The following is a 250,603-nucleotide window of genomic DNA, read 5'->3' as shown; positions in this document are numbered from 1 at the left end:
CGGGCAAGCTCCCGGGAGCCGCCAGCCTGGTCCCGGGAAGACGGGGAGGGCTGGGGGGCATCGGGTGGGTGGCTCGATCCGTGCCAGGTGCAGGGTCTGCTGGCTGGGTGCTGGCAGGCTTGCACCTGGCACGGGCACCGTAGCCAGCCCATGCCCCTTTAAGGGGTCTGGAGCCGGGAGGGGGGCAGACGAGTTTCCCTGGTGTTGGCCAGAGTGGCCACCAGGGAAAGCTGCGGAGGGCTAGCCTCCCACTAGTTCGAATTAAGGGGCTACACACCCCTTAATTCGAACTAGCTAGTTCTAACTAGGCTTAATCCTCGTGGAATGAGGATTACCTAGTTCGAACTAAGCGCTCCGTTAGTTCGAATTAAATTCGAACTAACGGAGCGCTAGTGTAGCGCCTATGAAAGTTAGTTCGAACTAACGTCCGTTAGTTCGAACTAACTTTGTAGTGTAGACATACCCCTATAGACAACCACCTAACCTCAAGATAATTCTTACCAACAACCACAGGACATACCACACTAATACCAACCCTGGAACCTTCCCTTGCAACAAACCCCGTTGCCAGCTTTGTCCACATATTCACTCTGCTGATACCATTATTGGACCTAACCAAGTGAGTTATAAGATCAAGAACACATATTCCTGCGCATCCAGAAATATAATTTATGCTATCATGTGCCAAAAGTGTCCGTCTGCTTTGTATATTGGACAAACGTCTCAGACACTTCACCAAAGGATCAATGCCCACAAAACAGATATTAGACAGGATCACAAAGAAAAAACAATTTCTTGCCATTTCAACCAGAAAGGACACTGTCTCAATGACTTAATTACCTGCATCCTGCTTCAGAAGCCTTTTAAATCTGCACTTGAAAGGGAATCCTCTGAACTGTCATTCATGCTAAAATTCAACACTCTATGCGGGGGTCTCAACAAAGACTCCAGCTATCTTACCCATTACAAAGATAGCTTCCCCAATTATCACCTCTAATACCATTAGCTCACAGACATTTACTTCTCCCCCGCCCCCGCATCCTCCTTCTGTTCTGAAATTTGATTTGTCCTTTTCATATGTGTTCATTTTTTTAATTGTATCCTTTGGTATATATGGTTGTGACTATTTTCTTCCACTATTTGATCTGAGGAAGTGGGTCTGGCCCACGAAAGCGCATCATCTAATAAACCATCTTGTTAGTCTTTAAAGTGCTACATTGTCCTGTATTTTGTTTCTCCCAGGACTGAGTTTTAACCCTTAAAGGGCCAGCGTGGGGAAGATGCTCCATCCCAGGATGTTGTAGAGGATGCTGTTCAGGTGTTCTTCATGTCCACCAAAGACGACAAGAAGTACTTGGCTTAATCTGCAGCATTTAGGTTAGATATTAGAAAACACATTGTAATGCTTAGGACATTGAAGTACTGCAACATGTTACTTAGGGAGGTTGTGAAATCTGTGTCATTGGAGATTTCAAGAAAAGATTAGTCAAATACTGATTAGGGATGATCTAGGTATATTTAGATCTAAGGGATGGACTAGATGATACCTCTATGTATCTTCAGTCCTACATTTCCTGGAACCTCAAAATTTTCTCTAAGCATTAAACAGCCTTCTCAGTCTATTTGCCACCTGAGGAATGTTTTGGGTAGGAAACAAGATAGGAACTGACTATCCAGTCTCATTCCTTGCGTAGTCAAATACACCAGTGAAAAGTGGATCCCAGATGAATGTAAAATGAGATACCATGTCAGAAAGGCAGCCTTTGAACTCACTTTGTTCTGGCATAAATGATCATAAAAGGCTCGAGGCAGTGAAAAAGCAGGCCCTTGCAGTCAAAGGATCAGAGAAGGGTTGACATTTAAGGCCCAGTTCTGCTTTTTATTACACAGATGTGATGTTCACTATAGGAGTTATGGTGTTGTAACAGAGCAGAATTTGTCCCTTTATACCTCTTCATTACATATTTTTATGTCCCAGTTTCAAGCATACAGTCACTACCATCTTGGCTTGTCTATATACTTCCAAACTGTTGCTTTTTACAAGTCTGAATTATATTGGCAGGGGGCGGACACCTGAGTCCTGACCTCTGACTTTTAACACTCTACAGCTCCTTGCTCTGTTCTCGCTCTGTGAGTCCCCCTGTAGCTGTGTCTTAGAAGCAGCTGTGTATTTTAGAATTTGTTGAGATAGTGTCTAAAATGAGATGGTTTTGTGCAAGTTGCAGGGCATTCTTTCAAAAGGCAACAAAAGTAAAGGTGCAAGAAAGAAGTATTCAGTCATAGGCTATGACAGCAAAACAGTCACATCTGAAAACACCTGGCTGTTTACATGGACGGTTCACTATGACTTCATTTAAAGCCTCAGGGACATGTTCCCTCTATAGCAGCATTTCTCAAGCTACGGGTCAGGCTGCCCAAGGGAGGTGAGAGAATGTGTCAAGGGAGGCGTGAGCAGTATGCTCGCTCTTGTTTTTAAACTGACTGTCAGCTCTGGGTGGCTGGGGATCATGCAAAAGGGTCGTACATCCCCAAGAATTGGGGGCAACCAGAACCCTGCTACTTGGGCGTGGGAGCTCCTTCTCCCCACCTAATGTCTCACCCGGAGACTGCAGGGCTCTGGCTGTCAGCCCCAGGGTGGCAGCAGCAGCACAGAAGTCAGAGTGGCAATGGGGCACTAAGTCAACTGTGAAAAGTGACACAGACAAATATAACTTTTCACATTGCCACCTTTATTGTGCTGCTGCTGGCACGGCGCTGCCTTCAGAGTTGGTCACTCAGCCAGCAGCCTCTGCTCTCCACTGTTCCTACTGAGCTGGGCAGTGGTGCATGAACTTGGGGGGTGGGGCATAAACAACTAAAGACACAAAGAAATGGGGCCTGATCAAATAAGTTTGAGAACCACTGATCGACAGTAATAGCTCAGCTGCAATGGGCAAAGAGCTCATCAGTGCCTGACATTCCAAAAGCAAATTCCTCAGCTCCTTACTGAAGGAACCCAAGGCACAGGTGATGGGACAAAGCCCAGCTACACTGTGAGAGCTCCAATTCTGAGATTTGTCTGAAACCCACAGGCAACCCCAGGACATGTGACCTGGTGATTCTCATCCCTCTCTTTGCAAGCTGGCATGCAAATTATCTCATATATCCAAGTTCTAGTCCTAAAAAATTCCCCAAAGAAACAGGCTCCCCCAAAGCAATTGGTCTCAGCCAGCAGTATTTACAAAGGTCTGTGACAATCTGGCAGGGTAAAATAGTCAATAATCCCAAACAGGAATCATCAGATGGCTTCTCAAAGACACTTTTGGACAGGCAAAAATAGAAATTTCACAGAGATGTGATGGGGCGAATCCAACAATATGCTAATCCTCCTTTGTTGTGTGCCTATTTCCTTAGTCCAAGCTGTTCCTTTGCCAAGTAACACATTCATTCCCTGTTGAAAAAAGCAACAAGATCCCTTCTTTGGAAAGTCCATTCCTGTAATACACAATTCCTAACCTCTTACCCAGTTTCCCTAGACCATCTGAATCTCCTAGCAATGCTTTATACAGTATCCACACCAGCTCCCAGCCCTGGAAAGAGGTAAAAGACTTATCAGAACAATGGGAATCATGCCAGTTGCTCATGCAAGTCATAAAGCCACCAGTCCCTCAGTCTCGCGTGGGTATAATTACTTCTTCCCCCCAGTTTCTTACTGTCACTGCACAGTCAGCTGCTTAGCCCAGCAAGACAAAAGCGGCATGGGGTAGAATTAAGAGTGACATCTGATGCAGCATGAAATACATGCTAACTTTTATTCCCTCTTCTTGTTTGCCCGTTTTGAGCTAAATCCGTTTAAAATACATCCTGTAATAATAACTGGTAGCAAACTGTCTGTCTGAAGAGGCAGAGTAACGTCTCCTGCCATGCTGGCAGCCTTTATGAAGTAATAGTCCCGCACCCTCGAGTGGATTATAAAAGACAAGGCGTAAGTTCCTGCATGGGAAAAAATGTGCATGTCTCTATCTCTTCCTAATTTGTTTCTGGGTATTCATTTTAGGTGGAAAAAGGAAAATTGAGAAAAGAGATATTATTACTGTTGGGTTTTTTAATTGGTGCTTGTTATAAGAGATTTTTGGCTTGACTGCCGTGGCTCTGCATCCGGGGAACAGAATGGGCAGTAGCAGACAAAGCTTCTTCACAAGGTCCAAGAATGTTTCATTTCTCACCTAGGCCATGTCTCCATTTGGAGATTATTTCAAATTTACTAAATTCAGCTTCTGGACTCCTGATTTTACAAATTCGAACTTGCCTATCCTCACGAGGAAGAATCGAATGTAGTCTGAGGCTGACTCTGTTAATGAGGACACCCAACCTTGGACTTAGAGCCCTACAAAGCACTCTGGGGAGCTGTGAGAGGCCTCCTGGAGGCCAATTAGTTTGAATTAGTGGCACCAGACCATCCACAGTAATGTTATTTCAAATGTACAAGTTCAGAATTAGCATTATTCCTCACTAAAAGCAGGAGTACAGAGTTTGAATTCTGTGGCCCCTTATTTTAGAATAATTGGCTTGGTAGTGTAGATGCACCACTTACAAATTCAAACTTGGGAAGGGTTATTTCAGAGTGGGGCCTAGTGAAGAACAGGCCCTAAAGACCATCTGTAGAGTGTTAGAACACACTCTACTGCCATTCTCAGTCCTTGCCTTGTCTAGTGAGACTGCTTAATAAGGAATCCAGTTGTGGAGGGTCCACTGAGAACACAGACCACCAGCTACCAAACAGCCACAAGTTTGTAAAAGTTCTTAGTCTCCAATGACATGTGCTGAATTGGATTGGCAAATCAAAGGCCAAAGGCTTAATATTCAATGTTCTTTGTATTCTGCAGCAACTTCAATCTCTAAAATTCAGGTGCTGATGTACCAGATCATTTTAATTGGGTTTTCATTGTATTAAAGACGAAAGAATAATACAATTACACAGACTCCATGCTATTTATTTTTTAATTAAATTTATTTTATTTCACTCTGTCTCCATATTAAAGTTTCCATATGTCACAGTATGTCTTCTTAAAGTGGTAGACAAATAGCCCACTGAGAAGAATGGGCAGTTCACACTGCTTAGATGAATTGTTTCAGGCTTTTGGCAGACTCAAGCATGCCTCAATGTACACTCAGTTACCTTTGTGATGTTATTTTTAGAACCATGCAGGCTATAAACATTGTTAATGAAAACAAAGATTCTAGAGCTCAAGTCTGTGTCAAGGCATGCATTCTGAATTTAAATCGGTGGCTAGTGAAATATGGACCACACACTGGCCTGTCTAGGCAGTATTGCCAATCCCTTGTGTCACCTAGGCCCTCTTTGATATTTTAAAAATAAACTTTATAAAAATGTTGGTTTATTTTAGAGCCAAGAGAATGCAACTGTAAAAACAACTAAGTGAGAATGGCAGAACATGTGTTAAGTGGAGCCAAAAGTAACCAGCCGGTCGTGAGTTGCATCAGACAGAAAATGAGACAGAAAATCTCATGCTTTATGTACAATGCTGTTTTTAGTTTTTAACATTTACACTGTGGTAGTGGCCAGAGCACAAACCAGTTGTGCTGGATGCTGTACAAACATCTAGGCTATATCCACACTGCCCAGTCTTGGCAAGAAAATTTGCAAATAAGCGGCAGAACGGCTCTTGTACAAGAGAGGGTTTTGCGCAAGAAGGAGCAGTGTAGACTGCTCCTTCTTGCTCAAAAGCCCCTTGCGCAAAAATGGCAGCTCATTAAGTATGCAAATGAGGTGCAGCAATATTCATCGCGGTGACTCATTTGCATATTTTCTTGTGCAAGACTGGGCAGTGTAGACGTAGCCCTAGTAAATAATGTTCTCTACCCCAAAGGGCTTACAGTCTGGCTACGTCTACACTGGCCCCTTTTCCGAAAGGGGCATGGTAATTTCAGAGATCGTAATAGGGAAATCCGCGGGGGATTTAAATATCCCCCGCGGCATTTAAATAAAAATGTCCGCCGCTTTTTTCTGGCTTTTAGAAAAGCCGGAAAAGAGCGTCTACACTGGCCCCGATCCTCTGGAAAAAGCGCCCTTTGAAGTAGGAATAAGATCCTCCGGAAAAGGGCGCTTTTTCTGGAGGATCGGGGCCAGTGTAGACACTCTTTTCCGGCTTTTCTAAAAGCCGGAAAAAAGCAGCGGACATTTTTATTTAAATGCCCCCCGCGGATTTCCCTATTACGATCTCTGAAATTACCATGCCCCTTTCGGAAAAGGGGCCAGTGTAGACGAGCCCTTAAAGACAAGCTATACAGGGGAATAAGATGAAAAGATCAGGGTGGCAGTTGTAGGTGAAGGGAGTAACAAAATACTAGGATGTACACAATTTTCAGCCAGTCAGGAGTAGTAATCACATGTGTACGTTTTTTGAATTGCACTTTCAAAGCATATGTACCCAAAGTGAGTTATTCTGCCAGGACCAGGATTGACTCCAATAGTTATAAGCAAATTAGTAACTACAGGGAGAGCCAGTCTTTAAGAGGAACAGGGCTGGCACATCTGGGTGATGTACCGTACAGGGTTCCCAGTCAACTGTCATCACCCCACTTCCACACAGCAGCTCACAACTAACTAATTGAGCAAAAGAGGCCATGAAACATGAAATTACATCAGAGAGAGCTTCCTGGGCCTGAGTGAAGGAACACTGAGCTCTGATTGGTCAGGGCTTCCTATTTAAATCCAAAGGCAGGCATAGGAAGTTGTCTGCATAAACTGGCTGCTACATTGGGCATTGCCTTCCTGACCTTATTCCTGATCATTTCCCCTAGTCTCCAAATCCAGCTCCAAATCTTGGCTTGACTCCCAATTCCAACCACTAGATTTGGACGCCTACATCTTCTGCCCTGACAATCTGGACCTTTTTTATTAAAAGACAGGTCAGGGAGTGATGCTGTTTAATGTATGTATATAATGCCTGTTAATACGCTATTCTGTGTAATCAGGACTTTAAATAAACCACCATGGGTGCATTCTTGCCAAATATAGGCATTCTTCCAATAAAATGCCATGCTTCTGTAATTGCAGTATGACTTGGGAGATATCTGAGGATAGATGAAAATATAGATCTGAGCAACTTACACAGCCAAGCTCAAAGAGTGGAAATGGAACTACATAGTCTTATCTACCACTTCCTATAGTATATTGTCCTCAGCAGACAATGATATCTTGTATAACAGGAGCAGAAATACACAGGCTATGTCTACACTTGTGGGTTCTTGCGTTAGCATGGCCATTCTTGCGCAAGAATCTGCAGAGCGTCCTCACTGCCCGCCTGCTCTTGCACAAGGAAATTTACAGTACAGCATGGTAAGAGAGGGCTTCTTGCGCAAGAGCTACGCTCTTTTTTAACAGGTGTTAGCCCTCTTGCGCAGAAGCTCTTGCGCAAGCGGGCAGTGTGGACGCTCGGCAGGGATTCCTTGCACAAGAAAGCCCTATGGCTAAAATGGCCACCAGAGCTTTCTTGCACAAGAAAGCATCCACACTGCCATGGGCGCTCTTGCGCACAGCTCACACATGGCAGTGTGGATGTTTTCTTGCGCAAGACTTCTTGAACAAGAACCCTTGCGCAAGATGTTCTTGGCAAGAAGCCGCTAGTGTAGACATAGCCACACTGAACTTTTCATTCAGATGAATGCTCTAAGCTACAGAATAAAACATTAGAAAACTTTAATGATTGTGTCAGGTAGTCATTGTTTATCTCAAACAATTATTTCCTGCCAGAATGTTCAGAGTTTGCCTGTCAATATACAATTAAGTTGTCATTCATATCCAGAATACTGCTGAATGTTTTACTCATTAAAAACCTGTTACTGAAAGATACTGTTTCATTTTAATATACTTTGTAGCAAGTCATCTTTTCTTGCTACAAGTCTTGCCAGCAAAATAATAATAATAAAAAATTGACTAATATAAGATTATTTCCTGAGCCAATTACCACCAAAGCATGCTAATTAATTTGCTTTTCTGTTTTATCAAGAACCAAAATGCAAGAGGCTATGGCTTCAAATATCATTTTAGACTTCTGTAAAATAATCTGCCATTTAAATGTAACAAATTAAGTGTTCTGGATGGACTAACAGTAGGCAGAGGCTATTCATTACAGCTGATACCCAACTGACTAACATGTGCACTTTGAGATAATTGAACAAAGTTCCACTGTTACTTCAACACATCTGAAAAAAAAGCCTCATAAACTTTACACAATGACAGCTAAAACAGATTTAATGAGCTCACTTTAATATTTTGCATTTGCAAAAGAGATTAGAAACCTAAAGGTTCAACAAAGTGAACATGTAAAATAACACATTTTTGTTCTACAATTTTGTGTATTCAGGTTACAGCTACTGACATTACCAATCACAATAATTGTTGTTAAAAGTTTCATTAGTACTGTACTGTGGAACCAATATAGCTCTGGAAAGAATGCTGGCTTTAACTTAGGACCACATATTGTCAATAGGAGTATTAACTAATTGTTAATTACTGAACCAATATTACTGCTAATGGGTAATCTAGAAAACCCCACTGGACTTTCACATTCCAAGCTGAGGTGGTAGGGCTGACATTTTGGAACATTATTCATATTTATTACATTAGGCCTAGATCCACAAATGTACTTAGGTGCCTAACCACCAGGTCTATGCACCTAAATCCCCTTTTTTGGTACCACTGTTATTCACCAAATCCCCCTTCATATAACCCTGTAGGCACCTAAACTCTCTCTGCACCTACAGTAAAAATTCCCTAGGTGCCTGTGCTCCTGCGCACTTGTGCTACTGTCTCACTCTAAGCATCCAACTACCGATCTCCTGCCGCAGCCCCAGAATTGCTCACAAATGGAGGAAGATGGGCGTTCAGCTACCTAATTCACGTGCAGGGCCTGATCCAGTAGGTATGCACAGAAGCTGCCCACCCCCACACAAAACACCCCTGTGGGAGGGAGACCTTCCTTATAATCTTCAGCCCATTGGTTAGAATATTCATTATGGCATGGGAGATCACCAGTTCCAGCTCCTTCTCTGGCTGGTGGGAGGAAGTGATTTGAACAGGAGTCTGCCACCTCTCAGTTAAGTGCCATCACCATGAGTCTCACTTTCGGTCCAATTGAGATTTAACTAAAGTGGAACAATTTCCCTAGGGGAGATTGAGGGAGACCCATATGAGACTATCCCACACTTCAGCAGTTAGAGCCTGGGTATTCCCTACCCTGAAGATCCTGCAGTCCAAACAGTCAGGGTGGAGGTAAGGAGAGTAACACTGCAGTGGCAGCAAACATTGTAAGTGTTCTATTTGCAGGGGGCGGGGATCTGTGGGGGGATACGTTAAGTGGATAAAAAAGCAAAGGGAGTAGGGATATTGAAGGGAAGAGCAGGTGGGTGCAGGACAGGGAAGGGAGAAGAAAAGGGCCAGGTATGAAATGAAGCAGAGATGAAGAGTCTGTAATGGGTGGGGAGGGAGGTTGGCATGAACACCAGTTCAGCACAGGTAGAGAAAGTCCCATCAAAACTGCAGAAAATCCATCAGTATCATTAGGTTCCTATTTAAGCTGTTGTTAAAGGTAGAGTCTGGCTGGCTCCTACCTGTAGTTTCTTTCCTCTAAGGCCTCACAGTTATAGGAAGCTGAGAATGCCAGATAGTTCCTGTCTGGGGGCACTAGGAGTTATCTCCTGCACAGTTCTGGTTCTGGGAGGAGCTGGAGGTGGCCTGAATGGGATCTATTTTACCTTCTTCCTACCATGCAACAGTCTTTGTATGACCTGCTTCTGCATTCGTACCTACTCCTACCAGCTTGTTTTCTCTTGCAAACACAGTGAATTTTGTCAGAAAGTCATTGTGAAACAAAGACCAACCCCCATGATGACATTTTCAGGTAGTCTCTGTTCAGAGAAGAATTGGGTCTCCAGGTGTTTTCCCTGAAAAGTAAATGGGATCATTTTAAGTGACATGGCTGAATGTCACCCAAGTGATGTTATTACAATGCACTGCAATTGCACAGATTTTCCACTGTTGAATCCTTAACCTAATTCCTCTCCCGCACATTCAAACATACCCCTACATTAAACAATTTACCTTTATCAGGCACAAAGGTCAAGCATACAATTGTCTCCTGAAAAACTCTATCACCATAAGCAGAAGATGTCCAGAAGGTAATCAAAGAAGACAAAGGCAAACAGCTGAGAGAGGAAAGCATCAATCACATATTTGATATGCATCACAGGGAACTAAAGAAGGGTCTCAGCAGTAGCTTTTATAGGAGAGAACCAGACAGGCAGGTTTGTTAAGAAATTGAAACCAACAGGCATATTAGCAACCATGGAGGCTGGAGCAGGAGAGCATAAATAAATCTGGTTAGGTAATCCAGCCAGCAGGGCATTGCTAATGCTCCAAATCCAATTGACCATGAATATTTGTAACCTATACCTTGACATGTGGTTAGTTTACATTTAAAAAAAAACCTGACACTCTTCCCAGCTCCAGCCCCTCCAATATAGTATGAAGTGAAGGGTAAGGGGGAATGGTCTAGGCTCAGCCAGCCCTGCCCTGCCACACCTGTAAATCATGTACACTTGGGAGGAGTTGTGAGAAGAGCAGAGTATCTCATTTGTTGGTAGATGAGGGGAGGGAAGAGAACACACCTTCAGCATTGAATTGTCACCGACGGAGCCCAGCTCCTCACTCATGTTCAATCTAACTGGCCATTAGATTGACTCAAGCCATCACAGACTGGCTGCAGGACATGTGTGTGTGTGAAAGAGAGAATTAAGGGTGGGTAAGTGGGTAATCATGTAGTTAATACAATTTATATCAACTACACAGTTAGTTGATAAGGGAAGGCACTCAGAAGGAGCCTCCCCACTGTCTCTCTGCAGCAGGCTCTGTTCATGGTGGCTGGGGCTGGCCATAGACAGGGGCTGTTCCAGCAGCAGCCTCTGTTTGCAGTGTCCAGAGCCAGGTGTGGACAGTAACTGCTCCAGCAGCAGCCCCTGCCCTGGGGGTCCCAACTCCCCGCTGGGAGCCCCTGTGGACAGGGCTGCTGAAGAAGCAGCCTTCCCTGGTCCCCCTGCACTACTGCCTCTGATAGAGGCAGCAGCGTGGAAGGGAGGGCAAATGGCACCGTGGAGATGGTGCTGAGGGGAACCAGCTTTTAAGCTGGCTCCCCCAAGTACCATTTCCTGCTTCCTCCCCCCCTTTCTGCATCTGATATAGAAGCAGCACTGGGGGGAGGTGAGATGTGAGTAGTCAACTAATTAACTACTTTTTACATCCCTAGTGTGAATGCATATGCTGCTTTTTGGGTTGTTTTCAATAAATGAAGTGTATTGCACTATCTCCTGAAAAAAAGATCTCGTGCTTCTTACAAGCATAGCAGTATGCCTACTAATGGGCCTGCTGTGAACTAAATAGGTGTTCCCTTGCAATCATGCTAGGGCCTTGAGTCTATCTCCTGGAGCTTTAGGATGTGACTAGATTCTCAGCCTTCCCTTGGGACCCTTTTCTTCCTATCACTCTCACAGAAGGTCTAAGGTTCCCTGTGGTGGGCTCCCATAAAGAAACCTAATATCCAGCTAATGATTGCGAAAGATTCTTCACAACAAACAAAGCAGGAGAGCAGCTGGTCCCAGAGACGGGGCCCATTGCAAGGAATTCCTTTTGCATTTTTTTCACAGTCCAATTAAAATGTGTGACCAAGATGCCTGTGGGGGTAGTACATGGAGGGTCCTAATGGTTTTAATTTTCAACATGTACTCCCTTCCTGGGCCATTACATGAAGTCAGTTCCAAGATTTATTAAGATCTCCAGGGGCAAACTTTCACCAGCTCAGTCATAATGGACTTTGTATTAATCAAACATACTAGAATTGCCTAGTAGATAGCATAATCCAGAATTACCAGAATATAGAGAAAAGCCTGTTGCACTCACCCAATCCTCTCAAAGGGGTCATGGGAAGGGGGACTAAAGGAATCATTGCCCTGCTTGGGAGCAGGGAATCAGCACTGAGGACAAGCCCCAAAAGTTAGACATTTTTTTGTATATCCAGGCAAGAAAAATTAGCTCAAGATTTTCTCCTCATGGAGATAGGACTGGGAGCTGGTTTTGATTTTCTACAGTCTGGTCACTTCTTTTTGAGGCTCTAGAGTCCATGGCTGCGTCTAGACTGGCATGATTTTCTGCAAATGCTTTTAACGGAAAAGTTTTCCATTAAAAGCATTTGCGGAAAAGAGCATCTAGATTGGCACAGACGCTTTTCTGCAAAAGCACTTTTTGCGGAAAAGCGTCCGTGCCAATCTAGATGTGCTTTTTTGTGCAAAACAAATCTGAGCTGTCTACACTGGCCCTTTTGCGCAAAAAGGTCTTTTGCCCGAACGGGAGCAGCATAGTATTTCCGCAAGAAGCACTGATTTCAGACAGTAGGAAGTCAGTGTTCTTGCGGAAATTCAAGCAGCCAGTGTAGACAGCTGGCAAGTTTTTCCGCAAAAGCAGCTGCTTTTGCGGAAAAACTTGCCAGTCTAGACGCAGCCCCTCTGTTTGGAACTAGAACCAAAGGTATTGACTAACTTGTGGTAGATGTATTATCTCTACATTCACCATGCTCGGTAGATCAGAGGCCCATCTTAGAGTCTAGTTATCCCTAGCTGGCTCAGCATGGGGTTGCCACCCCCACAGAGTCAGCTTTCAACTATCCATGCAGAGAGTATGTGCATTTAAACTTCAGCTTTTTAAAAGCTGATTTGTAAACATGTCCCTGATTCATCTTAGCCCTCCCCAGGCCTTGAGATGCGTCTTGTAGGGATAAAGGAAATCTGAAGCAATAAGAATTCTGCTCCTGCCCTGCAGCCCAGCAGGACATGCACAAATAAAACCAGAACAAAGCCCAAGGCGGACCTAATGGAGAACTAGTTGAGAGGTAGACATACTGATTGTAATTCTCCTTCACTTGGGAGTTTCTTTGGAGACTGGATTATTGATGTTTTAATGACTAACCAGTTACCAGCATTTTTCTCCTGTGAAGCCTCTTACTATATGGAAAGAAAGGGAGTATAGAAAATTCAAGGCTTGGGCAACTGATGGTGCAAAGTTGCTAAGATGTTTTTATTTGAAATATTGAGCCAAATGGCTCTGTTATGAAAATCAAAGGGACTCCATAAATTACTCTGGATTTACACCAGAATAGCTGATCTATTTGTCTCGGTAGATAAACATTGCTGTGACTATGAATTCTCTGTATGCATCATATAGGACAAGATATAGATCTAGTGACATTCACTGATGATCCTTAAGGACTGTTGCCCTTTTGTGTATAGCTTTATACTGTATTACTATTACTGATGCATTGTGTGGGAAAGCATCGGCTTTAAGATAGATGGGCAACACTGTCAAAGAATGCTAACTTGAACTGCTAAGTTTTTAGTGTATGCATATTTTGTTCTGAGAATGCTACATCTGTGACATCTCTGCACAATTTTAACAAAAAAGCTTATCTGAATGAGATCATGAGATTAACAGAAAGCACTAATGCCCTTCTGTATCTGAAAAGACTTGCTTCCAGTAGTCCAAGTGAAATAGAAACAGCACCATCTGTTGCTCTCTGCTGTAGATCAAAGTAGTTTTTTCTCTGAACAGATGATAACAGGAAATGAATTGTGGAGTAGAAATTAAACAAGAGACAAATGTTAATGTTAGAGATGGGCTAAAACTGGAACAACTTATCCTAGTCCATCCAGGACACAGAACCAAGGGTCTGTCTACACTACAGCGTTATTTCAAAATATCTAATAAGATATTTCAAAATAACGCATCTACACACAAAATGCATTTTGAAATAGCATTTGGCTCTTTTGAAATAGCGCATCCACACTGAGTGGACACTAAATCGTATTTAAGGCTAGCCGGAACCAGTTTCGGCAGAGCATCAGGCCAGGAGTTACTTTGTGTGGCTGCTGTCTGAGGCTGTCTGAGGCCTGTGCTTAAAGGGACCCTCCATGGATGTTCTCAGGTTTCCCTGCTTACTTGCCTACTTCGATGCAAAGCATTTTTTTTCTCTGCGTGCTCAGGTTGCCCTCTCTCGGGACACCACAGCACTCTGCAACATGGAACCAGAGCTGCCCCTGGGTACTCTGGTGCTTCTCTTGGACGCGTTGCTGTGAGCCTGGCTGTACTTTCTGCAGGCTGCCATCCGGGAGGTCCATCGGGGGGGCTGTCAGTATCCAGGAGGCCCTGCAGGAGAGCTTCCATCCAGAGGAGCTTTAAGAGCCTCCCTGGTCTGCCCCACTGGGAGCTTGTGCCTCATTCCTCCCTCATGTCCTTCCACTTACCCCTCCCTAACCCCCCTTCCTGATGTCAAATAAAATACACATATTTTCATGAACACAAACTCTTTATTTAACAAAACTGGGGTGGGGGGAAATAAAACTCTGGTGAGGCTGGGGAAAGGAGGTGGGAGAAGGGAAGAGAGAGGGTGGGAGAGGGGAGGGGGAAACCTGGGAGGAGGGAGCTGGAAGGGGAAGCAAGGAGAATAAGGGGGTGGGGAAGCTCAGGGTTGGGGGTCTTGCCGGGCCAACTGTCTCCCAGCACCGCGGGTGCAGGGGCCTCGGCATCCCTGGGGGGATGGAGGGTGTAGAGGAAGAAGCGGGAGGGGGAGAAAGAGTGGGAGGAGGAGCGGTAGCTAGGGAGGCAGCAGGCGCTGGAGCAGCAGGAAGCAGAACGCTTTGCACCAGGGTCTGCAGGTGCTGGCAGATGGCACGGCCCTGGGCAAGCTGCTCCCACCGGACTTGCAGGTCTTCTTGCTCCCAGGGTGTAGTGCAGTGCAGGGCTCACAGTGCCCCCAGGTGCTGCTGTTGGTACCCCTCTACTGCGGTGCCCTTGGGTCAGGGAGCATGTCCTGGGTGGGGTGGTACGCACTGCATGCGCAACTGGTATGGCTGTGGAGAAACAAGAGAAGTGGTCAGTTATCCCTGGGGACACACTGGGTGAAGCCCAGCCCCCCTCTGCAAGGCAAGGATGACCATTTCCTGCACCATCAGAACCAATGTGCTTGCACAGAGGCCATGTTCAGAATGTCCTGCTATCCCCAGGAGTGGGAGCTACCCCGAGACCGCACCCATGCCCCTGTGCTGTGTCTAGTGTATGTGTGTGGGGGCGGGAGATGTTCCCTGTCTATGTGTAGAGTGGCCTTATGGAGGGAGGGCATCCTGCTGTGCTCCACCCCGGAGTCAGGAGACTGTCATGTCTCTTCACACACGCGTGTGGCTAACAGGGTAAAAGGCCCCTGTGTGGCAGCCAACTGGGGCCACATGCCCAGGGGTGTCATGGCACATGCTCTCACATGCACAGGTTGCTGCATGATCCGTGGTCAGCAAGGCCCACACACACAGTCCCTGGTTTCTGTGTCCGTCCGTCCCCACCCTGCTTAAGGGGACAGTGATGGCACTCACCTGTTGTTGCCTCCCTGGCCTCAGATGACACCAGCAACGGGTCTGCTGAGGCAGTTCGGGGGTCCTGGCTGCTCAGCACGCTCCGTCTGGTCTGCTGCGGTTCCTGGCTCTCCTCCTCCTCCTCTTCGATGCCCTGGTCAGGGCCCTCTGCCCCAGGGTTGACAACCACCTGAGGGGCACTGACCATCCCACCCCCCAGGATGCAGTCCAGGGCATTGAAATAGGGGCAGCTTGGTGTGTGTGCCCCTGTTTGGGAGCTGCCCCCGTGGCCCTGGCATATGACTGCTGAAGCTCTTTTATTTTCATCCCCACCTGCTCCTGGGTGCGGATGTGACCTTTGCTGGCCATGCTGGCCGCTATCCTGCCATAGACAGCCACATTCCTCCATCTAGTGCAGAGATCATGGATACTGGAGGATTCCTCTCAAAGCTCAATGAGGTCCATGATCTCCGCACTGGAGACCACATTTTCCGGCCCCTGGCAGGCTCCTGGGAGCAGGCAGACTGCTCCTGGGGAGTGGTGAAGAACTGGCTGCCGGTGGCTTGCTGGCTCATATGGGGGCCACTGGGTCGGGGCAGGACAGACTGTTTGTTGGGCTTTCAGGCTTGGAGCTGGCACAGGCACTGTGGCCAGACTCTACCCCTTTAAGGGCTCTGGGGAGTAGTTTTCTTGGTTGTGGCCAGAGTGGCTAGCAGGGCACCCTGGAAAGGGCTGGAAGCTCTCTATTTCGAAATAAGTGTCTACACAGCGCTTATTTCGAAATAGCAATTTCAAAATTGGCATTATTCCTCTTGGAATGAGGTTCAACAATTTCAAAATAAGCCCTCCACTATTTCAAATTAATTTCGAAATAGTGGTTGGCTTGTGTAGACTCGAGTAAAGTTATTTCAAAATAATGGCTGTTATTTCGAAATAACTTTGCTCTGTAGACATACCCCAAATTGCCTTGGGTTTTTGACTTGCAAAAACAAAGCCCAATGAGGAGGCTTTGCAAAACAAAACTAAAAGCACCCATCTCTAGCATACTTGCAATGCAGGAACTATCCTCAAAACTATAGCTACTATGGATGGAAAATACCTTTGAGGGTAAATCTAATCCTTCATGCAGCTCTGGACTTTTTCCTACAGTATGTTTTCTTTGTCCAGCTCAGTTAGTTTTCATGATAATGATTTGGCCAGCTCAGACAGCGTGTTTTTCAGTACTGTTTTTGTGACACTTGATACCAGCAGAGAGTTAGGTGACATAATGCTGAAAACCACCCTGACAACTTGAACTGGTTCTCAAGAAGGGTTCTCAGGTTAATACAGCTAAACTCCTGCAAAGGGGTTTTTCTCAGTTTTCCTTGGTGTGCTCTGGGCCAAAGTATGAAGCCACATTGGTAGAAAAACAGCAAATGTGGATACATTTTGGCTAGAATTTGAACATAAAGCTGTTTGGCTTCATTTCAGAGATTACAAATGGAAATCCAATTACAAATGGAAACTTCTCTTTGACATTTAAAATGCCTTCTCAACAGTGGATATGCTTGTACATCAATTCAATTAAAACTACAGCTCTCTTTCTCTCAATAATTTACTCCAGATTCTAAATCCTTGATGATGACTCAGGAGCAAAAGACAAGCTTGGCAGTCATACATTAACTTCAGCAATCAAGTTTGATAAATATGGGCTCACTTTCTGACTGTATTGTGGAATATGATGTAATAGAAACAAAACATGGTCAGGAAATTTCACCTACACCTCCTTGTGGGCCTTGAACTTGCTGTGACTCTCTGAGGGTGTGTCTACACTGCACCGTTACTTCAAAATAGCTTATTTCAAAATAAAGCGCTATTCTGAGGGGTACATGGATGCTGGAATAGGACACCCATTATTTTGAAATCTGTTTCAAAATAACAGACTGCTTTAAAGATGTGGAATAGCTATTTCAGGGTACTTCTGGTATCCCAAAATAGCACCACAATGTAGACATAGCCTGAATGTGCCACATCCTGCAAAGTTGTCTGTTCATGCTGCTACAGACATACCATACTTGTCAACAGACATAGCAGAAGATTTAGAGATGATATATTTTATTACCACACCAGCTGATCTCAGCTGTTTCAGATTAGGGATTTATACATCCTTTGAGCCCTCCGTCATATGCTTCCTTCCTGCAGACTGCAGTTGTAAATTCTGCTTACAAATGGAATCCAAAATTAAGGCAAAGAGATCAGAGCACATCAGACTAAAGTGGATAGCGCCATCCTTTAGTGCTTTCTTCATCTACATATGCAATTGTCAACATCCTGGCTATGCAGTGAGCTTTTTTTAAATAGCAGGCATCAACAGTATAAAAAAGAAGGAAAAGAGCAGTTAGCTACAGTTGTTTTGGTGAATGAAACATCTTAGAAAGTAAAGTCAAATGCTTGTATACAAGAAAACAACCTGTTTCATGAAGGATTATTTTAATATATAAACAGTGTTTAAAGAGATATGTTTACAAAAGCCCTGGTTTTCTTGGCAATACTGTGTACAACATGTGGCAATGGTTTGCTTTTGCCCATTCTATATCTTCAGTGTATTAGCAAGGAAGGTGCCTCTCAATGTATTGGTTAACAAGCCTTTCCAGATAACTCCACAGGCCTAAACTATACAAAATTGCAAAATGAACAGACACTGTTAGGAACTTACAACGTACACACAGCACAGGCTCTTTTCAGCTTTGCAATGTCATTACCATGCCAATATTTATCATGTCTAGCCACAAAAAGCTCTAGTATGTGAAAGTAACGGTCTGACTAAATTGGTTTCAGTCCAGCGGTAGAAACTTCAGCACCTACACGATGTTGGCATCTAACTGCCTTCTTGCCCTGGCACAGCTAGAAGCTGTTGGCTTTCACCACACAACACAAGACCTACAGCTGCTTCTTTAAGGTTTTCTGGAAGAAAAAGTTTGAGGGACACTCAAGTTTTCTGGGTGGTACTTCTTTATTATTAGTAGCTGCTCCTCATTGGATGGATGTCTTTTGTATGAGCATGTGACAAATCTGATCAAAAAAGAAAAGGCCTGTGGAATTGATAAAACTTTTCAGAGTAATGGGTCCAGCTCATTCAGCTCCTCCACAGGAAGGGAAAAGTAGTGTAGTCACATGACTTGTGGGTCACATAGCTAAATCAGTCACAAACCCAGGGCCAAAAGAGACACCTCCAGAGCACCAAAGCAGAAGGGAGGGAGGGAGGGAGAGAAGAAAGAAGGGTCTGCCCGCATTCACCCCAGAAGGAGGGCTGTAGGCCCCCAATCGAAGGGAGGAAACATCCCCTCAGACCCTGAAGGACAGCTGGGGAAACGCCTGACCCTAAGGGAGAATTTACAGGCCAGAGAGACAGGACTGGAATCACTTCAGCAGCAGCCCCAAGAAGGAGAGCTGGAAAGACCCATCAACCTGAAGCTGATTAAACAAAATAAATTTGATCCTGGTTAAAGGGAATAGTGTATAAATACTCTGGGTCTGAGCTGTGCATTTCTGATCCCTAAACAAGATGAGAGTGGGGTGCTTGCAGAACCATGCCTTGCCACAGGGACTGGGATCGATCTGAGAGAGACCCCTGTAACCCAAGGGATCCCTGGCCAGAGATTTATGGGTCGCTTTAAGGGAACTGTGTCATTGGCTTCTGGGTAACCACTAAGGTACCACAGATGCTGTTTTCTACTGGCTTGGTACATCCTAAGTATTAAATTAGCCACCAGCTTTAGGGAGTGGCTGCCCCATTCTTTGCAATTCATCCCTGAGTGACCTCAGCTGGCTCCCTGGGACCCCAGTCACAGACACAGTGTCTAAACTGACCAGTTTTTCTGGAAAATCAGCCGTTTTTCCAGAAAAACTTGCCAGCTCTCTACATTGGCCGCTTGAATTTCCACAAAAGCACTGACTTCCTACTGTAAGAAATCAGTGCTTTTTGTGGAAATACTATGCTGCTCCCGTTCGGGCAAAAGTCCCTTTTGTGCAAAACTTTTGCACAAAAGAGCCAGTGTAGACAGCTGAGATTTGTTTTCCGCAAAAAAGCCCCGATCATGAAAATGGCAATCGGGGCTTTTTTGCGGAAAAGCGCGTCTAGATTGGCCATGGACAATGCTCTTTTCCAAAAATGCGTCTAGATGCTCTTTTCCGAAAATGCTTTTAACAGAAAACTTTTCCGTTAAAAGCATTTCCAGAAAATCATGCCAGTCTAGACATAGTCAGAGAGTTAATATCTTTTATTGGACCAATTTCTGTTGGTGAGAGAGACAAGCTTTCAAGCTGCACAGAGCTCTTCTTCCAGTCACCCAAGGAGCTCAGCATAAGTTCGAAAGCTTGTCTCTCTCGCCTACAGAAGTCAATCCAGTAACAGATATCACCTGAACCACTTTGTTAATATTCTGAGCTAGATGTGGCTACAACACTGAATACAATTCAAAATTAAGGCAGATGTTCTAGATAGATGCTTCATGTCAACAAATCCTCTATGTATCCCTTCATAACATAGCATACATAAAACAACTTCATCCACTTAGGTCTGATGTTCTGCATTGCAACGATGAAACCTACAGCCTGACTCCAACTTATTTATGGTGATGAAAACTAACAGTATGTCTACACCAGGGCTACTCAACTTTGGAAGCCCTGGGGACCACAATGATACTCTCACAGCACATGTGGAGGGCCACAACTTAAGTGTGGTTGCATATACATGCAAATATTTATGCAAATAGCTTCTTTCACACAGACAGACATGAATACAAAGATTAAGGCAAGACTACACAACATGAGGGTTACATTTAAATCAGTTCTACTGATACTCATAAAATACAATATTTACCCGATTTCCACCCGTATGACAGCACTTTTAATGAGCAATGACAGTCCAGGAATTTAACTACTAAAACGCGTATCAACAGAAGATCATCATATTGACTACTTTTTTGTTTTGGCTCCCACCCGCGGGCCACATGTTGAGCCCCATATAAACCCAAACCTCACCGCAGGCCGCAAACAAACGAGCCATGGGACAGATGCAGCCCACGGGCCACAAGTTGAGTAGCCACACTGGTCTACACTCTGAAGACTACAGCAGCAAGGAGATTTTCTCACTACAGCATATCCACCCTCTCAAAAAGTGGTTAGTGTAAATATTCTTCCATTGACTTAGAAGAGTCTAGACCAGGGATTCGGCTGACTTGACTGCATCTCTTGTGGGGGTGAATTTTTCACATCTTTGAGCAACTTAGCGATGTTAACTTAAGTTTTTGGTGAAGACCAGCCTAAGAGAAAAGCCATTGAAGTAGATGGAGTCATAGTAGTGTGAGAGGAGAATAAGCTTTGTAGATTTCAGTAAGATGGGATGGAATGTAACTGAAAGCAGATTTTGGCCTAAATGGGGGGGCTAAGAAGAGTTTCCAGCTTATGCCTGCACAATCTCTACAGCTTAAATGCTGATGTTGTTCCTGGGGAGAAGGGACCCTCCCTCTTTTGAAGTGAAAGAGGATTTTCCTACCTTCACCACTCCAAATTGGGCTGGAGCCTCAGGACTTGCCTTCACTACATGGTGGATGAATGCTACAGCAATTGATCCACCAATGGTCAATTTATTGCATCTGCTCAGACACAATAAATCAAATTCCAAGTGCTCTCCTGTTGATGCTACTCCACCAGGACTAGAAGAGCAGCCAGAGCTGACATGAGAGACACTCTTGCTGACCTTACTGTATGGAAGACACCACAATAAGTACATCAACTACAGCTATATATTTGCAATTCGTGTAGCTGAAGTTGCATAGCTTAGATCGATCAGGAGGACAGATGGAAAAGTGTAGACTGATCCTCAATGTGGAGATGAGCCACAGAGGGTTCCATGTGATGTGGTGACCCTAACACCCCAGATTCTTTGCTTTAGCTTTGGCCATAGCTGTAGTCAGACAAGTCCTCAAGTTGGAGCCACCTTCTCCTCTGGAACTTCCCCCTTCTCCCACCCATGGAACTGGAAATAGACCAAATTTGCTGATACTCCAGAGCTATCCATTTCTGTGGGCTCAGAGAAGGCGGAGAGTAGTGAGAGCTTATGTTCATGCAAAGGGTGAGGAATTCAAGATCAGTTTTCTTGCTGTCCTATTCTGGGTTTGGGAGGGCTGCTGGAGTATCAGATATTTGTGTGAAGTGTATTTTTAAATCTTGTTGAAGGCACATGGAAGTACTAGATAGGTGATTTATTAATATGATTTATAAAACAAAAAAAAGGAAGATAATTTATGTAAGGGTTGTAGGATCTAGTATGGAAAGGAAATGACAAAGAAGATTTTCTTGTCTAAGTTGAAGAGGCAATTTTTCAACTATAATGGGAAAATGCCTGACCTATGGACCATTTATTCACATGCTTTAAAACTGCTAAAAAAAATAATTATGCCTTTCTGCTTAAAGTGGAAATCTTTTCAGGGAGAAAAAATGTGTTATGGAAACATGTGGGAGTTAATATATCAGAACAGTCTATTGTGTAGGTAAGTATCTAGGCAATTCTTAAATGCATATTATTTACCTGAGAAACTGTAACAGACTTTCTGGAGTTGTACCAGAGTAGTGTATAAATATAACGTCCTTTGGGCAAGGGCTAAAATATAGATCTTATAGGTCATAGACCATAACTGCCAATTTGCTACATTATGCCAGTCTGTAGTTAGGAGCCATCAAAATAAGTGCTGTTTGTATTCCCATTTGATATTTGGAACAGATTCAAATTATTAAAATATTGTAAAATTATCCATTATTTGTTCACTCTTTGAATCATACATTATAATACCTTTTTTCTCTAGCTATTGCAAGGACTCTAGACTAAAGCATAAGCCATACACCTCTTATATTGGCAATAATGAATTAGCTTAGTTTGTAAATATTTTCCATTGTCAGTTTATTCAGCACAAGATACATTGTTCATCGTGCAGATCATTCTAAAATGATAAGAGTGCAGTAGTAGCTTCATTTCCCCCTTGTGCACTGCAAGTTTGATATTTTAAACTTTAGTATCACTCTCACCATGACTCATGAGCCCTCTCTTCAGGTCACAACTAGAAATGAGCAGCTAAGTGGAAGAGAGGATGACTGAGCTGAATGTTTGAAACAATGATTGAAATAAAAGCAGCAAACCAATGCACATATATGGTGTCTTTCACATAAAGTTACAGCAAGAGGCCAGCAAAGTGTAAATGATTAAAATGATCAGTCATAAGTAAAAGGAAGAACAGCAACAAAAACCTATGTCTTTGGGGGTATGTCTACACTACAAAGTTAATTCCAACTAACAGCTGTTAGTTTGAATTAACTTTCATAGGCACTACACAGGCAAACCGCTAGTTCGAACTTAATTCGAATTAGCGGAACACTTAATTCGAACTAGGTAAACCTCATTCTACGAGGACTAACGCCCAGTTCGAATTAAGTAGTTCGAATTAAGGGCTGTGTAGCCACTTAATTTGAAATAGTTGGAGGCTAGCCCTTCCCAGCTTGCCCTGGTGGCCACTCTGGACACAACCAGGGAAACTCTTCTGCCCTCCCCCTGGCCCCAGAGCCCTTAAAGGGGCACGGTCTGGCTACGGTGCTTGTGCCAGTTGCAAGCCTGCCAGCACCCAGCCAACAGACCCTGCACCTGGTACGGCATGAGGCAGCCACCCGCTGCCACCCAGCCCTCCGCCTCTTCCTAGGACCAGGCTGGCGGCTCACAGGAGCCTGTCCAGGGCCGCAAGAGGTGGGCGCCCGCCTGGTCTAGTGCAGAGATCATGGACCTCATCGAGGTTTGGGGGAGGCCTCCAACGTCCATGATATCCACACTAGCCACAGGAACGTGGCCATCTACAGCCGCATGGCTGACAGCCTGGCCACCAGAGGCCACATGGAGACCCAGGAGCAGGTCTGCTGCAAGATCAAGGACCTGCGGCAGGCCTACTCCAGAGCCTCCCAGCCAGGGGCCGACCCGGAGGCATGCCTTCACTTCGAGACCCTGGACCACATCCTGGGGGCTCACGCAGTCCATGCCCCCCGGGTGGTGATCGACCCCGGGGCAGAGGGACCCATCCTGGACACGGAGGAGGAGGACGCCGAGAGCCAGGAGCCTGCAGGGAGCCTGCCCAGGACCCAGGACCCCAGAGGCACCCCACAGAGCACATTGGCTGTGTTTTCTGAGGCCGGGGAGGGCTCCACATGTGAGTGCCATTATGCTCCCCTTATGTGTATGTGAGGTGTGGGGAGAGAGGGAGCCCAGGGACCGTGTGCCTGGGCCTTGCCCACAATGGAGCAGCAGCTGGGTGTCATGCAGGGGCCCTGGCCCATTCCTCACACGCCGACCTCGCCTTGCAGAGCGGGGCTGGGTTTCACCCACTGTGTCCCCAGAGACAACTGACCACTGCTCTTGTTTCACCACAGCTGCAGCACCTGGGACTGCAGGGCGTACCACCCCGCCTGCAACAGCCACCCGCACCCGGTCCAGCAGGCGCACCAGGAACCTGGAGGACTACCACCTGTGGCACCTGCGGCTACTGGAGCGCCAGATCCGCATCCAGGAGCACTGGGTCCGGGAGGATTTGCGGCTGCGGCAGCGGAGCTTGGAGGTGCTGGAGGAGCAGAGCCGTGCCCTCAGAGGGCACCTCCAGATCCTGGTGGACAGGTTCCTGTCTCTTCCTGCTCCAGCCCCTACGGCCACCCCAGCTCTCGCTCCTCCTCCCACCCCTGCTCCCCCTCCTGCTTCCTCCACACCCGCCATCCCTCCTGCCCCACCCTCCACACCCACTCCCCCCCAACGGCCCCGCACCCACAGTGCTGCGAGATGGGAGAGCCAGCAGGACCCCCAACCCTGAGCTTTCCCTTCCCTTCCTCCCCTTCCATCCCCTTCCAGCTCCCTCCTCCCAGGTTTCCCCCTCCCCTCTTCCATTCTCACTTCTCCCTCCCTCCCTCCCTCCACCCCAGTCATGTAAAATAAAAAGAGATTTTTGTTGGCAAAACAGGTGTCTTTAATTGATATTAGGAAGGGAGGTTAGGGAGGGGAAAGGGTAAGGAGGTGAGAGTGGAAGAAGGCCCCAGTGAGGCATGCAGGGAGAGTTCAGTCCTCCTCCTCCACCTGGAAGCTCTCCCTCAGGTCTTCCTGGATCTGGACGGCCCCCTGCTGGGCCTCCCGGATGGCGGCGGTGCGGGGCTGAGCATAGTGGCCAGCCATGCAGTCAGCCTCAGCCATCCAGGCTGGCAGGAAAGACTCCCCCTTCCGTTTGCATAAATTGTGCAGCACACAACATGCTGCCACCATGGGAGGGATATTGTGCTCAGCGAGGTCGAGGCGGATGAGGAGGCATCGGAATAGGGCTTTCAGTCGGCCAACGGCCCCCTCGACCACGATGTGGGCCCGGGTGAGCCTGGCATTGAAGGCCTGCCGGGAGGGGTTGAGGTGTCCCATGTAGGGCTTCATCAGCCAGGACTGTAGGGGGTAAGCCGCATCCCCCACCAGGTAGATGGGCATGTCCACGTCCCCGACCCTGATGTGGTGGTCAGGGAAGAAGGTCCCGGCCTGCAGCCTCTGGCACATGGAGGAGTTCCGGAACACTCTGGCATCATGCGCCTTGCCAGACCAGCCCACATTAATGTCTGTGAACTGGCCACGGTGGTCACACATGGCCTGCAGGAGGGTGGAGAAGTACCCCTTGTGGTTGATATACTGGGAGGCCTGGCATTTTGGGGCATGGATGGGGATGTGTATCCCATCGATGGCCCCTCCCGCAGTTGGGGAAGCCGAGGGCGCCGAACCCCCGGATGACTGGTCAGCAAGGCGAACCACCCTGCAGAGCAGCACCTGGTTGATGGCCTTGACTGCCTGTAGAGACACAAAGCAAACCACAAATCACTGGGGTGCCCGAGTGGCTGGGAGTGTTTGTTCCCTGGCACTGTCCCGCACCCCACTCCCAGAAGCAACCCCTGCAGGCGGCGTATAGTACAGCCGGAACAGACCGAACCCTCTGGTGCAGAACACTTTCGCCTCTTCCCCCACCCCGTTTTCCCTGGGGCGGGCCATCCCCTCCTTGTAGCCTCCCTCCCTCCCGGCCCAGTGGCCGGTGGGTGCCGTACCTGCATGAGCACTGCTCCGATGGTGGATCTCCCCACGCCAAACTGGTTCCCGACGGATCGGTAGCTGTCCGGCGTGGAGAGCTTCCACAGGGCGATGGCCACACGCTTCTGGAGGGGGATGGCGGGCCTCATGCGAGTGTCCTGTCGCCGCAGAGCAGGGGCGAGGCAGTCACAGAGCTCCAGGAAAGTGTCCTTCTTCATCCTGAAGTTCTGGGTCCACTGTTGGTCTCCCCAGCGCTCCAGGACGATGCGGTCCCACCAGTCGCTGCTAGTGTCCAGACGCCAGATGCAGCGGGGCACGCTGGCATCTGGGCACTGCTGCCACTCCTCCACGACCTCCGGGGAGGCCAGGGGGAGGGGCAGGGGGCTAACGTGCACCTGATGGTGCAAGGCAGCCTCCACCCATTGCTAGCAGACTTGCAGCAGCAAGTCCAAAAATTGGAGCAGCATGCACAGGGTGAGCTCTGGCTCCATGGTGCCAACTGCAGCGGCATCCCCAATGGGAAGCACCGACACAGGCAGGCGGAGAGAAAAACGCTTTGCTGTCCTTCAGCGAGGTAGGCAAGCAAGTGGAAAAGCTGAGAACCAGCTGTCCAGGGGGGGTCCCTTTAAGCACAAGCCTCAGATAGCCTCAGACAGCAGCCACACAAAGCAACTACTGACCTGATGCCCTACCGGAACCGGTCTCAGCTGCCCTTAAATGCGACCCAGCGTCCAATCAGTGTGGACGCGCTAGTTTGAATTAGCAAAATGCTAATTCGAATTAGTTTTTAAGTCTAGAGGCACTCATTCGAATTAGCTTAGTTTGAATTAAGTTAGTTCGAATTAGTGCTGTAGTGTAGACATATCCTGGATTAGTGTTTAAAGTACAGGTTCCCAAACTCCAAATGGGGTCATACCATAACCAGAATGGGTCACAGTCCCTATGAGCCAGATTCAGCACCAGAGACGATGTTGTCTGACCTGGAACAAATCCAGACCTTCTGCACAAATTCTGGTCCAAAAAGTCACCATTTTGATCTACAAATCACACTTTGCAAGGACAAGCTGTGCAAAGGTTGCCATTTTGTAGATCACAATAGCAGCCCCCTATACTGGTATTTGTGGAGTATGTTGGCATGGGCAGCACATGAACTGCCAGCTGGGGGAGGCTATCCCCACCTCTTCAACACCTCCCTGCTAGATTCCCCTCTCAGTGCTATGCAGCAACTGGCCCGCACCCCAAGCTAGCCTCCTAGCCCCAGAGGAGACGGAGAAGGCAGGCAGCATATGCCCGCAGCACCTTCCCCAGCTCCAGAGCATAGGAAAGGCAGGCAGCTGCAACTCCTGCAGATCCAGACTGGGGGGAAGGTGGGCAGCATATGGCCCCAGCTCAGGAGCATCATGAAAGGCAGGCGTGGCATCAGCTACTTGAGCTTCTTAGAGCACAGGAAAGTTGGGCAGTGTGTTGCCCCAACACCTCCAGCCTCCAAGATGACGGGTGACAGGCAGTGCACAGACAGAACCTCCCCAGCTTCAGAGTACTAGAAAGGCAGTAAATAGGTAGCACATGGCCCCAGCTTCCCCAGACCTGCCCAGGACACAGGGGATCTGCCACATGAGTGATGGTAAGCAGTGCGAGGAGCCTGCATAAGGCAAAGTGCGGCTGTTTGGGGATACACAGCCTCCCCCAACCTATGTGATGTGCTGCCCATTGGCCATTGGCACCATCTAGCTGTGCAAACATCCAGCTGAGGGACTTGAATGCAAAAGATCCTTATCAGAGCATCCTTGCTCCTTTTCTGAGATGTGATTCTACAGTGGCTTGTAAGCTCCTTAAGACAGGAACTTTCTTTTCTGCCACCCTGAATACCCTGCTAGCACTCAATAAAAAAAATTACAGCAAATCACTGTCTCTGTGCTCTGTTCATATCATTATACAGGCCTTCCTAAGCTATGAGTCTCATTTGCTTAGCTATGAATTCCTCTGATTTGTGATGAGGTACATTTGACCCATTTTTACACAAAGCATCTGCTTCAACCTCAGCAGTGACTCTAGTGATGAAGTGAGGAATAAAACACAGGAGTGCCAGAAACATGCTAACAATATGGCAAGGTTTTTTTGAGTGTGGCTTCAGCAGTGGTTTGGTGAAGAACAATTTTGGCCTTTATGTCATATAGTGTTCTCTATCAAAAGCTTGAAGCATTCATCAAGACATCTATCCCCTGTCATCTGCTCCCAGTTTCTGGTTTTCTAGGTCATTTTTCCAGAAAGATCTTGTATACCAACAAGTGCAAATCAAGAGTGCCTTGTCTCTCTCTCTTAGCTCAAAAGGCATCATTTGAGGTGAGGTGCCTCACTGCACAGGCCAAAAAACATCATGCAAATAGAGAGACTTGAATTTGCCTGCTACAATCCATATGGTGCAAATAATTTGTGGGGAAATTGAGGCAAACAAGCTCAAAGCTCACACTTTCCAACAACGTGGGAAGAGAAGGATTGAGTTGATAGCAGCAGATCAGGAAAACACACTGGTGGAGTGTCTGAAAAACACAGATACTTTTGCTCTTCATGTTGATGTAAGCAGTGAGGGTCGGTCGTGACACACGTCTTGGTTTTTGTGAAGTACACACAGGAGGGTGCGATTCTTGAAAACATTTTGTTGTGCCTCTCTAATCCTGGACAACGGCCATCACAAAGAAAATTTGAAGTGCTGTTTGGCTGCATTCAAAACAAACATATCCCTTGTGATCACATGGCAAGCTTTTGAATAGCTAGCGTCCGGTATTTGTGTCTTGATAAAGCAAACTGCTCCATCTGCTTTGAAGATTCACTGCATGATTCACCAAGAACAACTGGCATCTAAAGCTCCAGAGCTAGCTGATGTTTTGTATCAAGTCTCACCTATTATGAATTAAATTATATCAAGATTCAGTCTCCTTGCACAGGTCTGTTTGCACATTGGTCTGGAGAAATGGGGTCCCAGTCATGACATGGTGGTGCTCCACATGAAAGCTCATTCGCTCTCACAAAGAAAAGTACTGAGATGATTTTGTTTAACTGAGAGAGAAGCTGTGTGCCTATGCAAAGAACCACAAAAAGTGATTTTTTTGTTGGTTTTCTGTGACTAGAGTACGATGTGCCTTCATCATACACATAAATAGGAAATTGAATGAACTGAATACAGGTTGGCAAGAAAAAAAACACCCACATCCATCAGTTGAATAGATACATAGGGAAAATTGTTTTTTGGAAGGAAATTCTGTTGACGACAAACTATAAATCTTTCCTGCGACTTGCAAGTTCTTTGCTGACTATGAAATTATTCAGCCTCCCACACGGGTCATGGCTCAGCATCTCAGCTGGCTAAAGCTGCTAGATGCAGAGGTGGGGAACCTCAGGCCCAGGGGCCATATTCAGCCCCTAGCTTGCCTGGATCCGGGCCCAGCTGCTCAGGATCCCCTCCAGCTTTGGGGAGCCTATCCCTGTGGGGCTGGAGCACACAAAATCTACTATGCTAACTCCCTCCCCATCTCTGGTGTGCAAGAAGAATGTGGGGAAGTATCCTTCATCTTTCTTCTTCTTAGTTGGGGGTGGGTTTATTTTTCTGCTCACTTGTGTGTGACCCCCAACTGGATTTTTCTGTGGGTCAGTGGTTCCCCACCCCTGTGCTAGAGGAACAGTTTGCATCTTTTTCTCCCAGCATGGATTTCCTTTTTAACCAGGTTTGTACACTTTTAAAGAGAGCTCAAAAAGTTGTGTAGAGGGAAGAGTTTTATATGGGGGTGGGGGGTTATTCAGAAATATAAGTAACATAAAGTGGATCTTTCTTGGTATTGCTGGAGGTCTCAAGGATATCTATTGTGAATGCTAACAACATGGAAAGATATTGAATTTTTCAAGATACTTTCCTTAGCCAAAATATTACTTAGTGATTGATGTTAAATAGGTATTAACCAAGCCAAGCAAAACCAAGGTTTTTTTTAAAATAGTTTTGACTAAAATCTCTTCTTTCAACTGTCACATTCTTGGCTCTTGTTAGGTTAATAATTAATTAGTTTTCTAGCCATCATAGGTCTAGTCTACACTGGAAAATTACATCTTATTGTAACACCTATTCATCAATATGATGTTCAACACTCCATGTAGACATGCACTGTTCTAACATCTTATCAGCTGGTTCTGGTTTATGCTAGAATTTACTGTAGAGTTAATCACAACCGGATGACACCATGTGAAACATGATGGCTCCTGCCCTATCTATACTGAGTGCAAAGTTATGTTTTACATTGTGTAGGTTAAGGCAGTTAATGAACATGCATTTTAACTTTCAGTGTAGATCAGTGACCCCCAAACTTTTGAGGGTTGCACCCCTCTTATCCCTGTCTGAGCTCTCCTGTCATCACATACACACAGAGAGAGCCAGGGCTGGGGCATGGCTCTGAGGGGAGATGGCTCTGAGACTGGGGCTGGAGATGGGGGTGGGGCTGGGACTGCAGACAGGAAATGAGGCTAGGTATGAGGGCAAGAGACTAGTCCCAACTGGGCTACAGTGGGGGCTGGCAGGTGGGTTCGGCAACAAGGTGCTGCCCTGCTTCCAGCCTCATCCCCAACCTCAGCCCCAGCCAGATATGAAGCCCCAATTAGTGGCTGAGGCTGGGGACAGGACCAGATATAGGGCTGGAAGTCAGGGATGTAGTTGAGATGGAATGGGAGCAGAGCTTGGAGGGAGGGGCTGGTTGGTGCTCTCTCCCTACTCCTTGTGGGTTCTGGCACAGGTCCTACTGCACCTCCTTCCCAGATGCTCCTCCACACACCCCTATGGGGCTGCATTCCATAGTTTGGGGGGCTCTGGTGTAGCCTAAGCCACAGAGATTTTTAAGCTTAGATTCGACTTGAATTTGCAGTGTGAAAGACAAACAAATAACTAAACAAAATCCTCCAAAAGTAGCACACGCACATACACCCTCCTTTTCAGCTTTTTCTCCTGATTTAAAAATTGCCTTCAAGCATCCCAAAGGGCTTTGCAAGCACCACTAAAAGGCAGCCATCTCCAGGGCTAGGGTCTGTAATGCACAAGCATATTTCACCAAGAACAACAAGCTGGAAAATTCAGCTAAGGAAACAAGAGCAAATTTCAAAAAGCGTCATGGGATCTATTGTGTCTAAGCAAAGCCAGTTAGGTTTTCAAGGTTTCCTTACAAAAAGACCTGCATAAAGTACATTGTATGCAATTCAATTTATCTGCCTAAGAAAAACGAAAGTTTTGCTGATGCTGCCGAGATCTGAATACACAGTGTTAGCAAGCCACTTACACTTGCAACTCCTCTGGTCACGATTTCTCATGCCCTCCCTATCTTCTCACTCCCTTTTTTTATATCTGTCTGACCCACAACAAGACTTACATCTCATGTTTTCTTTACTGATTCGTGTTTATCAGATTGAAACATCCTCTCAGGGAACAGCTTCTGAAAAGATGTTTGTCTTCCAGCTAACCTTGCTCAGGTTGCTTCTGATTACTGGGAACACTAGAGTAGGGGTCACAAGCCACAGATCTCAGTGAGGTGGGAATATTTACAGGTGGGAATATTTACAGGAGAAAACACGATGTGCTGCTGAAAAAAGACATATTGGTTATATCGGCACTGTAGGCAGCAGCATCTCCGAGCCAGGATCGACAGACTTGGGTTCATGAGGCTCAGGCTACCATGCCAAAATCAGATGTGTAGATGTTGAAGGCTGGGATAGAGCTTAGCTTCTGAAGTCTAGGGAAGTGTCACAACCCAAGCTGCAACATCTATCCAGCTGTCTTTAGGGAGGTAGCCTAAACCCAGACCTGTCATCCCAGTTTGTCAGTCTCACTGCCATGTAAACATATCTAAAGGTGTCATAAAGAAAGCAGACATTGGTTAGCAAACAGGGGAGCTTGTAAAGGGAGTCGTCATATAAATTGCTATGGTTAGGAAGGACCTCCTCACCAGGGCCTATGTTGCTCCTGTCTCCTCCCCCTGTTTCTATACCCTGTGTCTCTACTTAGGTGCTAGTATGGATTTGCAGAGTGGCCTGCATTTTCCAGTCTCAGAAAGCTGCGTGAGGGAGACCGTCCAGTGTGAAAGGTGTTAGGAAGCAGGTGGGAAAGCTACAGGGGGAGGTGGCTAAGCTGAGGAGCATCTGTGTACGTGAGGCAGAACTGTCCCTAGAGTAGAGCAAATCAGGGCGACCACACCAGACCCAACACTTTGGGAGGCCCCATGGGCTGGTGTGGCAGTTCCAGAAGTGACATTTTTGTCACTTTTGCCTTAGCCCCGCAAATCCCTGACATTATCAATTCATTGACAGTAGTCATATGAAGACTTCCAAGGCTAAGGAAGCTGTTCAGCTAGAGAGGTCTGCTTTCACGCCACTGGGGGAGGAGGCAATGGCTCTGTCACAGGGAGGACACTGGCTGCTAGCTACTTCTGACAACAGGCAATGCTCCACTCCTACTCCCAACCCACCTGCCATAGTGATGAAGAACCATTATGCTACCCTTGCAACTAGAGAGGAGGAACCGTTCCTAAAGGTGGAAGAAGAGAATGTCTGTACTGAGAAGATCACAACCACCCCTCCCAAGAGGAAATATAAGCTAGTGGTGGGAAAAGGGGAGAACTGTGGGAGTCATTGCAGAGGGCAGGAATGGGAAGCTCTTGACATGAAAAGAAGGGCTTTTTCTAGGAGTCAAAGGAGAAAAGGTAACTGGGCATCCAGTGCCCTTGCATGTGGTGGAGAAAGGAAAATGGGAACTGTCAGAGTGCAGGTAGTCCCTTTGAGATCTAATGGGTCCAGACTCACCAGCGCCTCAGGCTACATCTAGATTTCAGGCTTCTTTTGGAAGAAGCTTTTCTGGAAGAGATCTTCCAAAAAAACTTCTTCTGAAAGAGAGTGTCCACACTGCCAAAACACATTGAAAATGTGATCTGCTTTTTCAAAAGAGAGTATTCACACTGAATGGACGCTATCTCACATTTAAACTATGATTACTACGGACGGAGTGGTCACCAGGGCACCTGGGTTTTTTCCTCTTCTTCCGAAAAAACTCCCTCTTCCCTGTCCACACACGCCTTTTGGCTTCTTCCTCATAGAAAGAGGATTACCAAAGCCAGAAAAAACCCTCTCTTCTTTAGATTTTCTTTTGAAAGAATGCAATTGCAGTGTAGACATAATTGAAGGGTTTTTTTGGAAAAACTACCATTTTTCCAAAAAAACCTCTGTCGGGTAGACATACCCTCACTCAACTCTGCTCCACGGGTAGGGAAGCTTCTTGTAACTTATCTGTTAAGTGACTATGTGACTAATTCAGTCCCAGGCCTTAGGCTAAAAGAGAAGCTTCCAGAACGCCAAAAGACAAGAGACTCAAGAAGTAGAAACTGATATGTGTTACCTTGTGACACCCTCAGGGCTAAGAGAACCCTGAATAGAAGAGAACAGAGGTTGGACTTAATAAGCTAAAAATCTAGTTGATTTACTGTAAAAGACAACAGTGACAGGATCCTCTCTATGCTGTATGAAAATATGCTTATGAATATGCATATCTGTAAAAAGCTTTATGCAAAATACATCTTGTAAGCCTAAGGTATAATTTAAAAGGTTATAATCTGAAGAATGTGCCTATGATAACTATGTGCATGTATCATTCTAGAGGGAAATGAACAGTGACGGGGGAGCAAGGATGCAAGGAGACCCTGGTGTGGCAATTGCTTAACTTATAGAAGCAATTAAATGTGGTTTCTTTCTACTATAATCTCACAGTGACTCTAATTTTACCTTCACACATTTTTTTCCATTTTTTACTGTGGGAAAGCTAAGGATGGGGTGTTGATCAAGACTGCAGTGGATCTAAGCACAGAGATTGGAGAGATACATTCCATACTTCCTAGGCCCTGCACCATATTTATCTCATTTTACCAGGCTTCTTTCCCTCTGTTCAACCTCTGTTCTCTTCTATTCAGGGTTCTCTTAGCCCTGAGGGTGTCACAAGGTAACACATATCAGTTTCTACTTCTTGAGTCTCTTGTCTTTTGGCGTTCTGGAAGCTTCTCTTTTAGCCTAAGGCCTGGGACTGAATTAGTCAGGATCTAGAAAGCATGAAGCATGATCTGAAAGCCACACAAATCTGTGGTTGGGTTGGGTTTTGAGAACAAAAGTCAACCATTTCTGAGCAGGTTATCATATTCCTGCTACTAACACAGCGGCCTCATTTTGATCTCATGTTCGCTTGCTTTACACTTAAAGGTCTATCATGCTTTCTGAAGTCACGGCAGACTTCATTTGTTCCTTCTCCCAGGTGCAGCAGAGCCATATTCAGTACCTATTCAGCTGTTGCCAATAGTTAATGTCAACATTACATTTTCTAGAATAGATGAAAGCCCCCAAATGGGCCAAAGCTCTTTCATCTAACAAGCCCCTGGAGACCACTTTTATATATCCAAAATTATAATAAAAAGCTTGGCTCAAAGCTGCACAGAGATGAGACTAGACAACCTGCTAATGGATACAGCTGTTCCTTAAGGAGAATTTTAACATTGGTGCAGAAATAGTAAGGAGCTCCGTTCATTTCAGAGGACTGTGATTGTGCAAAGCAGCACAGCGATGGGACCTGTTTTAATGGAGAGCCAACTCTGAGAAGAGGAGGAGTTGGTGAAAGATCAGCAAAGCAACAGTGACTGTGATCTATTGCTTTGATGAAGTTGCATTTCCTAATGAAGGGCTGGTTTCTTAGGAAGAAAGGTAATATGAGGATCTAATATAAGGTTGCTATATTTTATCCTTGCAGCAATTGACACACCACTGATGACACTCCAGGAAGAAAAGCAGTTGCGAAAATCCCCCAGAGGGGGGAAATTACAGTCTCAGGGTGCAGCTATACGGCAGGGCTTAAGTCAAAGTACAGTATGCAAATTGAGCTACGTTAATTGTGTACCTTGTTTCAAAATATCTTATTTCGAAATAGGGAATGTCTACACAGAACTTATTTCAAAATAGAGCACTCTTCCTCCGACTTCCCTTACTCCTCGTACAATGAGGGTTACCAGAGTTGGAATAAGAAATCCTCCAGCTTGACAGCATTTTGATAATATATCAAAATAACTGCCTGCTGTGTAGATGTGGACTAAGTTATTTCAGAATAGCGCTAGTTATTTTGAAATAGTGTTGCAGTGTAGATGTACCAAAGAAAGATGGTGTTTAGAGGCAGGATGCCAAGCAAACCAAACATCACTGTTGTGTGGTTTGTTCAACACAGTTAAACTTGAGATCCTTAATAGTCTACATATATTAACAAGGTCAGAGATTCTCAAATCGTGGGCCAGGGAGGACTTGCTGACTGTATGCAGAATGCTGATCAGTCACACAATGCCAACCTTTGTTATCTGCTGCTATATCCTGTTAAGCAATTCTTGCAGTTGCCACAGTCATCAAATGGAAAGGGGAGAAGGTGTTCACACATCAGCCCAGCAGTGAGTAACCACAAATCATGAGTGGGCTTAATGAACAGCCCTCCTTTGCCTCCGTGGGCTGCAGCAATTCACAGCCCATTGGGGTTCCACAGCCTCTTGGCTACCCCTCACTCGCACATGCCTCATGTGCTTCAGAGCACAAGAGACCCGTACTTTCTACTCTTCTCCCTCCCTCCCAGAACTTTTGGAGTACACAAATCACCTGATTTGTGCTCTGTCCCTACTCTTCTCTCTCAGTGCTAGAACAGCCATGATCAGCTGATTCATGGTATTCCATGCACGAGAGTTGGGGGGTGGGGGAAAGGGAGCAGTCAGGGGAATCTGTGGGTCACAGGTGGAGCCCAAGTGGGATGCATGCAGCCTGCAGCCCATAGGTTTCCCACCACTGCCGCTTTCTTAATATGTAGTCCATGCTGTGCAAACACTTGAGAAACCCTGACCTAACCCTAGATTAACATAGCTTCTGAACAGATCACTCCTGCTGTCTCAAGGGTTAGTACTGAAAAACGGAGGACATTAGTGATTATTTCTCAGGAATAATTAATCCCAATTCCCCAAAAACCACATCACCATCACCACGAGTTACTAGTGAGTGTAGTGTTTGCTAAATATATCGGGTCCCCTCCTTCTAAAACCTCACTTTCCCACTCCAATATCCAGCCCACCAAATCCACAAACAAACAAAAAACACCTACACATTCCTCACAGGGAATTCTCCCCAGAGCTCTGGTTCCTACATTTGTATCAGGGCTAGACATAAGGGCTACGTCTACACTGGCCCCTTTTCCGGAAGGGGCATGGTAATTTTTGAGATCGTAATAGGGAAATCCGCGGGGGATTTAAATATCCCCCGCGGCATTTAAATAAAAATGTCCGCCGCTTTTTTCCGGCTTTTAGAAAAGCCAGAAAAGAGCGTCTACACTGGCCCCAATCCTCCAGAAAAAAAGTCCTTTTCCGGAGGATCTTATTCCTACTTTGAAGTAAAAAAAGCGGCAGACATTTTTATTTAAATACCGCGGGGGATATTTAAATCCCCCGCGGATTTCCCTATTACGATCTCAAAAATTACCATGCCCCTTCCGGAAAAGGGGCCAATGTAGACAAGCCCAAGGGCTGTGTCTACACTGGCCCCTTCTTCGGAATAGCCATGCTAATTTAGAACTTTGGAATAGGGAAATCCGCGGGGGATTTAAATATCCCCCGCGGGATTTAAATAAACATGGCCGCCACTTTTTTTCCGGCTTGGGGAAAAGCCGGAAAAAAGCGTCCAGACTGGCACGATCCTCCGGAATAAAGCCCTATTCCGGAGGATCTCTTATTCTCTTATTACAAGTAGGAATAAGAGATCCTCCGGAATAGGGCTTTATTCCGGAGGATCGCGCCAGTCTGGACGCTTTTTTCCGGGTTTTCCCCAAGCCGGAAAAAAAGCGGCGGCCATGTTTATTTAAATCCCGCGGGGGATATTTAAATCACCTGCCGATTTCCCTATTCCAAAGTTCTAAATTAGCATGGCTATTCTGAAGAAGGGGCCAGTGTAGACACAGCCATCATGTTGTTCTGCCCCGTATCTTCCAGTACTTCTACTTTCTAGTGCCCAGAGAGTGACTGCAAAGTTCTTCTCTCTGCCTGCAGCCCCTCAAACTCCTGGCCAAATGAGCCTTCAGCTTTATTATGTCTGCCAGTTGGGCTACACTTTCTGTGGCTCAGGACAACACACTTCTAGCACCAGGCTCCCTCCTGCCTCAGGACCCTCTAGTTCTGATGCCAAGCTTCAGGCTTCTTTCCGCTTTTTGGCCCAAGACAGAGAACACCCAGTTACCTCTCTCCCGCCCACCCTTCCACTGTCCTGGGCTGCTTCTTTAGCATTACCCATCCCCTCTTCTGCTTGTTTTGATTACCTATGATGCCTAACACCACACCCAAAAGCCTAACTGGGATCTGGGTGTTACTCCATGGTTAACAAGTCTGAGGCTTATATGGCCCACTATATAGGAAATGAATGCCTAGCAGATCTAGTTACAAACACAGGCAAGTGTGTGTCACCAGAGCTGATAGTGACTTTGATAGGGCTTTCCAATAGGTTGTGCAGGCCCAGCTCAGCTAGCCTAGGTCTTCAGAAATGAGTACTGACCACCTGAGTTAACTCCACAGGGAAGACACACTACCTTAGAGCAATTTACATAAGGGGATCTCTCATTCTGCCAATCTTCATTAGATACATGGTCACTATAGGCATTTGCACAAATCCTTGGTTTTGGTAATAATTAGTCTTCCTCCCTTTCTCTCAAAGGGTATGTCTACACTACCACCCTAGTTCGAACTAGGGTGGTTAATGTAGTCATACAAACTTGCAAATGAAGCCTAGTCCGAACTATCTAATTCGTGCTTCCACGAGGCGTACAGATAATTCGGAATAGGAAGCCTAGTCCGAACTATCTAGTTCATGCCGCGTGTAGCCGCGGGCACGGAGTCCGCACTAGCGGACATTTAAAAATGGCGGCGCCTGGAAACATGCAAATTAAGCCCGGGAAATTCAAATCCCGGGCTTCATTTGCAAGTTCGTATGACTACATTAACCACCCTAGTTCGAACTAGGGTGGTAGTGTAGACATACCCAAAGGGAAGAGTGAAAAGAGAAAAGACAGTAGCCAGACATCAGTGTAACACTGATATCTCAGATAGAATTGGTCAACTTTATTCCTAAGAAACATGGTGCTTTATACAAGCAGTTATGCAGATTTATAAATATCACGTACCAGAGAAATGTAGCTGTTAAAAAGAGCATCACATCTAATTTTCATGCTTTATCATCTTTTCTCGCTATCTATGTTAACCGAGAAGGTAATGATGCTCTGTGGGATTTATGCTGCTATGTTACAACTGTTTTTGAAAATAGCACTCCTAGGGTATGTCTAGACTACATGCCTCTGCTGACAGAGGCATGTAAATTAGACATACCGACATAGTCAATGAAGCGGGGATTTAAATATCCCCCACTTCATTAAAATAAAAATGGCTGCCCTGCTGTGCTGGCTCAGCTGATTGTCGGCACAACGTGGCAGTCAAGATGCGAACTGGTCGACAGGGAAAGCCATTGTCGACCGATCCTGTAAACTTCAATTCACAGGAGCTTCTAAAAGGAGCTGCATGCCTATCTGCAACTTTCAATGGCTATAGGTTTTCACACTGACCTCATCCTAGCTTTACAGTATCTGTTCCTATTGCACTTCCTACAGAGCTTCTATAACTATTGTTCTCAGAGAGGTATCTGTGTTTTTAATCCTTTTCAGTCAGTCAGCCTCAGCTCCATGTGTGTGACTCCAATGTCAGTGCCTCTGCTGTCGGTTCTATTCTAATTAAATGAAGCCAGTGGATATTTCATGCTGTCTTTCATTTACAGTGCTCTGGGGTCCATGCGTGATACTTCTGGTGGAACAGCGAATCCAGTTCTGGTGCCCACAATTCAAGGAGAATATTATAAATTTGAAAGAATTCAGAGTAGAGCCAAGGGACTAATTAAAGGATTGGAAAACATGCCTTATAGTGAGACTCAAGGAGCTGAACTATTTAGCTTAAAGAGAAAATTAAGGGTTACTTGATTGCAGCCTAAGAACCCACTGAGGGAACAAATATTTCATAGTGGGCTCTTCATTCTAGCAGAAAAAGCTACAACATGCTCTAGTGATAGGAAGTTGAACGAGTTCAGATTGGACATAAGGCTCAATTTTTTAATGGTGAGAGTGAAACAATTTATCAAGAGTCATGGCGGATTTTCCATCACTGACTATTTATAACACAAGACCGGGTGATTAAGAATTATTTTGAGGAGGTTCCAGGCTGAACTAAACAGGAAGTCAGATTAGGTGATCACAGTGGTCCCTTCTGGTCTTACAGTCTATGAAGTCTGAGAAGTCAGCTGTTCATAATAATGTCCTTAACTTACACATTTAAAATTGACCCTGAGAAATCCAGATCTTTTTAACACTTCTGTTGTGAGGTTACTGTTCTCTATGTAACCCTTCTGCCACATAGCGCCAGCAGCAGCCAGAGCTGGGTTCAATATCTAGGGTTTCTCTCCATCCATCCAACACAGAACTGGCTCAAGCCCCTACCCAATAACCTGGGAAATTCATACAACACCCCATGGCACCTCTGGGAAGCAATGTATCCCCACTCACAAGTGCAGAATCGGAGTATAGAAAAGACATTTTTAATAAAAGGGGAGGGAAGTAACATGGCATTAATTTGGGAAAACACCACAAACAGAGTTCATAACCAAAACCACAAGTAACAATCCCACCCCAAGTAGGCTGGGTAATGTCCTTTTCATATCAGGTTCTGAAGTCTGGCAATATAAACGTCCCCTTCACTGCACCCCACTCACAGTAGCCACCTTTAGTCAGGACAGACCTAGAGTTCAGAGGTGCATCCACAGAGTTCATCACCCATCTTGGCAGGAGGGGGAAGGTAAAAAGGCATCTTCCTCACTCTGCTGGTCACTCGCCATCCACCTCCTCGCTACTCTCTACCACCACCCTGCTGGCCACTCATTGCACCTCTCTGCCATTTCTCTGCTGGATGCTCATTGTGCTGCTTCCATTCTGCTGGCCACTCATCACATCTTCTGCTGGCTTGTGGTAGATTTGTCTCTAGACTCTCAGTGATTTCAGCTCTCAGCCCAAACCACAGGCCAGACACAAGAGATTTAAATTTAAAGTAAATTTAAAATAATAAAAGAGAGTCCTTATGGGGTCTGTTCTAGTTCTGTCATTAGAACTGGGAGGGAATACAAGGTCGAACCAGTCTTACAGCTCACTCCAGGAGGGCATGCAGCCTGCTGATTCAGAGTCCTGCTCTCCCCACTTAACTTCATAGGGCTTTGGCAGGGAAACCTTGTCCCTCTGAGGTTCTTTATACTGACAGACTCTCTCCTTTGTACGGAGTTAAACACAGTCTGACTTTTCTGCATTCCCACAATAACTTCAAGCACTGGGGATCATGTCTCAATTCCTGCATTTAGTGTTAACACAGTTTGTGACCCCATAACAGCCAAATTAGTTACAATGGGCAAAACACCGCATTAAGGGCAGAGAGTTGCCCTGGTTCTGCTGGCCGAAAAGGCCCCACCCCCCACAGCCCTGCTGGGCATGCTCCCAGGGATGCCAGGATATAAAAGCCCTGGGAGCCTCTCAGTCGGGGCTGACCACCAAAGGCGAAGGAGCTCAGGCCAGAATGCCTGAACAGCCTCTGCAGCCCCAGCAGCCCCAGCTGCAGCAACCCCAGCAGCAGTCTCAGCTACAACAACTGCCTCTATTGCAGCATCCACAATGACTGCCCTGGCCAGTGAGGCTGTCCAGGAGGCTCTGCCCTGCTGTGCAATGGCCCGAGAGCGGAGCAGCCCCGGGGACAGTAGGAAGTGGCCCAGGGTGGAGGATTACCCTCCAGGAGCTCAGCGCTTTGCGGCAGGAATCCCTGCTGAGCAAGCAGTGAAACCCTCCACTGCCAACAGGGCCCTGGGCTGGGACCCGGAGCTGGAGGGGCTGGGTCCCCCTACCTCCCCACCCCATGGTAACTCTGCTCCCTGGCACTTTGGGAGACTTCCCTCTGGACTAGGCCTCTGGGCTATAGTGACTCAGAGGGGAGTGTGTTTGGGACTAGGCCAGAAGGCTGTATGTATCCTAAAGGGGAAACTGCACTTTGAGGGCTAGGCCTACAGGGCCGTATATTACCTGATAGAGGAGAGTACACTTTGAACTAGGCCGGAAAGCCATATATACTCTGTTAGGAGGACATTTGCTACAAACTGAGTTTACGAGATGGGTTGGCCCTGCGAAAAGGGAGCCCTAACCCAGATTTTGGGGACTTCTAGATCATCAGGGGGGCTTGTCCCTTGACACTGGTATTTGTAGTACTAGACTTGGTTGATCTGGGCATGCAACTTTGCTGTAGATGGGGATAAAAGGTAGCATGCTACAATAAAGACAAACGCAACAAGCAGTCCTGTGACCCTTTAGAGATTAACAAATATATAGGATCATGAGCTTTTGTAGGTAAAATCCACTTTAGATGAATTGGAGTGGAAATAACAGAATCCAAAGTATATACAACAGCAAAAGCGGTTACCTATCAACTGTAGGACCCATGTTAATAAAGCTAATTAAATATGCTAGATGTGTCCCATTCATTGCTATTGATGTGATAATGTGAATGTCAAACAATACATACATAGGGATGCAGCAGATTTTCTTGGGCTTCAATGTAAAACATACTCCACTAGATGGCAGTCATATGTCTAGAATAACACAAGGTTGCTGGAAAATTAATTTGAATTAGCCTTCATTGAAGCATAAATAATCTATATGAAGACATATGCTAGTTATGATTTCAGCATTACCTCAGCGTTTAGACTTGTTAATATTTCCTGTGAGGTAGAAATGGATAATTGTCCAATAAATGTGAAATATTATTGGAGCCTGATGTAGTTTTTGTAGCTAAAATGTTATATTTTGTTCTTTGCACACCACTAACACTTTTAGATGTATTTGATCCTTTTTCCTGAGGAATTTGATGTCTTTCACCTCTAGCAATGATCAGCCAATTAGCCCTCTACCAAAGGGAAATTATACCTACATAATTAAAAGTATCAAATATTTGACTGCTTTTTTCATAAAAACATTTTTCAGTTTAATAGTTTGAAAATATTAGGCCAAATCTTGTTTTCATTTACACAAGTGTGCAACTCCATCAACTGAGTGAATGAAAGCAGAATTTTATACCTTGTTTAAAAAAAATGCACCCAATTCACCAATGTCTCACTTTGTGTAGCCATTTATATGCATGATAAAGTGCAAAACACTATATAGAGCAATTTATACCTCTTTGCACATATATAAGTAACCATACAAGGTGCAAGAAAGGTGCAGTGACTTCAGTAAAGTTACTTAGCCCAAATGTTTTACTGCTTAACTCATCTATTGTCAGTTCTTTACCTGAACTCAGTAACTTAAGTGTATTCAGAGCTTCCCAGCCAGGGGGTGGTTCAGGGCAACCCCCTCAACCCTGTGCTTTGGGGGAGCCCTGCCTTCAGGGAGATGGATGGCCATGGGGATTATGGGGATGGGTTCAGGGAAAAGTAAAGTGACCCAGACCTAGCCTGCTCTGCTCTGCCAGTTCCTAGCATTGTTTGATGGAGGAGCCTTATAGGAAAGGGTACAGTAGGAGCGGGATAAGGTCTGAGCAGGCATGGTGGCTGGGCCTACGGCAGGCCCCACACTGCCAGAGACAGTCCTATGCTGCAAAAAAAGAGACCTACAGCACAAAGTCTCCAAGCCTGGGATAGCTGACTCTGGCTCACTTTGGGGCTAGAAAGAGCAGGGTAGATGTTGCAGCTCAGAGTGGGCTCTGAGTCCCACTCCTCTCCCCGAGTTCCGAGGCCAGGACTCCCACCCAAGCCCATAGAGCTACACAGCTCTTGTTAGTAGCCCAGAGCATGAGACAGAACAAGTCTGCCTGGGCTCTAAGGCTACCTCTACGCTGCGGGTGTTTTGCAGAAGAGGAAATGCAAATGGAGTGCTCATTTGCATATCGTGTGCTCTCATTTGCATATCTTCTTCCGATCCTTTTTTGTGGACGAGGTTTTTGCGATAAAAAACCCCGTGTAGATGACAAACCCCATTTGTCAGAAAAAAACCTTTTGTGCAAAAGCCTGTAAACCTCATTTTTTGAGGAATAAGGGCTCTTGCGCAAAAGGGCATTTTCCAACTAATGGCCCCATCTACACAAGGCTTTTTATCGTAAAAACCTCTTCCGCAAAAAGGATCAGAAGATGATATGCAAATGAGCACTCCATTTGCATTTCCTCTTCCACAAAACACCAGCAGTATAGACGTAGCCTAAGATTTGCTGCTGTGGGTTTGTTTTTTTCAGTGTAAACATACCCGAACGGTGATATCAGAAACCGGATGCCGTCTTCAAGTGATTAGTCTGCTAAGACACAAGAAAGCCTAAAGAATGTCTGCTCAAACCAACGTCACTAGAGGAAAGACAGAGAAGAAACATGATACACTAGAAGGTCTATGAAAAGTGAGCTATTCAAAATGCTTAGTACTTTTAAATACTAGCCCAACCCAAAGTGTTTTCAAAAGTTTCCATTGTGGTTTCAGATGAAGCAGAATCCTAGAATCCTCTCCCTCCACACCTGAAATATAACCATCTGTGTTACTTATCTGGACCATAGCAGACCCCAAAAGTTGCATTTCCAAAGCCAAGTCCCAAACCTCTGATAGTCAAAAAGCTGTGTATTAAGTACAATGAATCATGCTGAGACATGCTGTGCCAAGATGCTTATGTCTTCACCCACAAAGAGAATCAACAAAAAGACATTTACATGAGGAATTTGAAAATAAACCATTAGCTGCAAAGCTACATTCATTCATAAGTGTTGAAAATAAGCCAGAACGGGTAGGTGTGGAATTTTGGAATCTGCCTTGATGGCATAACATTCTTTCAATGACTAACCCACAACAAAAATGTTATTGTTCCAGCAGCTACTTCCATCACTGGTGAGTGTCTCATCAAGAAACTCCAATATGTATGTTTGTAATTAGAATTACAGCCAATTTAAAGAGGTCGTGGGCTAAATTTTGAAGTTTTTACTTCTGATTCAGGCAAACCTCCTACAGAAGTTTTAAGTCTTGACTGAATAAGGAGTTACAGCTTGGCCTCATATTTGCATGGCCCCTTTGTAAGATACCTTCTCACTCAAGAACAAAGATGGGATGGTACTAAAGCATCTCTTGGTCAATGATTAAGGCTACAACTACGTCACAGAGGTTGCAGAAGTCATGGAATCCATGACTTCCAGAGACTGCCATCAGATAGGGGCCCCTCAATAACACAGTCACTGCTGTAGCAGGGGGACCTTCCTGCAGCAAATGGGGAACCTCTACAGTTTTTAGGCCTGCAAAATGACAGATTCCACCCTCCCGCATCTCCCAGCCCTGCGGGATCTTGAGAATCTCCTGCAGCTCCCAGTGGGTGATCCTCTGCAGTTCCCCTGCCTCCACTACTGGGAACCCCTGCAATTCCCAGTCACTGCAGGTTTGGGGGGGACCCCCTGCCAGCCTCCAGCCTTGTGGTCAGAGGGGTCTCCCAGTTCCCGGGCACTGGGCAGTGGTGGGGGTGAGTGGCACAACTCTGATGCTGAATGCAGGTGCTGGAACCTCCTCCCTCTGCATTTTGTCAGGGATATTTTTAGTAGAAGTCGGGGACAGTCATGGCTTCCGTGAATATTTCTTCTGTGCCAATGACCTGTCCATGGCTTTTACTAAAAATACCCATGACAGAGTCGTAGCCTTATTAGTGATTTGCTACAACACATATAATCACACCCATAACCCCATGTACTCATCTGCTGGATCCACTCCACTCACATGCTCCACAAATGCTGCACTCCCTGTGAACCTCTTCTACATGTGACATATTCCATAGTTCAACTAGCTGGAAGCTGCCTGCTGTGTGGAGGGTGGAAATTCCTTTTTACAAATAATTTTCAGATTTTAAAATATGGCTTCCTTTTGAACCAAAATTACAAACAAAATTTGTAAAGCTCTCTAAAAGAAAAAAAACACCTTCCCCCCAAAAATGTGTCATCTCAAAGTGAAGAAACACACCTTTTTGTTGCAAAATGTCAAAACAGAGCTTTCTAAATTTTTTTCTGAAACAAAATTCCAGCAAAATTGACCCAATTTCTCAAAGGGTTTTGATGGAACCACTGTTCCAGTAGAATGCTATTCTGTTGAGTCTCTCTAACCCGATCCACCGTGATGCTTATTTAGCTGGGGATCATGTTTTATTGCTCATTTGTGTTAGGCCCATATGCAGGAATTTCTGGGGGGGTGTTTTTTTGTAAATGTGGATGGAAAGGGTGTGAACAAGTCCCCCAAGTAAGCATGCTCTGGCCTGCCAGGGGAAGGCTGGGACTGATTTTCCCCCCACTCCACCAAGAGCAAGGTCCAGTCCCGGCCTCACTCCTGGGAGTGGGGGGAAAATCAGCCTCGCCTTCTCCCAGATCAGCAGGAGCATGGGGGAGGAAGGCTTCCATGCGTACTTGGGAGACATGGAAGGGGAGTTCATACCCTTTGCACACATCCCTTTGTATGGGCCTATGTGTATAATATTGAAGCCTGCAAAACTTGCCACTCAGTTTGCTGGGCTTAATGAGATACTTTCTCTGGTTTCACTTTGTGTGAATTCACATCCCTACAGTTTTGCTTTGCCCTTTGAAAGCTTCCATGCAAAAGCAGAACTCAGCATAAGTCTGCTCAGAACATGTGAAATGAAACTGATCATGCACGTATATTTTCCACAGCTCTAAGAGACTGGTCTTTGTGTTGTTTAATTAAGTTTAAAAATTCCTATGTTTTCAAAAATTTAAATCAGGGGAAGATATTTGAATAATCAGGCAACCTTTTAATGAACCTAAATAGGTGATTAGGTCCGGATCCTAACTTTAGGTATCCAGTTTTGGAAATCTTGCCCCTATTAATTAAAATGGGAACATAAGCAAGGAAGCAGTCTGATGGATATGCCTTTCTGTACAACATTTAATCAAACACATAATACAGCATTTCCTATTTCTCTCATGGCCTTTTCATCTCTTTGCGCCACCAAGCTTTGGTGATTTGTAACTTAATTATATAAAAGCTGTGATATGGTAGACCTTTTCAGCCCTTTGCTGGAGATGTTTTGACCCTGACAGTTTCTGCTTAAGGGAAACCCACTTTGGGCAGCTTACCAGCAAGATGATGTCCTTCAGAGACCTAGAAGTGCCAGGAAGTGATATGAACTAACACAGCCTGGGTTTATGGTTTCTGCATGTTGTTAATGCAAACCTACAGCTTTGTAACTATCACCCATACATACATCATGCAACCATTATAATGCCTAACATAAGTTTCATTTGACAATTTACATGACATTATTGATATAAAAATACCATGACAGCAATGTTCGAATTAAGTTCGAATTAGCGGAGCGCTTGTGTAGCGCCTATCAAAGTTAATTCGAACTAACGCCTGTTAGTTCGAATTAACTTTGTAGTGTAGACATACCCCCCGTCTGTATTTTCAGAGGGTTTCCCAGCTGGATTAATGCTGTACCATGTCAAGTGTTTCTTATGACACAAATGCCTCCCCTCACCAAGTGAGGAGACTATTCCATCATAGGAGATGTAATCTAGCCAGTGAGCCTAGCCTATATACAAGATATCAGAACTACAGCTCCCATGAAGCACCATGGCAGAATTTCCAAATCAAAACATTTTGGGGTTTGGATGATATTTTGGTGGAGGATTTTTATGCCCAAAAGTCAAGATTTACCATGGAAAATGTCAATGAACATAATTTTTGATTTTTTAACAAAAATTTCCACCTGGATCAACCTCTCTTGCTTAAGATGACACAGTTCTATAAGGATAGTCCCTATATTTGAGGTTCTGTCTTATATAGGTACCTACAAACTCCCCTTTCCACCCCATGTCCAGTTTTTTCATACTTGCTATCTGGTTACCCTACTTTTGACACCTATTTTTGCGATCAGTTCTAGACTTTGATAGCATTCACCTGAAGGTGCTGTTGAGTTGAGTGACTGCAGATCCTAGCAGGGATAAGCAGGCTCTCACTGGGAGATTCCATTTCTACCTTCTAGAGTAGTCCTGGAAAGTGGTGCAACTATTCCTTTAGCTCAAGGTTTGGTGGGTTTTTTTGTTTGTTTCTTTTGTTTTTTGTTTGTTTGTTTGTTTGATTGGTTGGTTGGTTTTTTCCCCCCAGGGATTTATTTGGACATTCTGCACAGTTAGTGCATTGGTGAGGCTGCTGATGGGCAGTGAGGCTTGTTTTGGCTGCAGTGCCACCAGTATGCAAACAGTGCAGTGTTTTTTGAGCTACCAGCATACTTGGGAGGTCCCTCACAGTTAAAGGGCTTTATTGAATCTTATTACTGTCGCTCTCCTTAGTCACCATTTAACAGGATTATCCCCATGGTGATCTTCTGAGCCATCTGGTTTTTCTTTGCCATTTTCCGGGTATTGCTTTTGAGGAACCTCTCCAAAATGAGACTGAATTATACAAATAGCCCCCTACTATCGCCCTTCTCTCTCTTTTTCCTTGTTCTAACAAAACCAAATCAGATACTCACCTAGTATTTTCCTACAAGAGAGAGGGAACAAGTGAGAATGTGCTAATCTGGCAAATCATTGTACCTTAGCAAAACATTTGCAGCACTTCCCTCCCTGCATTTTTGTTGACAGCCCTTTGCCATTCTCTCTGAATTTTCTTTGGTGCTGCTTCTGATCATGTGGAGAAAAGCAGCCCTTTCAAAAGGTGTCAGAGCAAACACAATTTACCTTCTAGCTGGCTAAGATGAGATATAATTTTATTTTTTACTAAGTAAAATGGCATTGGTAAAATATGTTTTCCATATTAAAAGACAAAAATATTGCAAACACAATTCATTTATTTTGCTTTATATGGAAATTAATAATTTGTTCAGCTTTTGTAAGCAGTTCTACACTTTGCTGTCTTGCCCCCTTGCATTGGGGCATGACCATTGCAGGCAAGCTCAGCTATGCAGTGCAACCCATGCCATGACTCATGAGCTCAGCATGCAGTCATCACACAGTTAGGGTGTGTCTAGACTACATGCCTCCTTCGACGGAGGCATGTAGATTAGCCAGATCGGAAGAGGGAAATGAAGCCGCGATTAAAATAATCGCGGCTTCATTTAAATTTAAATGGCTGCCCCGATCTGCTGATCAGCTGTTTGTCGGCAGATCGGGGGAGTCTGGACGCGATGCCCCGACAAAGAAGCCTTTCTTCATCGACACAGGTAAGCCTCGTGAAACCAGGTTTACCTGTGTCGATGAAGAAAGGCTTCTTTGTCGGGGCATCGCGTCCAGACTCCCCCGATCTGCCGACAAACAGCTGATCAGCAGATCGGGGCAGCCATTTAAATTTAAATGAAGCCGCGATTATTTTAATCGCGGCTTCATTTCCCTCTTCCGATCTGGCTAATCTACATGCCTCCGTCGAAGGAGGCATGTAGTCTAGACACACCCTTAAATAAGAATCAACTCCGAATGTGGCTATCCATGCCTTTTAAATAAGCAAGTAGGCAGGTACTTGGTTGCAGAGTTTTAAAGCTCAGGACCTGTGCTAACCTAGGGGTAGCGTATAGGAGGGAGAACGGGGGGAAGAAGGGGAGGCATTTATGTCAGGGTGTCCCTCCCCCTCCCCACTTGTGTACCCTGTCTCCACACAGAGAGAGGGAGATGGACGGAACTTGGCAGTGCAAATCTGTCACACACACACACTGTGTGTATGTGTCTGTGTCTGTCATTCTCACAAACACACACTGTCCTTCACTCATCTCCTGACAACACATATGTGGGGGGTTGTCATTACATCTTTTACTACTTGCAAAGCGGGTTAATTTTGTTTTTTGTTTTTTTGACTGGATAATTTCATAATTTTCATTTCTCTCTTACGACTACATTTAATTCTTCAAGTAGTAAGTTCTAAAATGTCGAACCTGTCATGGCTGGAGTCACTATCCCTATGGTAATTGCTGCTCCTGGAAGTGGCTGGCATGTCCCTGTACTCCCTGAGAAAGGTAGAGCAAGGGGTCTCCACAGGCTGTTCTTGCCTGCAGACATCACTCCTGCAGCTTCTATTGATCAGTAACGGGGAACTGTGGCCAGTAGAACTTGTGGGCTTAGTGCCTGTAGATGAGGGGTAGTACATGGTGCCATGGAGCCATTGCTGTACATGGCAGCTGCTTTCCGGAGTGGTTCAGGGTCAGGGCAGGAGTAAGCCTGCCTTACCCCCACTGCTCCACCACCCGGAAGCCATCTCAGTTAAACGGCCAGAGCCTGCTTCCTGAACTCCTGTCCCAGCCCTGAACCTCCTCCTACACCCAACCTCCTGCTCAGATGTGAGTCCCCCTGCACCCAAACTCCTTCCCAGAGCTTGTACACTGAAACCCCTCCTGGAACCCAATCCCCTGCCTTAGGCTAAACCCAGAGCCCCTCTCACACTCCAAGCCTCTTGTCCTAAGACCAAAGCCTGACCCCAACCCCTTACCTCAGCCTGGGGAAAGAGAATGAAGATGGGGGAGGAAGGGGAATGGAGTAAGCAGGGTGAGGCCTCAGGGAAGGGGTGGAGCAGGGGCAGGACCTCAAAGAAGGGTGGGAAGGAAGTGGGGAAAGGGTATTTGGGTTTGAGGTAGATCTTACATTGCACTTAAATTGAAAAAGTGATCTTGTGAATAAAAAGGTTGGAGACCACTGAATTAGAGTATTCCTGACAGGTGTTTGTCTAACCTGTTCTGAAAAACTCCAATGATGGAGATTCCACCACCTCCCTAGACAATTTATTCTAGTGCTTAACTATCCTGACAGGAAGTTTTTCCTAATGTCAAACCTAAACTTTCATTGTTGCAACATAAGCCCATTGTGTCTGGTCCTCAGAGGCTAACAAGAACAATTTTCCCCCCTCCTTTTTGTATATGTACAGGCAGTCCCCGAGTTACGCGGATCCGACTTATGTCGGATCCGCAGTTACGAACGGGGCCCTCCCTCTCCCTGGTCTCCAGCAGACCAGGGAGAGGAAGCAAAGCGGCGGAACACACGGGCAGCGGACAGCCCAGACGTGTCTGGGCTGTCCGCTGCCTACGTGCTCCGCGGCTTTGCTCTGCTTTGCTCCCCGTCCGCCTGGTCTGCAGACCAGGGGGACGGGGAGCAAAGTGACAGAACACGTGAGCAGCGGACAGCCCAGACGTGTCTGGGCTGTCCGCTGCCCACGTGCTCCGCGGCTTTGCTCTGCTTTGCTCCCCGCCCCCTGGTCTGCAGACCAGGGGGACGGGGAGCAAAGCGGCGGAACACGCGGGCAGCAGACAGTGGAATCTGGACGCCAGTTCCGACTTACATACAGATTCAACTTAAGAACAAACCTACAGTCCCTATCTTGTACGTAACCCGGGGACTGCCAGTACTTAAATTGTTCTCGTATCTCTCCCCAGTCTTCTCTAGACTAAACAACCCAGTTTTTTCAATTTTCCTGCATAGCCCATGTTTTCTTAGCTATTAATCATTTCTGTTGCTCTCATTAATCATTTTTGTTGGACTTTCTCCAATATGTCCACATATTTCCTAAAATGTTGCAACCAGAACTGGATACAATATTTCAGACGAGGCCTTATCAAAGCAAAGTAGAGTGTAAGAATTACTTCTCATGTCTTGCTTACATCACTCCTACTAATACATCCTAAAATGATATTTGGGTTCATGTTTTCCACCTCTGGGCCCTGCAGATACTCCTCTTTGATGCAGGTAGCCCGGTGTGGAACACGCTTGCACACGCTTTCCTGCACCACTTCTAAGGGCTCTGATATGACCAGCAGCTCCTTTATTTGAGAGGTCTTCCGTGAGACCTATCCAGGCTGCCGGCCTTCTACCAGGACCTCCTCCAGACCTGGAAGCTGCTTACAGCAACCAGGTCCTTGGAAGCCACCGTGGGGGCAGACCTCCTCACGAAGCCCTTGCTACACAATCCCCATCTACTTGTGCAGGCGGCGGAGTCCACCTCGGTGCACCAGAGGTTGGTCCTGGCAGAGGTCACCAGAATCGGAGACCTCCTGTACTACGACCAAGGAGACTGAGTGGATCCTCAGGCACTCACCCAGCACATGGGGCTCTCCACCCTACGTACTCCCCGGCACGTACTTCAGGAGGTGAAGGACGCTTTGTCGCCCACTGCTTGGGTGTACTTAAACAGGGTCCTGAGAGAGGGTTTACCCTGCCCACCCTCCTGATCTCTTAATTGGCCCCCAGCCCCGCGTACCTTCGTCACCCAAGCTGGCTTAACATGTTGCACCCAGTCCCCTTCTGAACCGCGCCGAAGAGTCACCTGTACGTGCTTCACATGCTCCACTTCCCTACCCTAGTGTCCCGCCCAGACACCAAATGGTAGGACCTCCTACCCCCAATAGGGAGTGGGAAGACAAAGTGGAATAGCTTCTATTAGACCTGGACTCCACGGCCCACCAGGGACATCGGCTGGAGAATCCTGCACTGTGCTGTGAGCACGGGCATGTACTTGGCGTGGTTCACCCCCCGTTCCCGACACTTGCCCCTTCTGTGGCATGAGGGAGACCATGCCACTGTGTTCTGTTCTATGCCACGCCTCCCTTTTTAAGGTGTACTTTCAGTGTCTTTTTGAAGGGCTTCCACTGCCCGCTGTCAGAGTTAGGTGTACATATACAGTGGCCAGCACAGCGGAGATGGTTTTTCGTAACCTGTGCTTCTGCACAGTGATGTTGGCTGCAGAGAGAATGCTTATGTTAGTGTGTCAGTTTTGTCAGGTGATCCTGAGAATCTTCCTGAGACAGCATTGTTGAAACCACTCCAGCTGCTTGAGATGTTGTCCGTAAGTTATCCAGATCTCACATCCATAGAGAAGGGTGGCAATGATGACTGCCTTGTAAACCATGATCTTGATGCCTGTTTACAGATCCCTATCACTGAAGACTCATTTGAATAGTCTTCCAAAGGATGTTCTGGCACAGCAGATCCTGTATTCAATTTCTCTGTCAATGATGGCTGTTTGGGAAAGGTGGCTGCCAAGTTATGGAACATTTTCCACATTTTCCAGGGTTCACCACTGATGGGGATTTGTGAAACATGAAGAGTAGTTTGTGCAGGCAAGGGCTGGTAGAGGATCTTGGTTTTCCCAGTCTGTGAAAGCCACGTACAAAAAAGATTTGGGGTACTTTTGCAGGTTGGCCTCTGTGTATGCAAGAATGACAGTCATCTGTACACTGTAGGTTAGTGATATCAATTCTTGTGATCTCATATTTTGATTGGAGACATTGGAGATTGAAGAGTTGGCTATTCATATGGTACTCAATCCCAATGCCCTCAGGAAAGTGGTCATGGATGAAAATCAGGATCACAGCAAGTTAAAAGAAAGAAGAGTGTTGGAGTAATGACTCAGCCCTGCTCAACACCGGTGCAAATGATGAATAGTACCATTTCTGAGCCATTTCACAGAATGATGACAGTCATCCCATTATGGAGTAGTCTGATGATGGAAATAAATTTTGTGCACAGACAGACCTACACAGCATCTTTCATGGGCATCATGACTGATAGAGTCAAAGGCCTTGATTAGGCTGATGAATGCCATGAACAGTTCCTGGTGTTGCTCTCTGCACTACTCCTGAATTTGTTGTGCCTCAGGATGTCCTGAAACTACACTGTGTTTCGGGAACTTTCTCAGCAAGGGAGAGAAGGAGGCTTAGTAGGATCTGGGCAAGGATCTTTCCTGAGATGGAGAGAAGGGCAATACTGGTGTAGTTCCCACACAGAGATTTGTCTCCTCTCTTGAAAAACTGTAACAATGTTGGTGTTCTTAAGGGCAGGTGGAATTTCCTCGCAGGTCCAGATTTTGTCGAGGAGTTAGCAAAGTTTGTGTTCCACCAGCTTTAAAAACCTTCGTTGGGATGCCATCTGGCCCCGCGGCCTTATAATTTTTTGTCTAGCCTCTCTGATGGACTGCAACCTTGTGGTGGAAATGCTTACATGGGTGAATGACCATGAGAGCTACATCATCTGGAGCTTTCATACTTCTGGTAGAGTCCCCCCTTGGTGAGGTTCCTGATTAACAGTTATCCAGACATCACAAGGCCCCAATGGTTGACCACATGCACAAACAGAAGCTTCTAGTGCACTGAAGCTGTGAAGGCGGATGAAGGAGGGAGGCCCCTGGTTTTCTTGGATCTTGGTTTTCCTCCTGTCGATTCTCATGCACTCACCACTTGTGCACCAGTTTTCATACATTAAAAGACTTCATGCACAGGCCCCAGTTAAAGGGCTCACACCTGAACAAAGCTCTGCCACAATGGACAAATGGCAATGAAGATAGGAGCAGTGATCTCTGGGCATCTTTAATCACAAATCTGCACACAGACATCCAGGTCTTATGCTTCGATGAGACAAAAGTGCATTTCAGCAGCAGCTTCAACCGAGCAGGCCTTATTTAGAGATCGCCACTGTTCATCCTAAAAGGAGGACAAGGCTATGAAAGATTCCGTAAACATAGGCTGTCTCCCAGTGGGATCACTCAATTATGTGGTCAAAACAAACAAGAGATATAGGTCAATGAATTTTGGACCTGGAATGTTGCTTCTTTATGGGCTCTCAGCATTGTGACGGCCCAGAAAGAAAAACTGTCATATTTGCCAGAGAACTGGCAAGACTCAACAGTGACATTGCAGCACTTAGTGAGACCTGCCACGCCAGTGCAGGCCAATTAAAAGATGATGGCAGGGACTGCACCGTCTTTTACAAAGAAAAGCCATCTGAAGAAAGAAACATTCATGGGATTGGCTTTGCTGTCAAAAAATATGATCGTCGTCAGCTTTTGGAGAATCCCTTGGGGATCAATGAGCATCTCATGCCTCTTTGGTTCAAACTGAACAACAAGTATGCCACAGTCATCAGTGCATATGGCCAACACTTGATGATGCGGAAAAAGGAAACAAGGAGCAATTTTATGGTACACTCAATGCAGTCCTCACAGCCATATCTATGACAGACAGACTCATCCTCCTGAGAGATTTCAACGCTAGAGTTGGACAGGACTCCCATCTCTGGACGACATAATAGACAACAAGAGGTTGGGAAAAGTAAACTGCAGTGGGGTTCTCCTCCTCAGCAAATATGTGGAACGTGGCCTGCTCATCACTAATAGGCACACATTTGTATGTGATATACCAAAATACAAATATAGGCAGAGTAAGAAATTCAAGTAGTTTATGGTCTATGGCATCTTTCATTTGTCCCAGGATGACTCTGGTTAATACTTTGCTTGGGATAGACAGGAGAGTAATCCCCCTCCACTTTTCACATAGTGACAGATCACTGGATTTAGGGAGTTTCACTAGCAGCCCTTTTCTCCAGTCCTTTGGAATCTCTTCTGTTGTCCATATCAGATTTAGCAAACTGTGTAGCTGGTCCACTATAGCAGCTCCTCCTTCCTTTAGTACTTCAGGTGGAATATTATCAGGTCCTGCTGCCTTGCCATTCTTTACATAAGAACATAAGAACGGCCGTACTGGGTCAGACCAAAGGTCTTTCTAGCCCAGTATCCTGTCTACCGACAGTGGCTAGCACCAGGTGCCCCAGAGAGGATGGACCGAAGACAATGATCAAGCGATTTGTCTCCTGCCATCTCTCTCCAGCCTCTGAAAAACAGAGGCCAAGGACACCATTTTATCCCCTGGCTAATAGCCTTTTATGGACCTAACCTCCATGAAATTATCTAGCTTCTCTTTAAATACTATTAGAGTCCTAGCCTTCACAGCCTCCTCTGGCAAGGAGTTCCACAGGTTGACTACACGCTGTTTGAAGAAAAACTTTCTTTTATTCATTTTAAACCTGCTACTCATTAATTTCATTTGGTGTCCTCTAGTTCTAGAGAACTAATAAATAACTTTTCTTTATCAGCCCTCTCCACCCCACTCATGATTTTATATACCTCTATCATATACCCCCTCAGTATCCTCTTTTCTAAACTGAAAAGTTCCAGTCGCTTTAACCTCGCCACATATGGAACCCGTTCCAAACCCCTAATCATTTTAGTTGCCCTTTTCTGAACCCTTTCCAAGGCCAAAATATCTTTTTTGAGGTGAGGAGACCACATCTGTACACAGTATTCAAGATGTGGGCGTACCATAGTTTTATACAGGGGCAGTAAGATATTCTGTGTCTTATTTTCTATCCCTTTCCTAATAATTCCTAGCAACCTATTTGCCTTTTTGACCGCCGCTGCACACTGCGTGGCAGTTTTCAGAGAACTGTCCATGATAACTCCAAGATCCCTTTCCTGATTTGTCGTAGCCAAATTAGCCCCCATCATACTGTAGATATAGTTGGGGTTATTTTTCCCGATGTGCATTACTTTACACTTATCCACATTAAATTTCATTTGCCATTTTGCTGCCCAATCACTGAGTTTGGTGAGATCTTCTCGGAGTCCCTCACAGTCTGCTTCTGTCTTGACTATTCTAAACAGTTTGGTATCATCCGCAAACTTTACTACCTCGCTGCTTACCCCTTTCTCCAGATCATTTATGAATAAGTTGAAAAGGATTGGTCCCAGGACTGACCTCTGGGGTACACCACTAGTTATCCCTCTCCAATCTGAAAATTTGCCATTTATTCTTACCCTTTGTTTCCTGTCTTTTAACCAGTTCGCAATCCAAGAAAAGACCTTCCCTCTTATCCCATGAGCATGTAATTTACACAATTTCCTTATTGCCTTGCAGACTTCCTCTTGCCAAATGAATGCCAAATGAAACCTTATGGACCAAATGCCAAATGAAACCTTGTGGACCAAAACAAATCAGAAACCAGTAGAGGTCCAGATTAAGAAAAGAAAATGGTGATGGGCAGGCCACATCCTGCGTAAGGACTGAGAGGAATGTGTCATGAGACAAGCATTAGAATGGAATCCAAAGGGAAAGAGGAAAAGGGGACGTCCCAAACAAACATGGCGACGAAGCTGCCTGGACGAAGTAAAAGCAGCTGGCATAACATGGGATCAACTCCAGACTATTGCTAAGGATTGCAAAAGATAGAGAATGACTGTGGAGGCCCTATGCTCCATTTGGAGCCCAAAGGACTAATAGACAGACAGACAGACAGACCCACCCACCCTCAGTCCAAACATTGGCACCTCCTTGATTTACACCAATGCCCATATTACATAAGTCCTGGGAGGACAGAACATCGGTTACTCAAATCAATCACTCCACCATACCGCAAACACCCAATGACCAAGGTTTTGTCTGCATTACCATGTTTTGTCACCAAAAACTCCCTTTTGTCAGCCAGATTCAGAGGGGTAGCCAAGTTAGTCTGTAACAGGAAAAACTTAAAAAACAACGAATAGTCTAGAAGAACCTTAAAGGCTAACAAAACATGTAGATGGTATCGTGAGCTTTCATGAGCGCAACCCACTTCTTCAGATGACTGGAGTGTTGGAAGTCCAGATCTATCAATAAATAAGGTAAGGGGGGGTGTGTGAGGAAGAGGGGAAAAGAAGAGGAAAAAGGAAGGGGAAATTTAAAAAAAGAGAGAGACAGTGAGTAGATGGTTCAAATAGTTATAAGAGGCTGATAAGAACAATTAGCACCTCTGTTGTTTGGTTGGTTGGTTAAGTCACAAGGATGTAGAAGGTAGTGTGCAAGCCATCTGATGTCCCTGTTCAGACAAGTTTAATATTTAAGCAAAAGGTAAATGAAGATAAGTTCCAACCCTTCCCGGTGTATTTGGCTTGTGGAATTGGCCTGAAGCAACACAGTGACTTGGAGATCCATTAATGAGTGTCAAGGCAGATTAAAGTGTTCTCCAACAGGTTTTTGTGTGTTGCCTTTTTGGATAACTGATTTGTGTCCCTTAATTCTTTCCCGTAGAGACTGTCCAATTGGCCAATATACATAGCAGTGGGGCATTGTTGGCATTTGATGGCATCGATCACGTTAGTGGATGTGCAGTTAAATGAGCCTCTGATTTGGTGGCCCATTTGGTACTTTTGCTATTTGTCAGCCAAATAGTGAAAGCATTCACACTGCAATGTGACTTGTCAGAAAAAACTACCTAGTTTTGGCAACAAAAACTTCTCACACACACACATGCACACACACACATACCGTGAGAGACTTTTTTTTCTTTTCTCCTCACTTTATTGTCGACAAAGAGCCAGTGTGGACTCTGCTGTTTATTTTGTCTGCAGAACTGGCTTCCACTCACAATGCCTACCCTGATGGCTCATCTCGTCTCACCTTTGATCTCTGCTGCCCTGCAGGCCTTCCCCTTTCAAAGCTCCAGGAGCTGAATGAACTGCTCTGTTTGGGGAACAAACAAAGAACAAATCATTGGATTGCTCCTGTTTTGCCCTGCTCTAACAACACAGGGGCAGGCAAACTGCTTCTGCTGGGGGTAGGGAACAGACACCATGTTGCTTTGACATTCTTCAGCATGGAGAACTCACAGAGATACTCATGGTGTGGCTCCCGGCTGTGGAAGAATGCTGTGGGAATCCCAAGAAGTGCAGGGATCAGCTCTGCCTTCCCACAGCACTGCCCTGTAGGATACACACCCCAGTGCTTTGCTCACACTGCTGATGCTCCCCTCAGTGTGGACATGAATTGAAGACAGAGAGAGCAAGTGTGAAAATCTGGCGATTTTTGTTTTGTCAGCTTTTGGGTGTTGACATAAGTTTGTCAGTGAAAATTGATAGTGTAGACATACTCCAAAGCAGACAGTCGTTGCTAACTTTTTTTGGTGAAATATGGCATTTGCTATTTCCACCATTTCCTGTTGGTCTTTCCCCCCATCACTGAATAATGGATCTCTAATAATGTTTCTTGGGCCTTGTCTACACCATGAGATAAGGTTGAACTTATTAAGGTCAATTTTTTAGCACCTGATTTTGTAAAGTTGAAGGTGTATGTCGCACACGAATGCGACAGTTCGCAGTAGTGCATCCCCAGTGGGGTGACTACCATTGACTTTGACAGTGATGCACTGTGTGTAGCTATCCCACAGTTCCTGCTGCCTCTCTGCATTTTGGGTTATAATCCCAGTGCATGCTGGGATCAAAATTTTGCAGAGGGTGATTCTGGGTACATGTCATCAGTGTCCCATAATGCGCTCATCTACTCCCCCCGTCCCCCACTTGAAAGTAACGGCAAACAGACTTTTTGCACCTTTTTTTTCTCCCTGGTTATCTAAGCAGACACCATAGCAGGGTAAACATAGAATCCATCATGGAACCGGTTCAGCAGCAAAATATTATGGCAATTAACCATGGTGCGCCTTATGCTGGAGTATATCCAGAGCATATCCAGAGCTTGCTGGAATGAGGACGAATCTCAGAGGCCAAGAACATACTCTTCTGCAAAGCCCTTGAGTTGAGCAACTGGCAAATGTTGCCAGCATTCGATCCTCTGGACATAGTGGAATACTGGTTCTGGTGTTGTGATTCGAGCACAGACTGGTGGGACTACACAGTGATGTAACTATGGGATGATCAGCAGTGGTTGCAAAATTTTCGCATGCATAAGGCCACATTTATGGAAGTTTGTGAATTTCTTTCCCCTGCCCTGAAGCTTGGGAATACCACAATGAGACCCACTCTGATAGTTGAGAAGCAAGTGGCAATAGCCCTGTGGAAGTTTCCAAAACGAAACAGCTACTGGTCAGCTGGGAATCAATATGAAGCAGGAAAATTTACTGTGCGGTTGTTGTGATCCAGGTAGCCAGGGCAATCAATACTCTTCTGCTATGAAAGGCAGTGACTCTGGCAAACTTGCTGAACATCGTGCAGAACTTTGCCATGATGGGGTTCCCTAACTGCGGTGGGGCAATATGGTAGACTTATAAAAAGCACACAGGATTTTTATAGGGGGAAAACGCAATATGCCACATTTATTGAGAATACAATGGCAAAACAGTTAGCATATGCTTACATTGACAGACTGACAGACAGACAGACACCACACACACATACATGGTCCCACCATTTGATGTTATAGTCACCAGTCCATGGACTGATCATGGGTGGTGGAGCACAGGTCTATTCTTCCAGACCGATCTTCCAATCTTTAGCTGGAAGTCTCCACTCTTAGGCTATGTCTAGACTATGCTGAAGTTTCGAAAGAGGATATGCAAATTCAGAGGGAATTTGCATATCTTCTTCTGATCTTACTGTCAAAAGCAGAGTTTTCTAAAGTGAAAGTAGTCGGGATGCAGTTTTTTCAGCAACATCCCCCTCCCCCCCTTTTTTTGAAATGCCGCTCTTCCTCAAAAAATGACATTTACGCGGCTTTTCAAAAAAGGGGGGAGGTTGCCGGAAAATTTGCATATCCTCTTTCAAAACTTCAGCATAATCTAGACAAACCCTTAAGGCAAAACAGTTTTCCTTTTAGAATAGATTTTCCCCATCAGGATCAGTGGGGTTTTCATCATCATGCTGTTTTTTTGATGGATGTTTATTATCTCCAATTGTTTCTCTTGCTCCTTATCTTCTTTGTTCTGCCATGCTAAGCTGGTTTCAATCACAAATATTTTGATCCAATTAATAAATGCTTGCATTCTTTCAGAGCTGTCAGTTTGCCCACTGCTTACATCTCAATGGGGATATACAGCAATCTTCAGTGTCTTCAGTGCCTGTTCTTGGTTTCTTCCTAGAACATTTGGTCTGGTGGCCTTCACACTTATCTCTCATACATTCTTCACTTTCTTACACATAACAAGGTTGATTTCTTTGGTACAGAGAAGCAACCTTTGTTACAGAGAAGCAATATGCACATTTGAATAAGGACACCAAATTATAATTTTAAATCACCCAATGATCATACTCTTTTACTTATTTCATAATACTAATTTTAAAACTTAAAATAAAATAATAAGACTTTATCCCTGCCTTGGAATCAGCTTTATACACAATATTCTGGCTGGTGCACCTTTACCAATGGTAAGATAAAGGTACTTTCTGCTTTCAGAAAGGCTGGCTGGCAAAGTACACCAAGGCACATTATTTTGCATAAAGCTACATTTTAGCTACATGGCTATAGAGAGATGGAACACATATCCCTATCATGGCACCCAAACACCTTGCCAAAGTGTATATAAACCACAAAGGGTACGTCTCAATGGTGCTGCTGGCCCTGGTGGATCACAGGGGCTGTTTCACTGACACCAATGTGGGACAGTCGGGAAAGGCACATGAGGTCTTGGCTTGAGTCTTGGCTTGACAAAGCCCTGGCTGGAATGATTTAGTTGTGGTTGGTCCTGCTTTGGGCAGGGAGTTGGACCTGATGACCTCCTGAGGTCTCTGCCAACCCTATGATTCTATGATGCATGCACCTTTAGGAACTCCTGTCTCTTCAGAAAGCTGCAAATTGGAACTTTCTTTCCCAGACTGGAAAATTAAGATTGAAGACATTGAAATGCCAATAGTGATCCTTGGAGACCCTGCCTCCTCCCTGCTCCCATGGCTAATGAAGCCATAAACACGCAGCCTGGACCACAGTAAGGAGCAGTTCAACTTTAGGCTGTGCAAGTGCAGAACGGTGCTAAAATGTCCTTTGGGGTGTTTAACCTAGCCAGTAATAACGAGCAGCCAGGCACCAAGGAAATAAGAAGAGTGCAGCGAGAGGCACTATAAATCAGAGAGGTTTGAAAAACAGCTTTATGAAGGGCCAGACAGTGATATGAGAGTATGCATGCTGTTCTTAATGAGGTGCTTCTGCATTAAGTGTGCTTGTCTATAAACCCTGCAATTCCCCGCCCCTTCCACATAAGCAATACACTGTTGTTCAGAAATCATGCATTTTTATTTAGGAAACACAGCAGGGATAGAAAAAGAGTTCATGTGTCTCTACCTGGGTCCCTACCCTTGACCAGAAAGATTGCCTCTACAGGCAGTCCCCGAGTTACGCGGATCCGACTTATGTCGGATCCGCAGTTACGAACGGGGCCCTCCCTCTCCCTGGTCTCCAGCAGACCAGGGAGAGGAAGCAAAGTGGCGGAACACGCAGGCAGCGGACAGCCCAGACGCGTCTGGCCTGTCCACTGCCCGCGTGTTCCGCCGCTTTGCTCCCCGTCCCCCTGGTCTCCAGACCAGGGGGACGGGGAGCAAAGCAGAGCAAAGCCGCGGAGCCTGGGGTTCTTAAGTTGAATCTGTATGTAAGTCAGAACTGGCGTCCAGATTCAGCCGCTGTTGAAACTGATCTAGACTACAACCAGTACTTTCGAAAAATCAAGCCACTTTTTTGAAAGAGAGCACCCTGGCAGTCTGGACGCTCTCTTTCGAAAAAGCACAGTTTGCATTACATAGCACCTTTTTTTGAAAGAGCACTTTTGAAAAAAGGCATTCTTCCTCGTAAAATGAGGTTTTCCGCAGTTGAAAAAACTGCCGCACACTTTCAATTTACTTTTGAAAGAATGCAGCTGCAGTCTAGACGCAAGTGAAGTTTTTTCGAAAAAAGGCTTTTTAAAAAAACAAAACCTGTAGTCTAGACACTCCCCTAGTCTTTTTTCAGACTGCAGCCATGTTCTTTCGAAAGTAAATCGAAAGAACACGGCGGTTTTTTCGATAGCAGTAAACCTCATTCTACGAGGAATAATGCCTTTTTTCGAAAGTACTCCTTCGAAAAAAGGCGCTATTGAATTCAAACTGTGCTTTTTCGAAAGAGAGCATCTAGACCAGAGTTTCCCAACCTTTTTCGGTCCCCGTACCCTCTTGGCTTTTAGTAAACCTTCCCATACCCCCTATTCAATATGAAAGGAAATAAATTCTAGACTCTAGAATCCACAGCTTTTTTCACTAAAACCACGACTTTTGGAATATTTTAATTAGGATAATCCAGTTATTTACCAAATATTCCCCATACTTCCTTGACAAGCTTCTCATACCCCTGGGGGTACGCATACCCCAGGTTGGGAACTCCTGAGCTAGACTCTCTTTTGAAAAAGCAGCTTTCTTTTTTGAAAGTACTGGTTGTAGTCTATACGCTCTTTTTCGAAAGAGGCCTTTTCGAAAGTATCTTTCAAAAAAGCCTCTTTCGAAAGAGGCTTGAAGTCTAGATGTAGCCTAGGTGTCTAATTACTATATAGAAATATTCTAAAATACCAAGAAATACCCAAGGGACCTGTGAAAGTGATATATGGGGAGAAAAAGTTTAAGAGGGATTGTAAAAATAATCTATATGCAGTTCTCTCCAGATTTGTCCTATTTGTTACTTGCAGACATTTTCTTACAAATATAATGTAAAGTAACTTACATTGACATAATCTCTTTGCCTACTGCCACTTGCAGCATGTCAGCAATAGGAGCCCACACACACCCTTTTTTTTTTTTTTTTTTTTTTTGGTTAGGACAGGAAGGGAGGAATAATTTTTCCACTTGTAACTACAAAGGGAAACTGATGTAGGCAGGATACTCAAGTTGGAATTTTGCCAGGCGTACCAGGATTAACATTGCTCTTACAAAAAACAGTAATGGCGTCATTTTAAGAATAATTAGTCTGGAAGACCCTGAACTTAATGTTTCTTTGCAAAAACAGAACCATCAGCTGTGTACTACCTCTTAGCATTATGCAGCAAAGCAACAGAAAGACAGTAAAGGGATTCGAAGAGGATCAGGAGATGGTCAAAGCAATAATACAAGATTATTTTTGTGACAGCATTTTGAACACCCTGAGAGGGAGTCACATGTGTCTGGGAGGCCAGAGCACAGGAGGTGACAATACTCAAGGCAAGAAATAACCCAGGCCAGCATAAGAGTTCTGTTGACAGGATTTTGCCACAGCATTCATATGAAGGGTGAAGCAAAGGAAGGAGTCAAAAGTTTTCAGATAAGGGATGGGAAGAAGGATGGAATCCTCATCAGGTGAAATTCTCTTTGCCTGCCCTGAGCTTTCTTCCCAACCAGAGTTCATCTACAGTATCTTCTTTAGATAACTAGGAAAACTTCAGCAAAACAACTGTCAGGCTGCTTTCCAGAGCAATTGTTGGCAATTGTTTGGAATTAGAAACTTGGGATGGAAAATTCTGAAACAGCAGCCACTGCCCACGTAATACATTAGCTCCCTTAGGGAAAGCGCTTGGCTTGGGACCAGGCTCTTCCAAGCAACAAATCTCACTGGACAAGCTAGAGCCATTACATTTTCATATAGGCTTTGTACCTGTCTGAGTTTTTTTGCTGGGGGAAAGATGGATTGCTAGCATCAGATTCCACACCAGTGGTTCCCAAACTTTTTCCTTATTGCTTCCCATGGTCTCAGACAGCATGGACTTTGTACAGTGTGACTTTATGCAGTACGGAGGATGCCATTTTGCTCTACAAAATGGTGTCCTCTGCACAGTGTGACTTCGTATGTGCTGTATGTGTGAGGTCATTCAGTGTGGAGAATGCCATTTTTTAAAATGGCATCCTTTGACCACTTGGGTTTGCCGCAACCCCATCTGTTCATGGAGCAATCCCATTTGGCGTGGTGACCTACCGTTCCATTCTAGAAGTGAGGAGAATGCAAGTACCTAAACAGATAGACAGGAATTATTGTGTGTAAACAGGGATTGTGTGTCGAGTTGCATGCTTATTTTCTAAAACAGTGTTTCTTAATCTTTTTTTATAAAGTACCCCCTTTTAAAAAAAAATTATAAGTACTCCCAGTACCTACAGTTTTCAGACACACACACAAATTTTCTACCATTGCAATACATTTGTTTAAGTAACTTAATTGTAGCCGGGTAGGCAATGAAATTTTTGGGTGGAAAAATGCAAAATAATAAAGCGCTGTAAAACTTAAAACAAAAATTCAGTTTTCTCCAAATTTCAGTTGAGTTGACGTACCCCCCAGACTTCTCTTGAGTACCCCTAAGGGTACTCGTACTACTGGTTGAGAAACACTGTTCTAAAACACCTTTTGTTCTAATTTTTATCTTCTCTGATTTCTTTATTTTATTTTTTTGTTGTGTCATATTTTTCCTTGGACTGCATAGCAGCCAACTTATATTTTATGAGAGATTCCCTTGGAATCAGCCCAATCCTTATAACCACACGCATTGCTCCACTGTACATGCTGGCCAGGTCCACCATCATATGCTCCATAAATGCTCCATCATCCCATCCAATCCTCTTTTGTTAGTGATGTAGTCAAACTAGCAGGAAAGTGTGATGCAGGTTTCTTTTGAGTATGAGGACTGAGAGGTAGGATATAGAGTGTTCTATTTGGGTATGTCTACACAGCAATGTTATTTCAAAATAGCAGCCCTTATTTTGAAATAATTTTCCTAGCGTCTACACAGCCAAACCTCTATTTCGAAATTAAACCGAAATAACGGAGGGCTTATTTCAAAATTGGTAAACCTCATTCCATGAGGAATAACGCCAATTTTGAAAATGCTATTTCGAAATAAGTGCTGTGTAGATGCTTATTTTGAAATAAGGGGCCTCCAAGCCCTTCCCAGGGTGCCCTGCTGGCCATTCTGGGCACAACCAAGAAAACCCACCGGAGCCGTTAAAGGGGTAGACTCTGGCCACAGTGCCTGTGCCAGCTCCAAGCCTGCCAGCCCAGAGTCAGCAGTTGCTGCACCTGACCCAGTGGCCCCAGCATGAGCCAGGCAGCCAGTGCCAGCCAGCCCTCCACCGCTCCCCCCAGGACCAGTCTGCCAGCTCCCAGGAGCCTGCCAGCGGTCAGAAAAGGCAGGCACCTGCCTGGTCCTGTGTGGAGATCAGGGACCTAATTCAGGTTTGGGGAGGGATGCCTCCAACATCCATGATCTCTGTACTGAATGGGGGAAAGCAACTGTCTACAGGCGGATGGCTGACAGCCTGGCCACCAAAGGCCACATGTGAACCCAGGAGCAGGTTTGCATGAAAATAAAGGAGCTGTGGCAGGCGTATGCCAGGGCCGCAGGGGGCAACTCCCAACCAGGTGCAGACCCAGACCCCTCTTTCTATTTTGATGCCTTGGACCACATCCTGGGGGGCAGGATGGTCTGTGCTCCCCAAGTGGTCATCGACCCTGGGGCAGAGCTTACTGCCTCCTGCTGTTCCAGCCTCCGCTGCCTCCCCAGCTACTGTTCCTCCTCCAATGCCTTCTCCTATACCCACTTCTTTCTGCCAGCCTCCCCACACCCCCAGGGACGCCGAGGCCCCCGCACCCGGGGTGCTGGGAGACAGTTGGGCCGGCAAGACTCCCAACCCTGAGCCCCTCCTCCCCCTGCCAGCTCCCTCCTCCCTGGTTTCCCGTTCCCCTCTCCCATCCTCCCTCCTCCCCTTGCCCACCTTCTTTCCCCAATCTCACCTCAATTTCATTCTCCCCCACCCCAGTTTTGTTTAATAAAGAGGCTTTGTTGTAATGAACACATGTCTTTTATTGCACAGCAGGAAGGGGGGTTAGGGAGGGGTAAGTGGAAGGACATGAGGGACAAATAAGGCACAAGCCCCCAGTGGGGCACACCAGGGAGACTGTTACTGCCTGCAGAATGTGCTGCCAGGCTCGCAGCAACATGTCCAGGAGAAGCACCAGAGTGTCCAGGGATGGCTCCGGCTCCATGCTGCAGAGTGCTGTGGTGTCCTGAACAAGGGCAACCAGAGCACGCAAAGAAAAAAAGGCAAGCAAGCTGGGAAACCTTAGAACTGGCTGTCCGGGGGGGTCCCTTTAAGCACAGGTCTCAGATAGCCTCAGGCAGCAGCCACACAAGGTAACTCCTGCCCTGCTGCCCTGCCAGAACCAGTTCCAGCCAGCCTTTAATGCAATTCAGCATCCTATCAGTGTTGATGCACTATTTCAAAATAGCGAAATGCATTTTGTGTCTAGATGTGTTATTTCAAAATAAGGTATTTCGAAATAATGCTGTAGTGTAGACATATCTGTTGTGAAAAGTGTTCATCCTAGAACTGACAGTGAGGTTTTTTCTTTTATCATTTTCCTATGGAGTTCATTCAAGAGCATAGGGATTGTCTGGTTTCACCCTCACAGTTGCTACTGGGGCATTTAATGCATTGGATGTGGTATACCACCTATTGTGGTAGGCATTTGTTGAATCCATGGATCTTTTAAGGTGCATTTTGAGGGCTGTTGATTATTGTAGCAATGGAGATGTGTCTTGCATCTGTTGTTTTGGCAGGGTTTAGTGCTGTTTTGAGTTGGAGTGTCCTAGTCTGTGGGGATCTTGCTTTTGATGATGAACTTGGAAAGGTTCGGGGACAGGGAGATTGTCTGAAGGCCAAAGAGGAGGTTCCGAAAAGATGTTGTCTCCCTTGTTCTATGCTGTGGGTTAGACTGCAAAATCACAAGCAACACTCTGCAAAGATAAAGTGTGACGGCATGTCAGTATCTTCTGCTGCAGTTGTTTGATGGCCAGAGATTCCATTAGTGCTGCTTATCATGTGACATGGGTAAAATAACCCCAACAAAGCCACTTTATTCAAGCACTGAACAAGGGACTAAATTAGAGCAGGGAAACAGTATTGTCCCTAGGGCTGCCTCTCTCCCCTTCACTGCAGAGTTTGTGTACAGAACATTCCCCATTCACTCTTTCCTGGTGGGCTTCCTGCTGCACTTTCAAAGAAAGAGTACATACATCCTCACACCTCCAACTGCTGCACAGGTAAGGGAGCCACGTTGCTCTGTACCAGAAAAGAAAGGTGGATGCTTTTGAACAAAATAAATTACTTGGCTTTTATTGATCCTCCTGGAAACTTCACAGCAATTCTCAAAATTACAAATAACTGGCCAGATCCCCACCATGCAGTGCAAACAACTCAGGACATGAAGTCAAACTTTAGCTGGATAAAATAGTCATCACAGAAAGTTAGGATGGAAGAACATAATTACCCATAACAAAATCTGGCCAGGGCATTGATTAAATTCTAATGTGAACCAGAGTAGCTTAGTGGATACAGCGGTGAATGGACACTCAGAGCTCAGTTTTATTCTTTGCTCTGCTTTCTAGAGAAAGGGATTGTGAGGGGGTCACTCACCACCGTAGCGGGGGTCCATCGTCTGTCCCGGAATCAGTCCATTCCGCCTGCCCAGGCCTCCGCTCACGGGGGCATTTCCCCTCTGGAACCCTTCTGGTCATGTATGTCTCTTCGCCACACTGCCCTCCGGCAGTGCCCAAGTCACTCGCTCTGAGCCCCCCTTCCGGGGGTTTTGGTGTCTCTTCAGCAGGCCTTGCTGCAGGCCTAGCAGGCTGGCCGGTCAGCTGTCCGAGCACCTTGGCCCAGTCTGACTCTCTAGCCCTGCCCTAGCTCCAGAGAGCATCTTGCTCCCTCAGCAGCCAGGCTCACACTGCCCTGGCTGAAACAGCCCTCCTCTTTTATAGCTCCCAGCTGGGCCTTAATTGGTCAACACCGCCCAGCTGGGCTGAACTCCCCGGCCCTGCTCCAGGCTGGGGTTTGGCTCTTAAAGGGGCCAGTACAGGGCAGCTGCCCTGTTACAGGGTAAACAGTGAGGTGGCAAAATTTGCAGATGATACCAAACAGCTCACGATAGTTAAGCAGACTGTGAAGAGCTTCAAAAAAATCTCACCAAAGTGATTGGGCAACAAAATGGCAAATAAAATTTAATGTTGATAAATGAAAAGTAATGCACATTGGAAAAAATAATCCCAACTATATATACAATATGATGGGGACTAATTTGGCTACAACTACTCAAGAGAGAGATCTTGGAGTCATTGTGGATAGTTCTCTGAAAATATCAACTCAGCATGCAGCGGCAATCAAGAAAGCAAATAGAATGTTAGGTCATTAAAAAAAGAATAGAGAATAAGACAGAAAATATTTTATTGCTTCTATATAAAACCATGGTATGCCCACATCTTGAATACTGCGTACAGATGTAGTCACCTCATCTAAAAAAAGATACATTGGCATTGGAAAAGGTTCAGAAAAGGGAAACAACAATGATTAAGGGTTTTGAATGGGTCCCATATAAAGAGAGATTAAAAAGATTTGTACTTTTTAGTACTTTGTAGAAGAGACTAAGGGGGGATATGATAGAGGTCTATAAAATCATGACTAGTAGGGAAAAAAGTGAATAAGGAAAAGTTATTTACTTATTCCCACAATATAAGAACTAGGGATCACTAGATGAAATTAATAGGCAGCAGGTTTAAAACAAACAAAAGGAAGTTTTTCTTCACTCAGCACACCGTCAACCTGTGGAACTCCTTACCAGAGGATGCGGTGAAGACTAGAACTTATAACAAGGTTCAGAGAAGAGCTAGATAGATTCATGGAGGTTAGGTCCATCAATTGCTATTAGCCAGGATGAGTAGGAATTGTGTCCTTAGCCTCTGTTTCTCTGGAGGTGGCTGACAGGGGAGGGATCTCATGAGAATTATCAGTTGTGATCCCTCCCTCTGGGACATCTGGTATTGGCCACTGTCAGCAGACTGGATACTGGGCTAGATGGATCTTTAGTTTGGCCCAGTATGGCTGTTCTTATGGTGAGCTTGTATAACTCATGTCACCTCTCCACCTCAGTTTCCCAATCTGTAAAAAGGGACTAGTGATTTCTTGTGAAGTCTTTTTAGAATTATGGATGAATACTATACAAGAGCTAGGTATTAATATCCTCATTAGCGTACAGGTTGAACCTCTGTAGTCTGGCACCCATGGGACCCGACTGATGCCGAACCAGAGAATTTGTTGGATCACTGGATGTCACTATTGTCTAGCATCATTAGCACCACTTCCACTGCTCACTGGACTCTTAGGGGTGAATTCGAGCTAAATAACAGCACAGAACACTGAGAGCCATCACTGGTGGCTGTAAACAAACTTTATAGGACTGTGGGAAACTTGGTCACACTCATGGTAAGTGGACATTTGGCTTACTAAAATCATGCCAGCCCACAGACGGTGCCGGACCTGAGATTGACAGACTAGAAAGATTCAACCTGTATTACCAGCCTCAATTACTGTGGCATTCTGCTTCTGAAGACTGCACTTTGCTTAACATCTGATGAAATTATAGGCCAAAGTGCTGTGGATACAGAATGGTAAATCCACGTGACAGTGGTAATTTCTTTAACAGACTATTGTTGAAGGGACTGCTGAAACACTTTAATGTAATCAAGGATTATGGTTAGTTTTTCTGGAAATGGCCCTGGCATTTGAAAATGCATGCATGTTCACTTAAATCAGCATTCAATAAATGGCCATGTTGTGCTAAGGGTGAACTTATTAAAAACATCTTAAAAAGCAGGGATCGTTCTGTGCAGCTGCATCCAAGTTATTGGGATTCACAAAACTTGTATAACTCAGAATTTACCCTTCCTGTCCCTGAAGTTTATAAGGCAGTAAAAGAAAAGGTCGATAAAAAAAATTCAGCAAAAATAGCTTCAATTACTGTGTCCAAAACAAAGAAACGAATAAAGTAGGAAAGCATCAAAGCAAAGAAACAAGCAAATGAATCCCTGTCAGAGATGGGAGGGACATTCTGGGCGTGTGTGTCTCTTTGTGTTTGACATAAATGATTGTTTGCTGCTATGAATCACGACAGTGCAACAAAGGCAGGAGCTCAAACTTCTATAAGTGTACGTGCACGAACTGGGCCTGGAACACTGTGTGTGCATAAATCTGTGCTTTAAATGCATGACCTCTTTTTACAAACTGCGTACCCACAATTTTTATGGATCACACTGAGGACCCTGAGCAGTGAAAGAGTTCTGCATGTTAACACTTGCAGAAAGTTGTTTTGGAAACTGTTTCCTCTGCCAAATGGAAGAAAGGCATTTTACCTAAAGGAAATGACTCCTGCCAGAGAACAAGCTATCAGATCCCTTCCAGATGAATTTTGTACTTTAAAGCAACAATATATTCACAGAGACCAGATGGCATTTACCTGTGAGGAAATGAAAATGTCATGCATAGATCCTTACACCACACCATACAGTTCAAAGGTGACAATTTTTGTAACAGTAATGGACTCATTAAGCTTTTAAGAATTATAGCACTATTAGTACAAGGTATATACAGTGGCCAGGGAGGTGCTCTCAGTGGGAGCAGGGTTCAAAGCTTTCAGGGGCATGTCAGCACCTCTAAAAACAGAAAGAAGGAAATAACTAGGCTAAAGCGATAGTCAGATGATCCAGACTTGCAGGCAGGTGAGTTGGGACAGGAGACATTTACAGTGGGAAAGAGGAGGAATCCATCTCTGGGATGAAAGGCTCACTCTATGCTAAGAAGCAGGAAGTGGGTAATATCAGAGGTGGGAACTGCTCCTTCAACTCTCCTGCCGAAGAAACGCCACTTCTCCTCACAAGGAATGAGATGGAACAATTCACAAAATCCAAAGAACTGAAATGTGGAAAAATAAGAAATGCACAAGAGAAAATACATATTGCTGTGTGATCTGACTTCCCCTGCAAAACAATGCTTTCCAAGAATAACATTCCTTCCTCATTGTCTTCTCCTGTCTCTTCTGCTTCCCCTCTTCCCCATCCCCATTGACTTCCGTTATTTTTTCATTGCTTTATCTATTTCAGTGAGATAATAACTCCCCAGAGCAGAGAAAGCCTGCAAAGTGCCAGGCACACCAATCTGCAAGGCTGCAAAGTGCCATATCCAGTTCAAGTCCTTTGTAATTAGCTGGTCCTAAGCAATTTACAGGTGCCCATTCCCAAAGTTTGGGATGTAAGCGAGTAGTCAACTACTCCCATTCCCCCCTTTGCTGCCGCTGTATGAAAGGTAGCGGGGGGGGAAGGGGAGGAATCAGGAGTCAGTGCTTGGGGGAGCCGGCTTAAAAGCCAGTTCCTCCAGCACCATCTCTGTGGTGCCTCCTGCTCCCTCTCATGCTGCCACCTCAATGAGAGGCAGCAATGCGGAGGAGGGCAGGGGAAGCTTCCACAAAGCAGACTCTGGCCTTCCACAGGCAGGGGCTGTTGCTGGAGCAGCCTGTGTTTACAGCCAGCCGAGACAACTGCGAACAGGGAATTCTTTGCAGCAGCAGCCCCATTACGGAAGGTCCCAGTGGGGAGTTGGAACCCCTCATGGACAGGGCTGCTGGACCTTGCGTGAGCCAGGACTGAGCAAGCCCATGTCGTGCTGGGTCCGGGACCTACCCCCACTGCGGCTCTTCAGTTTAATTGTAAGTAGGAGCCAGGCTGCCTGACCACCGGGCCGTTACTACATTTAAACTGCAAAGCCGTAGCAGGGGATAGCTCCTGGACCCAGCGCAAGCCGGTACTGAGGCTTCCTCCCTTATCAACTAATTGTGTAGTCGATAGAAAGTCAATCAACCACATGATTAGCTAGTTACTCGCTTTCTAACATCCCTACCCCAAACACCTCAGATTTCCTGTCCCAGGAAACAGTTCCCCCATTGATCTGTGTACTTTTGGGGGCCCATAGTCTACCTCATAAATGCAAAGAGCTCTTGGTGTGTAGTGCTTTGACACAGGGAAAGGAAAAGAGCTAATTCTGCTGCCCTCCACCCTCAACATGTCCAGGTTTTCCATGCACTGAACATTTAGTTGGCTTTTGAATTATATTAACCCACTTTACATCTTTTGCTTTGTTTTGCTTTTGCAGCACAGATGTTTATCAGCAACATTCTGTGAACAGACTAATGTGACTTTTATGGGGGAGGGGTTAAATGTATGACCTGCCCTTTTTGACAGTGTTCTTTTAAGTACACATTAGGGAAACATAATTTAAAAACATTAAACACATTAATTCAGGAGACTGCTGTCAAATGTCTGAATGTAGTGGAGTCTTAAACTACAGTATTTGACCTTTGACACTAGCTAGGGTGGAGACCCAAACTGGCATAGAGTCAAGATAGCTGGCCACTGTGTCCCAGAGTCCCTCTAGCCTTGGGGCAGATAATATATCGCACTGATGAACATGACAGAAGAATTATATGTTCCCACTGATGTCAGTGGAATGGGGTCTAGGCTTCTGGGAGCAGGAAAAGCATTCCCATTTGGCAGGAAGTTGAATGATAATGACTGTGCATTAAAAAGACTGAAGTCTTTCAACCACAATGTGACCCCCTTACATAGGGAGATGGCTTTCTGCACCGGCAGCCTCAGTGAAGACAAGGCACGTGAGGTGCTATTCAGCCCCAGCTCCTGGGGTCAGGGAGCTAAGCAAGAAATCCAGCTTCTGTTTTTAAAAAAGTGAGTTTTTACCACTTGTGACTGTAGAAAAAAGACAGAAATTGTAACCAAAAGTTTCAGAGACTTCACATGAATTATCAGGACATATTGATTACTTAATCCATGTTATTCACTGGCTATCTCCAGTTGCCCTGCCTCCATTGCATTCTGTAGGGCTCCCAGGGGAACTGAAGTAGACTTTGCAAGATGCAATGCATGATAATAGAACTTCCTCAGTACTTTCAGAATATCTTTCCTATTTGGTTTTACATCAGATTTGGTGTGACATACATTCTGATGACCTCTGCATACCACTGAAGAACTCCAAAGGATGTTCTCCCTTCCCCCCCTCTGCCCTAGCTGTAAATATCTTGCAGACACACTTTTAATATTTTTATATTACTGCCAGCTGGCAACTCTGCCGGCATGCCAAACAATTCCAGACTGCATAGCAATGCAACTTTTTTTGTCTGTAATACAGGATAGCTTTCTCCCCATATACTGAGCTACTGTTATTTTTAAGTTTTATTTTACTTTCCATCGAAACTGTGACCAGGGGATCGAATCTACAATAAGAAGTAAGTCTGACATTCTCACACACTTGTGCCCATCAGAATTATTCAATTCAACAAACATATTCAATTCAACAAACAAATACAGCTTATGAAGGAGTCCTATAAAACATTATAGATAGGAAGATTCTTTCCACAGAATTTCTAAACCAACCCATAACATTTTATATTGAATTTCTTTGGCTGAGTTAAAAATTCAGTAGAAAACAAATCATTCTTTATTAAATGTTATATTGTGTTAGGTAATTCCTGTAGGGTTCCCTTTGATTTTTATAAATCACTATTACTTTCATTCCTATTAAATGTCACACAATTTTTCTATAAAGGAATATGAGAATCCTAGTGATGAAGTTAACAGAGCTGTTAAGTCCCTGAAGAACTAATTTAATTTCAATCATTGGTTCACAGTTCAATGGAGAAAAATCAAAAGAGTTGTCAGCGTGGGGATATACACAAATAAAATTAGAGGGGGAAAAATGTTTTGCACACAAATGATTAGGAGTGACTGAGAGAAATGTGGCACTGTCCACACTGACAGGAAAAGGAGGGAGAAGGACAGGTCTGGGAGGAAGGAGAGAGAATTCAGGTTTGACTGTTAATTTTACGATGAAGCTGAGGTATCAATAGATATGAGAAAGACAAGTCAAAATGTTGGAGTGGATGGAGGAAGCCAGGTTAGGAGTGATGAACTAGAACTGTGAGTAACGGGATAAAAATGGAAGTTCATCATGTGAGTGGATAAAAGCAGCTAAAGATAGGATGTTGAGAAGCCATCCAAGAATAGTGCTTTATGGAAAAGGGTAAGAGAACTGACAGAACAAGAAGTTGCAGGATCTATCAGAAAAGTAGAAGAAAAAAATAGAAGATAGATTAATGAAACCAAAGAAGGACAAAATGTCAAGAAGAAATGCAGGATCAACATTGTCGGTCTAGAAAACTAAGTAGATAAGGGCAGAACAGAGGCTCCGCAGTTTTCCCACAAAGGGCACATCTGCACTGCAGTCTAAGGCTACGTCTACACTGGCCCCTTTTCCGGAAGGGGCATGTAAATTTCACCAGTCGTCGTAGGGAAATCCGCGGGGGATTTAAATATCCCCCCGCGGCATTTAAATAAAAATGTCCGCCGCTTTTTACCGGCTTTTAAAAAAGCCGGAAAAGAGCGTCTAGACTGGCCCCGATCCTCCGGAAAAAGCGCCCTTTTCCGGAGGGTCTTATTCCTACTTTGAAGTAGGAATAAGAGCCTCCGGAAAAGGGCGCTTTTTCCGGAGGATCGGGGCCAGTGTAGACGCTCTTTTCCGGCTTTTCTAAAAGCCGGAAAAAAGCGGCGGACATTTTTATTTAAATGCCGCGGGGGGATATTTAAATCCCCCGCGGATTTCCCTACTACGATAGCTGAAATTAACATGCCCCTTCCGGAAAAGGGGCCAGTGTAGACGTAGCCCCTAATGTTCTGTTCCTAACCAGTTTGATATTGGAAAATCAACAGTAAGTAAGAGCATGGTGGAGTTTTCTGAGGTAATCAGGCATGTGATTTACCAAAAAGTGTTGGACATAGACAATATCCCTGAAGTATCAGAGGGGTTACCATGTTAGTCTGAATCTGCAAGAGTGACAAGGAGTCCTGTGGCACTTTATAGACTAACAGATTTATTGGAGCATAAGCTTTCATGGGCAAAGACTCATTTAGTCAGATGTGAAGTATCCCTGAAGTCATTTCTAGTTTTGAGAGAATGGGGTTCCAAGCCTTTCTGGGGGCATTGATGGGTTTCATATACCCACTTGTCCTGAAGGAGCACAGGAGTATACAACTCAAAAAGGCTTTTATAGCCAATTTATGGACACCAATGTGGGCTGCACTGGAAAAGTTTGTGATGCCAAGGTTTTCTGCCTATAAGGAGTCTATCTTCAGAGACAGCCCAGGAGACTATTCCCACCAAATTTCATTGTCATAAATGGAATAATTGCCCAACTGTTATTCTATGGGACCCTGCATACCACCTTTTGCTTTGGATTTTCAAACTATAGTTTGATCTAAGAGGCCCAGGCAAAAGGAGGTTTAATAATAGTCTCAGTAGGTGCAGAAAGTGGCTAAAAGTGCATTTCATAGAATCATAGAATACTAGGACTGGAAGGGACCTCGAGAGGTCATCAAGTCCAGTCCCCTGCCCCCATGGCAGGACCAAATACTGTCTAGACCATCCCTGATAGACATTTATCTAACCTACTCTTAAATATCTCCAGAGATGGGAATTCCACAACCTCCCTGGGCAATTTATTCCAGTGTTTAAACACCCTGACAGTTAGGAACTTTTTCCTAATGTCCAACCTAAACCTCCCTTGCTGCAGTTTAAGCCTATTGCTTCTTGTTCTAGCCTCAGAGGCCAAGATGAACAAGTTTTCTCCCTCCTCTTTATGACACCCTTTTAGATACCTGAAAACAGCTATCATGTCCCCCCTCAGTCTTCTCTTTTCTAAACTAAACAAACCCAGTTCTTTCAGCCTTCCCTTATAGGCCATGTTCTCTAGACCTTTAATCATTCTTGTTGCTCTTCTCTGTACCCTCTCCAATTTCTCCACATCTTTCTTGAAATCCTGGTAGTGCTATTTTCAGAAGGTCTGTTCTGCTGCTCTCCTTTCTTTCATCAGGATCCTGAGCTCAACCATCTCATGGTTGTCACTTACTTCTACTTCCCCTATTAATTCTTCCCTGTTTGTGAGCAGGAAATAAGAGGAGCATGATGTTGCATAAAAGCCTCCACCCGAGGGATGGAAATACATGGATTTTCTGGAAATATGCTAAACTGTAAGATCCTGCCAATACATAACTTAGACTGAGAAAAACCTCCTTCTGACTGTATTGCTGGGGGCGGGAGGCAGTGTCTGCTATGTCACTTCATTACTGTTGATTTGTAAATAATTCTCTGAAGCTGTGTAATTGTTTCAACTGCATTGCTTTTTAAACTCTGCAACTCCTTGTGATCTTAAACCTTGTAACTCTGTCATCTTTGTAAAACCTTGCAACTTTGTAACTCTCAGCAACTTTGCTTTATAAGTTTAGAAACTTACTGTATATTGGTGATTGAGCCTTACAGTTTTGTAATTTTTGTAATTCTCAAACACTTTGCTTGTAACTTCCTCTAAGCTGCATTCTCCTCTGAGATATGAATGTGTGTGTACCTGTAGACTTATTGTGTGTTTGAGATTAGAAACTGCAAGGCTGAGCACCTGGAGCTAGATGATGAGTCATCAGCCCACTTAAGGAAACTGCTGCTCTGCTGGATCAAGGGAAGTCTGGGCATGCTCCCTGGTGATGAGTGTGGATGAGTCACAGGAGTTGCACAAAGGCAATGAAAGAAGAGAGTATGTGGCAAAAACCCTCTTTCTGAGAAGAAGCAGCCAGTTTCTTTTCTGGCCAGTTCTCCAGCCATGATCAGCAGACAGACCCTCCAAAATCTACATGCCTTGACTCCTTCTGCAACCCATATGCCTGTGTAAGTGTGTGAGTGCCTGAGGGCAGGAATGAATGCTAGTGAATGAATGAAGGTGTGTGTCTGTTTGTGTGTGAGAGAGATAGCTGGTTCCCTCTTTAGTTTATACCTTTAGTGGCAGCTCTATCTTTAGTTTAACAATAAATCCATACTAGTATAACCCTGGGTGGTCTCCAGTGTGAATTTTTGGGGTAACACATGACCTCTAATTGGTTCCTCCTGCATTTGCACCAGGAAGTTGTCCCCAGCACTCTCCAAAAAGTTCCCGGATTGTCTGTGCATGGCTATATTTCTCTCCTAGAAGATGTCAGAGGTGATTGGTTCTCCCATGAGAACCAGGGCCTATGATCTTGATACTTCTGTTAACTGTCCAAAGAAAACCTCATCTACCTGGTCCTTCTACTCTGGTGTTCTATAGCAAATGTCCACTATGACATCACTCTTGTTATTCTCACCTCAAATCTTAACCCAAAGACTCTCAAGAGGCTTTTCTCCAGTTTGATACAAGAGCTCTGAGCAATCATACTGCTCTTTTATATACAGTGCAACTCCTCCACGTTTTCTCCCCCACCTGTTCTTCCTGAACAGTTTACACCCATCCTTGAGAGTGCTTCAGTCATGTGAGTTACCCCAACAAATCTGTTAATTTCAATCACATCATAAAACTCATCATTAATATATTCTTACAGGAATGCTATTGTTCCCAGAAGGTTCATGAAGACAACCAAGTTAAGCAGAGTACAAAGAGTGCACACATAATACTAAGCTGAAATATATAAAATGCTATATATTTTAAAATTGCAACCCAGTCTAGCCCAGGCTGGGGAGCAGTTGCTATGGTATACTACCTAAGCCCTGTCAGTCCTTTTAAACATTCCATGTTTTGAAGGACATCACAATCCTGGAGGTTCTTGAATGACATTCTATTCCAAGCTACCAGTGGTAAGTCAGCAGTACATGCTTGAGAGTTTTTCAAGTTTATGATAGCCTATAGAGGAGGGCCCAGAAAATATGCGCTTCCCCAAAACATGACTACCTATCTGGAGTTTCTAATATGAGAAAATTAGCTGCTTGCTTGTAGGAATGTGTATCTTTCACTTCTCTTTTACCTTGTCTAATGAGATCTGTCCAAAGTGATCAGCATGCAACCTTCTTGTGCAGATTTGTCAAGAATATTTTGTAAATCAGCAAATTTCTGACCGATGTGAACTATGTACACATTTTTACATATTCTATTGGTATTAGTGGACAGACTAAAAATCAGGGACATAGTTCTAAGCTAAGAGGTAACATGTATGAAGTAATGGTCAACGTATTCATTTAAAGCTAGATGGTGAATGACTGGAATGGTCTTCCAGCTTTGATATGGTGGAGTCAAGAGGTTTTCATGCATTTAAGCAAAACCTGAATGCCTCTGCAATATAATAAACTAAGGGGGTATTAGCTGGGTTTGGGTTCAGAAGTAGCTGATTGTTTCTTGGAATTTGTTACTCGGCATACCTTCTTCCCCTACCCCCATAGAGATTGTGGAGACCAAAAGTGACTTTATGCCACTTTGAACGTCCCCAATCCCAAGGATTATTAAAGTCTGGGTTGTCTCCTTTCTCCCCTCTTTTTTCCCCATACCCCTACTCCTGGGAAACTTAGAGCAATCTGAAGGCTACTCTAACTTGAAATAGTAACAGTTCCCAATGGGCTGTTCTGCTAGTTGTGGACAGCTGGAATACAGCATTGCTGCAGATACATCCCCTGCCAGGATTTGACACCAGGATTCAAAATCTGACCTACTATGTACTCTATATGTGAGCGTCCATAAATTTGAATGAAATAAGGCAAAGTGGTCTTTAATCTTGCAAAAGTTAATCTGTTCCCATTTAGATTGCATTCTTCTGAAGAAAAAAAAAACTCTGCATCTCCTCTACATTGCTATAAATAATGAGAGAGAAGAAAGGAAACATAAATCAAAGATATTTAAATAACCTGGATATGGGCCTCGCCAGAAGACTCTAAAATGCATCTGTGGTCACAAGAACAATTTACATCCCATGTTTGTTGGACTGCATAACACATCACTAGACATCAGGAAAGTAAGATTTCTTAATGGAAATACTCTAGACTCGTAATTTGCTTATGGTAGCAGTTTCTTTTAAAAGACTTCTTACTACCCTAAGAATCAAAGACATCTGTTTCATGTTTATATATAAAGCATAGCCATTAATAGAGAAAGTTGCTATAGCTCTGCTATTTACTGGGCTATCTTGATGTAGTGCTTCCTTTTATTATGTTTAAACACTGTTGATCTTGATGAGATAATATTCGGTAACAGACTTTTCTACACAAGATATCACTTTAAGGTTGCAGTATAATGGACAATATTAAATAGTTCCTAAAATGGGTTTAATTTGACGTTTGGATTCACTTCCAAGGCTAGAACATGTCCTCATTAACACCTATGAAATCAGTATCAATGGGATATTATAAGGTGCAAATCAACACAGAGTTTGGCCTTTTGGCATTTCTTATGTTTCTGAAACCATTAGACAAACCAGTTAGGCTCAGAATGTGGGTTTACCCTCATTTTACCCACTTTGTGCTTCCAATTATAGTCATAGAATGGCACTCCTCAGATAAGGCCACACTTTGGATTCCAAAACAGAAAGCTTGGGCCCATGTAAATTTTCTCCCAGGATCTGAAAGACCTATTTAGCACATACTGAAGTAAATCAGTTGAAAGATTCCCATTGACTTCATTGTATATTAAATCAATCCCTGAGTGCATAATTGAGAAATAAGTGCTGGTGATGTTTGTGAAGCAAAACTAGATAATTTCACACCAGTTAGCTTTTCAAACCCTTTAACCTATAAATCACATAGCAACCAAGATGCATAGAAATAAGCTCCTAACCCCTTTGACATTGTTATATTATTGTATTAGGTATCGATTGAATAATTACAGCAAAGTGAATCATGCCTCTCTCTGATTTAAACCCAACATGTCACTAATTTTGTACAAAACAGTCTCTAAAGGGCTAGTCTGGTTGGAGACCAGATCTAGAAAGGGGAAAATCTCTTCACCACTATGAGGAAGCTAGTATTTGTGATTCAAGAGAAGGTGTTTATAATAGCTCTCCATACTATTTTTTATTATTTTTAGATATGTTACAGGGGGCTCTAAAATGTTAATTAAAGAAGGGAAACAATACAGATGCACATTTATAGGTGTGGATGACTAACAACTAAAATTGGCTTCAGCAGAGATCATCTAATGCTTGCTGATAGTTGATAGGTGGATAGGTTCATTTGTTGACATGGTTGTATATCAGACATAGCCTGTTTTCATCACACACATCTTTTGTTGGGCACATTTTTGGACATCTGGAGTCTTGTCCAAGTTTGTGCTCTGAAGCTTTGGAGCCTACTTCATAAATGTTTGGTGACTGACTAAAACAACATCAGACTGAAGCTGACCTCGTATGTCAACTTATCACAGTCATTTCTGTGATGACTGGGTCCTGTGAAATGTGAGTATTCTATTTTACCCAAGCACACTGTAACTTGTACTTTGGGCAGAGAATCATGTAAACACAATTAGGTGGCTGGCAGCCATAATTTCATTTAAAATGCAGTAACATTCTGTGGCTATAATTTCTATTTTATTTGGGGGGAATTAATCTGATATTATCCAAGACATAACTTTCCTGTTGCCATAAGAATTTGGGAACATTCCGCAGAGCCATTTATAGGATGTGTGTTGACGTGTGTCTAGGGCAAAGGTGAGGCAGATATTTAATTTCTACAAGAGAAGCACTGTTGGTCATGTGTCATAAGTAAAGGATTGTGCATATTATCTAAAGCTTGCTGACATCCATCCTGTGAATCAAGATACGCACATAGTAAATACCTATTAACAGGGATCTGGCAGGCATAACTCAAGGAGCAAGTTTATTTCTCATTAGAAAATGGTTAGCTAAAGGTGTGTTACCAGTCTATTTCTGACAGCCTCCTGCTGTTGATTGACGCTGTTGTTTTTTATGACCTGGCACAGTTAAATCAGTGTAATGTCAGTACAATATTGATCAGTTTCTCTACGGGCATGAAAAGAAATAGGTCTAATTGATTGTCAGGGGCTGAGGGAAGAAACACTAAGAAAGACAACGTTTGAGTTATAAATGTTGGTGTCTGAAAAACTAAGCCTCATTTTTGTTATTAGTCAGTCTATCTTCACAACCCAGCTTATTTTGTGTGAGTACATGAAAGTATTTGGATTTAAAACACAGAAGACTCAGGTTTTATACATTAATAAGAAGATTGTTATGAGATGCGTCCTTCTATTATCTTTGAATACTGAGTTTCTTATAAATACATGAACTGGCTTACTTGGAATGACATATGACAGTAAAAAACACATTGATAGCAAGGGTCTGCAGGAGTGAGCCATGGTTTATTGCAACACAATCTATGGACAGAATGAGTTTTCTTACACAAGAAGTGACTGATTTAGATGTCAAGAATTTCTAACTTATTGTTTATTAAATCCTTACAGAGCTTGTGATTGAACTGAATGCAGCGATGGACTTTTCAAAATTGTTTTTCCAGGATCCCAAGAAAAGAATTCTAAAAACTAAACCTACTATAAAAAACAATAATCTATTTTAAGTCTACTTTAAACCATTACATGGAAGGAATACAGTACAGTGGATATAAGGAGCGCTTTTCAACTAGCCACCAGTAATGTGTCAATAATACCTAATAAATACAGAAGATTCAAACAGATCTCACCAAACTAAGTGACTGGGCAACAAAATGGCAAATTAAATTTAATGTTGATAAATGTAAAGTAATGCACATTGGAAAAAATAATCCCAACTATACATAAAATATGATGGGGACTAATTTAGCTACAACTACTCGAGAGAGATCTTGGAGTCATTGTGGATGGTACTTTGAAAATATCCACTCAGTGTACAGCAGCAGTCAAAAAAGCAAATAGAATGTTAAGAATCATTAAAAAAGGGATAAAGAATAAGACAGAGAATATCTTATTGCATCTATATACGCCCACATCTTGAATACTGTGTACAGATATGGTCACCTCATCTCAAAAAAATATATATTTGCATTGAAAAAGGCAACAAAATGATCAGGGATTTCGAATGGGACCTATATAAAGAGAGATTAAAAAGATTTTGACTTTTCAGCTTAGAAAAGAGGAGACTAAGGCGAGATATGATAGAGGTCTATAAAATCATGACTGTTGTGGAAAAAATGAATAAGGAAAAGTTATTTCCTTATTCCCACAATATTTAATAGGCAGCAGGTTTAAAACAAACAAAAGGAAGTTTTTCTTCACTCAGCACAAGGTCAACCTGTGGAACTCCTTGCCAGGGAATGTTATGAGACTAGGACTTTAACGGGTTTCAAAAAAGAGCTAGATAGATTCATGGAGGTTAGATCCATCAATGGCTATTAGCCAGAATGGGTTGGAATGGTGTCCCTAACCCCTGTTTGTCTGGAAATGGGTGGCAGGAGAGGGATCATGTGAGGATTACCTGTTGTGATCCCTCCCTCAGGGGCATCTGGTATTGGCCACTGTCGGCAGACAGGATACTGGGCTAGATGGTCCTTTGGTCTGACCCAGTATGGCCATTCTTAGGTTCTTAAGAATTACTTTGCCTCGGGTTTTTTCCCCTATTTCCATTTCAAAACTCTTTCCATCTGATAATGGTGTCATCTACCAGAAAGTATGTGATGCCTGTGTGTGATGAAAACAGGCTATATCATATGTCTTATTTCAATGTAATCCTTTCTCTCGTATGTAAATTCAGTACACTTTGCACTTTGCATACTCTTTGCCTTGAATATGATTATGTAAAAAATATCATGCACGACTCACTAGCTAATCACCATTCAGGATTCTGTATGGCTATTTGGCTGAAGCTATTTTCTCATGCAGTTCTAAGGAAGTCTAAGGAATTTTGACTATCTAGTAAAAAGGTTCAGTTTTGTCCTTAAAGAGGACCATAACAGACTTTTTTGTTGAGTTATGTTTGTGGAGAGAACAAACATTACAGAGACTATTAGCTGTGAACAAAATTGTACTTACGCAGTGGGAAGGTGGAGGCCCCTCTTAAGGTAAGAAAGTTGTCTCATTTTTAGGCCTTTTTAGTTCAGATTTTCAGTTCTCTTGCTCATACCAGTTATGAGACGGCACGTACCCTAAGTGCTGAGGCAGAAACTATAAATAGGATAAAATACAAAATACATCAGAGTTCAGATGCTTTGGGTCCTGAGACTGTTTGAGTCCAAAAATTTCCCTCTCTGATTCAATGGAGTCAATGGAAAGCCTCTCATTTATTTCTAGAGGTTTAGGGTCAGGTCTTGTGGTTATGATCCCTTACTGCCCACCTTCATCTCTGCAGGCACCTACCTGTGTTAATAATCCCTCTCTTAACCATCTCCTTCTGTGAGAAAACCTCATTGTAAGATCTCTCAGGCCTCCATCTCTGCTAGCCTGACCCGAGCAGTCACAAACTTATGTGTCTGACATACAAGACACTTGGGCATATGTGTCAAGAAAGTGCAAGAAGCATGTAAAATGTGTACAGACTGTTTGGCTTGGACCCAGCAAAAAGATGACAGAAGGGAGTGAGGGGGGCATATAGTGCCAAAAGGGAGAAAAACCAAGTAATTGTGAATTAAGATCATGGGAATGAAGGCCTAGCAATAACCCTTCGTTTACACACACACATCCCCCGGTACACATACAGAGCCAAATCTTCAAATGATATACAGATATCTTTTGATTTATTACAAATGCCCACTGAATTCAGTAAGAGTGTTTCCACTGACTTTAATGGGAGATAGACGGGGTTCAATTCCTTCCCCAGACCCTCATACTTTAACTTGTATTTAGTATTTGCATTGGAGAAGCTCCCACAGTCCCAGTCAGGGGAGTCAGGACTAGGCCCATTACAAGCAGAGACAATTCCTGTAACAAAGCATCTACAATCTAAGGCTATGTCTAGACTGCAGGCTTCTTTCGGAAGAAGGTTTTCTGGAAGAGATCATCCAGAAAAGCTTATTTTGAAAGAGAGCAACCCCACAGCAAAAGCACAATGAAAAAGCAACGTGCTTTCTTGAAATATAGCATCCACATTCATTGGGTGCTATCTCACATTTAAGTTGTGATTACTGTGGACGGAGTGGCCACCAGGGCACCTGTGTTATTTCCTGGAGGCCTCTTTTTTTGAAAGAACTCCCTCTTCTGCATCCACACACACCTTTTTCCAAAAAAGCTCTTTTGGAAAAAGGCTTCTTCCTCATAGAAAGAGGTTTACCACTGTCGGAAAAACCCATCCATTCTTTCGACTTTCTCAAAAAAATGCAATAGCAGTATGGACGTAAGTATAGTTTTTCCGGGAAAATGGCCATTTTTCTGAAAAAAATGCTGCATTGTAGACATACCCTAACTGAAAGTTAGTATACCATATCAACAAAGTGCCTCTAATGTGGACATGGTTTATACTGGCAAACTGTGCTTTTGCCAGCATAGTTTATTTTACATTCCTCCTCCTCCTCCCCCGCCAGCAAAGTAAACTATACCAGCAAAAGTGGAGTTTTGCTACTACCGTTATGTCTACACTAGGGCTTCATCTACACTGCAGGGTTTTTGCACAAGAAGCCTTTTGTGAAAGAGATCTTCCGCAAAAACTTCTTGTAGAAAAGCGCATCCAGACCTCAAAGTGCATCACAAAAGTGATGTCCTTTTGCACAAGAAAGCATCCACACTGCTTTCCCCTCTGGAACGTCCACACCTGCCTTTTTGCGCAAGGGCTGTAGAACAAAAAAGAGTTATTCCTCATGGGGAGGGGGAAAACTCTACCAGCAAAAACCCACTGTTCTGCCGATTTACTTGCACAAAAACGCGCTTGAGGTGTGGAAACTCTGCCGATTTTTGCACAAAAATGGCTGTTTTTGCGTAAAAACCTTGTAGTGTAGACATAGCCTAAGGGGTGTTTGCTGGCATGGCAATTCCTGTTGACTCCAATTTTGGGATTTTACTATGCCAAGAGTTAGGAACTTAGTGATTTCTTAGTGATTTCTTATCTGTACCCAAATCAGTACTCTCTTTAGACCAAGGGTGGGCAATAATTTTTGAAGAGGGGTCACTTTCTTTTGACAGAGGAAAATGCATCTGAATGCTGTCCTTTGCAGTCAGTGAGGTAGGACAATTTTTCTAGGTGACCCTTGTAACAATTAGGCTACGTCTACCCCTACATGTTTCTTGCGCAAGAAGCCTTTTGTGCAAGAGTTTTTGCACAAAAACTTCTTGCGCAAGAGCACGTCCACACCTCAAAGCACATTGCAAAAGCCATGTGCTTTGCGCAAGAGAGTATCTACGCTGCATGGACGCTCTTGCGCAAGAAAGGCCATCACAGAATGGCCATCAGAGCACCTGTACTTTTTCCGATAGGGGTTTCTTGCACAAGAAACCCATCGGGAGCATCCACACTTGCCTTCTTGCACAATAGCTGTAGCACTAAAAGCAGTTATGCCTCAGACAAGGAGATTTACCTATAACAGAAAAAGCCCTTTGTTTTGCCATTTAACTGCCCATTTAATTGCACAAGAGCTCATTTGAGGTATGGACACTGCAGGTTTTTGTGCAAAAACCTTATAGAGTAGACGTAGCCTTCGTTACTCACATTTTTATTATTGCTTTAAAAAACCTTTACACGGCACTCAGAATATAATCACATCATTTGAGTATTTCTGGTCAGTCAAAGGTAGAGAGAAAGAAGAGGGAGAACAGCTTCATTTCACAAAATAAAATTAACAGGCCATGGAGATGACATTTTTAAAACAAAATGTGTATTAAATATAATTTCTACTCAAATTCTGCTAGGAGAACACAAGAATTTATAAATTCAATACAAAGCTTTCATTGTCAGGTTCACAGACTGTTCATACACAGCCTCTATTGAAATTTATCCCACTCATTAAGCTCTATTTTAATTTTGGCTAAAGCTAACAAACCAACCATACAGAGAACATTGCTGAGTTCTGAGAATCCCACATTCCTAGAATGTCCCATTTTTAGAGCTTTTCCCATATATGTGTGTGTGTGTGTGTGTGTGTGTGTGTGTGTGTGTGTGTGTGTGTGTGTGTGTGTGTGTGAAATAATTCAAATTTTTAATTCCAGGAGGGATAATTATAATAATATCTGACCTTCTGAATATAATAGGATACAGAATTTCACCCAGTTAATTTCTTACTGAGCCCAATAATTTATATCTAGCTAAAGGATATCTTCCTGAAAGATGCCCTGTTTTGAAAACTGTTTCTCTGAAAATTGTATTCAATTTCAAGGACCTGATTCTCAGACAGAGCAAAAGGGCCTCACAGAAGGGACAAGTATAATTTACATCTACTGGATGGTCTTTGGACACTGCCAAAGCAGTGTAAAGGAGTATTATTATAAATGAAAATTGGGCTCTAAAAATGTACATCCCTCAAGCCAGGAAATAACTCCCTACCTTGGGCATTTGCCATTAATTTCAATTGAGCTAAATTTCACCCAGAATCTGCTGCCTCCAGGACATACTCTATGGCAGCAATCGGCAATCTGGGCTAGTAAGTGGGCCACAATTAGTGACTCTCCTTCATCTCAATGGGGTGCAAGATTTTCAGAACCGAGATGGTCTCCTGGGATAAGCTAGTTTTGTTATCTGCACTTGTGTACCTAGAATTTGTGGGGTGTGCCACTTGAACCGTATCAGGGCTCAGATTGGATACAGAGGGAGCTCACAGGTCTTACAGTCAATGTTGTGTGCAATTAGCATGGACCTCACTTCACATGTCCTTACTTCTCAGGGATGGGGAACCTCCAGCCCATGGGCCGCACACAGTTCGTTAAGGTTAGCCACTGGCGGGGTACTAGATGGATTGTTTTCCTGAGCATAAGCAAGCATGGAGTCCTGGAGCTCCCAGCAGCCACGGTTCACCTGCCTGACTGCGGATACTCAGATAAACAAACTGTCTGGCAGCTCTCCAGCAGCTAACTCTGATGAACTATCCATGGGCCAGAGGTTCCCCATCCCTGGTTGTCACTTTAATGTGTATCACTTTAATGTGTATCACTTTAATAGTATCACTAGGGGAAAAAACCTACATAGACTGAAGCCAGTGGAATCTGGCAACCCTACTTCTGGACAATGGTAAATAAAATGTCTTGCAGGCCACACACAGAACCCTGATGGGCGGCATGTGGTCTCTGGGCCACAGATTTCACATCCGTGTTCCATGTCCCTTCAATTCTCCTGGATGTATGCGATAGGAGAAGGAGGGACATGAAGGGATCTATTGCCAGGGAGGAGGGTTAATTTTAATAGATGGATATTGGAAGTGGTAGTTTTGAAGCATAGATTGTTCTATTAATGAACAGTAAGACAACATATTTTCTTCTGTTGGTCTCTTTTATGTTGTATTGTGGGTATTTGTTTGATTGTATATGTGCTCTTGGCTCAGACAGGCACATTTACAGAATTAAATAAATTAAATAATCTTTCAAAAGACTAAAAATGGCCTGCAGCCTGGGACAAGCTAAATCACATGACTGCCATTGTCTTTTCTGATGCATGGAATGGAAAGGGTTTTGCCACCTCAGGGTAGAAATGATAGACATATAAGGGCAGACAGATACAGAGAAAGAAAATAAGGAGAAAGGAAGGATGATGCATGGTGTGTGGGGGGTGGGGAGATATAGAGAGAAAATTATGGAAAAGGGACATTGAGGTAAAAAACAGAGGGGGTAGACAGAGAGAAAGCAGATATGGAGGGGAGCATAAGAAAGAAAGGGGGAAACAGATGCAGACAAAGAATGAAAGAAGAGTGAAAAAGGAGACACAGAGATAAGGGGGAGGGGAGAAAAGAGACAATTGGAAAGAGCCATTTTGCTAACAATTATTATTAATAAAGACTGAGTGTATTTTTAAAGTATGAATCAGTTTATGGTATCAGTGGAATGTTAAACATGGAACACAATAAGGATTTTAAGGTGCAGTGTATGCAAACACCAGAGTATTCCCTGGGCAATAAAGGCAACTGTCAGCATAATGCTGTTTAATGGCTTCCCCTGACATTAGAACCTATTCTCTGAGCATTAGATTTATAGTCCTGAGGGGATAGTCTGTCTTTGAAAAAGGAATCTTATATGGTGAACATCCATTTCATTATAAACCATCCAAATGATCAATAGCAGTGTTTCAAGTTCCTGGTATAATCTTGTTTTTATAGATCCCATCCTAGGGTAATAAAATCTTTGACTCCTATTGCTTAAAATTTAATATAAATTGATCCTATTGATTAGCTGACCCATGGAATTGAGAACTGACATTTAATGGAGTTTAGCTGAAAGATGTTCACTCTTATTTACAAACTAAATTTACCCAGCATTGTTCCAGTCCTTAACTCAATTAATTTTTGTTTTTCGGAAAACAAAATGAAAATGTACATGCATCATATAAATCAGGGGTGGAGAAGCTACGGCCTGGGGGCTAGATACAGTTTGCCTGGATCCAGCCCCCAAGACTCAGGGCCCCATCCCCTGAATTAGGAATCCCGTGATGGTGCTTCAGCCCCACCATTCCCTCATGGGATTGGAGTACACAAAATCTACTAGCCTGGATGCCCTAGGCTCTGGTGTGCGAGGGGAATGTGGGGAGCATCTTTCTCCTTCTCAGCTGGGGGCTACGTGAAAGGGTGGGATGAGGTTTACCGGGGCTGCCGACAAAGGGCTTTGATGTCAGCAGGGGAGCGTCAAGACTAGCGCGCTGAGCGGACCAACAGCTGATCAGCTGTTTGTCCGCTCAGCGCGGCAGCCATGTAAATTTAAATGAAGCCGCGATCATTTACATAGCGGCTTCATTTGACTTTGCCAAACAAACAAATCTACATGGCTCCGTCGATGGAGCCATGTAGTTTAGACGTACCCTTACTGTTTAGGAGGAGTTCTTGAACAGACAGACAGACTCTCAAATATATAGTAGATGGTGATTTACTTTTATAACAGAAAAGGGGAAATTTCAGATTAGGCTAGTAGACATTCCCAGAACATAAAGTTAGTTAAAATATATTTTTGTGTTCTTGGAAATTTTATCATCGAACAGTACAGATTTAGGCAAAAGATTTTATTCAATAATGTAGCTGGTGAAATTTCAGAGCCTCAACCCTTACTCACATGAGTAATCCCATTTGCAGCAGCAGGATTACTTCCATGAGAAAAGCCTATTTGTGTGAGTAAAGTTTCCAGGATTGGCCCCTTTCTGTTTTTAATTTTCTTATCAACACTGGCCATCTGTGTTTCTTCATTTTAATAACTGTAAATGAGTGCCTGCTCTTCTGGCATTTCAAGGACCAGGAAGTAGCCATAAGCATCGTTTACAGCTCAAAAATGGACACAACAATAGTGGGTAGCTAGTGGGATGTGCAGCAACAGGAAATGCGTTTTTACAGTGCAATTTATTAGTGTAATTTCCCATCCTTAACAAGTAAAATAAAATTTTGGCACAAAGAAATAATTTATTTAACTGTTTGCTTAACCAGTCTTGAATGGAGTCTCTCTCTTATAATCCAAAAAACAAACACATACCGTATTTTCCGGCGTATAGGGCAACTGGGCGTATAAGACAACCCCCTAATTTTTTAATTAAAAGATAGGGTTTCATCTTATACCCCAGTGCCCCTCCGCCTCCTTTGCTCCCGGTGTCCCTGGTCTGCTGGAGACGGTCCCCAGCAGACCAGAGGCACCGGGAGCAAAGCCGCGGAGGAGCTCCGGCATCCCCCAAGGCTTTGCAAAGCTGCGGAGGGGCTCGGGCGGGGGGGCAGCCCAGGCGCGCCTGGGATGCCCCGCCGCCGGCTTCCCCCGAGGCTTTGCAAAGCCGCGGAGGGGCTCGGGCGGGGGGGCAGCCCAGGCTCACCTGGGATGCCCCACCGCCGGCTTTCCCCGAGACTTTGCAAAGTCGCGGAGGGGCTCGGGCGGGGGGGCAGCCCAGGCGCGCCTGGGATGCCCCGCCGCCGGCTTCCCCCGAGGCTTTGCAAAGCCGCGGAGGGGCTCGGGCGGGGGGGCAGCCCAGGCGCGCCTGGGATTCCCTGCCGCCAGAGCCCCTCCGCGACTTTGCAAAGTCTCGGGGAAAGCCGGCGGTGGGGCATCCCAGGTGAGCCTGGGATGTATACCCGACGTACAAGATGACCCCCGATATTTGGGGGATGTTTTTTAACATCAGAAGTCGTCTTGTACACCGGAATATACGGTAACTGAATAACCAACTCTGTTTTAAGGACACATTCTGGCTTGGTTTGGTTTTTTAATCACTGAATTTCTATCCTGACTTTGATAATTAAGGAAGTAAAAACAACAGCAGCCAATAAAAACAAGAACTGCAATCTTTAGTGGTATGGCTGGAATGTGCTGATTGGAGATATGATCATGATCAAGAACATACCTAGCTTTTGTTAACACTCATAATTAGCTTAATAACAAAATGAATTGTAAAGGGTCAACTTTTACACTGGCTTTAAAGTCCATTGGAGTTGTAAACATGTAAGAGGCCACAACTCAGTCCAAAAAGCAGTATTTTATTTAATGTTAATCAGGGGAAGACTGAAGAGACAGGGCCTGATTCTCATTTACACTTAGGCCACTTTACACTGCTCTAGTAGTGTAAAGGAGTCTTAAAAATGGTATAAATGTAAGTTGGTGTAAATCAGGCCCATGATATTAGATCAACTGTGGCTCAAAATTTAGGTTTACAGAGATTATTTTGTATAGATTCTGACCTATAGAAATGTTTCCATAAAGTTCAAAAAGTGAAAACTGATTTTATATACAAACATTCGTTCCCTTACAGGATTTGTAACCTGGTAGAGGAACATTGAGCTAGTGCCATAATACAGAAATGGAGTAGAAAATGACAGTGAACAGAAAGGAACAGTAAAGAAAGAATACAATACTTTTCAGTTTTAATAATCTAAGGTATTTTTTGCAACAAGGTAAAGAAACTTGTTTTTAAAGTTATGAGATGTTTAACCTGACAGTGTCATTTAAATTGAAAAGAGGCATTTTATTTACACCTTCTTCGTAGTTTTCATCAGACCCTGTGGCTCATCTCTGAGTTTAAGCCCCATTCCCTTAGCTTAGATTATGATCACTGCTTTGTAACTTGGGTCTGTGCTGAAGAGTGTAAAGCTTTCTTAAATCATCAGGGTATGTCTACACTACCCTCCTATTTCGAAATAGGAGGGTAATGTAGGCATACCGCAATTGCAAATGAAGCCCGGGATTTGAATTTCCTTATGCAAATGAAGCCCGGGAAATTCAAATCTCGGGCTTCATTTGCAATTGCGGTATGCCTACATTACCCCGCTAGTTCGAAATAGCGGGGTAGTGTAGACATACCCTCACTAATGCTGCTTTGCCAATAGGAAGTGGTTAATGTACCATTTTGTGGACTTTATTCTGCTAAGAAATGAAACAGTTCAATTGGACTCAAACCTAAAGCCCAAACTGGTAGGCACAGAATCAATTAATCTTTAATTTTACGTTCATACATGTTGGCCACTCTCTTTGGGCACCCTCCTTTACCTTTCCGTAGGTTGATTTTTGGTAGGTTTGTGGGGTTTTTACCAGTGAAAGAGCCTTAGACAGTAAATATCTTTAACCTTTGCTTATTAACAATCACCAAAACAGAATCCCAAGCATTGAATTCTTACCACTCCCAATAAGGCAGATGAACTTTTCCTGCTAGCCAGTTAGGATCAGATCATCTGGGGACTTCATCTTCTTCACAATATAGTTGGCAGGGTATTGAGGTCTGGCAACTCCGATCTTGGGCAGTGTCCTTGAGTTGGTTCCAAAAACTTCCTTTTGTATCCCACTTTATACAGTGAAAATTGAGCTCTGATTAGCTACCCCTTAACCGATCATTTTACTACAATACAGGCTGAACCTTTCTAGTCTGGCACCCTTGGCACCCAATTGGTGCTAAACCAGAGAATTTGCTAAATTACCGGAGGTCAATATTGTCTAGCTACACTAGCAACACTTTCACACACACCCCACATGGGCTGCGGAGCTACACGTGGAGGAGTGCCGTCGCCATGGTAAGAGTGGTGCATCCCTTGGGTGGTCCCGCAGGGTAGGCAGCAGATTGGGCTGCACTGTGCCCGGCTGCAGTGAGAGGAGGCAATGCTGGAACTAAAGACCCTGCACACGCAGGAGAAAGATGGGAGCCCTTTGGGGATTGCACTCATGGGGACTTGGTTTGGCGGGAGGTGCTGAGCAGTTGCTTGGCCACTGATGGAGCCATGGACTGGATCCCTGTGGGAACCCATCCCCTGCCAAGCTGGACACCTCAGGGTCATCTATCCACCCCCACTTGCCACACCACAACCAGCCTCTCTGCCTCTCCATTTCCCTGCTCCCCCCTCCCGAATGTCCTTGACACCAACCCTATTCCCAAGGGTTCCCTGAACCCCATCAGCCACTCTGCCCCCCCCAACTTTAGTCCCAGGCACTTCCTGCCACTGGCCAGACACTCTATGCCAACTCAAGGACTGGGATCTGCTTCTGCACCCTCTCTCCTGGCCAGACACCCTACCCCTAGCCTGCTCTTACACCCTCCCTTGCTTCTGCACCCTCCTGCCTGGCCAGACACCCTACTCGCAGACTGCTTCTGCACCCTGTTTCTTTAGCTGTTGATGAAGGACAGGATCACCTGATATTACATTATTCTAAAGTAATTATATGGAATATAAGGATGTGACCTCCTCTCCTGGCTGCTGCTCTTCGAATATGGCTGTAGAAAAAGGCCTCTGACCTGATAAGACTTGAATATGTCTAGCAGTCCTCTAATCCCTTTGCAGGAAGAGAGCACAGGCAACATGCGGGAGGGCACATGTACCCTCACGCACCCTCTCCCAAGGTGGGAGGAGTCAGTCAGCAGCTGGCAGAAGGGCTGGCGGCAGTGGCAGGAATCTGCTGCACGGTGTGCCTCCCTCTCCACGCACCAGCAATGATGGCAGGGAAGTCCCCTTGTGATGCTGGTCTCCAGTCATGTTCCTCTGGGAAGTGCTGAAAAGAGGTGAATGGAGAGGGGTGGAACAAGTGTGAGGTAGAGCAAGGGGACATGGAGAAATAGGGGCTCGTCCCCTCCTTCCCTTATCATGCATCCCCACTGCCAGAGAGAGGATTTAGCTATTCCTCTTCCAGACAGATGTTAAATAATGTTCCAAATTCTGGTTCTCATCCCTCAACCAAGTTAAAGGAAGATTTGTGACCAAATCCAGTGTACTGCTTGGAAAATCACAACCAGAGTCCCCTTACTACCATGCAGTATAGTCCTTACTCAAGAAAAGGCTTTTGTATAATTCAGAGCAGAACAACAACACAAGTGAACAGATCAAGTTCATTAAAGCCTTCAGAGGAGTCTTGGGAAAGAATGATGCTGACAAAGCCAGGGGTTGAGATGGTCAAGAACCGTGTCAAAGCTCATTCAGAAAAAATGAAAATGAAACTTTCAGGCAAAAATGGTATCTCTAAGGGTACGTCTACACTACAACGTTAATTCGAACTAACTTAGTTCGAATTAGTTAATTCGAACTAAGCTAATTCGAACTAACGGATCCAGACTAAAAACTAGTTCGAATTAGCGTTTTGCTAATTCGAACTAGCATGTCCACATTAAGTGGACCCTGAACCAGGCTTAAGGATGGCCGGAAGCAGTGCCGGCAGGGCATCAGAGGAGGACTTAGAGCGTGGAGATGCTGTCTCAGGCTAGCCGAGGGCTGTGCTTAAAGGGTCCCGACCCCCACCCCGGACAGACAGTTCTCAGGGGTGCCCCACTTGCAAAGCAGTCCTGGCTTGGATTGCCCGGAGTACCCACACTGGGCACATCACAGCACTCGGCCATCAGACCGACTGCACTTGCCGCAGGCTGCCATCTGGGGAGAGGGGGCAATTGGGGGGCTGCAGGAGAGCTTCCACCCCCAGAAGCCCACAGAGCCAGCCCAGTCCTCCCCATCGGGGGTGCGTATCTCATTCCTCCCTCACCTCCTTCCACTTACCCTTCCCTAGCCCCTCTTCTTGATGGACAAAATAAAGGACAATTGTGTTCAAAAATGGAATCTGTCTTTATTGAACAAAACTGGGGGAGACTGGGAAAAGGAGGTGGGAGAGGGGAAGAGAGAGGGTGGGAGAGGGGAGGGCAACTAAAATGATCAGGGGTTGGGAACAGGTCCCATATGAAGAGAGGCTAAAGAGACTGGGACTTTTCAGTTTAGAAAAGAGGAGACGGAGGGGGGACAGGATAGAGGTCTCTAAAAGCAGGAGTCGGGTGGAGAGGGTGCATACAGAAAAGTTCTTCATTAGTTCCCATAAAGAAGGACTAGAGGACACCAAAGGAAAGGAATGGGTAGCAGGCTTCAAACTAGTAACAGAAAGTTGTTCTTCACAAAGCAAAGAGTCAACCTGTGGAACTCCTTGCTGCAGGAGGCTGTGAAGGCTACAACTAGAACAGAGTTTAAAGGGAAGTGAGATCAAGTCATGGAGGTTGGGTCCATGGAGTGCTATTAGCCAGGGGGTAGGAGTGGTGTCCTTGGCCAAGGTTTGTGGAAGGCTGGAGAGGGATGGCATGAGACAAATGGCTTGGTCACTGTCTTTGGTCCATCCACTCCAGGGTCCCTAGGGTTGGCCGCTGTCGGCAGACAGACTACTGAGCTAGATGGACGTTTGGTCTGACCCACTACGGCCATTGTAAGCTCAGGGCTCAGGGTCGGGGGTCTCAGTGTACCACCTTGATTTTCATGCACACCTGCTCCTGGGTGGCCAGGCTGGCAGCTCTCCTGCCCTAGCCGGCCACATTCCTGTGCCTAGTGCGGAGGTCGTGGACGAGGTCCACGATGTCTGCACTAGCCCAGGCGGGTGCCCGTCTCTTGCGGTCCCGGGCAAGCTCCCGGGAGCCGCCAGCCTGATCCCGGGAAGAGGGAGAGGGCTGGGGGACATCGGGTGGGTGGCTCGATCCGTGCCAGGTGCAGGGTCTGCTGGCTGGGTACTGGCAGGCTTGCACCTGGCATGGGCACCGTAGCCAGCCCGTGCCCCTTTAAGGGGTCCAGGGCCGGGAGGGGGGCAGACGAGTTTTCCTGGTGTTGGCCAGAGTGGCCACCAGGGAAACCTGGGGAGGGCTCGCCTCCCACTAGTTCGAATTAAGGGGCTACACACCCCTTAATTTGAACTAGCAAGTTCAAACTAGGCTTAATCCTCGTAAAATGAGGTTTTCCTAGTTCGAACTAAGCACTCCGCTAGTTCGAATTAAATTCAAACTAGCAGAGCGCTAGTGTAGCACCTATCAAAGTTAGTTCGAACTAACGTCTGTTAGTTCGAACTAACTTTGTAGTGTAGGCATACCCTCAGGGATTGACTGATTCCACCAATCACAGTAACAAAGACTTTAAAATCAAATGGGCAGAGGCCTGCAAATCTGCAGATATCGACTTTACATCTGCAGCTATCCACATTTGTGGCTCATTTTTGCAGCTATGGATGTGGATGCAGATACAAATTTTGTATCTAGAATTCTGTAAATGTGCAGATGTCCATATCCACGGGTGGATATCCACATTGTGGTCCATATCCACAATGTGGATATCCACAGTTCATTTTTGTGGATACAGATGTGGATACGGATGCAAATTTTGTATCTGTGCAGGGCTCTACCAATGAACATTCTGGAGAATTCACTGTTTTATTTAAGTTTATGCTCATGGATAGCCTTTTGCAGTATTTACTGATCTCTAGTATTTGACAGTAGCAGAACATTTATTGCTTAAATAAAAAGGGTGGATTCACTGAAATCCTGGTGTTAATATGTGTGCTCCATTTACTTGTAAAATTGATGCTTGCTGCAAAACTGACACATGAAATACAAATAATAGATAAATGGTCAGCAGGTAATTTTTTTTCATTTTATAATTACATTATGTTGTAAATGACTCCCTTTCTTCCAAGACACTCAGCAGTAACCTCTGTCTTACTCTGTCATGTCTGGTTTGTTTTTTTATTTCAAATGTACTTCCCAAAGAGGTGAATTATGTAGGATAGCCAAAGCTTTCAATCATTTTATCTTTCCCTTGTGGGCTACTGTGACAGGTATTTGGCTCTTTAAAGGAAGATGGGTCTTTCATTCCTCCCCTCCTCTGTGAAAGCTAATTCCCTCATCGGAAGAAGTGGGCTGTGCCCACAAAAGCTCATGATGTCATCTACATGTTTTGTTAGTCTATAAAGTGCTACCAGACCATTTGCTTGCTGGGTTTTTTTTTTCAGCTCACGTAAGGGTGTTATTGGCTATGAGCAAGCAAGTGAAATTACTGAGGAGTGGGAAACTGAGGTGGGGACCCTGCATGCCATGAGGGTGGTTATTGAATCTATCACCCCCTTATAGCTAGAAATGGACACAATTAGAAAAATGACATATCCAGTAAGTCTAAATTGTTTCTATTAAAGTGAACTCAACTCAAAAGACCATACAGAAAGGGACCATATTGCAATTGCTCCTAATTCTGCAACTCTATCCAGTAGGGCAAATTCCTGTGTTTGTGTGAATCCCAGTAGATTTAAGAGTCTAATTTCAGGCTTATTCAACTCTGGTGTGCTGGCTTGTTCACTTCTCTACACACAAATGAAATATATCAAAACTTTGCCCTTGATCCTTTGTTTCCTACATATTTGGTTGTAATTAGCTGCTTCATTTGTAAAGTTTCTTATGCAGAGCCATGCAGTTGGAGCAGAGTTACATAAGGTTTATATCTGTCCTCATGGAAGTGCAGAAGTCCCCTAGGTCTCAGAGTCTAAATCTTGGATATTATCCCATTTTCTGCCCCTTCGATATTTTTCCTTAATGAAGAATATATGTATACTTTTAAAAGAAAGCTTCTGAAATCAGAGAATCATAGGAAGGAAAAACGTATGGAAATATCTATATTGGTGTAGCATTTTTTAAAACCAAATAGAAAATCTTTGGTGAAAACTGCTTATTTGGGTAAATATTAATTTAAGGAGACTTTCTTTCCAGTTGCTGGTAGAGCTGCAAGAAGAATTAGAACACATGTAGGATTTACTACTTCCTCAGCAAAAGAAATACAGAAACTATCACGGGAAATGGTGTTAAAATTTAAGATTGCAGGAGCCAAGTATATTAAAAAACCCTATACCATGACTGACAAAAATAAGCAGTCTGAAACGCCATTTACTAGGTACCTCATTTCTTTGTAATGCAAATGGTCATACAAAATATGCAGGAATGTGGATTGCTTTGGTTAGATGAGAAGAGGAAATTGATTTACAAATCAGGAATCCAAGGAAACTTGAAGAAGGAGCAGAGATGGAGTAACTCTCACTGAGAGATATGCAGCAAAGATGGCATATAATTTACTCTACCCATAGGAAATGTTCTGAGACTTTAAACAATATTATATATTGCACCATAGTCAAGAAGATAAAATTAAGTGTGAAAAGTATCAAGAATTATAGTGCTGAGTTATCCTTCATATCAGTTTAAATCTGCTGTGCTAAATTTTTCTGAGTTACACAAAAGCAACCCCTGCTCTTCAAATATATTATAGTGGTGTAACTGAGAAGAGGCCAGAGTATTTATGTTGAAATAAACTCTGCAACACATTCACTGCCCGCCCACGTTACTGGAACCCAATACGTGAGGTCAAGCAACCCAGCTGTGAGAGTCTGCAGTAACTTGAGCCCCTTTTCCCCTCAACATTTTAGAAGCTTCAAACCTCAAGGCTCCAGGTACAGTCCATAGATGTTGCATTGTTCAGGGGGCCAGGTAGGAGAGTGGAAACTAGGGGTTTCTTCACAGATGGTCCCCTCATCTCCAGCTGTTCCCTCAAGATCCATGGGAACTGGATATGCAGCCTCTTCCACAGAAGAGCAAATCTTCCTCTCAGTCCCAATGGAAGAATGCAGAGGAAAGAGGGTGAGTTTCAACTTCTCCCTTGTGGAAAAAAACCCAAACATTCCAAGGCAAATGCAGGTCAAAGTTGAACAATGAGAACTCCAGAGAAGGAATGCCACATTGATAGGTAACTCACATTGTGCAAATTTGAAATATGCTTGGTTATTCTGGTATAGATTTGTTGATAGGGCTTTTTTCTCTGTGCCATCAAATGTCTTAAGTACATTTTTGGACAGATGCTTCCCTGGCTCTTCTATAGGAAGAAACTCTTATGTCTTTTCAGTTATTTTTATGGTTCTACTATAGCTTTACCTTTAATTTATTCTGGTAGCTTTCTGTAATTCTTGCTCTTACTGTTTCTATGGACTTGATGTGCTTTGATGCTCATTTCAGAAGGAAACATGTTCTGGTATAATACTGCGGGTTATAATCAGTATGGTCATTTCCACAGTGACTATCAAGTCTATCCTCTTCCAAATGCTAGCTGTAGTTCCCAGAGGGAAGATATCCGATTAAAATAAATGCTGCTACTGCACTGGAGGTCAGCCAAAAGGCCAAGAAATTATAGTCCTCTTGGCTAAATCAACAAAAAGCATAATGTGTCATACCAACAATACAAATATTCAGGCTCTGCTTATTACATTATAATGATCTAAGGGGGGAAAGTTTATTGTGTCCATTGTAATGTAAACAGAATTTCATTATCCCCTTCTGTACAGCATCCATTCCTGTAGACTGTATTCTATATATCTCTTTCTATATACAGGCAGTCCCTGGGTTACGTACAAGATAGGGACTGTAGGTTTGTTCTTAAGTTGAATTTGTATGTAAGTTAGAACTGGCGTCCAGATTCAGCCGCTGCTGAAACTGACCAGCGGCTGACTACAGGAAGCCCGAGGCAGAGTTGCTCTGCTCTGGGCTTCCTGGAATCAGCCGCTGATCAGTTTCAACAGGCTGAATCAGGACGCCTAGGACAGAGCAGCTGGGGCGCGGCCGGGTAGGTCCCCGCAGCGCCGCACCTCAGCGCTGCTGGGACCAACCCGGCAGCACCCCAGCTGCTCTACCCCAGGTGTCCCCAAGTCAGCCGCTGCTGAAACTGATCAGTGGCTGATTTCAGGAAGCCCGGGGCAGAGCAACTCTGCCTCCGGCTTCCTGTAGTCAGCCGCTGGTCAGTTTCAGCAGCGGCTGACTTGGGGACGCCTGGGGCAGAGCAGCTGGGGTGCTGCCGGGTTGGTCCAGTAGCACCGAGGAGCGGCGCTGCGAGACCAACCCGGCAGCGCCCCAGCTGCTTTACCCCAGGCGTCCTCGGCGAGAAAAGCCTGGTCTGCTGGGGGGGGGGCGCACTAGTTGCACCCCCCCCCAGCAGACCAGGGAGACGCAGGTGGTGGGACCACGGAGACGCACCGCGGTCCCTGCTCGCATCCTCCTCGGCTTTGCTCCGCGTCTCCCTGGTCTGCTGGGGGGGGCTCCCCCCAGCAGACCAGGGAGACGCGGAGCAAAGCCGCGGAACATGTGGGCAGTGGGACAGCCCAGACGCACCACGGCTGTCCCGCTGCCGGCGTCCTCCGAGGCTTTGCTCCCCGTCTCCCTGGTCTGCGGGGGGGAGCCCCCCCAGCAGACCAGGGAGACGTGGAGCAAAGCCACGGAGCACACGGGCAGCAGGACAGCCCAGACGCGCTGCGGGACAGCCGTGGCGCGTCTGGGCTGTCCCACTGCCCGCGTGCTCCGCGGCTTTGCTCCGCGTCTCCCAGGTCTGCTGGGGGGGGGGCTCCCCCCCAGCAGACCAGGGAGACGTAGAGCAGCTTTTCTCGCCCCGGAGGACGTGGGTGGCGGGACCGTGGCACATCTGTGCGTCCTGCCGCTCGCGTCCTCCAGGGTGAGAAAAGCCCCGTTCATAACTGCGGATCCAACGTAAGTCGGATCCGCGTAACTCGGGGACTGCCTGTATTAGATATACATATATCTAATACACACATTCCCTAGAACATTTCCCTTCTTTTGTAGGTAGACAGAGAGAAATGTGGGTACATCTCAGATGAGAGCTTTTGGAAGGGCATTCCTTCCCTCAGCTGGAAAGTTCCTCACGCAAGCTTTTCTCCATCAGTTCTGTTCAACTGAGGCTGTGCAGATAGGAAGGGCAGGAGCAGCTTCTTTATGTCAGTTTCTCCAGATCCAACTGATCACTGCTATGAAATCCTTAAAGGATTTAATGCTCAACAAACAGTATCACCACCCTTCCCTTCACAACATCTCCCCCCAGAGCAGAGAGGGAGTGTGCAGCCACAGGGAGAGATAGATAAGACCCTTGATGCCAAGAAAAAAAGAGACCTGCAACCAACAAGAACTGTGAGGATGGGATAGCAGGGATTTTCCATTCATACAGGTTTTTCCTCATGACAGTGGCATTGAGCCTTAAAGGGCTCAAAGAGTTATATGCCAGCACTTGATGGAGATAGGTATAAAGAAGGATATAAAGAAGTTGAAATGGTACATTTAGAAGAAATTTTGGTCTTTGTGCATTTTTGGTCTATGTGCATTTTGCAATTGACTTCATGAGGCCAGAATTTCACACATGCTTCTTAAATGTTTTTTACCTCTGGATTACTGCAAGAAAACTGGAGTGGCAAGCAGCCCTTCCTCTCTATACCACTACACTACGCAGCTTTTGGTGACAAGGTTGTATCAACACAGGCCCCTTACTAAAAGTCAGGGTATATGAATGCTTTTTGTTGGCACTTTTATTGACAGCTTACATCCAACCCCAATGAGAGGGTTTCGCTTTGTTGGCAGCAGAACACTCCTGCTGAAAAAGCAGCATTCACACACATTTACTTGCTGCAACAAAATATTGTAGTTCATGGAGGTAAGGGGTTAAGCACCCATGAACAACAAAATTTTGTTGATCAAGTGCAAATGTAGACATAGCCAAGGTTTCATCAATTCAGGAAGTTCATTTTATGTGGCTATATTCAGTCCACTGGATTTCCTGATGTCATTTTTCTCGACTGTCAAACTCTTCAAGGCAGAGACTGACTTCATTTTTCTGTCTTATAGCCTGGAATATAATATTAGAGGTCCTAAACTAATTGTATATACATAAATAATAATGGAGAAATAGTCTAATATGGGTGCCTTGAAACATTTCTACATTTTAAACAGAATCATAGGATATATATAAAAAAGCTGTGATGGGAGCAGATATAAAAATACATGAGTTTGTATCCTTCCCAAGCTCACTAGTGGAAACATCTGACACAAAAGGTAAAAATCACTTATTGTAAATACAGAGCCATGAAATAAAAAACAAACATGAAGTCACTAAAGCTGAAAGCAGCCTTTCTCAATAGCTCAGTATTAGCAAGACAAACTATTCAGATGTAAAACAATAAAACCTGAACCGGTCCAACAAGAAGTGGGAATGCAGTAGAATGATGTATGAGTGTTTTGGTCTATGAAACAAAGTTTAAGGAGCTTGAATTAGGGGAAGATAAGGCAGTGCAGGATTCTGCTTTACTTTGCATATAGTCTCTGGGAGCAGACACAATCTGCTTCTTGAAATAAAATCCAAGCCAGAAGTTGCAAAAATAAACCAACAAAAAGCTAAACACCTCAGCAGGCTAGTTGCAACCTGTCAACATAATGCAAATCACTTGTCCACATCTCCTTGTGGGGACTCGTGTGTTCCAGAATAACTTCAGCAACCTCAAGGGGGCTTTAACTTATACTTAGTTGCAATGACCCCACAGTGGCCTTTTCAGGACCTGAGAGTGCAGAATGTCCTCTTCCTGTACCATCCCCCCCAACATAGCCCCTGTGGAAAGATATCATACAGCCCTATTCTGCTAAGAGAAGCTACCTATGCAAAGGGCATTGTCACAGGACGCTCTACTACCTGCTGGAGCACCCCCCTTTTGGGACACAGCATCCTTTCCTACATTTGCACCCTGTCAAGCATTTTTTTGCAGGACTCAGTCTGCTTCCACTTCATGGCTTGGCCTTTTAGCCAAATCACTGTAATTTTCCCCTTTGGGGAGGCAAAAGGGAGGTGCATGTATCAAAGTCTTTTGGGATTCCCTGTCCTAGGCAATCTTCCCTTTCATGGTCCCTTAATAATATTGCCACTTTCCCTGTAGTACATGGTCTACATCAGCAGTCATGGTCTACTCAACTTTGGAAGCTGCGGGGGCCGCAATGATATTCACAGCACCTGCCAAGGGCCACAACTTAAATGTGGTTGCATGTATATATGCAAATATATATGCAAATAGTTTCTGTATGTATTAATGCTGACGGGTATGAATACAAAGATTAAGGCAAGATTACACAACACACAGGCCCCATTTAAGTCAGTTCTGCTGATATTAATAAAACACAATATTTACTCGATTTCCACCCATATGACTGTACTTTTAATGAGCAATGACAGTCCAGGAATTTAACTACTAAAATGAATATCAACAGAAGACCATTATATTGACTACGTTTTTGGTTTTTTACTGTCACCTGCGGGCCGCATGTTGAGCCCTGCATAAACCCACACCGCACCACATGCCACAAATGGGCTCTGTGTTAAGTAGCCCTAGTTTACATAGTACTAAACCTTACATCTATGACCCTGAACTATTTCCTTCCTTACCCTCCTTCACTGTGAGGCCAGGTCTATACTAAAAGAGAAAGTTGAATCAATTACATAGCTGGAGTTGATGTACCTTGTTTTGAGTTTCCCCACTGCTCCCTCTTTCCTTGCACAAGCAAGAGTACCAGAGTACGTTTGGGGGGGACTCTTTGGCTGTGTCTAGACTACATGGCTCTATCGACGGAGCCATGTAGATTAGGGTTGTAGGCAAAGGGAAATGAAGTGGCAATTTAAATAATTGCCGCTTCATTTAAATTTAAATGGCTGCCACGCTGAGCCAACAAACAGCTGATTAGCTGTTTGTTGGCTCAGCGTGCTAGTCTGGATTCTCCGTGGTCGACATCAAAGCCCTTTGTCGACCGCCCCGTTATTCCTCGTGGGATGACAAAGGGCATCCTCATGTGATCCTGTTATCCATTTCCAGACATGTTTTATGTCATTTCTTAGCACAGCCAATCAATTCCAAAATGTCATGGAATGTTCTAGGCATCAGTGGGAACAAACCTTTTGATTTTGGTGAAAATCAGAAATTGGGAAAGTGTGACAGACAATCAGGTAATTGTTGCAAGTAGGGTCAGGGGGAAGGGAATAATGAAATAAGGAATAAGGAAACACAAATTTACTTGCAACTACCCTTGGACTAACAAGGTTTGGGACCACAAGGTAACAAGTGCAAATGGCTTTAATTGCTTTAACCTATTCTGGAAGGAGGGGAAAGGGGAGACTCACTCTTACTATCCACAATCACACTTACAGTCCGACGAAATACAGGCTGAGTGCCAGGCACCAGAAGGAGTTAATGCAGAGGTTCATGCTGTTGCTCTCTTTCTGTGATGACCCCGGAACCGGTTTGCTGGCCAGGCGATTTGAGCAGAGGGCACCCTCAAGAGATCCTGCTTGGTGACTCCCCTTTCAGGTTCTCTGTCTCTTTTATGGATCGATGATAGATGGGCAATGTGCAGCTTCTGAGTCCATAGGCCTTCCTCACTGTCCTTGCTGGGCTGTGTGCACTCAAGTTCGGGTGAGTAAAAGTTCATCACCCATTGCATATTTGTATCCCCCACACACCATGCATTCATTCAGGAAGGAGGAACCATAAGGGGAACTTACAGAACTTAACGATAACAATTCAGCTTTACATCAGTTATAACTTGCAAACAGAGAACAATGTCCTTCGCCCTCAACAGTAATGGCTTCTGGTTAGCATAACCAGCAGCTTCAACTACCTCAACAATTGTTTGTAGCAATGGTTCTCAACCTTTCCAGACTACTGTATCCTATTCAAGAATAAGATTTGTCTTGCGTAATCCAAGTTTCACCTTACGTAAAAACTACTTGCCTACAAAGTCAATGTACTGTGACACTTCTGTATTTTTTACCTCTGTAACTGAAAAATTGCTTACTTTATCATTTTTACCATATAATTATAAAATAGATCAATTGGAATATGAATACTGTACAGGTTGAACCTCTCTGGTCTGGCACCATTGTGACCTAACTGGTCCTAAACTAGAGAATTTGCTGGACCAGGGGAAGTCAATATCCATCCCTCTGCTACTGCCAGCTCCAGCGCTCTGCTCCCAGCTGCCGGTCCTTAGGAGTCCACTCCCATTGGACACCTGGGCTCTGCTCTTCCCTAGTCTGGCAAAGCTCCTGGCCTCAGCCTGCTTGTTTTTCCCCATAATGCTCCAGCCCTAGAGCACCGATGGAGTCGATGATGATGCCACTCCATGAGTGATGCCAGACCAAGAAAGTCCGAATCACAGAGGTTCAATCTGTACTTACATTTCAGTGTATATCATAAAGATCAGTATACACATATTACTGTATGAAAATTTAGTTTGTACTGACTTTGCTAGTGCATTTTATGTAGCCTATTGCAAAACTAGGCAAATATCTAGATGAGTTGATGTACCTCTTGGAAGGTGTCTGCATACCCTAAGGAGTATGTATACCCCTGGCTGAGAACCATTGGTCTATAGATGAAATAATCAGTTCTAGACAGCCATTAGTATCTTCCAGTGTAGCACCTTTCCCCATTTCAACTCTACCCATAGTCCAATAGGTTTTAAACTGATGACACATTGAATGACTTCTCTTCCCGACAGAGAGAAAATAGGTTAGAATGGTAAGGGGAGATTGGGGAGCGTACAGAAACTTTCATATGGGGAAGAATGGGAGACACTGGTATGGCAGTGAAAAGGGCAGGAGGAGGGAATCTGGTACACACAGAGCCCTTGGCATGAGGGCAGATTGCAGAACATCCCAAAAGGGGAGGGCTGGGAAGGTAGCACACAGGGAGCGTGTAGGGAAAATGAAGGGATGAAAGGAACCATTGGTGTGTGCAATGAGCTCAGCCTAAGAAATCAATGGCATGTATGGCTCTCTAGTACAATGGTGCGCAACCCGTGATTTGCGACCCCCCCCCCCCAGGGGGTTGTGGATGTCTTCCCAGGAGAGAGTGGTCGCAGCGCTTAGATCCAGCTAGCCGGGGGCTGGGCGCAGCTGTGCGGCGTGGCGCTTAGATCTGGCCAGCCGGTGGCTGGGCCTGGTAGTTGGCGGCCCCCATGGCATGGCGCCTACATCTGGTCAGCCAGGAGCTGGGCCCAGCTGTTGGCAGCCCCCACGGCGCAGGGGTCGCAGATCAAAAAAGGTTGCGCACCACTGCTCTACTACTTTGAAGGTATGCATTTTACAGCATAAACAGGAATACAAAATACTAAATATATATAACATGCCCTGTAGCTGAGCTAATGTTGTATATAACATGCAACTTTCATACACTTCTATTTTCATGTAAATTAAGTTCTCAGTCTCAGCATTAAATTAATAGCTTTCCATGTTTCATTTCCTTGTGTTTTTAAAAGGAAAAGGAAAGAGAGGGAACATGGTGTTGGTGGATTTATTTGATTCTATTCTCACAGCCAAAGTAAATATCATTGGGCATTGTAGGAATCACACAGTCATTTCTGTAAGTGTACTTCCTTATGACACTGGTGTGGTTTTCACAATGCCAATACATGTGGCTAGTATAACAACCACATGGGTGTTTGAGAGGGGGAGGAATTGCTCACTTCCTCCAGCATCATCCTCTTGTCTTATGCTGCTGATACTATTGAGTGTGTGGGTGTGTGTGGGGGGGAGAGTTCTAGGCTGAGAGACTAGCTGCAATTATTAGGAGGAGGTCATGGGCTTGTGAAACGGAACCAAATGTAGGGAGTTGTTAATGAGGTACATTAGAAAATGGCTGATGGATTTGTGATGGAACGTTACTGGCAGCAAGAGTGGGGGCTGTGATCTTAATAGGGGAATTTGTAAATTTGTGAACTCAGGCTTTCCCAGGCAGGTATTGGAGACCTCCATTAAAGTGCTGATTCTGTAAGAGCCCCAGGGCTGGAGCACCCATAGAAAATAATTAGTAGATGCTGAGCACCCAAAAGCAGCTAGCTTCTTCCCTCCTCCACCTCCCAACACTTGCTACCTGCCATTGGCCTTGTCGACCAACTCTTTCTCCCTCCTTCCCAGCGTCTGCACTGGATCAGCAGCATGCAGGTGTGCTAAAAGTTTCAGACTAGAACACCTGATTGAAAAGAGACCCTGGGACCTCTGGTCAACACTCCCAACTGGGCTGTTAAAAGTCTGGTTGGTGGTGCTGCAGGGCTAAGGCAGACTCCCTACCTGCCCTGGCTCTGTGCAGCTTCCAGGAAGTGGCCAGGAAGTCTGTCTTCTAGGTGGAAGAGAGGGAACTGGCCAGTGGGAGCTGGAGGAGGTAGTGCCCAGCGCTTGTGGGTGAGAATGGCATGCAGAGTGCTCTGGCCCCTACTTAGCAGCCAGACCTGCTGGCCACTTCCAGGGAGCAGTGTGGACTCAGGGCAGGCAGGGAGCCTGTCTTAGTCTTGCTGCACTGCTCACAGGGAGCCACCCAAAGTAAGTCCTAGCTCCAACCCCCTACCCCAGCTCTGGTTCCCCAGGCCCTTCATCCCCAACCCCATCCCAGAGCCCTCATCCCCAGCCCTCACCTCCCCTGCACCCCAGCCCAGAGCTCCCTCTTACCCCTTGAACTCCTCATTCTTGGCCCCACCCAGAACTAGTATCCCCAGCCCAGAGCACTCTCCCCCCACCATACTCCAACAGCCTGCTTGAAGCTGCTGTCCTTATTTTAGAGGGATAGGCCAAATATTTGAGGCTTTGTTTTATATAAATATCTATTGCCTGCCACCTTGATCCCACCTTGATCTACACTGGCCGTTTGAATTTCCGCAAAAGCACTGACTTCCTACTGTAAGAAATCAGTGCTTTTTGCAGAAATACTATGCTGCTCCCGTTTGGGCAAAAGTCCCTTTTGCGCAAAACTTTTGTGCAAAAGGGTCAATGTAGACAGCTGAGATTTGTTTTCCGCAAAAAAACCCCGATCACGAAAATGGCGATCGGGGTTTTTTTGCGGAAAAGCGCGTCTAGATTGGCCATGGACGCTTTTCCGCAAAAAGTGCTTTTGCGGAAAAGCATCCGTGCCAGTCTAGACGCTCTTTTCCGAAAATGCTTTTAACGGAAAATCATGCCAGTCTAGACGTAGCCTATCACTTAACCGCTTAACTTAGGACCTGCCACCTAGCCCACTACCTGGTCCTGCTGCAGCTGAGGCTATGGGGTCCTGCCACAGGTCTTGCCCTGGCCGTAAGGTCCACTGCCACCGTGTGGTCCCAAAGCCTGGCCCACCAGCCTCTCCACAGTCAGAGCTGTTCCAGCACAGTGTAGCTGGCCACCACCAGAGTTCACTGGCAAGAGCCGGTTAACTGTTTAACATCCCTAATCACAGGGCTCCTGCCAATGAGAGGTTTTCTGTGACGAGCCACCACAGCTAGAGATATACTGTGCGGGAAAGCCACATAGTTGTTTTTCATCAGCAAAGTGCCCCATCCTGCGGCTAGGGCTCCAGTGTAGCTCATCTTCCACCTCCAGCAGCTTGGGCCCTTTTTGTTCACCCTTTGGCTGGTCTTACCTGGAGCCATATGCCAAGCAGAGCCAGGAAGGTGGAGAGGCTTGGCTCCTCCCAGTCCCAGCCTGTCCCTCCAGGGCTAGCCCTTCCCTACCACACCCATCACCTCTCTGGGTGTCACCCTTTCCCCGTGCTGAACCCACCCACACAGGTGCTGGACAAGGTTGCTAGAGGTGCCCATGGCACAGAGGAGTTACAGGCTGGTCAATGACGCTCAGCACCTGGACTACACAAGTTGTGCAGGGCTCTGCTCACCCATCTCTCCATTGGGCGGCTTCCTTCCCATCTACCTACTGCCCCTTTGCTTCATCCACCCCCCTGCCTATCGTCCGGGTCTCTCGTGCGCAGCAGGTTGGGTGGGGATGTGCACTGCAGCCGCAGCCACCGCTGGGGGCGCTACAGAGCAGCGACCTGCCGCGGTAGCGGCTCGGAGAGGCGCTTCCCTCACCCTGCCGCCGGGCCACGTGACTCACAGAATGTTGGATTCGAACCCTAAGCCCGGCGCCGATTTGTTCTCCCTCCCCCTCCCCGCTCCACGCCTCAACGGGAGCAGGAGCGCCGCGGTCACGTGGGCTCAGAGTGATGTAATTCCCCTCCCTCCTCTTTCTCCTGCCCCTCCCCGAGCGGTCGGAACGTCGGGAGTCCGGGGTTCGCTCTGGGTGTGCGGCTCGCGCTGACCAGCAGCGGCAGCAGCAAGAAACTTTCCCAGGGCAGCTGCTGCTCTGCTCTCCCCGGCCAGCGTGTCTGGTGCTGAGCGTGCGCCGCTCCGGAGCCGCCGGCGGCAGCAGGGCAAGGAGCCTCCATGGGGTGAGCGTCCCCGTCAAGTTGGGGTCTATTTATCCAGCGCTTTCTCCCTCTTTTTTTCAGTTCAATTCCCTCCCCTTCCTTTTGTTCCTGGGAATTGAGGGAGCGGGGTGGCTGGGGGAGCGGCTATGAATAGGGGCATTGTGTGCATGGCTCAGCCCAGAGAGACAGGGGAGTGGAAGGAGAAGGCGGCGGCGAAGTGGGGAGCCGGCTGCCTGCTCCTGGGAGCCGTAGGAAAAGTGGACAGAGGGATGCGGTGCTTGTGGAGAGGAGAGAGGCAGGCTCGCTGGAAGGCGGGATGGAGGGAATGAATGGGCGAGACAGAGGCAGGGGCGTTTTGCAGGCTGGACCCTTGCGGCTTCCTCCTCGCCCCGTGCCCTGAAGTTTGGCGAGACTGGGAGGGAGGAAAGGGCCAGCGCGTGGCGGGAGGAGGCAGCGGTAGTAGACAAGGGTTTTAGAGCCTCTCTCTTGTGTTACGATTCAGTTCAGCCTGTGATTTCCAGGGCTCCGGACTCTGCCTCCACTGCTTGAGCGGAGGCCTCTCTGCGGAGCGGCGGCGGAGTAAGTTTCCTTAAGGATAGGGGAGGATTTGCAGGCGGTGCGGGTCTTTCTGCTGCGTTGGACTTTCTGCTGTCTGGCTCAGGGAGAGATTTCTCTCTTCCTTTTCTCCCCCAAGAAGCTGCTTGGTGGTGTGTTTCCTTAGCAGAAATTTGGGTCCCCCTAACCGCAGTGTGTCTGGATTTGAAGAGGATCCAGATTGCCGGGCACAGCAGCCAGTGACTCAACTGCAACTTTTTTTTTAACTCTAGTCTAGTCTCTACTTCTGCGGTGGGTCGCAACAGGGCTTTGGAGAGTTGACAGCTGCAGCTCATGTGTGAGTAATAATAGCCCATCGTTTGTAAACTTTAAGGGGTAGCAGTCAGTTTCTATAGATTTTTCTCCCGAAGGAGTTCCTCCCCTGCCAAGGTTTCTCTGCCACTTAGGCAGGGTTTGGGGAAAGATCTCATAGTGGAATTTGTTCATATATACTGGAATATTTTATCACCTCTTTTTGCTATATTGCCGAAGTTCTTTCTTTAAATGCCTAAAGTTTCTGCAAATAATTCTTAATCCTTTTCCCCCCTTTTGCCCTCATAGATGAGATTCTTACCAATTGTGCAGCAAAGGATGCTGGGACAGTTTAACATAAGTGGTTCTAGTTCTGAACAGAATCTGATATAGCTTTATTGTGAATTATAAAATAACTCACTCTACAAAGGCGTTAGTATCTCCTTCAAAGCTGCAGTTCAAATTGTCAGCATTTTCATTAAAAATATAAACCTCTCTCTTCTGGTGTTTGCAATTCTGTTGGTGGAATTTTTCTCCATCCGTAAATATTCAGGGAGTTCTGAGGACTGAGTTTAAAATAATATTTGAGAAAAGTGAGCAAAAGAGTTGTTGGTGTGTCACACACATGCCTGTTCCTGTTTTTTACTCCATAAGATGGGAGGTACCTTGTCTTGAAAGGGACTTTGTCAGTTAAATTTGACCGGAACAGGCATGGTTTCCTATTTTACTTTCCAATGGAATTTTTTTGAAAGACAAATTTCCCTGCATTGTTAGCAATACAAATATTGTAGAGCATTCTGCTTTTGTGTTAAAGCTGAAAGTAAAGTTGATTGATCTGTTTTCATTGTTTAGGCTCTGAAAGATGAAGAGGCAAATACAGTGATAGTGCTAATAAGTACAACATAAGCTAGATTCTTACAATTCAAAGTTATGCTTAGTACCATAAGGACACTTGCTTTTTTTAAACCTGAGGATGTTCTTTTAATCTAAGATACTGTTATGAATTAAATGTATCTTAATAGTTCATAACAAAGTAGCCGCTTCTGAGGCTAAAAGGCTTGGGTTTATTTGAAAACACAGGTCAGGATTTCCCACGGGTGACCATTAAAAATGAATCTGATTAGTAACCCAGCCACACTGGAGTTTATATTTATAGTTTTTAACAAAAACCTATATGAACAGGATTTTCCTTCCTCTCCCTTTTTTGGATTAACCAAATCACTTTAATTTCCCACAGAAAAATGTACTCTTAAATATTCCTCCATTTAAGACCATGGTACTGTAATAGACTATAGGTAAGGTTATTGACTAGAAAGGCATACAAAACACTCACTATACTGACAGATGTTAAACATTTATTGCCCAGTCAACAGATATGCATTTTGAGACGTCTTATTTAGTGCCATCTCCCTGGTGGTTTCAGAATAGTGTTAAAAAACTTAAAACACAATCTATGTACATTACTAGAACAGACACTCTGAAGCTCTGGAGTGATTAGGTGGAATTGATAAATCTTGTAAGTATCTCTAATCTGTTCTAGCTTTTGGAATACTTTATTAAAGAGAGGAAAATGAACTTTTTTGTATTTGCTACTACAACAGTTATATAAACATTGGTGTGAAAGAGCATTTGAGAAGAACAACACAAGACTTGTTTAGAACCTGACATTTTGACAGAGAAACAAAGTGCCTTGCCAACATTAATTAACCTGTTGGTATTGATTCATGCACAGTAAGAGTTATATCCTTCAAACTCCAAAATATGAGGGTAATATATATGTACCATTCTCTTCCCTAATCCAGGGATGCAACTATCAACATAACCAAGAAGCTGGTTTTCCCCCCAAAACAACTGATTACGTAAAATGGGTAGGAGCAGAGTGAACAGAGCTGACTGATGGAAGTTTTCATGAAAGGGTTTAATAATGCATCTTTTTTTCAGTTTTAACATAGCACCATTTTTTTGGGATATTGGTTTAAAGGAGAACAGCTCCAGGAGGAGTATGGAAGCTAAGTTGCTGTGCAGTTCTAGGCTTTTTGTGAAGGTTAATGACACAGTATTTACTCCAGCTGCAGTAATATTCACATAAAACAATTCTGGTAGCTGAGTATGTTCTGTTTTTTGTTGCATGGTGATGATACTTAAAATAACAATAAACAACAATGCATAGAACTAATACATCTAATTCTTTAGTGTTCTGTCTTGGGCAGAAACTAAAATAGCCACAAGAAAATGCTTTTGGGATTTATATTAACAATCTAGGCTGGTTTGTGGTGGCTTCCCTAGGTCATTACATAACTAGGGATGCAAGCGACTAATCAACTAGTTGACTATCCGATGAGCAAAAGCTTATTGGATAGTTGACAAACTAGTTGACTAGTTGCTCCCCCCTTTGCTGCCTCTATCACAAAGAGGTAACAAGGGAGGGGAGGAGAGGCTGCTGGAGGGAGCTGGCTTAAAAGGCATTTCCTCCAGCTGCATGGGAGGGGACAGAGGTACAGATGGTCAACTTTGAAATGTAGAGGAGTCCCCCACTGGGGCTCTTGTGCATTTCAAAGCAGAAGCGCCTGTGTGGAGCCCTGAGTCAGTGGGACTCCCTGCTGGCCCTGGGTGCCACACCAAGTTAAATTTTGAAATGTGCAAGAGCCCCTCTGGGGCCCTTGCACATTTCAAAGTGGAATGAGGACGTTCTTATCGACTAATTGAATAGTCGATGGAAATCCCATCGACTATTCAATTAATTAATCGAAATTTAACATCCCTAGACTTTATCAGAAGATATGATTGAAATAACTATATTCTGGCAGTAAACTTGCTACTATCTATTAATGCTTAAAACTTTTAAAATGTGTTCTGTTATACATTGCAGAAATCATACTTTAATGATGGCATCTTAAGTAATAAGCTGAAACAGGAACTACAATTATCAAACTGTGATAAAGTTGGATTGGGGTGAGTGAGAGGGCTAAATTAATCATTGGCGCTTACAACTGGGAGCTGATATAAATAGTGTTATAGAGGGTGTCAGGGATGGAAACTAACCTTGCTGCCAGTAGGTCTGTTTTAAATGGGAGAGTTAGGACTGTTTGTTGAGATGCAGAAGAGAATGTGAAATGACAGCTTGGCCTGAAAAATGAGTGGTGCTGGCACATAAGGGCATGTGGCTAAGATAGCTGGAGGATCAACAGCTTTTCTCAGGTAAGCTGTCTGTCCATCTTAGGTACTTGTTTTGCCCCCATTACATTAGTATCTGAGCCTTTCACACTTTAATGTATTTAGCATTTATGCTTATTATACCCCTGTGTGGTAGAAAAACACTGTTCTCCCTATTTTGAGAGTAGGGAGTTGGGGCACAGACAGGTTGATGTGCTCAGGATCATACCAGAAGTCAGAAGTGGAGGAGGTCAGTGTGTCTCAACCTTCTTTTATAAAGTACCCCTCTTTATATTAAAAAAAAAAAAGTACACCCAGTGCCACTAGCCCCCATGCTCTCACCCAATTCCCCTGCCCTCCCCCAGAGTCAGGCACCGAACGTATAGTAACCCTACCTTTGAAGTGCCTGCTCATGTTGCCTGGCCCTGCCTTGGTGGCTTGTCTGCAGGGAACAAGTGGCCCACCAGCACCAGGATTGCCATGTCAGGCTGTGCGCTCCCATCCCAGCCTGGCACCAGTAACTGCTCCCCCGTCCCCTCTGGCTGCGCCACTGATGTGGGGGGTGGGTCCTTTGGAGCAAAGCTAATTGTGTCACTTCACTGCCTTTTAGCAAAATGCAGGACAATGTAGCACTTTAAAGACTAACAAGATGGTTTATTAGATGATGAGCTTTCGTGGGCCAGACCCACTTCCTCAGATCAAATAGTGGAAGAAAGTAGTCACAACCATATATACCAAAGGATACAATTAAAAAAATGAACAAATATGAAAAGGACAAATCACATTGCAGAACAGGAGGAGGATGCGGGGGGGGGGGGGGGAAGGAAGGAAGGTAAGTGTCTGTGAATTGATGATATTAGAGGTAGGGAGAGTGGGATGTTTGTGAGTTAATGGTATTAGAGGTGATAATTGGGGAAACTGTCTTGGTAATGGGTGAGAGAGTTCAAATGTTTAAGTCCTTGTTGGCAAGTGTCGAATTTAAACATGAATGACAGTTCAGAGGATTCCCTTTCAAGTGCAGATGTAAAAGGTCTTTGTAGCAGAATGCAGGTGGTCAAGTCATTGAGAGAGTGTCCTTTCTGGTTAAAATGGCAAGAAACTGTTTTCTCTTTGTGATCTTGTCTGATATCTGTTTTGTGGGCATTAATCCTTTGGCGAAGTGTCTGAGATGTTTGTCCAATGTACATAGCAGACGGACACTTTCGGCACATGATAGCATAGATTATATTTCTGGATGCGCAGGAATATGTGTTCTTGATCTTATAACTCACTTGGTTAGGTCCAATAATGGTATCAGCAGAATGAATATGTGGACAAAGCTGGCAACGGGGTTTGTTGCAAGGGAAGGTACCAGGGTTGGTATTAGTGTGGTATGTCCTGTGGTGGTTGGTAAGAATCATCTTGAGGTTAGGTGGTTGTCTATAGGAGACTATGGGTCTGTCTCCCAGAGCCTCTTTGAATATGGTATCCTGTTCCAATATAGGCTGTAGTTTATTGATAATGTGTTGGACAGGTTTAAGTTGGGGGTTGTAGGTGATGACAAGTGGTGTTCTATTGTTGGTTTTCTTGGGTCTGTCTTGAAGTAGATGGTTTCTAGGTATTCGTCAGGCTCTTTCAATTTGCTTTTTTATTTCTCTGGGTGGGTAGTTGAGATTTATAAATGCTTGGTAGAGATCCTGAAGCTTCTGGTCTCTGTCAGTGGGATTAGAGCAGATGCGGTTGTATCGAAGGGCTTGGCTATAGACGATGGATCGCGTGGTGTGTTCTGGATGGGAGCTGGATGCATGTAGGTAACTGTATGAGTCGGTGGGTTTTCTGTAGAGAGTGGTGTCTAATTTTCCATTGTTGATTTGTACGGTGGTGTCCAGGAAGTGGATCTCTCATGTAGAATGGTCCAGGCTGAGGTTGATGGTGGGGTGTAGGTTGTTGAAATCTCTGTGGAATATCTCCAGTGTTTCTTGGCCATGCGTCCAGATCATAAAGATGTCATCGATGTACCATAGGTAGAGGAGGGGTGAAAGGGGACGGGAGTTGAGGAAACGTTGTTCTAGGTCAGCCATAAAGATGTTAGCATACTGTGGGGCCATGCGTGTACCCATGGCTGTGCCGCTGATCTGGAGGTATAAGTTGTTCTCAAACTGGAAATAATTGTGGGTGAGAACAAAGTTACATAGGTCTGCTATCAGGTTGGCAGTAGTGTCCTCTGGGATAGTGTTTCTAATTGCTTGTAATCCGTCTTCATGTGGGATGTTGGTATATAGAGCTTCTACATCCATGGTGGCAAGGATGGTATTATTGGGGAGGTTATCGATGTTTTGTAGTTTCCTTAGGAAGTCAGTAGTGTCTCGGAGATAGCTGGGGGTATTGGTTACGAAGGGTTTGAGAAGAGTGTCTACATAGCTGGATAGACCAGTAGTGAGCGTGCCAATACCAGAGATGATGGGACGTCCGGGGTGCCCAGGTTTATGGATCTTGGGAAGTAGATAGAACAATCCTGGTCGGGGGTCAGAAGGTGAATCTGTGAGGATTTGTTCCCGAGTAGCTGTGGGGAGGCTTTTAAGGAGACAGTGTAGTTTCTTTTGGTAGTCCAAGGTGGGATCAGAGGGGGGAGAGGTTTGCCTTTTAGCTGCTCTCCACAGCACCACAGGAAAGGGGCAATGGGGATGCGTTGTACTGAGCGGCTGGTGGGGGTAATGCGCATCTTCAGGTTCAGCTGCCCTCCCCCCTGGAGCACCCCAGGGATGCTGCCAGAGAGGAAACAAACTAGGAGAGATGGTGGAAGGGTTTTTTTTTTTCCCCTCCCCGCCCAAACTTGGAACTGCTCTGGGTCTCACTGGAGCCGCTGCTGCAGCTATACACTTATCCTGCCAGGCACTGGGGTGTGTGCACAGAGCAGCTGTTAATATCTGGGTGTGCGGCTCCGAACATTCAATTTGACAGGCACGTGCCACTGGCCCCTGATTCCTTTGCAGGGCAAAATTCCAGACATTTTTTGCCAAATTTCACTTGTGTTGAGATCCCCTCTCTCCTCCTTCCCTCCCCCCCCCCCCCGACTTCTCTTGCATACCCCTAAGGGTATGCGTACCACTGGTTGAGAAACACTGGAGTAGGCAATTGAAGCTGGGTCTCCTGAGTCCCAAAGTTGTCTTAACCATTATACCATCCTTCTTTAGCATTTATATATACTGTATTTACAGTGAGGTCAGTCTGGTACATTGACATTGCATCCTGTCCCTAAGGAAAGAGTTTTCAATAATACAGATACTCTCGAGGAGCAGCATCTGGATATGGATTCATGAATTAAATTGCACTCACATCACTCAACCTTTTAGGGTGTCGCACAAGTTTGTAGTGTTCAGAGTGGAGAGCCAGCCATGGTGGGACAGGAACTACTGCTGTGTGGGGTGGGCTCACTCTCTAGTGCCTCCTTTCCTGCTTCCCCAAAACCTTCCCTCCTAATTCAGCCAGGATTAGCACTGTGGTGCCAGGCTGGAGAATGTTGCTACGGTAGGTTGGTGCCTCCTTGGCAGTTGAGTATAGTTCACTCTGCCCCTGGTGCTCTCAGTACTTAATTGTAGAGACAATGATGTTGATTCCTTAACAGAATCTTTTCCTCTTAAGTGTTCCATACAGAAAGGCACGCATGCTAATTAAATAAAAATAAAGATCGCTTCCCTTCTCAGTCACATTTTATTTCCTTGAGGTGGCTGGCATCCTGCTAATTCATAGCTAATTGCTTTTCAGGGTAGGTTGTTGGTACACACAAGCACACAATTATAAATATGCAGGCTCTTTTCAGATATACTACTTTTTAAAAACTTTTCTTTGTGTGAATATTTCTTCAGAGGAGTCCTCTCTTTCAAGGAGACATCTTTTGCTAGTTATAGGGTGAGGTTTGACAGGTATTATCTTTATTTAATGTGCATAGCATCCCTTCCTAACACTTCCCATGTCAGTGTCTGGTTTTTTTTTAGGTTACTTTATAGCATTCATTCATAAAACAACATTATATAGGCTGGGATTTCAGATGAATTCTTTATATTTTTTCATGCTTGCTTACTCTTTTTAAGGAGCATTTATTTACCCGATAGGAAGTAGCACAAAGGAAATAAGTAGCAGGTACTAGCTGTTGAATCATAGAATCACAGAATACTTGGATTGGAAGGGACCTCGAGAGGTCATCGAGTCCAGTCCCCTGCCATCATGGCAGGACCAAGTACTGTCTAGACCATCCTTGATAGACATTTGTCTAACCTATTCTTAAATATCTCCACAGATGGAGATTCCACAACCTCCCTGGCAATTTATTCCAGTGTTTGACTACCCTGACAGTTAGGAACATTTCCTAATGTCCAACCTAAACCTCCCTTGCTGCAGTTTAAGCCCATTGCTTCTTGTTCTGTCCCCAGAGGCCAGGATGAACAAGTTTTCTCCCTCCTCCTTATGACACCCTTTTAGATATCTGAAAACTGCTATCATGTCCCCCCTCAATCTTCTCTTTTCTAAACTAAACAAACCCAGTTCCTTCAGCTTTCCCTCATAGGTCATGTTCTCTAGACCTTTAATCATTCTCGTTGTTCTTCTCTGGACCCTTTCCAATTTCTCTACATCTTTCTTGAAATGCGGTGCCCAGAACTGGACACAATACTTCAACTGAGGCCTAACCAGTGAAGAGTAGAGCAGAAGAATGACTTCTCGTGTCTTGCTCACAACACACCTGTTAATACATCCCAGAATCATGTTTGCTTTCTTTGCAACAGCATCACACTGCTGATTCATATTCAACTTGTGGTCCACTATAACCCCGAGGTCCCTTTCTGCCATACTCCTTCCCAGACAGTCACTTCCCATTCTGTATGTATGAAACTGAGTGTTCTTTCCTAAGTGGAGCACTTTGCATTTGTCTTTATTAAACTTCATCCTGTTTACCTCAGACCATTTCTCCAATTTGTCCAGATCCTTTTGAATTATGACCCTATTCTCCAGATCAGTCGCAACCCCTCCCAGCTTGATATCATCTGCAAACTTAATAAGCGTACTTTCTATACCAATATCTAAATTGTTGATGAAGATATTGGAGAGACAGTCCCAAAACAGACCCCTGCGGAACCCCACTTGTTATGCCTTTTCAGCAGGATTGTGAACCCTTAATAACTACTCTCTGAGTACGGTTATCCAGCCAGTTATGCACCCACCTTATAGTAGCCCATCTAAGTTGTATTTACCTAGTTTATTGATAAGAGTATCATGCGAGACCGTATCAAACGCCTTACAATAGTTTGGTATACCACATCCACCACTTCTCCCTTATCCACAAGACTCATTATCCTATTAAACAAAGCTACCAGATTGGTTTGACATGATTTGTTCTTTATAAATCCATGCCGGTTGTTCCCTATCACCTTGCCACTTTCCAAGTGTTTACAGATGATTTCCTTAATTACTTGCTCCATTATCTTCCCTGGCACAGAAGTTAAACTAACTGGTCTGTAGTTTCCTGGGTTGTACTTATTTCCCTTTTTATAGATGGGCACTATATTTGCCCTTTTCCTGTCCTCTGGAATCTCTCCGGTCTCCCATGATTTTCTAAAGATGATAGCTAGAGGCTCAGATACCTCCTCTATCAGCTCCTTGAGTATTCTAGGATGCATTTCATCAGGCCCTGGTGACTTGCAGGCATCTAACTTTTCTAGCTGATTTTTAACTTGTTCTTTTTTTATTTTACCTTCTAAAACTAGCATTCATTATGTTAGGCATTCCTACAGACTTCTCGGTGAAGACCGAAACAAAGAAGTCATTGAGCATCTCTGCCATTTCCAAGTTTCCTGTTACTGTTTCTCCCTCCTCACTGACCAGTGAGCCTACCTTTGTCTTGGTTTTCCTCTTGCTTCTAATGTATTTATAAAAAGTCTTCTTGTTTCCCTTTATTCCCGTAGCTACTTTGAGCTCATTCTGTGCCTTTGCCTTTCTAATCTTGTCTCTGCATTCCTGTGCTGTTTGCCTGTATTCATCCTTTGTAATTTGTCCTACTTTCCATTTTTTTTATATGACTCCTTTTTATTTTTAGATCATGCAAGATCTCATGGTTAAGCCAAGGCAGTCTTTTGCCATATTTTCTCTTTCCGACACATCGGAATAGCTTGCTTTTGGGGCCTTAACAATGTCCCTTTGAAAAACTGCCAACTCTCCTCAGTCGTTTTTCCCCTCAGTCTCGATTCCCATTGGACCTTACCTATCAGCTCTCTCAGCTTACCAAAATCCTCCTTCCTGAAATCCATTGTCTCTATTTTGCTGTTCTCCCTTCTACCCTTCCTTAGAATTGTGAACTCTATGATTTCATGATCACTTTCACCCAAGCTGCCTCCCACTTTCAAATTCTCAACCAGTTGAGATGAAGTTCACAGAATGCCTTCCATGCTCCTATCTGAACAAATAGGTTATTCAACACATCTCTGTTGGTTACGTCCCTTGCTCTTGATTGGGCACTGTTGTTTTGTCTGGTCACTCTTAAATCTAGCATAAGACTGGCCATACTGGGTCAGACCAAAGGTCCATCTAGTCCAAAAGCCTATCTTCCAACAGTGACCAATGCCATGTGCCCCAGAGGGATTGAACAGAACAGGCAATCATCAAGGGATCCATCCTCTGTTGCTCATTTCCAGCTTCTGGCAAATGGATAACTAGGAGGAACCTAGATCTTCTGAGTCTGCCCTGTTTGCTGTCTATTAGGCTACACTGTCTCTCATAATATTTTTAATATGATAAGCCACAGTTTCACTTATGTAATCCTTTCCTTTTTATGATTTGTAATTAGTTGCCTCAGTCCAAATCCAGGCCTTGCTGTGTAAAGTGCTGTACAAACACATTGCTAGAAACCCATTTGGTTTCTAAAGCTGAGATTAAAATAATTTAAATCATTACACTTACTCATGCCCTTTCTCAGTTACCGTGGCTTTACATTTTTTGGCCTTTAAAAAAATTCAGCTGGTTCTGCATTGAAAGATCTGTCCAGACAGGCGAGTTTGACTAGACACGGGGTAAAATGTGAGTCTAATGAATAAATGACTAAACTCCAATTATCTTCAGTGAAGTCAGAATTTCACCTAGAGTGCTATCAGTTGCACAACATAAACTGAAGAAAGGTCTTGTTTTCTTCTTTTGTATAATTCTTACTAGTTACAATAATTGGGTAGCACTAAGGCCTTGTGTGTTCACACAACTTCTAGTTTTAATTTAAATTTTTTTAGCTAACTCATTCACCTAGCACAGAACCCTTTGTGGACACACTTAAATTGGTTTGCGTTAGTCTTCTACAGCATTTATGAAGGGGTGGCTTACTTGGCTCAACTGAATCAACTTAAAACAGATTTTAAACTGTTGCATGTTATGGACAAGATTTAAGAGTAGAGGGTTGACACAAGCACTTGCCTTGTTTGTTTTGTGCCGGTGTAGCTGTACTGCTGTAGCTATCATTGCAAACTGGGCTAAACTGCATCTGTGTACAAGCCAATGTTTTCACCAGTGCATTGCATTCCCACTGGAGGCTTGCACTCGTACAACTATATCCTTGTGCTACATCTGTGCAAAAAATGAAAGGTCTGAGAGTGTCTTATTAGTTCAGCTGTGTTGGCTTCCATGGAGAGTACTTAAAACTCATTGAATATAGACTAGATTTTTAAATAATAATAGTAACAATAAGTTGACTGTGAAACACAAAATTGAGCATTTGTGGTGAACTTATAAGATGTCCAACCTTGGTTTGTTAGGTCAGGATTTGGAATGACCAAAAGTAAGAAGCCTTTCTTAGCCATGTAAATTGAGTAATGTAATAACTCCAGAACCATGTTCCGCCCCTGCAGAGAAGAGCCAGAATTGTTAGATCTTAGCAAAGGAAGAGGATCTGGCACTGTAGTATGCTTGCTCCTTCCTTTGAACTCTGTAAGTAGCGGGGGGCTCTGGCTGTAGTTCTGGCTGGATTTTCCCTTTCCCCATACCCAAGGGGCACAGTAACATGAAAGTCTATTGCCCCCTCCTTGTAGTCAATGTGGTTTCACTCTTGTAACCCCTTTTTGCCCCCGAAGAGATGTTTGAAGGCAGGGATGGGCAACCTAGGCTGGGTAGTGAGCTGCATGAATGGCCCTTCTTCACTTCTGTGGGCTGAAAGATTGTCATAACCAAGACAGTCTCCCAAATTAGGATAGTAATAGAAATAAAGCCATGTTAATCTGGTGTAGCTGAAGCAAAATGCAGGACTATGTAGCACTTTAAAGACTAACAAGATGGTTTATTAGATGATTAGCTTTCGTGGGCCAGACCCACTTCCTCAGATCAAAATCAAAACCCCTTCTAAGCTGGCTCCCTGTGAGTACCAGCTCCTGCCTGTCTGTCCCCTTCCTAGCCATCTCTATATCAGAGGCAGCAGCATTGGGTGGGGCAGGGCAGGTCACTATGCAGGAGCCAGTGCTTAAAGCCGGCTCTCCGCATGCACAAACTCCCATCTCCTGTCTCTCCCGTGTCCTCACACAGGAAGCAGCATCCGGGGGAGGCGGGGAAGGGGGGCACTGCATGTAACAATGAGGGTTAACCAATGAACCCAGGCTCATCGCTTAACTGTGTACACGTTCACATCCCTAGTGCAGATTGAACCATTACAGCACTTTGATGGGATGCAGAGGGAACATTGCATACACCAGTGACTGTGAGAGGCAGATCAGCACATACCTCACTTCATGTACTCTTTAAGTGTGTGCCACTTTACTAAAACCAGTAGGAAAAAACTGTGTGGATCCTAAGCCAGCAGAATTTGGGAGCACTGTGCATGGGCCACAGTTAAACAATGTCAGCTGGCAGTTTGATGGCAAGAGGCTTCAGTAGGGATGGTCCATGTCAGGGGTGAATCCCCTGAGGTAGCTATGGATTAAAGAGGATTTGTGGATGTAGGGGGCTGATCCTCAGCCTGTCCTGTAAGGGGAGAAAACACAGCCCTTCTCTGTGTACCACATGAGGATGAAAATGAAAAACTTGGTGGAATGACACTTACTGGTGGGTGGATAACTGCAGCAAAATAATTACAAAAATGCTTGTAGGTTTTAAGCACCTCAGTGGAAAGAGGATTTTTTTTTATTAACGCAAAGATTATAGCTGGGGAAAATGCGATACAGTGAAGAATTTTAGAAAGCTCTCCAGGGGAAAAGCTTTCCAATAATGGGATGTATTTAAGTGGTAAAAATCTCCCAAGGGAAATGGAGTGCCCCATTGCTTAACCCATCTAAAAGCAGAGGTGACAAAGCCAGAGAACAAAGGAGATAATCCTAAACAGGCAGAGGGTGGGACTAGGTCACCAAAGGTCTCCGCTGTGGCTGGTGTGTATGATTTTGTTTAAAGTAGGGATTAGCTGTGTACAAATCATTCATTCCCTGTCTTGAGTAGCCCTTGAGTCACACAGTGAATTCCTCAGTGAGGTTTTCATAGTCAGTAAAGATAGATTAACCAAGACAACAAGAATTGTCTTTCAAGGTGTATGAAATTTTAAACCTTTTTTCCTGTTGCCTTTTTAATTGATGTAAGCAGGAAGATGGTGTATTTAAGATGGAAAAACTGAGTCACGCTGATACACTCATGACACAGTAATCCTTTCCATTGTTTGGCAGATGACGTACAGTTCTCTGTCATAGACTGGGGAAAAATGATGTGGAATGTGGTGTAAATCGCAAGATATTTAGTAGAATGGGAAGTGCTTGGGTATCTTTTGGTATGGTGCCAGCTTGTATGGTGTTTAATAAAAAAAAAAAAAAGAGGCAGGTAAGAGGATACCCATGGTAAGAAAGCGGTCTAGATGGGGTTTTTCATGCAAAACCCCCTTTTTCAAAAGAACCCTGTAAACCTCATTTTTTGAGAAATAAAGGTTCTTTCAAAAAAGGGGGGGATTGTGCAAAAACCTCCACGTAGACTGCTTTTTTTCTCAAAAAAAACCTCTTCCAAAAAAGGGATTGGAATTTGCATATCTTTTCAGAAGCTGAGGGTAGTCTAGACATGCCCTCTGAGATGGACAGTAGAATAGCTAATAGCTGTTCAAGTGTCTGTGGCTAATTAACAGAGTGACACTAGCTGACAGAAGAGTTTGTTCTTGGGAATGAGAGCTGAATTTGTGACCTAGGAGGAAAACTCACATCTGAACAGTGAAGCATTATTGGGGAAGAGAAAATCCTTGCATGGTGTTCAGTATTCAGGATCTTCATGGGATCTCTGGCTCTTCTCCTTTCTTGGTTTATAGCAAGGGTTGGCAGTAATTTTTGCAGGGGGGCCACTTTGCATGTGGTCATGGGCTGGCTCTACCCAGGAAGGGATGGGCCTCGGGTGGAAGGGGTGGGGCTGTGAACTAGCCTCTCCCCAGAGTTCCCTGGGGCCAGAGGCTTTGAATTAAAAACACAGCAAAGGATTCATGGCTCCTGGTCCCACCACTACTGCATTTCCTTGCAGCTGCCCATGGTTATCGAAAGCAGCCAGATGCAGTCTGTGGGCCAAATCAAAGTGTTAGACGGGCTGGATCTGACCTCCAGGCCGCATCTTGCCCAGCCCTGGGTTATAGCCATGGTGTCCGACACGCTAGCCACTAATCACATTTGGCTATTTGGCTTGAACAGTGTGGCTATTTGGCTGGTTGAGTGTGGCTAGTGCGTTATAGTGGCTATTGCTTCAGAAGAGCTTGGCTTATAGAAAGCTCTGCTTGAAGTAGGGAGAGAGTGATGTTGGAAAGGCAGGACTGGTTGAGGTTGTGAGTGCCATTTTGGTCATGTTGGAAAAGGTTTATCAGATACAAAGGTTTTGTAGCCTTTCCAAAGGGTGTGCTACCTTTTGTATTAATCTAGTCTCCATCCCCTCAACTGAGAATGAATTCTCTGATTAGTATTGTGCTGTGTGAGGAATGTAATAAACTGGATACAAATATCCAGTTTATTGTGCTGTTGGAGAGGGACAGTGAACTGAATGTGACAATAAAACTTGTATCTTCTACTTTACAGAAATATTCTGATGTTTCTCTCCAATATTTAACCCTTTTGATGTTAGATATTCAGGTCAATGAGCCTTATCAGAGAGTCATTTTCGTGTCGCAAATAGAGCAATGCAGTATGTCCTAAGGTCATTTGAGTGTTGCTTCGGTGGATTCAAGGGGCATACAAAGGAATTCATTATAATGTCTTAAGGACCTTACCCTGATTCTAATATAATATAATGGGAGGAAAATATAAGCCACAAGTGGCTATTTGCTTTGTTGTGTAATTAATGGGAGTACTTTCCTTAGTAGCTGTTTAAACCATAATACACAATTGTATGAATTTTAGATTCAAACATGTTGCATATAGGAAATATTGGGGCTTCAGATTACTGTTGTCCTACTGCACCTGATTATAACATTGTGGAATCTCTCTGACAGTGAACCCTTGCTGGGATTTTAGGATGTATTGCTAAAAGTTAATAATGATGATAAACTGAAGGGACTGCAGATCAAATATAGTGCATTTAATTGAAGCTAACAATCCAGTGCTTTTAATTTGTCCTTTTCATGTGTGTTCTTTTTTTTTAAACTGTATCCTTTGGTATATATGGTTGTGACAATTTTCTTCCACTATTTGATCTGAGGAAGTGGGTCTGGCCCACGAAAGCTCATCATCTAATAAACCATTTTGTTAGTCTTTAAAGTGCTACATAGACCTGTATTTTGTTTCAGCTACACCAGACTAACACGGCTACATTTCTATCACTATTTAACTAGATACAAATTGATAGCTTTTAATGAGATACAAATTGACAGTATTCAATATTTATTATTGCAGCTACTCTATAATGGGTGCTACGCACTATTTGATAAATGGACTGGAAAAATGATCTTTAATACTTCTGTATTGCCTGCTGAAAATGCTGTTTTGAAAGGTCTTGGAGTGGTGCTTATTTGTGAATTTCAGTGTATGTGCCTGCATTTTGTACTATATTACTATTGTACATTAGAGGAATTAATGCTTTATCTCTGGGCTGATTTAGGGTGCTGACCTCTTTTATGCTCATTCAAAAAGTTACTCCCTATGAGAATGTAGACCTTAGAGCAGGGGTCAGCACCCTATGGCTCAGTAGGGAGCCAGATATGGCTTTTTTGCAGCTCAAGCTCAACCTCGCTTTCCCCTCCCCACACACACACACACAGTAGGGAGCTCACACTGCTGCTCCAGCCTTGCAGCCCCTCCCCCACAAGTTTGGAGAACCTGCAGAGGCGGGGGAGAGAGCCCCGACCCTCCCTTCTGAATCCAGCTCATGGGGAAGAAGTGGAGCCAGAAGCAGAACTGCTGCTTCCCTTCTCCCCTCCCTCAGCAGTGGGAACATCAGTGCTGCCTGGAGGCTTTCCCTGCAGTTCCCATTGGCTGGATTCCGAAAGCTATGCCTGGGAGCAAGTAGCGTGAAAGCAAGTAAAGAGCCTCCCACCATCCTTAGCTGAGACCCCGCAGCCCCAACTTCCTCCCTCACCTCCCCAAGCAGAGACCCTGCATCCCTAGCCTGCACCTGGCCCCTCCCATCCCGGCCACACACCCTATCCCCAGCCTGCTCCTGGACCTTAATCTTGCTCCTGCACTCTCCCTCCTGGCCAGATTCTGCACCCTCCTTCCCACTCCGCCCGGCCAGACATCCTACTCCCAACCTAGTCCAGCATCCTCCTTCCCAACCAGACCTCGCTCCTCATCTCCTAACCTCCCCCCCCCTTCCCAGATCCTGCACCCTCGTCCCTATCCCACTTACTGGCAGCTCTTCCCCACATACTGACCCCTCATTTTTGGCCCCATCCCAGAGTGTAGGGGAGGGCCCTCACAAAATCCTAGAACCCAGAAGAGTTAATCTGGCCTGAGGCCTTAGTCGTCTCCTCACCCCCACCCCGCCACCCTGGGGCTGGAGCACCAGGGGAGTGAGGGTTGGGGGTTGGTTTTTGCTTCTCACTTGTGTGGTCCTCAACTAATTTTTTTTTCTGTGGGTCATTGGTCTCCAACCCAAAAATGGTTCCCCATTCCTGCCATAAATAAAGACAATATTGACACTTTGTGTTGGACATATTTTACTTTTATTTAAAATGAAGCCTGGCCAATAAGGCCCCAATTGGGGACCAGCCCCCATGTGGCCTCAGTGTCCTGTGCCAGGTCCCAGTCCTGGTGCAGGCCCTGCAGTCCGGCCCCCATCTAGCCATAGGAAGAGCTGATGGCGGCCCCCCTCTTTCTGTGGCATGGGTAGGAGTGGAGACCACGATCCGGCTGTGGTGATCCTGTCCTGGCCCCTCATTCAACTACTGCTGCCCAGCCACAGCTAGGGTTGCCAGGTGTCTGGTTTTGAACCAGACAGTCCAGTATTTGAGCTTTCTGTTCGGGAAACAAATTGAGAAAATGTCTGGTATTTTCTAAATAAGATGTAATGTAGATTGTGATATAATGTCAAGTGTGTCCAGTATTTTTGTTGAAACCATCTGGCAACCCTAAGTACAGCAGGCCAGCCTCGACCAATTAACATAATCCAGCACCCCCCATATCCCCAAACTCTACCCCCACCCCAGCAGCAGCAGCAGAAGTCCCATTAAATAAAATCTGAGAGTACGATGTTTCATGTATGCTATTATTAATCATGTCAATGATCAATAATATTAAGTTGTATATTTTCAGTCATGCAATTGGGCATTCTTATATGGCTCTCTTTTGACCACTTGTTTTGAATTTTGATGTGGTTTGGCTTTTTGGTTTGAAAAATGTGTTGACCCCTGCCTTAGAGCAAGCAAAAAGCCAGTTGTTGTTTTACAGGCTATTGCCCCTCTATTAGTAAGGGATCATGAGCATTGTGATGCACAATTTCTAATCTTAATGTTTGTTTCTAGTTATCTTTGATCAAAATATTAGAGTATGTGGGTCATGAACAACAGTAAGCCTGGAAATTTTTGGAGGTTGGTTTGTTTGGTTTTTGTTTTTGGTATATTGCCAAAAATTATCCTGCTGTGGATTTCTATAATGCCACAAGTATATAAAGTGCACATACTGTAAGCAAGATATGATTTTGATTCATCTTGTGGGCAGAAAAAAATTAGCTGTAAGGTGGCCTCCAACAGAAAGTGCCAACAATTTTCTAAAAATTAAAAGTTTTTTGATGACAGCTGCTAATTGGAATGTACAAAGAATCCTGCCTTGGCCTTGTTCTGCAGACACTTTGCATACTCAGGAATTTCCACAGTGGATCTCACCAGTAGTCCATCTAGTCGCATATCCCATCTTCAGCAATATTGTGTCTTCTAGGGGTGTTTAAAATGCATTTAATTAAGTAGTTGTGTAAATGCTCCTGCCTGCCACGCTGCTGCCTCTATCAGAGCTGGCTCCTTGTGCATACCAGAGCCTGTATGTAATCATGAACCTTAACCCATGAGCCCAGGCTCATCATTGGTTAACAGTGTACACAATTACACTTTCATATCCCTAGTGTCTCACCTGCTTCAGATGTGTCGGAGAACCCCCTCCCCCGCCTAAAACAAAAAAAAAACCCAACCTGTGGCAGACACTTGTATAATAGTGTTCCCAGAGGGAAATACTTTGTTTCTGGGTGGCGGTGGTGTTGGCATTATTCCTGCTTTGTTATTTTTCTGTCCTGAGGCATGAACTCTTGTTTCTAGTCCTTTTAAAGTTATTTTAAACTATTGTAATCCAAGGTAACTAAACATATCCACAACCAGATTGTCTTAAATTTTTGCTGGTTTCATTGATATTTTGTGATATATTCTAGAGGATTTTAAATAAAGGGAAATATCAGTACGTCAGTTTTAAAAGTGATAATCTGCAGAGAGCTTTTAAAATATTGGGCTTCTACCACCTTCTCCATCTCCACCACTGGTTTTTTTCTGCTTCGAGGCAAAAGGAAAGCTTGATATGTGAAGTGATCTTGGGGGTTTACTGTTTTGTTTTACCTTGGAAATATCAGGAATGTCAAGGTAGTTACTTTGTTTTTTCTGGAGGACCTTTAGGAAGACTCAGATATTCACTGTGAGTTTGGACTCTTTTATTGGAGGGGTGAGTTGCTTGATCTTCACAGAAGATGCCTTACTCCATAGTTATAGTCAATCAAGTTAAATGGCTTTGGAAAAAATAAAAAATAGTTCTTACCCTTTACAATACAAAATCCCTTCCCTATAAAATTGCTTGATTTTCATTCTCGTGGATCCTGCCCATTAATTTGCCATCATCTTAGTGTCCCCCTACCTAGCTAGCACCTGTAAAATAAAATGAAGCTTTTTATTTTTTCCAAAACCTTCAGGACTCCTGTGTCTGTCATAAAGTGCAAAAAGTGTGTGTGTGTGTGTGTGTGTGTGTGTGTGTGTGTGTGTGTGTGTGGCAAAATGCAGGACAATGTAGCACTTTAAAGACTATCAAGATGGTTTATTAGATGATGAGCTTTTGTGGGCCAGACCCACTTCCTCAGAAAATAGTGGAAAAAAATAGTCACAACCATATATACCAAAGGATACAATTTAAAAAAAATGAACACATATGAAAAGGACAAATCACATTTCAGAACAGGAAGGGGATGCGGGGGGGGGGGGGAGAGGAAGGAAGGTAGGTAAGTGTCTGTGAATTGATGATATTAGAGGTGGGGAGAGTGGGATGTTTGTGAGTTAATGGTATTAGAGGTGATAATTGGGGAAGCTATCTTGGTAATGGATAAAATAGCTTGAGTGTTTGTTCATTCCTTTTTGGAGAGTGTCGAATTTTAACATGAATGACAGTTCAGAGGATTCCCTTTCAAGTGCAGATGTAAAAGGTCTTTGTAGCAGAATGTGTGTGTGTGAATTCCTTTGTTGTTCCACCTCTCTAGAGGTCACTTTACACATTTGTTTCTTTTGGGTTTCATTAATTGTCCTTTGTTCTTGTACTAAAATTGAATCAGTGTTTTGCCTGCAGAACAACTACCTGATCATGCCAGAGTCCTTTAATTAGGTTTGGTGTTTCTTTAACTTTCCACAGAAAGGTATTTGTTTTGGAGGAAGGAGAGGAATTGGACCATGTAAAGACCTATACTTGGCATGTATGTGAGGTATTTTGGGAAGCTTATTCATATGGTTTTTATATCTTGATGAGAACTGTTTTGCATAAAGATCTGGTGTGGTGATTAAAGACTTCTAGTAGCTGTGCTTAGTTCTAAAGGATGGTTTGTAGTATAGTGTATGTCAGGCATGTCAAACTCGAAGTCTACCGAGGGCCACACAAACGAAAACTGATAGCTTTCAGGGCCACAAGGCCATTCCCAATTTGTCAAGCTCCCCCCCCCCCCCCCCCAAAGTACTTTGTCAGAAAGTCATAGTTATTTATTACATTATGTTTTAGCTAAGGACTGTTTATAGCACAAAGCTAACAGTGGAAAAAAAACTACCTTTTTAAAAAAACAACACTCCATGTATTTTAAATTTAACACTACTACCCTATTGTATCTTGTGAGGTTTTTAAACTTAAACTGAACTGAGAAGTAAATTAGCACAGTTGTTTCACTCCAGCTTGTTCTCTGCTATGGTTTCCTCAATTTTTTTTTTAACTTAAGAGGATTATGGGTTTTTTTTTTTAAATTCTAAAAATTCAGTTCTGTCCCAAACAATAAGGGAGAGACTCATATCTCAGAATAATTGCTTCAGCCTGGTAAACAATAGCCTTTGAATTTTCTTTAAAGAAACGCAGTGTCTATAGTTAAGTCTATAGAGCAGAAAATGAAATAAGGATAGGTAAAATGTAAGATAGATATCAGGTATGCAAAGTGGGAATTGATGAGCAAAGAGCCAAAACATTACAAAAATATTTGTTTCTAAGAAGCAGGAAGTCTATGAAAGACAATGTTGAGTCTGCTAGACTAGCAGAGAATAAACAGAAAGTTGAAGGAGAATTAAAGACATTGCAAAGAAGCTAAGTAATTCCTTTCCACAGAAACTGTTCCTCAACTTCTGTGGATGTATTTAAGATGGGGTGCTAGAACAAAGTGACAAATCTAAGAGCAGCAGGTGCAGCTGAAATGATTCATGTGTTTGGAAGAAATTTCAGAATGAACGAGGTGAGCTACTAATGAAGTTAAGCAATCTCATAAAAATAAATTCTTTCCTAGAGACCTGGAGAGTGGCGAATATTGTTTTTATCTTAAAAGCCCTAGGAATGGATCTTGGAATTACAAAAAAGTGCATGGTCTTGAATACCAGGACCGATGATTGAAACCCTATTTTAAAAACAATTATTAACACTCTGAAAAATGTGAAAAGGGACTCATAGACTCATAGACTTTAAGGTCAGAAGGGACCATTATGATCATCTAATCTGACCCCCTGCACAGTGCAGGCCACAGAATCTCACCCACCCCTCTTAGAATAATCCTCTCACCTATGTCTCAGATATTGAAGCCTTCAAATACTTTGAAGGCCCCAAGATGCAGAGAATCCTCCAGCTGTGATCTGTGCCCCATGCTACAGAGGAGGGCGAAAAACCTCCAGGGTCTCTGCCAATCTACCCTGGAGGAAAATTCCTTCCCGACCCCAAATATGGCGATCAGCTAAACCCTGAGCATGTGGGCAAGACTCGCCAGCCAGACACCCAGAAAATTCTCTATAGTAACTCTTATCATCCCTCCATTGACCTATTTCCCACTGATAACGAATGGTCAATTAGTTACCAAGATCATGTTCTCAAACCATCCCCTTATCCTAGAACTGGCAGAGACATCAGAAGGTCATCAAGTCCAGCCCCCTGCTTAAGGCAGGACCAATCCCATCTAAATCAACCCGGCCAGGGCTTTGTCAAGCTGGGACTTAAACACCTCTAGGGATGGAGACTCCACTACTTCCCTAGGTAACCCATTCCAGTGCTTCACTACCCTCCTAGTGAAATAGTTTTTCCTAATATCCAACCTGGACCTCTCCCACCATAACTTGAGACCGTTGCTCCTTGTTCTGCCATCTGTCACTAGATGCAATTAGCATAGCTGCTGCAAAGACAGACAGACCCAATTTTCCTGTCCTTTTGACCAGCTTCACACGCAAAAAAAGAACATTTGCTCAATGCGTAATAGATGTTAAAAGGGGAAGAGGGAGAGTGAAATCCATAAGGAAAGGATTTCACTGAATTCATAAGGAAAGGAAATAACACCGAAAGTATTGTAATGCCATTACAAAGATTAATGGGTCACCTTTGCCTGGCTTCAATGAATAGCTTTTTACATTTACTTAAATGACGACAAATTTAAAATTGATAAAAGGAAACTTTTTTTTACCCAATTCATCTGTGGAACTCACTGCCATTAAATAGCAGTAAGGTCATTTTTTTTTTTTTTTAAGGATAAAGGCTTATTGATAATGAGAACATCTAAAATACCATAGGTAGGATGAACAACAGATTAAAACCGATTCATGTTTCAGGTTATAAGCCAGCCAAAAAATGATGGGAGTGAAGAAACAACATTCCTTATCCAGGGATAACTGTTCACTGTAGTTTCTTGTGGACATATGTGAACACACTCCCACCCCATCCTGTGACACATCTTTTATTGGCCACTTTTGTAGCTAGACTACTGGACTAGACTAGAGGCTCCCATTGGCTGATTTGGCAATGCCTACATTAGAAGGAAATTGATAAATATTAACACAGGATATATGAAAATTAAACTGGGAACCACAACTCAGGCCCTTTCATATGTCTATATTACGGTACTCTTGATTCCATTCCATTCAGTAGGAAAAAAACTGTATGCTATCATATTTGAGAAACCGTATGCGACATCATCCAAATAACACTTAATTGTATATTTGTAAAAGAGGAAGAGCTGTGGTCCAGTGCCTCCCCTCTTCCCCAGAGCCAGGCACTCCCAACTCTCCCCCCCCACCCCCCAACCTAATGCCTCCCCCAGAGCAAAGGATTTTCAGCCCCCTCCTAACCTAATGCCTCTCCCAGAAGCAGGCACTCCTCAACCTAAAGCCTGGGTTCTGGAGCCACCATTGTTGCGTTGCCGCCGCAACACTTCCTTAGGCCCTGGGTCAGCGTGAGCACAGCAACCAGCTGTGATCAGGCTCTTGGTGGCTGCAGAGTGGCTGGCTGGCTGGCTGTGAGCATGTTCTGGAGGGAGGGGGGAGCATGCACAGAGTGGCTGGCCGGTTGTAAGCACGTGCTGGGGGCGGGCCATGCACAGAGCAGCCCAGCTGGGCTGTGCGCAGAGCTGCCAGGCCAGCCTTGAGTACTGTAGTTGCTGTGGCGCCCTGTGCAGAGTGGCCAACCAGCGTGGCCTGCACTTGGCCACATGATCTGAGCGGCCAGTGGGCTGCACTTCAGTCTTTCTCAAAATGTACTGGCGGGCCGCAAAAAACTTCAATGGGCCACATGCAGGCCTCCAGATGCCAGTTTGACATGCCTGGTGAATGTGGTGCTGGTTTTGTTCTTCTTCTTCTTTTTTTTTTCTTTTCTTTTCTTGATTTCCCACAAATATGCCATGTTCCTGCAGTGTAACTGTTGATAAATTATGATACCATTTTGAAAGACTACATTTCAGTGTCTATTAAATCTTAATTTGTACAATAGTGTGGTCATCTTAACATTTGTGATGAAAGAATACTTTTTTCTTTATCAAACTGAAGTCTAGAGTTCCTGAAAATTACATGAAATTTCACAGTGAACCTAGGGGATCTATTGAAATTAGAGGAGGGAAGTATGTTCATAGCTATTAATTTTTACTATACTCTGAATTTCAGTAAGGATTCTTTTCTTTCTTCTTTCTTCTAAGTTAGAGGGGGAAATTTCTAGAAAGGAACAGAACATTGCAGATGAATATGCTTTTTTGTTACAGTGTTCCTTCAGTAGGAGCTTGCGTGATAGCTAAAACTCCAAAAATACATGGATCGACTATTCTGTAAATACAATCATACTTTGTTAGTTTTCAACAGATGTTGAATTGTTCTAAATTTGTTATTTGTGTGATTTTGTTCATTCAAGGAGTTTGTTAATCTTTCTCCCAACAACTATTGTCTTCCTATTAAGTTTGTTTTTCATGTGTGTAACAAACTATTACTAGAGATGTGTGTACAGTCCTTCTCTGTGTATTTGAAAGTGATGGACAATGCTTCCGACATCATACTGCAGTGTGTTCCAGGGTTGGGTGCAGGAATTTTAATTTAATGAATTTGCATACTTCCCTACTGTTACTTCTCCCTATCTCCCATTACAAGCAATTGCTTTGATAATAACACTAAAATAAGATTTTAGGCTCATACGAATATTATTTGTAATGTCCGTGGTTCTCTATAGGCAAGATATTACTATAGGTTGAACATCCACGATAGACTAGAGAGCTCCAGCCACAGAAGTTGCCAGTGCTGGCGGCTAGGAGTTCAGCCAGTCTGGCAGCAGGCATCCTGCAGGGGCAAGTGACTTGGGGGCAGGAAGCCAGTTAGGAGATGAGTCCCACTGACCCTGAAGTAGCTGCTGGTTGGGGATGTGGAGCCCTGACAGCTGGGATGGAGCTCTGCTGGCCCGGGGCAGGAAGCCCCAGCAGCAGGGGACATGGAGGAGCCGCCATCCGGGGTCAGGCAGCCCCTGCGTCTGAGAGTGCAGCTCCATCGTCCGGGCGCAGGGAGTCCCTGTGGCCAGTGGTGCAGAGTCTCTGCCAGTCAGAGCAGGGCTGCAGCCCTGAGTGGAGCTCTGCCAGCAGAGCAGGGGTGGGGCACTGGCTGAGCCAGAAGGGGAATCTCAGGACTGCCTGAAGCTTGACCTCCCCTGGTCTGGCACACTCCCTTTTTCGGGACCACTCAGGTCCCGAAATACAAATTTAACAAATAACAGCTAAAGATTGTTTCATACTATTGCTCTGCAGAAATTTGGACAGTGTTGGGCTTGTGCTACTTAAATGTCAGAAAACTATAAAATGCTGTTGATTTTAAGGAAGCTGCGTGTTGAAAAATAAGCCATAATCGATACTGCTTGCTTTTTTTTTTTTTTTTTGGTAGATCAAACATCCATTTTAAAAAATGTAATAACATCCTAGAGACCCTATGTGGTTGGTAACTAGTTATAAACTTATTTTCCTTTCTCTTTTGCCTAGGTGTTAAAAACAACTCAGATTTGGAAGACTGAATGGGATAAACATGAAGAGCCTGAAAGCAAAGTTCAGAAAGAGTGATGTAAGTACTCTAGGACTCCCTCTGGCTATATTGTTTTGTATTGTGGAAACAGTCCCTAACTCCCAACTTGATAAGGCTGTAAGTTAATCAACTACAGAGAACAGAAGCATTTTCCAAACACTAATATATCAGGAGAGTACAGTTGGTTTCTACACTGTTTCTGTTATGGAGTATAATTCTCAGTTACACAGGCTAATCAGAATTGGCCACATCCCTCACTTGTGACATTAGCTGGCTTATGTGAAAATCTGCATGCATACGGGGTCCATCAGTCTTCTACCAGACTGTGGTCTTTCACAAATCTTGACTTGTACCTGGAGCTTAATTTAATCCTATTCATGGTATTAATATCAAATAATGTTTTTATTTAGGCATTTGTTCCATTATCACTGTGTTATTGGACCACTTAACACACAAACCTGTGTTCCAACTTAAACAGGGTGACAAGATCCACAACCTCATACAGGTATATGTGACTATACTATGACTATCCTGGCAGGGGGTTTTAGAGCCCTGCCTAGAGCTGAAGGTCTGGGGTTCAAGGATGAGTAGATTCATGCTTTCATATAGGAACACAGATGGTGAAGTTCTCCAGGAAAAACCCTAGGAAGAGCTGCAATTGGAGAGAAAGCTTAGGCTGAGTTTCCTATTCTGTTTGTTACCACTAAGATTACCAAGGGAGGAGTACATTTGACCTAATACCGTGTGTTGATTTCTTTTGGAGCTGGGGGAATGCCAGCGATTACACAATCACTCAGTATGCCTGGTCACTATTCACTGCATACTTATGCAGCAAGTGGTTGTGGCATTTTGTGGTGTGCAGAATGTATGTCCATGCTTGCGTGTAGGAAATCTTAGTTGTTTTGTGGTGCACATTCTGTGGCATGGCAGCAATTTTGTCTTTCATCTGTATGACAAAATGTTATCTGTCTCTTGATATGTATGCTGTATGTTTGACCTTTTTTCGTATTTTGGGTGGAACTTGTAACAAATATAAAGGGAAAGCAGCATATTTCTTCTATATAGTAAAGTTTCAGAGCTGTATTAAGTCAATATTTAGCTGTAAACTTTTGAAGGAACAACAATCACACTTTGTTCAGAGTTATGAAAGTTTTGGTGTTATGACAATCTCCATTCCAGAGGCATTCATAACTGACTTTATACTGTCGCTCTGAACAAGGAGGAAAAGCCAGTGTGATGTGAACAGCCAAGTTCTCTGCAGACCACAGCTTGAGACTATCTGAGCTAACAGTAATATTCATTGCAAGCAACTGCTGTGCTGATTTGGTATGTGAACATTGCTAGGAGTCTTACTCACTAAGATGAGGGGATGCTATGCTTCATTGAGCTTTTGAAACAGACTGAACAATATAAACTTGTATAAAGAGACTTTTGTGATGCGGTGAGGGTTTTGTTAGTCTGAGACAGAGGTTATGTCTACAGTGCCCAAGTTACAGCCTGCCCATGCTTTATTGCCAGAGTGAGAGAGAGCGCGAGCACTTTTGGCAATTTAAAAACAAAAACCCTAGAGCCACAGGTATGAATGTGTGGCATGCATAACGTTACTGGATATCAGTGTAGATAGTCCATTATTTGGTGTAAAGCAGTTTACACAGGGTTTCCTTTTCTCCCTCTCTAGACAATCCACTCTCGTCTATCAACAAAACTGAGCAGAGGAAGAAAGTTAAAATGCCAGGTTCCTTAGCACTGATTGTTATCAAGCTGTGCAGTGTAGCAGCTGTTGCCACCGATTCCCATGAAAGCTTTTAGGACTGTCAGGATGTGAACTTAATCTTAGATTGGGGCTTTTGAAGACAGAAACTGTACTTTAAGAGCATAACTTCATATGGCCAATAGGAGCTGTTGTAAACTTTCATGTGAGATAAAGGAGACAAATTACTTTTTTTCAGGGTAGGGATTAGGGATGTTCACTAGTGTGTATTTGTGTAAATGTGACAGCTGGACTTATAACTGCTAAAATACCAGAGGTGGAGAATCTTTTTTGGTCTGGGGACCGCTAACACACACACAAATCAGTCAGGGACCGCAAAAAATGAGGAAAACAAAAGAAAACAACCCCTTCTCTCTCACATTCCCCTCACATATCAGAGCTTAGGGGGGCCTAGGCTAGTAGATTTTGTGAGCCACCCTATACTCTGGGGCGAGGCCAAAAATGAGTTCAATGTGTGAGGGGGCTGCCAGGAAGTGGGCTTGGATGTGGGGTCTGGGCAGGAGTGAGTGTGTGGGAGTGAGTTGAGGGCTGGTGTGTCTGGGAGGATAGTAGGGTGCAGGAGCAGAATGGGGATGCAGGATCTGGGTGGGAAGGGGAGCTGCAGTGCTGGAGCACCAGCTCCCCAATGCTGGGGGGGAGAGCCCTGAGCCTTTGGGGCTGGATCCAGGGAAGCCGGGCACCTCATTTGGTCCCCGGCCACTGGTTTCCCACTCCTGGGTTACACGTTTACACGTGGGAAGGCAGGCAAGAGCACAGGCTGCAAGCACCAGCTCCCATCTTCTCCTCTTCTCTCCCCCCCCCCCCCCAGCTGCCTCTTATAAAGAGGCAGTAGGGCAGGGGGCTCTGCGGGAGCCTGTACATGCAGAGAGCTAGCTTAAAATGTGTCTCTTGTTCCCACAGAGCTGCCAATTTCCTCCCCCCCCCCTTCTTTCCCTGCAGCTGCCTCTGATACAGAGGCAGCAGCATGGGGGCGGCAGCTCCAGAATCCAAGCCATTATGCACAGGGAGATGGCTTCCCACATGTACCAACACCCTCCTGCCCCCCTCACTGCCTGAGCAGCTGCCTTTCTGTCCGAGGCAGTGGCAGGGGACAGGCGGCACGCATGGGGAGCCAGCTCAAAAGCAGGCACTGCCCCCAGATGCACGGCGCATGCACGGCCCATCTACAGCCGCTGGCGCGCAACCCCGGGCCTGCCCCCGGGGTGCACAGCACATGCATGGCTCAGCTACGGCCGCTGGCGCGCAGCCCGGGGCCTGCCCCTAGAGCACACGGCACAAGCACGGCCCAGTCCAGCCCGGCTGTTGCTGCTGGCGTGCGCGCTGGGCTATGTAGAGCCCTGCAGCTGTGGGGGAAAGGGGTTGCTGGCCAGTCTCACGGGGATGCGGGCAGGCTGGTGCTGCGGGAGCTGGGCGCGCAGCACCTGATGGTAGCACGCCCCTTACAGCTGCCATCAGGTGCCCCCCATCAGTTGGCGCCCTGGGCGGCTGCCCGGCTCGCCCATGCTTCCATCCGGCCCTGGGTGCAGGTAGCCATTAGGATTAGCCAATAAGCACACTCTTATTGATTTATTGTGTGAACGACTGCAAACTAACATCCCTAGTAGGGATAAACAAAATGGCTAAGTCCTTATCCATAGTTTATGAGTAGATTAATCCCATAATCTGATATTGTATTCTCTGTCTTGTTGCATAAATCAAAATACACTAGCCTAAGTCTGGCGTGAATTGGAGACATGAAGAGATACAGTGGCAGGACATGAGCATCAAGAAACAAAGCCTATAAACCTTTGTAATGGAGTGTGAGTAGGCTAGCATAATAGTGGTTCCAGGTAATTTCACCTGTGGCCAAAAAAAATCTGTGCACCATTCTAGTGTGCCTGGAGTTTTGAATGGTGGTTCACAGGTGGAATGTCCATGGTTTGGGACCAGTGTGCACATGCTGTATGCTCTACATTGGGATCTCTAATTCTGCATAGGCTGGTTCTGAGTCCAGAGAATTAAGGAGGAGCTGCAGGATATACAATTAAATTAATCTAGTACAGTAGTTCTAATGCTCCACAGCAGTGTCATGAAGAGTTTGCAGCTGTCATGCCTACCTATAGGCTGGGTAATGGGGAGGCAAATGTCATTGAGGAGCCTCTGGCCATTATCTTTGAAAAGTTGTAGAGATTAGGAGAGATCCCAGATGATTGGGAAAAGACCAGTGTAGTGCCCATCTTTAAGAAAGGGAAGAAGGACAATCCAGGGAACTATAGGCCGGTCAGTTGTACCTCGGTCCCTGGATAAATCATGGAGGAGATCCTCAAGGAATCCATTTTAAAGCACTTGGGAGAGGGGAAGGTGATCAAGAGTAGTCAGCATGGATTCATGATGGGCAAGTCGTGCCTGATCAATCCGATTAGCTTCTATGATGAGGTCACTGACTCTGTGGATATGGGGAAGTCAGTGGATGCGATATACCTTGACTTTAGCAAGGCTTTTGATATGGTCTCCCACAATATTCTTGCCAGCAAGTTAAGGGAATGTGGATTGGATACATGGACTGTAAGATGGATAGAAAGCTGGCTGGAAGGTCGGGCCCAGCGGGTAATGATCAACAACTCGATGTCAGGATGGCGGTTGGTATCTAGCGGAGTGCCCCAAGGTTTGGTTCTGGGACCGGTTTTGTTCAACATCTTTATTAATGACTTGGATGAAGGGATGGATTGCACCCTCAGCAAGCTTGCGGATGACATTAAGCTAGGAGGAGAGGTAGATACACTGGAGGGCAGGGATAGAGTCCAGAGTGACTTAGACAAATTGGAGGGTTGGGCCACACAATGATTATAAATTACAACAATTTAAAAATAGGGGCTATTACACTATTAAAATGTTGCTGTTTTAATTAAAACTCACCTTTTTTACTTGAGTGGGCCTTTAAGAATGGGCCACATTCAACATTACTTTGTAGACTATTGCTGGAGGGCTCTGGATCGTAAACATTACTATGAATTGGCTCTTTATAAATAGCTCAGATTGTTAGATCCCTCAGATTACCTCCCAGAGAATTTAGGGGATCACAGGAACACGTTTTTCTTTAAAAAAACAAAAAAACACACCTCTTTAAAAATGTAACTGTTTTTCTTTTTTTCCCTAGTCAAAGTTATAATTACGCTAAAAGTATGCACTGAAAACTTGGAAAAGAATTCACACCCCCATCCCTATGTTCTATTTCCTTTTTTCTTTAGATATAATTCAGGGTGTATTTGTCTGCTTGTACCAAGTATATTATTGCAGAAAGTTAAATTTCAGTACTGAACTTTCTCCAGTTGTGTTTATGACTGTGTGCATGCCAAAGCTTAACTTCTTTCTTTCAGGTATGTTTTGAATCAAGAAAATTTTAAGATAGGCCAATGTGAATTTAGTGCTCCTCCCCATTTGTGGTACCCCAAATAAACAGATTCTGGGGTTCATGCCACCCTGATCCCCAGTAATTTGCCAATTAAACAAATCCTTGGCTCAGGGGCATGCAGGATGCTCTCAGCTTCCCATCAGTCCTTTTCCCATCAAGGAAACTGGCAGTGACTCCAGCTTCTGTACTCTTCTTAAAGAAGCAGAGCCAAGTGCCATGCTCTTACATGGCAGCAGGAGCCACACTTCTTCTATCTCCTCTCTTGAGAGAAGAAAACCAGCTTAGAAACTGCTTACCTTTTCCATTTCCTCCATAAAAAGAGCTTGTAACTCACTCACCTGGGCCCTTCTTAGCTCACTCACCTGGGTAAAAGTTGTACTCTCCCTTTGGAAGCAGGCAATTAAGTTTTCCAAATCTCTACGGTTTGTGGTGTAGAACTTGTTCTTCTCTAGACTGTCACATGCCAGCTTCTCCCATCTGGTGTCGTCACTTCCTGGTAACATGGGATGTTATGGGTGTCCTTCAGTACTTAAGTTATCCCTGACACTAGCGTACTCTTTCAGCTATGAGTTGGGAAACTGAGCTGCCAGGGGAGACCACACAAACATGTAGGTTTTTGCTCTGTGTGTGTGTGTCGGGAGGGGGAGGAGGATAGGTTTTAGGACATCACTCTGATATTTGACACTACCAGCATTTAAAATAACAGTTTCACTCTGATTTATGCAGCTGCCAGGATCAACTACAAAAGCAACTTTCCCTCTCTTGGTATGCACACCTCCTCATCAACTGTTGGGAATGGGCCACATCCACCTTGACTGAATTACCCTACTTGGTAGGGTAACTCCCTTCTTTTCATGTGCTAGTATATTTATGCCTGCCTCTGTAATTTCCACTCCAACGCATCTAAAGCTTATGCCCAAATAAATCTGTTAGCCTTTAAGGTGCCACAGCATTCCTCAGTTTTTGCATATATAGACTAACACGGAAAGCCTTCTGATACTTGGGAAGTAGGAAGCTCTCAGAAGAACAGGGCAGGCTTTCCTAAGTCTCAATAGGAAGCGCTTTCAGTGTTTTGGGAGTTTAGTGATGAATCTTGTGAGCTATTTGCTTCCTTACAGGCCTTCATAAACCTTTATCTGAATTGCTTTTTTCTCTAATAAGGACACAGATTTACTGTGTGTTTTGGCTTCAGTAGAAATTTAACTAAGTCCTTTCTTGGTTCATTCTGAGTAGGAACTGACTTGCACTGCAAATGTGAACAAGTGGGGGAAGTTAGTTCCTATCAAAGGCACAATTTCAATTTGTAGCGTAGGATGAAAAATAAAAATGTCTGACTTTCTTCCTATCTAAGACTTCAGCTGGATTTCCATATGATATCAGAATTGATGATCTACTGGAATTTTATGATCTTGTTGCAGGGAAGTGTAGAGTACAGCTGTGTAGTAATGTGGGTGTATTTATAATGGAGGTGGGGGAAACCCAGCACCGAGTAGACCAGCAACAGTATATTAAAGTGTGCCTGTAACCAAGGGCTTGTCTATACAAGGGAGTTAATTGGCATATAATGAGCTATGGTGAGAATTTAAAACACTCTTACTACTCAGCGCTAACTCCTCATATGAACACTCACCTTGTCTTTCTATGATGGGCAGCAGTACAAAATCTGAAGAAATAGATGGATTCAAAAGAAGCAGGATGTTAAATTGGCTGGTATGTTTTAACCCATGCTAAATAAAAATACAAAGAGTAAACCACATAAAGGATTTTAAAAAGCCCTTTGACTGGTAAAATGTTTAAAATTACTAATTTGTTAGTAACAGGAAAGTAATTTTTTGTTATGTAAAAACATGATTTCTGAGCCTGTCTCTCTTTTGAATTAGAGATGTGAAGGACTAGTCAACTAGTCACTTTGCCCCACCACTTCCCCTCCGCATTGCTGCTTTTTCTGATAGAGGCAGTAAGGGGGAGGAGGCAGAGGAGGAGATACTTCAAAGCAGCAGCACCGCATGGAGCCTGGGGCCAGATCCTGGGCTCCATGTGTAGCTGCCCCTTTGAAACATCGCATGCAGCCCGGGGCCAGCTAGGGTGTCCCCAGGCTGCACCCGGCATTTCAAAGCGGCAGCGCTGCATGGAGCCTGGATCAGCTGGGGACTCCCCTGCTGACCCAGGGCTCTGTGCGGCGCTGCCACTTTGAAACGCCACCACGTGGAGCCTGACACCCTAGGACTGTTGCCACACTTCAAAGGCACAAGCACCCTATCATCTATTCAATTAGTCACTCACAATTTAACATCCCTATTCTGAATTTTAAAGCAAAGTTCAAAGGCACGAGTTTAACTTTTTTTTGCAACCTTTCCAATGTATCACTTATTAGGTTATCCCTAAAACGAATTAAATGCAGTATTAAACAAGTTTTTAAAATAATAGTAATAAATTAGCTATTTTTACCTTGCTGCATTGTATCTTTTATGTAAATAGAAACCTCCTTCTAAGTATTGCTCTTTTTTATTATTCAGTAACATTTTTTTTTTAAATATTTCTGCTTGACAACTTTTGTGATCTGGACAAAGAACAAAAGGAATGGATTTATTTTAAAAGTGACTGGTTCAATCTGGAAAACAACATGAACTAGCAAAGACATTTTGGAGAGGTTAGGTTTTGTTTGTACCCAGAACAAAAGGCATTCTTATGAACAGATTCTGTGACATTAATTACAGAACAAAGTGTGGCTTATTTTATCAGATATTCAGGTTCCCCTGCTTTGTAGTTTATGGGTGTGTGAGAACAATGCAGGCTGAATTTCATTGTTTTGTATGCAAGGAAAGCTCAAATGTGAGCTCTGACCAGTTTGGTAAGGTTTTAATTTTTATTTCCTTGTCAAAGGCCTAGTTCCCAAGGAACTGCTGAAACTTAGACTGGGAGGCAAGCAGTATCCCAGCTGAGCCCAGAATTCAAGAGGCAGATGGATGGCATAAAGCTGTGTTTTGCTTCCTGTTCCCTATAAACTGTACTACTTAAGCAGTATCTTCTGCTGTGAACAGCTCAGAACCTGGTATAAAAAGCATAAACTGTTCAGAAAATGATGGCTTAGATACCCTCCTTCCCACCCCAACTCTCCAGGGAATGCTTTATGTTCATTGGTGAGTAGAATTTTCATACTCGATTTCAGAGCACATTTTGTAACTAAAAGCATCCTCAAATCTCCAGAGTTATCCAAGAGCTTCTGTGGATGGAGGCAGGGGACAGTTTTATATGGAGGTTTCATAATGGATTACTGCTTTTATTTCAAAGGGGGCAAGAGGGCTTCAGGGTTGAATAGGCAGATTTGCTGGGTAATGGGAAGTCTGTCCAAATGACACATGTTCATGATGATCCTGTCTTGTGTGTGCTGTCTTGGTTGTGACGGTTTTTTAAAAACTTTATTCATCTTTTTTTCTTTTTCATGTAATAGACTGAAAATGGCCATTATAAAATGGTCATATTTTTTGTACCTAGTAAAAAGCAATATAATGTGCTTACACTTTGTACTACTATTAGGGGTGTGTGTGAGATGATAAAATTATATATATATATATATATATATATATATAAAAACCAAACATGTAGGCAGAATAGATTAGAGTAATCTATTACCAAAGAGGTCACCGTTCTTCCAGCTAAGTCTTGGAATCTGTAAGATTCCATAACACAACTTTTTTTTTAAATCTGAAATTAATGTCATAACCAAAAATATCATCATAACCCAAGCATGGAAGGATCAATAGCTTGAATTGTCTGCAGAAGCCAACTTATCACTGATACCCATATTTCATTGTCTGCATAAAATTGCTGTTCGAAAAACAAGTTGACCATCTTACTCTGCATTAGCTTAACTTTCTGAAGTCTTCAGATATGTTTTTCCTGAGACTAAATGTCCATATCCACTCTTAACATAGTTGTTAGGATTTATGCAGCTCACAAGTTAGCTCATTAAATAATGTTAATATTTTTAAATTTCAGTTTTAAAAAATGTTTCGATTTTTGTACTGATGAAAATCCCAATGAATGAAATCCTCTCTATCTGTAGGAACAAGGTAGCAGTAAGACAAATCTCCAACATACCCTGCCATGCTGGTGTATGTCGGCCCAGATGCTTGTGTATTTAGCTAGTCTATGCAATGTTATTTTTTCTCTTACCTACTTTAATTGCATACAGTTTGTCTTTAATTTGAGTGTAAGCTCTTCGAGGCAGGGACTGGTTTTCTGTGTCTGTACAGCACATAGCATGATGGGAACCTGATCTTGATTTGGGACCTTCTGGGTGGTATTGAAGTGCAACTAGTAAAACATCACTTGAAATTTGAGCAGTGCCTATGGCTCTGCAAACATCTGAGCAGTTTTATTCACAAAGTATTGCCCATTACTGCATGTAGCCATCCGAGTAACTACATTGTTCGCAAACTGCAGGTTGGACATCTCTTATCCAGCACCCTCGGGACCTGACTGGTCCCAAACCAGGGAATTTGCTGGACTAGAGATGCTTCCCTGCCACAGCCCCCAGCCACCGATTCTTCCAGCTGGTGCGGGAGGAGATGCAAAGGGACTGCAGAGGGCTCCAGCAGCCCGCACTGCCATAGGTTCCAGCTGCACTATACCGCAGGCTACAGGCTTTGGCCCTGGTTGGGCTGCCAGGGACTTGGGCTCCAGTCCCAGCCCCTGGGCTCTGGCTCCACTTCCGTGTGCTCTGGCCCCACGCTGCCATGGGCTGCTGGGGCTTTCTCCAGCCCCGGCCTGGTCCCTCTGCCGTGGGCTGCCAAGAGTGTGAGCTCCTGCCCTGCAGCAGCCCATGAGCTCTGGCCCGAATTCTGCCTGCTGTCTGGGGCTCCTGATCTGGTCCCAGTGCCGCAGGCTGTCAGGGGCTGTTGCCAGCTCCTCTCCCATCCTGCTGCTTCACCCCGACCCCTCCTTGTTTGCCCTTCTGCCACTAGGGTACCGGGATTCTCTGATCAAGGAACATCCACAGTCCTGCCTACCACAGATGTTGCCAGACGAGAGAATTCCTGTTTTGGGAGGTGCAACCTGTAGGACCGTTCCATTAGCTGAACTGTGCAAATGCTATGATCAGAGATAACTAGTGAGAAGGCACCACAGCGGTGGGGGGCAGCACTGGCCACATGAAACCCCCCTCACCCCCCCAGCCCAGGGAAGGGTGGGACACCCCTTCTCTGCCTCAGGTCTTGCTTCTCCACACCCTTGCTCCACTTCTTACTATGGAGAGCAAAGCAGCTGGGATTGCTCTGCTCCAATTTGCCCCCTGCCTCTACTGGTGTGTGCAGGAAGGAAGGGCAGCCCCCTGCTGTGGATGCCAGACTTCCCCCCCCCCCACACACTAGTCCCCCCCCCCCCCCTGGATGGCTCCTCTCGCCCACAGTGTTTGGCAGGAACGTGACTGCTCGTGACACCCACCCCCATTCATCACCCCGACTATGTCAGCGGCACAGGAATTTACACAACTTTGCAAATGAGTCTATTAGGGCAGATAAATCAATGTTTGGATGTATTAGCTTTGCTTTTTGGTTGCATGTGGAATCTGCTTCTTACTCCGCTCCCTTGCTCTTAGGATACTTGTAATCTTTGGTAGCCTGTCTGCTCACTAGGATTTCCAGCTTTCTAATTTCACAAAACCGAACACCCTTGCTTTACCTCCCCTCTTCCCCATTCACTCCAGCCCCCTGCCCCTCGCTTACTCTCTGCCACTCTCATTCACTTTAATTTATCTGGAGCAGGAGGCTGAGGTGCAGGAGGGGATGAGGGCTGGATGTGGTCCCTGGCTTGCCTGGAGCTGGCCCTCAAGGCTCTGCCCAGCATTGGGGAACCTGTGCTGGAGCTCCAGTTTCCCACTCCCCGCAATGCCCTACTGTGGGGCTGGAGCACACAAAATTTACTAGCCTGGGCCTCGAGGCTCTGGTGTGTGAGGGGAATGTGGGGAGTGTCTTTCTGCTGCTTAGTCAGGGGCCACATCAGTGAGCATTGTGTGGTGTGTTTTTTGCATTTCCCACTTGCGTGCGGCCAACCTACTGATTTTTCTGTGGGTCAGCAGGCCCTGACCCTGAAAAGGTTCCCCACCCCTATAACAGAGGCAGGACAGTATTGTGAAATATACAGTTGCAACCAGATTCTGAATGAGAGATCTGAAAACAGGCAGGTCACTGAAAGGAAATGGCGGTGTGGGAGTTTCGGAGTCTATATCTAGAAATCATTGGATCTCAGACAATGTATTTTATTTTTTAAAAGGTTAATTCTTAAAAGTTTTTGTGATATTGGTGGGTGAGTTAAATACATTTCCTTGTGTTTAGGCACTGACGGGTCAAGCTTTCTATAATTTGCTCTTCTGATAGCAGAAAGGTCTGAGATGTGCCTCCTGATGTGCTTTACTTTCTGTGTTCACTTCAGAAAGGCTGTGGACTCCATTTGTCCTAGGGCATCTGCTGCTGCTTGGACAGACACATTATGCTGACTCTTTGCCCACCCATTAACATTCCTGCCCTACTTTCTCTTGGTGCAGGCATATTATCACTTCTTGTTTTTGTTGGTCTTGTTTCCTGCCTCTGTCCACACTAACCCATTTGTGACAAGCGGAATTAATATTGTGTGTACTTCCTGCTGTTATACTGGCAAAAGTGCTGTGAACAGCACGGCAGCTTGTGTGCGGAAACTGCACCAGGCTTGCTCTGAAGTAGCTCCTGTTTCAAGCAGTAGAGCACACGGTTGTTCAATGCACATACTAAAACTTTTGTTTTTTAAACTAGAAGTTGTTTTTATTTAGACTACTTGTTTTGCAAGCCCAACCTTATTGTTGCTAGATTGCTGTGGTGTATTATTTATCATGCCATGTTGTCAGGAGACAAGTCTCACTGATACTGTTGATTTGTGACAAGGGTCAGTTCAGTTAAATGCCATGTTCATAGTTACCTGGCAATGCACAGCAGTACTACATGTCAGTAACCTTATTTGTATTTAAGATGGTAGTACACAAGAAAGGGTGTTGAATTTCAGCTGGTGATGCTTCCGGTTTCTAACTTGACTTCCTTTTATTGCCATGATTATTATGTTTTATTATTTTTATACTGGGGCGGGTAAGGTGTCATGTATGTGATGCTGGTTCAAGAGAGATGCAAATAATGGCACAGGCTGGTGATAAGTACAATGTGGGCAAGCAGGCATCGCACAAGTTTCTTCAGACCTTCAAGTGCTCCTCTGTCTTTTCCCAGTAGGAAATTGTCAATTTGTGGTACTTGTGGTATCTCTTTTGTTTTTGTTTTGAATGTGGCCACATGTTCTGCAGCTAGAGACTTGGGCCAAGGTGGTTACCAAACCCATGTTTAAAAAAAAAAAAAGTTTCAATTCAAATTTTTTTAGGCAACAAGGAGGAAAACATCTAATAATTAGAACTGAAAGCAGCATAGATGTTAGCTCAATTGCAAACTCTGTTGCTGGCTTCTTGTACAACTTGGAGTAAATCACTTTAATGTCTCTACGGTCTGTCAGATGGGTAATCTCTACCTCATGAAGCTTCATTTATCTAATGCAGGGCTTCTCCACTTGACTCTGGACTGCTTGTGGTCCAGTCAGCACACAGCTCTGGCCCACCTGACATCCTTAGCGCCTTACAAGTAGGGATATAAAATTCCATTTAATTAGTTAACTGGTTATCAGTTAAGTTTAACCGGTTAACTGATTAAAAAGGGCTTGTGGGGGGGCATTCCAACCTACTGGGCTGCAATGCCCCTGTACCCTCCCCCCTGCCCACAATGACTGGGCTAGAGAGGCCCCCGCTCTGCAGGCAGGGGTTGTTCCCGCCCAGCTACTTCTAACCCTGTGCTGAGCTGCCCGCTTCCAGGCTGGCAGTTGGAAGCCTTGCACAGGGCCAGAAGCAATAGCATTGATGGGGGAGCTGTCAGCTTCCAGCTAGCAAGCCTGCATGGGCCAGGAGCCGGCAATCCAGTGGGGCTGGAACAGCCCTTAACTGTTTCCCAGGAGCAGCCTGCCACAGGCAAACTGTTACCTGGTAAGGGTGGTGCTTACCAGGTAACTGGCTACGTATTCACATCCCTGCTTACAAGTGGCATGTATATTGTGTGAATGTGGCCCACATAACAGAGCTTTGTGTGTGATCCACGATGCTAGTTAGGTTGAGAACCACTGTGCTAATGTTAATCACGCATCTTCAGTTAGACAGTGCAATCTAAGTGTAAAATGTGGGGTTGTTCTAATGAAAGGTGTCTGAAGAATACCACCTAATTCTGATCTCTCAGGAGAGTGATCAATGAGTTGTTAATGCATAGCTGAAATGTATTTGGATTTTTTGTGCGATGGTAGCATAGGAATGTAAGTGTTCTGCCATAGTGTCTTTCTTTTCCCAGCCCATACAAGGGAGTTTCCATACCTGGAACTTAAATGTATAATTGTTGCTTTGTTTTTTCTAATGTAATCTAATACTTTTAAAAAAAGTGACTTGACCTCAATTTGACTTGGTAATTTATTCTTGAAATGCTAAATTGCCTGTTTCCTCTGACATTGATTCAAAATGATCCTCTGATGTCTGTTTCCAGATACTGAAATAAAATTGAGCACTGCCTAAAAATAATCTGCCTAAATATTACTTAAGGTTACAGTTCTTACTGCTTTTATGTAATAGGTCCCTCCTCCCTCCTATCACTGAATAATTTGCCCATGTTTGAGCAACTGTGTTTAAGGCAGCAAGGCTTCTTAAAACTGTGATGCTATTGGATTCTTTCATAAGAGACATCTTGGTGATCTGAAACAATTAATGTTAAGTACACATCCACAAGATCGATGCCATGCCCCCAGCTTTGGAAGTGTCAGAACCCAATGGAGTCTTGCTCTTCCTGCATGGGAGCAGCCCTGCAGTGTTACTGCTTCTTTAGATTGAATCTCTGGGGCTCTGGTACTCTGGTGTCACACCAGGAGCTCGGTTATACTCATTGTAGAGACTTCTACACCTTTCAGGGAGGCGTGCACCTCACCAAGCATTTACAGTGACACTAAAACAGCATTGTCAAAACAGTGTAAGATGTATTAGTCAGCCAGTCTTACATGCTGCATTTTGAAGAAAGCATATTCAAGTTATGCATATTCCTATTCAAAACACGTTTCCATAAAAATAGTGGAGTAGCATGCATAGCCCAGGCCTTCAATGCTCCCACAGCCTCTTGCAGCCTTATCACTTTGACCTTCTCGGTACTTGTCTCTTGCTGTGATTAGTGGGCTACTACCCTCTTCCACCCCCACCACTGCTGAACACATGCTGTGTTAGCACAAACACAGAATGTACATCAAGTATATTTGAAGTTTGGCTGGACACTTCCTAGGGGCAATGTTTAGAAGGCTGGTTTCTATGAAAACGCATAAATTGAAGGGCTAGTGATCATCTCCTTTGGTACCCTATCCAGCAAGGTGCTGAGCATCCTCTACATCCAATGAGGAGTTGCTCAGCAGTTTATAGGATGTGAGCCCTTGCACACTAACTCCGCTGACCTCAATGGAGTTATTCCTCATCTCAGGCCCAACAGCTTGTGTGGGATTTCAGATGCAGTGTCAGTTTCCATACACAGCTGAAACACATCCTTTTTCCTCCATATGTTTTTGAGTAATCCTTAGTGATTAAGCAAAACAAGTAGGAAAGAATGTGATCTTGTTATATACTGTGATTGCAATGACCCCTTCTTTGAAATAAATCAGTTTTTTGTCAGCAGACTTATGTCTGCATAAGCATACCACATTGCTACAGACAGGAAATGCCCTAGTCTGTGACCTCGTCTCTCAGGGAAAATCAAAGCTTCCATTAAATTAAAAAAAGCCCCTCTAACTCCTCATAGCTGGAGACAAAAGGCAATAATATGCATGACTTTTTTTGTAGGTTTAACAATGTGAAACCTGATATTTGAATTATGTTTGTAACTTAATTTTTAAAAATGCAATGGAAAAGGGTGAGATCAGATGTAATTAAGACTGTATTACACACAGGAAATGATTTTAGTCAGTGGTGCCCCTCCCCCCATATCCACCCCATTCCTCTACCCTTCTCTTGTCTTCTCAGAACCATCCTTATTTCACAGTCCTGTTTAAGTTGCTGTGAGAATTTTGATGGGGGCAGGGGTAGGTTTGGATGTGTACTTAAATTGCATCACTGCATGTTCCTTATCTGCAATTAAGGAAGAACTTTCTGATTTGGTTGTTAAGCATAGTTTTAAAAGTAAGTCAACAATGAGAAGCAGGAATGTTATTTGTACACATGTTCTGATTCATTGGAAGAAAATGGCATTCACTACATGTGAAATAGTGATAGATTAACCCTAAATCCTGTATAAGTACTTTTGGTTAATCTTTAATTAGAAAACAAGGGCGATAGTTATCAAAAGTAATTTTTCAGATACATGCAGTATGAGGGCTGCTTTCGTGTTCACTTCTGATTTTCTCCCCCTCCCCCCACCTGCCTTTTGCTGGTCTTTTCTCAGCAAAGTAGTCTGACTATATATATATTGATTCTGCTAACACAGAGAAGAGAATAAACCAAGTGAATTTAAAATACTTAGAAATTTCCATGCCAAATCTAAGGTTACCAACTACAAGAATTACTCCCACCCGGATTTGAGATGTCAGATTCATTAATGTCTACTTTGTGGCTGGATTTCTTTGGTATACTCCTCAATCTCCAATTACTCTTTGAAAATAAATATGTTCTTGTGGAAAAGAGACTCTGAAAGTAGCATTTCCAGCAAACCGCTGAGGGATTAGCATACGTGCTGTTTGTGCATGTTGTGTACACATCTGAAAACTTGGATTTGGGTACAGTGATTAGAGCAGAAATAAGGCAAAACTAGCTTCCACGTATGGAATGCTGTTTCTGTCTGATTACTGGTAAGGTGTATCTTTTTCGCTGCGCATTACAGTGAAAGGCAAATGTTGCCAAGCAGGATTATGGCTATTTTGGAATTGTTAAATTGCATGGCCAGGAGCAATCATAACTACTGGCCCCCATATTCATGAAGCACGTTTATTCTTCTTACCACGCTAACCTCCCAGTGCTATAATAAAAATTATACCAAATTCACTTGTAATATTTGTTTTACATTTACTTCATAATGAGTCATTTCAAGCACATACTCTTGTTTCGTGTTCCAAAACCAACCCAGTGGTCCTCTTAAAATATCCTTAAATAGTAACATTAGACATTAGTCCATACTTCCCTCTTCTCCCTGTCCTGCCTCCCCCCCCCCCCCCAACTTGGATATTAACTCATGATGTCTGAAGCATGACAAAATGAGATAAATGGAGTAGTAATGGTTGGACATATTAGCAGTTGTAATTCTGAAATATTTGGTTTGTGTCTGACTTTAGTGTGTGTGTGTGTGTGTGTGTGTGTGTGTGTGTGTGTGTGTAGTTGTTGAAGATGTTGATTTATTTTCTCAAGTTCAGTAGCTTTGGTTGCTAGGCTTAGGTAATTCAGTGTAACTGTTTACAAAAAAGAAATATTTGTACAATAAAGTGTAGAGAGTTTGGAGCGCTCATTAGAAAATCCAGCATGTATAACAATAATTAACCATTGGCTAGTATTACATGCCTTCCACTTCAGAATCTACAATTAGGATTGAATGCCTGCTATATGATATTAAAAGTCCAGCTGTTAAACACTGTATTAGGCTTAGGCTTTAGTGAAGGAAGATAATTGTAATTGATTTAAACTATAACACAATATAAAGTGTACAGTGCTCCCTTTATATTTGTTTGTAAACATTTTGTACTATAAAACAAGCTATACTATTTTTCAATTCAAGTACTATAGCGCAATCTCTATTAAGAAAGTTGAACTTACAAATGTAGAATTGTGTGCCAAAAAACCTCCATAAAAAAACAAAACAAAATGTCAGTCTACAAGTCCATTCAGTCCTATTTATTGTTCAGCCAGTTGCTCAGACAAATGAGTTGGTTTGTATTTGTAAGAGAGAATGCTGTAATGTCACATTATAGTGAGAACAAACATTCACATGGCACATTTATAGCTGGCATGGTATTTGATCAGATATGCTGAACATACGTCTCTTGATGTTTCATTGCACCTATTTTGGTCATGGGTTCTGTTTGATAGCAATACAGAGCAGTGCAGACCAACAAATATTCATTTTCACCATGAGAGTCAGATGCCACTGGGAGAAGGTTGGTTTTCTTTTTTCTGCTGCTTCAGGTTCTGTAGTTTCTGCATTGGAGTGTTGCTCTTAAGATTTCTGAAAATATGCTACACTTCAGATCAAATGCTGTAGCTGTTTTTACAAACTTCAAATTGATAGCCCATGTGCTGTTAAATTTGCAATAAAAGTGCTCTTAAAATGAACATGTGCTGGGTCATTCTGTGAGACAGCTATAACGTGAAACATTATAGCTGAATGCATGTAAAACTGAACAGAATATGTACCATTCTCCCCCCAGTAAGTTCAGTCATACATTTAATTAACATATTTTTAAACAAGCACCCTCAGCATAGAAGCATGTCTTTTGGAATGGTGGCTGAAGCATGAAGGAGCACACGAATGTCTAGCAACTCCACCTATAAAAGTGCCATTCAAATGCCTAGTCTCACTTGCAGGTGACATTGTATATAAGAAGCAGAGAAGCAGTCAGTATTATCTCCCATTAATGTAAACAAACTAATTTATCTTAGCAATTGGCTTAGCAAGAAGTAGGACTGACTGGACTTGTGGGCTCTAAAGTTTTACTTTTTTTTTTTCTACAGTTATGTAACCAAAAAGAAATCTACATTTGTAAGTTCTGCTTTCACGATACAGAGATTGCACTACAAAAGTGGTTTCCAATTTTATACTGGGAACCAGCAAACACATTCACAAACTTCTGGTGGACTGGTAACAATTATTTGCATATTCATCATGCAAATAATAATAAATATGCAAATAAAATGTTTGCCAAAATATGTACCCCAGCCCCTTGCCTCAGGCCCCTCTTGAACTCTACCCCTGAGTCCTGTGTACCCCCCAATATTACAGTGTTTAGCCATGCCTGCCAGAGCCTTAGTTGCCGGAGCAGGCCCTGCCCCCCCGCTGGAGCAGGCCCTGGCACCCACCACTGCAGCTGCTCTCCATGCAGCCCCGCCAGCTGAGCTGTGTAGCAGCTACCATAGCTGGAACCAGGGCTGTGGTGAGACTGCCCCACTAGGGACAGCCTCACTGTGGCCCCAGCTCCAGCCATAGCACACTCACCTGTCAGCCTCCCCGCTCACCCTGCTGCTGTTTGGAGGAAGTGGGCGGGAAGGGAATTCCCTTATGGGGAACCCCAGTGGGCAGGGCTAATTAAAATTGGGGGGGAATGGCCTGGAAATGTACCATGGCCCAGAAAACTGGTATCTGCAGCTGGGTGGTTGGGAACCACTACACTACAGTACTTCATAAGGTGAATTGAAAAATGCTGTTTCTTGTATCCTCTTCATATTTGTAATCAAAATAAGGTGAGCACTGTACACTTTGGCTGTGTCTACACTGGCATGAATTTCCGGAACTGCTTAAAACAGAATACTATTCCGTTTTCAGTTTTTCCGGAAAAGGAGCGTCTACATTGGCAGGCTGCTTTTCCGGAAAAGCCCTTTTTCCGGAAAAGCGTCTGTGGCCAATGTAGACGCGCTTTTCCGGAAAAGACTACTGGGCTGTCTACACTGGCCCTTTTCCAGAACAGTGTTCCGGAATAAGGACTTATGCCCGCGTGGGAGCAGAATAGTTTTTCCGGAATAGCAGCTGATTTTGTACAGTAGATCGTCGTTGCTTTTCCGGAAATTCAAGGTCCGGTGTAGACAGCTCGCAGCTTATTCCGGAAAAGCGGCTGATTTTCCGGAATAAGTGGCCCAGTGTAGACACAGCCTTTGTATTCTGTGTTGTAATTAAAATCAGTATATTTGAAAATGAAGAATAATATCTAAAATATATAAATAATAAAATAGCAAGTGACATTTATTAACTGTATGATTGACAGCCCACTTGGCAGAGCTGAACAGTGATTCTTCATTAAGGCAGGATCTGCTGCTCTTGTCTCCCTCCACAGAGGAGAAAATGAGCTGTTTATTCAAATAATAAAAGTGGATTTTTTTTTTTTGTGTGTGGTGTGAAGAAGGGTTGAACCTTTGAGGCAATCTAATCTTTTCTCCTTCCTTTGCAGTTCACCGTTAGAATGTGTCCTAAAGAAATTGGTGTTAGGGTAGATCTCCTTTGTGGTGACTTTTTATTTTGAGCCCACAGGAAGCAGTTTTTGCTTGTAACAAACAGCTCTGTGTGGGGGACCTGAATTTCATTTAAAATGGATAAATGGAAACTTACAGCTGACATAAAAATGTCATTCATATTCTATTCATTGTGCTTCAGAAAGGTTTCATTTGAGCTAGTAGTGCTGCTTAATTTGCCAGAAAGCACTATCTCCCTCCCTCCCCCAGAAGTTGCACCATCTCCCTTACCCAGTAGTACTTCCAAATGTATTTCTCCCATTTTCTTGTCACTGCACAGTTTTACTAGGGCTCTCATTTTATATAGTTCGTGCCATCTGTGCACATAAAGTATCAATTGACTGTCAATCGTGTTTGAGTTTCCTGCATTATATTTTTTTGTTTAGCAGCATGTAAGCGTAATTTGTATTTTGTGGATTTCATTCAAAGGAGTAAATCCAATCATGACACCAAAAAGATGAAAGACGTATTATGTGACAAAATTAGATACAACTTTAAAGGGTTGTGTTTTTATGAGCAATGTTAATTACAGTGATCTTAACTCTTCTATTACAGTAATGGTGGCAGAAACCAACAGTTAACATTGATTGGTACTTGCTCATTTAATGTTTCTCTTTTTGGCTTAGTAGGTAATCTTGCCAAACCTGCCATGGACTGTAGACACCTGGGAACTTTAATTCTATGAGATTTACAAGAATACTGATCTTGGCTCGCATGGTTTAAAATGGCTGTTAAACTATACCGTATTCATGCAGTTTTTTATTGTTATTCATGCAGTTTTTTATTGTTCTGGGATTTTAGGAATACACTTTAAAAAAAGGCCTAGTCTGTTCTGTTAAAAATGGCACATGACAATAGCTTTGACATATTTGCTCCAGTATGTGTTCTGGAAAGTAATCTAAGAAATGCTTTTACATAGATAGGAGGCTTTATTCTGGCTGAAAGAGTAAGGTTAAGCAGATTTCTAGAGGGATACATTTGATTATGTTGTAAATGTAATTATATTCTGTAGAGGTTAGGTGAGATTATAGGGTGATTTTTCTTTTATACAACTGGGAAGGCTTTTATGAGGGACATCTTTCTGTAATTTTTTTTAAGCATCTACTGAGCAGAATAATCCTGGAAAAAAAAAAACACATTTATAGATGGGAAGTTAAGGTACAATAGCAGGATCTTGGAATGCATTTGGTAGAGTTTCATCAGAAGAGGTGATGAAAAGGACAAGAAGACTTACTGACACGGTTATGAGTTTTGGTTCTGCTAATGGAAAATTGCTGAATGGAGCCAGGTTCTAACTCTCTAACCTTTCTTATTTTCAAGCACGGATGTGGCTTCTGTCTATACTTAAGTCAGTATACATGGTTAAAGGGATACATGGTTAAAGCATAGTTCTGTTTTGCAGTATAGATGAGACATAATTGTCCATGAGTCATACTTGGTTGACAAGGATACTTAGCCACAGTTGTTGCTAGCATGGTCAGCCTACCTCAGTGATTCTCTACCTGTGTACTATTGTGGGCTGCATATGTTTTCTAGTGTGTAATGTGGGCCACATCCAATACTACTTGTATGACCCTGCGGGTGTTGCATGGGCTGCAGTTCTGTGCTGAATGGGCCACAGGTTGAGGACCACTGGTCTACCTTAATGAGGCCATGGCCACCGTAGCTGTTTAAGATTTCCCCAAAATTACTGGGGAATTGTGTTTAAACTGTCACTTGTTTTTTACAGTACTCTCACTCTAACCTGGAATAAATTAAAGCATTTTGGTTATGCCTAAATTCTAGCACTCCTATAAAATGACTTGTCTGCATCCACAACTTCTGCTGCCTGCTCCTATCCCCCTTTCCTCCATAGTGAGCCCCTTTAACTTGTCTCAGTTGTTTTAACACCCATTCTTAGACATGCCCCAACTCTCTCTTCATGAACTGGGCTATCTGGAGGAATGCTCTCTTCAGGACCAGACTGTTTCCAGTCCTATTTTCCTTGTTCCACTTCCCACCGCCTGACCAAAGCGGGGGAGAGGGGGACATAGGGAAGAAGGGAACATTTCAGATGCAAAACAAGAATGGAGTGGGGGTGGGGCTATTTTTTTTTTTTTAAATATGGAGTTCCTTATTACCTCAGGCACCAAAGTTATCATACTTTACCTTTGGCCTCTTATCCAGCAGTTGCTTGGGAGAAGACTGATGATGCTCCATTATGGGATATATGCTGGTGTTTTGAGGTTACAAGAGCTCATAGTATCTTTCCTTTCTTCTTCGAGTGATTACTCATGTCCATTATGTGGGTGTGTGTGCGTGCGTCATCAGAACTTTTTCCTTTAGCAGTACTCGTTGGGATAGCAGGGGAGCTATATCAGCTAATATATATCCCTGTTGGCCATCACCCCCTCAGTTCCTTCTTACCACTTGTGACAATCGTTGGAACTTGCTTTGCAAGCACCTCTTAGCAGTTCCATCTGTTCCAAGACATTTTTCTCTCAGTTTTTTGTTCCCTAAGCCCCATGCTTCTGGCAAAGAACAGGTTTTACTCACTCTGGATGTTAGGAAAGCTTTAGCTTTTTATTTAGACACTGGCTCGTGAGGCTAGGGAAGATGCAGTTCTGGGTAGGGCTGACCTCCACTCAATGGAAGGTTAAAACTCCGACCCTGCCTCCTGGGGTTTTGCTTTGGAGTCACCTAAATGGAATGGACATGAGCAATCATTCGAAGAAAATGGCTACATACCTTCGTAATTGTTGTTCAAGATGTGTTGCTTATGTCCATTCCAAATCCCGCCCACCTCTCCTTCAGAGTACTCTGTTAAGAAAGACTGAGGGTGGTGGACTAGCATGAATATATATTAGCCGATATAGCGGCACCACTCCAGGGGGCTCTCCTGCTGGCCCAGTGGGTAATGCTAAGGGAAGACTTTCCGACGATGCGTGCACAAGTACATGAAATGGACATGAGCAATACCTCTTGAAGAACAACAGTTACCAAGGTAAGTCATGTGTCTTTTTATGCGTGTATGGATGCTAATGCAAGAAGGAGCCATTCAAACTAGGTAGTGGAACAAACCAATGATCTGAACAGGTGCAAATACATATATTTTGCATGTTGTCCAGAAAGTTGTGTTGTCAGGTATTGTGGGATAATGGATTGGGTCAGTGCCCACAATTACTGTAGGGAATGTTGTGCATGGATGTGATGCTGACTTATTTGAGCATAATGCACTACAGGCAGTCCCCGACTTACGCGGATCCGACTTATGTCGGATCCGCACCTACGAACGGGGCTTTCTCGCCCCAGAGGTCGAGGTGGCGGATTGCTGCCTGCGAGCTCCGGGGCGAGAGAGCCCCGTTCGTAAGCTGCTCCCGGTGTCCCTGGTCTGCTGGAGACTGTCTCCAGCAGACCAGGGGCACCGGGACTGAAGCTGCAGCAGCGGCGGGTTCCCGCGCTTCTGAGGCTTTGCTCTGCTGTGCTTCAGTCCCGGTGCCCCTGGTCTGCTGGGGACGGTCCTCAGCAGACCAGGGGCACCGGGACAGAAGCCGCAGCCGCGGCGGGGTCCCGCGCCTCTGAGACTTTGCCAGAGCAAAGCCTCAGAGGCGCGGCACCCTGCTGCTGCTGCTGCGGCTCTGCTCCCCGTGTCCCTGGTCTGCTGGGGGGGGGGGGACCGCTAGTGTGCCCCCCCCCAGCAGACCAGGCTTTTGTTGTGGACCCTGGGGCAGAGCAGCTGGGGCGCTGCCGATTGGTCCTGCAGCGCTGCTCTGGGCACTACTGGACCAACCCGGCAGCACCCCAGCTGCTCTGCCCCAGGTCCTGATTCAGCTGCTGCTGGTCAGTTTCAACAGTGGCTGAATCAGGACGCCTGGGGCAGAGCAGCTGGGGTGCTGCTGGGTTGGTCCAGTAGCGCCAAGGAGCGAGGAGCAGTGCTACTGGAGCAACCCAGCAGCACCCCAGCTGCTCTGCCCCAGGCGTCCTGATTCAGCCACTGCTGAAACTGACCAGCTCTGCCCCAGGCTTCCTGGAATCAGCCGCTGATCAGTTTCAGCAGCAGCTGACTTGGGGACGCTTGGGGTTCTTAAGTTGAATCTGTATGTAAGTCAGAACTGGCGGTCAGTTTCAGCAGCGGCTGAATCTGGACGCCAGTTCCGACTTACATACAGATTCAACTTAAGAACAAACCTACAGTCCCTATCTTGTATGTAACCCGGGGACTGCCTGTATTTCACCTTTCATTAGTTCAGCTGCATCGTGCATGCAACTCTCTAGTGCAGTGTTCTCAACTTACTTGCCATTGTGGACTGCATGTGCAGCTCTCTCTCACTTGCCATTGTGGACTGCATGTGGGATGCCTCCATGAATATGTATACTACCTGTATGGCTCTGAGGACATCACATAGGCTGCAGCTGGGCGCTGCTTGGGCCACAAGAAGGCTGCAGGTTGAGAACCACTCCAGTGCAGCAGAGACTGTGTATATTACAAGGGACAGAATTGCTGGCTCCTGGGAAAGATCACGCTGCTTGGGGCTCCAGCAGTGATTTAAAGGGTGTGGGGTAGCGGCAGCGAATCCCGGGCTCTTTTGAATTGCTGGGCCCCAGGGCAGTTGTCCTTTACCCCTCCTCCTGTCTGTGGGCCTAATGGGCTACCTCCAGACCAGTGGCACTACTACGGGCACCTGCATGGCCCCACAATACGCCAACATTTTTATGGCTGACCTGGAACAGCGCTTCCTCAGCTCTCGTCCACTTACGCCCCTTTTCTGCCTATACTACATCGATGACATCTTCATCATCTGGACCCATGGAAAGGAGACCCTGGAAGAATTTCACCACGATTTCAACATATGCTTCAACCCCTCAGACAGAGACCTACACCTACATGATCTGGAGCATTACCTCACCTACCTTGTGTCTTTCATATCCTGGGACCAATAAGGCTACAAGAATATTGCAAGCATATTTTAGAATTCAGTTGTTATATTTCTTTCTGGAGTTTGAAGATTTGGGAACTTTTTTCCCCCCATGTAACACAACAAGAAAAATAAATGTTTAGACAACCTGACCTTTGAGAAAAGGTTAAGAAAAACTACCATGCTTAGTACTGAACAAAGAAGACTGAGGGGGACCTGGTTTCTGTGTGTTTCTTGCACATGTTTAAAATATATAGTATAAGAACTCCTCTTAAATAATAGGTCCGCCACATTTGGTATGCAGCTTCCTTTTATCATGACTTAAAAAGCAACATGGTCAGAGTTTGGTTCTGCCAGGATATGGGGTATGCCTGGAATTCAATTGTTTTTCTCATAAAATGGAAAGGGAGGGGATTGGTAGGAGGGAGTTATTCTGCAGATGACCACAGGAGGGTAGCAATGGGCATCAGGACAGCCATAACCCCATTGATCCTGCAGGGGGGCAGGAATGGAGAAAGGGACAGCTCTCTGCTATATATTTCAAAGCGTTTGTCTGTTTGTGGGTCTGTCACCCAAATAGGGGACATGCACCCCTCCCCCAGCTGTGCCCACTGCAGTGGCCATGGACAGGCATTTCTCACTTGGCTCCAAACTGCTGTGGTGAGAGTGTGCTGGGGTTGTCCTCTCTCCCCAGAACAGCCTATGTACTGGATCCCTCCTCTCCAGCTTCACCCCAGAACAATGATTTAAATCGGGTGGGGAACCTCAGATCAGGAGGAGGGGGGAGCGGATGTGGCCCCTGAGGCTCAGGGCACCCCCCCAGCATTGGTGAGCCCATGCTGGCACTCCAGCCCCCCTGTTGCCTCACTGCAGGGCTGGAGCACACAAAATCCACTAGGCTGGACCCCCTAGGCTCTGGTGTGCGAGGGGAATGGCAAGTCTGAAATGGACTTCCAAGAGAGGTTTTGGAATCGCCATCACTGGAGGCTTTGAGATTAGGTGGCACAAACGTGTGTCACAGATGGTCTGGATTTGTGGCCCTGCCTCAGTGGACTTGTGATTACATCTCTGTGCTGCCTGGCCCCACACTTCTATGATGATCTAATAAATGTTGCAACACTAGATGTATTGGAAAGTGGTCATAGAGGTGCTGCTGCCATGGGTGTTGTTTTCTGAGGCTGCCTGTTCTGCTGAAACATACAGAGCTTGGCTATATCAAGCTGAAGGAAATACACATTTTACCCAAGGTATTATCTTGTGAGTTCTGCTCTAGCTGTCTGGGAACAATCTCCTAGGTAACCAGGCTGTCACTTGCATAACTCAATAGCTCTGTCTAAATTAGGCGTGTCAATAGCAACTACATCCGTGTAACCATACTAGTTATTTAAATCTAAAAATAGTCCATGTGAGATTGGCCTCAGACTTTCTATGAAAGGGATCAGAGAGTTCAGTCCCAAGCTTCCTAGGCCAGAAGGGACTGAGGACATTCATGAAAAAGAATGAGCAGCCCTTGAGGCAGAGAGTAAATCTTTTCTTGTCTCCCTAGCGATCCTCCTCCAACTAACTAGAGGAACAGCATTGATGTGCTCTGGGAGGAGGTGCACATGCAGCCAACTAAACATGCATAGACTATTTCCATAGAATCCTAAAGCTGGAATGGACCTCAAGAGGTCATAGAGTCCAGCCCCCTGCCCAAAGCATCATCTTCCTTTTGGGTTTTCATCACTATTGTGAGAGTAAACGATAAATTGCTTGAACACATACAGTCTTGTGTCACTTTTTAAGATACATTACACAAAATCTAATAAAAATGGCTACTGTAAACACCAGGAGCGTTTTTATTTGTATATAGAGGTCAAACTGAGACTCATAAATTGCAGCCCTGTATTAATTTATTTCTGACTGAAATAAATTATTTATAATTGTGTCCTATGTTCAGATCTGTAGGGTATGAGCTCTCTCAGCATAGCAGAGCTAGTTATAGTGCTTCCAGTAAAGTAGAGCTTGTATTCTGTGTCAGGAAGTATGGAACATGTTGATAAAGCTCAGTTAGACCGGCTGTCCATTTTTCACTTCAGTTTTCCTGTTTTGATATTATTTGTTGACTACATTCATCTAAAGCTTTCCAGAGTGATCAAAATTACATAGTATTCTTTCTTTTGTGAGTGTGTTGCTTCCATTCTGATAAATTAAATGTGAGGAGTGTCATCCTTCTTACCATAGGCGCTTCCCTTGATTGCTGTTGTAACTTAAAATGACTAATGTTGTTTTAAGTGTATTTGAGAGGTTGCAGGTGACCTTGCAATGCTGTTAATGAAGCCTGGCCTTAGTGTTTACATACTAGCGTGTCCTTTGCACTATTGCATTCAACAGTAGGTTGGTATGCAGGCTCCTATATTCAAGAGAAGTGACAGAGGCAGCCTGTACCATAGGAAAGTATTGGAGGGCAGACAGCTTGGGGCAGCATATTGTGTTAGTGACAGGGTATGAAGCACACAGTTGCAGCATGGAGATTAAATTGACAATGACTTTGTGGTGCACGTGCTAAAAATGTATCTTCTCTTGTAACAAAACTGTTTCCACTGTGCAGTTATCAGAGCATCATAGGCTGTCTATAGATGCTGAAGAGTTGTTTGCTTTGCAAGTAGTTGGAAATTCATATTGAGGGACATTGCAGAGGCCTTGATTGTTTCGATGTACATATAGTTATCCTGAATTAGAATTGCTTGGGTAAGTGTGCCACTAACAGTAACCTCTTCACATTACTTTTGTATCTGACAGTAATAGGCTGTTTGAAACTTCACTTTGGTAATATTCCTCTGTCTGTCAAAATAAGATGCCAGGCTAAGAGTTCATAAAACAGGCTTTTCAAAAGAAACTGCAAAGCTGTTATGAAGTGAACGGATTTTTTTTCAAAATAAAAACCTGTGATTTCTAAAGGTAAAAATGTTTTAGAACCATAAAAAAATGGACCTCTTGTAAATTTTTGAAAAGGAGGCTCCTAAGTCCAGGCATGTGAATGAGGGTATTAGTCCTGGAGGAATTCTGTGCTGCTGCATGTGAGCAGAATTTGTGGTCCCTTACAAATTTCATTTCAGTCCTGTGCCCCTTCGCAGCAGCATGAGTGTGTCATTCTGGGAGCCTGGAGCAACCGGTAGGGAGGTTGTTAAATCCCAGGGGATGAGAGGGAGGGCTGGGGATGCCCTCATCAGTGAGTACCCTGCACCAGGCTCAACTGCTTATCCTGGCTGGATCAGGTGAAGGAGGGAGGGACTTGCTCTTCTGGGCAACTCTGGGTGCTCAAGCCCAGGGTTCACGAACATGGTTCAGGAGACTTGACCTTGAGTTTACCTTCCAGTGTAGACGCGGGATAAGAGACCTAACTTTCAAAAGTGTTAAGCACCCAGAATAATGTAAATTAACGTTTATTTCCTTAACTAGACTGTCGGGGGGGGGGGGGGGGAGGAGATGGTTACTGTAGCCTCTTTCTGTAAGAATTGAACATCAGCTACACTTACATCTTTATCAATCAGAATAACTGGATTTTTCCACCCTGAATTTCAGCTAATTAGTGACTTCAAATATTTGACTTTTTTAAAGACTACAATGTTGTAAAATACACATGGAATTTTTGGTATAAGAATTAAAAGTGTACCTGTTTAAAAATGTTCTTAAATGTGAAACTACTGTACAGTTTACACTTGCTAGAATAGAGTATTATATATTCATTAATTTTAAAACTGAAATGGAACTTGTAGTGTTAGGGGGGGAAATGTATGCTTTGAAATACTGAATCTCAATTTGCTGAACTTTTTTCATATAAAAGCTAATTCACTGTCTCTATTTTTTTAAGCTTCCCCTGATATGCCAATTTTTATAGATTCACATGGTATGCACAGGAGTTTTCTCATTAGTCAGAAACCAAATAGTAAACTATAGTTTCTTCTGCATTTTAAAAGAAAATAAGACTTTCAGCAGGCTAAACTTTTATGGCTTGCATGCATGTTGTCTAACTGAACTTTTTGGTAATCATGCACTAAATTTCAGCATTACTTTTACAGCATTACTAAAACTACATTTTAATTATCTTATTTTTGTTGCATTTATTTTCCAAGAACAATATTAAAAATGTTTATCTGGGATGTTCTTTTAAAATTTGTTGTCTTATTTGAGAATTACCTTTATTCAAAATAGATAGCCAGATGGCTTCAAGAAACACTTGCATAGATCACATTTGTCTAACGCCTTTCCTTTCTCTTGGGATCACACTACATTACATTACATCATATTTATATTTACAAGACAGAATTTTAATGGAACTTAGCCAGATGGTTGAGTCATCTGTTGTCTCTAGTTTTGAAAGTATAATCCTTTCATCTTGAAAAGACTATTACATGTATAGTATTTTTTTTTAACCATGTAAAATGTTGAAGGCCTTGTCTCTGGAAATGAGAATTATCACATTTGCAGCAGATTCTGTAACTGGTTCAATTAAGAAATATAAACATCAAAATTATACTGTAAAAGGAAAAAGTACAGATTGTAAATTAAATTGGGCTACAAATATGAAGGGGAGAAAATCCAATGATATAGAATAATCTTTTTGAGAATTTCCATTGTCATTGAATAATCTATAGACTTATTTCCTAGGGATCAAGCTCTACTTAAGATTAAAAACTAAAAATCTCTGGTTTTCTTCCCCCCTCCTCTCCAAATTATATGTGTTTTGGGATGAGGGAATATATGTTTTGAGGAGATGGAACTAAACTAGTCACTATTTCCCATCCTGGGAGCATTTGAAATCTTGCATCTGCTTATCCACTCATTTGGTGCTGTGTAAGACCCAAAACACAGCATACAATCGAAACAAGATTCATACAGTAGATGGAGACACTGGGGTAAAAAATAATGATTAGAAATATTTTTTTTTCTAAGTTGTCGTCAATCCTTGTTACATGTGATCGTCAAGGGAGAAACGAGTTTTCAGGAAAACATTTCTATTGAGTTTACATTAGGCAGCAACTTATCTCAGACAGTCTCTTCCACGGAGAAGGAATACTTGTGGCTAAAATGCTCTTGTTGCTAGAACTGTGCTGAGTAGGCAATAGCTTGAGACCTGGTATTATTGCCCTTCAGTTGCGGAAAGCACTGGGTATTTGTTTACACCAGCTTCTTCATTTGCAATGGGTTTATCTTTAGTGGAAGGTTGAAAATCTGGTGTGAAATGGTTGTTAGCCAGCTGATCTTTTATCAGAGGGGTAGCCCTGTTAGTTTGAATCTGCATAAACAACAGAAAAGTCCTGTGGCACATTTTGTTTTTGAATGTCTATCAGCATCCTCTGTTAGAGAAACTGTGTGGATGCCGCAAACAGATAATGTAAAGCAGTGGTCCCCAACACGGTGCCTGCGGGTGCCATGGCACCCGTGGGGGCATTCGTGTGCGCCCGCCAAGTGCTAGGGGCTGGCCTGGCCCTAGGCACGTGGCGCACGGTGAGTGCCGGCCCCGGGAGTGTCGCAAATTGGCCACCTGGGCGCGCGGCGCTGGGGGGGGGGGGGAGCGCCCCAGCTATGGGCGCGCGGCGCTTGGGGGGGGGGGAAGCGCCGGCCCTGGGCGCACGGTGCTTGGAGGTGGCCCCGCCCCCAGGCGCGCGGCTATGGGGGGCCCCGCCCCCGGGCGCCCGGCAACCTCCAAAGGTTGGGGACCACTGATGTAAAGGTAGGTCAGAATTCAAGCCAAGCAACCTTTGTGAAGTTTTCCTAGTTTAGCATCAGCAGCATACCATGGGATCGAAGGCAGCATCAGTCGCTGATAACCAAGGGTAGGTTGGAAACTGTGCTCATGCTAATATGTAGCAGCGAAGCTCATGGATTCTGGATTTAAGAGGAAAAAATGTGTTAGAACAAACATTAGCTTCATTTTCTTTTCCTATTCTTGTGTAAATAATCCTAGCAAATAGTTGTCATCAGCGGTAAATTGAAGGGTAGAAGAATGTACCCAAATGAACAATTGTACAATAGATATTTAACACTCGAGAAAACTCTGTGTATAACTAGTGTCTATAAATTGTATGTTGTTAAACTGATTCAGGGCTTTTTCTCCTGTGGCAAAGTATGTGAACCTCATTCTGGGTCCCCTTTCGTAGACTGGGGTGAAAACCCTGGCTTATAGAAACTGCCTGAAGCATAGCTTTACAGGGGTGACAGCTGTCAGACATTAGTCAGATAAGTGGTGGAGCCATCTGTGCCTCATGCACAGGAAACCTATCTGAAGAGTGAGTTGCTTTTGTGGGAAGGGATTAGGCATGCTCTGCCCTTTAGCTCCTCTGACACAAGGAGATTTAGGGTTGTGTGGTGCCCCCAAAAGGGAGTCTATAGTGGGGTGTGGGGAGTTAGGACAGCTGGACAAATGAGACTATAGGGCTAATTGCCTACACAAAGGAAAATTAGTAGTGCCCAAAGGATCGGCAGTTTCTCATATTTCAGTTTGTTTTTCCATCAGTCCTACCCAACCCCAGGCTGTGGGCAGCCACCTTGTTATGTATACAGTGGATTCACAGGCAGTAAATTTTCAGCTGAAGTGCCATGAAACTGCCACAAACCCTTCCGTTTGAGGACTTCAGTAACTCATCCAGGGGCTAGGGATCCATTACAGAGTGGGCGGGAGAGGTTCTAGGACCTGCAAAGTGCAGGAGGTCAGGTGATCATGATGGTGCTTCCCATAGGCACTGACTCTGAGCACTCTGGGGCTGAAGCACCCACTGGTGGCCCCATATCTAGCTCCCCCACAGCCTGCAGTGTCACCTCCCTGCCCGCCAGTAAGCCCTGTGGACCGGCGCCTCTTCGGAATGTAAATGGTTAACTGGTAAGCCTCACCTTTAATGGGTGTGCCTTACCATTTCTGGTTAACTGGTAGGGGCTGGAGCAGCTACCCCCTTGCCTCCTCCACAGGCTGTAGGTTACACCCTGGCTCCCACGGAGTAAGTGGCTGGCTCCCAGGGAGGCTTCACTGTGGGCCGGCAGCATGTATAGCCATGTAACCACTTGGCTTTTTAGTGGTTACACAGTTACATTTTTAAAGAACTTTTACATCCTACTCCCCATGCTTCCTGCCTGCACAATCAGCTGTTTCAGTGATTGGGAGGCTCTGGGAAGGAGAAGCGAGGACCTGGCCTGCTCAGGGGAGGGGGTGGAACTGGGTGGGAAGAGGTGGGGTGGGAGTGGAGCCTTGGGGGATGGGGTTGGAGTGGGGTGGCATCTGTAGCAGAGCCAGGGATTGAGCACCCCCCAGTACTTTTAAAAGTATGTGGCTATTATCACTTCTAACCTTAAAGTTTGAGACTATAAGAGAAGGGATGCAAATATTCCTTCAGCAGGCTCTTGGAGAATTGGGGAGACACATGACTAAATTCTGATTCAGCTGATGTTTACTGTTCCTGTTGACTCACTCTGCTGTAAGACATTAGGGATATTGGTATGGCAGCTAATAAGTTACTCAGGACCAGTGTTTCCTGTAACCTGGGAATTGCTTGTGCCTGCTCAGGAGAGACTCAGATGCTGCCCAGCTGATTAGCAGAGTCGCCATCATCAGCAACTATGGGCTCAACACCCGTTCGTGTCTGATGCCTCCCTCACTGTTTCCTTTCATCTTGCCCTGTCCAGTGCGGAGTGGCTTAGTTTCTGTAGACTAGCTCTGCACCAATCTACTATATCATCTACCCATTCTCTGTGGGGTCTGCTTCTCCTGTTCGGACCATCCATTATGCCGAATACCAGGGTCTTAACTTTTTGCTCATCATTCATTCTGCAGATATGCCCAAATAGCTGTAAGTTTCATTGTATAACCTTCCGCAGTAGGTTCTCTTTTGGCTGCATCTTCCAATATAATTCCTCGTTGGTGACTTTCTGCATCCATCCTGTTCTTCAGGATCTTTCTATAACAACTCCTCCTGAATGCCAATATCCTTCTCTTTGAATCTTTTGTTATCACCCTTGACTCACATCCATGCAACATGCTGCTGAATACACACATTTTCAAGATGCTCAGCTTCATTCCTAAGCTAATCGCTTTATTTTTCCAGATCTTATACATCGCCTTCAAACTTACTCTTGCTTTCGCTATTCTAGTCTATTTCCTTCTTAGTCTAGATCATGCATCCTGTTGCTCCCCAGATATGTGAACTTCTCTACGTTCCCTAGTTCGATCCCATCTACACTGATCTTCCTTCCTATTTCCTTATCTCCAAATACCAGTCTTCATTTTATCAATATTCATAAATAGTCCATACCACTTCCCTTCCTCATTTAGCACCTGCACCGTTCTCGCTAGCATTGCTTCATCTTCCTCGATGAAAACTATCGTATTCTTGTTTTACAGTCTGCACATAGACACTCATCTGACCAACCCTCTTCCTTTATCCAAGCTTGGGACTGGCATGAAACCCCTTGAGGCTTCGTGGCGGAGTTGATTAGCAGAGTGCTCACAGTTAAGTTTTTGTTTCTACTAGTGGTGCACATTTGCACATGCCTTGGTGCATATAAAAATTTATTCTGTCTAGGTAGTGTAAATGGTTAACCAGTAAGCATCACCCTTACTGATGATACCTGATTATCTAGAGCTCAGCCTGTTTGGAGCAGCCCCTGCTTATACTGCGCCATTCTAACCCAGGCCCACCGTGTCAGGCTAGGGGCTGGCAGCCAAGCCCCATAGTTAACTGCAACTGATAGAATTTTTATCGGTTACACGTTTTTTTGGTTTTTTTTACAGCCACATGTGTATGGAAAAGATTAGAAAGAACTTTGCTCAGGTCTGTTTAAAAGGAGTGGATCTAGATTAATTTCAGATGGCTTCTGAAAACTCGTCTCATCCACTACAGTGATATAATCAGGAAATAAAATGAAACTTTTGGAAATTAGCCGCAGTTTGTTAATAGATCCTGTCCCCTCCTCTTTTTCTTGCAGGTTTCAAGTGTCAGTTTTCAGTTTCAAAAAACATTATACTTTTAAGCTCAGTTTTGGCTATAGGTTTGGAAATTGCCAGTAGCACATTAACTGATGTCTTAGCAAGTGGCACTTGCATTTTGTGGTGAGTAAGGTACTAATTCATTTGGTTCCTACTCAAACAGGATGTTGTTCTCTCTGCTGGCCCTGGAATGTGGTTGGTAGTGTGCAACTGAGGCCATATTTTCACTACAGCCACAGAGATCAATGCTGCAGCAGTTAATGTGATTTAACAGGTCTAGTAAAGACCCGCTAAATCAAATGCTGAGTGTGCCCGTCAACTGCGGTACTCCTCAGAATTGCAAGGAGTATGAGAAATCAATTAGAATGTTTATCCTGTGAACCTCCCACTGTGGGGATGGTGCTGAAGCTCTGCTAAAGGTACATCAACTCCAGCTACGTTACTTAAATAACTGGAATTGTATATCTTAAGCTGACCATAGACAAAGGCCTGAATGAGTGAGCACTGGATTCTAGGCAACACAGTGCAAGTCGCAGAGTATTTGGATTTCCAATGAATTAGGACCTATTAATATACCCCAAATTATAGCTTTATGGCAAGTCTAATATGTTCCCCATGCTCTGCTTCAAATCTGAAATTCAGAAACTCCACTAATATTCCAATCTTGGTGCGTGTATTTTCAATAAGTGGTGTTGAGTAAATTTATTTTACCTAGTACAGGTTATTTCCTCCATTGCCTTCAAAGGAGTAAGCTGGATGCAAATGAGAGCCATATGGGTGATTGGGACTTGAGTGTTAAAAGGGAATCTGTCACTTTATATGCTGCTATACTTGCAATTATAGATAAGGCTGTGGTTATGTCACAGATTCTGTGACTTCCGGAGATCTCTGTGACACTTTCTGTTACAGCCTGGGGCAGCTCTCTGCTCCTGCTGACAGTGGGGCCTCCCACAGATCCCAGCTGCCTTAGGTACCCCCCTGCAGTTCCCAGCTGCTAGACGGCAGGGGGTCTCTCAGCCGCAAGCCTCTCTGAGAGAACCCTGCGGCTCCCAGATGCTGCTTGAATCTCTCTGCCACTATGGGTGGTGAGAGACCGACCCTTCCCCGTAGCTTCCCAAGCTGGGGGGGTAGGGGCGGCGTTGCGCTCTGGAGTCCTGCAATGGCCCTGCAGCTGGAAGCTCCAGCAGCTACAGGCAGTGGGGGACCCCTACTGCTGCCCAGCTTCCATGGAGGTAAAAGTCAGTCAGGCCACAAGCTTCTGTGAATTTTTGCTTATTATCCATGACCCATCCATGATTTTTAGTTAAAATATCTGTGACAAAGCCTTAGCCGTAATTATAGTGCCACCTCTAGGCCAGAGTTCCACTTCCTTTAATGGGGTGGAGGAGGAGTGTGTTCTACTATACTAGCACTGTAGATTAATCCATTTAAAACTGACAAAAATACAATAGATTTTCTATCTAGAGCATAGGCACTATGTTGGGGGCGGGTGAGGAGGGCTGATATGTTTTTCACTTACAAGTGATGAGCCACATAGCAAATATGAAGGCAAGACTTGTTTGCTTTTTACCATGCTAAAATTCTTGATCCAGCCATCTTTAGACTCATTTTGTATGGTGTTTCTCTGGAGGGAGTAGTGATGGCTACGTGGAAGCAGGAGCTATTTCTGCAGCCACATTTCATCTGCCCTCTAATAAAGCTTAGATAAGATAGGAAAGTGCGGTTAGGAGAAATTACCAAACATTCAAAACTGGCAGGGAATCAGATTTTTATGTGCAGAACAGCTTTCCAGTTTTCACTAGTTTTACTGTGAATTCTCTTACATGCAACTTGTCTGTGACTTGGATTATCCTCTTCTGCTCAGGAAATTTTCAACAGCAAGCCAAACTCTTAGTTGCAATATATTTCACTTACAAACTGACAAGTATTAGATCATAAGGTCAATCCACAGTGCACACATTTGTCAGATGCCTCCTGAAAGTCAGACAGATAATGAAACTTTTAGCCTTCTTTAGGGATCTTGAAGTGCTCTTCAAGATTGCCTTGAACTCTTAAAGACTCCAAACAAATCATTTATTGGAACAAGGACACGGGTTTCTTTTGTTTGTATTTGTTTTATTTGGCTGTGTCACTTATTTTGAGGATACAGAGCTATACCCCGGATATGTTCTTTGACTATAAATAGGCAATGTTTTTCCTGCTTGGAATAGTCTCCCGTTTCATATCACAGTCTGTCTTGTAGTTTTAGGAAGGAATCCAATTTTATCAGACTCTGCAGAATAATAGATATAAAAAATAATTTCATTGTGTCTTTAAAACTAACCTTTTTAGTTCTCTGTCGCTTTGTCTGCTTTTCTCTGATATGTACAGGTTGCACTTTCATAAAAAGGAATTCTCTGGTCCATGACCATGGATGTTCCAGGATCAGAGTGTCCTGGCACACTGTCGGGGCTGGGGAGGTCTGAGAGCCTGGCACAATGCAGTAGGGGAATGGGAGAAACCCAGTGTCTGGCTCAGCTGGCCTGCGTCGGGAGGGATGGGAGCTGGGGAGCCCTGCATTCAGCTCTGATGGGCTGGAAAAGGGTCCGAGGCGGGGGACAGGAAAGGGAGCCCAGCATGCGACCCAGCTGAGCTGCTAGGGGAGCTGGGAAGCCCAGTGGAGCAGCAGGGCAGGGGGTGGAGCAGGCAGCAGGGGGACCAGAAATGGTTTCCCCAGGATCAGTTAGGTTCTGAGGGTGCTGGACCAGGGAAGTACAACCTGTATTTTGTTTATCTGTGATGGAACTCTTACGCAGCCTTTTTAGCAATTGTTTTGTTGCAGATGAGGCTATCAAGCTGAAAGAACAGACCATATGACCTGAGATGGATATTTGTACTATATATACACTGTAATACGAAAGTGGCTAAGAGAATGTTTACAGATCTTCATAGATACTCACAGATCTTAAAGAAGATCATCTTGTCACATTTGAACTAGTCAGCAGAGACAGATACTGGAAACTTATGTTTAACTCTTACCTATTTATAACGTCCACCCCAGTTTGCTCCATACATGTACTGAGTCTACTTCATAATAATGGAAGCCATCTAAAAATACTTCTAACAGAGCTACCCCCTGCAAAGTTTGCATAGTGGTAAAGAGGAGTAGGAATAGTAGTAACTTGCCTTAGGAGTATGTAAGGAAAGGGGTGGATTTAAGAGCAGTGAAGACCAGATTGAAATGGCTGTCAGAGATGCAAGTTCCAATACAAGCAGGAGTGGGCTGTCTGCTCATGTAAGCTATGATTCTAGTGAAGTTGGTCAGAGGGGCTAGTAAAGATCTCAGGAAATACAATATGCTTAGTTGCTGTCAAACCAGCAAGCAGATGTGCTGCAGGATTAACCAGAAAGTCCTGCTAAGAGGGGAATTAATTGTTGAGTGGTGGCAGTCTGCACAGACCTGAGTGGGTGTGACTCTTTGGGTGTCTCTACATGACAATCCTAGGTACGGTTGTTGCTATAGGGGCTGATGTCCATGCTACTCTCCTTCTGTCTGTCGTGTTTGTCCTAACCAAGCACACTTCCGCCAGCTGAAGAAGGAGCAATGTGAGTGGCTGAGAGGCAGGGCTCTCAGCTCTGGAGTCCAACTGCTCTCCAGGCTTCTCGCATCCCTGCTCTCTGCTAGGAACTGGCGAGAAGCAGCCCAGGGCTTCTCCTCTCCAGCAAAGAGATCCACATTTGAAGTCCGGTTGGCTGCTGTGCTGCTAGCAGGGAACTGAGAGCTTGGGGATGGGCAGAAGTGCTGAGCTCTGAGCTAGGACCTCCGGTGCAGTCAGGATCCCAGTAGGGAGTTGGGACCCTGGGTGCAGCAGGGGGTCTGAGTGGGGAGCTGGGGCAGCAGGCCAATCCGGAGAGTGGTTATCATCCCAGCTTGGAACAGAGATCCAACAGCCTCTGTAAGTAATGCAGTATCTGTGCCCGCTCGCGCACTCTCTCTCTCTCTCTCTCTCTAACTACATGGACATAAGCCCTATGCCTCTTGTGGAAGTGAGGGGGAGTGGGTAATAGGACACTTAAATCGGTGGGAGCAAAGGTGTAGTGTATACAATGACATAGGCAGATCTAGGGATGAAAAAGAGTAGCTGAATAGATGACTATAGCCGGTCCCCGAGTTATGAATGGTCGATTTACAACTGTTTGCATTTACAACCAAACCTCCCATTAAGCAGTCATAAAGGTGGCCCCCGAGTTACGAACGTGACCCGCACTTACGAACAGCACAGTCGCAATGTAACTCAATGGGGTCCGACTTACAAACATTTCGAGTTACGGACAAGTTTTTGGTCCATAACTCATTTGTAATTTGGGGACCGGCTGTACATACATTACCACCCCCCCCCCCCCCGCGCCCATATCAGAGACAGCAAGGGGGAAGCAGGAGCTGAAGCAGGGGGAAGCTGACTTAAAAGCTGGTTTCCCTCCTCGCTGTCTCTGAGATGCAGGGGCCAGGCAAAGGAGGTAGCGGTGCTGCGGCTCTGCCTTTTAAATGTAGTAAGAGCCACTGGGCTCTTACTGCATTTAAAAGGAAGAGCCATAACAGGGCTAGCTCTTGGGACCGCTTAGTCCCAGCTCACACCGCCCATGGGCACTAACTCCACTGTGGCTCTGTAGTTTAAATGTAGTAGGAGCCAGGCTGCTGTGTGCCTGGCTCCTACTACATTTAAACTGCAGAGCTGCAGTGGGGGTGGCGAGTGCCCCCCACCCCCAGCAATGAGTTGATGAAAATTCCATCGACTACTTGATTAGATGATTAATTGAAAAATAACTTCCCTAGCCAGGTCTACATAAGCTGTCTTATATTGACCAAACTGTGTAGTGTAGATCCAGGCTTAAGGTATACCTACACTGCATTAAACACCAGCACCTGACTCAGGCTGTGGGCTTATAAAATTGCTTTCTAAATGTTTGGGACCTCCAGGTGTGTTGTTGCAGTGTAGAGACACACTTATTGCCTGCCCCAGAAAACTTAGTCAAGTCTCGTTGATATGAAGGCATGAGTTGCTGTTGCAGAACACCACATTAACATGTTTACATTTTCAGAGTCCATGCTGCAAAGCTGTTGACCCAGTAACTGTATAAAAACGTGTGTGTGCATTAGTGCCTGTATACCTATAGTTTATGAAATAATGATTTAGTGATGTCCTATTGCTGCTGAGTCTTCAAAACATGCTCGTACCTGGTCCAACATCAGATAGGGTTGCCAGGTGTCGGGTATTGACCCAGACAGTCCAATATTTTTGCCTCTTGTCTGGTTAAAAAAAAAAAATTAGAAAATACCTGACACCTGAAATGTCCGGTATTTTCTGGAATTTTTTTTCTGCCAGGAGGTGAAAATACTGGACACCTGGCAACCCTAAGACACATTCGGCAACTGGGCCCAGCCCCTGGCCTTCTCCCCGCCCTGCTTCTGGGCCCCCTACTTACTTGGGAGGAATCCGGGGGGCTCGATCAAGAACACAAGATGGCTGCCAGCAAAAAAGACCTGAAGCAAGGGGAAGCAATGCCTTCCCTGGGTCTTAGCACTCAACCTTTCCCCTCTCTCACTTCAAGGGGCCATGCTGTTTGTTTTGTTTTATTTTATGTATTTATTTGTTTAACTTTTTTTTTTTTTTTTTTTTTTTTTTTTGGCTCAACAACTTTGGTCTCCCCCCGCTTCCCTCCCCCCCCCCCCCAACAATTTTTTCCCCTGTGTTTTTTTTTTTTTGTTTTGTTTTGTTTTGGGAGGGCAGGGTGTTCAGTATTTTTGGTTAAATCACCTGGCAACCCTAACATCAGATTGGATTATCCATATGTGATATTTCCTAGCCCTATCGGGCTTTAAGTCTTTGAGGGTTTTTTATTTATTTTAACTTTTGTTTTAAAGGAGACTAAGGAAGTTAAATGCTCAGTTTAATTGGAATTGGGTGCTAATTTCTTTAGGCTTCTCTGGGAATCCTAGCCTTAATACATCTGTTGTGCAAATAGATGGCATTCCTGATACATAGTTACATTTAATTGAGTTATCCATCTTTTTTATTCTGCAGACCTCTTTGCACACTTCCTCCTTTCCAAACCTCCCTTGCTGTTCCACTATATGTCTTACAAGTGTTTTATTCTAGAGATCTCAGTGAAAACATAAGGATTCATGTTAGTTCATAGAATGCCATTTGAAAACATTTTATTAACCATTTCATGTGATCTGTGTTGTGCTATCGCTAAGGATTTCTGTAGAAATAAGAGACCTCTTTGCATCTGGCAGCAAACTCTAACAACATCACAATCTGATGTTAATGTCAAGAAAAAATGCTCTGACGGTAGATGTACTTTATTTCAAATCCTTAGAAATAGGAGAAAAAGCAGATGAATGCAAAAACATGATTTCAAGGGGGTTTTAAAAGGGTTTTTGGTTGGTTGGGTGTTTAGTTTTAAAGGCACATAGAAAAACCTCAGTATTAAGATAAATATTTCATTTGTACAGATACACTGGTAATTATTGAAGCAAAATGCAGGACAATGTAGCACTTTAAAGACTAACAAGATGGTTTATTAGATGATGAGCTTTCGTGGGCCAGACCCACTTCCTCAGATCAAATAGTGGAAGAAAGTAGTCACAACCATATATACCAAAGGATACAATTTAAAAAAATGAACAAATATGAAAAGGACAAATCACATTGCAGAACAGAAGGAGGATGCGGGGGGGGTGGGAAGGGGGAGGAAGGAAGGTAAGTGTCTGTGAATTGCTGATATTAAAGGTAGGGAGAGTGGGATGTTTGTGAGTTAATGGTATTACAGGTGATAATTGGGGAAACTGTCTTGATAATGGGTGAGAAAGTTCAAAGACTTGTTAAGTCCCTGGTGGTAAGTGTCGAATTTTAACATGAATGACAGTTCAGAGGATTCCCTTTCAAGTGCAGATGTAAAAGGTCTTTGTAGCAGAATGCAGGTGGCTAAGTCATTTAGAGAGTGTCCTTTCTGGTTAAAGTGGCAAGAAACTGTTTTCTCTTTGTGATCTTGTCTAATATCTGTTTTGTGGGCATTAATCCTTTGGCGAAGTGTCTGAGATGTTTGTCCAATGTACATAGCAGACGGACACTTTCGGCACATGATAGCGTAGATTATATTTCTGGATGCGCAGGAATATGTGTTCTTGATCTTATAACTCACTTGGTTAGGTCCAATAATGGTATCAGCAGAATGAATATGTGGACAAAGCTGGCAACGGGGTTTGTTGCAAGGGAAGGTACCAGGGTTGGTATTAGTGTGGTATGTCCTGTGGTGGTTGGTAAGAATCATCTTGAGGTTAGGTGGTTGTCTATAGGAGACTATGGGTCTGTCTCCCAGAGCCTCTTTGAGTATGGTATCCTGTTCCAATATAGGCTGTAGTTTCTTGATAATGTGTTGGACAGGTTTAAGTTGGGGGTTGTAGGTGATGACAAGTGGTGTTCTATTGTTGGTTTTCTTGGGTCTGTCTTGAAGTAGATGGTTTCTAGGTATTCGTCTGGCTCTTTCAATTTGCTTTTTTGTTTCTCTGGGTGGGTAGTTGAGATTTATAAATGCTTGGTAGAGATCCTGAAGCTTCTGGTCTCTGTCAGTGGGGTTAGAGCAGATGCGGTTGTATCGAAGGGCTTGGCTATAGACGATGGATCGTGTGGTGTGTTCTGGATGGGAGCTGGATGCATGTAGGTAACTGTATGAGTCAGTGGTTTTTTGTAGAGAGTGGTGTCTAATTTTCCATTGTTGATTTGTACGGTGGTGTCCAGGAAGTGGATCTCTCGTGTAGAATGGTCCAGGCTGAGGTTGATGGTGGGGTGTAGGTTGTTGAAATCTCTGTAGAATATCTCCAGTGTTTCTTGGCCATGTGTCCAGATCATAAAGATGTCATCGATGTACCGTAGGTAGAGGAGGGGTGAAAGGGGACGGGAGTTGAGGAAACGTTGTTCTAGGTCAGCCATAAAGATGTTAGCATACTGTGGGGCCATGCGTGTACCCATGGCTGTGCCGCTGATCTGGAGGTATAAGTTGTTCTCAAACCGGAAATAATTGTGGGTGAGAACAAAGTTACATAGGTCTGCTATCAGGTTGGCAGTAGTGTCCTCTGGGATAGTGTTTCTAATTGCTTGTAATCCGTCTTCATGTGGGATGTTGGTATATAGAGCTTCTACATCCATGGTGGCAAGGATGGTATTATTGGGGAGGTTATCGATGTTTTGTAATTTCCTTAGGAAGTCAGTAGTGTCTCGGAGATAGCTGACTCATACAGTTACCTACATGCATCCAGCTCCCATCCAGAACACACCACACGATCCATCGTCTATAGCCAAGCCCTTCGATACAACCGCATCTGCTCTAACCCCACTGACAGAGACCAGAAGCTTCAGGATCTCTACCAAGCATTTATAAATCTCAACTACCCACCCAGAGAAACAAAAAAGCAAATTGAAAGAGCCAGACGAATACCTAGAAACCATCTACTTCAAGACAGACCCAAGAAAACCAACAATAGAACACCACTTGTCATCACCTACAACCCCCAACTTAAACCTGTCCAACACATTATCAAGAAACTACAGCCTATATTGGAACAGGATACCATACTCAAAGAGGCTCTGGGAGACAGACCCATAGTCTCCTATAGACAACCACCTAACCTCAAGATGATTCTTACCAACCACCACAGGACATACCACACTAATACCAACCCTGGTACCTTCCCTTGCAACAAACCCCGTTGCCAGCTTTGTCCACATATTCATTCTGCTGATACCATTATTGGACCTAACCAAGTGAGTTATAAGATCAAGAACACATATTCCTGCGCATCCAGAAATATAATCTACGCTATCATGTGCCGAAAGTGTCCGTCTGCTATGTACATTGGACAAACATCTCAGACACTTCGCCAAAGGATTAATGCCCACAAAACAGATATTAGACAAGATCACAAAGAGAAAACAGTTTCTTGCCACTTTAACCAGAAAGGACACTCTCTAAATGACTTAGCCACCTGCATTCTGCTACAAAGACCTTTTACATCTGCACTTGAAAGGGAATCCTCTGAACTGTCATTCATGTTAAAATTCGACACTTACCACCAGGGACTTAACAAGTCTTTGAACTTTCTCACCCATTATCAAGACAGTTTCCCCAATTATCACCTGTAATACCATTAACTCACAAACATCCCACTCTCCCTACCTTTAATATCAGCAATTCACAGACACTTACCTTCCTTCCTCCCCCTTCCCACCCCCCCCCGCATCCTCCTTCTGTTCTGCAATGTGATTTGTCCTTTTCATATTTGTTCATTTTTTTAAATTGTATCCTTTGGTATATATGGTTGTGACTACTTTCTTCCACTATTTGATCTGAGGAAGTGGGTCTGGCCCACGAAAGCTCATCATCTAATAAACCATCTTGTTAGTCTTTAAAGTGCTACATTGTCCTGCATTTTGCTTCAACTACCCCAGACTAACACGGCTACATTTCTATCACTATGGTAATTATTGGTCTAACCAATTTTTAATTTACTGATATTGATCAGTTGCACATGGTTTGAAAATCACCTCATCCTTTGTCAAAGATAAATCTCCAGTCACTTTATTGGTGGTGTGTGATCTGATTAACAATGGGAGGTGGCTTGACATGTTGACAATAATATGTTTGTATAATTTCAATTATTTTTTTTTTTAGCCTCATTTTATTCCACTCTTAATTCAGGATCTTTTTCTTTTGAGCAACTATAGCAGTTTTAATTTCTTAACAGCAGATGAAAAAGCACAGTTAGCAGCGAGATGACCACATGCTCTTAGATTAAGCCTGTACAACTCTGTTCAAGTTAATGAAAGCACCCCTGCTGCTCCCCTAACGAAAAGGCTGAATTGAGGTTTTTTATTTGGACAAATGAAAGGTAGTGTCGGACTATAACTGGCCTCTTCTGTTTAATGTATTTTGCCATCATTATTGTAAAGTTTTAATGGGAGAGGAGAATAAGCAGCAGAGTGTTTACATAGGCATAAGGAGCAATAGAGAATATAACAATATATTAAAATGTCTTGTAAAACATTCACAGATGATTTGGTTTGTGTGATTGATTTCCACCATAAAAATTGTTGCTGATTTGCATTTAATAGAGTGACTTTTGCTTCATCTGCTGCAAGTGCTTAGTGTCTGTTAGTGAAAATGTTAAATGTAAGCCATTGTAGTCAGGAGAGAGAAGGGGGGGAAAGAGAAAGAAAAGGAACACAATGGCCAGCTTAAACTGGGAAAATAGAATGTCTGATATAGCCATTAAATGGTGAGACGCAAATAATAAACTATATTTCTTTGGCATACATTTGTTCTGATGGTCTCTGCACCCCTTTTTGTTGACCATCATTCAGAATTGTACTTCATATCTAGCTTCTAAATTTAATGTACAGAGCACCTTTCACTACAGAGTTCACAAGCATCTTCAAGTGGCTTAACTCAGACATGCTTCAGTGGAACACAGAATATAAGATTTTCAGTAGAAAAATTTTGAGAGGTTCAAATTTATAATTTATCTTTTTTTGAGGATTTTTTGCCTTATGAACACATTCCCTCTAAACTTTGCCTTTCATGGAAACTACCACATTATACTTCTCACTCAAGGAAAGGAACAGCAATTTATTTTCTTGGGCTTTCTTATGAAGTCCTGCATGATCTAGTGGTGGTTGGGGCATCTGTTGCACACAGTCATTCCATTAGCCATGGGGATAGCAACCTTTTCAAATCAAAGAATCAAACTACATCAAAATTCAGAACAAGCCTGCCCATCATCTCTGCCTGAAAGGCCGGATCCTTCGCTGTTTTCTTCTGTGCCTTACAAAGAAACATCATCCCTGTGCTTTTGGCATCCATGGAGCAGCTGCATGTGATGGGCCATTGCTGTTAAACTAAGGACATGAACACTGACTTGTGGGATCAAATCATTATGTAGGTCCGAGATGACGAGCAGTGGCTGGAAAATTTTTGGATGTGGAAAGCTACCTTTCTTGAACAATGTGTAGAGCTCGCCCCAGCGCTGCAGTTCAAAGACAGTAACGTAACGCTCCTCTCTCTAGACTAGCGTGTAGTGATTTGCCATGTGGAAGCTGCTGCTACCAGTTGGTTGCAAATCATTTTGGATTTTGGGAAGCCCACTGTTGGGGTTGTGCAAGGCCATTACACGTTGAACCTCTCTAGTCCAGCACCCTTGAGAATGTTCCGAACCATGGGAGGTCAATATCGTTTAGCAGCATTGCCAACACTTCACTGCTTACTGGACTCCTAGAGGACATTTAGGGGTAAGTTAGAGCTAAATAACAGCACAGAACACTGAGAGGTGGCTGTAAACAAATTTTACGGGAAGAACTTGGCCACACTCATAAATGGAAACCAGGTTAACTAATATCATGCCAGACCATGGATGTTCCAGGACCCATGAGTGCCAGATTAGAGAGGTTCAACCTGTAACAGCATCCTGATTCTGGGCAATGTGTGGGAAACAGTGGGTAGCTCTGTAGGAATTGGGATTTCCTAACTGAGTTGGGCAGTTGCTGGCATGCATCTCCCAATTTTGGCCTTGGACCATCTTGTAATGGAATACATCAATAGAAGGGGGTACTACTCGATGGTTTTCAGGTGCTTGTGGATCACTGCAGTCGTTTCACTGACATCTGTGAAGGGTGGTCTGGGAAGACGTGCAATCTTCAGGAACACTGGCTTGCACAGAAAGCTGTAAACAGGTTCTTAATTTCCAGACCACAAGGTGCCAGTGGGGGGATGTTGAAATTACCATCGTGATCCTGGGAAATCTAACTTACCCCTTACTCCCATGGCACATATGAAGCCTTCTATAGGAACCTGGAAAGCAGTAAGGAGCACTTCAGCAGCTGCAGAATGGCCATTGGAAGTACATTTGGCACTGACTTTGCCAAGTTAGACATAAACGAGGGAAATATTCCCATGGTCATAACAGTCTGCTGTATATTGCATGACATTTGTGAGGCTAAGGATGAAAAGTTTCCCCAGAGGTGAAGCGTGGAAGAGGATCACCTGATGGCTGATTTTTAAGCAGCCAGATACCAAGACTATGAGCACCAGTAATGTCTTTCTAGAAAGTATCCTGCCATGCTTTGGTAACTTGCTGTCTTGCATGAACTGTTTGTTAATTCCAGCAGCAACCACTGTGTATAGGAGATAAATAAAAATGATCTTTCATAGAATATTTTTTATTAAATAGCAATAAATAACACACAGAAACCACTTGAATTGCTCAGCAAAGTGGTCAGGATGGAAATGTGGGACACCTCCTTGAGACCATTTATGGCAATATAACCAAACCCAGTGTCTGTGGTGAAAGTTTGTCAATCTAACTTTGCCATACAAACCTCTACCCCTCTTGTTGAAATAGTTCTTATATTGTTGGCAAAGCAGGAGTTTTGTCAGCGGGAGGGAGCATTGTAATGTTTATACCTTTACTGTTTTGTCAACAAAACTCTTACACTCCATTCTTCTCCAAAAATGATGAGTCACTGACTTGAAAATACCAGGAATTTTAATTTGCTGCTCAGCTTACCTGCAGTTCTGATTTCAGTAGAGATAATGCAACCTATCTCCTATAGACATGCAACAGTGCAAAGTCATTTATGTCTTCTCCTATAGACTGCTTTCCAAGGGTAAACTAACATAGTGATTAGCTAGTTAATGTTTGTTCAGTCCTTTGCAAATGTAAAGCACTAAGTTATAACACTTTCAACTACTATTATTTTACCACAAAGGCTGTTTCCTTTGAACGTCATTAACCTTAACATAGCTGAGATTTAACTTTATTACTTGACTGGTGGCTGTGGGAATCCAACTTTGAAGATAGGGCTGATGTGCCTAAGAAGTTAGCAGACTTGCATTTTACTCAGTGAATTTCTTACCTAGTAATAATACTGAATACTTTTAAAAGAACCTTTTGTGAGTTACCTTCATGTTAAGACTTTTATTTGTGTATTAAAACTTGTGTTTGACTCTTTAGCAAAGTATACCTGGCTAAATTATATCATCAGTTAACCAACTTGGTAGATTGTATCTCTAAGAAATCCCAGTAATGAAGCGTATCTTCTCAGTTACTCAGCACTAAATATAATAAGCTTTTTATTGATGTGCTATGTAATGCAAATGTAAGAGCAAATGGGTTTTTGCTCAGGGGAACTGTGCAGCAGTTGGAGGAAGGTAATACAGTAGGGGCTAATGGATCCTATTAGTAACAGCTGCCTTGGTCTTCCATTGAGTGGTCCATTTTGGCTAATGGATCTGCATAGTTGCAAAATAAATGTTGTGTGCACCAAAGCATGTGAGAATTGTGTTTCCTGGTGGCACACAGTCTAGCAGCGGGGCAGGGGGTGTTCTCTGCTAATAATCTGGGCGGCATTGAAATCTCTCTTGAGCGTCTGCCCAAGAACGCATAAGGTTACCCATCTATCACAGTGGTTCCCTATCTGTGGTCCATGGTACTGCAGAGGGTTTGTGGAAAGTTTAAAAATAAGGATCAGGCCCACTGTGGTAGACCCGATCCTCATTTTCTTTACTTTTTCTGTTCTTTTTTTTTTCTTCCCCAGTGAAGGGGGTTTCATGAAGTTTTAATAGATTGAAAAGAAAAATCTTTTATTTTGCTGATATGCTGATGTTTGTCAGCGTATTCATATAACTTTGCATTTAAATAAATAAAATTTTTGATTCAGTTCAAAAACATTACTGGCTTTATATGCTAGCTACAACTTTGAGTTCATTGCTGCTTTAGTAGGGAGAAGAAACTACTTTTTACGCAGTAACTAAAAAGGGGATTAGGTAGAAGATTAAATATTTTAGCATTTTAAAGTAGAATGCACCTCATACACCATTTCTTAATGTGTTCAGAAAATGCTTGATGAAAATTAATGTGTGTATATATATATATATATATATATATATATATATATATATATATATATATATATTTGGCAAGATTGCCCTTGTTTTTGTTTAGTTTTCCAGAAAAATTCATTGATCTCTCTGTGAGTGTGAGTGTGAGGTGTTATGTAGTGGTTTCATTTAAAACAATCTAAAAACATATAATTGGATTAATTAATTCAAGCTTATTCGTGTAGTAGGCCCATTCTGACTCAGAATTGCTTTAAAAAAAAAAAAAAGAATAGTTTCGGTAATGAGAAGAGGAGACACCAGTTAGAGAGCCTATTTTCATTATGCTTATTCTGCTATCTCTGAAGACAGATCTTGCTACTCTACCTCCATCATCTACTTCCTTCTCCTCAAAAAAAGGAAAAATTACCATTTTCTTTTTTAAATAGTATGCCAGTAGCTCTGTAGTCTTGAAATGTGCGCTAATCTGCCATGAATAAGTATTCTCCCTGTGAGAGTGCATTAATTAACTTGTCCAACTTCAAGACTGTTTAATTTTTAGGTAGGGTAGAATCATCTTAGCAATTGCACGTGTTAATAAGAGCTATCAGGTGAACAATGCAACCCTTCTCCAGTCTCAGTTGTATAATGTATGTGCATATGTTGAGTTAGGAAAAAAATGGTTGAAAACTGAGTATTACAAGACAAAGTAATGCCTCTCTCCTTTTTAAAAAAAGTAACTCCATGCAGCACAGTATTTTATTATTACACTAAATTTGGCATCATTGTAATAAGAGCTGGAGTCAAAATGCTGCATATTTGACCAGTTTAAGGGCTGTTTATATATTTTCTTTGGCACATCTTTCACACTAGATAGATATCCGCATATAATTTAGGACCAGTTGTATTGAAATCAGGTTATGAGCGGTGTGACTGTGAACCTGGGATTCAGTGCCTTTTGCATACACTGGTCATAGTGTCTCTGTCACATTAGGGAAAAATTAACTGAAATCAGGAAAAGGCTAAACTGCCTATCATGTTGTGGTTCTAGAGTGGTGACTTGTAGATGACTGAATACTGCCAAACTAATTGCTGGCATATAATCAAATAACACTTCAATTTTAGTTGCTTGCTATAGGTTAACATTTTAACGCGCCCCCCCCCCCCTTTGAACTGATTCTGCAGGATATGATTATATTCTAAATTATTATTGAGCAACATTGTTGCTATATCAAGGTTCATAATGCCAAGGATTTTCAGCAACAGTCATAATCTTAATGTTTTCCTATCGATTAGTCTCCAGTGTTTGAGAACTAGAACTGGTCATTTGAGGACATGAAAAGCACTTAAGAATAGATGCTTTTATCATCTTTTCATGGAAAGGTAGGTTAATGTTTCATGTTGCCAAATTTAAAGGGGAACCATCAATTTTTAAATCTACTCCATTTAAGTATCATTAATGAAGTACTTGAAGGTATTGCTTCTGTCTTTAAGTTCCCATGCCAGTTTTTGTGACTTGACCATCATACCTTCCAATTCTAAAAAAATTTTTCTCCCTGTTGTGTAAAAAATCCACAAAAGCAAGTTAGCGAAACTAGCTGTACAAAAATTGCTGTCAAATATATAAGGAAAACAAACTGAAAAATGGATCTGTTGTTTTAAATCATCTTAGGTGATGGATTTTTTTTAAAAAAAACTACCATTACAAAGAACACAGAAATGTCATTTTTAGGTGGAGTGTTCTTTTAATTATAAACATCCTCAAAACATTTTTCAGCTAGCTTCATTTTAGGCTGTTTGCATAATGTCAAGGCACCCTTTGCCATAGTAACCAATTATTGTTTTAAGTGAGAATACAAATTTTGCTGGTATAACTAATGCTTTAGATTCTACAATAGAGTATGCCACAGCTGAACTATGTATTAAGAGTATAATATGCATGCGATGGACAACCACTTTCTTCCTTTATTTGCTTGCCCCTTCCCTTTGATATACTGCTGTCCTTGGATCCCCTCATTCCAGACTCAGAACCTTCACATACTATGTATGTTTGCCTATTCAAATTGTTCATTCTACTTGTTTTTTTTTTAACCTTCAGTAACTTTTGTAGGTCCTTGACCTGATTCTTTAGTCCCATTAAGAAATTACTTGAACTGTACTTCTGAAAACTTTGACTGCAAGTTCACTCTGTCTCACTAGCATTCCACCCATTCCATTTCTCAGAATGTGTTTTAGTTGCTTTTTATACCCAGAATGTACCTAATTTAGATTAGTGAGAACCCTGACTCATTTTGCACATCTCTAAAGAGAAAACCATCAGTATTTCTGTGGAGAAGAATGAGGCACCATAAATGCCTCTGTCACAGTAGAGCAGCGGTGGGCAATATATATATATTTTTTTAATGGGGAGCCACTCCTAGCATTTTTTAAAGTGGTCAATTAGTGAAAGAGGTGCAGGGCCTGGGATGGAGGTTGAGTGCAGAAGGGAGCTTTGCAGTAAGGGATTGAGGTGCAGGAGAGGGTGTAGGTTCTGGGAGGGAGTTTGGGTGAAAGAGGCAGTTGTGACCTGGGTTAGGGGACTAGAGTGCAGGGGTTTGGGTTGTGATCTTGGGCAAGAGGGAGTTGAGTGACTTGGGGCAGAGGATTGGGATGCAGGATCTTGGAGAGGATATGGGGGCAGAGGGTTGGGGTACTAGAGACAGGCTCTGTTCTGGAGACTTACCTACTTGCCTCTCTGCTAACAGCCTTCTCAAGCAGACTCCCTGCTTTCCTTGCCCCTGCACTGGCTGCAAGGGCCATGTGGTTTTTGAACAGCTACGAGCCTAAGGGGAGAAGACAGAGTACTTTGCAAGCTGCCTGTTGTCAACTGGCCAATGGGATTGTACTGGGGGCAGGAGCAGCTCCTGAAACCGCTCCTCCTGACCCTGGGCTCACAGCTGTTCAAACAGAGCCCTGCAAGTTCTCAATGGCCACTTCTCTCAGCAGTGTGTGGGAGACAGGCAGGGAGTCTGCCTGAGTCTTCGCACTGCATTGGTGAGCCGGATCAGCCAGCTTCATGGGCTGGATCTGGCCTGCGGGGAGGGTATTTTACCCAGGCCTGCAGTAGAGCATTTCATGCCTAAGAGCTTCATATGTTGCAGGTTTTCAAAGAGCCCCCCTATTATGAATTCAGCAACTATCAAAAAGGCACTGATCAGGTTCTTTTGTACCTCCTGCGGGCATTCTTGTTGAAGAGGAGCAGACTGTTGTTGGGAACAACCATCATCTTTTTAAAGAGCCTCCTTGCTGGATGTGTAATGTTAGTGAAAATATGACTTTGACTTCTGTGCAAGCAGAACGCTTTTGGTGGGATGATAGATTAGTGTTCTTCCTTGTTAACCTGTGGAACTCCTTGTCAGAGGATGCGGTGAAGGCTAGAACTTTAACAGGGTTCAAAAAAGAGCTAGATAGAGTCATGGAGGGTTAGGTCCATCAATGGCTATTAGCCAGGATGGGTAGGAATGGTATCCCTAGCCTCTGTTTCTCTGGAGGTGGGTGACAGGGGAGGGATCATGTGAGGATTACCTGTTGTGATCCCTCCCTCTGGGGCATCTGGTATTGGCCACTGTCAGCAGACAGGATATTGGGTTAAATGGACCTTTGGTCTGACCCAGTATGGCTGCTGTTATGCTTTTATATTAGAAGGTGGAAAGGCAGAATTGATTTTTGGAGTAAGTGTGTGTGTGTGTGTGTGTGTGTGTGTGTGTGTGTGTGTGTGTGTCCGCGTGCACCCACTATCTTCCCCATTGACCAACTGGGTCCATAGTTCAGATAGAGAGAATGAGGCACTGTTGCTAAGTGTTTTGTGTAAGTGGTCCTTGTGCCCAAATGTAATCTTAAAGGTGACTGTTTTGTCACTAATTAGAAAAAAGGGCCCTCCACAGAAAGGAGACTGTTGGGTAAAGAGATTAAAATGCCTGGTGATCTTCTCTGATCTGCAGCAATGTTTGGGATTCACTCCAAGGTAGGTCTGGAATACATATCTGAGTTAGAGGCTTAGACCTGTCATATAAATGTAATATAGGTTGCATCTTTATTAAACTGGAACTCTGGTGCCGGACCACAGATATTCCAGGATCAGAGTCCCAGCATGGTGGGGGGCCCCTGTGAGCCCAGCATGATGTAGGGGGCGGGATGTGCCGCCCAGCTGGCCTGCAATGGCAGGACCCAGGAACCTGGGTGTTTGGCTCAGCGGGGGTGGAGGGAGGCGGCGTCTCATCTGGGCTGCAGGGGGAGCCAGGAAGCCTGTTGGGGCTGGCAGTAGAGGGGCCAGAAATGACCTCCACTGGTCTAGCAAAATTCCTCTTCTGGGACCAGTCAGGTCCTGAAGATGCCAGACCAGGGCGGTTTAACCTGTAGAAGTGATTATAATCTGCAAAGGGAGATATCTTTGCCTGTTGGGAGCTGTAGAAAACACTTCACTTTAGAAAGGTTTCTGCAGGCACATGGTGGTATGTGGAAGGGAATTTTGTTTGTTGAATCAGCTACCTCCCAGGTAGTCCTGTCCCATGTATCATATGATTAAAAAGGTAGCTTCTGATAGCTCCAGCACAGCTCTAAAACAGGAACCATGGCCTAGAGAGATGAAGAGAGCTCATATAAACCTCATTTAACTTGGAAGAGGGGCCAAATGGGTTTAGTTCTGCGGTACTGCTTTAGAGAGCAACTCTTGCAGCACTGGCATTCATCTTGAAGTGCTGTGCTGTAGATTGACCGACTGGGATTGAGCTAAAAAATTGCGGTGTGCTGCTTCTCACTAGTTTAAAAAGAAGTCTATCTGATGTGACTTGAACTACTGCTAGCCTTTGAAATCAAACACCATACGATCCATTTTAGTTATTCATAAGCATCTTTATCCAGTGCCAACTCTTCAGTGTGGATTTTGCTTGGCTTTTATGTTTTCTGTGATAGATGGCAAATGTACGTATCGTCATTCAGCGCCCCATGGAAATATTGCGGGCATTGATTTCTCTTAAATTTTTCTTTTGCTGCAGACCAACGAATGGAATAAGAATGATGATCGGCTGCTGCAAGCTGTGGAGAATGGAGATTCAGAGAAAGTGGCTTCACTGCTGGGGAAAAAGGGAGCCAGTGCCATCAAACAGGATAGTGAGGGCAAAACTGCGTAAGTCTATCTACTTTTAAAACTCTCTTTTTCCGTATCTTCAAGGGATGAGGAAAACCGAGACTGTTGGCTCCATGTTTCATTTGCAAACTGGCTTCGGTAGCCTTAATGCAGAACAAATAAGAGTCAGCCTGAAATGGGCCCCTTTTCCATTCCTGCCCCATTACTTGTTAAACATTTTCCTTCTGTTCCAGAGCTGTGTTTACAGTTTGTATTTACAGTTTCAGCCAATTTGGTGACATGAGTCTAGATTGCTGGGCTGATTGACTGCTCCTTTGGGAAGAGACATTAGGCACGTTGGGATATCCAGATTCTATGGCGCAAGCTCCTAACAGGCAGAATGGCATTTCATTAAGCCTTTTTGGGGCTACTTTCCCACCTTGTAGATTTGGATTTGTTATACTGCCGAACTGAAATAGCAGCTGCTTTAGTGAATGAGTGGCTTTGAATTGATAATGATAACAGGGGGTTAAGTTTTACGAAACCTAAAGCACTGGACTTGTCCTTGTGATTTGCAATTGAAAAAGTTGCCTCTGCACAAGAAATCTCTTCATGTGATGGAAATCCCCTTTGCAGTTTCAGTAGAAAAGTTAATATGGCATTTGCTGCTCTCTCCCCAACCTTTTTTTCTCTTTTTCTCTTCTTGGAAAATCTTTCTAAAGGCTTGTCTACACTGGCAAGTTTTGTCACCAAAAACCCCTGTTTGGTGACAAAACACAGAGGTTTTAAATTTTGTCACATTGCAACGAGACAAAAGTCACAAAAATGCCCACTTTTGGTCTCACAAATCTTCCACCTTTGTGAGAGACTCTTGTCCTTCTCCCTCCCTTTACTGTCAACAACCATGCAGTATGAACTACGTGAGGCTTTTTATCAAGTTTATTAAACTCCAGGATGTTTCCTGATTAGCCACTCTGGCCAGCGCTTTGAACTCTGCAGCCACATAAATAGGTAAACAGAAATGAACCCCTCTCCTCTGAAATCCCAGGAAACTTGAAAATATATTTCCACCTGACTGGCTCAGGGTTCTGTGTTCCTCATGGGGACTTCTCAGGGGAACAGGGGTGGCTGTTACTCAAAACACTCTCCTGCTTGGAACACTGCAGAGCTTTTGGATCTTATCAGCATGTGAGATGAAGAATCGGTGTAATCACAATGGCAAGTGACCCATAGGAACTGGGACATATATGGCCACATTTCTTGAGCCCTGTGTGAAAAGGGATATGAGCAAGACGCCCTGCAGTGCAGAGCCAAGATAAAGAAACTCTGGCAGTCATGCCATAAGGTGAAGGAGACACATCCGTGGTCTAGTGCTGCACTCAATGCATGCCATTTTTTTAAAGCACTGAATACAATCCTGAGTGGGGGCCCCACATCCACAGGCAAAGATTGTGTGGATACTTCCCATGGCAGCAGCTTCAGTACAAGTGGACAAGGGTACAGGGCTCGCTGAAGAATCTTCCAGTGTGGCAGGCAGACAGGATCAGGTTGAGTCTCAGCAGCTGGATATGGAGCATGAAGCAAAGGAAGAGACATAGGGTAAGTTGCTATATTGCAGCAGCAGGAGTTGGTGCAAGATGACCGGAGGCTGTGTTTCTGAGAGATCTGTTTTTCCTTCTAGGGTAACAGGAAAAGTGGCCAGTTTTGTTCAGTAAAGTGCATGTTTGAAACATTTCACTATCCTTATCAGGAACAGTACAGTCACGCTATTGGTAATGGTTAGTTTTTCAGACCAAGCCTTGAGAAGGCAGACATACTCTCCCACTGACAGGCTCCATCAACTCAGGAAAAGACCACAACGGATCAGGGAGGACCTAGTAAAGGGTGTTTTGCAACGTTCAACTCTCCAAATTGAAAAGAGAATAAAGTCAGGCCAGGGAGATAAAATTGAGAACAGAAGCCACTGACTACATACTAAAGCTCATGGAAGACTAAACTGAGATGCTGAAGTGTCTAAGATGCAAAGCAAACAGAACCAAAGGCCTCCCTGGCAGCACATGCAAAATTCTGTATCCAGCAATCCTTCCTCTACACCCACACATTCCTTTTCACTGTCAGGTAATGAGGTTTTACTAGCACCCTTCACTTCCCATCAAAGCAGCTGTGACTTTGGCAGCTGGATGTTCACACCATTGTGAGGTTTTCCAATAACCCTTACCCTCCCTTACCAGCAAGCATTCTCCCTGAGGGTACGTCTAGACTACCGCGTTTTGTCGACGGAAGTTTTGTCGACAGATACTGTCGACAATTTGCGTCCAGACACATGGAGTTCTGTCGACAAAGCAAGCCGCTTTGTCGACAGAACTCCGTAGTCTGGACGCAACGTTACAGGCAATAACACCTTCTGTCGACAGAAGGTGTTTTGCCTCGTAAAATGAGGTATACCAGCGTCGACAAAACCGCGGAGTTCTGTAGACGTTATGTCGACAGAACTCCGCGGTAGTGTAGACGCTGGTATTGTTTTGTCGACAAAAGTCCACTTTTGTCGACAAAACTAGGTAGTCTAGACACACCCTAAGTGTGTGACCATGATTGAAAGGGATCAGTAAAGACAACACTGATGCAAGGTTCAGTGAATTTATTTTGCATTACACAACCCACACCAAATGCTCTGGCCCCTGTGGACGTCTGTAGCATCCCTTGGTTTCATGGGATTGCTTTGCTCAGGATGAGTAGTGGAAGGAGATAGGGAAGGAACCCCAAAACACACAAATGTCAGTGCTCCTCCTCATTGTCAAATTGGTTCCTCAGAGCCACCCTTACGTTGATGGCTGCCTCTGAAAGCCTGAGTATCTGGCTGTTCAAACTGTGCGTCCAGGTGCTGTGCCAAAGTGCTCCACCTACAGGCAAACACTTCACGCATACTCTCTTGCAAATTATGTAAGCAACAGCATGTGGCCACCACCCTGGGGATATGATCCTTCCTCAGGTCTAGCTTTTCAGTCTGCAAAAGGCACGTTCAACAACCATGCGGCATCGGCTTAGCCTGCTGACAAACTGCTCCTTACTGCTGTCCGGGTGCCCTATGTAAGGCTTCATAAGCCAGGGCTGTAAGCTCGGTCTCTGAGGATCACTATGGTCATTTCCACACCCCCAATTGTAATTTTGTGGTCTGGAAAGAAAGTCTCTGCCTGCAGCTTTCTGTACTGTTCCTGAAGATGTGTGCATCATGCATTTTTCCAGGCTACCCATTGTTTGTCCGTGAAATGACCATGATGAGCCACAAGTGCCTGAAGCACCATCAAGTACCATCCCTTCCAATGGACTGACTGTGTCAGGGTGGGGTGGTGCTCTAATGGGAATGTGTGTCCCATCTGTTGCCCCGCCACAGTTTGGAAAGCCCATTTCTGCAAAGCCAGCCACTATGTCATCCACGTTTCCCAGAGTCACAGTCCTCCAGCGCAGAATGAGATGTATTGCCCTGCACACTTCTGTAAGTCCTGCCCCAATGATGGATTTTCCCACTCCAAACTGATTTGCAACTGAATGGTAGCAATCAGAAGTGGCCAGCTTCCGCAAAGCAATCGTAACACACATCTCCACTGAGAGAGCAGCGCTTATTTGGGTGTCCTTACTTCACAAGTCAGGCGCAAGCTCAGCACACAGCTCCAGGAAGGTTACTTTATGCATCCTACAGTTCCGTAGCCACTGGTCTTCATCCCGCATGACGGAGCGATCCTACCACTTAGTGCTGGCTTCCCTAGTCTAAAAACGATGTCCTACTCTGCACAGCTGCAATGCCACTTCACTATTGTCCACATCTGAGTCTTCCTCTGACAGTTCAAAAGTAGCTCTGCTGCAGTGTGCGGTGACCTAAGCACATTGAACACAGCATAGGAGAGAAGTCTGGAATCCATGATTTCTCTCAGCAGATGCTGGAGTGCGCAGCAGTTTCAAATGGTGTGAAAGGAAGCCACAAGCCCCAAAAGGGCCATGAAACACAAAGGTGGCTGATGGGACATTTTTCACATTCTGCAAATGCCTTGTGCTACATTGTGCATTCCCATAGTTCCTAGTGACTGACGGTGGTGTCAGGCATTGTGGGACGCATACCCACCTTGCTTTGTTCTTTTTGGCAACGGGGGAGCCAATAACGTGGCCATGCTATGTCAACAGAGGGTGGCAGCTTAAACATGATTTGGTGACTTTCTTTTTGGCAGCTTTTGGGTGTGAACAGCACATTCGTGACCAAAACTTTCCAGTGCAGACATAGCCTAACTTGCTAACAGGAACACAGGATGCTACAATCATAGGATCCCTGTCCCTCAGATCTTTCCATGTGGTGTCACATAGAAAACTGATTTCATGAATAACTTAAGAAACAGCTCACTGCTTGGCATTCCACGGGAGGGAGGCTTTTAAAGATGTGGGTGGGGAGTCATTCTGTCTTGGTAAAAATAGTTTTGTGGTGCCTCTCCCAAGTTCCACAGTACTGCTCCTAGGCTGTGTATATGGCGTCATGCTGTGCTTCCCACTTGGTTTGTTTCAGTTTGCTACATCAGTTCTATTTCTGGTCTGCATACGAGGAAATTTAAATGATGGAAATGACTCATGATGACTTGAGACTTTCTTACTCTAGCAGTCTGTGAGCTCTCGTGTCTTCAAGTGGACTTTTTTCTGCATTCTAATGTGGAACTAACTTGAAGTTGGAAGCACAGTTTAAAACAAAATCATCAAAAGATACAACTGAAGTGCTTCAACAGCTACTTTCATTAGATACGTTTAATGTCCTTTTTTTTTTTTTTTTTTTTTTTTTAACCCGGTCATGAACTAAATAAATTAGACTTTAGTTTATTTTCTGGAATCAACTTTACTATCCACTATAACCTCTTTTCCACTCAGAGCGTCAAACCAGTATTTATTTGGGGGTTTGTTAGTGTTCAGCTGCATTCAGTGTGTTTGAGTTCAGTTCTAGTTCAAGCCATGCCCTCCTCTCCCCCCCCCCCCGCAAAAAAAATTGGTTACCTCTTTGAACTGATTCAAATAAAATTTCAGTCTTAGTGGCAATTAGGGAAAAACAAGAGCTGAAACTTAAAATTGAAACTATTTTTATTTTTGATAGTTGGTTTTCCCTAATGTTTCTTTGTTGTCAAATAAGTGCAGTTCCTTTCATGAACAGTTTGTTTGAGCAAACTAAAATACCATCTTTTAATGCTGGCTGTGTTATGTTGGACCTCTGTGGTGAAAGGATAAATGTGAGTTGCGGATAACTGGAGGGAGGAGCTGCCCCAGGGATAGGTGAGGGGAGGCCTATCCAAGAGGGAGGCAATTACCTTTTACTTTGGGCTTCAAGAGTTAATAACTTTTTGCACCGGGGATTATTCCACCTCTTCTCTCCCTGGTGTGTGTCAGAGATTGTTCATCTGTTTCCTGGAGCCTTTGCTGCCTCATGATGTGCAGGCATCTCCTTGAGACTTCGCTCTCCCTCCCTAATCTTGTGGGTTGACCACCTCCTAGTTTCATTCTGTTCTCCGGATCAGAGGGGAGGCTTTCCTGGTACCAATCACATGTTTGTTTGTTGTTTTTTGTCTCATTTGATAATGAAAGTAAGATCACTGTAGTTTCAATTTAAAAATAATTTAAGCTTAAAAATTCTGAGCCTTTATTTCAATAACACTTTTTTGTTGTTGTTCTGTTCATCTTGAGTAGATGGAATGAAAGTTTTATGGTTCTGGTTCAGTTCTAATTTAAGTAAAACTACCAGCTCAATCCAGTTCTTTTTGTTCAACTTGCCAGGTTCTACTGAAGATTTTTGTGGATTTCAAATACAGTATGGGAGTATGAATCGGATTCTGACACAGTTTTCTTCCCCAGCCCTGGAGGCATAACTGCAAGCTGTCACATTTAGTAACCATGAAGATGCTTGCACTATGTACCACACTAATACTGCAACAATTATGCGATCTTAAATGAATGGAACAAGTATAGACTAATGATTTAAAGATCTGTGTTCTTACAAGTTCATTGTGCACACTTACCTGGCACTTTATTTAAAATATTTATTCAAAGATGTCAGTGAAAAGGAGTGTGTCTGAACAAAGCCAGGTTCATTTACATGGCCTCATTTATAGAGCCCTGCGCAGATCCAAAATATCTGCAACTGCAGAAATGATCCATGGATATCTGCATCCATGCTGCAGATATAAGCAGCTGTCTGCACGCTACAATTGTATCGACTACATGATTAATCAATAAGGGCTGCTCTGCAGAGCCGCAGCAGGGGTAGCTAAGCAGACCCGGCTTGTGCTGGCTCTGGGAGTCACCTGTGTCAGATCTCTGCATTTTAAATGTACTAAGAGCCATGGAGATGGTACTGCGGGGAACTGGCTTTTAAGCCAGCTCTCCCCCCTACCCCCCTCAGCACTGGCTTCTGCTCCCCCTTTGCTGCCTCTCTCTGATAGAAGCAGCAAGGGCAGGGGAGAGCAGCGGGGAAGCGACTAATTGCATCACTAGTTAACTATCCAATAAGCTTCTGCTTATCAGAGAGTCAGCTAGTCTCTTACATCCCTACTTCTAAATTAGTTGTCTCAAAATTTAGAAGAGTGAGGAAGAAAATCTGGATTACTAAACATGGCCCATTTTAGCTCACCCATTAGAAAGTACATTAAAAGTGAAAGGAAACCTAAAATGGCCATTGAAACAGCAGCTCTCCATTTTGAGGAAAAGGGTAGTTGAAAATGTTCTTCTCTGTTCCTTTTTCTCACATCTACTAACTTTTCACCACCCCATAACATAATGGAAGTGAGTTTTATGTTCCTTAATTAACATAAACTGTGCCTGATCTACCGAAAGAAAGGCCAGCAGGGCCCGTTGGCATGTGTCGTCAGACAATTGGTGATCACAGCCATGCTCCAATTCCACGTTGTGCATGAGTTGCATTCTAGCAACAGGTCTGAATCAGACTCCAGCTTAAACCTCGATAGTCCAGGACCTGACTAGTGCTGAACCACAGTATTTGCCCAACCATGGGAGGTCAATATTATCTAGCAGCAATATCAACACTTCCACTGCTTACTGGGCTCTTAGAAGACATTTAGGAATAAATTAGAACTAAATGAACACTGAGAGCCAGGACTGGTGGCTGTAAACAAACTAAGGGACCATGGGAAACTTCGCCACACCAGTGATAAGTGGACATCTAGCTAACTAAAATTATGTTGGACCATGGATAGTGCCGGACCAGAGTGCGTGTGGTCGACAAGATTAACTGACAAGCCTAGGCTTATCAGTTAATCATGTAGCCGACTACATGTTGACATAATGCTAAAGGGGCTACAATCTCCTATTTAGGATGGAATGGAAAGGGGATTAGATATTCCTGCTCTTCTCTAAGTCACCATTTGACACCTTTTCCTGGGAAAATTTGGGTGCAGAGAGCCATGATGAGGCTTAGGTACCACTACTTCAAATGATTGCTTGTGTACATTCCAATATCTGTGCATGCCCTGCGTGTGCAATCATCGGAAGATGATTCCTTAGCACAGTGGTTCTTACAGGTGGTCCGTGGCTCGAGCTCAGTGCCCTCCCCCCCTCCTTTCTGCCACAACGGGGAGCCAACACTGGCAGTCCAGCCTCACGGCCGCCATGCAACCCCAAGGCTGGAGCACCAGCTTTGGCTTCCCGATCAGAGGGGGTGTGCGTGTGTGTGTGTGAAGAAAGCCCCAACCTTTCCCGCCTGACCAGCTCACGGAGGGAGGAAAAGCAAGGGGCTCCATGTGCTGCCACTCCACCAGTGGGGTGGGGGAGAGTGGCAGCATATGGCGCTGCTTGCTCTGCCTCTCTCCACGAGCCGGTCTGGCAGGGAAGGGATGGGCCTTTCTTCATCTTCCTCCCTTCCCCTCCCCTCCACCCCCAATGCCCTCTGAGCGGGAAGCTGGAGCTGGTGCACGCTGCAGTGTGCACTGCCTGGAGGCTTTCCCCACTGCTCCCATTGGCCAGAGTTGTGGCCAGTGGGAGCGGTGGGAGGTTGTGCTTAGGAACGATGGGGGCATGAAGCCAGGTAAGCGCCCCCCCCCATGCCCAGACCCTGCACCCCAGTCTCCTTCATTTTCCCCCCTCAGAGCCCACATGCCCAACCTGCTCCTGCACCCTCCCTCCTGGCCACGCACTGCACTTCCCCTTGCTTTTGCTCCCTCCCCCTGGCTAGACACCCTACTCCTAGCCTGCTCCTGCACCCCACCTCCCATCCAGACCACACATCGTCACCCCTTCAGTATCCCACCTCCTGCGCAGATCCTGCATCCCCATCCCTCTTGCTTGTAGCCTTGTGCCATATACTGAACCCATCATTTTGTCCCAACCCCAGAGCCTAAGGGGATCCACAAAATCCACTAACCCTGGAACCCCAGAAGAATCAATCTGGTCTAAGGGAAGCCCTGAACCTCAGTCCTCCCTGTCCCTCCCCTTCTCCTGGTAGGGCTGGAGTGCCAGAGGAGTGAAGGGTCTCAGTTGGGGTCCACATCAATGAGATTTGGGGATTTTTGGAGGGGGGGGTTGGGTCAGTGGCCCCTGACGTGCCCCAAAAAATTCCCCCTAAATAGAGAAAGAAATCATGGAAACCTTTTGTGTTGGACATAAATTAATATTTTACTTTATTTAAAATGAAGTTTGATAAACTAACATGAGAAGCTAAAGTGCTTAATCTGTTTAATTTAAATAATTTCCTTTTTTACTGGTTAAATTAAACCCTAGCTGCAGCACTCGGGCATAGTTATGTAATTAACAATGAGTTTCCATTAGGAACTGGTGGTCTACAGAAAGGTTTGCATTGAGCCAGGGGGCCATGGGCCAAAAAGTTTGAGAACCTCTACCCTAGTGGTATCTGACCCCTGCTGACGTGACTCCCGCTTCAGTTCCTTCTTTCTGCCAGTGACATTGGTTGAAGCGTCAGACTTCTTGCCTAACAAGTAGCTCTTCCCTAGTGCGTAGATAGAGTTCTTTGTTGTGACGATAGTATGTGTAGGGTCCCATTCAACGGGGCTGCAGCCAGACGTAACTCTAGTGATGGCTGCCTCCGACATGGGATGGGGGTAGGGATGTGAGCGTTTACCTGCGTACATGGTTACTGATGACCTGGGGCTCATCGGTTAACCCTTATGGTTACACACAGCCCTCTCAACTGCCACTTCCGCTTCTGTATCCGGGACAGTGGGGTGGGGAGGCAGGAGATTTGGCTTAAAAGGTGGCACCCCACTAGCACTGGATGAGGGCAGGTGTGAGCGGGTATGTGCAGGGAGACAGCTCCTGCAGAGCCACCTCCCCCCTCATCCCCCCATGCTGCTGTCTCTGAGGCAGCAGGTTGGGGGTGCAGGAGAGAGAGCGGGAGCCAAGAGCCAATACACACAAGGAGCTGGCTCCTGCAAAGGTTCATATCCTGTCACCCCTGCACTGCTGCCTCCCACAAAGGCACCAGTAGGAGTGGGCAGGCGGGAGCTGGTGCCTGTCCCCCCCCCCCCCCCCCTCCCATGCTGCTGCCTCTGATACAGAGGCAGCGGGGGAGGCGGTGCTTTGATAGAGGCAGCAACACATAGCGTAACTGCCACCAGGCACATTTGAACCTGGGACCTCTGAAGCAGAGTATAGGAGCCGCTGCCCTCTGAACTAAAAGCCGGTTGGCTCCCAGCCCATGCTGTAGAGGTCTCTTGATCTTAACTGTTGCTGTGGCCTAGGCACCACTTTCATTGCTCAGTAACCACACTAGGTGTGTGGGTTACAATAGCAGCTGCTGCCCCATGCTGCAGGCTCTGATACAGGGCCAGCAGTGCAGGGTAGCAGCCGGCTCCCTGGGAACTGGGCAGGAGCTTGCATGTTACCTTTGATAGTAACCGATAAACTTAGGCACATGCCTTGGTGCACATAACAAAATTTATTCTATACATTGGTGGAAAAACTTAGGGGGAACGTTGGCCCTCAGCCAGCAATCCCGGGATGATGCAGCGTTGGGCTGTACCGCACTTGGCAATGAATTGAGGTCCAACCCCTTCTCTGTACAGACTGCTGGTAAGTCACATATTGGAATGCACATGAGCAATCACTTGAAGAAGAAAGAATGGTTACTTATCTTTTGTAATTGTTGTTCTTCAAGATGTATTGCTCATGTCCATTTCAGACCCACCCCCCCTCTCCTCTGTTGGACTGTTCCGTCAAGAAGGAACTGAAGTGGGAGTCAGGTCAGCTGGGGTATGTATGCAATGCTGTGACATGTTACCACATGGGGTGCTATAGATGACCTGATGGGTAGCACTAGGGAAAAATCTTCCAATGATCATGCACTCAGCACCCACGTATGTATTGGAATGAACATGAGCAACACATCTCAAATAACAACAGTTACAAAGGTAAGTAACTATTGTGTCCTGCCGAAACCCCTCTGCAAACAATGTTCCCTTTAAAGTTTTCCATCTGTGAGGGGAGTGAGTTTTGTCTTGTGCACCAATATTGATGCCATGTGTGCTTGTTTGGTGGGTGCCATGGTGTGGCACACATCCAATTACTAACAAAAAATATATATATATTTAAATAGTTATGGAAGAAAGCCCCACTTACTGTGCAGATACATTAGCTCCTGGTGCACCTTTTGCCCTGTTACACAGCTAGGCCCTGCCCCAGGCCCCCACTCCTCCCCTCCCCCACTGCTTCCCCCTTCCTTCAGCTGCCCCCAGCCCTCCTGTGAACACTGAGCAGTCCCCACCAGGCTCTCATGTCAGTAGCAAGAGGAGCCCAGCAGCAGCTCCAGCTCCCTTAGATTCCATTACAGCCACAAGCCAGGCCAATAAACCACCCTGAGACAGGCAAAAAAAAAAAAAAATCCTTGATGGCAGCAGCCATCCGGTAGCTCTTTGGCCCCAATTCTGGCAGCAGCCACTGCCCAGCAGCCTTGAAGCCCCAACCCCTGGTGTCGGCCAGTGCCCACCACACAGTCACAGCCCTGGCAGCGGCAACAGTCGCATCCCCCTCCTTTCCTGGGTGCTATGTTTTGGGAAATATGTGGACAAATTGGACAAATCCAGAAGAGAGCAACAGAAATAATTAAAGATTAAGAAAACATGGCCAATGAGAGAAGAGTGAAGAAAAAGGTTTGTTTAACCTGGAAAAGAAAAGACTGAACAAAACAGTTTTCAAGTGCATAAGAGGCTTTTACAAGACGGAATGAAAAATTGTTGCTCTTAACCTGTGAGGCTACAACAAGAAGTAATGGGTTTAAATTGTAGCAAGGGTGATTTAGGTTACACATTAGAGAAAACTTCCTGTAAGGGCGGTTAAGCACTAGAACAAATTACCTTGGGAGATTGTGAAATCTCTGCCCTTGGAGATTTTTCAGAGCAGGTTAGACAAACACCTGATTGGTTTAGTTATTACTTAGTCCTGTCTTGAGTGCAAGGGGCTGGACTAGATGATCTGTCTATTGAGGTACCTTCCAGTTCTACACTTCTGATTTTTCTGGCTGTCTTGTCAATAATACTCAGAGGAGAGAGCTCTCTAGCTGGGTGTTATAATTCATGTGAACCAGGATGCTAATAGCTAGGGATTTAAAATCCTGATTCATCAGGTTAATTGGCTAAAAGTTAGGTTGGCTTAACAATTAACCAGTTAACTGATTAAGCAGGATCTGGGCTGGGGACTGGTCTAGCCTGGCTGGAGATGTTCCCAGCCTATGAGGCTCCTGCCCTCACCCCCTCCCTCCCATGCTGAGGCTGGCTGCCACTTCCAGCCCCACATGGGGTCTGGGCCTGCCTACGATTCCTAGCTCCCAGCCCCCCACCGCAGCAGCCCCTGCCTTCTGGGCATCTTGGCTCTCTGTGGACCGAGGCTGCTCCAGATGCCAAAGCAGCCCTTCTTCGCGGTGGGCCCCCTGTGGGGTTGGAGTGGCCCCCTGCAGGCGGGGAGCTGCTCCAGCCCCCACCAGCTAACTGGATCGAGTTAACCTTTCACATCCTTGATCCTGGCCCAAAAGCTAAACTGGCAGAGTTGGCAACCTGAAGCATATTCTCACCAGCAACTCTACACTGCACCATAATAACTCTTAACTCGGGAACCAATCCATGCAACAAACCTCAGTGCCAACTCTGGCCATACACCAGCAACACCATCACAGGACCTAACCAGATCAGCCATACCATCACTGGTTCATTCTCCTGCACATCTACTAAAATAATATATGCCATCATGTGCCAACAATGCCCCTCTGCTATATACATCGGCCAAACTGGACAGTCACTACGTAAAAGAATAAATGGACACAAATCAGATATTAGGAATGGCAACATACCAAAACCTGTAAGGGAACACTTCAGTCTCCCTGGATACACAATTGCAGATCTAAAGGTAGCCATCCTGCAGCAAAAAAACTTCAGGACCAGACTTCAAAGAGAAACTGCTGAGCTACAGTTCATCTTCAAGTTTGACACAATCAACACAGTCTATTAAACAAAGACTGTGAATGGCTAGCTAACTACAAAAGCTAAACAAAGACTGTGAATGGCTAGCTAACTTCTCCTCTCTTAGTATTCACACCTCCAGATCAGCTACTAGAAGTGGGCTTCATCCTCCCTGATTGGATCCACCTCATCATCTCTAGCCTGATCCTGGCCTGCATATTTATACTTGCCTCTGAAAATTTCTACTACATGCATCTGACAAAGTGGGTCTTTGCCTATGAAAGCTTATGTTCCAACACTTTGCTTAGTCTATAAGGTGCAGCAGGACTCCTCGCCGCTTTTGCGGATTCAGACTAACATGGCTACCCCTCTGATTATTGCCAGTAGTTTTCTTTTTAAAACACAGTTCTGCTTGTCTATATGATTTCTTGAAGGATATGCAAATTTTTAACAAAATGAAGTGCCCCTGTTGTGTTTTTATACTTATTGAAACTGTTCTTTATTATCTAAAGGGAACCTTGAATGTAGACTGAACATGCTATCGCCATAATAATTTCCAGTTTGAGGGGGAAAAAGATTGTTGCAGTGAAAACCAGCTTAGGTAAATGGATGAAGACCTTGGAATAGTTAGTACTTGTGACGTGTTAGAGAAAATCCTAAAGCTACTTCTCTTTCAATAGGATATAACAGTTTTACATTTTAAAGTAGCATACCTTTTTCTTGACTTCCTGTAAATTGACTGCATCCATTAACAGTGTTAACAAGTAATTTTCAGCAAATGGTATCTTAATCTTCTTATGCCCTTTCCTAACTCATAATTTATGGTATATGAATGTGTAAAAGTGTGTCAAAATCAAGCAAGCATCTACACAAATGCATTTAAGAGGGGAAAACTTTCTAAGTTTTAGAAATTTACATTGAACTTAAGTGTGGTGGCCACTTTTGAAGACCTGAAAACCTAGTCACGCAGAATTTATTTTACTCTGCATTATGAGCTGCCTCTTCTCCTCCCCCTTCCCCCTCCCAAAAAAATAAAAAAGAAGCTATCTTTAACAAGGACTAAACTTTAACTTTATCCAACTTGCTCTGAGCACTGAGAGACTCCAGTGCAGAAGTCTTTCATACACCTTGCACCTTGTAGATTACAGGTAGCATTCTGAAGGTGTCAATAATAAATATGTATTTTTCCTACAGATACTAAGCTGCCTGTTTTGGTTTATTGTTTTTTTCACTTCTGGATCATATATTAACAGCTTTGTATAATCTGTTCCACGTTTTTGTCAGATAATAATTATCATACTTTTCTGAGGTGCATGTCTTTCTCTAAGCCTGTTCCAATAGAATAGTTAAGCCACCCCTGACCCCACTTGCATAGGATCAGATGGTTAATGTTCTGCTTCAAGCCTATGCCTAAGCATATGGATTTTGGTATGAAACAACACCATTTTAAAATGTTGTTAAAAATGTTTCCAAAGGCTAACACAGCCAAATATACTGTACCTGCAGATTTTAATTACACCAACGGGGTGCCCCTTGCTTACTGTTCTAATATAGGGCACCAGACACCTGGAAGGGAGCAACATGCAGTAGTCTTTATTTTTGAAGGTTTCTGACTTGCTAAAATAAAGTCCATGGGCAGTAGGCAAAACTGTGATTATTCATTTACCTGGTTTGCATTTCTTTAAGTGCTTTACGCTAGCTTCTTCAGGTTTTTTTTTTTCTTCAATGTCAGAATCTCAATTGGAAATAAATAGGAGTTCTAAACTGTCTCTCTTTACTTGCACAACACCCAAATCCATTCGGCTTCATCTCAGAAAGGTTGGATAACGTGCTGTCTTTGATAAGAAGTGATCTTACACTATAAAGTGTAAAATAGAACAGTACCTTGGAAAATAGAACAGTACCTTTATATTTATCAACTCTGTTCTCATAACATCATAGAATCCTAGGGTTGGAAGAGATGTCAGGAGGTTATCAAGTCCAACCCCCTGCTAAAAGCAGGACCAATCACAACTAAATCATCCCAGCCAGGGCTTTCCCAAGCTAGGACTTAAAAAACCTCTAGGGATGGAGATTCCACCACCTCCCTAGATAATGCGTTCCAGTGCTTCACCACCCTCCTAGTGAAATAATTTTCCCTAATAACCCACCTAGACCTCCCCCACTGCCACTTAAAACCGTTGCTCCTCGTTCTGTCATCTGGCCCCACTGAGAATAGCCTCTCTCCATCCTCTTTGGAACCCCCCCTTCAGGCAATTGAAGGCTGCTATCAAATCCCCTCTCACTCATCTGTAAACTAAATAAGCCCAAATCCCTCTGCTTCTCCTCATAAATCCTGTGCTCCAGCCCCCTAATTATTTTTGATGTCCTCTGTTGGACTTTTTTCCATGCATCCATGTTCTTTCTGTAGTGGAGGGCCCAGAAGTGGATACAGTACTCAGATGTGGCCTCACCAGTGCTGAATAAAGAGGAATAATCACTTCCCTAGATCTGCTTTGAGACATTAAGTTTTAAGACTGTACTGAAGCAACCAAACTTGTCATGCAGCAGTCTGGACAAATATTTACTCGAGGTAATTTTACCCAGCCCTTTTTTTTTTTTTTTAGTACTCTTTTCTGTGCAAATAGCCAGAGTTGGTATTTAAAAAAATTATAGATGTCTCTAAACTGTTGCTTTAAGTCTGAAGCATTTGAAGTTTAAAAGCCCAAAACATATTAAACATGTCCTGTTCTTTAAGCTACCATATAAGAATACATGTTCTTAAGATGCCTAACTAAAACTCAAATAAGGACATCCCTGTTTTTTCAGTTCTGTTTGCATCAGATTCAGTTCCAAACAGTTTATTTTGTATCAAAATCCATTTTAGATTAATTTTCTACCCAGTGGTTCTTACCCTTTTCTTCCCTCCTCCCCCCCCCCCCCCCCATAATTCCATGACCCCATGTTACAATAGAATGGTTTGGGATTCCCCTTTCATAAGCTCAGAACGTCTTTCTATTTCATCATAAACAAGAGCAGGATGTGACATCTTGGACGCATTGCATTCATGACCACCATGAGGGTGGTGGTGCCTTCCTACTTTGAGAACCTGTGTGTTTATTGTTTGATGTACCACTCTTCTAAAAAATTGTTTTGAAGTTGGGAGGATGGAACATCAAGATTACATACTATAGTTTGGAAACTCCTGTGCTTCGAGGATTGAGTACTGCAAAAGCTAAGTACTGGTCTCTGAGCTATATATATAGAGAGAGAAAGACAGACATATGCAATTTATGTCTCTGAAAAAGCATAACCAGAAGAAAGAACATTCTGTTTGGTGTAAAGGTGAACAGAAACTCAACATTGTAAACATTTTTTAAGATGTGTTCACCCTGATGATTATTGAATTATAACCCCCTTGCAACTCTTGTAGTGCCAAAGAATAAAACCAGTGTTTCAAAACTGCAGCTGTTTAATTCCTAACAGATTTCCTCTTCTGTTCTGAACCCTGCTGCTAGACTTCAAGAGATTCTAGGACTCTAGTGACAGTGTTGTAATCAAATGACTTTAAAATGATAATCTGCCACACAACTTCAGTTCATCAGCAAGTTTGATCTCTTGGTCTTATTTAATAGTAAACGTGTAGGAAGTTTTCCAATCTCAGACTTGAAATGGGAGTCAACATTAAAGTGCTAACAAATCCTGCCCAAAAAGCATCATGTAAAAATGAGATTGTTGGACCATAAGTAGAAAGAAAAATAAGGCTTTTGGATCCCCCAAATCTCTCAACAGCAGCTGGGAGGTTATTTTTGCTGAAATTGAGGGCTAATATTAGGAGCCTATGGCCTGCCAGCTCCTGCACTGTCTGACCATTCCCAGCCTCCATTAAGAAAACGGCCCTTCAGCAAGCTCTCCTTTATTAATTTCTTATACCTTGATGTGATTGAAACGGAATTCTTCATGCACAAGGCACAGGTGGGAGGTGGTATAAGCAAACAGTTCTCTTGAGACATTCCAAATTACTTCCTACTGTTGGAAAGGTGTGTAGGGCTTTCACTGAAGAGAGTTGCACTTCCTTGGAGTGCTTTAGTCCTGCTCCCTCGTAAGGTTAGGGGCATCACTGGAGTTCTAGAAAAACCAGTTCCTGAGGCAGCTCACTGAGTCCCGGGTGGATACTGACTTCTTGTGTTGAGAATTGAGAGCAATTTTTAATTGGGGTTGAGAGCTTTGGTAGATGTTCTTGCCAAACTTTATCAAGGTTGTCCCTGTGAATACCAGGAATAAACTCTAGACTGGAGCTGCGAGACTATTCAGTGTTCCTGCCAACTACCCGACATCTTGTACAGATCTGAGGCTGTCCAGCACTGGGGTACACTCTAGAAATGATTAGCGCTGGTGGAAAGCAAGTCAAGTTAGGCATTATATTGAAATTACATGAGACTTGAGCCCCCATTTCCCATAGGCCCCATTGAAAATCCCCGCTTAAAAACTCACATCATAAAAGACAATGAACAAAAGCAAACACCTGTCTCTATTTAGAAGCATAAGCGTGTTATAACTATGACACTGTGTGTTATACCTACTGGATAGACAGCACTATTGCAGCAGCAGAGCTTCTGCTGCCCCTGGGGGAGGGAGGGATTACTGTTCTATGCCAGCAGGAAACGCTCTCCCACTTTTTTTTATAAGTAGCATCTTCACTCAGGTGGTACAGTGGTGCAGCTCCTGGGCACAGCTGTAACATTGTAAGTGTAGAGCAGGGGTGGGGAACCTAGGCCCAGGGGCTGGATGAGGCCCCTGGCTTGTCTGGATCCAGCCCCCAAGGCTCAAGATTTTTCCCTCTCCCCCCTGAAGTGCGGAGCCTGTGCTGGTGCTCCAGCCCCCCTGACCCTTTACCATGGGACATAATATCAACTAGCCTGGGCTACCCTTGGCTCTGGTGTGAGGGGAATGTGGGGAGTGTCTTTCTCCTTTTCAGTTACGGGCCACATCAGTGAGGGTTTCTGGGTTTTTTGCTTCTCACTTGTGTGTGGCCCGTGATTGCTTTTTCTGTGGGTCAGCGGCCCCCGACTCAAAAAAGGTTCCTTATCCCTGGTGCAGACAACCCCTTAGTTTTACTTTCCTGTGACACTTGGAAGGAAAAATAATTGGCAACTGGTTGTATAAGTGGGGTCTGCTTTTGGTGGACAAAAGTCCACCCTCACTGTTGCTTATTACAGAGGGGGATGAGTTTCGGAGTTGACACTAACATAACTGCTTTGTCTTCACAGCTTCAGCTTATCTATCAAGTGACAGAATAGCAGTGCGCTAACATAACTGAAGTTAGCATAGCTCTTGTAGCCCTTTTTTATTTCTGAAATATTTACAGCAACAGTACAGCTGGTAAAAGAAGCCCAGAACAAACACTGTTTAATTTCATTTGTTAACTTCACTGATGGAATACTTTTTAAAATAAATATTTAAAATTCATGAGATACTGTTCCATCAATTTATAAAGGTGCTTGAGATGCCTAATCTGAAGGCTGAAACCCCATTTTAAGAAATGTTCCTTAACTGTTCTTCAAAAGTTCTGTTGTATGCACGTTGTGCCCATTATGAAGTGTCTGCTCTTTATGAAAAGGCCACATTTATCAAATGCACTCTTGAGAAGAAATGCAGTGAATACACTGTGAAATTATGGCCTTTGCTGTAATAAATATTTACAATGCCATGTGTAGATTTCTATTCTGCAGCTAACTTGCATTCTGTTTTGCAAACTGAAGTCTAATGGACTTCTGCTCAAACCTCACTTAGGCTATGTCTGTTCTGCAGCCTTCTTCCGCAAAAGCTTATGCAACTGAAGCACGGAGTAGAATATCGCCACGTTTCATTTGCATAATTAATTAGCAGCCATTTTGGCATAAGAGGCTTTTGTGCAAAAACCCCCTCTTGCACAAGAGCCGTTCTTCCTGGAAAAATGAGGAAGAACGGCTCTTGTGTAAGAGGGGGTTTTTGTGCAAAAAGGAGCCATCTACACAGCTCCTTTTTGCTCAAAAGCCTCTTGTGCAAAAATGACTGCTAACTAGTTATGCAAATGAAGTGTGACAATATTCCACTCCACAGTACTTTGCATAAGCTTTTGCGGAAGAAGGCTGCAGTATAGACGTAGCCTTAGAGTCCCCTCCTGCTTTCACTTTTAACTTAGATCATTTAAACAGAGGGGCCTCTGTAGTGAGGGAAGTGCATGCTTTTTGGAGTTTATCTGCAATAAAACAATTTTTGTAGGAGCTGAAAAATTGTAAGAACAGGTGACAGACAGATCTCTGTGCTGCCTGGAGTGTGGAACGTGCTCCCCTCCCCCGGCAGCCCTCAGAGCTGCACACAGCACACTGCATGGGGCTCTGGTGGCGATTTAAAGGGCCTGGTGCTCCAGCAGCAGCTGCTGCTGCAGTAGCAGTGATGGCAGCTGGAAGTCCTGGGTCCCTTTGACTCACCAGGCGTGGGGCAGTTATTCCTCCCACTCCCCTTGGTGGCCCTGAGTAGGAGGGGGTATGTGGGGTTCATGTATTTTAATTTGTTTTGCACTAATAAACCAGCAGGTTCTATATGATTGCAGTATTTAGCATATTAAAGATCAGAAGGAGTCTATTAATAAAGATGCAGGAATTGCTCCCGTAAATGGTGTTATTGAAAGTGACTGCTCACTGGCCTGGTATTGTGTGATGCTGACAGGATTCCATAAAGACTAAACATGACAGAATTTCTTCAGCAGTTAAAATAACTGGCCATTTTTAAGGCGTATGTCTTCTTAGAGGTGCTTCTGCTCTAGACATGCACTCTGAGGAAGATTCATTGGCATTAACTGTGAAATTTCCAGTTTTAAAATTTTTAAAGTTCTGGATTTAGCAAAACAGAAACAGAGCTGGTTTGCACAATAAAGTGATGTATGTGTATATGAAGCAAGTAAGGTGTATGTGAACTATCACAGTTTGGTAAAGGTATCAGATTTCAGGCTCTTAAAGAATATTTCTGTTTTGGAAACTGTATTATTTAAACAAGGATACAGTAAGAAGCTTGTTAGTGTCAAATAAACTTTACCTATCAAGTAACTTTTTAAACTTTGGTGCCTTCAGGATTTTGATCAGTTGTATTGATTTCTGAAATAGTTTGGTTTCAGAATTCCATTATTATTGAAATTCAGTTTGCACGGTAGACTGCAGTGCTCCACAGCCTGAAAAATGGATAAATCCTTCCTTATTTTAAGAGATTTTACAAAAGCATGTTTCCTTGAAAGGGTTTAGTGTGGATTAGTAAGAGAAAGTACTTCTTCATTCTGTATCCCTTCACGCTTTGAGTTTTCTTTTGTCACCATGGGAGTTGCCAATGGTTTTGTCCATCACATGTCTGGGTTCGAATCAAGATGAGTCAAACACTATTTGTTTAGGGTACTTTATATACTTGAGGACTGGTGATGAGATATTAGATGGGGAGGGCTCTGGGTTACCACAGAGAATTATTCTAGGTGTCTGCCAGTTGGATCTTGCCTATGTGCCCGAGATTTAATTGATCACCATATGTGGGATCGGAAGGCATTTTTGTCCTGGGTCAGATTGGCAAAGACCTTGGGTGGTGTGGGTGTGGGTGTTTTGCCATCCTCTGCAGCATGGGTCATTTGCTAGTTTAAACTAGTGCAAATGGTGAATTCTCTGTGACTCGTAGGCTTTAAACTATGATTTTAAAACTTCAGTAACTCAGCCAGAAGTTAGGGGTCTCTGGCCTGCAAAGTGCTGGAGGTCAGACTAGATGATCATCACGGCCCCTTCTGACCTTAAGGCCATGAATCTGAATATGCTACATTAATGCCAACCCACCAAACTAAAAATGTTCCCCAAACCATTTTTTTAAAAAGTCTTCATTCACTCAGTTTAATTATTGGCCGGTACATTTCTTGTTAAAGAAGGAGGTCTGGATTGGACTTGCTGTTGATTGATTCCAGACACACTCACATGCTGAGTACACTGCCTGAGGTGTATTCCCAGTTTCCTAACCTTTTCTTGTGTTGATAGGGTAACCATGGTCAGGTCTCTAAAATACCAGAACACTTCTACACTAAAACACAAATAAGATTCAGATGGGAACTAAAACAATACTTGCTTTATTATTTTAGGTCTTGTGATTGAAACAGATGTTGTAAGACTTCAGCTACTTTAGAATTTGGTAGAAGGAAGGAAGAGGGTTAATTGGTTCATTAAAGGTTTTTGGGTTTTTTCCTAGATCCTAGGGTGTCACTGAAATACACAGTGCAGTGACCAAGCAAAAGAAGCAGTTGAATAGAGAGTGCAAGGTACTAAAAGATTTCAAGTGGGATTTTCTCCTGATCTAATCTATAAAGGAGAATGTTTGTAAGTGTGTGCGCTAATAACTTGGACACTATAAGAGCTACCACAACCAAACTTTGCGTGGGCTAACCTTTCATCCAGGAGAAGGCTTTAAGGTACTTTTGGGCCTGAGCTCAAGCTTTAAAAATCAAAAAGTAACCCGCCGCGCTGCACTACAGCGGCCACCCCACCCACCCTAGGTCCCATGCCCGCTGCCTGCAGCCCCCTGCACCGTCTGGAACTCGTACCCTCCCGCCCGTGAGGTTACATAAGCGACCCTCTTTTCTCCCTCTCCCGCCCGCACTGGCACTCAGTGCCCTGAGCCCCCATGTGCACAACAGCTCGGGCACCTGCCCTGCCCCCCACGACCCCTGCAGTCCCGGGCGCCCCTCCTGCACGTAACCTCCCCTCGACCCGGGGTCACACCCCTCCTCCTTCAGGGATTATGCGGACCTATATTTTAATCCCTATAGAAATCAGTGCAACTTTTCTACCATTCAAAAAAAGATAATGGACTACTGTTTTTCTACATTTTGTTCCTCCAGTTTCCCATATAGTCAAGGATTGGGGAATATTTCATTTCTATGTCTTTATCATGACCCCGAAGTCTCCAGGCAGTACTGTATCTTTATTTTATCAGTTGTGTATGTTTGTGTGAAGGTATTTGTCAGGAAAATGTAAATCGAGTTGTTGGCAGGCAAGTCATGCTTTTAGAAAGTCAACAAAGATTTGATGTATACTTTAGGGAAAAAAAGAAAAAATATTATGATTTGGGCAGAGATGTTTTTACTCAAAATCATCCTAAACAATAAGTCTAACGGAGTTCACGCTGTACTTCAAGCAAGATTGCATTTAATACATCTTTCTGAGCAGAGATGACCCGTGTCTGTCAATAGTGAGGGAGCAGAGTGAGGGCAGCTGGCTTCAGCAGTGTTACTGAGCACATTCAGCCCAAGCCAAGAAGCAAATCTGGGGGGCAAATGAGCCTCTTCTAATCCCCTTCGCCCTCCTCCTCTTCCCCTCTTTACCCCTCTTGCCGCCTCTCTCTTTGAACCCTTGGAAGAAAATGGCTGAGAGCATATGCTCAATCGGTGCACTATGTTCCTGGCATGCCATGAAGCTGTATTTACTAGCTCACCAGTTACTTGGTATCCACGATTCTAGAATGTTCTCAAACACTTTGAGTTTTGCAAAGTGTCGTCCTATGCCACTTTCAAACCATGGGGGAATTCTCCTCTGCAGAGAATACTAATCCTACCAGGGTTCTCCTGAGCATTGCTGTTGGGGCACCCTTTGTAGCACAAGGACTACAGATACCCTGAAGACAGTATGTTAGTGGAATTCCTTTTCAAATCTTAGCTGCTTTGTAAGTGAAGCAACTGCGGAACTGAGCGCTTATCAAACAGCCGGAACACATTCTGAGGAAGCCGGTAGTGGTGATCAAGAAACTTACTGTTTTTAGCTTTATTGAGGCTAAATTTACAATATGGCTGATAAGAAACTGGTTCCAGCATGTATTTATCACCCTGTCCTCCCACACACACGTCTGATTGCATTTTTCTGATTCAGTTTGTGTTTTGAAGGTTACTGAGCCTCAGCTTAAGGCATAATGTTTTATACCGATTCCATTGTGTTCCATTCTATTTATATGTCATTTTCTTGCATGTGTGAACCACAAACTTGTTTTAAACATATTTTCAAAAATAACCTTTGATAAGCAAGATCCACTGAGTAAGAAGTGGCATTGTAAGTGGATAGGCGAGGGACTGGGATTCAATACACCTGTGTTCCTTTATCAGCACTGCCTGACTTGCTTGCTCCCTCCCAACCTCTAAACTTGGATTAATTCAATGCTCCTACCTTTTGGTAAAGCTCTTAGAGAGAGCCTCTGATGAAAAGCACAAAGTAAAGTCTATGTCATAGAAAGGACAGTGCTCTTATGTGTGCTGTACAAACTTTTCAGTGTTTATGCTTTCTAGCAATTGGATAGGAAATTCGGTTACCTTGTTCTTGGCCTCTTACAAAGATCAACTGTAGAATCAGCTGTAATGTCTAATCTCTTTTCTGTCTACCAGTATGAGGGATGAATTTTTTTTAGAAAGACTGGTTGGATAAAACTATTCTGATTCTTTTTCAAAAAGAATAAAAAAACAGTCTACTTCCGTTTTTTTTTTAAATATCAGAATTTCCATTGCTACTTGTTTCACTCAATGATATAGCAGCTCTGCTGTCTAGAACTTGCCCAGGGATGCCTGAGCAATGTAGGTGGCCATTTTGTTGAAATTTGCTACGTGTGTGTGTGTGTGTGTGTGTGTGTGTGTGTGTGTGTGTGTGTACACATTTTTCTTTCATTGACCCACTTCAGTTATTATGTGTGTCATTCAATCAGCATTAATTGTATTGAACTGAATTTTTATCCAATGTTAGGTAGTGCAGTGGTGTCTTTTATTGAGAGTGTGCATGAATTTTGCTGTGCATTTCTCTCTGGGTTTCAGAATAATCAAGATGCGTGTTCCTCCAAGGATGTCATTTTGACTTAATCTTGGGTACTGTGTGAGTTGCTAATGAATTAGTATATTTTCATAATGATAGAAGCACAAATCTATTGGATGCTTACCCTCTCCTACAGGATGGATTCGAAATGGTGAGTTGCTTTGTGCCTGTGTTCAATAGGGAGCATCTGCCTTCATCTTCCCCTTAGGAGGTCACTTGCTTTTGTGCTGGGGTGGGAAGGCTGGGAGTTAAACTTCTTTCTACCCACATTAACCCTAGAAATGGTTGTTTACAGTAAAAAGGATCCCTGCATTAGTGAACATCAAAGGTATCCAGATGTTTACCAATAAATTCTGGTGGCAGAAGACATCTCTTATGCATAGAGAAAAATTGAAGAAATGTATGTGAGAGCGGGATTTGAATATGATATTGTCAGAATCTAGCCTTCAAAAATGAGACTTAACTTGGAGAAGTGACCATACAACGTTTGTTTTTCTTAGTGTTTGTTTAATTTCATTTTGCAATCAGGAAGCAGAAATCCAAGTTTTGTTTCTTTTATTTTAAAAGGAAGTTTTATTCATGAAAGATACAAATAAAATGCACCACTTCAAGGCTCTGGATGAGAACTCCAGCAACTGTAAATATGTAGCTTTTGTCCTGAATGTTTTAGGAAACTATATGCAACCTGTAAATAATTATTCTGGAGCAAACCATCTCTATAACCGCTCTGCCTATTTCTATACTTGGAAATCTTCCTTCTTGTCTAAAAGCCAAAACTATCCACTATTTAGCAAATACATAATTTTCATTTTAAACCAGAGTGTATTGCTAAGGCAACAGAATTATTCCTTTTGGGCAGAATTGTTCTTCTATGAACATGACTTACTGACTTGCAGATGTCAGGAGATCCATCCTCAGTCAAATAAAATTGAACTCAGTGGTCATTGTCTCCTTCAACATGAAGTCAAAGCTTCTCATCCTCGCCTCTTATGGTACTGACCAGGTGTTCCCCTCTCTTACGTTTCTGCTTTGGTTACATCCTGTGCAGCTGTGCGCTTTTCTATATTTTCTTTTTTCCTTATGTGGTCTGCTTCATGTAGTCTTTCACATAGTCCCATAGGCTTGTAGTAGGCTTCCACCACATATGTATACTCTTTTCATTTTGTTTTTTTGTATAGTTTTCCTGTGACATTCACAATAACTCTTTTGCATCTTCTTGCACCCAAATGATGCCATGCTCAGATATCAGATGTTGCAAGTCCAGCTTGCACTCCAGAAGTCATGATGTAAACTTTCAACAGTGATTAGGCTTTTGGTAGCCTTGATTTTTTTGGGGGTGCCAAAGCTGAGATACCTTCAAAGACTTCCAGAGAAAGTCTGCTCAGCATTTTGTGATGATCTGACCTGATCAAAGTATCTCAAATTGGGTAGTCAAACGCTGAAGCAAAATCACTAGTCACTCCTGAAAAATCTAGGCCCCTAACTTTTTAGAGACAATTTTGCAACACACTACATAAATAATCAGATTGTAAAATCTCCATCTGAAATTGAAAAAGCAGTTAAAAATCTAGACAAGTGGAGAGTTCAGTATAGAAGCCACACTGACCTCTTCAGTGAGGAATAAAAAATGTAGCAAATTCAGCAACTTCCTTTTCTTTTGCCTCTTGAGTCCTTTTTTTAATTTGTAGTTTAAAATGTTATTCTTTGCTGAAATCTGCACGTGTTCACCATACAATGCCACAGAATGTAACAATCCTTTTTAAAAAAAGTCTTATGAGCATTTCTTTTGGAACGTCAGTTTTAAAGTATATAAAAACTTTGATATAAAATAGATGCATACCAGAAGTTTCATATGAGAAGGACTATGATAAATGTGAATAGCCAATGCCTTTTCCCATGAATATTTGTCTAAATAATTGAATTTGCCTTGTCTATGTTTGCCACCTGGATCAATTCCTACCAATATGTTGGCATATAAGTTTGCAAGCAGGAATGTTTTGGGAGAGAGTAAAATTTACTCAACTGTTAGAATATTCACAATACAAACTTAAAACATGTAAATGTGAAGACTCACACCAAAAATCTGGATCATGGCTTAAATTTCAAAATATTAATTATCTGAGCCAGCTAAAAACTAAGAATTACTTATAGGCATTCAGCAAATGTTTTCATGTAAGTACAATAATGAAGAAACATAAGCTGCTGACAGAAAACTAGCAAACAGGTAAAACTTGTAAAATTATTCATTCTGGATTAGTCTCTCAGCTTTGGTGATTTTTCTCTTCATATCCTTTTGGGGGGGAGAGGTTCTTACTCTTGTAAATTACATGTGCACCTTCTTCCCTCTTCCCACAAAGCACCTTCTCACTTTTTTTAATAACTCTTACATTAGTTTGGTGCATCTTCCCTTAAACTTACAAAATGAGAAGATTTCTTGATTCATTTACTGCATGCAAGATCCTTGGCATCCGTGTAAGTGATGGCACATGGTACTGTGCTAAATCATTTGCGCAGTGAAATGCTACTTTTAGATACCTGGCTGCATTCTGCAGCCTAAAAAGGATTGCTTTCCCCCCTCTAGCTTATAGATCTTTTTCTCTGCAGTCTGTTTTTATCTACATAAAATAAAACAACTTTGTGCGTTTGGATATTTTTCTTAAATTGGACACAGTCCCTCGTGCAAACAAAATCTGGCTGTAAATCATGTCACTAATTTAGCCATGTGAGTGTTTATGATTCTGACATGTAAACAAGCAGAGTGTGTTCTTCAAGCACTTTGTCATCTTGGGTAGCTATATCTACACAAATGTTTAACTCTTATTTCATTATTGGTGAAATGTTGTACTAGTTCAGTTAGAGGTGTTGATAAAAATCCTAGCTAGCTACTTCTCTCCCCTAGGCATTTTTCCAAGAACGCTGAGAAATATTTTCTTCTGGAAAATCTTATTTATAAGATTGTTTATTGGTCACATAATACATGAGTCTTGTTTCTGATTTTAATAGATAAATATATATATCACCCTCCAACCGCACATTCTTCTAATGTTCTTTGGTATATTTTCAGAAAGGCTTTAAATGTGTTTGTTGTTTATGGCAGTAGTGGGCACCATGATGGATGTGCAGGATATTTCTGTGTAACCCAAGAACAGTTTAAACAGTGCACTCCAAGCTTGTGCCCAAGCAATCAGCAATGCTAGTCTGGTGGAGTGAAATGGTAGTCACACATGATCTAGGACTCAGTCCTGCAAGCTGAGTTCTCTAAGCCCATGCATAAGTGTTCTGATAAAGTGATCAGCACCTCACAGGATCTTGTTCATTGGTCTTTTAATCTCTATTGAGATGTTTTTAAAGGCTGAAGATTAGTGCCAGTTAGGATTTATCTTTGTCTGCTTTTATGAGTACTTTTTCCCATCCGGCGTATGTTATATATATTAATGCAAGTACCTATAGAGCCTAGTCTGGGACTGGGTAGGAACCCATTAAAAGAAAAAGATCCTGCCACAAATTTTGCTTGATGAGAGCCAGCGAAAAGAGGACAGTAAAAGTATTGAGTTTATTTATAGCAATCGGAGCACTCAAATGGCAGGGTAAAGACAAGACTGTTTGTGAAGGCCAGAGACATGTTTTAAGATAAGAAGCGCTGGTAAATGAACACTGGATTTAACCACTAAGAAAACTGTAGCATAAAACATTTCCGGTCTAGATTGTAATCCCTCCACTAATTATTGCCCTTCATTAACTTTTCATTAGAACCTTTTGTATAATATTTATATACCCTAAGTCTGCATGAGTATGATACATACAGGTCAGTTGGGTCTTGTGTTGCCGTTCAGATGTCCTCTGCCAGAAACAACTATAGAATTGTTGTCACTTACCTGATATTTGGTTTATTATTTCTGTTACTTTGCTGCTTAGGAGTCCTAATTGTTGATTAAGGTCATGCCGTGCCCTGTAGAAATCTTGTTTAGTGGGCTTATGCCCGCTAGTAATCAAATCTTTACATTTTGCATGGTTGTTTTAATATTTACAGGAAGCCAACATAAACTGTTAAATAGAGTACAGGCAGTCCCCGGGTTACGTACAAGATAGGGACTGTAGGTTTGTTCTTAAGTTGAATCTGTATGTAAATCGGAACTGGCGTCCAGATTCAGCCGCTGCTGAAACTGACCGCCAGTTCTGACTTACATACAGATTCAACTTAAGAACCCCAAGCGTCCCCAAGTCAGCTGCTGCTGAAACTGATCAGCGGCTGATTCCAGGAAGCCTGGGGCAGAGCAACTCTGCCTCGGGCTTCCTGTAGTCAGCGCTGGTCAGTTTCAGCAGCGGCTGACTTGGGAACTCCTGGGGCAGAGCAGCTGGGGTGCTGCTGGGTTGCTGCAGTAGCGCTGCTCCTCGGCGCTACTGGACCAACCCAGCAGCACCCCAGCTGCTCTGTCCCAGGCGTCCTGATTCAGCCGCTGATGAAACTGACCAGCAGTGGCTGAATCAGGATGCCTGGGGCAGAGCAGCTGGGGTGCTGCCCGGTCGGTCCAGTAGCGCCCAGAGCAGCGCTGCGGGACCAACAGGCAGCGCCCTAGCTGCTCTACCACAGGCGTCCAGAGAAAAGCATGGTCTGCTGGGGGGGGGAGCGCACTAGCTGCGCCTGCACCCCCCCCCCCCCAGCAGACTAGGGAGGCTAAGAAAAGCGGAGCAGCTTTTCTTACCCCGGAGGACGCGGGCGGCGGGACTGCGGCGCATCTGGGCGTCCCGCTGCTCCCATCCTCCAGGGTGAGAGAAACTCCCTTCGTAACTGCGGATCCGACATAAGTCGGATCCGCGTAACTCGGGGACTGCCTGTAGTTTGTATTTTGGAGAGTGGGAGGAGAGGAGATGATTTTAAATTGCCTTTTTGATCCTAGAAAATCTGTTCTCATAAAATCAGTTCTGTTGTATCGTTAAGAATCAAACAATTAGAAGACTCTATCTAAAAGCTACTTAGTACAGAAGTTTTTGTTTCTTTTCATTTGCTAGTATACTTGATAAGCTACCTCCATAGCTCTCCGTTGTTGTGGTTTGCGTTTACTTTGAATCACATTTGTCCTTTTGTATTTGGGTTTTACCCCACAACTGTTGGTCCTGAGAAATGTACACAGCTGTATGAAAGCAAATTGCTGTCGAATTGGCACATCAACTTGGTATGCAGAGCCATTTTCTAATAAAAATCACTCCGAATTCTGTATATCTCGTTTGAATCTCTTTGTAGTCAAATTGCACATGCTCTATAGAAACTTACAGTAAAGAAAAGCCCCATCTCTTTCTCTCTGCTTCCCATCGTGCTATATGTCTGTCATGATATACCTCAGTAAAAGCACATGGCTAACTGTTCGTAGGACACTGTTTGTAAACCCTGAAACACCAAAGAGGCTGTGTGAAATGTTTGAATAGAATGCAAGTACTGCCGTGTAGTTAAGTCTTTAGCTATTACTTCTGTTGAATGGGTCTCGGAGTGGCTGGCAACTTCCACAGCTTCCTCCTTTGCCAACAACCAAAATAATACATCGGTGAAAAGTAAAACTCCATGTTAGAGTATGTTTACTGTATAGTCTTGCAACTCTGCAATAGCTGTGATTTCTCAGCAAGCGAGCAGTACAAATGGATTATTTGCTTTTACTTGAGGACCAGTCCAGGCCTCACTGACTTGACTTGAGTATTGCCACTGACTTCAGTGAGGCCAGGACTTGAGCTTTAGTTTAGAAGTTGGATAGGAACTGATGGGCGTAATGTATTTAGTTAATAAGCCGTTATCATGAGCAGAAAAATGAACATGGAAAGAGAACACTTCTAGCCATCACACATTCATTATTCACTTGAATAATAGTATACTGGAGAAATATGTGGGGGAGTTGAGAGATGCAAAATGGAAAAGCTGAATTGTTGGCTCACTGATGATGATTTAAAGGAGACGTTAATAAAACCATTTAAGTGTAAATTGTCTTTCAGCTTTCACCTGGCTGCTGCAAAAGGACATGCTGAATGCCTCAGAATTATGATGACACATGGTGTGGATGTCACGGCACAAGATGGTACAGGTATATTGCTGTGAGCCTTTGCTACGTGTTTTATATTGGAGAAGATTTAGGCTTAGTCTCCACTACAAGATTTTGCTTAACTTGTCAGAAAGAAATGTGTGTGGGGGAGGGAGGAGGAATCATAGTTACGCTGATAGTGCTTCATCTGGGTTAGCTAATGTCATTCAAGAAATTGGTGTGGCTGCACCAGCAGAAGTCCTACTGTCCACATAGCTGCTTAAGTTCTGCTGCCAAAGGCTCCGACAAAAGTTGTATTTTCAAAATGAGAAGTCAGACATCAAACATGGTATGTGCAATTATGCAACTACATTGATTGTGAAAAGTGGGTGACTGCTTGTACCGTTTGTATTTGTTAGGTGCATTACTGCTTGCAAATATCTTTTTGCAATTTGATAAAGCAGTTGCAGTAGTTATGCATGCAGACACAAACACACACACTGTTGGTACCTTAATTTGTATCTTTATAGTCTTGAAAACTTCAATCCCAGGGTTATAAAATTTAGTGCTAGTGGACACAAGACTACAAAATATTTGGTTCTCAAATATAAGACTTATTTTGTTAATTTCATATCTTCAGGATTCTAAAATGTTTAAAAATATTTAAGCTTCACTTTTATGTGTATTCAGACTCTTACAACCCCACTTCCCTCAATTAATTGTACGGCAGTGGCAGCAGGGCATTTCCTGAGGATTGATGACTGACTGGTAAGAGATGATTGCCTGAAGCAGAGCTCAGAGCTATTTACCCTAAAGTGTTTTAGTTCTCAAGAAAATCCCTGTGCCTTTTACCATTAGTACTTCAAAGAGAACATGTAGGAAAACTGGCAGTTTTTAATAATGATGGTGTTTTAGTTGGAGGTATCTGAGTGTAAAATAAATACCCTGTATGTTAACCAGCCAGTCCCATTTGCCCCCCCCCCCTAAGTATTTTTAAACGTTGTGTGGACTAGTTCTCTTTTTGCCTAAAACACCCATGTCATGGGTCAGCTTTCTTACACACAACAGAATATTTTACATGAGAGGTGCTCTGTGATAGAGAAGGAAGAATTCAAATTATACATGTAAAATTGGGAGAGATTAACTGTGAAATCGTATGTTGACAGGTATAAAATTTGACCCAAAATTTGTCACTATAATGCTGTTTTAGGGCTGATTAATTCACTCATAATTTTCAATGGTGAGCCGTTGTTCTCTTCTGAGCTTCAAACTGATGTTTGTTTCAGTTTGAAGAAACTTTCCTTTGGTAGTCCAGTTTTATCCTCTGTTTAATGCCACTGACCACACAAAACAATGGCTCTTGAGTATCATCGATATTAAAGTGCTGGCTCTTGACCGCTTCTTTCTCTTCTTCACAGTCAAAATATTCTAACTTTTTGCTCTCTGACCTCTTCTATTTCTTCTGACGCTCTACACATAAAAGCCGATGAGAGATTGCTTTTTTTTATCTTGTTCTTATAGACAGTATTGCATTGTGAGTTAAATAGTATTGAGAACTCACAAATTCATAAGCCTGTCATAAAGGGAGTCCTCTGAGTGAATGTCCCTCGTGACTGCGTTACAGGTCACCTTCTTTGCCTGATCTGCAGAGAATACAAGTTGGTTACAGCCACAGCTAGAGGGCCCTGGCTTTTTAGCTCAGGGTGTAGCTGTTCCTGCTTTTAGCTCTGGAGGTTCCTGGCTCGGTCCCAAGATGATAGCTGTATCAAAAGCATTTGCAGAACATATCTGTGCAGCAATTCTGGAGAGATCTAAGGGAGAATGCATGATTATAAGCTCAAGACAAAATTACTTATTTTCTGTCAGTGTACCCAAATCTTGTGATATGGATAGGCTATTTTAATACTGCTGTGGTCTCTAGGTTACGGTAAGCATAATATTGCTTTTTAAAGAAACAAGAGACACACATGCGCGCGCGCGCGCGCGCACACACACACACACACACACACTCTCTCTCTCTCTCTCTCTCTCTCTCTCTCTCGCTCTCCCCCTCCCCATTCATTCATAAATAAGAAAATGTGAATTAGGGCGATTGGATCAAATGCGCTTTATGGATGTTAGACTTCTGTCCAGGCATAGTCTTACAAAGAATGGACATACTGCTCAGACCAAAGGTCATTCTAGCCTAGGATCCTGCCTTCTGACAGAGGCCAAAGCCAGGTGCCCCAGAGGGAATGAACAGAACAGGTAATCATCAAGTGACCCATCTACTGTTACTGATTTCCATGCAGATCTTACATAAGGTTGGCCTCATACATGCAGGATCATAAATTGGGATTATTTTGTGGCAGCTGAAGTGAACCAGAAGTTTCTACTTTTGAAATAAGACTTAACTCTACACCAGTTTAAAAGACAATTATCATCTTTCCCCAGCCCTGTCTTTGATACTGCTGGGGTGAAAACAGTACATCATTTAATCTCTGTTGTGCAGTTCATAATTATGAATACTGAAATTGCTTTGTTTTTATTAATTTAGGGCACACTGCTTTACATCTGGCAGTAAAGAATAGCCACCTTGATTGCATCAAGAGGCTTCTCCAGGTAAAGTAAAACAAAACTGAGTAATAGATCATTTGAACATATGCTCACTAGCTGTCTTGCTCCTGCTAAATTTGGATCTTCTAGATTGATGACCTGTTCCTCCCAATCATCTGCCCCAGAATCCTGCATTCTTAATGTCAGTGAGCTTTAAGGCCCTTGTTCTGTGCACCACTGCCTATATTGGTGAAGGATAGCATGATATCCTCACTGAACTCCTTGCTTCTCCCACCTCCAAACCTGTTAGTTCGTGCAAGGACTACCTAATTTCCTGTGTTTTTCCTACAGTAGTTAGAAAAGAAATTAGGAGGATTGTGGGTAGGAGAATCAAATGCTTATTGGATAGTTGAGTTGACTAATTGATTCCCCTCTCCCCCGCTGCCTCTATCAGAGGCAGCAAAGGGGGGAGAATGAGAGAGTACTGCACAGCAGCAGTGCTGCACAGGATCCGTGCGGTCCTGCCGTGTTTCAAAGAGGCAGCACCGCACAGCTGATCCCAGGCTCCGTGCAATGCTGCCCCTTTGAAACGCCGCTGCAGCATTTCAAAGCGGCAGCACTATGTGGAGCCTGGGGTCAGCAGGGGGTCACCCTGTGGGGTCACCCTGCTGACTCCAGGCTCTGTGCAGGCGTTTCCGCTTTCCTCTGGGGACTCTTATACATTTCAAAGCTGGCATGCCGTGTGCAGCCAGAGCCGGTTGCACACGGAGTTCCATCATTGAAATGTGGAAGTGCCTATCGACTTCCTGAAAGCATAAGATCAATATGTGTCCTTGAATTTGAATTTAAGATGACTAGATAAACAGAGGTGGTCAAGCTGCGGGCTGCATACAGCTCACTGGGGCTCCAACTGAGGCCTGGTGACCTTCTGTCTGACCACGCCTCCCCCACGCACACATTGAGGTACCGGAGCCCCGCATTTCCTACTCCTCCCCCTTCTTCCCAGCACTTCCATAGGAGCCATGAATCGACTGATTCATGCTCAGACCCCACTCCTCCCCCTCCCAGGCACAGCTGCAGCCTTGTGATCAGCTGTTTGTGGCTGTTCACGCTATGGGAGGGAAGGGGAGGAGCAGGGACAGAATGCAAAAAAGGCGCTCCGCAAGTTCTGGGAGGGAGGAGGAGTTGTAGGAAATACAGAGCTCCAGTGCCACAGTGTGCGAGAGGCACATCAGGGAGTGGGACAGGGGAGGGAGGGGTCTGTGGGCCATAGCAGGAACCCTGGTGGGCTGCTGCAGCCCACTGAGATGGAGGGCCACTTGTGTGGCCTACTCACTGTTCTTGGTTGCCCATCACTGAGCTATATCCATCTTAAACATTAACGTTTAGATTTATTGGATTCCTTTATTGAAGCATTTGCAACTGAGTCCACTTACCCAGTAGTTTTGCTAAAGTTGGTAGTTGTGCTATGTTTAAAAGCTTGAAGTTAATGGTTTTCATTTAAAAAAAGATTCTTCTAAAAATAACACTTTAATCTAATGCATCATGATACTAAAGTTTTATACACCTAATATGCCTTGTTTAAGGACTATACATTTTAACTTGTTATGATAGTGAAAGTATTAAAGAAATGCCAGGATTTTAAAATTATTCAATGACTGTTTTTCATTTTGAAAAATTTCATACACAGTTTATGAATTATTTATTATTTTAATAGTCATTTAAAATACCTAAAGGTGAAGCATACAGTTTCTTTATCAAAGACTATAAATAATGCAGCCAAATCGGGGGAGGAGGGTGCGAGTACTTTTCACACAGTGCTGCTACATTATAGACTTTTCTGAATATAAAGTTTCCTTTATTCTGCTATTTTTGTTCTTCTTCATTGGCCAAAAAAATCATGGAACCATCTCTTCCTCCCAAGAGCATTATCTTCCTGATACCGATGTATATGTTTCAGCAAGGGGGATGAATGCTAATGTAGTTAGGACTTGTTGAGAAGAAAACCATCCCTTCTAATGATTAACCCAGTGTTTGTTGATTTTTATGCACTGCAACTTCTGAGGTAGTTCACAAAGCTGAAGAGATCATATCTCTGCACTTGTTTTCAGGAAACAAAATATTTTGTGTTCTAAACACTTTTTTCCTTCTACAGTCTAAATGCCCTGCAGACAGTGTTGACAACTGTGGGAAAACAGCTTTACATTATGCAGGTAACTTTTCTATTGAACACTTGTTATCCAGTCTCTTATTCTGTCATTTACACTATGTTGGACATTGTCCTCTGTGCTAAAGCTAGATAATTGCTAATCACATAGGGTATGTCTATACATTAGCCACCCTAGTCCGAACTAGGGTGGCTAATGTAGGCATTCGAACTTGCAATGAGGTGTAACAGTTAATCCGAACTAAGGACTTAGTTCAGATTAACTTCTGACAGCCGCATGTAGCCACGGGCAGTCAGTTCGAACTAAGGGGATTTAAAAATGGCGCCCGCCCGAGAACATGCAAATGAAGCCAGGGATATTTAAATCCCGGGCTTCGTTTGCAAGTTCAAATGCCTACATTAGCCACCCTAGTTCGAACTAGGGGGTTAGTGTAGACATACCCATAGATCCTGTAATGTGTCCTATGATTTTCATACTATGATTGGAAAAGAAGTCAGCATAACAATATGATGCCTTAAAGTAGGGTATGCTTCACTTACATCATAAAACTATATTTCCTTCCCTTTTTTCTTTTCTTTTTTTTCTTATAAGCTTCTTGGCCGTCAGTGTTTCTCCATTTTTAAAGTTACAGTGAACTCCCTGCTTAAATCAGTGGCATATCAGTTTTACTGATTGTAGTAACGTATGTCCAAAAGGCCAATAGACATCAGTGTTGATAAACTTCAAACAAGTGAATCAAACACATTGTGTTTAAAATCATGTATAGATATTCTAAAATATAACTTGCTATTCACCATTAATTCTTTTTTTTATTCTTCCCACTCTTCTGCTCAGACAGTGAAAAGAGACAAATGAATTTGCTTTGTTAGTTCTTGGACACTAGCATAATGCTGTGATCTTTGGTTAGCAAATAAAGCAGGGAAATGTATAAACCTATGCATATACCCTTTCTGTGGATTTTTTTTTTTTAAGAGAACTTCTAATTTTTTTCAGTGTGAATATTTTAGTTGAAATCTTTGGTGCTCCCTAACAGTGCAAAGACATTAAAAATTAATTTAACTGATTTATTCATTTTTTTCAGCTTCGCATGGCTGCCTTCAAGTAGTTCAACTTCTATGTGAACACAAATGCCCAATTAATGTTAAAGATTTGGTATGTACTTTATTTCATTGAATACTTTACAAAAGTTTGATAGAAATGTAGCCGTGTTAGTCTGGGGTAGTTGAAGCAAAATGCAGGACAATGTAGCACTTTAAAGACTAACAAGATGGTTTATTAGATGATTTTACAAAAGTTTATCATCTTTTAGTCTGGAAAACTTCTGTTACAGTAGTTTGAGCAATACTTTTTTCTAATTTTTCTTGTGGTTTTTTCCATGTGGGGAGGAGCGAGAGGAGTTGCCTTTACATCTGACTAGGGATGTCATCGGTTAACCAGTAAACATTCTCCTTACTGCATGTTGCTTGCTTGTTAACTGGTGCCTTGTCGGGCTGAAGCAGCCCCCTGTCTGACATGGGTAGGGGCGTGGGCTCGGCCTATTGGGAGCAGCAGGTGGGGAGGTGGGCCCAGTCTGGCAGGAGCAGCCCCCACCTGCATTGCGGTTGGAGGGCCACTCCAGTCTGGCTGGGCCCTCTTCTGCAGGCAGAGGACTGCTCTGGCCTGGCTGGGTCCACTGTGCCAGGGGTGAGGGACCACAGGATCCAGTTTAATCTGTTAATCAGTTAAATGTAAATTTAACTAGTTAACAGGTTAAAAAACAGGATTTTACATCCCTACATGTGAGCTGCTGGTGCACACTTGGAAAAGAAGTGCTTCACCTTATACAAAAAAGACCAAATTTGCTGCTCAAGATACTGAGGGATTAGTACTAGTGAAACAGTAACAGGCATATGGCCTTGATCCAAAGCCCACTGGAATCTGTTGGAGGTTTGACTCAGGTGGGTTGTGGTTGAGGCACATTGTGTGGACAAGTCCTGACCAGCAAATCTGTTCGTTCCACCACTGTATTATTTACTGTTTATATTACTGTAGTGCCCAGAATCACTGATCATGGACTAGGACCCTATTGTATTAGGCACTGTGCAACACAGGGGAAAGACGATTCCTGCCCCCGATGAGTTTGTAATCTAAGTATAAAGCAAGAGAGAACAGATGATTACAGACAGGTTGAAAGAGGAATACAAGGAAAGAATGAGGCAATATTGGTCAGCAAAATAGGCTGCTGACATGTTGATGCCACAGCCTAACTGTTGTGAAGCCTATAAAAAGACTTGAAACTATTTATAGACTTGGTTCCTAATTCGTTGTACTCATTAACCTGTTGAGACAGAATTGCTGGAAAACAGCTAAGGACTATCCCATCTCTAGTGTAGAAGAAAATGAAAATTCCCTTTTCCTTTTATAGGGAAAATCTATCAAATGAGTGCCATCCTTCTCCTTCCCCCAATGCTGCTGCCTCTGTGTGCAACCAGACTAGCTAATAAGAAATTGAATAATCTTTGTGTGTGTGTGTGTGTGTGTGTGTGGTGTGTGTGTGTGTGTGTGTGTGTGTGTGTGTGTGTGTGTGTGTGTGTGTATATATATATATATATATATATATATATATATATACACAAATATAAATGGCCCTTTATAAATGGCCCTTTTATAGCTTTGGCTGCTAGTACCATAGTATCTGAGCACCTTTCTATCTTTTAACATGTTATCTTCACAACAGCCCTATAAGGAGAAAGTGATTTTGATCTCCATTTTATAGAAGGAGAACTGAGAGACAATGGAACTAAGTGCTTTGCTTCTGAAAAGCACTTAGTTCCATTGTCTCTCAGTTCTCCTTCTATAAAATGGAAGTGCGAGCAGAAAATTGAACCTGGGTCCTCCCGTGGTCCCTAACCACTGGACCATCCTTCCTCTCTGAATCTATTGAGATATTACAGATGGAGTCTACTTTTGTTAGCTGTATTCTGTATATACTTAAGATTTCAGAGGAGTTCGTTTAAATTAGAGCAGCCACTATGAAATGTCTATGAGCAACACAAATCATTGAGTTACAACCAATCTTTTGAGGTCCTCCTAAAAAATATACATGACAGAAGACTGGAGATATGCCAGAGCTCAGACATTAAAAACACCCTTCTATGTTCTCTACATTTAATATTTCTCTGGTCAGAAAAACATTTCCCTTCATGCCTGCCACTCTTGGTATTTGGTCTGTCACAAAACTTAGTCCTAGTATTTTTCTCATCACTTGAAGACTTATCTTGTCCTTTTGATTTTCTTTACCTAATCAGTGTTTCATTAATTCACCACTTTTCTTGAGAAACATTTCCACAATATTAAATAATTCATCTAGGATATGAGATATCTTGTGATCTGCTGTAGAGTTAACCAAATAGCAGCAAAGGGAGAACAGATAACCAATAGCATTCCTAAAGCTATCCTGACTCGTATGTCTGTGGGTGCTCGGACATGGACTAAATTAAGTCAAATTACATGGCATCAAAGAAAAATCCATTGTTTATGAAGGAGAAATTGTACTGGATGTGCCTTACAATTCTTGCTCTGTAGAAACAACGGTCATAGTTAGTTTAAATTAACTGCATTTTGTTGGTTGGTTGGGGGTTTTTTTGGTGTGGGGGTTTTAGATGGATGGATGAATTAATTCTTGTTCATAGTTTCTTAAATGTTTTCTTAGGATGGGAATATACCCTTATTGCTCACAGTACAAAGTGGCCATGCTGAAGTGTGTAGACATCTTCTGGATCATGGAGCAGACATCAATTCCAGGGACAAAAATGGAAGGTACAACAAAATAACTGTATTTATGAATTGCATGATGTTGACCTTTTGAAATTAAGATTTTTCTTTTTATGGCCAAAATTCCTCAGAACTGTCACTAACAATAAACGTTAAGAGGCTGTAACCTGGCTGTGGGAATAAGGGTTGGTGTATGTGCGGAGATTTGTGGCTAAAGTAAAATTTGAAAGGGTAAATACATAAGGCAAGTTGGCCCTTTTAAGACCATCTTCACACTTACCAGAGTGGTATAGAATGGAAGCAAATCACACTTCAACATTCCTTCAAAAAAAAAAAACTGACTTTCTTTGATAGGATAATGAGCCTTGTGGATAAGGGAGAAGCGGTGGATGTCATATACCTAGACTTTAGTAAGGCATTTGATACGGTCTCGCATGATATTCTTATTGATAAACTAGGCAAATATAACTTAGTTAGGGCCACGATAAGGTGGGTGCATAATTGGCTGGATAACCGTAGTCAGAGAGTTGTTGTTGTTAACGGTGCTAAATCCTGCTGGAAAGGGATAACAAGTGGAGTTCCGCAAGGGTCTGTTTTGGGACCCGTACTGTTCAATATCTTCATCAATGATGTAGATATTGGGATAGAGAGTACGCTTATTAAGTTTGCAGATGATACCAAACTGGGTGGGATTGCAACTTCTTTGGAGGATAGGAACATAATTCAAAATGACCTTAGCAAGTTAGAGAAATGGTCAGAGGTAAACAGGATGAGGTTTAATAAAGAGAAATGCAAAGTGCTCCACTTAGGAAGGAACAGTCAGTTCCATACATACAAGATGGGAAGCGACTGTCTAGGAAGGAGCATGGCGGAAAGGGATCTAGGGGTCATAGTGGACCACAAGTTGAATATGAGTCAACAGTGTGATGCTGTTGCAAAAAAAGCAAATATGATTCCAGGTTGTATCAACAGGTGTGTTGTAAGCAAAACTCGTGAAGTCATTCTGCCGCTCTACTCTGCACTAGTTAGGCCTCAGCTGGAGTACTGTGTCCAGTTCTGGGCGCCACATTTCAAGAAAGATGTGGAGAAATTGGAAAGGGTACAGAGAAGAGCGACAAGAATGATTAAAGGTTTAGAGAACATGACCTATGAAGCCAGGCTTCATGAACTGGGCTTGTTTAGTTTGGAAAAAAGAAGATTAAGGGGGGACATGATAGCGGTTTTCAAATATCTAAAAGGGTGTCACAAGGAGGAAGGAGAAAATTTGTTCCTCTTGGTTTCTGCGGACAGGACAAGGAGTAATGGGCTTAAAGTGCAGCAGGGGAGGTTTAGATTGGACATTAGGGAAAAATTCCTAACTGTCAGGGTGGTCAAATATTGGAATAAATTGCCAAGGGAGGTGGTGGAATCTCCCTCTCTGGAGATATTTAAGAACAGGTTAGATAGACATCTGTCAGGGATGGTGTAGATGGAGCTTGGTCCTGCCTTGAGGGCGGGGGGCTGGACTCGATGACCTCTTGAGGTCCCTTCCAGTCCTATTATTCTATGATTCTGTGACCAGTAACATGCAAGCACACTGTTTTGAAGTCTGCTTGGTTTTCCCACTGGATTTTTTCCCATGTGTCTTAAGTCCATATTTCCCAGTTGGCACCAATAACTAAGATATATTCCCCAAAGGCTATTTCTTGTCTGAAAAGACCATTAAAATACAGTGCTGATCAGATGCTGGAAAACTGCAAGAGAAGACAGAACAAAGGATTCAGTGGTGGACATACTGACTTCTCCATAGCTGCACCATTTAGTAACATGTTGAATTTATAGAGTCTTATATATTGAAATTGCTTTACAAAAAAGAGCATCTCGTGCATTTTTCCACTTCTTTTTGTACAGTTTTGTTGATGGAATTTAATATTTTTAAATGCATGGAATGTTTTAAAAAACAGTATTGAAGCTGCCAAAGCAAAATGGATTGCTGAAGAAATTGTGCATTTACACAGTGTAATAATATGATCTAGAGTACTTTACTATTCTCTGGCAGCATATGGGAAAAATAAGATTTAGCCTTTACTTTGGTCTTACAGTACAGCAATTTTTGCTCCCAGCTTTTCTGAGAATAAAACTAGCCCATTTGTCCAGTTGTTGAATGGCTTTGTCCTTGTTTTAACCATACAGTGCTGTCTACTCTTAAGAGAAATCTCCATCTTTCACTCATAAATTTTCTGTTGAGACTATGGAAACCCGTGAAAGTTCATTGTGAGAGTGTGTTTCACTCTACACTAGACAGCAGAGGAGGTACATTCCTGCTCTTTTTAGAAAACCGTAACCATGAATAGAAGGGAGGAAGATGGTACTAAAGGGGTACGTCTAGACTACATGGCTCCGTCGACGGAGCCATGTAAACTAGTTTACCCGGCATAGGCAAAGAAGCGGGGATTTAAATAATCCCTGCTTCATTAAAATAAACATGGCCGCCGCGCTGTGCAGATGATCAGCTGATCCGGCACAGAGCGGCAGTCTAGATGCGGATCTGTCAGCTGGGGAAGCCTTTGCTGACCGATCCCTTATTCCTCGTGAAACGAGGTTTACATGATCGGTCGGCAAAGGCTTCCCCAGCCGACAGATCCATGTCTAGACTGCCGCGCTCTACCGGATCAGCTGATCATCTGCACAGCGCAGCGGCCATGTTTATTTTAATGAAGCAGGGATTATTTAAATCCCCGCTTCTTTGCCTATGCCAGGGAAACTAGTTTATATGGCTCCGTCGACGGAGCCATGTAGTCTAGACATACCCAAGGAGAAACGCTGTTTTCCTTTCTGTCCTCTCCTTGTATGAAGACTAGTTTAACATATTGTATGTCTGACTTTGTGGAGATATACATTTCACTTATATAAATAAGCTCTTTTAATGTGGAAAAAGTACGAATTGGGGATGTCCAACTTGGATGCCCAGTCCAAATTCTAATTCGGCCGTTACACTGCCCATCTAAAATCATTTCTGCAATTTCACTTGAATATGAGAATCTTCATTTTCTTCCCTTGCATTGCTATTAAGAGTGTAGCTGTCATCTCTCCATCATGATTCTGCCCCCAAAGAGATGGCTGACAGGGTTGCTGTAATATTTTTACAGATATGAAGGGGAAAAAATCATTGTCATGATAGTTTGCCAGTGTTCTTGTCTGTTTCTTTCAGAGCACAAACTAAAATCCACCAATCTATGCTGAGATCAGGCTATTTTGCACTGGAGGGTTAAAAAATGCTAGTATGAAATAATGTTGATAAAACTCTTAATCCCTACAACTAACTTGGAAGGATTAAATATATGTATATAGTGTACTCCTGCTGCATGTGATCCACTATTCTAAGTCTAGAGGCTATTTGTAGGTTTCCTAGCCTTGGAATTGACTGCTAATTCTTTACAGAGATAACAATAATGGTTTTGTAAAGGAGATTTGAGCTGTCCTCCTTAACTATGCCTGGGTATGTCTACACTACCACCCTAGTTCGAACTAGGGTGGTAATATAGGCAACCGGGGTTGCAAATGAAGCCCGGGATTTGAATTTCCCGGGCTTCATTTGCATAAAACCGGGCGCCGCCGTTTTTAAATGTCCACTAGTGCAGACTCCGTGCCGCACGGCTACACGCAGCACGGACTAGGTAGTTCAGACTAGGCTTCCTAGTCCGAACTACCGTTACTCCTCGTGAAGCCTAGTCCGAACTACCTAGTCCGTGCCGCGTGTAGCCGTGCGGCACGGAGTCCGCACTAGCGGACATTTAAAAATGGCGGCGCCCAGCTTTATGCAAATGAAGCCCGGGAAATTCAAATCCCGGGCTTCATTAGCAACTCCAGTTGCCTACATTGCCACCCTAGTTCGAACTAGGGTGGTAGTGTAGACATACCCCCTGTTACTCTCTCAAATGACTTTTCAATTTATTTTGCTTTTTGGGTAAAATTTTTATATCTGTGTTCACTTAAAAGCAATGAGTGAAATGCAGCTGTATTCAAATAGATGTGCTTATACTACATCATGACTTTCAGGCAGTTTGATCTTGGCTCTGGCATCGTACAGCCTTTTTAATCAAAAGTTACTTCTGTGCCACTCCTTTTGAAAATTGGACAACCTGCTGATAAAAGCTGTCTGTCAGATACCTCCTCTTGGAAGTGCAGTGATGAGACTCAAGATGCAGTAAGATTCAGAATGCCAGGTTCCTCAAAAAGAGTCCTGAGGGTCAGCAGAGTATGTGGAGAAATAAGGAGAGAAATTGTGCATACTGATTTTTTTTGTTTGTTTGTTTTTAAATCTTGGATTTTATGGATGTTTGTGACTGTGATATTGTTCTTAAGAAAGTCATGTGACATAGCTACTGCCCTGAGAATGGAATCTTCTTTGCCTTTGTGTGATGTTCTCTAGAACTGCTTTGATGCTGGCTTGTGAAGCTGGAAGCCTTAACATCGTGGAAGCCTTGATTAGAAAGGGTGCCGACTTCAGCCTTGTAGATTCCCTCGGACACGATGCCCTACATTACTCAAAGCTTTCTGAGAACACAGGGATTCAGAGCCTTCTGCTGTCAAAGATCTCTCAGGATGCCGGTATGTGTGAGGAATAACCTTCAATGTGTCAGTCAAAACTGACCGTATTGGAGTTTTGTTGAAAACCTAAGAACTTATAAGATCATATCCAAGGGGGTTATCAGGATGGTGGGAGCAGTTATGAGGGGGAGGAAAAGAGGGGAAATACTGCAGTAACATAGCAAAGATTAGTGCGCAGCTTGGAATTGGGCTTCTTATTCTGTGAAGGGAACACATTCTTTCTTAGCTGGGTAATTTTGTTCTCGGCTTCCAGTGAACGATGTCCAGGAGAGGCTCTAATGTAGAGATGGTCATGGCATTTGGGCCCACTCTGGAAAGGTGTTCCAAGCATGGTGTTGGCATGAAAGAAACACACTGGACTTTGCAGAGAAGCAGGGATATCAAGACTTGGTTATAGGCAGTCAGGAAACAGGTGGTGGGTATCACAGAGGATTTTTTCTTCAGGGTATTTAACATAAAACACTTTTTTCTCCTCTCCCCCCCTTGATCTACAGATACAAAGTCACCAACAAAGCCAAAGCAGGTATTTGCCTCTCCTCTGTTGTTTGAAAATATTCAGGTCTGTGACTTTCTAAGAAAATGATGAATGGCATATGCTTAAAAGCACTAATTTAAATGTCACTCTGAGATTAGTTGTAATTATAATGTCCTGTAGCACGAATGTGTGAGTTGCTGATCATAGAAGCATGTTACAGAAACCTATTGCTTGCATAGCTTTTTCTTTTCTTTTCTTTTTTGTTTTAACATGGTTTTTGACAAAATTCAGTAACCAACCAGCCTTAGGAAGACAGGAAAGGAGTACTGGGAGGTGGGGGAGTGGTTTGGCAGTCAGGAAGAGAAAGCACAAACTCTTGTTGAAAAACTCTCTCACATCATGATTATGGAGCAAGCAAAAGCAACATGAAACAGATATTCCACGATTACAAACAGTGTTGCTGGGATGCCCTTTGCTAGAGATTCTATTGGTGAAAATCCATCCAGGTAGAAGCATTAAAGATGCCCTAATAGCACTTATTAGTTGCACAATATTTTTGAGGGTACACACTCCATTAAAGTGGGAAGCCATGGAGTGACTGGTTCAGGCACCCCTTTTATGCAAGAAAAGGTTCGTTAAAGCTCTCCAAATAAGAGTGTTGACAGAGGAAAAAATGGCCATTAATGGTCGCTTAATTAAGCCATAAACAAATGAAATATTTGAGATGACTAGTGAATGATAAACCTCTCACCAGCTTGTGCTTTTTCACTGTATCTTTATTTTTGCTGAAGCATGAATTGCAAGGGGTGGGGTCCAGTGTTTTCGGTAAACTGGGTGCTTGAGCAGCCTCCCGAGAGGGATTAAGGTGCCACCTAGCTGATTACCAGAGTGCCCAGAGACAGAAGCATGTGCTTCTACTGGTGCTTCACAGCTGTATATTCCTCGGTGCACATAACAAAATTTATTCTGCATATAGATGTTCTCTCTAATTTTTCCAGTGGTGAGGGCCATCCTTCTCTTCAAGCATATCTACTATCCAGCCTATTATAGCAGTACAGTTAGTGTGGAGAAGCTTGAATGAGACAAGGAACAAACTGCTTAAGTTATGTGGGATTTTGGATAAAACAGCTTACTCAGACTTTACTAACCAAACTAACACGCCTCCATTCTCTGGCCTGTGAAACTTTCAGCATGATCAAGCCTCTAAATTAAGTTCAGAAAGAAGTGGAACTCCAAAAAAACGCAAAGCCCCGCCTCCTCCTATCAGTTCTATCCAGGTAAAGAAAAAGTTCAGCTTTGGATACATTGATATTTTTAGTGGGGTGGGAAATCTCTATAGCGTTAATGTAAATGATGCTGGTAAAATTTGCACTGTTATTTTATATCTGTCTCATCTGTAATGAATAGATTTTTTTTTTCCCACTGAGATAAGGATGACATCTTGAAAACTCTTATTGGTTAAAGTTACTAAGAAATGCTAGAAATATGGCATAGTCTAAAAGCTGAACATGAAGACGGTCTCTCTGAAGGAGAAAGTTGTCTTTTTTTTATGAATGGCTTAAAATTCACTTCCCCATACAAATAAATTTAGAAAGCCAATAAGGGGAGAGAGCAGGAAAAATCTACATGATTGAATTACAGCTTAACAAATAGGATATTAATCTGAAACATTTACTCTGGTTAAGTGCAGTATTGAGTACTTAGGTTTGCTTTTTTGTGCTAGCATGGAATTATCGTATATGTTAACATAGGCAGTAGAATTCCCTAATATATATATACACACACACACACACACACACACTTCTTTTTCAGTTTACTGATTCATCCTCTCCACGTTCAGCAACCTCAACTCCAATTGCTGGAAAAGGACAGGCATTCTTCACTGAACAAGAATGCAAGGTATATTTGCTCTTGCAATTCTGTTGTGGGCTGCATTTAAGAGGATGAGAATACAGAACTTTAATAATCCATGTCAATGACTGGGAGATTCAGAACTTAATCATTTTGAGAAATAAAAAGTGTTCCTAATCTGTGTAAAATACAACTGCATATTCTTTTTAAACTTATTTTGATATTTTCTTTTAGTAAATATAGTGGTAACTCACAATAAATGAGTAAATGTTCTGCAGGATATAGTTAGGAAAGTAAATTTTAACCCTATAGTAGCAAGTTATTTAGTGCTAGCAAAGTGCCTGGTACTGTTCATTACATACAGTAAAGACCGTCCTTGTCCAAAAGATTTCATCGGAGTAGAGCTGTCTGCAAGTCCTATATTATCAAAGTCTGTAGTCCTTTGACGTTTTAAATATACGATACACACTACATTGCATCACTTGGCGCACAGGATAACTTTCAAACTGCTTGAGGGAATGTGGATGCCCAGATCACATTAATTTTAATGGGAATCAGGAGGCCAAATCTCTTAGGCTAATTTAAATTCTGGGCCCTAACTTTTAAGGAATGTTGTTTGGAACGAGATATCAGACTCCTGACAAAAGAGCCACCTGCTCTCAGAGCTTGACCTCATTCCATATTCATTTCTGTAAAGTCTGGAACTTCTTGAAGTGAAAGGATTCTCTCCTTGTGTCTCACAGGAAGAGATCAGCTCTATTCAGCGAGATAATAAGGATCGACTAAGTGACAGCACTACAGGTAAGGTGAATAATGAAGCCTCCTTTGATTCTCAAATATTACTTTATCAGCTGTTGTTTAGAACCATTTAAATGTAGGAATAATGATAATGGTATTAGGTAATGGTTTCAGCATTGCAACTCTTTATCGAAAACAGATGTGCCTACCATGATTAAAATGTTTATAGAAATTTAGCTAGAAATAATTCATTCATTTGGCAAATTAATGGTCTTGGAGGAGAAAAGACAAGTTTACCCTGTCTCAAAGACATAATGATTTTATATGAAAGGATAGTGATGGTAGCAAAAGCAAGAACTATGTTATCGCAATAGTTTTAAATGTTTTAACTTCAAAATTTATTTTAAAGGTGCTGATAGCTTACTGGATATAAGTTCTGAAACTGACCAGCAAGATCTGCTTGTATTGTTGCAAGCAAAAATTGCTTCTTTAACACTACACAATAAGGAGTTACAAGACAAATTACAGGTATATATCTTTGCACCTAATTCAAAGTAAAGTGATCTTTCAGTTCTTAAATAGCAGCATAAAAATACTTTGTTTTATAGTAATGTGCTGTGAAGATAAATTGCAACAGTTTGCAGGTAGTAACATTTTCAATACATCAAGAAGAAACTTTCTTAGATATTAAATTATTTGCAATTCTCATTTTTCCCATAAACTAGTTGATGGCCTTTAAAAAAAACAAAAACAAAAAAACACGGAGTTAATTATTTCAGAACTATGGCTAATGATTTAGGGGTTTCAGCATTTTAACTTTCAGGGCATGTCTACACTAGCCCCCTAGTTCAAACTAGGGAGGCTAATGTAGGCATTCAAAGTTGCAAATCAAGCCCGGGATTTAAATATCCCGCACTTGATTTGCATCTTCCTGGACGGTCGCCATTTTTTGAAATTTACAAGTCCAGACTAACTGCCTGCGTCTACACGTGGCAGGGACCCGGTATTTCGAAATAAAGCCCTAGTTCGAGCTACCTGTTAAACTTCATTCCAGGAAGAACAGGTAGCTCGAACTAGGGCTTTATTTCGAAATACCGGGTCCCTGCCACGTGTAGACGCGGGCAGTTAGTCCGGACTTGTAAATTTCAAAAAATGGCAACCGGCCGGGAAGATGCAAATCAAGCGCGGGATATTTAAATCCCGGGCTTGATTTGCAACTTCAAATGCCTACATTAGCCTCCCTAGTTTTAACTGGGGGCTAGTATAGACATACCCTCATAGCTTTTGATCCTTTTTATACTACAGAAATCATCCCAGGTGTTGAGACAAATTTAACATCCAGTATCTTCACTTATGCACTAAGCTCTTCTGAAAATCTAGCCCATTATGTTGTAATTGTCTATCTCTTTAGGGCATAATAGATTAGGTAAGGAACTTTTACTCACTAATATATTGTTTTATAAACACTAATGCTTTGTATGCAGGAAAAAGCAGTCAGAGATGCAGAAATGGATTCTACCCTAGATTCCTATCATTCCACCCAAACGGAGTTTGATCAGTCAGTGGACAGACAAAGCAAAACCTCAGCTCAGGAGCTAAAATCATCCTCATTAAATGCAACACAAAGTCAAGAGAAGTCAGCAAGCAACAATGAGGTAAAAATTAAGCGTCTGCAAGAAGATTTAAAGGATATACAGAGGAAATTAGAAGATTCAGAAGCAAAAAGAAAGTATTTAGAAACCCAACTTCAATCCAGAGTCCCAGAAACAATTCATTTAAATAGTGAAGATATTTCAGAAAACGGCTCTGATCTTAGCCAGAAACTTAAAGAAACCCAGTGCTGCTATGAAGAAGCTATAAAAGAGGTTTTGAGTGTACAAAAGCAGATGAAATTAGGACTTGTTGCTTCTGAAAGCAAAGATACTTACTCGGATGTCCATGAACTGAAGGTTACATGTGAGGAAATTGAAGTGCTAAAGCAAGAACTCAGGAAAGCATTGGAGGAAAGTGAAAGGTATAAAGAGAAAGTGAGAGAGTTACAGGAAAAACTCAAAGAAGGAGAGCAGAACGTTGCTAGCAAAATGTCTGTAGAAGAATGTGAGGAAATAAAAAATTCATACTGTTCAATAATTGAGAACATTAACCAAGAGAAAGCTTTGCTGATTGAGAGATACAAAGAAGGACAAGGAGAGATACAAAGGCTACAAGACAAGTTAAATCAGATGCAGTTGGAATCCAGTGATGAATCTCAGGAGATGAAAGAAGCAAAGAATAGAATGATAGATGACCTCCACAGACAAGTTAGTGAGCTGTCTCAGTTGTACAAAGAAGCACAAACAGAACTTGAAGATTACAAGAAGAGGAAAGCATTAGAAGATGGAGCTTTGGAATACATCCCTAAAGATGAGCATGAAAAACTGATGCAGGTAACAAATTCATTGAAAGATAAAGCTGAAGATGCATTATCAGACATGAAGTCCCAGTACACACAGGTATTAAATGAAGCCACACAGCTCAAGCAACTGATAGATAATCAGAAACAAAATTCTGTACCAGTTGCTGAACATCTTGAGGTGATAAACACTCTCAGAAGTACAGCAAAGGAAATGGAGGAAGAAATAAATGAACTTAAAGAAGAGCTTATGAACAAGGAAATTGAGATAAGAAATCTTCAGAAGGAATTGTTGGAAGAAAAAGCTGCAATTAATGAAGCAATGGTGCCTAGAGCTTCATATGAAGAACTCCAGTCGTCGTTAAAAGGTGAAGTTAATAGTTTGTCATCCAAACTGAAGGATTTAATTAAAGAGAAAGAGAATATGTCCTTAGATGCTGCACAACTGAGAAATGAAGTTTTGCAAATAAAAGGGGAAAAAGAAGGAATTCAAACACTGCTTGAGGCCAAGGAGAAAGAAATAAATGGTCTTCACCGTAAGTACCATCAAGCTCAAGAAGATCTTCTTGACATGAAAAGAAGTGCTGAAAACGCCTCAAAGTTAGAAGAAGATAAAGATAGAAAGGTTAGTGATTCATTGAAGAGATTCCTTTAATTACGTTAAGGGTTTCCTGGATGTTTAGATCTTGTAAAACATCTTGAGTAATACATGCAGTTCACAAGCTCCATATTAAACAAAGTGTTATGGAATATACCTTTTGACAGCGTCTTTTTGTCTTGTAATCTAAGGTCCATCTATAATACTGATAAAAGCTTGTTTAGCTAAATGCATATTTGAGCCTGTGGCGGTCCTAACAAGAAATGCTGCATGATCTGTCACAAGTCATAGGTGGCTCAGTTGCGGGAGTGCTTGGACTCCTATTTTGAAATGACAGAAGTGTGAGTTTAAAAAAAAGAGGGTTCTACAGGAAGAAAAGTTTTGCAAACTAGGGATGTTAGTTATCCGTTAATTAAATAGTTGGCCAACCAATTAATTCTTAGCAATTGGTTGACTGTTCTATAGTCCCTGGGGTGGGGCCAGCAGCCAGTATAATCCAGCCCCACTTTTGGGGAGCCCCTTGCCACCCTGTGTTGCTCGGCATTAGATAGTCCACAAGGGGAGCTAGTTTTAAAAATCAGACATCTAGTACAGAGGCAGCAGCATGGGGCAACAGCAGTCCCTATCTGCAGTGGGTCCAAGCTCTCTGCAGATAGAGGCTGCTGGGGCCAAGACGCATGAGGGCAGGGGGCTGGACTCAGTGATCTCCTGAGGTCTCTTCCAGCCCTAGGTTCTATGATTCTATGACAGAGGCTGCTGCTGGAGCAGCCTCTGTCCATGGCTAGCACCGCCGCAGACATAGGCTGCTCTGCAGGATTTGGCGCTGCCTCTGCCTGCAATGAGCCCAGGCTTGCTATGGGCAAAGGCTGCTTCGTGGCAGCCTCCCCTGTCCGACCCCCCATGCTGCTGCCTCTGATAGACAGCAGTGTGGGCGGGATGCAGGCGGCACTGCAGAGCCGGTGCTGGGGGGAAATGGCTTTTAAGCTGGCTCTTCCCAGCACCGGCTCTTGCTCTCCCCCTCCCCTTGTTGCCTCTGATGCAGAGACAGTGGGGCGAGATAGGGGTATGCAAGCAGTCAACTAGATTAAGCCTAGACTTATCGGTTAATAGACTAGCCAACTACTTGATCACACCCCTATTACAAACCTAAATAAAGATGCCTAAGTGACCAAAGATCCTACAGTTCTTATTTTAGCCATCTCAACTTGTCCTTTCCATAACTGGGATGTCTGAGAGCACACAGTTCTTAGACTAGAAAATGGGCTGCCCGTATGGTAGCTGTCTATACAACATTCTGCTGGCTCTGTATACTTTACCCAATTCTGCAATTCTGTCCTCAGACACAGGTGTATTCAGAGGTTGTGCCCATAAAGTCAGTAAATGCAATACTACTTCATGTAAGTTGTTAAAAACAGTGTGTTTTTCATTGGGAAATGTGAGCTTTCTGTACAAAAGCAGATTTGTGAGCAGAAACTGAACGTTTAAAATGATCAGGATAGTGGAGGAAAAGTAGGCAGTGAGCCAAGAGAATTTGGTGTGGATGGAGTCAGAATGGTGGAGGAGATGTGGGCAGGAAGAAGAGTAACAAGAGTACATTGGAAGATGGAGGAAAGGAAGTAGAGATAGAAAGGTAAATAGAAGAGAAACAATTTCTGGGAGAGGTAGGGAAAAACAGGTGAGGCAGCTGGAGAGCAACCGGCTGGGAGGACACATCTGGGTGCAGACCTCCCAGTCCTGGTGACGAGCATGCTGGCCTGCAGGATGGAGAAGGGGGCACTGCAGAGCTGATAGAGAAAGTGGTCCACTTAGTGTGAACAAAGTGTTGCAGCGTGGTTGGGACCCCTAAAATGTTGTTTACCTAGCAGCCACCTTGTGTGTCCAAGATCAAGGTAGAAATGCTTTTTCAGAATCCAAAAGAAAGGCACAAATATTCTCTTAATGGGAAAACAGTATTTCTTTCCTCCTTTCACATCTACCTCTTTTTCCTTGATAGATCCATGAGATGTCCAAGGAAGTTGGCAAGTTAAAAGAAGCATTGAACAGCCTTTCTCAGCTTTCCTATTCAACCAGTGCACCCAAAAGACAAAGCCAACAGCTGGAGGCATTACAACAACAAGTGAAACAATTACAAAATCAAATAGCTGTAAGTGTGGATTTTTAAATTATAAACTCTGGCTGCTCTCCTCGCTAATAGGATGTGAAGCCTTCTTTACAATGCTTTGTATGCCCAGTTAAAATGGAGCATTACCACTGAGTATAAGAAATGGATGCTTAATGCGATAAAGTGTACCCTTTTCATATGTGCTGTCATATCCGTGAATGATATGCAAGGACTCGTTCAGCAATAATACGGAACTTAGTTACCATGCCCCAGTATATTCTTCAGAGGTCTCACATTTAGATCAGTCAAGTTCATTCCATTTTCTGCTCTGGAGAGCTGGGAAATAGTGCAATAGGTCACAATAAGGGAAATGACACTACATGCACAGTATGAAGTTGAGTAAGCAACTGTATTAAGGTGGAGCATTAATTGGTGTTAAAAGGATTGCGTTAATAAAATAATTATGGGATCTCCTAGGCAGATATCATCACATCTCTGTACATTTGTTCATTTTGCTGTGTCACAAGTGAAACTAAACTATATAGGAGAGAAATGAGAGTTTAGAAACCCACAGCTTTAAATGGGTATCCAACCTTTTAGACCATAGTGCCATTAGAGCAAAGTTTAATAGTTGTTCCAAGAAGTTATGACTGTAATAAAATGTGGTGTATTTGTGTGGTCTTGGCGCCAGGATTCATAAAGTACACAGATTTGGACTGGGTTTTTGTGTTGCTAAGAAAGCTGCAGATTTAGTTATTGATTAAGGTCTTTCTTTATATATAAAAGTGTATGCTACAATAAGCCTGATATTTTTGGCAGAAATAATCTTTCAGCTCTTGGACAAATTTCTATCTAAACAGTACCATATTTTTAAAAAACATTTTTCTTTAGAGTTTGTGAACTGCTTAAAATGGTTTTAAAATTGTACCTTCCCATAAGTAAAAGACCCAGTTCAGCAGAACATGAAGACTTCCATACTGGACAGAGCCCAAAATCAATTTTTCAACCACAAAATGCTCTTTTTGTGAGTTATGGAACTGGTCTGGTAGTGTTAAAAGTGGTGGTGGCCGGGGGTGGGGGTTGCACGAAACCCTCGTTTTGCACAAGATCCATATGCCTGTCCCTGAGAGGCATAAGGATCTTGCGCAAAATGGGGGTTTTGCGCAAAAAAAACCCATCCACACTGCTGCTTTTTGCGCAAAAAGAAACAGCAGAAAATATGCTAATGAGATCACGATGTATGCTAATGAGCCCCTCATTAGCCTATTTTCTTCCGGGAAAAACTCGCAGTGAAGGCAAAGCTCTCCAGTGATGGAAAACCCTTCCCACTACTGTAGTGAATGTCTATACAGAAGCACTACAGTGGTGCTGTAGCAGTTTAAATGTAGACATCACATTACTTGGGACTGAAGACTTATGGCTGTCTCTTAGCCTAATGCCATAGTTCTGCAGGAGCCTCTCACCTCTGGCTGCTCTTGGGGGCAGGAGTGGTTTTTGCTTCTCTTACTCGACTGACTGAGAGTGAGTGAGAGTGAGTGTGTGTGTGTTGGGAAGTTTGAGACACCAATACACCCAAGAATTGCCAATCATCAGGTGGTCAGGACATTCTCACCTGCCATGTGGAAGTTCCTGGTCTGAATGGGGCAGAGAACAGGGCTGTTGTGGCCTGGGTGTCGTCTCCTCTCTCTGGCTCCCCAATAAGTTTAGGAAAGGGATTGTAGGTTAAGGCTGTATGGCCCACTTGTCTCAGCCTAATTTCTTAAACAGAACTTAAGATTTACTTAGAGAGAGAGTTCTTGATCAGCATTTTGTGACCACAGAAGAGAGGCTTGTCTGAATATGTAATAATTTGTCAGAGGTCCATAGGACAGAACTCTTCTGACCCTCATCTGCACTAAAAAATGTACTCATTGCTCACACTCTTGTCAACAATTGGTGTAATTTAACTGTTGCTGAAAACTGTTTAACAGCAAGGGGTTTTTATTACAGAAAAATCAGCCACAGTTTCAGAAACTGCAAATGACTCTGGTTTTATCTGGTCTCTGATGCAGTTAATTCATTTTGAGCACCAAAAATTACACCAGAAAAATATATCATCTTGATGGATCATATGCTGTAAGGGGACTTATTATGACTGGCCTGATTTGTACAGTTCTGCTTGTTATAATGCATGTCTGCCGATGAGCAAGAGAGTTTCCTGATACAAGTAAAATACCATTTAATCATAGCTATATAGATCCATATGCTGTAAAATGATGTATTTTAAGTGAATTTAAATACACATTCCTTGACTTGGCATCTTAATATTATTAGGAGACAAAGAAACAGCATCAGGAGATTGTATCAGTTTACAGAATGCATCTTCTCTACGCTGTGCAGGTATGATTGCATATATCTCAGTCACATGATATGTTGTGTTTTAATGTAAGAAGTCCCTTCTGCAAATCTATAATGGAAATAGCATCTTATCTTTTGGTTACCCTAGACAAAAAGTGTGAATGTTTAAGCAGAAAGTATTGGAAAAGATTGAGAGTTGGGGGTTAACATATTTTTAAAACCTACTTATTAATGTAAAATTTCTGAAAGAGTAAATGATGCTAGCATTAAACTTCCTTTTTTCTCTTTCTGTCTAGGGTCAAATGGATGAAGATGTCCAGAAAGTGCTTAAACAAATTTTAACAATGTGCAAAAGCCAGTCACAAAAAAAGTGAAACTGTTTGTATTAATTCCTACCATACTGCCATGGTGTGTAGCTACACTCACCTTAACAGAAAATTTAAAATTGGCAACCTGCTGCTGCTTTTTTTTTTTTTTTTAAGTGAGCTGGATTTGTCTTTGTCACACTTCCCGTTCATTCTATGTACTGTGACCTAATGCATCTGCACATCTTTTCCCTTCCCACAAATTTAGTACTGTTTTCATATCTAAAATTCAAGTATATTTCAGAGTTATTACTTTAGCTACCCCAGATGTGAACTGTGGTCCATGGTGTTGTGTTGTGCTTCCCAGTTTCCTCCTTCAACATGGAGATACTTTCATTGAGGGTGACAAGTCCCAGCATGCAGTGCTCCATCTTGACACGAATAGTCACACCTGCTGAGTAAAGGTGAATTCTCCATTCTGAGTTCTACTCCTGGATATTGAAGAGGAGTTGGGGTGTTCTAATCTGCTCTGTATTTTGGCCCTCCAGCTCTTGGCATCTTGCCAGATGTGACCTTTGGTTGGGGCAAACTTCATTCACCCGTGTAGTAATGAACAATAGCATGTATTTGTGCAGAATTTTGCTTAGTGAGTCAGCGCATCAAGCAACTGAACTTGCCTGTAATTTGTTTTAGATTTAACAAGATCAATATCGATTTACATTTTACTATGCCCATTGTACACTGAGTATGTAAAATCCATGCCAACATCTGATAGTTAATTGCATTGTCTCAATGTTGGACATAATCATTTATAGTGCAACAAAAACCCATTTAGAATGTAAAACCATAAATCACGTGAGCCTCAAAGTTCTGTACAAAATAACCCTTTTTAATAGGTCAAACTATGCAAATATTCACACTGCTGTTAGCCATGGACCTCAGGAAAAAATAATACATATGCTTCAAACAAGGGATTCTCGTGAATGCAGGATGTTTACAGTGAGCAATGATGCCTCACCGTTCCTAACCTCTCTTTTGTAAAGATTTTCTCTTCAATATATTTTTATTGGCCCTCCAATGAAATTTTTTTTGTAACTAACCATTTTGCTACATGACGTTTGCATTAAACTATAATAAATATTTTAGGTAACCATGTTTGACTCTTTTTACCCAAAGTATTCAGCTAGACTAGAGTAAAGCATAGTGAAGTATTCTCAGCTCAGAAAAAACTAAAATAGATCTGTCAGCATATCCAAGAGCATTCAAATGTAAATGACAATTCATCCTGGTTCATCAAATGTGGGAGTACATGATACATATGTGCTGTTATTGAACAATAATTTCTACAAGTTTCTTGGACAAGAGGGGCATCATTGAAACCTTCGTTTTTAAGAATTAAAAGTAGACTTGGAAATGTTTCATGTGGTATAATGACTATATAGTAGAGAACTATGGAAGTATATTTCTAAGAGCACAGTACATTTAAGGGTTAAAACCATTTTAGTTTGCTGTTTCACTTATGGCATTGGTTTTATTCCTGTCGATGGAGATGTTTCCAGAGCTACATAATCTATGAAATTTATAAACTCCTAATTTGACAGAATCTGTTGTGCCTCAGGCTTTTACTGGATATTTAGTGCACTTACATTAGATAATTTCTAACAATGACAAAGCTCAAAAGGATTAAAAACTTTGCAGCAGGCCTTTGTTATTTTTCTTAGGTTGTTTGTTTAATGCCTGCTAATTTTGGACAGTATTTTATAGTTAGACAATTTGGAAAATACTCCAAAGAAATGTGAAAGGACTTATTTTCTGCAGCACTTAAAAATGTCAAGCATGCAAATGCTGCAAAGTTTAAAACTTGATGAACCATTTTATAAGTTGCTGTTCAGATTTAGTCTTATACCTTGTTTTGTTATGCATATTTATTACAATTATCTTTGTGAAATATTGAAAATTATACACTATAGCATAGCATTTGTTCTTGTATGTAATTTACAAAATGTTTCCTTATGCAGCAAATAAACTATTTCCATTTTTTCATCTTTGCTCTTTTTGTGCATTCAGCTAGATGTTTATACTATGGGATATCAGATTATAGTCTGTAATAAAATGGTTAGTTAACAGATCTTGCTACATGTTATATATAAGATCTGTTAGTCTATAAGGTGCCATAGGACTTCTCATTCTTGCAGATTTAGACTAACATGGCTACCCCTCTGATACAGATTATAGTACATGTTCCAGTTATATTAAGTTATATAATACTATGGTTGTATTGCTGTCAAATATGTAAGTAGTTGAATTTCTGCTAGCTGATTGATAAGGTTAAAGCTGTTTCTCAAATGGACATTCCCCTAGAAAAATGAATTGAAGAAAAGAACATAAGGCAGTTAATCAAGACACATTTATTTTAGCATGTCAAAATGCAGTCATCCAATGCTCTGACTCATATAATCAGTATAACTTTGTTATCCAATATAAGAAATTAATAGTATCCCAGATCCCTCAAAACTAAAGCATTCCCATTGCTCACTCATCCCAGTGTGTGAAAAGACATACACATATCCTGGTGGGTCTGTGTCCAACCTCATTTCTCCTTTTCAGCATGGTCCACTCCTACAGTGAATTGCGCTTTGAAGACCCACTCTTGAATCACTTGTAACATGGAAGATGTAACTGAAGAAGATTAGTTCTAAGGTTTGAATCAACCCTGAAGAGTGACCCATGTAGAAAGGTCAGTTTCTCAGGTTGGATTTGGCCAATTTGCAGTTTGGTCTCCCAGGAGCTGACCAGTGCACTTTGAAAATAGTGAAACCTTTAAAGATTTCTCAAAGTAATCCAGAATTGGATTTCATCTGAAATGAGAGTTGACTAATTACATGTTACAATCTAATGTCAGACTATCAGCATACTACTTTTTGATTACAGTTTGCTGATTATACTAGTGAGTGCAAACTGATTTATTATATGGTATCCCACAAGAAATACAACTTCTAAATAATCCTTCATCCTTCAGTTCCTTCCACTTCGTAGTCTGCTTGGATCATTCATGTTCCTTTTGGAAATAAGTAACATTCTGCTGCTGTCATCTTACGTATGTGTAGTAATCTTTATTTTTAAGTAGATGTTTGTATTAAGGCTATTTGCTAAATCAGTAGTTTTGGATCTACCAGTAGATGTTGGAGCCTCTGATAGGTGATCCTGACTGGTTTGACCAGGAAGCTAGAGAGTGCTGGTTCTTCATTTGCCCCTCCAATCATTTGTCATGCTGCTCCTGCTCTCTACCTTGGAGCTGCCCCCCTGGATGCCTCCTTCTTGCTGTGCAGAGTGTGGGAGGGACAAGACAGAGTTAATATGTCAGTGTCCCTCTTTCCCCCCACTTCTGTACCCTATCTCCACACAGAGAGAAGGGGATGGAGGGAGCTTGGCAATGCAAATCTGTCACTCAAACACACACTGCCCTTCACTCTCATCTTCCGACCCAACACACGTGTGGGGGGTGGTTGTTACTTCTGTTACTGCTTGCAAAGTGGGTTAGTTTAGGTTTTTGACTGGTCTGTGCATTTCATAATTTTCATTTCTCTTACACTTAAATTTAATTCTTTGGGTAGTGAGTTCTGAAATGCTGACCCTGTCATGGCTGGAGCCATTATCCCTATGGTAATTGCTGCTCCTGGAAGTGGCTGGCATGTCCCTGCAGCCCTGGAGAGAGGCAGAGCAGGGGGTTGCCACATGCTGTCCATGCCTGCAAACACCACTCCTGCAGCTCCCATTGATCAGTAATGGGGATCCATGGCCAGTAGAATCTGTGGGCTCAGTGTCTGTAGATATGGAGCAGCACATGGTGCCATGGAGTCATTTCTGTACATGCCAGCTGCTTTCAGGAGTGGTGTAGGGGCATGGCAGAAGTAAGCCTGCCTTAACCCCACTGCTCCATCACCCAGAAGCTGTCTGTTACATGGTGGCCTTAATCACACTGCTCCATCACCTGGAAGCCATCTGAATTAGTGCCCAGCCAGAGCCTGCTTCCTGAACAGCTGTCCCTGCACCCAACCTCCAGCCCCAGACTTGAGTCGCCCTGCACCCAAATTCCTTCTCAGAGCTTATATCCTGAAACTCCTCCTGCACCTCAAGTCCTGCCCTAGGCTAAGCCCAGAGCTCCTCCAACACTCCAAACCCCTGGGCCCAAGACCAGAGCCTGGACCTCAACCCCCTATCCCAGCCTGGTGAAAGTGAGTGAGGATGGGGGAGGAAGTGGGATGGAGTGAGCTGGGTGAGGCCTCAGAGAAGGGGTGGAGCAGGGGGCACAGCCTCAAAGACAGGACTGGAAGGAAGTAGAGGAAGGGTATTTGGGTTTGAGGTCAATTTTTACATTGCACTTAAATTGAAAAAATGATCTTGTGGTTAAAAAGGTTGGTGACCACTGTGCTAAATAAATATTAGATACAGAAGACGTGCTACATTAACATTTGTGAGTTTTAGACTACCTCAAATTGCTCATCTAGTGGTATTTTAAAGTGCAGTTCTGCTCCATAGTGACTAAGAATGGCACCAGTTTACTCAACAGATTAAAAATCTGTTCAGTGGTTGAAAACAAGTTTTTTACTCCCATTAACCTTGTGGTATAATAGAGGAATGGAGGAACCTGGATTCTATTTTTCGCTGACAAATCAACATATTTATTCATTTTACCTTCCATTACTCTTGAGCAACCTCATATCGGGGGAGGAGGTTTAAGTAAGTGTAGCTCAGGATGACAATCCTGTAGATTCTGTACTGTTGAAAGGCATATGCCCAAGCCAGCCCAGAAAGAACCCAGTTTAACTTTCAGATCCCAGTGTGTGTGCAAAGTGGGTAGTATGAAAACCACCTTTTTCCTGCGAACTGAGTAAAACTGTTTTCTGTCCGGCTTGAGGCAATAGAAAACTGTCATGTGTTGGCTCATCCCAGCACAGGGCTTTTGAGACGTTTACGGGGATACATTGACTATTTATGATCAGTTTAATAATCCCTTCAGCTCTATTCAACAGTGATCAACTGCAGCAGAGACGGATTCAAAGTATCCATTAAAAAGTTTCTGCTTGCCGAAGGAAGAATGCTGTAGTTACAGAAATTGCTCCAAGCAGGCATCACTAATTCTGGCTGCTAGTAGGGAAACAATAGAAATTGTTTGAAAGCAAAATATCAAGTGAGTTTTAAAACAGTGCGACAGACCCAGACTAGATGGCTGTCACACTCTAATGGAGGGCAGGTATGCAGAGCACTGGATAAACAGTTTTCTATTCCCTGAAAACTCCCATGCTATGTCTACACTGCAGGCTTTTTGCGCAAGAATAGCTGTTGTTGCGCAAAAACTTGCCGGGTGTCTACACTGCACGTGCATTCTTACACAAGTAAATTTACAGTACAGCATCAAAAAACAGGACTTCTTCCGGAAGAGTTATTCCTCTCCCCACAAGGAATAAGCCCTCTTGCGCAAGAGCTCTTCCACAAGAAGGCAGTGTAGACAGGCAACATGATTTTCTTGCTCAAGAAACCCCTATGGCTAAAATGGCCATCAGAGCTTTCTTGTGCAAGAGAGCATCCTCTCACCTTAAATGATGGTTTGAAGACCCCAAGATGCAGAGAATCCTCCAGCAAGTGATCCGTGACCCATGCTACAGAGGAAGGCAAAAAACCTCCAGGGCCTCAGCCAATCTACCCTGGAGGAAAATTCCTTCCCGACCCCAACCATGGCAATCACAATTAATGGAGAGGAGCCTGCAGCATAGACATAACCCCAGAGTCTGCTGTCCTGTAATTAAGGGAAGCAGACACCTGAGGCTAATTAATAGCTGTCCTGAAGGAGCAGGCTAATCAAGCACCTGCAGCCAATTAAAGCTGGAGTGCTGTTTTAAAAGGGTTCCCTGGAGGTAAAGAAGGGGGAAGGAAAAGAGGAACAGACTGAGAGGAGGAAGTGTGTTTGCAGAGAATCTCAGAGAGGAAAAATCAGTCAGTAAACCAGAGAAAAGGTACTATGGGGAACATTTGCATAAGTGGCCCAAGGAAAAGGCCACAGACTTTGGGCTAGAGCAGGGCTACTCAATATGTGGCCTATGGCCCATTTGTTTGCTGCCCACAGTGCAATTTGAGTTTGTGGGGTTCAACATGAAGCCCGTGGGTGGGATCCTTTGAGCATGGCCTCCACTGGGAACATGCTCCACAACAGCGAGGTGTCTCCCAGACGGGGTGATCATGGAAAGACACAAGCGGACGAGGTGGCTGGAATACACAGGTACAGAGTGTCAGTGTTTCTAGCCCCCAGGGAGGAGGTGTCAGGAGTCCTGGGGCATTGTGGGAAGTGCTTTGTGAAAGAGGCTATTTGCATGTATGTGCAACCACAGTTAAGTTGCGGCCTTTGACATGTTCTGTGAGTATCATTATGGCCCCCAGGGCTTCCAAAGTTGAGTAGTCCTGAGCTAGTGTGACAACCCAAGCAGTTGCCGCTGCCTAGGGTCCCTGAGCCAGAACCCAGAGTAGTGGGTGGGCCCAGGTTTCCCCCAACCTGCTTGCACCGCAGAAAGAACTCATTCTGGGAGAAGGAGGTTCAGGATTATGGAGATATCGCCTCCTCCCCATTAATTGACTTTGCCAGTGATGAAAATGGCTCAAACTCTAACCCTGACCTCTAGAAAAACACAAGTAGTATCTTATATGCAATAGTGAGCCTCTGGAGCATATGATGACTGCCTAAGGAGCGCAGGACTCATGGGGCATAGTCAGAACTTGCCACAAAAGATATAGCATGCATTATGGCAACTTCTTTTCTGAGTGCATGATACTTTTGGTCTTGAATGATTGTATCCCACCGTTGGGAGAGTGTGTGTCTTTGTTCCAGCTATTGCCTAGTCTACCTAAGGAGTTTATGCCCCTGTATTGTTTCCAGTGGTTCTTTAGCTTCAGTGGCTCTGGCTTTTAGTTCAGAAGGTGCCAACTTCAGACTACACTGTTGGCTCCAGCTGGGAGCCATGTCCCAGCTGATCACTCCTGTGGCATTTTAAAGTGATAGAGCAATCTGTCATTTGCTTCCAAGGGTTTTGCTGTCCTGATGTGTGCTTGATTAGGTCATTGCAGGTATGTCCACAGTCAAGGTTTTGTTGTATATTATCTACACAGACATACCCACAGCCTCTCTTCTGCTTGAATTAGCATGTCTGTTTGTTCAGACTAGCACTGCAGGTTCTACTAATACATTCTCCAATAGCCTGAAATGCCCAGACATTTAGCTGGTCATAGGATTTCCTGCCAGCAACTGCAGACTGGAAATAGGCAACTTTGTGACCCCATCCCCCTACAGACAGCTAAGTTAGTCCAATTCTTCCTATAAGCTGATGGGTTGCCTAACCCAAGCTCTGTTGGTTTTTTCACAAATATTGTATTTAATCCTTTTCTGAGGCCATAGTCGGGCAGGAACCTTAGATTGAGTTTGTCTAGGCCTCAGGCTGGATATGAGAGTCTTTAGGGAATTGTTCTGAGGTAAAAAGATGAGTATACTTGTCCTGAGCACCTCCCAGAGTGGGGAGCTTGACCCACACCGGCACAGCTTCTCCATCTGTAAGATGAACCCTTCCAAACACTTCCTAATTACCCCTATGGCCAGAGATTCCTCCATCTTGAACCAAAGCAGGAATAGCCTCCTGCGTTCTCAGCCACCAATGTGCTTTGGGCAGTGCTTAATTTGTAATGAGAGGTGTTGGGGCTCAAGCAATTTTTCTTACATTCATAACTGATGCAGCAAGCCCAGAAGTGCTGGGCTTAGCCCTGGCACAAAAAAGCAGGCACATATCCCCAGAAGGGCGAATTAGCTGTCATTGAGGTCACACCATGGGAGAGCAGGGTTCATAGAATTTTTCTGCAGGAAAAGAACCTCCAAGGGACAGGGAGATCTAGAAAGCTGTTGATGTTCTTCACCTTACAATTCTGCCAAAAGCATTTCAGGTGGAATAGGCAGTACGAACAACGTGCAGGGATCCGCTCTTCCCTCAGCCCTGTGCGTAACTCGCATCTTCCACATTCCCTTGCTTGACTTCTCACCTTGGCAGCATGGTTTCTGAAGAAACTGGGTTGCCACTAGCAGCTTAGCAACCTGTAGCTGGACTGTAGAGGAAATTCTGTGGAATTCAATGCTGATTGGAGCATTACTGAGCTCTCAGGGCTGCTTGGGTGTGAGAACAGAAGGGATAGTACCTACACTCCACCTTCATACATTGCTACTACTGTCCCAGGTCCTCCTACATGGTCTCAGGTGCTGAAGGGGGGAGTTTGCTATGGAATTTGCTACTTTGTATCCATTACAGACACAGCAGCCAGAAGGAATACAGGGACTGAAAATGCGAGAGCCCCTACGAAATGCATAAAACCGTTTTAGTTGATGGTTGAATCTTGTTTTTGCATTTTCTACCCTTTTTTCCTGCAGGAAAAAATAACGTAACTTTACTCGGATGCTAAAGCTTTGGTTAACAGTGTTACTTCAGCACATTTCAGAAATGATCTTGTAGATTTGTCTCTGCCATTGTGTTTTCTTTCGACTATCTGTGTACTTAAAACACTCCAGATGTGTCAATCACCAATTCTGATCTTGTGCTGAAGCACTGTGTCTGTATCACCATGCTGCATTTTAGAGGCCATCTGCAGCAGATGCTATTTATGATTTTCCCTTTGTATTCTGTGTTCCTAATCCATTCGCTTTCCCTTCAGTCAGTGTTGCTGTCATAAAGAGTTGTTTTAGCTTCTCCGCAGCCGCCCTTGTCTTTCTCGAGTGGTCCTTTAGCATTCTGATCATACATATGATCTGACACTGAGTGTTTGGCAGATGTCCTGCTTATTGTATACATTTTAAAAACACATTTTAGGTTTTGTATTTTTTTGCTAGTTGCCTTTCAATTTTTTTTTCTACTGCTTAATTACTCTACTTCTATATATTATTTACCAGAGTTCATGCTCCTTTCTATTTTTCTCACTAGGATTTTTATCTCCAGTTTTTAAAGGATGCTTTTTGGCCTCTTACTACTACTTTTACTCTGCTATTTATCTATAGTGACATTCTTTCCTGAGATGACAGGAGTAATCTTGCTGCCAGGTGAAGCCTACAGCAGAAAGGGCTGGGCCCAATATCTAGGACTTCCCCTCAATCTATCCAACACAGAACCAGCTCAAGCCCTCGCCTAGTAACCTGGGAAACTTACACCCCCTTGGGTGCCTCTGAGAGGTAATGCTTCCCCACTCACAAGCACAGAGTCTGAGTGTAAAAAAACTTTTAATAAGAGAGGGAAAGTAGCTTGGCATTAATTTGGGAAAACGCCACAAACAGAGTTCATAAATAGACAATGAGTAGATGTCCCACCCCATGTAGGTCAGGCAGTGTCCTTTTCCTCTCAGGTATTTAAGGCTAGCCATCTAAATATCCCTTTCCCAGGCTCAACTTTCTCTGCACCCCACTCACAGTTGCTGCCTTTGTTCAGCGCAGACCCAGAGTTCAGAGGTGCTTCTGCAGAATACATCTCCCATCCTGGGTGGAGGAGGTAAAGAGGCATCTTACTCACTCAGCTGGTCACTTGCTACCTGTCTGTTTTCTCCTGCTGGCTACTTAATGCACCTCACTGTCACCGCCCTGCTGGCCTTTCATCGCATCGCTGCACCGCTGCTCTGATGGCTGTCAGTCACCATCTGCTGTCATCCACCTCTTGGCTGTGATTTCTTCCCATTAGTCTCAAGTGACGCTCTCAGGGTATGTCTGTGCTGCAGAGTTACCTCTGAAAAAACAGAGGAGTTTTTCCGACAGCGGTACTCCTCTTTCCATGAGGGAGAAGCCTTGTTCCGAAAGAAGTCTTTCAGAAAAAGGCATGTGTGGACAGGAAGGAGGGTTTTCTTTTGAAAGAAGAGGCCTCCACGAAAGAAGAGGCCTCCCTGGTGGATACTCTGTCCAAATTAATCAGGACTCTATAATTCCTGTCTCCTAGCCCCTCTTAAAGCTGCAGGCACCCTGGACAAGCCTTGTGGCAGGAAGCCAGCCTGAGAGGAGCACCTCTATCACTGCTCCTGGCTTCTGCCCCCTCTGCTATACCCATTCCCCTTCCACCTGCCCCTCATGCAATGCCCATGCCTCCTCCCCGTGCCATCCCTGACTCCGATCCAGCCCACCCCTCCCCCGGTCCCTGGACCCACCCAACCCCAACTCCGATGAGGTCCCTGCACCTGAGGTGGCACATCTAGCGGCTCCCTTGCCCACCTTTTTTGATTTGTAATCTAAATACACACTTTGGTTTTCAACAAAACAAACAGGTGTCCTTATTGAGAGGTCAGGGAAGAGGCAAAGGGAGAGGTTGTGGTGTGGAAGGGATAGGGTTCCAAGCCAGAGGCCCCTAGTGGGGAGAGTTACTGGGGTCCTTGAGAGAACCTCTCCCTCAGGGCCTCCCAGATGGCAGCTGTCCTCGGCTGCTGGAAGGCTTGCCCTGGCAACCAGCGTCTGCCCCCTCAAGCTCCCCAGGAGGAAGGCCTCCCTCTTCCTCTCCACAATGTTGTGGAGGACACAACATGCTGCCACCACCACCTCAGGGAAGTTGTTCTCCCCCACCTCGAGGTGGGTCAGGAGGCCACTGATCAGTGACTTGAGGCAGCCGAAGGCACACTCCACCTGGATCCTGGCCTGGTTCAGGTGGGAATTAAATTGGTCTCTGCTGGGGTTCAGGTGTCTAGTATATGGCTTCATTAGCCATGGCATGAGGGGGTAGGCTGCATTCCCCCATGATGCACAGTGGCATCTGTACATCCCCGCAAAGTCATGGTGGGGGAAGAATGTGCCCGACTCCAGCTTCTCATAGAGACTGGAGTTTCTGAAGACAGGGGCATCATCTGCCCTGCCCGGCCACCCGACAAAAATGTCTGTGAACTGTCCACAGTGGTCGACCAGGTCCTGCAGAACCACAGAAAAGTAGCCCTTCCTATTAATATACTGGGTCGCTGGATGCTCTGGTGCTCGGATCGGTATGTGGGTCCCATCAATGGCACCAGTACAGTCTGGGAACCTCAGGGCAGCAAATACGGCTACCAGCAGGTCCAGGTCTCCCAGGTGGATGACCCTCTGCAGCAGGATGGAGTTGATGGCCCTCACAACCTGCAGAAGGAGACAAACTCCCCCTCTTCTCCCCTACCCTCCTCAACCACCCCAGGAGCCACACCCTATGAGACCGTACCACCCCCCCCTCCTAGCAGCAGGACTGTGTGAGGGCAGGGAGGGATGGCACAACCCCCTGGGGATGGGGCTTTCCTCCCATACCCACTCCACCCTCCACAGCCTCCACCCCCCCGTTTCCCAAAGCTCTGCCTTTAATAGGGTTTCCCCCACCCCCGCAAGGACTGCAGCCCGAGAGTGCCTTACCTACAGCAGGTGAGCCCTGACAGTGGACTTCCCCACACCAAACTGGTTGCCCACCGACCAGTAGCTCTCTGGGGTGGCAAGCTTCCAGAAGGCAATTGCGTCCTGCTTCTCCAGGAGGATGGTGGGCCATAGGTGGGTGTTGCATCTCCAGAGGGTGGGGGTGATCCAGGCACACAGCCAGGGCTGGCCCACAACATTTTGTCACCTGAGGTGGGGAGCTCAAATGATACCCCCATGCCCCCTCACTTGGGCCAAAACTTTGAAAGGTCTCAATTCTGCCTTCTTCCTGTTCTACTCCTCTTATGGTACTGCTCTGCTACCTATATTTGCACCAGCAGCAGACACAATTTTCTACACTTTGGGTCCTAGTGGCACCTCCTCCCCCCCCGCCCCCCCACAGTCTGGCACCTGAGGTAGCCACCTCAGTTAGTCTCATGGTAAGGCCAGCCCTGCACACAGTTCCAAAAAGGTAGCCTTCTGCATGCAGAAGTTTTGGAGACACTACTAATTGCCCCACCACTCCATGACCAGCCTGGTCCCACCACTCCGAACTGGTATCGAGCCTCCAGAAACGCCTCTCCACAGTGGGTTGCGGTTGCCAGAGTGTAGCTCCCGCACCCAGGGAGAAGGTCCCCAGTATGAGCTCGGGGTCGAGCTCGGTCAGGACCAGGAAGGCAACTGGCACAAAGTGTTGCAAAAATTGCAGCATGGCCATGTGGGGCCATCACATGCCCAGGGGTAGCTCCCGTTCCACGGCACCAAGGGAAAAGCTGTGACATCCAAAAAAGCAGGGCAATCACAGCAGGCACTGCAAGAGCTTTGCTGTCCCTCAAAGAGGTATCAAGCACTCAGCAGAAGCAGAGAAACAGCTGTCCAGTGGGTCCCTTTAAGCACGTGTCTCTGCAAGGCTCCAGCACTCGGAAGCAACTGGTGACCTAAAGCCCTACCTGAAGTGGTTCCAGGTGTCCTTTTATGCAAGAGAGCATCCAATCAGTCTGGACGCTCTCTTTCAAAAAAAAACACATCACTTTTTCAATGTACTTTTGTGTGTGGACGCTCTCTTTCAGAAGGTGTTTCCAGAAGATCTTCTCCAAAAATAGCTTCTGAAAGAAGCCTGCAGTCTAGACATAGCCTCAGTAATTTCAACTCTTAGCAAAGAAAGAGGCTCTTAATGATGCCTATTTAGCTCTGTTTTTGAACAGTGTGTGTATTTGGGGAGGGAAACAGGGCAAACCAATCCGGGGAGGGGAGGAGAATGTAACCTTCCCTCAGAAGGGGGCCATGAGCAAAAAAAGGTTGAGAAACAC

General features: G+C 43.8%; 1 protein-coding gene and 1 long non-coding RNA gene across 9 annotated transcripts; both read left to right on the top strand.

Annotated features, from left to right (window-relative positions):
• Window positions 1-76,829: 76,829 nt before the first annotated feature.
• On the top strand, window positions 76,830-80,633 carry LOC112544716 (uncharacterized). The gene is made up of 3 exons (XR_003088056.3): window positions 76,830-76,937; window positions 77,739-77,947; window positions 80,404-80,633. It is a non-coding gene; the product is annotated as an uncharacterized LOC112544716 (long non-coding RNA).
• Window positions 80,634-107,104: 26,471 nt separating this feature from the next.
• Window positions 107,105-239,920, top strand: RAI14 (retinoic acid induced 14). 8 transcript variants are annotated; one of them, XM_006116505.5, is made up of 19 exons: window positions 107,105-107,319; window positions 108,126-108,190; window positions 132,418-132,496; window positions 184,693-184,823; window positions 214,009-214,097; window positions 216,571-216,635; window positions 218,725-218,782; window positions 219,819-219,889; window positions 222,429-222,535; window positions 226,902-227,080; window positions 227,575-227,603; window positions 228,746-228,832; window positions 229,368-229,454; window positions 230,150-230,207; window positions 230,554-230,672; window positions 231,629-233,161; window positions 235,128-235,277; window positions 237,549-237,614; window positions 237,869-239,920. In XM_006116505.5, exons 3-19 carry the CDS (start codon window positions 132,461-132,463, stop codon window positions 237,944-237,946), a joined length of 2,943 nt encoding a protein of 980 aa, XP_006116567.2. In that variant the 5' UTR covers window positions 107,105-107,319; window positions 108,126-108,190; window positions 132,418-132,460; the 3' UTR covers window positions 237,947-239,920. The 8 variants fall into 8 exon arrangements, with proteins under 8 accessions (XP_006116567.2, XP_006116566.2, XP_006116571.2 ...); XM_025181390.3 differs by lacking the exon at window positions 107,105-107,319 and adding an exon at window positions 107,504-107,877; XM_006116504.5 differs by lacking the exon at window positions 108,126-108,190.
• The last annotated feature ends 10,683 nt before the right edge of the window (window positions 239,921-250,603 follow it).

Source organism: Pelodiscus sinensis, chromosome 6 (assembly GCF_052426305.1).
Source record: "Pelodiscus sinensis isolate ZL-2025 chromosome 6, ASM5242630v1, whole genome shotgun sequence".
NCBI classification, from domain to species: domain Eukaryota; kingdom Metazoa; phylum Chordata; order Testudines; family Trionychidae; genus Pelodiscus; species Pelodiscus sinensis.
The sequence above is the reverse complement of the archived record's forward strand: the minus strand, read 5'-3'. Positions and strand labels throughout refer to the sequence as shown.

Bases quoted from the DNA above. Each gene is read 5' to 3' on its own strand.
- RAI14 (XM_006116504.5), top strand. From the start codon at position 132,461: ATGAAGAGCCTGAAAGCAAAGTTCAGAAAGAGTGAT. The intron at 214,098-216,570 runs GTATATTGCTGT...TTATTAATTTAG, and splicing joins CACGGCACAAGATGGTACAG to GGCACACTGCTTTACATCTG. The intron at 227,081-227,574 runs GTATGTGTGAGG...CTTGATCTACAG, and splicing joins AAAGATCTCTCAGGATGCCG to ATACAAAGTCACCAACAAAG.